Source organism: Pezoporus flaviventris, unplaced genomic scaffold (assembly GCF_033815535.1).
Source record: "Pezoporus flaviventris isolate CSIRO_AGI_PZ_B2104156 unplaced genomic scaffold, CSIRO_AGI_Pfla_v1 ptg000040l, whole genome shotgun sequence".
Lineage (NCBI taxonomy): Eukaryota > Metazoa > Chordata > Aves > Psittaciformes > Psittacidae > Pezoporus > Pezoporus flaviventris.
Window position 1 is genome coordinate 3,873,600 of NW_026892588.1, and position 225,879 is coordinate 4,099,478.

The window sequence follows — 225,879 nt, forward strand, 5'->3', positions numbered from 1 at the left end:
TAACATTAATCCGTGTATTCACTGGTGCCTTCATCCAAACACACCAGCAGACAGCTAATACTGACATAATGCAGGTGAAAAAGCTGCTCTACATGCTAGCACCTTCTGCATGTAGCAATATGCTCATTTCAGTGCAGATTTGCTCTTTGACTTCCAAATATACAACACACAACAAGCCTAAATCTATTTAAGCGTAATAAGCCATTTTGAGAATGCTAGTGTTAAACTACTCCTGCTCTGGTGTGAGCCAAGAGATAGCTCATTTTTCCTTAGGCTAGGCCTCACTGACACCTCAAATGGTTTTCCTTTTGTCTTGGCCTTAATTCAAGGGAGCAATTTAGCCAGGTTCAGTGTGAAAGTCATTCATACCTCTTTTTTCAGCGTGACTCTGCTGACATTCCACTCTTACTCTGCCTTTAGCAGTGACTACCAGGCTTTTTGCTCAGTCCCAAGAAGGCTGTTTACTCTGTCAACTCAGAGCATTAACCATGCCAAGTGCAAGGTCCTACACCTGGGTCGGAGCAATCCCAGGCACAGCTACAGGTTGGGCAGAGAAGAGATTCAGAGCAGCCCTGCGGAGAAGGACTTGGGGGTGCTGGTTGATGAGAAAATGAACATGAGCTGGCTTCAGTGTGCGCTTGCAGCCCAGAAAGCCAACCATATCCTGGGCTGCATCAAAAGGAGCATGACCAGCAGGTCGAAGGAGGTGATCCTGCCCCTCTACTCTGCTCTCGTGAGACCTCACCTGGAGTATTGTGTGCAGTTCTGGTGTCCTCAACGTAAAAAGGACATGGAACTGTTGGAACAAGTCCAGAGAAGGGCCACGAGGATGATCAGGGGACTGGAGCACCTCCCGTATGAAGAGAGGCTGAGGAAGTTGGGGCTGTTCAGCCTGGAGAAGAGAAGGCTGCGTGGAGACCTCATAGCAGCCTTCCAGTATCTGAAGGGGGCCTATAAGGACACTGGGGAGGGACTCTTCATTAGGGACTGTAGTGATAGGACCAGGGGTAATGGGTTAAAACTTAAACAGGGGAAGTTTAGATTGGATATAAGGAGGAAATTCTTTCCTGTTAGGGTGGTGAGGCACTGGAATGGGTTACCCAGGGAGGTTGTGAATGCTCCATCCCTGGCAGTGTTCAAGACCAGGTTGGACAAGGCCTTGGGTGATATGGTTTAGTGTGAGGTGTCCCTGCCCATGGCAGGGGGGTTGGAACTTGATGATCTAAAGGTCCTTTCCAACCCTAACTATCCTATGATTCTGTGATTCTATGTCTATCACATCTAAAAATCCCATTTCTCCCAAGTTAATTCTACACACCTTTTCAGGGAGCGTGGAAAGGGTGAGAAAAGCCCACATAAAAGCTCAGACCCTGAGATTTATCAGAATACTGTCCCACAGAAATACTCCATCATGCCCTAGGACCACTCCAGAGTCCCTGCCCTGCCATAAGGTAACAATTTCGTACCCTGAGAAAGGTGATGGGAAGGAAGTATAGCTCTGGCTCAAACTGACTCACACCTGTGTGGTTAAGGCATTTCAGTGTGTGTGGTTTTAACAGCCCTAAGCTGCTGTTGCTCAAGAGGCAATATTCCATTTATATCCAACCTATAAAGTTTTGGCAACATTCCCTTTGGTTTATAACAGTTAGGGACTAAGGCAGATATTCCCCTCTCTAATGTGGAAAGGTCAATATTTTTTATACTGGTTTTGCAATTTTATTTTCTTTTTAGTATTGCAAATAAAGCACTTAATCTCCATCTATTGCCTGAAAGAATTAGGGAGTAATATTGGACCACCCTACAAGCATAACTGGATGATTGTAATTTTTCAGTGTTTTCCCTCAACTAGTCTCTTAGGAAAAAGCTTGAATGATAATAGATCATTCTTGTTCCACATAATTCAAACCAGATTCCCAAGTCTCTAAACGTACCCAGCACAAACTCAGAGTGCCCCAAAGCAGCTTGCAAGTCATTCAATTGCTGCAAAGGCCAAGAAAGATTTGCAGTGGCAGAGCAAGATAATGCAAACTGCAAGCTGTTACCGATAGCTGCATTTCAGATGAGGGAAAACCAAATAACCTCAAAGTATGACAGAATGAAAGCACCTGAAAACTACTTTGAGAACTTAACAGCTTAGATATAAATTCTATCTTTAGCATCCAGAGGGAAAAAGTTACTTGCACATCAATTAACATTTTCTGCACAAGACAGTACTTGTGGACAGTGAAAGGAGTAATAGGAAGTATGTCTGCAGCTGTTGCAGAGGATGATCACTGAAACCCCAGTTTCTTCCCCAGAAGACCTTGCTCATGGATATGGGTGAAAATGGGGGATGCCTAGGGAAATCCATTGTGACTTCCCAGAGTTCCTTTTAGAACGTCCCACCTCTGGGAAAAGATTCAGACTCACTGGGTTTCCTGGCTAAGAATGGAGTTATTTATTCAATATTTAATTCCTTTTTCTATCCAAAGGATAAACTATAGAAACTGGAAAGAATTCCCTCTCCCTTCAGTATCTGTGTCCACAAGGCCCTCACTGATACTAATTTTAGCCCAAGTCTACCCTGTGTGAATACTCAGCAGAGAGAGAACTGGTCTTCTCCTTACAGGGGGGTAAACTGATTCCACAGAAATGTTTCTATTGCATGGTCTTATGGAGATGTTGCAGAACTGGAGACAGCACAAACTTAGATGTGTCCCTAAAAAGTGTTTATACTATTACCTTCTCAATGGGACAATCTGGCACAGCTAAATTGGGATAAGAACTCTGCAAAACAGCTCTTGGAGAGCTTTAATCACTTCAGTGGGAATTGCTGGCCAAGGGGACTACTTTTTCCACCATTTAATATAAAACCCCCGGTTATGCATCTAACCCCAGATCATGAAAACAATAAAAATAAAACCAATCACAATACTCTCTCATTCCTTACAGTCTGTTTTCACATGCTGCTGCTTGTTACTGCAAGGATACTACTTACTCTTATTCTAATTCAGATGTGTCAAAGTTACTCGCAGATTTTTATGCTTTCCAGATAAATTCTTAACCTGTAACTTGAAAAGGACAGCTTCTCACCATTAAGTTCCCTTGAAACCTTTGTAACACCCCCACTCACCACTCCTGCTTTAATATTCCCTAATGTTGGTTAATGCAGAAACTCACCCTCACTACCTATATGAGTTGTATGCAGGCTGAATTAGATGTCACCTTGAGAGTGCTGGCTTTTCCTTCTGCACCTGTGCTGCAACACTCCCCCACTCCATCTTTAGCCAAAGCCTGACCTGAGTAAACACAGAATGATTACATGGGAGCCTCACTGGACCTCATGGATATGGGATGGCTGTTTCTAAAGACAACATGGCATGTTGATTGTCGCAATCCGTTATAAGTCTAAACAATCCTTTCCCTGGGAAATCAGAGAAAACCAACTATATGCAACAGGAATGCACTATACTGAACATTCAGAGTCAAAACAGTAATAAAGAATATTAAGAGAAATGAGAGTGGACGCACTGAGAGGTGCTTTTTATTTGACTGATTAGTTTGGAATATACTGTATGAACTCATTAACCTGAAGAATGGACCAGGAACCAATAAAATTATATGTAGCAGGAACAAAGTAACAAACAAGGATGAAATGATTCATAATAGTAGAAGAATTGACATATTTCATTCCCAGGTTAGGTCAACTGAAGCAGACACACACCAGGAACCTCCTTTACTCCTTGCACACTCCGTGAGAAAGTAGTAACTCTTTCGTAGTGACATCTTGGCACTCAATAGAGTCATTCCTCAGTGACCGACAAAAATACAACACTTGCAGAAAAGCAACGTGTGGCATAAGACCAGGAAAAATCCAGATCAGCAACAAAATACATTATATTCTTCAGCTGTTGTGATAAACTGCTTAAAGACAGATGTATGAAGAGGGATGTTGGGAAGTTCTTGGGATTGGTTGATTCTAAGGGAGAAGCTGAACTTGATCTTTTCTATAAATCCCCCTGAAACAAGCCACATGCACCTCAAGCTCAGGGTTAACTCTGTCCTAAACAGAGCACCTAATCCCTATTAAACACAGCAGGGATTATTTAGGCCTGTGCTACCACTGGTCACCCTTTTACACAATGTTCAGGCACCTTTAAGACCCTTCTTTCCTGCTTTCACTACTTGAAACCCTTTTGCATTATCATTAAAAGCTTTCTTACATTCAAGCCAGATATGGCAACAGTCAGCAAACATTTCTCAGTTTTGCAGCATCAGGTCTTGTACTTCAAGTACTTGTACTCTTCACCACCAATCCAACAGCTCCTGTTACTAAACACTTGCTCTTTAGCCAAGATTTCACCCATGCTGGAATAATCAAGACTGCCTTTGTGGCTCCACATCATGTAGTTCCACAAAAGAAAAACCATATGGATTTGTTCTCCTAGCACTTACTTCATCTAAAAGACAGAGGATCACAAGTAATCATCAGCTTACTTGAACATAAATTCTTACATATCATAGCTACTTTTATGTCTATAGCATACTTTGCAGAAGCAATGTACTTAGAATTCTGCCTGCTACAGACACATAACCCTATAGTTTCCTCATTGAATTTTTTTCCCTTTTAAGCACTGGATCTCTATTATCTAGTCTCTAATTATAGTAAGTCCCAATTTAACAGAATTCAAAATATTGTGTCACACTTGCACACTGCATACTTGCTTTCTGAATTCTGAATGGATGACCAAGTCTCAGAACAAACTACTTAGAATTTCTTTTACACTCCAGGTGATTTGAACATTCACATCCTCAGGCCCATCACAAGTGTCTGCTGTAGGGGCAGGATTAGGGAAAGAAACTGATTTCTAAACAGCCACAGCTGAGGGAAGAAGCACTCTCAAATCTATCCAGGAAATTTCACCACTTGGAGCTTGTCTTTGAAAGCACATAGGTAACTTCACAGAACTTTATCATTAACAACTATCTCTGCATTAGTGAAACCAGTCTTAAGAGCATCCCATGAAATATTTCATTTACAAAGCCAGAAGCTCCTCCTCTCCAATATATCTTCTACAGTTCAATAAACTATTTTGTTTGCACCAATTTGCTCTAGAGAGCTGGACTCCTATACCTGGTATTTCTTGCCTTTGACAGAAACTTGTGCAGGAAGATTATGATGTTCAGAGTCAGCGCAAAGCACGTTGGTTGACAACAGCACATAGAAGATGACAGGAGCAACTGTCTCCAGAAGTGCTTTTTTGTTTTAGTGTTAAGTGCATTATCAAAATCAAGGGCTTTGTTTTGTCAAAGAGATCATAGTTAAGCCTCACATGCTTTGAGGTTGCATCTACACCAGGCTACACTGCTACATTAATGTCAAGCCATAACTCAATTAGGACTTGAATCATACCTTCGTTTTATACACATGCTTTTTATCCAGGGCAAGTTTAATACAAGCCCTCCAGCAGAAGGGGTTGCAAGGCAACATGAATGCCAAAACATCCCCAAACACTTACCCTGAGCTCTGCCTTGCCAACGCGACTCTTTCAGAGGATTAAAGTGAAAGATCAATTACAGGCAATTACAATCATGCCTGTTAGAGACAATTCCAGATGTGTCAGGGATAAGCACACTTATTGCCTGTACTGACTGCAGAAGCCTGATCACCTCTAAGCCTGGCAGACCTGGAAGCTAGAAGGCCTCAGAAGCACAGCAAGGCAGGTCAATTCACACTTACACCTACTGAAAGAGAAGAAACATTTAATCACAGATATGTTGGTTTAATGAAAGTTTTGAAATATTTCTGCATAGCTGAAATAATCAAATCGGAGACATCAAGCCTGGCTCCATATTCAAGGCTGCAAGGGATTCAGTTCCAGGACACACACTGAGGGGAAAAAAACCACAGCATTTCACCACCAAACAAATCCTATGGATACATTTGCAGAATGATTTCTGAGGAAGTTCTGAGGACAGACTTCAGACCAAACACTCTTAAAAGAAACAATACCTTAAAATGTTGCTGGTTCAAGGACTCTGTTTAAGTGCACACACAGTTAAGCGCATATTTTAAGGAAATACTTCCCTTCATTTCTGTCAGCAGTGGTTGGTACTGGCTGGCGCTTTAAAGGGACACGAGTTTTCTGATCACCTTACTGAAATTCAGCTGACAGACAGTAACACTTCCTTCTGCTGAGGTAACAGTGTTCAAATCCAACTGCAAGAACTCACCCAGTTTAAGGCATCAATGAATCTCTCCAAAAAGAGCACATTACAGGTATAATGCAGACACATTTTCAGCTACTATAAAATGGCAGAAGATAAGATGATTTACTCGATCTCCCAATGAATTGCTTATTTTTTATTCACAACTGTTCAGGCACTGATGATAGATGAATAATAGGAAAAATAAAAGGTTAAAAATAATGTATAGTTTAGCACAGAAGGCAACATTTGAACAGAAGCACATCATTTTAATTTGATTTGAGTTTTAAAGCAATCTGAACAAAAAAAAGTTAACCATATAAATACAGAATAAATGCACATAATTTACAACCAACTACATGGATAGAATAATAGCAAACCTCACATGAGCACTGAAGTACTCCAAAACTGTCATTTGTGAGAGTTTAGCTATGAATCTGAGGGCACAGTTATGTTCACATATGCAGGGTAGGCAGATTCTTAAATAGAGGAGCTGAAAACTTACATTAACTGAATCTTAACAGACTGGAGGCTGGAAGAAGCAATACATTTACCTAGGCACGCTCCAGCATTCAGCTCGGTTCCCCAACTTAAAACAGTTTAAACAGGAAGCAACATTTAAAATGGCTCTCCAATCTTTTGTCTCTGGAAGCATCCTTTTATAATGCTACATTCTGAGGAATGTTACAAATGTCATTATGAGAAGGAAAAAAGAAGAGCAGAAACTGTCATCAACAAACACCACAATCAGAAAGGAGTGCATTACGTAAACAGGGAACAAGATAGGTGCAATGTCATTATACAAGCGCACAGCTTGACATTTCAGTTACAATTAAAACAACCTAAAAACTCCCTAAACCCCAAGTGTAAAACAATATAGGCTAGCAGATCAGGAATTCAGACAGAAACAACATGTCTGTTAGTTTAAAGGCTGGGCTCAGCCTCTGCAATACAATTCATTTTCATACAGCTCTACAGGGACCAAATAGATAATACTGGGGCTGAGAAGTGTGTCTGCATTCACTGAAATCTATTTTTTTTGATGGCTTTCCAAACTCGGGCCACGTTGCCATGTCTCCCCGGTATGGCACTATGCACTGTAACCAAGCCCTGGTAGATAAATTCATGCTCCACTGCCATCTTCTGGCTTAAACGGGAACTGCAATCGCAGTGGTGGTGCCGAGTCAAAATTAACAGCCTGCATTAACATTTACATTTCAACTAGGCAAGGGAAATAGGAGGAAACTAATCCAACTACTGAGATCTCCCACAAATCCAAGACCTCTGCCGCTAGCACACCAAAGTGTGACATAAATACACTACATTCATATATAAATCAAGATGGCCATCTAAGTGGCAAGAAAGTTTAAATGCACTCCTTTAGTTCTGTAGTTAAACAGTTATGTAGCATCATCTTATTCCCTTTCAGTTTTTAATATAAAGAAAACCTATATAAATACTTAAAATCTTTGGGAAATATTTCAGGGATAACTTTGCATGTACTGGTATTTTAAAACTACCAAATACCATCCTGTGAATCTTGAAGTTTTGTTATGTAAAGCAAGCCTAAAAGATAACTCCAGAAGTTTAAAACTGCTTAAACACCCATTAAAAAGGCAGAAGAAGCAGCTGATTGTCTGGTTTTAGCCGTCACCTCCCGTCTTTAATTGTCTTTGTCAACATTTTCTATTTACCAAATCCAGAGGGTCATTCTCGCCCAGGCAAGGTACACACAAAGTACCCAGTGAATAAACGGGAGACAAACATGTAACCAAGGGACAGTGTATCCAATAAAACAGGAGGGTAACTCCATGCAGCATAGGCTAATCCAAGTGTTAATTGTATTCATGACTTCCAAACTTGTCTTTGCCAATTTAGATTTTGGCTATGATTGAATAATCTGGACTGCCTGAAGAGCAATTCACTTCCTACAAAACAAGAATTATCTGAACAATGAAATCACAGCAAGACTTGGGGCAAGTCATGAATACTTCAGACTTTTCCTAGAGAGCTCACTAGAAAAAGCCCACTTCAGACATTTAAGCACTCCCCTCACTTTAAAACAATCAAGTTTATCTTTGGTCTCAACACAGACCACACTATCTGCTTTTGAAAAGGTTAGGGAGCATTTTTTAAGAAGGAAGTCAATACAGCTAAGCTTCCACTGTAATACTTTAGGTGGCTTTTACAAGAAAAAGCCATTAGTACAGAGAATTACATTAAATACTCAAATACTTTGACACTGGAGAACATGGCAAGGGTCAAAATAAACAAAAGTAAATTAGAAAAACCCAGACAAACTGTTCTGTAAGCTTTGAGCTTTTACATACAGCCTACAGAACCTACAGCAACAGAGATATGTTTTATCCTGCACAGCTTACACAGAAATCTAACTACATGCTTTGTTTAAAGCCAAACTGTGTATTTTGAATGCAGTTTGACTACAGGTATCCCAAAAGAGGAAGAAAAGTCATAATCCGTAAGAAGGCCACAAAGTGCATAAGGAGTCATTCATAAAATAAAGCCATTGCACACAATGCACAGTTTAATTGTACTTAAGTACCACACTGGAAGAGTTGATAGCACAGTTCTAGCCACACAAAGATAGCAGCATTTATATGTAGAAAGCTATTGCCCCCAATGTATAATGATAACCCTTCCTCATAAGGATCATGGATGCAGATTGAGAAGTAATCAAGGTGCAGATAAAAGGTATCCGTTTGAAACACTGTAGAAGTTCCTGTAACATTAAAGTTCTGATTTTGACACTCTAGCTGTATGGTTTTGGAAAACCCTGCAAATTAGGACAGAACAAACTAGCTAAGCATCACTGCTGAATGTGACATTGTTCTGCAACTGTCTTACTGAGCAAGACCAATGCCTTTATATTCAGACAATTTAGAGGACAAGGTTATACTGCTGTTTATTATATATGCTCAAGTTGGAAGAAGCGATGTAACAGTTATCTAGTGGAATGCTTCCAAGAGTCTTAATTACAATTTTCTTCATTGCTCTGCACAGAGGCTGCACTGAAAAGGTCTATCCCACTTTCAACTGTTTTATCTGCTTTCTGGTCACCTTAGCCAAGGTGATGTGTTCTGCCCCTGTACTCCCATATACTGGTAATTCAAGTCAGGATTTGACAGACATTTTAGGGTAATATCACTTGTTCTTACGTAGCATTAAACTATCTGGGTGAATCCTGTCTTCACAAATGGTAGGCTGGACTACCTGAGGTTCCTTATCACATTACAAATCCTTAACAAGGCTCTTAAGTACCATTCAGCAAGTTCCTACTTAGCTGTGTCAGTGACCTGACAGGTTGGCAAAGAAAACATTTCATATGTCTCTCTTACTTAAGGAAGGCAAGTTCCAGAAGAGAAAAGGTGATGTAGAAGAACTAGGAACCTACAAACACCAATATCAACAGCTTGATAACCTGGGAGATTTACTGAGAGAGGATTCTGTTGTTACTTACAATGCTGCTCAAACTTAAACACACCAAAAATGAAAACCCCTGAAAAACAAAAACCAAGACCAAACAAAAAGCCAAACCCCAAACAAACCACCGAGTACCACTCTTAATAGTGAGGAAATCACTGTTCTGTGTCCCTGCGCCATATTTTGTCTTGAGATAGCAACATGGAAAACTTTACACACTCACTACTATCTCACTCTCTATGAATCTTCAGAGCAACTGAATGGCCCTTTTGGGTACGGAAAGGTACGAAAGCATCGTCTTCCCCATTCTTCCCACAGGTTACCGTGCAGTAAAACAGACCAAAAAAGGACAGTTGAGAGCAATCACTAAGGGAAGCGAATAAGGCTGCCCAATACCAAATTTTACACTCCCTTACCCATTAGGTGTCTGAAGATGATTTAACAGCCTTGCCTGGATTAACAGGTGAAAACAAAGTAACAACTTTGAATTAGCAATGTATAAAGGTATTCCCTAAGGAGCAGCTCCTATTTATTACACTGTCAAGAGACCATACAATAAGGCAGCAAAGTTATCCAGATTTGCCCACAACCAGCCTTTTGTTTTGTCCATAGCTGCATGTTCCCGATACATCTTTCCTTTGCCCACCACATCGGCATTGACATTCAGTGGTCCACTCCAGTCTCTCCAACTTCCACCTTCTTTTAGGAAGCCTTGTCCCATTGCTATCCATCGAGCAAGTAGACTACCACTTCATAGGTTGACATCATGATAGCCGTGTTTGGAATCTGTCTGATCAGATGTGTAGTTAAGCCTCTGTAGAGGGAGCCATACCCTTCTTCTCGCACAAGCAAAGATAGTGTCTGGAAGAAAGATCTGTATTTTGTTCCCTCTTCTCTTAGTCTTGTTCGTACAACCTCTGCACAAAGAAAACCACACGTGGTTAACACTCAACGCTGTTAATTATCTTCCCCCTAGACCAATTAGCAATTTCCACTTTAAAAATCCCCCTCGAGTTCTAACTTACAAGAAGTCTTCAAAAACAGAGGAGGAAGACAGAAGCAAGCCCAGTATGTGTAAGAGGAAAACAGGTTGAATATTTGGCAGTATCATAAAATTAAGAAAGGAAAAATCATTTGCTTAGTTAAAAATCCAGAAGAGGACTTTTGTTTGGGCTTATGTTTCAGCTTAGAAGCCACCACTAATAATGTACTCAATCCATTAATGCACAGACAATTACTTTGCAGGAAAACTAAGTGCAACTGGAAACCCAACTAGACAACCTATTTTCCTAGAAGAGGGACAAGAACTTGCTGGCAAATTCTGTGAAATTGCTGAGCATGCAGAGAGATTCCAAGTGCAAAAGGACCTTCTCCTTAAGAACTTTAGGGTATACCCTAGCAAATCCTAAGCAGAGGCCATACTAGATATCCACTTAAAAATACTTCAATTTCCACACACTATGCTCATGCTGACTCAATCTGATGTGACAAGCTTTGTACTAAGAAATGGCTCTTGAACAAGTGATCCAAAGTCTGCTACAAATATCACTAAAGAGGCTCCTTTTGACCCATTTGATTCAGCTGTACATGCCCCACTTACCATGAGGATATGCTATTGATGTTGCACAAGTTTTGGAAGTGGCAGCAGCCATCATCATGCCAACAAAGTCCGAAGCCTCTTTTGCTGATTCATCCTCACTGTTCATGGCAGAGGCAGTCTTATACTCCAGTAGTTTTCTCTTAATACTCTCATAAATAACAAAATGAATAACAGTCTCAGATATGCCTGCGTAGGACGCTGACATTCCTCTGTAAAAGCCTTTAATACCATCTGAACGATAAACTTTTTGGACACATTCAAAAGCACTCATTCGCTTTTCTCCACGATTCCTAAAAAGGAGAGAACAAGAGAGACATCAAGATGCTGCAACTTGAGGAAGGAAAACAGTTTTGCTAGAGCAACAAGAGGACTTCGGAAATATCTCACACTGATGATGAGGGCTCCAATTCAGATACATTTAAGAACACACAGAACTTGAAGTGAAAGTCTAAGGCCTTTTGCACTAAACACAGGTGAAACACTATACTGAGTCCAAGCCAAACTTCACATGGACAAGTTGAACAGCTCTAGGCCTCCACAAGTCTTACAGAATAGAGGACTAAATTGCTTGAAAAAGACTCCCAAATGAACTGTCACTGTGAGTGACTCATGGAAAACATGACCATTTTATTCTGCATAATGAAAATGGATTTCCCCTAAATTCTGCCTCAAAAAGGCAGCTCCAGAGCATGGCAATTACAGTGGCTCAGAGTTCAAACAGCAGGCCTCACAGTATCACAGCTATCAGCAATACCAAGCATGTCTAGATGGAGCACAGCAACTGATACAACACAGGTAACTATTATTTGAATCAACTAAGCCACTGCTGATATAAAGAAAATACTCATTAGACATGACTGTATCAAGAAATATTTGGTAAATAAAATCTTATTCTCATTTTTAGCTTGCTTAGTGAACTGAGTTCTGCCTACTGTGCACAGCAAAACCCTTACAAGACTGCAGAAAGCATGCTTCATTGTAGCCACAAGTGCCACCACCAGCAGAGGTGAGTCACAGAATAAAACTGTGATTTGCTTTAAATTCTTATAAAGCAAGTAAGCTTTATAAGAATTTAGGTAACTCTTACTGACAAAACCAGACAGACAGTGGCAGCAGCTATTGTGTAAGTAACATGAGGCACCACTTGATGACAGAATTGAAGTCCCAGTGGTTTGAACCTGCAGTGTCAAACAGAAGTGAAACAAGGCAGAGAGAGCAGGCACATAGAGCTGCAGATCAGATCTTGTATAACCTAGGTGGCAGATGCTGCAGAGAACTGGGGGACTGGGACTGATTTTCTGACAGGCAAGAGAAAAGAGTCGGAGAACAACAGGTAAGAAGACAAACTGTACCTACAGCTACAGCCCCAGGGGTACCCCATCCCCATGTGTCACTGGTAAGGTCAGACTGCTATAAGAATTTTTCTTCTGATGTGCAAGATGCACAGCACTGTTTTGAAGGCCACAGCAATTTCAGTTTGTAAACAACAGACATGCTTTCTTCAGTGCTTACTGAGATCAGAGGGGTTTTTAAGAACTTCAACAGGAACAAGGATCAGGCCACTATAATCTTACTTTTACTCCTGCAGTAACAACTGAGTTAGAATAGCTAAGAATGCAGTTTGTGCTAGACTAGCCCACATAATTGCAGTGTCCTACACAAACTTAGATCCTTTGTCAGGTCTCCCACAGGAGCCATGTGCTTGATACTATGTACAGAAATAACATGCACAAGATAGCCATCATTTTCCCTAATTGCCTTAAAGCCCTACAGTTCAAGCAATTTAACTGATAAATCAGTAAAAAACAAGCAGAGGCACAAGATGCCATTAGGATGCGTACAGCACCAAAACTTCCTTGTAATTAGTTTTGCAATTATCAGCCCCAATCATACAATAGCATCACAACCAACCTCACAGTAAAATTAGTTCTGGGATATATTTACTATGGTCAACTTGCAGCCAACAACACGACTGCTAGGAGGAAAAATGCTTATATGGGCTTAATACAGGAAGCCCAGCAGACCTCCAAAATAGCAATATATGGCTCAATACATTTAGAATGGCTGAAAACTCTTACATTGCATGATAAGTTTTCAGTAAGAAAAATATATAAAATGAACAAGACAGATGCATTGAGCTACTTGCATCATACCAGTGTCTCTCTACAGTTTTACATAGATAGGAATAAATATAAAGGTCTTTCTTCCCCCCTATTTGCATAAAATTCTACTTCATTACAAATTTCATTATAAAATAGTTTCTGAAAACGATGATGTAATAAGTCCAAACAACTTCTATTGTCTGTCCCGCATTAGAACAATTCCTGTGTTTTGATCCATGAAAGCAGTCTTTCCTTTTTATGGACTAGAGCTTACTGCATATAAAAGATAAAAACAAGTCGCTTCAGGCATTTCTCTAAACTTTTGATAAAACACTTAAAATCCTTACATGAAGGAGTGCTTAGCTCAAAGCTAAAACCAAATAAAACATATTACGGTAGGAAAATGACTGCAGAGACTTAACTTCCTTATCAATTCCAAATTGATCTACCAGTCTACTCCACTGCCTCTGGCATGCTGCAGGAGGGATATTACAACAGAGAAAAATGACAGTGTAACTTGTAGATAGATCAGCATCAGCTTATGAAATTCCAAATGTTGGATATTTAACAAATCACTCCATCTGGGGATGCTGAACAGATTCACAACAGTTAAGCGAAACCTTATCACAGCAGTGAGAGTTCCCATCGTCACTATACCTTGCATCAAGCTGTAAACGTGTCTTTACTAGCCAAATGGGATTCGTTGTTGTGATCGCAGTAAAACCTAAAATATTTGAAAAGAACAGTTAGATTTGATAATATCACAACAGCAACTGCATCTAAGTTTGAAACGCACACAGTAAGGTACAGTGGATGCAAAAACTCGGACTATACTGAGTTTTAGGAAGTACCCATTGTAGCCCTTTACTGATATCTTATGAATCCATACAGCCAATAAACATCTAGGCTACTTTTAAATTTTACATTGCTATTGAGTAAGTTTGATTCTTAGCAAGAGATGCCCCATGTAAATTAAGCCCAATTGTGTACATTTCTCTGCCTTTCTAATCATATCAACCCTGTTCTGACACCAGAGAACAGCAAAGCTAGCTAGACTAATACTAGCCAATTTGGCAAACATGTCAATAAGAATGCATTGCAGATACAGCTCTAGCAATTTGAGGTGGTATAAAGCATTGTGTCAATTTAATTTGCTACCTGAAATACAATCCGAGTTTAAAAGCATGCAGACTGAATAACTACTACTTTTGGTGCAGTTAAAAGGCATGTATTACTGTAACTTAAGAGACCTTTTAATACTGAATAATAAAGAGCAGTTAAATTTGAGAGCTAATGTTTTATTTAGTATTCAAAGCAGAGATTGTTGGTTGGCATAGGACTACTTTTACAAGCATATGAGTGTTTAAATTGTTAAAGTAAATAGTATGACTTCTAACTATGCAGACAGACAGCAACTATTCAGACTTGCATAAGGGCTAAGGGTTAAAGCTTTGATTTTCAGTCCATTAAAGGAAAAGAAAAGGAAAAAAAGAGAAAAGGAAACAAAAACAAAAAAAGAGAGAAGTAAGACTCATTCTTACTTCTGCAGAACCGTGGAGAGAAAAAGAGCAGAGTGAAAGGCAGCTTTGAAAAAACAAAAGTAAAACAAAAAAAACATCTAGAGTTGTAATACCATACATGCACCATTCATGAGGTGTCATGTCTGCAGGAGAGAAGAGGAAAAGGGAAGAGCTGGAACATGGCCAGGCAAGAGATGATAAATTTAGACACTTGCTTTCTAGGGTGACACACATCACTTGCAGATCACTACAAAGACATGCTGTCCTCCTGCAAGGGAATGGACTGGGGCTGGGGGAAAGCAACAACAGGTTACCGTGTTCAGTGCATATCTGGTGCACAACACTTACACAACAAATAGGCTATTGATAAGCTTGTTTATGGAGATAATTAATAGCTTATATGTATTTAGCAGAACTGCTTGCATACAGGTTACTTTCTGTTCAATCACAATCTAGGTTTACATTGCACACAAACGACTGCAATACTCAAGAGAAATGCCAGGGGATCTTAACTGTTTTGAGGTTTCTTCTACCCCATCCCAAGTAAATAAGTCATTATGATTTTCAGTTAGAGTTCTAAAGACAAGCTACAAGACTTAGCAGCTACTAAGACTTAGCTCTTTCTCTGTGCCAAAACAGCAAAAACACTTTGGAGATTTTAGTTTAATCTTTTGATTAAGCAGATTTTTTTTTCTTCTATAAACTGACTCAAAACTCTTAGCTAAATAACTTCCCATGGTAGATAATAAAATTTTGGGGTTGGTTTGGGCTATTTTTGATACACTACTCCTTAATATGTTTAAGGACATACAGAGCCCTTCATAGAACTGCATGAAAATGTGTTTTGTATCTGCATTTCATGTAGGTAAATAACTATGTAAAACCTCAATTCATCAGGGAACTACTCTGCCATAAGAAGGCATGGGATGCTTCTAAAACATACCACATCTGCAAAACAGGTTCTGTAGTTCAACTAGCCGGAGCCTTAATGCCACAGAAACTCCTCTGCTTCCTACAGCACCTGACCCTGGGGTGAACTAAGCTTAAAGGAAACACTGGGTTAGCATTTTTTTATTGGTTTTATACTAGCACCAAGAATAAAGCTTTAGTTTTCTTTTAGTTCAAACGAGAATCTTTCCATACCTATACTGGAGTGAAGGGCACAAGAAATGCACAGGACTGCAACAATAGTTTTGAATAAGCTGGGAGGAAATTACTAATTTTCTAATTAGTAATTACTAATTACTTCCCCTACTAACACATTTTCAAGGAAAGATTTCCCTCTAAAAAACAAAATTAGTTCTTAAGTCTCTCCTAGATCTTAATTTTAAGTCAGGAAGACCAAAACATCTTTTGCATTCCTATTTAAGTTGCATGATTTGGAATATTGGTACTGCTAAAACTGTATGTTACAGCATTACCTGCTCAGCCCTTTCTCCTTCCTATTTATCCCAAGGTGTTCTCCGTAGATCCTAAGTCTGGAACAGGGAATGCACAGGTGAGATCAGAGGCAGTGTCTGAGTGGCAGTAGTGACTGCGTTCACCTACAGCACCAGCCTGATACTCCTAGACAAGGAGGAGGAATTCCCGATATAGTCCTAGAAGAGTATCTTGGGAATTGCCAGTAAGGAGTTGTTGACACAGGACAAAGCCTACTCTGTGTTGCTCTGAACATAATTTAAGCATAGCACCTCTAACAGAAGGATCAGACACTTACCAACATAGCCAATTTTTTTTTCCCATGGGATATCATAAGCCTAAATTGACAGTTCAAACCAAAGCTTTCAAATCAAAGAGTCTTCAATAATTCAGGTTTCAAGAGGAGACAACTACAGCTCAATTCTTACAGGTAATGTAGTAAATACAGTTATTGGAAGAGGAAATACAAATTAAGTGTTGAGTCATGCTGATGCCAAGGAAAGCACTTAAAAACATGAAAGATACTACATGGGATCTTTGAGATAGATAAGCTTTTCTTTCTAAATATAGCAAATATGTAGTAGAAGTACTTGTCAAAAAAGTACAAGGTGGGGGGGAGGGCAGAGGAAGCTTTCAACAACTGCCATGAAGCTCTATCAATTCCTTCCTTTCTCTTTTTAGAAGTCTGAGTGAACTTTATAAGGCTTTACAATGCTTATCAACATGTTGTATCCTCAAGAAACATTCCAGACTCATTAGAAGTGTAGAACAATTCATTAATGCCAGATAATCCTGTACTTAGCTATGTTTTATTTTCTTCTACATAATCGTATCCCTGTTTCAGATGGAAAGAATTATCTCAGTCTACTTTTACAGCTATACCTTAATCTACTTACACAGCTACTGACAGGTAAGATCCCAGGTATTCCTATTATGCACCGTATTTCAAAGGTTAGGGTTGTTCTTTGTTTTAATCTATAAGCCAATGTAATACAGACACATGTGAATATGGAATGTTTAATAAAAATCCAAAGTAGTAAAATAAAAACAAACCAAAAGAGAGCACAGAGAGAGACAGAAAGGAGATTGTATACATATTACAAAAGAAAAGGAAAAGAGGTCTTTGAAATAATGTGACAGGGTATCAGCTGCAGCATTTTAAAGGCAGCTCTGTTACACTAAGGAAAAAAAGAAAAACAAAAGGCCTTTTTTAACCCAGTAGGGACTTTCAATTAACTAGATGTAAGTAAAGTAGCAGCTATCAGTGAAAGGTATTTTCCACCTTCCCCTGAACTGCACAGAAAAAAAAAACCCAGCTCCGAACAGAGTTAAGGAGTGATGTCTTTGCACAATGCACATCATCCAATTTCAAGATAATGAAAGTGAATTCCCCTTATTTTGTTTATTCCATAGATATGACAAACCCAATGTGTGGTTCTTACACTAGAGGCTGCAAGAGACGCCCAGTTCAGTACTCACGAGGTTTAAGTTAGTCCATATTGCTGCAGGAAGTGACCTGCGGATGGGGAGCATGAGATGACACGATCTCACTCTTTTCACGGGAGAAATGTACAGTAATTGCCTAAAATAGACACAGGCTTTTCTGTATCATAACAACAAGCAGTGACCTCATCAGACACATGTGTACAAATTGAATCCCATTGGAAGGATATGTGAATTAGTTATTGTGAGATCTAACTGTTTTCAGGTAAAAGTTTAGGAAAAAAAACAAAAAAAAGAAATAATCAGAACAGGCCACAGATATTGAAATATGTAAAATGCACTGAGTACTGAAATTCCTGCTCATTTGCAGCAGTTCCATTTTATATCTCCAAATACTTACCTATGTAACAAATTTATGTGGGAACCCTCTTCCTTACCCTCTCCCTCCCAAATAAAATCCAAAAAAACCTAGTCTTGGGACTGAAAAAGCAAGATAGATGCCTTATGAAATCCAGCTTTCTATTACCAGTTACCAATGAACTAAATATGCATTTTATTTGGTATTTAGTAACTGTGTAAAACTACTAAAAAGTTACAAGTGTATGTAACAACTGGTCCCAATTTTTTAATACATAAAAATAAAACCCCCTACATTTGGGTTGGTTTGCCAGTAGAATTCTAGAAAGAATAGCAACGGCATACAAGGCAAAGTACTTTCGCAGCAGATTTGCAACCATGTTGTCTGAATGAGACTATGACTCATCAAAAGGGCAAACAAGAAAGCCATACAGGAATCGAGCATCTCATTCAGTTCCCCACAGTTTTTATTCTGTGCGGCAGAAGAGGTTGAATAAGTGCAATGAAAAGGCAGAGCTGATAGCGAGTCTAAGAATTTAGACTATCTTTGAAGTATACTGAGATTATATTTTCTTCACACAAGGAAATGCTCTCATTCTTGTAGTATACTTCAGATATATTCACTCTTCAAGTTATCAAAAAGAGAACCATGTGATATTTCAAGTAATAAGCAAAAAAATTGCTTCATGATAAAACAGATATTTTTTTTAGATGTGACGGTGATATGAATTGTATCCTGGAAGCTAGCACACAGCAAGAGAAAAGCATTTCTAATTGCATAAGGCATCAGTTACTAATGTGTGGCACAATTCATCCTCCTTGGGATAAAACAAACTTACTAAAAAATATTAATAAACCCAAAAATATGTTTCATCTTGAGAAGGAAAAATAATGCCTAAACCCAGACAAAAATGGTTAAAATACCATACCTCAGCTTTTCACTCCCAAACCAGCCACGTGCATAAAATTACCCTTTTTTACCAAAGACATGAGTCTAGCCTGAGATACTTAAGTACTAACATATGATACAAATAGCATTTAAAGTTTGCTAAAGTTCACTACTTACAGTAGTTACTGTTTTATGGAAGTTACAGATTTTTACTTGTATTTTTGCATCATTATTGTATTTTGCAACCTACAGGAAAAGCTTTTTAAGTGCAAACCCCACCTGATGCTCAGTGGGTATTAGAAGCCTGTATGTAGTAGAAAGGTGATATCCAAACCAAAAAAACCCACCACCCTCATTTAAGACTGAGTTACTCAACTCCTTACTGAAACCAATGGCAGCTGCAAAAGAAAACAGCCAGTACTGATTATTGTTTGCTCATTATTAGAGTTGTTTATCCACCTTGCCAGTTTTGAAATCTGAAGTTCCAAAGCAAATATTATGGGGATCTTCATCTTAACCTGTTTAAGTCAACCAGTTCAGAGCTCACATACAACCTTATTTTGCCATTTCCTTAAGCTGATTTGCATTGTATAGAAATACAAACCTTGCAGGTAAAACTGTTAAAAGCTGGTTTAAGTGCATTTTCTGAAATATATCAGAATTACAAAAACAAGGTTAGGATGTTCCCAATGAAAGTACTGTTAATTTTAACTACAGTCATTTCTCACATAAATCATAATACTGCCAATACTGAGTATGGAGAAATTATTTGTCAAGAAACCTTCTTCTAAAGGTCTTCCAGAGAATGTCTGTAGTACATGGTGCCTGGACATCGCAAGAGAAAAAATAGTGACCTGTTGTGTGAACCTGCACTGGGCATTCAGTTTCACTGCTTATGTGGTTTTGAAATACAATTGCAGAACTAGGTAAGCATGAGAAAGAGAACAGCCACAGAAGTTATTCAATAGTAAAACTTGTTTCCAAATGTAAAAAAGGCAAAAACTGGCAACCAAAGCTGAAATACATTCACCCCAGTCTCCTGCAGTCATAAGTACAAGTGTGTAACACCAACCTTCTGGAAGGAAAACAAGTTAAAAAGATACAGAACTCCTTGATAAACTAGAGTCTGCACCTGCAAGCACTTAGGAGAAGTCACTACAGCACATCTCCATACATGTTCTTTTCATTACAGAAAAAGCTTCCAAATATAAGGAATACTCTGAACGCTCATCTGCAGCACTGCATGAGTTACTACACAGCTTGTCTCCAACTGAGGATAGACCTGTTTTTCTTACCCATACTTCCCCTCACCCCCCTGAATGTTTTATCCCCTTGAGGAACTGAAGACAACTCAGTTTTCTTGGCACAACTGACTGATTAGGATGAACTTTTCATTAAATCCCCTTCCATCCCATTTCCCATGTTGTTGACCTATAAAAAAAAGACATATTTCCAGGTGATAAGAAAAACACTGCATCATCTGAGCACCTGATTTTCCATTTAAGACAAAACTGCTCTCCTCATCTTTAGGAGGATTCAAAACTGCCATTTCATTTCTCATGCGCTATAGATCAACTTCATAATTAAACAACACACTAATGCTCATGTCACTTGATTTTTCTACCTATGTAACTTTTTCTTGTACTAGATTAGCAATTATTAAATAGAAATCTAACCCTATTAATTATTCTGACATAACCTTCAGCAGTCCATTCCAGATTACTAATACTCACTGGTTGTAAAATTTGACAGCCATTAGAAACTTGAACAGGCTACCATAAAACTCTCAGAATTCACCTGTGAAGTGTCTATGGCCTATTCAGAATAAAACCACTTTTGAACATTTGGTTCTGGGTAGGAAAGACCTGGGCAACAACAGGTAAAGTGTTGCCAGTCCAAGTTTTGATTACACCTGCACAAGTCTGACAACAGCTCAGTTGCCTTTAACTCCCCTTTTAATGATCTCAAAGCACAGAACATACAAATCAAACAACAAATATTGGTAGCTGCTAAAATATACCAAAGTTACATTGTGGATATAAAATTTCATTTCCAGAGATAAAAACATATGAAAACTACACAAATCTGCTCTTATATGTCACTTCAGTGGCAGAGTAAACTTCACACAGACTGGTATTTGAACAAAGGCAGAGGGGGCAGAGAGTGTTACATATCATTTATACAAATACCTGCTGCCATATTTCAGAAGAGCAAAAATAAGTCAGATAAACATAGCTGTAACCAAGTTGTGGTAAAAGAAACAAATCATGAAGCATTAAACTCAAGTTCACTGCAAACAATGTTTTCAGCTTGCAGAGCAAAAAGTTATTGTTTTGAAAACTTCCATTTTACGTGTCAAAGCTACTACTGAAAAAGCAGGCATGCAAGCTTTCCTAGGAAAGACCTTTCACACACACAGTTAAAGATCTGCATTAACACTAACTGCTAACTTCCATGCACATACTCCTCAGGGGCCAAAGAAAGGTATCCACTACACAAAGCAATCATTTTTGGTTTTGTTTTTTCCTACTTTTATTGCCATCTGTGATTTGTAGATATGGCTGTAGAATGAGGCTAAAAAATTACAAATCCTTACCTGCCACACCAGCTGAAATCATGTGTACCTGGGTAGAATCTGGATTGAAAATACTGTTCAACTTTTCCTTGCAGTTTGAGTAGGCAGCAAAATATATTGCTCTGAAATTAGAACAAAATCCAAGTTAATTTTATGCATCCATGCCCTTACAAGCAGCACCATGAACTTCAACAATTCAAGATGATTGTTGTCTAAGTCTTACTTCCTCAGTAAAAAGCTACCCAAGAAATAGAGTAGTAGGACTACTCTAGGAATGGGCAAAACCAAACCCAAACATCATACTTGACAACTGTTTCTTCCACAGCAGCTCCATTTAACAATTGGTGAGGGGAAGGCCAGATGATTAGAAATGTGGCAATGATGGTTGTGGCACTAGAAAGTTCAGCTACACACGCAAAACACTGCTGAATTGAGAACTGAAGTTCCAGTATTCTGTATTTCTTTAATAATAGATTTGTTCTAATGCACCTAAACTCATTTAAATACCATTACAATTTCAAGAGAATTACCATGTAGCTATTTTTTATAAACCAAAAAGCACACTTAAATATTTATAATATTATTCTAGCATGTAAGATGTAAATATGGATAAACTTGTGGTTATACTTTATAACTTATTGTTATAAATATTTATATTTTAAATGCTCTTTAGTTCTGTACTTAGAATAGACAATTCTTTTGTGATTACACTACAAAATATCTGCAAGCTTGTACTACATTCAAGTGTGAACTGGTATCAAAACAAAGCTACACATCCAAGTCAGCATGCCAATGCAATGTATTTTGAAAAATGCCTGGTTTTCCTTCAATAAAGCTAAAAAAAAAAAACACCACCAACTTACTTTAAGCACATCTAAACCTCATATTTAAACTTGTTTTAACTTAAACACCCTTCTACAAGACAAGAAAAACATGCCAGTTTTCAGGAACAGAACATTAACCTGATTAGCTGTGTAAACATGTTTTTCTTCATTATAAAAAAATGAAGAAGTGCTTACTTCATGGATGTAATTTCTAAAATGGAATCTGAACTCATTTAAGCATACTGGATGTGTTATGAAACATGCTTCTCTGTGGCTTATTTAAACAAAGAGCTGCTGTTAAATCCATTTAGCTTATGCTTAATTGAAATGAAGTACTGGAGTACTGGATGAAGACCGAGTCAGCCAGAGGGGCATGAGGATGTGCTTATTTACAAGACTTCACACAGTAAATCAAATTGACATTTTTAGTATGGCTGGGGGGAGGGGGGGATAGAATAGGACAAGATCAACAAGGTAAGTATTTCATCTGGGGGAAAAAGAGAAGAGAAATTGAAGATTTAACATAAAGTACACTAAAAAGAAACGGGTTTTTTGCAATTGATATTTTTCACTGAGGACAGTCACTTATAACACTGAATCCACTGCTGTAGAGAAGTAGCTTTTAAAGTCATATCAAAGCTGAACATACAGACCAGTTGGACTACCAAACAAGGCTCTCCAGATTAGGAAGTGCTGATGCCCCAAGGTGTCAGGAACAAAGAAAGCTACTGGAATTACTTCATCTACTCCAAACAGCAGTGTGAAATTAATGACCAGAAAATACCATAGGTATTTCTAATTCTTTAAAAAAAAAATTTTCTCAAAGTATTCCAATTCCTGAATTATGTTTTCCTCTTATTCATGTGAAGGATCTACAGAACACCACCTCATCTGTCAGATTCAGGTAGAAGACAGATCAATGCTGAATGCTCAGTCCACTTAAATGAAGTTTTCCAGAAGCATCCAAAGACCTTAAACCAGAAAGGTTAAGATTGTGTGTGCACAAGACAGCAACATCTTCTCTTCAGACAAAAAAAGAAGGGCACCAAGTCAACTGAAGAACAAAACCTTGTGCGACTGCTTAAGCACTTCCCTCCTTAACTGGACAAAACTCTACATATGGGGTAGTACACAACAGTAAATATAGTAGGACATAAGATAGTAAACACTGAGACAGCTGGAGCATGCATGTGGGACTGGAGCTGCAGAATACGAGTGGCCCCATTTCTCAGACAACAAAATTACCCCAGCAACCAAAGGTTATTTACTCTTCAATATTTACAACTGCAGAAGCAAAACTTTCTTCAAATTAACCTTAAATACTTTGATGTACAGCAACCTAAATTTCAAAGTTATTATTTTTACTTTACACATTTGCACTTACCTGGAAGGAGCAACGCCTACTAGATTAGGACCCAGCCCTCTGAACAGGGAACGAGGACCTTCCTTTTGCAAGATCATCCTAGAAAACAAAAGAGTGACAATACCATAACATTCACACCAAAATTAAGGGATGCACTGACTACCAGAACTACATCATTTGAGCTTTACTCTGTGCAAACATTTCACAATAGCTGACAGTACAGTGCTGGCTACAAAAACTAGTCATTTCCTACAACTGCCATAAAGTAAAATTCCATTATTGCTTGAGTTGCCATAGAAATCAAGGAATCAAATGCATAAGTACAGCCTTATGTCAATACTTCAAAAACAGGAACACAAACATACATGGTTAGATTATCTGTTACTAGGAAGTTAACGAAAGTGTCCTTTTATCAGGGAAAGTTACTAAGCACAGCAATGTTCACATTCCTGTGGGTTGTCGATTGGTCAGGAGAAAAAGATTTAATTCTATTCTACATTGCTTGCATCACCTCTTAGCTCCCAACACTTGGGAACTTTTTGGGTGGGAGGGACAGAGTAAACAGCAAGAGAGGAGAGCAACTAAGAAGGTTAAGTTACAGCAAGTCATATGCCTTCTGAGAGCAGCTCAGGAAGATGTCAGCTCTATGCTTACCATGCAAAAGATGGCCCTGGCTGGGCAATCTATTCTCTACTCTTCTCAGTAAGACAGAAACCCCAACATGGCTCTGAATGTGCTACCCTGATTTGATTCTACAAGACTCCTAACACTAAGTTAACATGTCAGAGGAAAGCAGTCTTTCAGATACTAAGTCCTGCATTCCCTATCCCCATGAATAATTTAAATCCACTAAGCATTCAACTAAGAGCTCATTCTTAGCTTTGTTTCTGTAAGTTACAGTGATTATTTTGACTACAGTAAAAGGAAACAGGAAGCTCCCATGCAAGAAGTAACCCTTCCTTAAGGATTGCAGGGTTTTCTTCCCTATCAGTTCCGAACTGCTGCCTGTATGCTTCTAATCAAGCACTGTTGCTGGGCTGTGCAGCCCATGGATTTTACTTTGACTCATTCCAGGAAAGACAATCCTCACCTCCTCAGGCAAGGCAGCTCACTTAAGTTTGAGACTGACAGAAAAAAGACCTGTAATCCATGTGAAGACTTGAGGCTACACTGTCCTGTGACATCTCATGGTACCAGGTCCACTATAAACACAGCTCTGGAAAGACTGGAAAGGGTCTACAAAGAAACAGGGATATGAGCAGTGAATTGAGACCTCAAATGAGGCATTACTAGTACTTAAGTGTTTGGAATAGCCTTCCTATGTAACTGTGTTTTTTAAAGTTGAAAATCATTATACAGGTAGGTAAACTGGCACAATAAGAGGATAACCATTAATAGCCAGTTTTAGTGAAATCAACCTATCTAACAATCTAGAGGCTAACCAGATAGGGTATTTTAAGAAGAATGGCAGGACACTGGAGGAGAAACAAGGACTATCTGCATCCCATTACTGCAAACTGCTATAGCAATTGCTTAAGAACCAGATTTAAAGTTAATTCTTAACTACTTCTGTAGATGTTGCCAAACAGAACTCTGTGCTTATTTAGAAACAGTGGCTAATACACACAAATAATGATCCCATATATTTCTTCAAAACGACATGTCAGTTAACAGCAAGTCAATAACTCTGTAAAGCCAATGCATTTGTGTAAATGGCTATTTTGTTTGGAATTTACTATCAGAACAAACAGGTGAAAGCCATCTATAGCACTGAAGGAGATTCCAAACCTATTCCAATTTCCAACAACCGGATCACCACAGCTTTACTGCTAAATTAAACTGAAAGTTTACATTTGTTTTCAGTAAGCAAAACTAAAGTGGTGGCTGTGCAAAGTTACCATCGCTGCTTAGGAATGCTGGCATGTAATGTGTCCAACAGCATCTTAGATTTGTGTCCTTAACAATTAGATACGATTTACCTGTCATACCTAATTGTGGGCGGCATTCCTCTGCAGCCATAATTGAAAGATTAAACACATCCTCAAAAGCACTTTGTAATGACGAATTTGACGTGCCCATCATCCTGAAAGCATTCATAACACTTACAGAAGGAACTGTTATAAGAAATCTTAACATATTCCAGAGATCAGAAAGGGCACAGCATTAGATTATAGTAAATTCCACTTAAACACACTACTTAAAAATCACTACCATCACGATATCATGTGTTACACTTATGTATATATGCTCATATAACACATGCATATATACAAAACAGGTAGAACCTCAGTTTCTTAAGAGAAACTTAGGAATCAAGTGTACCACTGTTTCTTCTGGATCTATAGTATCCTGGACAGGTACCAGACACCTGCCTGTGGCCTGTACAAGCAGTTTAACTGTGGCCATACAACTTGCCTTCTGGCTACTGAACATCAGAAGCATTGGTGAAAGGAAGGGCGGTCCCATTCAGTGAGGTGCTATGCAAATAAAGCATCCCAGATCATGGCAAAATCTGGCCTCTTACAAGCCACACGTCCACCAGAAGGTACTGAAAAGCAGGAAGAGTGTGGAGTGGTGAAAGCTGAGAGAGATTAAGAAGCACAGTTGATTTTCGTAGGGCTTCTTGCCCCCATATTCAGCAACATCTACAATTTGGACATGAGACGGTTTTAAATAGTCTTATGCTAACACTTTTTCAGGATGAAAATAGTCTGGGCTTAAATATAACAGTGAGTTTTAGGGACATAGTTTGGAGCTGTGATTTGCACAGCTCTGTGATTTGCACAGGGTGCGCATGCTTAGGCTAATTCCAAGTACAAACTCAAGCATGAAGGACGTTCAGAAGAGTGGAATGTGAAACTTAACTGCAGTTAAAAAGCAAATAAAAGAAAGTCATCTCAGTAGCATCACAATAGATGTAAGAGTCTGAATCTTTCATAGAGATTTGCCCAACACATCTCTTTCCTCCTCCCTCCTCAATGTAACCAAAACCTAGTAACAGGTACACTCACTTCAAACAATGGAGAGGCCCAGGAGAAACTCTAGTTACTCGATTGACGGTAGCACCATTCACAGTGTTGAGATGAACTTCAGAGACGTAGAGAGTCACAGAGGAGGACTGCAATCGTGTTTTCACAACTTCCAGTGGGCATGTCAGAATTGCACCAACAGTACCTCCACATCTGCAGAGCAAATAGGATCATCACATTAACTGCAAAGACACTGAAGGATGCATTCACATGTAATTAACATTATACCCAACACAGTCAAATCCCAACCAGTGAAGTAACAATGGAACATGCATGACAATGCTGCAGTTATTTGCCCTTGAAGGCAAATAAACTGTTAAGTCAGTTTGTTAACTCCACAACTTGGAGTGGAAATTTAAACAGACAAAGATACTTCAGAGTAGTTCAGGTGCACAGCCTTCAGAACACGCTGTTCAAATCAGTTCTGGAAAGTAGCTCAGCATCTGAAATGTTTAACTCCTTATGGTAAATTTTAACTTTTATTTTTGAATGTTTAGTGTCCTCCTGACCACCAATAAGGTGCCAAAAAACCTAAGGCTAGAATAACAAAAAAGATATTATATGCACTATGCACACAGGACTCCATGTAAAACCTGGTAAAAACTGGCAATTTTACAAAATTAAGACACTTATGAAAGCATCTTAAAAACACCATTTGTACTTTGGGCATGCTACTGTGAAAGCAATGATTCCAAGTGTTTCCTGAGTTCTGCTCACTACAGCAAGACAGACTAGATACTGTAGAGTAGAACCTAGGAAGGCAGAAGAGCTTTAGTGGCTGACCAGGTCAAGAACTGCAGATCTTGTTTCAGTTCACCACTCATTCCTGTGAGCAGGCCAAGGCAAACCACACATGACTTGTGCTGACACTGGAGTTACTCCTGTTGTGCTGGAGCAGAACACAGCCAGGAACCTGATGCCTTTTAGCAGCTCTGCTCAGAGGATTCTTCTTGTGCTTGTTCATAACTGACTTAATATCTGCATTCCTATCTCCTTACCTAGTCACATACAGCCTGAGGGAAAAACATCGAAACTGTGAATTGTGTTTCCAAATGACAACCTCAAATCCCTTGACATTAGCATTAAAAGAAAAAAAAGGGGGGGGGGGGGGCTTCCCTTGAATATTTTAAGGTATTCTTAACTTTGCCAAATACCTTCTTAAAACCAAGACCAGAACACTATAAGCATCCTTAAAAGAAAAAAAAGTCAAAAACAACAACCAAAAATAACCAAGAAAGAACCCCACCAAACCCATTCAGGTACTAATGCTACTAACAGCTCAGCCTGAAATCCACTAACACACAAATACAGTTTGTACTAGATTCAAAGGGCCCAACATTCACTTCTCTGATGCAGTAACAAGAGCTGGTGTTTGATTTTGACATGATAGTTATCAGCAATTTTGCTGTAACATGAAAGGCTCAAGCACACACACACACTGCATCCTAACAAATCTATTTGTATGAACTGAACTGACCATGCCAAACAGCTGCAATGTAAGATAATGTTTGATGTTCACTTAATGCTCCATTTAAACCCAGTGACCTAGATGTACCCTATTACTAAGCCTAAAGGCATCTTGTCCCACCCCTAACTCTAACATTAAACTGAACATTATACTCTTTTCCAAGTTTGAATAGATGAAAGAAATTAAGTTTGTCAGTCTGGAAAAAGGTGTTTTCACAGGAAGATGGATGCCAGTCTTCCAGTGTGTGCTACTGACACATCTTTTAGAGTAGCATCTTTAAACATTTCTGAATGAGCAATCTGTCTGCTTACTCTCCTGATGCTCAGCTACAAATAGACTTCTTAAAATAAGAGTTGCATGAAGAGACAGCTACATGTGCTAATATTTATTTAGCAAGTGTATGAAGCAGTAGGAGCCTGTAACATGTGGTTCATGACATTAACACTACCATGAGAAGCACAGGTAGGCAAGCCCTCAAAAACACTTGACATGGAGCTTTAGAGCTTGAGCATCTTCAAGATAGACAGCAAGATGTTTCATCTCCTGCAGCTCAAAGCAGACGCTGCTGTACGGTAACATGCCTGGACAGGCCACGCAGAAAGCTGGCTTTAGAGTTCATTTCCTGTCTTGCAACCCTCTGTTTCTGGTCCTCGAGACTACTTAAAGATCTTTCTACATTGGATTTTGGACAGGTTACACGAGGACTTGTTTTCAAGCAAAGTAACAGCAGGGGAAAGCACATGGTATGGTTTATATGAATGAGATAAACACTATAGAGGGAGAAGAAAGGAGGAGGAAAAAAACTTGGCCTACATCATTCAAGACGGCTTGGAATTTGGAGCCTTTAATGCTACTGGCTCCACAGCTACGTCACACTGGAAAAACTTTCTAGAATTGAAGATTAACACTGACCTTGAGCTTGTATCCTGCATGTTCCTCTGCATCATACCCGAGCGACCACAAGGGGTGCCCAACTGTAACAGCACTCAGTCAGACATTCACTGTGGATGGGTTAAACACTGCATTCAGCTCAGTTACTGGGGAAGAGGGCAGACATACAGCCACTCAGTGCTTGCTGTTTTTAACCAAGCCTACAGCAAGTAGTTGTTTAGTTTTAACCAGCCGATGTAGCAGCTGCTAGCACTATTTTTACATGCATCAGAAGGAAGCAGCAGATCACCTGCCTCCCTTTGGGACCTGTGCACCTTTTACCTACACCACAATCTGCCAGCCAAGTCATTTCTAATAATCAGCACCCTTGGCATTTTACTGTAGTGTTGTTGAGTGGTTTGCTTGGCTGTTTTTCTTTTTTCTTTAAGCAGTTTAAGATGTCTCAGCTGAACCAGAGAATACTTTGAATGTTTTCCACTAAGTAGTGATAGACTGGATTAAAATTCTCCCCCATCTTCAAGGCATAACATTGCTACTTAAAAATCGAGAGAAGTTTTATAGTGCTATGTCGTTCTAAGCTGCTCACAAGTCTTCGCAAAATTCCCCATCTCTGTCTAAAAGTAATACCTCATTCTCCCAGCCCTCAAAAAGCCCCATATAATAGAGAAAGCATAGAATCATTTAGGTTAGTAAACACCTTTAAGACCATTGAGACCAACTGTAAACCCAGCACTGCCAAGTCCACCACTAAACCATGTCCTTAAGTGTCACATCTAAGTGTCTTTTAAATACCTCCAGGGGTGGTGACTCCACCACTTCCCTGGGCAGCCTGTTCCAATGCTTGGCAACCCTTTCCATGAATAATTTTATCCTAAAATCCAACCTACTCCTCCCCTGGTGCAACTTGAGGTCACTTCCTCTTGTTCTTGTGAGAAAAGGTTGACACTCGCCTTGCTCCACCCTCCTTTCAGGCAGTTGTAGAGAGCAATAAGGTCCCCCCTGAGCCTTCTCTTCTCCAGACTAACCCCCCCTCCCACCCCAGTCCCTCAGCTGTTCCCCATCACACCTGTGCTCCAGGCCCTGCACCAGCTCCATTGCCCTTCCATTGACCTGCTCCAGCATCCCTATAGCTTTCTTGTAAGAAGGAACTCAAAATTGAACATAGTATTGGAGGTATGCCCTCACCAGAACAAAACAAGTCCCATAGTGTGGAGGAACCAGACCTTGCTCAGTAGTCACAAGATCTACTGAGTTTGAGCTCAATCACTGAGTGAAAGCATAATCCAGGAACTACACTGATATATCTAGTTCACTTGAAGATAAACACAGCAAGGCTCAACAAAAATCTGTTTATGAGAAACTGTCAATAAACATAGCTTGTAGGAAAACAAAGAAGAGGGAGCATTCAATAACTATGCACCCTGAACAAATAAGCTACTTCAAAGCAGCATGCCCGCAGCTCTGTCACCAGCATCAATGACAGTGTATTTTACTTAGAAATACATTTCCGGTCCTGCTTATTTAAGAGACTACTAGAAATACTGAGAGAGATAAAGAGACTGCTACTACTTTGTGCTCAGAGTCCTGGTAGGCCATTAACAGCTAGTCACCAGCTCCAGTTTAGCAAAGTGTTCTGTAGCTTGACAGCAGTCTACTGCCACCACTCCTGTTATCTTCCTCACCAGCTCAAATTAAGGAGTTTACCTTATAAATTGTGGTTTAACGCAAATTAGGAAGTAGCACAGTTCAGAAAAACATCTCCACAGAATTAGAAAACTGTTATATTTCTTCTCAATAACACAAGTGTGATTTTTGTTAATTGCTTACGAAACTTGTACTACCTAAACCACTCGGGGCTTCAGCATCTTCAGTCATGTGCTAGGCCCCAACAAACTGGGACTTGGGAGAGCACCTGGTAATGCGTAACTTTTTCTCCAGTATTAGGCAAGTTTCACGTGGTAGAATGAATAGGTTAGAAATATACTCTTGCTGACAGAGTATGAATTGAAGTGAAGAAGGCCAAAACCCAAGGCACTCCTGTGTCTGAATGCTTACACCAGTTTCTAATCAATGCTGTTCAAATGATGACTTGCTCTTTTTACCTATCCTAAATAGCACATTTGGCTCTAAACAATGTTTACTACAAGCCGTCTTCAGCTTTGCCAACTGTATATAAACCTTGCAAGGATGACTTTCATCAGAAACACATCATAGAAGGGCACAAGAACCGACTTCTAAGTCCCAAGTAATTTGAAGGGCAGAAGAGCACAGATCAATAGGTAAATCCACAAAATTAAGCACACTGGTAAAAAGATTAAAATCCCGCTATTGACACAGTCAAGTTAGAGATCTCAGTCTGCATCTTCAACTGTAAGAGAAGGCACAAGAGACACTGCAGTCAGAAAAACAAATACAGAAACGCGTGTCATCTGAATCATCTAATCTGCAGGACTGCAACAAATGTAACACTAAGACTAGACAGAGATGCCTACTTGACATCCCAGGAGAGAAGAACCTAGGAAAAAAAAAAAAAACAGCATAAACCAAACATAAAACCCCAATCAAGCAAAACCATTGATTTGATCCCTGATGTGCATTTAGTAGTCCATCACCTCACTGGATTAACAAAACCAAACCTGGAACTATTTGAGCTTTAAATGCCTTAGCAATGCAACACAGTTGCAGCACTGACAACCATTTTCTGTCAGAGAATCATGTATTATATGTGAGACACTGCAAGGAAATAAATACATGCTTAAAAACCTAATCCAGTTTGGTATTCTAATCCCAGGCTCTATTTTTACAAAGATGTCTGCACAAGAACACCTTTTATTATAAAAAGTGTAGGGTATCTACCAAGGAATGCCTGCCTTTGTCCCAGATAGTTGAGTATCTCCTACTATTACCTTATACCCTGCAATTAACAGCAGAGACACCTCTAGATACCTCTAGCACAGATGAGGGTCTCAACTTCAGCCACTAGACTGTCTATGAATGCCCAAAGCAGGTTAATATTCTCAGTAGCAGCTGGCCTAGAACTGAAACTCTCACTTCCAACAACTTTATTCTTTCAGATCAATATGTATCTTACAAAAATTAAAAGACAAGGCTGCATAATACTGGCCTCAGACTCACCTTTCACAGGATTTGTAACCAGTCTTAAAGACTCAAAGATAACCCTTGACCCTGTTATCTTTGGTCTACATTCATTCATGTATTTTACCAGTTGTTTCTCTTTCCTGTATCGAAATTAAAGTCCCATGCAAATACTGGCTACCAAAAGAAACAGCAAGAGAACAGAGCTCAAAATTCTGCCAAAAGGAACAAAATGCAAACAGAAGTACTTCAAATCTCTTCACCACTTAACTGCAAACTCAGGACCCAAATCTATCAGCAATTTCATAGAGCTGTCTCAAAAAAGAAGGGTAACTTTTACATCAATATATACAGTATTGTTCTTCTGAGGGATTTTAAGGGCTTTAGCTAGTACATTCTTACTGTTCCTGAAAGTTATATCTCATTAATCCTGAATTTTCAGGGGATTCCTGTTATTATACAGTCAAACTTGTATATTATACACCTTTCCATCTTTAATATTAATATAACTACTAGAAGTACTGACAGAAACTTTTAACCCCCTTATTCACCATTATGTTTCTTTCCTTAAACTAGGGAAGTTTAAGTTAAGCTAACATCCTTAAACTAAAAATACTAATCAAACTTGCTATTTCTATTTATCAGTGTGAAAATAAAATTCCCCTGATGTGCTGACATGTGTTTTTCCTCTTTTCACTTCTGGGTTTCTACAAGGGGAACAAGCATCACTGGGTTCCATTATCCAAAACAAACATCAACATGTGGAGCAGCTTCTATTAGGAACTACGGTAAATAAACATTTACAATGACATTTGCATTAAGTAAAACAGCTGAAAGCATCAGTCATCTAGCAGGAAATATGAGAAACACCAACTTCACGGTTTCCTGAGTACCAACAGCAATTTCTTTCCAATTAGGTAACCTCATGGAGCAAAACCCAAGCTGCCCTGCACTTTAAACAAACACTGTCTTATTCCACACAGAAGAGTATCTGAACACAAAAATAACCTGAAGCTTCAACAGGAAGGTACTAACCTTCTCCTTATGCCTTGTAACAGGAAGAACACATTCTGAAAGACATCCATGGTTATGCCAGCAATCTATTTTAGGGTCAAGGGTTTTCTAAGGTCCAAGTGTTTGGCAACTCAGTTATAGACCAACTGGCTGTTTTCTGAAATGGAGTAAAAAAAGTCCGTATACTACCTGCCACATTCTTAACTGATATCACCTTAGATCTAAAAAAACACCAAACAACCCCAAGGGTCTTTCACCTTTACTTGATACATTTCAACCATGTCTGATCTTTCGAAAGAATTCAGACATTTATCTTAAATATATTTTTAGAGCCTTTGCTATTTTAGCCACTGGAGGGATTTGTTAAGAACCTCTGTCAGAAAATCAGTGTTTGGCATTACAGATCAATTGTAGACAGTTCTATAATCAGGATAATTAAACAGACTCCTCCCTATACTCTCTCACTTAGTAAGTTACTAACAGCCAAATTTCTGCAAGAAACACCAAGAGCAAAGGAAGACTTAGGAAGTAAACCCAAGACTGTCCAACCCTGAGCTCAGAAAAGCAGCTAGCCACCTCCTAACCCAAACCAGTCCCTCCTTCTGCTGAGGGAACAGGTAAGTTCTCATGCCCTGGTGATACAAATATACTGCCCTAAGCTTTCTGAAAACGAAGAATAAATCATAAAAACCTGGAAATTATTTCTGTAGCCAACACATTTTTTATTTGATATACCAATTACATCTGCAAGTAAATTAATCCAAAATACACTAATCTTCTCTATAAAACAAAACATTAAGGTCTTTCTGCTCCTTTTTTTGTTGCTTAAGTATTCTAATAACAAAACCCCCAACTAATATACTTGAACTAAAATGTTCATCTAAAGCCTACATTTCAATCACAAGACTCTGTAATTTAAGGATGCAGCACCTTCAATGTATTGCTTGGTTTGGAATAAAAGCACCCGAGTTTATACAACTAATATGCTGCCAGCAGAGACAACAGCTGCTATTTGACTAGGAGCTAGAAAACCAGGTGATATGCCAAAAAATCCACAGTTCAACTCCTGAAATGAGTTCTGTGCAACGCAAACAAGTAGTTCAGAAGGAACAAAAGTAAAATTGAGTTTCACCTGAAGCATAATTTTCTATCATGATCCAGCTAGTAACAGTTGCCACACTGGCAAGATACTATTAGCAAAGGCAACTGTGGTAACTATGTAGTTTGTGGAAACAGATCCTGACAAATAGGGCTACCACAACAAAACATGACTTCAGTGATTTCAAACATGTCACAGCATGAACCTGAACTGCAGCTACACTATTGATCCAGTCAAGTATGCCGTACTCTTCAGTAGGTACTGCACCATGGCAGTTTTGCACAGTCTAGAAAACTATGCTTTAAGGTGACAGCAAAGTTATTCCATGGAATCAACTGCTTACACGTTCTATCAGTTAAAACTGCCTTAACGAATATGTTCTTAAAAGTTAGTAACCATTTTTTTTATTAAAAATCATTGTTTTTTTCTATCTTATTTCCTGAAAGCGTGATGCTCTTCTCATGCTATGTATTTCCTACTTGTAAATGTGATGGCTGTTCTTTTTACATATACAACTTGAGAGAATATCTCATTTTCACAAAGTCAGGAAGGTCCAAGTAGTGCATGGGAGAAGGGTTACATGTAAATGAAGTAGTACTTGTTGCACTGGCTAATGCATGAACTAGTCCAGCAAAATGATTTAGGTGAACTTTCCCCTCTTATCAAAAAAGAAGGGGAAAGCACCAGTTCAGCGATGGTGCTAGAAACTATATTTAAACTATTCAAAACCAATGCTTATTTTTTCTTTTTAAACTTCATAGTTAATATTTCTACCACAAAATATTGATGGTATTCACAATTAATATGCACTTATGAAACAGAGATGTGATTCTTAAAAATGAAGCTACCTAAGTATGAATTACTTGGGAAAAAACAAAGCACTTAGTGCTGAGTAACTCCCCCACCATCACTGCCCCCAGGGCCAGCACTGCTAAGAGTCTGTCAGACCTCTTGGAAAGGGATAAGGACACAGAGATAGGAAAAAAAAAGAATCAGGAGAAAAAAAATATTAGATATATGACACTAACTCCCAACATAAACTTGTAATGGCCCAAAGTATTGCAGGCTATCAGTTGCTGAATGGGTCATAAAACAACCTAGGCAGCTTTAGAAAAAAAACATGATGGCCGGCCCCACCTGCATAACTAAAACAGCAGCGTCATCAGTTACACTGATTACAGAAAGCAGGAACTGAAGTCTGAATATAGACATTATAGAAAGAAAGAAAAAAAAAAAACAAACCACAACCAAAAAGCCAGCAGATTGAGATAATAATGTTGTTCTCATACAGTCTCCAGCAAAAGCTAAAGGAAAACAAAACTTCCTTCCTTTCCCTAAGTTTCACTGAAGACTAAAGAACACTCAGGTGACCTGTACTCCACCATGCCTGCCAACAAATCATGAGATGACCCTGAGTAACTTTTCTACTACTAAACATAACTAAATACACACAGAAAGCTTTGCTGAACTAAAGGCACCGGAAACACATGTCTGGCACAGGAAGAAACAGCTTTCAGCCTTTTCCTCGCAGCATAACCCTTTACCCAACTGGCCAGCAGCTAAGCACAGACCAGAGTGCTGTGCAAAAACGAGCTATGAACAAGTTGAGCTGAGCAATCTTCACCAGGTCTTAAGTTTCAGGTTTATAAACCTGTCTCTATCATTACCTATGATTCTGCCTAGTTATCTCTGCTGTTTAGAGCTATCAAGTTCAAGTGCTACAATAAATAAGGTAGCACTCCAGTTTTTCTGATTGTTTACAGGGATGTGAAGGCTGAAGATAAAACACGCACTTGTTCATCTCAGGCCTCCTGATGTATAATCGCTCGCCTCTTAAACAGAGAGTCAGAAGTTCAGGGAGTGGAAAAAGCACGCACATAAGCCTGTATCAGGTATGTAACACTGGAAACGTGCAAATGTGCTGGAAGCAGAGGAACTGCTAACGTGTATCCAACTCACCCAGACGTGCTCAGAGTAAAACACTGCGTGATCCTTCCCTATGAAACACTCCAGCCCAGAGGCAGTCAGTTCACTTTGTCAAGGAGGAGCACAAATGGAAATCCAAGCTCTCACTGGATGCAGTCTTGTCGCTTCTCTCACTTCTCCACAGCCATACTCATAACCCATATACACTTCTATAATTAAGCCAAACAGGATCCCCAGCTTTCTCTTTTAAGCTAGGAGCCCCTGGAAGGACCACGCACTGTGTGACTGCACACATCCCAAGCATTACAAAGCTTAATGAGATGAAGACAGACTAACACCTGCAAAGGTACCAGTTACCTCAAACTTCACCAGTGCTACAAAGGCCGCATATTCTAACTATATTAGTCTTTCCGATTTCTTCTGCCTTCATGGGCAGAAACCTCCATGACCGCGTCAAACCGCACACCTACAAACAGTAGGCACCAGTGTCGAACCGCATTCAAGTAACACAGCGGCCCTTAGACACTAGCGTTACCCGCTCGTCACTCCTGGACTGCTGAGGGGACAGGCCCGCTTGGGCAACCTCCCCGACGCGTTTGAGGAGGGCTCAGTATGTTTCTCCACAGAAACGCCAGATAACGGTGGAACTCCAGGCTTGGGATCAAAGGAAACGGGCTATTTATAAGGGAAACCTCCACTCCCCTTCCTCAAGGGCCCACGTTCCCCTCGCGTGTTGCCTGTAACAGAATACCACACACGGGACCGGGACCGGCAGGCACCGCCTCAGGCTCCCAGCGAGGCCCAGAGCAGCCGGAGCACCCCCGGGCCTGGGCCGCAACGCGCACAACCAGCCTGGAAGAGCCGACCCAGGCCGCGGTCGCCGGCAGCAACGGGCAGGACCCGCACAGCCCAGAGAAGGCGGGAAAATCCACCGGAGCCGCTTCCGTGTACAGCGGTAAGGCCGGGGGGTAGCTGCAGGGCGGCATGCACCGAGCGCCCCGCTCCGCGGAGCCCGTAAGCGAAGAAGAAGGGCGAGAGGGCCGAGGCCGGTGTCACCTACCCGCCGGCGAAGAGGTGCACCAGGGTGTCTCTCTGGCTCATCCTCGCCGCCCGCGCCCGGCAGGAGGAAGGGCACGGCCGGGCCGCGGCTGCCGGCACTCAGCATTAACGCGCACCGCGGCGGCTGCTGCGGAGGAAGGCGGAGGGTCAGGGGGCGGAGTTTAGCCTGGCTCCGCCCCCCGCTTGGAGCCTCAGCGGCAGCCTTGGGACCTCCCTCATGAATATGCAATGAACCCCGGTAAACAGAGGACGCCACTGGCTGGGGGGTGTGACGTCACCGCCTGAGGCGCGGGCTGCCCCGCGAAAACCATGGGATAGTAGGGGATTATGGGGTAACGCTGTTGTGCCTTCAGTCTCCCAAACTGCGGGATTATCAAGGCGTGCGGTCGGCTGAGGGATTTTGGAGGTCCGTTGGTTACATTATAGTTCATATCTATAATGTAAATATCTAATTGCTTCAATCGCAATTCGTGGAAACCTCATAGCAGCCTTCCGGTGTCTGAAGGGGGCCTACAAGGATATTGGAGAGGGGCTCTTCATCAGGGAGTGTAGCAATAGGGCAAGGGGGAATAGCTTTGAACTGACAGAGGGGAGATTTAGATTAGACATTAGGAAGAAATTCTTCCCTGTGAGGGTACTGAGGCGCTGGCACAGGGTGCCCAGAGAAGCTGTGGCTGCCCCATCCCTGGCAGTGTTCAAGGCCAGGTTGGACAGGGCCTGGAGCAACCTGCTCAAGTGGAAGGTGTCCCTGCCTGTAGCAGGGGTTGGAACTGGATGAGCTTTATGGTCCCTTCCAACCAAAACCACTCTGATTCTGTCTCCCCTAAAAGGCACCCAAACACTGTTTTCCAGTGACTATTTCTGAAGTGAGCATCACAACTCATTGGATGACTTTTTTCTTTGATTTTCTTCAAAAAATATATGGGTAATGGAAAATGAATAATGCTGCACAGGCAAACTCCCAGGATTGTGCATAAAGTTGTCTGAGCCAACGTTTTGAAACTCCAAGCACCCAAAAGCAAATAGATGATTGGCTACAATCTTTGTGAATATCCATGAAATAAATACAGAATTATTTCAAAAATATAAGGGATTCTTTCATAATAGCACAATAACCTTGAATCTTTGCATTAACAAGCATACATTTTGAAGCAGTCCTTTCCTATAAAATACCTTTAAGAAGGTAAGGTGCTTGGAAGACACAAGCTACAAATGTAGTGTGGAGTTGTGCAAGTGTGATGGGAGTTGAGGAGGAGGTTGGGTAAGTGGCAGAAATCTTGGAGAAATGTGGGATGTGGAGATGTTGGGGTAAAGAGTAGTCGCATCGAACTGATGCAAGTAAAAGTAGGATATATGTTCCAATTGTATATTCCAATATATGGCATATATTCCAGTTTTGCAGTTGGAATTCTGCATTCCTGCTATACACAGCACATTGAAGCTAGTGAAAAACTGAGTGAGAATTGTTCCAAAATAAAATAAGAAAGACTTGCAGAAGCCTATAGTATGCGTACATGAGACATATTAAACTCAACTTTCAGAAAGTGAGAAGGGATCATGTGCAGCTTGGCACAGGATGTCGCACAGAAAAGAGTCAATATATTCAGGTTAATTACAACAGACACATTATTTTGAGAGTACTGGAAAACTCTACCAGTGATTTAATCAAACACTGCATGAAAGATGAAGGGTTGCATGCCACCTACTTAGTTTTAGGTCATGAGTCCAATTTCTTTCCCAATTCCCTCAGTTGCTTAGGACCGAACAGAGGATGGTTTTTCTGTAGGCCATGTGATGCCACTCAGTGAGAACATGCCCTTGTAAACTCCAAAGAAGATTAAATAACAGACAAAGACTGGTTTATTCTGTCTCTGTATAGGTGAACTCCTAACCTGGGAGTGACTAACTTCATCTGGCACTTATGTCTTGCACTGTGACAAACGTAATGGGATTATTTCTTTGATGCGTATTGAATAGTAAGAATAAGTACAGCTATTGAACCATTTTGTTTACATAGAATCACAGACTGGGTTGGGTTGGAAGATACCTTATATCTCATCTGGTTCAAACCCCTTGCCACAGGCAGGGACACCTTCCACTAGAGCAGGTTGCTCAAAGCCTGTTCTGTTGGGGTTTGGACTTACTTTTCCTATTAGCTTGGTGTAACTAAGACATGTAATGGGATTTTCCTAAGTTGCAATAAAGAGAAAAATGTGTGACAAAAAAATGAAGCCCTTGTTTCTACATTTTCTAGCTCTCATTTCTTCTCAGGATACCACCCCCATAGCATGTGCTGCACTTTTCCTTGTGCAGGCTTTGAACAGAAAACACTCCTTAAATTTCATCAATGGCTTTCTGTGTAAGAAGGAGCAACAGAAAAACTTAACCACCCTTCCCGATATAACTGCTTTTTTCTGCTCTTTTATGGCACATTAAGGTGAGATGGTATAATTTCTGCTGCTGTTTTTCAGTCAGGCTTCTAAAAATTACATTTGTCTTTCTATTTGGAACTACTGTGTTGGATTCTTGCTCTTATTATTATGGTTGTAGTGGCCCTCTCTTTTTCAAATATTTACGTGACTACATTACACAAGTTTTCAGTATACAGGCAATGAGATGATAACTCCACATTAGAAACACAGATGTAGGTTTCATGGCTTTGTTTACCCTATAGTGTTCTTTAAACAAGCACTTGCTATCTTTTGGTAGTGCCAAGATTAGCCCTTATAAAACAATAGCAAACAATTTGCCTGTGAAATAACTTTTGTACTAACCAACCTATTATGAAATAGTTACCATTCTTAGATGCTCTATTTATCTAAGTGATACATTATTCCCTTTCCCAGATGACCTCATAGAAATGTATTTTCTCCCTTCAAGCAATGTGAAAACAAGGCTTTTTCAGTTGGGAACTTTGATTCTGAACCATTTTAATCCACTTCTTTCTCCTTCTCTGAAATTCTCCTGCTGTGGGATAAAACTATTAATTGATAACTTGCTGTGATGGATGGATGTATTACATGCTCATGGGGAGAGAGGGATATTTGTATCCTTGGAGGACTATAAAAGTAACAGGTAGGATCCTTCAGTCTGACAAATTCCTCAAGTTGTGTGAATGGGAAAAAAAAGCCCCAAATAAAAAACGCGCACACACTAAACAAACAAACAAATCCATAAAAAAATAAAAATAAAATAAAAAAAAAACCAACCCAAACACCCCCCCCAACCTCAAACAACCCCCAAACAAATACCCCCCCCCAAAAAAAACAACCCCCCTTTCATGTTGTTGAATGCAGAACTGAGATTGAGAAACAGAAGACAGTGGCATAGAGCCCACCTGAGGCCCTGGCTCAGGGAATACCATGTGAATAAAGCATGCTATGTATGCCCCGTGGTGCTGCTGAGAGCTGGACGCAGAGGCCAGCCCCACATTCAAGGACTCATGAAGTACAACATGTTATCAGTTGGCTGTTTGTGAGATGCTGAATAGTGAGACAGAAGGAACCAAGATCCTTTGACCAAGGCCATCTACAGAAGTTGCTCAAAACACAGAGACACAATTGCAGTATGCTGCTTTGCTTCTTGCTATGAACTACTCTTCCTTCCTCCTAATCTCTTTTATGCATTCTTCAAATGACTGTCTCATCACCATGCTCTGTTTCTCTCCAATCACCATGAAAAGTTAGAGGAGCTGTCTTAAGGTATTTTATATAAATGCATGTTTTTAGGAATGCTGAGTAGAATTAAAAATGATGACATTTCAGAATTCAAGCCCATGAAGTTTAAGTTTTTATTCACTTCCTTTAGTCTTCCTAATACTTCAAGAGCATATAGAAGAATGAATGAATATAGACTAGCCCCAAAATTGTGGCCATGAACTTTATGTTCTCCCTTTAAAGTATTTTTTATTTCTAGGAACTGAACCCATATAATTCGAGAAATTGTTAGGGCACTTTTAATTTGGTAGGAAAACAGCATATTTTCCTTAAATTTCACAGCGTAGTACTTTGTAATGTAATACAATGTAATACTTGGTGTGGGCTATCCTGAGGATGTACCAGGTTCTCCTTTATTTCCTTCAGAAGGAATAAGGTTGAGAGTTCCATGCACTGCACAGGAAGTGAGGTGGGAGTGGTGAGGGAATATGTCTGCTGAAAAGCAGTTTTCCAGGGCTTAAATCTGTAGCTATTCTGCTCTGGGACTAGAGTTAGTTCAGAAGTGCATTTTAAAGTCATTTAGTTCAATGTTTGTGAATGGATGAAGTACAGCTTGTTAAACAGCCAGCATTAATTTCCCTATATGTCTGGCTAAGTAGTCAGACTAATGAAGACCTGGCAGAAGGGCTAAAGTTAGATGTAATGTAAGCCTCTGGGAAAAAAAACTGTATGGGTTTCTTTAGTATGTGGTATAAGAGATCAAAGAGGGATTGGTTGGATTTTATTCTTTTAAATAGGCTTTTCCTAATGTTTTATACAGTTTGTTACCATAAACTGTTGAAAATGGGATGAGATGATGGCTGTGCTTTCACATACAGTGCTCTTTTTCCCTCTGCTAATGTGTTCAGAGAGCTTTTCAATGAAGGGAGAATAACTTCAGACATATAAACCCCCAAACCTTAAGGGTGTCCTATAAATAACTTGTTCTCTGACTTGTGTGACTCAGCCTTGAGTGATAAATACCATCAGCAAAAACGATGGCATTGTGGTTGGTTTTTTTTTTGTCACGAGTTGAGCATATTTTAAGTGGTGGATCTAGAATCAGAGCAAGACATTACAAGGAATAGTTTTTAGCTCATAAAATGTACTTATTCTGAAAGTTAATAAAATGAGTCTGTCCGTACTGCTGTTATTAAAGGGTAGAAGTAAATTTCTGTAATGATGTAAAGTGCAGTAGTTGGGGGATCCCTATTCCATCCTAGCAAAAGCTGACACTTAACTCTGAGACGGTTTTTAAAGTACTGTGATTTTATTAATATTCTTCTATCAAACTGTACCTGAATAAATTTATAACTTCACAAACAATGAAGCAGAATGAGACAAGTCAGATATTTTAACCAAAACCATTGGACAGACAAATGGATATAGAAACAACCTTTTGACCAAGAAAGCCAGCAGGGAGACTGTGGTAAGCAACTTCAGACTTTGTATAAGCCTTCTTTTTCTTGAGAGTGGAGCAGCCTTTGCTCCTTGAGGAGACATACATTAGTATGTCTGTTGCTCAAAGGCTTATCTGAAGTTTGTAGCTTACAGAATCTCTTGGGAAATATCCAAGATAAACCAGAAGAGGATGGGGAAAAGGGATAATAAGTAGGGAAAGAAGAAGAGAGGAGCAGCTGATGTCCTTTAAAAAAAAAAAAAGTGGGAAGAGCAAAAGCACGAAATTGAGGTTTGAGACAGTGGTGTATATGTAAGACTGAGAAAGAACAGAAAGCAGGATGATCTGCAGACAAAAAGAGCAGACAGGACAGGTCATATCAATACCTGGAGGTGCTTGTTAGGAAGGATATAAGCCTTTTGTTGAAAACTGGATTTCAGATTTGGGAACATCCACATACGTACTGGAGAGACAACGAAGCAGTTAATTCTATTGTGCTTGGTCCTCGTGAAAGCTGTGGAGAACACTTTGCATGACTTAATCCTGTCAGTTTTCAAGGCAAGTGCATTCAAATTGAATCAGGTGTACAGAAGAAACATTCCAGTTATCTCGAAAATGGATGGCTTATCATATCAGAGGACACTTAAAAGATTTGTTTCGTTTAGGCTAGATAAATAAAGGCTGAGACAAGATACAATTACTGCCTTTAAATATGTCAAGGGATTAAGCTACAGGAACCAGAAAAAAAATAGCACATAAGCTAAAGGTCAATATTAGCAGCATTACCAGAGGTCATGAATAAATTCAGGTTGAGAAAAAGAAGATGCTGTGATGTGGTTTTTTACAGTACCTGTAGTCTCAAATGGGAGATTTCAAGTACGGTAGGCACCCTATGCTCAGATGAGTCTCAAACTGTGAGAAGGTAGGTAGGTTACCCTGCCTTCTGAAAGATGCAACTCCAACATGCAATTCTGTTTAAGCTCATCCCTGAAAGCATGGGCTTCTGTCCTTAGCTTACTTTCAGAGTGGTGTGTAAACAGTGTCACGTGCATCCAAAATCAGTTTCCACATGTGAAATTTTTCACATCCCTTTGAGAAATTTACTCACTCCTAAATAGAATGAAGCAGAACTTCTGCAGTTTTGCAGAGTGACTCATTTAGAATGTGTGAATGTGTGACCGCATACGTTTTACATAGCTGGAGTGAGCAAGATCAGGGAGCTTAGCAGCCGTGTGGTTAGAACAGCAACTCACTGATGTGTTTATTGGAAGAGGCTGGGTGTAAGCCTGGAGGAGGGATCACAGCAGTGTGTGTTGGTCTCCGTGGTGTGTTGGCCTTTAGGGCTTAATGTAAGCAGCCCAATTTAGACAACTGAGCAAATCCAACCATCTTAGGTGTGCATGAAAGATATAGAAGCGTTTTCAGGCCACTAGCACTAGCAGTTGCCACAGGAGTCAGCCACCTTGCTGCTCTCACTTGATAAATGTGGCTTAATGATTAATTTCCATCTGGAGGAGATGTTACTTCTCTAGCTTACTTAAGCCTGGGGAAGGAACCTGCTGACTCAAGTGTACATCAGGGAGCTAGGCTTCATTACTGCTCATGAACTGATTAAGGAAGTATTGCCAGGAGGCTTTGCTTCTTTCAAGCGATAATGCATGTGAAGTCTTGGTATGTAGCTGTAGAGTGCAGTTTTTGTTTCCTGGGTTGTAACCTGGATATTATGCATACAACACAAAGCTTAGTTAGAGCCTCAATTTTTAAGTGTAACAACCGTAACTAAAATGAAAACTATTAAATCCTCACTACAAAGGGAGGATCTTGAGCATCATTCATAGGTTGTTTATCCTGACAAGGCGAATGTTGTTTCAGATTTTATTTTCAGTAATCAAACACAATCCAACCTTCCTCTAGTGCTTTGAAAATCCTCTGGAAAATCTTTTGCTCATTTTTTGTGCAAGTTTAGACACAACGAACCTCAAGTAGTTGCATTCTTATCATGCTGTAAGTCCTTGGTCTTGCTGCAATTGCAGCTTGGATGAACTTGGTCTTACCAGCCTTGTGGAAACAGCAGTGTTTTTTGTGATGTGATACCAGTGAGAGCTGATGGAGATGGTTTTGACACATTAATTTTCCAACTCTTGACTGGATTTGGAGTTAGGTTGTTAGTAACTATAGTGGAAAGAACAACATTTCATTTTATCAGTGATAAAGTGATGCCAAAATTTCATTGATTAAGTTGATTTCATGAAGAAACAAATGATTAACAGGATGTGTTTCTCCCCAGAAAAGAAATAGGAATTCTGTATAACCCAGCATGATTGCTTATCTATATTTCAAACACCCTATTTTTACTCATGTTATTAAATTGTCCATCTCTCCTTCTAAAAAAAAATCTTTTAAATTTCCATCTCTCAAAAGACAAAAATTTCTGGCTAAGAATAAACTCCTTACTCCTTCCCACAATGTTCTTCCAGTTACATTGGAATCTTATCTTAATTTTAGTTTGCCATGTGAGCAAAGCAGTCTACTATGTGCTCACAAAGCCAAGTCTGTGTGTGATTATCTAACACACATGTGCTTCAAGTATATCCAAGCAGAATTCAAATGTTCCTAAATCCAGCTTAGTACAGTACCAACTTTGTTTCCTGTTGTCCTTCAAGTTCTGAGGATAGATCAGTTACAGACAAGGAATCAAACAGAAGTCTGTCTGATACTGTGTTTTATCCAGACTACAGCACAAGGTTCATATTTTGAGATATTTAGCCACATTTTTGCATTAGTGGAGTCTGATGTGGGTAGCTTGAGGCTTATGTCTTTCAAATGGATATGACCCGTTCTGATATGTAAAGAAGGATGGAAGGGGAAAGCATGCAACTTGTTCAAGTAACTGTTAAATTTATGTGTAGACCCTACATCTGTCGGTTTGTGGTGGACATATTAACAGTGGATTCTCGTTTTGACTTTGTTCTGACATAAATGTGAATAATAAAATGGCAGTTTGTATTTAACAATGTGTAAAGATCTTTCTTTGAATGGCTTTACCTTCTAATGATTTTTTTTTGTTTGTAAGGAACAAGCACTGAATGACAGGACTCGAGTAGCTGGCTTTCTTCTTACAAAGCCAAATTCATAATGTTCAGAGGAGAAGTTATTACCCATTCTGCAACAGTTATTTCCAGAACGGGAAGCTAATAGTGAATTTGATCTAAGATTATGATATCTGCTACTTCCTTAAGGTGAACATACACTTAATTTAAGAATGTGCTCTTCTCAGAGCTTGGAAAGTAATTAACAAGCTTTGTCACAGTCAGAACAATGATTGCCTGTTGTTGAACAGTAAAACTAGCCCTCTAGGTTATAATCCAACTCACCTGTGATTATCAGACTGAGACCCTATAAAAGACTTACTAATGTAACCCTCATAAAGAGGACGTTGAAACAACATTTGAAATATGTGTGAAAAACAGTTCAAAATGCACTGCATTACAAGAGAAAGGGTATGTGGCATTTACAGGAAACAGCCATTTCGTATTATGCAAGAGAATCCAATTCCAGTGATATATTTAAATTGCTTGGGGGAGTGGAGGGTGGGAATCCTAAGATCTGAACATATGCTAAATGTTAGAAGACAGAGTTTTCATTTCATCTAACATATTTAGTGGGACAGATGGGATTTTTGTTTCCCAATTCTGGGAGTTGCCTTTAAGAATTGCATCCTGGAGTGAGCCCAGGATACTTTTTTTTCTGTGACTTAGTCACATATTCAAAAGGACTCGAAATGTGAGGATATGCCAATGCTTTTCCTTTAAGAGTTTCATAGAACAGCAAATAGAGTGTGTTATGTCTGTGCAACTTTCCCCTATAACCATGAAAAACTGTAGAAAATAAATCATGAAAACTGCTGGATTGCCAGTGAATGAAGATGACAGACGTGACTTTTTATGTATCTTTTAAAAGACAGCATAAAAAAGAACTAACAAAGGATTATTGATACATCATGGCATGTGCTCACGTATACTCACTGTTCTCTCTGCCCTTTTTGCATTCTCCTGCTCATAGTTATTAGCAAGACTTTCTAAAAGAAGGAACTGGGTTTTCAGAATCACATGGCAAATATATCCTGAAGCCTTTATATATGAAGAATTTTCCAGCGCTGCCAGCTGCTGATGTAATTTCAGAAACACAGTTAATTTTGATTGTGATATTAGAATGTTGCTGTGGAAGTTAATTTTCAGCCTTAGCCTAGTTCTGGAAAGAAATACGTAGAAGAATAACCTGGAAATACAGATCCAATGTTTTCTTCATGTTTGCAGCTGCTTACAGGAAGAAAAATTATTGCTTAAGCAGTATGCTGCTTATATATATTTAAACAACACACTGGTGTACAATGCTGCAAAAGAGCATTATATTATGCACCACAATGTCAATATTATGCGATTAGGCAGCAGTCTGTAGAAAAAACCTGTTACGTGATCAGAAGACAGGCTTGTTTCACCAGGCCAGAGAAGCATACATGCTATTTTTACTCCAGTTTCTGAGAACTTCAATAGCTGGAATTTGGGTTGCAATGTCAATAGAGGCACTGAATGCCACAGTTTGGCTATACTAAGTGACTTCTCACACTGAATTAGAGTGATGCGTGTGTGTGTGTGTGTGTGTGTGTGTGTGTGTGTGTGTGTGTAGGAAACACTTCAGTTTGAACAAAACTGAGCAGTCCCCAAACAATGTGACAGTTTGAGTTCCTCAGACTCTAAATGGAACCTAATTCACACTGAATGCAATCAGTTATAGTTCAGCATTGATTAATCTTCAACTGAAATCAATACCTTGGTCTGGACAGGGGGAGAACAGGCTAGTCAGAAACGTACTGTGATGTTTGCTTTTGTAGTCTATTTGAGAGGTCAGATAATGGAGACATCAATTAAAAGCAGGATAAACATCAGGCTTCTTCCAGTGGAATAGTCTTTTCCTTTCTCAAATGGGAGTGTAAATTTATCTTCAGAGCAAGCTGCCAACTCACTGGTTATGTTTATATCCAGTATATCCCAAACGTGACCAATGAAAATTTTGGTGTTCAAACTTGTTTTTTAGAAAGCAGACACTGGATTTTTGAGTGAAAACATCAGCGTTAAAAACCGGTTTACAGAAAGCAGTGGGATTTTTAACCTCATTCACTTCTCAGTGTTTGTTCCAATTATATCAGCATAGCTTCAACATGCAGAATGAAGCTGGCCGTAATGCACATATGTTTGAAGAAAATACTTCAATTTGAATGAAACTGGGTAAATCTCAGTGTGCCACTTCCAGTTCTTCAGGCTCCAAATGGAACCTAACCATGCTATCCCCTGAGTTCTTTATTGGCAATGTCGCATCTGTGGCATAAAACTATAGTAGTTATCCATTGACTTCTACCATCAGGCTGTAAATATCCTGTTTTCCTCCAATACACTTGGTAAATACCATGGTTTCATCCTCCTCAGATGTGGTTTTGTTGTATGTATCTTTTTTTTTCAGGGCAGCGGGGATAAATTTGGCTCCCACCCTTGTTTTATAGGCCCCAAACAATGATGTCTCCAGTAGTCAGAGGTGCTATCACCAAGGCTGCTGTTTAATATGTAGTCTTAACCACTGAATCAGAGCATGTGCTGAGAAGTAGGTTGTCCTCACAACTAGGAAGTATGTTGGCTGTTCTGATTCTAAGGGCCTGTGGCCTTGGGCTTGTGGAGAAAAGAGAAGTACATGAGGGGTTTTATGGGGTTGTATTCTGCTCCACAACAGATGTGGTCATTTGGCTATATATTTACAGATATCTTATATTAGAAAAGTAAGCCAAAGTGCAAGCCTCTCTAGTGTTGATGGTGAGTTCTTACATTGTTTTTGATTCTGCACAATTATTATGCAAGAAGGCACCGCCAGCTGTGAGACAGATGGAGCCACATATGTTTCCACACCCAAGAGGGAGGTTTGTGTACAGAGCTACATTCAGGAATAAGGCCAAATGAATGATACCAAAGGTTATTCACAGAGAGATGCCTGGATTTGTAGATAGATTCACTTGGATTGTATGGGTGATTGGTTGGCTTTGTGTTAACTTTCTGGCTGTAATAGAATTCTTGCACTGAGGTCTATAAAGCAGTAAATAGTGAAGCAGTACTTGGAGAGTATTCTGGTCAGCAATCTAAATTCAAGATGATTGCATAACTTGCGCACGTGGTCTCTCTCCCAAACTAGGGGTGGATGTGCACCTTCCTCCTCCACAAAACTGATGGCACCTTGCCACCACCACCACCTAGGAAAGTCTAGTGTGAAAAGAGATGCCACATTCTTTTCCTCTCTCATTTGCTGCAGCACTGAAAAGCTCTGCAAAACTAGATAAAAGCTGCTGCCGTACTAAGCCTTCAGGACTGGCTCAATGTGAGGATGGTTCCATTGTTTGTCTGTAGGGCTGCCTTTTCTCACCTAGATCAGTCAGAGCACAGAAGAGTTGCAGAGTCAGGAAAATAGAGAACAGTCACCAGACAGACTCCTGTTTGCTTACCATAGCCCCAAGCAGAGGGAAGAAAGCTTATTCAACAGTGTTCTGATTCCAGTCAGCAGTACCATGGGCACTGGTCAGGGCTATAAGCAGGCAGATCAAGGAGTGCCACTATCACGCAGGACAGGTAGAGTACGTGCCATCTCATAGCCAACACATAAAAAGAGAGCTGCCTTTAGTGTGAGTTACATAAAGAAGGTTTTCTTTAGGCAAGTGTAAGATTATTCTTCTCTGTTATAGCTTCTTTCTTTGGTCTTTTGCCTTTTTGGAGATGATGGGACTAAAAAGATTCGTCCATATTTCAGCCTTATTTACAGCTAACCTTATGCCAACCTAAAACCAGAACAGTGCTGTGGAGAACTGAGCTCCCAAAGTGCATACAGCTAACTATTGTAGAGGGCTGATTTACAGATGGATATGTGGATTTTCCTAACAACCCCCCTTCCCCTGTTACAGTCTCACATACCAGACTAATTTTTCTTCCTTTTGTAAGAAAAAAACCCACTACTGGGATTAAAGCAGGCACAGAGCATTTCAGATGAGGGAGAAGACAGTAAAGTTTACAAAGCCAAAAGTTGTCTGTAATCATAATTGTAAATCTTCCATCTCCAGGCTATTCAGTCATTTCCAAAGTGACTTTTAAAGAATACAGCATTTGAGGACAGATGTTTTATATCATTTCTAATCTACCCTAGAACAAATCACATGCATATGATCTGTAATTTAGTTTCATTTCTCTATTATGTAGCACACACATTTCCTTGAAGAGATGTGAGTCTTTAGAAATGCTAAACATGTCTTTAGCTCAAGCTGAAATGGAAAAGCTGCAGGTAACTGCTACTGCTGAAATGCAGGCCATATTGTCTCAGCTAAGACGAGTCTGCAAGGGATAGATATTAATGCTATCATCAAAACAAGTTATTGAAAGGAGGGATCCTATAGGCTAAGGGATTCTGCTTGTATTACTATATTACTAAACATCTTCAGTAAAGCCTACTGACTAGGGAAGAGCTAGCAAATGTCTTGAGGTGGGCTATAAATATCAGCATACCTAGCCTATTACTGAGTCACTGTTGAGAAGTAGAGGCACAATTCCGGAAGATGAGTTAGGTAATGGTGTCCCAGTGCAGCTGAGCACTTCCTCCCAGCCACAGCCCAAGTGGAAACAACCCCCAATGAACAAATAGGAGAGTACAGATTCTGCTTGGTGACATTACACGCTGCTTGTGTTAGCTGATTTGAGACACGGAGGGGTCCTTCCTTCTATTGCAGTGCTGTCCTGGAGAAGCAAGCAGCTAGAGGGCGTCTTGGCTCGGCCTCTGCATGAAGCCACCACCCTCGTTCCGCGACCTCCTACTGTGCCCGAAGCCCCGGCGGGACAGCCCCGGCCCGGCGCAAGCAGCGGCCACAGGCAGCGACGAGCTAGGACACCGCCGATCTCGGACACCGCTCCCCGTTACCGGCCGTGCCCCAGGAACAGCTTTGCCACGAAGCCCCCGGGAAGCGGACGCCGGCGCAACCACTGCACCGTTAGGGCCGCGGGGAGCGTAGAACGCGGTCACTAAACCTCCCAACCTCGGCCAGTGCAAGCACAGGGCCGAGGGGCGGAGCTCCGAGAACTTGCGCGGAGCGGGGCGGAGGAGATTTGAGCACCGGCGGCCGCCGTTGTCCGCCATCTGTCTGGCTCGCTCACCACCAGCGCCGCAGCGGCCGGTTCGGGCTCTCCCAGTGGGGCCCAGGTGAGGCGCGGGGGGGGTCGGGGCCGGTGGGGAGCGCACGGAGGTGCGGCGGGGCTCTGGGAATAAAGCCCTGAGGTCTAGAGCCGGTGACTTCCGTCCTCGCTCGGGGCGCTGGCGGCCACCCGGGGCAGGGCTCGCCCCGTGGGTCCTCCCAGCCAGTTCCCAAGCACCGCCCGGCCTTGCCGGGGCTCCCGGGGCCGTCCCACCGCACTTGGGAGTTCGATGCTCAACTAGGGCCAGTTTGCGGCTCAGTCAGGGTCGGTTCGGGTCTCGGGAGGGTGTTTTGGTGCTCGCGACCTGGGGCCGGGGTCGGGGCCGTACCCAGCCAGGCATTTCCCGGCCTTAGAACAGATCCCCGGCCCCGTGCCTGGGCCAGAACCCAAGTCCTCCACTTTTGGGCTCAGAAGCGAGCCGCTATGAGGTGTTTCTGGGGTCAGGGCTGGACCGGGGGCTGGTGGGCTGTGGGATAGGGGTGGGGGTGCAGTCGCGTTGGTCCCCAAATGCTGGGATGCCGGCATGCACCAGGCTGCATTAAACATCTGAGACAGGCGAAAGGTGCTTTTCACACTTTATTTGGGCTTCAACTTTTTATTTACTCAAGGCATGTACAACCACAGGAGTCCTGGGTGCTCGTTAGCCCAGAGCTGGACAGTGAGCAATTATGACAGGTTATATTCATCTGCATGCCATGACAATGATTGATTTCTGACCTGGCCACAGGCCAGCCTCAGTTGAACAAACACAAGCTGTAACTGACTGGGGCTGCAGCTGAAACAGCAAACAGGGTTAGAAATGGACATGAGCTGCAGCCACAATGGAACTGGATCCATCCAGAGGCTGGGCCTGGAGAAAAAAGGGGACAGAAACAGAGACCTGAGGCTGCAGTCAAGCCTGAGCCATAAATGAGCTGGAGCTGCAAAAAAAATCAAGCTGTTGTGGGGGCAAACAACTGACATGAAACTGCAAATAAGGTGGAGCTGTCTACAAGATGGACCTGAACACAGAGCAGAAAGCGACATGAGCTGTAGCCAAAACTGAACTGGAGATGTCCAGGAGCTGTGGCTAAAAGAAAAGGGGACCTGAACCAACACACAAAACAACCAAACCCTAAATCAAAACCCAAACCCAGTCAAACCAAATCCAAACCCAAAAACAAATGACATTCATAACCAAACACAACCTCAGAACAACCCCACCACCAAGAAGAAAGGGAGGCTCAAACCTGGAGCTGTGCCCAAGCTGGACCTGTACAGTCCTTGGAGCACCATGGGCAGGTGCAGGCAAGGGCAGCAGCAGTGTCGGGGCAGCAGCCCGGCTGCTTCTTGGGGCTTCACACACCACACACTGTGGCTAGGGCTCCTCTGTCCATTCTTGTGAAGGGACAGCTGTAGCACAGTCAGCTCCTGGGAGCTCAAACTGGTCAGAGGTGTCTGTGAGCTGGAGCTGCAAATGAACAGGAGCTGGGCCTGAAAGAAATGGAAGCCTGAACCAACACACAATCCAACCCAAACCAAACCCAAATCAAAACCTAAACCCAAGTCAAGCAGCATCAAAACAAGTAAAACACATCCCAAACCAACCAAGCCCAAGCCAGAAATGAACCCAAAAGCAAAACAGGGCCCAAATCCCCAGCCTGTGGCCATGTCCGTCCTGGAGGTGTGCACTCCTCACACTGTCACAGGGCAGGTGGCAGCATCGGCCTTAACACAGGCAGCCCTCCTGCGGCTCTGCACAGCCCAGCATGGCTGGGGCTCCTCTGCCCATCCATGTGTCCATCCCTGTGCAGGGACAGACATGGCTCATCCAGGTGAGGAGTTCTGGTGCCAAGGTCATGTCCGGGAACGTCCAGCCTGCACAGCCCAAAGCCTCCTGGCCTGTCCAGGGCTGGAAATTCCCTGGGTGCAGCCCAGAGAATGTGTCTCGTTCCAGGATGTGGCCAATCCAGCAGCACTCGCGTCACACGAGGACCTTAAAACACACACACAAAAAGCATTAACTGCACCACAGGGGATCCCGGACACGGCTCCCGAAGGCACAGTATCGACCCCAAGCACATCGTATGGGACAGCTGTAGTGTCCCCGTGTGCAGCTCAGGGACCGCCCCCCCCAACACAGACCCTGCCAACGGGCGGCTGCAGCGAACCCAGGGTCCCGCCAGCCTTTACCCCAGAGCTACCAGGACTGCACCCGCCCCCCTTTTCAGCTCTCCCCGCACAGACCCGCCGGGCCCGGACACGCGCCCCCCCCCAAGCCCAGGCCCGGGATTCGCCAGGGGCACGGCGGGACCCGCAGATCTCCTGGAGCCGGACTCCGCTCGCGACAGGTCCCTTTCCGCCAGGAGCCCCCGGGACCACCCAGTACCTGCTCTCGCCGCCGCAGCGCCCCCTGGCGGCTGCTAGTCGAGGGGGCACCCGCTACGGACCCGACTGACCAATCAGCGGCTGCCGGCTCCTGCGGTGAGGGTGGGAGGAACGACCAATGGCGAGGAGTGGTGGGCGGGGAGCGGTGCCGTGCCGCCCCCTAGCGGACGAGCGGCGCCTGTTGCTGTGAGGTGAAAAGAAAGGCGGGGTGCAGGGGAAACACGAGCTGTGGAAGCAGGGAGGTGCTGCGGGAACATCACAGCATTCCAGGCTGCTCAAAGCACAGGGGCATGCAATAGGGGAGAGCAAGGTGCATGTTTCTCGAGGGGAATGACACATCCTATGAATAAGGGTCTCTGTGGGCGAGTTTTAGTTTTACCATGAACCACGTTCTTGTAGGAACACAGTTGTCGCCTGTTTTGCTGCTCTTGTCAAAATCACACCCACCTTGCTCCCCTTTCTGAAGCTAGTTGTTACCCTTCCTCTTACACAGAAGGGTCACTGATCAGTCTGCTACCTCTCCTCGAGCTCTGGGAGCTTGAAGGAATTTCTTGCTCCATGGAATTCTAAACTCCAGTTCTACAAAACCATCACTTCCTCAGCAGTGTTGTACATAGTCATTCCCCTCCCAGCCACGGTCAGTCAGTAAAGCATCTCGAGACACAGAGTGAGAAATTAAGGCAAGAAAGATTGCACCCTCCAAACCCCCTACAGATGGATTTCCAGCAGCTGGAAACAAACCCTCACCCTCACTCCAACCAGACCTAACCCCAACCCTTCAGAGCCACGGGAGCTGTTTCTGCTGGAAATCTGTGTGGAGTGGGATTTGGGCCCCTGTCCTGCCTGCCCAGACTAGATCCTGGCTGCTTTTGTAAAGCAGGATCTTTAGAGATGAGCTTAGAGGTGTCCAGGACTCACCTTGCACCTCTGCTGCAGCCTCCCTGCAGCACTATGGCTGCAACATGGGCATGCTGAAGTGAAATGCCAAAGGTCTTGCGTGTCTCAGATCAAACTCCTCTGCACTCACACTGCACCTTCCATCCCAGCCTCTGCTGCTGAGCCCCCTGAGCTCCTGTAGTCAGGTTCTAGAAGTAATGCTGCCCTTGTTTCTCTGCCCCGCAGACACCAGCAAAGTCACCCCAGGCCCATTTTCCTCCTACCTGACTCTAACTCAGTCTCCAGCTACCATCCATCCAGTTGTCACTAGCTAAAGAAAATCACCATGGCCAAAAGCCATTTCCTGTTACCTTCTCATCTAGTAAGAGACAGAGAACAGCAGTTAAGCCACACAGGAGAAAGGAGAGCACAAAGTGCCCCTTTATACCCACTAGGTGCCCTTTCATTACTGTTCTGGAGCTAAACATGTTGGTTCTGTGTCCTGGTATTTACTTCTGAGATTCAAGAACAGTGACAAATGAGATCCCCAAAAGAGATCCTGCCTCATGGGCTACACAGCTGGGAGCTCTTTGCAGTTTCTCACCTCCAAAGGGCACATTCTGCCAATCCTTCAGCAACATCTCTGTGAAATCCTTTAAAATTGGCCTTTCCTGAACATGTGGGCTGTGACTGACACAGACTACTCCAGGGTGAAGGCTTTCTAGTGTTTGTAAGCCCACCACCTCCATCAGAAACACTTCATGTTGTGCTGTCCTAAGTTCCTGAGTTACTCACTCGCTCTTACTTTCCTTGAGGGAATAAACCCCGAGCTTCCTTCTTCCCTAGTATTTCTGATGGATGAGCTCCCAGAATTTAGAGCCAGAAACCATTGCTGCAACATAAATCCTGGCCTTATGCTCAGAATGGAGTTTGATACTGGCTTTACTCTCTGACCTGCCCAGGTCAGAGACTAACTACACCCTGGCACTGTGCTGAAGTGCAGCGAGCAGGCAAGCTGCAACTCACACACACATACACGTTATTGAAGAGAAACCCAAAAGCACACACCCTGAGGTGGATCTATTTTGGGAAGGATTGCTCCAGGATACACAGCAGAGGGGATCATTGTCCTCTGAGGGATCACAAGCTCTACAGTAACATCCCATGTGACAACAATGTCACAGGCCCTGCAAGAACAAAACCAAGTCTGTAACTGCAAGCGTAACTTACCTCCTGCACAGCAACTTCCTCTCTAAACAATACAGGACTATCAAACTGGGAGAAGAAATCAGAGCACAAGACATCCCTGCAATGCATCAACACTTTGTGAGCCATTCTGAGGGGAAAAAAGCAAGTATTCACCCCATCATACCCATAAGTAACTCAGCCAGGACAAAAGCCTGCATCCTGCCTCTGCTGGCGGAACCCACAGCAGCAGCACATCACACACAAACAGCATTTCCAGCTCCGCAGGGACATTCCCATTCTTTCTCAGCAGAAAAGGCAGCTTTTGAAGGAGGTATTTCACTTTCCAGATTTTTCTTTATCAGGATTGCATACGTGGCCCACTGTTCCCCTTAGTGTGGAGTCACTGATCACCACCACTCTTCTGTTTTTATAGTACAGCCAGTCTTAAAATCAGGTGTTCTCTCACTTTTCTGTGGGAACATTTCTAACCTGGATGATCCTTTATCATCCGAGCAGCCTCAGAGCAGCCTTCCAGTATCTGAAGGGGGCCTACAAGGATGCTGGAAAGGGACTTCATCAGCGACTGTAGTGATAGGACAATGGGGAATGGGTTAAAACTTAAACAGGGGAAGTTCAGATTGGATACAAGGAAGAAGTTCTTCGTTGTGAGGGTGGTGAGGCGCTGGAACAGGTTGCCCAAAGAAGTGGTAAATGCTCCATCCCTGGCAGTGTTCAAGGCCAGGCTGGACAGAGCCCTGGGTGACATGGTCTAGTGTGAGGTGTCCCTGCCCATGGCAAGTAGTTGGAACAGGATGATCTAAAGGTCTTTTCCAATCCAAACCATTCTGTGATTCTATGATCACCTTTTTCACTTTTCTGATGTCCAAGTACCAGGGCCTCCTATCTATTTGTCGTGGTTTAAACCCAGTCAGGTAACTTGTTCACTCACTCCCAGTGAGTGGTGCCGAGCTGACAACAATCGAGGTCCGTGTCCCCCCCCCCACCGGGGTTCTCCCCCACTCCCGGAGGAATGGGGAGGAGGATCAAAAGAGTGCAACTCCCACGGGTTGAGACAAGAACAGTCCAGCAACCAATGTACACAAATCACCACCGCAACTATCAACTACAACGATAAGGGAAAATAACAAGGGAAGAGAATACGATACCACCGGCCAAGAAAGCGAGTTCCACCCGGAAGCCCGTGTCCTTCCGGGTAACTCCCAGTCACCCCCCACCCCGGCCATGACATGCTGTGGTATGGAATACCTCCCTGGCTAGCCCGAGTCAGGCGCCCCATCTCTGCTTCCTCCCGGCTTCCCCTCCTCCCTGGCAGAGCATGAGCCTCACAAAGTCCTTGGTCAGGGTAAACATCATGTAGCAACAACTGAAAACATCGACTTCACCAACACTGTTCTCAGGCTGGAAGTCAAAACACAGCACTGCACCAGCTAGCACAAAGGAAAAAAAAAAAACATGACTGCTACTGCTGAACCCAGGACATTATTGTAAAGGGGTACTTGGGAAGGTCATGCAGCTGGGGGATAGGAGTAACCCATTTCCAACCTCCCTTGTCTCCTAGGTTCCTTCCATCTGCCCAGTGGCAAGAAGGCAGGGGATCCTAAAGTTCAGCTGTTTTGGGTGGCTGGCTTGCTACTCTCAAGGACAGTAAGAGTGCAAGTCCACCAATCAGCCTCCTTCTCAGATTCCCTTATGCCCCTTAGCTCATCCACCTTCTCCTACGGCTCTGCCACCACAGAGCAAATCATCAACCTGCTGCCATCTTACACAGCCACTGTCTTAACATGGCTGACAGGCTCTGGCACTCACTGCAGCCAGATGCCTGCCCAGCTGCATGCTTATGAAGGACCTCTGCCTGGGTCACTCTGTCCTTCCTGGCCAGCAAAAAGTCTTCCTTGCTTTCTGTGGAGAAAAAGCCGCTCCAGAGCAGTCTCCCCGTGGCCGAGAACTGAGCCCACCCCTTCCCTCTACTTTCCTATGTGACCCTTCCTACTCACCTGCCGGCACAACCAACCTCTCTGCACCCTACTCGGCACGCCCCGAGGGCGGTGTTTTACCCACTCAGGGCCACCCCTCCTAGCACCGCCCCCTATAAATCAGCTGATTGCCCCTTAAGAGCGCGGCTGCTTTCTGTGCAAGGCCTCATGGGGACGTGGAGCTGCTTTGGTGGCTCTGGCCTCTCAGGGTCGAGACTCTTGGGTGCCGTGTTTTTCTCATGCTCCGGTAGTGAAAGCATTTTCTCTGGAGCTGCTCACTTCAGCAGATGTGGTAGGGTCAGGGGGTTGTGCTTTCAAATTTGGTTTCTGTAATGCCTCAGAGCACCACTATTTCAAGCCATATACAAATGGAGTTTTAGGTGGCAAAGCAAGGGTGGATTGTCATGCTGGTGGCATTGTTCTGGTAAGCAGTGATGTGTAGGTGATGCCAGCGCAAGGTCCTGGCACCTGAGGTTTAGGAGTAGGGCCTGGATGTTTGTGCTTAACGAGCTGAGTTGTGGCCTACCTGAAAGTGCTGCCCTGAGCACAGCACACAGATGGAGTTTCAGGTGGCAAAGCACAGCTGGATTGCCATCTTGAAATCTGGCTAATTTATATTACAGTTGCAAGACTTAATTTTTCATATAATTAAGATGATAGATGTAATGTAAGGACAGTGAAAACAGCAAAGTCCCCTGTACACCATGAAATTAAAATTTGCTCTCGAGAGTCTTCGTTGGAATTTCTATGTAAATAGGCAGCTGCCTTGTATACTAGTGTAATATGGTATAGAATATTCTAGTTTGGTCAATGCTTCGAGACTTACAGATGCAAAAAAACGCAAACAGTATTCTGAAACCACACAAAGTTTGTTTTGGAGCTCGTTTAGGTAACGTATAAGTAAGTGCCATGTTAGGGTTTTGCAGTTAGGTTAAAAGCAGAACACAATTCAGATTCTACGCTTCTGTGACCTATCAGGAAAACATTTTTATCTCTTTATAGCCACAGTAGAGGAACATTGAACTAGCAAGTGATTTTTATAACTGATCCTTGTTTCATCATTGTCCTGTATTCTTCCTTCCAATTTTGTCTCATCAAACCAGTCATTGAAGTTAATGCAACTTATCACCCTGCAGAAGTTACAGTATGAAGAAATGAAAAGCTGCACATCAAAGGCTCTTCTGTGCAGGCAGTACCAACACAGAAGCTTCTTTGTGATGAATGCGCAGAGTCAGCTCTGCCACTCTAAATCAGCAGTGAATTTTCCTCAGTTCTCGCACTGAATAATGTCCTTTGTTCTTTCAGGGGGTTACTTTTATTTCCAAAATGCTGGCAGCAGTAAGCATTGAGTTAACAACCCAAGAAATTCATTTCCTGTATTCAGAACTGATATAAAACTATATCCAAATTAATAATAGGTACCAGTCATTTCTGCAGGAAAGCAAAACAATCAGAGAGATTTGGGTAGACTTTTACATCCAGGCTCAGTGACATTTCAAATCAGAGTTTGTTACAAGCGGCTTTTATTCAAGATCTTTTTTACAAAATCATCACTCGCTTTTTTTTTAGCGTTGTGAGAATGTATGCTATTATGTGTGAAGTATGTATAAAAGTGGGAATACGGCTTATTAATTTACCTTCAAACACTATTCATGGCTAGTTTGGAAGGGAAATTGGCAGGTTTTGTATTTGGTATTAGTTGCTATATAATAGGTATTAGTTCTCTAGAGGCCTTATGGGTTAGAGGGATTACTTTAGAATTCTTGGAAGATGTCAGAGTACAGTGGAAGGGCCAGGTGAACAAAAGAAGTGGTGAAGGAGAAACTAAGACCTGGGATATGGAGAGCAATTTTGATGGTGCTAACATTTTATTTACAACTGCAAGCTATCTGCATCTTAGCTTTAATGTACTTACATAAATGATAAAATCATTACTTTTCAATTTATAGATTTTAACATTCCAGACGTCATACCTCTCTTCCTTGGGGTTATACCTAAAAGCAATCTAGTGACCTATTTTGTACCAGGAGATACTGGTTCATTATGGATTTGAGCATTGTAAAATACCATTTATTGGAGCTCATGCTGTAAAGAAAAAGGATAGTGCTGACAATTTTATGTCCTTCCAGATGTGGAGTTCTGTGGAATCAAACATGTCTCAAATGAGAGTTCAGCACATGGGGAGATCCTGTCCATGGAAAGGTCATCTGATGTTTTAGCCTTTTGAGCTCTTACAGGGTGTTTTAAAACCAATTCTAGTTCTCATATCTATTGTCAAGCAGATAGTTGGTTCACTTGAGAACTGTTTGCTGCACTTTTAAAGACAAGGACACACAGGTGGTGTAATAGCTAGTACTGAGTGGGAGCTGCCTGCAGGCTCCTCTGTTACAGCCAGCTGGATGAGTTTATCCTGAAGCCAAGGGGAATGTGCTGCACAGCACAGGTCTGACAACCAAGCTGTACATGCAGCACAAAACTGGCCTGTGCCTGCTATGCAGATCACTAACCCCTCAATACAGCGATCTTCTGATCAGGGTGAGTACACCTACGGCTAAAGAAAAAAGTCACTTTGATAAATTTCTGGAAAGTGATGCAATTGCACATCTAGGTTTTGAGTGTATCAATGTTTTCAGGGCAGATATACAACCCAGGTGAGTGGGGAATGATCCTAACCGAAACTCCTAAGTGGCTCCCATAATCAAATAATACATAATAGAATATAGTGTGATGCCTGAAGTAGATAAATTGACCTCTTCCTATTAATTTGTTGAGCTCTGGATTGTTGGAGGCTGTTTTGAGGTTGTGCATAGTTTCACACTTATGTAAGCATGTCAGTTTTGTTATTGTTTGTTGGTTGGTTTTGGGGAGAGTGGTTGGGTTTGTGGTTTTTGGTGATTTGTATTTTTTTTTTTTTTTTTTTTTTTTTGCATTTTTCTTCCAATTATAAGTAACCTTTTTTGAATCAGTCTTTTGTAAGAAATATTTTTTAAGAAATATCCTGTGAAACTCTGAGTCATGAGCAGGAACTTCTGTATTTCATAATGGCATATTGGCAAGTAGTTGGCAAGTTTTTCACTTAGTAGAAAAAAAATTATAATAGTTAAAAAAAAAGGTGTGAAAAAATTCACTCCACACAGTAAACAGCTGTGACTTAGGGGGGAAGAAACTTGCTGCTCAGTTATGTTCCCTGTGATTCAGCTGCTGTCTCCTAGGCAAGTCTGACTGCTGATTGGGCACAGGAATTCTCAAGGTGTGTCTTTTGCCAAGAAGCTTCTGCATTTTAAGAGCACATAGTAGACCATGATAACCTCCTTCTCTGGTAAGAGCTGTTGTATGTATATTTATTTGTCAGTACCGTCTTTCTTGTTATGCACAGTACTCGCTGGTTAATAAATTAGGTGCGCTCACAGATGTTTCTGAACCGAACATTTGTGGGTTTAAAATTTAGAAAGATCTTAATCTTGGATCTTAATTGTGGCAGTTATTCCTCAATAGACTAATAATGGGGTTTAAAATTCAGAATTAAAAAGAATGTGATTATATAATAGGGGTAATCTCAAATCCACAGAGAGTAAGATTAAAATATTCTTTGTAATAATGTAATATTTTGAGATAAAATTATTTATAACAAGATTTTACATGGTCTGCATTTTTCACAAAAATTGTATGTGTTTTCTGTTCGCAAGTTAAGTAATGCAGGGAATCTTCTCATGCTGTATAATTTTCAGGGCTATTTTATGTTTTTCAGGCATTAGAATCCGTTTGGGTTTTTTTGGTCACTCACTCAATTTTAATTATTTAGAAAATAAACTTAATCCTATTTTAACATATGTTTTCAGATGCCTTTGAAGAAATAAGGGATAATCTTGAGGGGAAAATACAGGAATATGTAGAATAGGTTTTTCATTTGTAATTGATAGTTATAAGTTAACTTTACTATCAAGTGAAAAGATGCAGTGATTTCTTTGAGAGAGAAAAAGAGGGATTGAAAAGATTTGAAACATGCTAAGTGGACAAGTTTGCATGTAGATGTCTGTGATCTAATACCTTTGGAGTATAGTAGAAAAGGCTTAGGAAAACAGTAGTGGTAATACCCAGTTGGTGTAATGTCTGCTTTCCCACTTCTACAGCAGGAGTGCTTAGAGCTCATTTCACATGACTGTACTTGTTTCTGCTCTTGGAAAAATGTTGCAGTCATGGCACAAGCATCAGCTTCTTTGTGAGTGATGATAGAGTGAGCCATACTAAAAGGAGGTTTTCATTCTAATGTTGCAGTAGTAATCTTATTTTTAGCAAAGATATAACTGAAAACAAAGAACCTTTTAATGGTAAATAACTCATTTTAAGCAAAGAGGAGTAAATCTTTGGGAAACTGTGTAAAAAATATAAGGATTTTCTTAGATATTCAGACAGACCTCTTGCAATACATTTGCATGCATTGAGTTCTAGTGCTTCTGCATATTTCTTATTCTTGGAGCACCAATTTTGTGCTTTTGAATACTGAGTCCTGTTCTTTGTGTGTACATCAGGAGCATCTCCACAATTAGTAATATTATAAGAAAGATGGGGAGAGACTTCTTAGCAGGACCTGTTGCTATAGGACATGGGATGATGGTCTTAAATTAGAAGAGGGGAGATGCAGGCTGTATGTGAGAAAGAAATTCTTTACAATGAGGGTGTTAAAATCCTGGCACAGGCTGCCTAGAGGAGTGGTGGATGAACCATCTCTGGAGACGTTCGGGGCCAGGCTGGATGTGATTCTGAGCAGCCTGATATAATTGAAGATATCCCTGCTTATTGCAGGGGGTTTGGACTAGATGAACCTTCCAACCCAAAATGTTCTATGCGTCTGTGATTCTATGGATTGGATTTTTTTCTCAGAATTTTAACTCTCTGCACCAGTCAACACTAGAGGGTGCCGAAATGCAATGTAATATTCACAGATTCTTAGTAAAATATTTACACACATAATATATCTTTTCTAAATGTTGGTGTTTTTCTATCTCTCATCCTTGTCTTGTTTGTATGTTCACCACCATGATATTGTCATACTGGAATGCCCCTGATTCAAGTTTTCCTTATGATGACAGCAACACATTCCTCTTACCAGCGGCTGGCACTGTCATAAGGAAGCTTTTCAAGTATGCAGATAAACTTTGCTTAGCTACAGCAGCAATTAATGTCACGTCTTTGTTTTGCTTGTCTTGGTTTCAGTTTTATGTGCAGGGGTCAGAGGCTGTGATTTATATTTCTGTATGCCGTTCTCTCAGCAAAGGAGGAAGTTAGTAAGAACTTTGAAATATATTCATCATTCTTAGGTAAGACCTCATGGTGCAATTAATTTTATAATTCTCTTATGTGATGTTTTTGCCTGGGCTTAGCAGTCCTGTGTTCCTCTCTTGAAGTTTATTTCCTCAAAGTCTTGCAGCTAGTGTGCTTCAACACAAGGGGAACCAAAATGCTGGTACTAGTGATAGAGGAAGTTTTATGAGCTTAGAAATTTACTTCAAGAAATGAGATGCTGTGCCTTTGTTCCTTGGATGGTAAAAATTACAAGATACATACGAATTACATGTTTTTAGGTTGTTTTTACTTTCAAATGATAAAGAATGCCATACCTCATAGTCCCTACTGCTTGAGAACTGTATTTCTACAATTGGTTTTAGCTCATCAACCAGCCAGGGAAAGATACATGTATGTGGCTAAAGGACACTTTCAGACAATATTTGTCAAACTTGAGTCGAGGAAAATCCTTCAGCAGTTTGCAGTCATTATGATGGTGAGCCAGATCAGTGAATGTCCTCTGTGTGTGCAAGCATTTGATCAAGTGCTCATAAAAATGCAAATGCCTTTTTGTGCCTTCCCCTTTGGTCACATTCAGTAATAAACTGAGTTCAACAGCTAAGTCTAACGTTCTTGAAAGCAACCATTAATTTCATGCCCGTAATACTTTTTTTCGTGCCCCAGCAGCTGATTGGAGTCATCAGTGCCAATGTTTAGAGACTCATCTGTTTGATTTGTTGCACTGAAGATACGTATCTAAGTGCATTATTGGTTTCTGCAGTAAATTACATCTCTAAATTGTGCAAGGATTGCATAATCCTTTGCAGTGGATTATATGATTGGAATTATAATTAGATGCGAGACTAAGAACTCTCTGTCATATAAAAGGATTTCTGGAAAGAAGGAAAATAATCTAGTCACTGTTGGAGTCTTTTCTGTATGTTTTTAATGAAAGGCCTGTCACTATCTGTTGGAGTAGTGTCATCAGATTAGTGCTGCTTTCTTAACTGTGTCTAATCTCATTTGATTCAAGCATCATGGAATAAAACAGAAAATAAATGTATCTTAGGTTTGTTTTGAAATAAAGGTGGGGGTATCAAATCAGTAAACATCAGTTCATGTTTAACTGACAGGGATTTTCTGAAGCTGTTAAGCAGTATCTGAACTAACAAATTGGATGTAGGTTTATTAATTCATAGGGAAGTAACTTTTTCCAGTGGAAACTGGAAACTTTAAATCTGACTCTGTTTTCCTTTATACAGATACTTTCTTGTTTAATTTAACAGAAATGAAAAAAAAAAGTTTGTCTATATATTTTCAGTAGCTCCTTCAGTAATGTGAAGAATTTCTTTTTTAGTTGCCTTTCCACCAAGCTATGGAATCAAAGAGATTAATATTTGCCTTCATCTTTGGATCATTTGCAAGAAATAAATGAGCCTAAACAACTCAGAAATTCCTTTGCATATCAATATATCAAATGCAAATCAAGTGAACTTTGCACTGTTAGAACAGTGACCTTCCACCAGACTCTGAGTCAGGAATTTCTGTTTCCAAGGCCACTAATTCTTGCTGAGCATTTTTCTGGCATAATGTATGGATCTTTTGTGGTGTGTTGTTTGGTGGAGAATGAATGAAGGCCCCCTGGCTCATTTATCCTACTGTCTGGCTTGGGATTTGAACTATGATATCAGAGAAGAAAGTCCAGTGCTCTCACTTTAAATTCTAATCCCTTCATCATTAGGCTTGCTATAGCAGTTCCCTGTTGCATGAATATTTTTTCAGCTATAGAACCTAGCAGTAGTTTTGGAGAGTTCAGTACAAGTTGACTGGTTTTGAACAATAGCTAACAGTTACTGAATTCCATATGGTTGTGCTTTTGAAGTTCTCCATCGTCATCAACATTTTCTATCTTAGATTGAGGACAAAGCTGTTTTTAATAAATGCCTTTCATTTCCTCCATACACTGTCCTCCTTTTTTCAGTTTGGTTGGTCTCTTTTTGTACTGTTCTCTCAGACACTAAATGAGGGCTCTTATATGCTATTGTAACACTAATATAAAAGGTATTGCAGACTGAAAAGCACTGTGAGTTGTCTTGGGGCTTTTTGGGGGCATTGGGTGTTTGTAAGTTGGTTTTGGTTTTTAAAAAAGGACTCTCTTTTTATGCAGGCAGATACCATTTTAGAAGAAAAATAGAACTGTTTTGATTTCTAAATCAAGAAAATAGGGATTTCCTTTGAATAGATCATGGCTTTTTTGTTCACTGCATAAGACATTGAAAACAGTTTCTAAATAATTATTATTCAGAAGCTTTCCTTTAAAAATTATAAATTGAATTTATAATTAGATCAAAGAGTGGATTATTTCAGTATGACCACTGAAATTGTCCACAGGTTCTCGTTTAAATTGTATAGTTATGTTATAAGTAACTGACATGTAGGTAAAGTTCATTTTGCAGATCCAGAAATATGGGTGGACACCTAATCTGCCACACATTTTGTTAATGGAACAAACTCTATGCCAAATATTCCTTAGTGAGAATACATGAGACATTATTTGTTGTAGAGAATGATCTTTTGTGCAATTATCTTTAACTGGATTATGTCGTAGAATTGCCTTATATTTATTAACTTCCTATTAGGTCTGGATAGCTTTCTAAGAAAATAATATACCCTGTTGTAATGGAATGCACTTTTTATACAAAGTTTTTGGGAGAACAGAATGAATTATTTTCAGGTTTTTTTCTTGACTTAATTATCGAAGAAATAGAAAGGCTATGATCTGTATGGTATATAACCATATCAGTTGATTGTTATTAGGAACTTTAAAGAAAACCTATAATTACTTACCATAATGTTTTGGACCTTTTTCTTTTCATTGTCAATTTTCTGTTAATTTCATTTTTGGACCTTTTTCTTTTCATTTCTTTGCATTCTTTTCATTCGCAAAAATATTGCTCAGATTCTACTGAATGTATGAGCTGGTTGGGGCATTTCTATTCTTTATACCACTGAGGTAGTTGTCTCAATCTGAGAACAAGAGTTAAGGAGCATTCATGAAGTTGGCCAGCCATTAGAACTGAGAGCAGAAATTTGCCTTATAGCGTTAAGTATCTTATGGAAATACTTCTTTATATTGTAGCTTAATGTACTTGGGAGACTTCAGAATGGTCCTCTTGCAACTACACAGTACAATGATTACGGTATTACGAACTTGTGCACTACTTTGGTCAGATTTCTGGATGTTTTGGTTAATGTTAGTGTGACTTTTAAGGTTAACGTGTATGCTTGTGCTAATAAACTTAAGGTTTTACAATGCAGTTCTGTCAGTCTTGAAGCTTGCTTACCCTCTTGCTCCAGCAGAGAACAGTCCCTCCCCCACAGCGAGCCTAATCTAGGCTCCCTTCAAAAGCCTGTCTATTTAATAAGCCCCTCAGGACAGGACATGAGCTAGGTTCTGGTTTAGTTTCCTTTTGTGGAATACTACTGCAGATGTAGAAGTCTGTGTTACTTTTGCGTGCAGATTTACTATTGTATTGTAAACACGGAATGTCTTTGAAATAGGTGGAGTATAAATGAAGAAAAATATGTCAAAGGAGAGCTGCTGTTACTAATGTCTTCTTTTCTACTACAGTCTTCTACTACAGCTGTTTGTCTTCTTTTGCTCTTCTGATGAGAATACCTAAGGCTTCAGACAGATGCCAGAGGAAGAGTTTAAAGAGTTAAATTCAGAGTTTAAAAGCACTGAAGCACTTCTTTTAGTTTATACTTAATAAACCATAAAATTTCTGATGAGGAGCTTATCTGGTAGTTCCAAGATTACAGACCTAATGTATTCAAAGGCAAAGTAGACCTACAAGTGCTTCACCTGCAATGCATTGGGATTTAATGCAATCTAAGCCACACTTGTGTCACTCAGCTTTTCAGAATTAGTGCAAATCTGGGGCTTGGCTGATGCAATAACCTTTACTCTCAATCACAGCTGAGTCCTGTTAGTTAATCTGGAGAGCCAGAATTCTACTTGGTGGTGTCCTTTACTGCAGCAGCATGGTTTCTGCTGTTTCTGCATGCATGCTGTTATTGCAGCAGATTGCTATTCAATATGGTGAGGTAAGCCTGGAAAGCTTTCTGATGAAGAGGCTCAGCACACAGCACAGTGTCAATGGAAGCTTGTTATGAGGAATTCTGCAGTACAGAAATCAGCAGGTAAGGAGGAAGCTGAGTGGTAATGACTGAGAAATCAGCAGAATCTAGCCTTCATTTAATGGTGGTGCATGGCTTGAATGCAACCACACTGTATTGGGGAATGTGTGGGAAGTAGGAAGTAAACGGGAGGAGGCTGGGAAGAAATAAATCATTTGGGCTGTCTGCAGAAAGAACAATAAAACTGGTGTGTGGCCTTAAAGAATGGAGTTTGATACCACAAAATTAATCAAAAATACTTTGAACAAATTTGAATTGGCATTGCAAGTTTAGTCTGGATCAGGACTTTATTATCTACCTGTGGTGATTTTTATCTGGCCCTAGGAATCCTGGCACTGCTATTCTGTATTTTCAGAGTGAAAGAAAGTTCTTTATTTATCAGACTTGCCTTCTGTTCACAAAAATACAACTGATAGCATTTTTGCAGGTTAACTTAGTTGATTCAAAGATTCCTGACTTGCCACTGTTTTCTCCAGCTGGAACCCAAGTATCTTCACATTTCAGCTGGCCAGCTTTTTGGGTCCAGAGTTGTAGTGTAAAAATACTCAATTTCTTTCTGCACATATGATCAGATTCTAGAATTTTGTAAGTAAAGGATCTGTAAGACTCTTAGAGGCAGATTGACTTACTAAGAAAGCTGATGAGATTATGACTCCTACTGCTGTTTGTGGTTGAACTCCTCATAGAGCAGCTTCTGGACTGTTGCAAATTTTAGCCCAAGTTTTAATGATAATCAGATATTTTTTTATTGCTGTCTCAATGCAGATTGCCTGGTCTCGTGAGTTGTTGCCCTAAATATCATGTAGGCAAGAACATTCAGTTTAGAAGAGGGAGAGAATATCAATCTAAAATTAAAATACTAATTTCAGTTAAAACTACATTTGTTCCAGCTTTGTGCCCTGTGCTGTATGGATCATCCTCACTGAATATAATAGTTTATTTTAATAAACCTGCTTATTTGGACTTGATGATCTTAAAGCCTTTTCCAACAAAAATGATTCCATGCAGGAGCTGGGGTTATTTAGTTTGAGAAGAGAAGGCTCTGTGGGGACATTATTGCTCCCTACAGTTACCTGAAAGGAGGTTGTAGTGAGGTGGGGGTTCATCTCTTCTCCCAAGTAACAAAGGATAAGACAAGAGAAAACAGCCTCAAGCTGCACCAGGGGAAGTTTAGACTGGATATTATGTACAGTTTCTTCCCCAAAGGCAGTGGTGGAGTCACCGTCCCTGGAGGTGTTCACAAACTGTGTAGATGAGGCCCTCAGTGACATGGTTTATTACTAGACTGGGAGGAAAAGTTGGACTTGATTATCTTAAAGGTCTTTTCCAACCTGGTTGATTCTGTGATTCTATGAATATTGATCATCTTCAGGAAATTCACTCTTTTTCTTTTCCTGTGAAATTATAAGTTGTTTAAAAAGAAACAAATCAGTGAGCCGTTTTACTTTTTGAGGGAATTGAATTTACAACCAAATTTTACGTTACACAAAGTTTATTACTTCTGTCATTTGTATTGTTATTGCTTGTTATTGTTGTATTGTTAATGTGGCTTTATGAAGGATATCTGGAGATAGCAGCTAATATGTTATGTTCTGCTGTTAATCCCGAAGCAGTTCTTATCATTTTATTACCTTTACTAGGTAACCAGACATCTTAAGCAGATTTTGCCAGTCATTTGCTTTAAAAATAATACCAGGAACTTTTCTAACAAAATATAATTTGCTATGATTTTAAAGGAAGATACATTTTTATTTCAGAGTAATTTAATTTACTGTAAAAAAAAAACAAACAACTACAGAATAACCTTTAATGTTAAATGAAAGCACCATGGCCTAGCAGGAATGTAGTTCTCTTAGATCTTATCATTAAGTATATTTTGTCACTTTTGTTGGTTTTGTGAGATTCAGTACATAACTGGAACAGTTACAAGCTGAGTAGTCAACATGAAATGTTTTGTCTAATGTTTTTTCCTCTTTAAATAAATAGAAGTAGTTTACATTAGGGGTTGTGCTTGAAATTGTAAAAGAAAAGTCAACAAAAATGAGTGCAAAGACGGCTAGGGAAACATACCAGGTTGGCATTGCAGCTTGGGGTACCAGACTAATGGGGAGGAAGAGAGAAGGAAGGAAGGAAGAGGCAGTTCCTTTTGTTAACTACACAGTTTAGAAGGTTAGAGCAGCGAAGCAGTAAGTACACATGTATGTGAGAGCAAAGGCAGGTTGCAGAGCAGAGAGGTTCAAGCTGTTGCAGAAAAGGAGAAACCAAACTCAGAAAAATCGAGTTTTTTGTTCTGATCCATTTCAATGCAAAATTAGCTGGTGGTTTGCTCATTTGTTCAAACCACCTTTATCACTGTCTTAAGCTAGAAAGATTTTATTTAGTGCTGGTGTATGTGAGGTGTGTCAAAGTAGTCCTTTCTTTTGCTAACATTGCAATAAACAGCAATATAGGGGCATAGTGAACAGAGCTTGAAAAAAGAATGTCTGTTGGTCATAATTCAGCAAATACACTCCTATGCTCTGCTTTGGTTATTATTATTACTGCTGCCAGTTTGATTCTTAGCACAAGTGTAATTTGGTAGATTAGATAGCACCTGGTAACTAGAGTTAACTGGTCATGTGAATGCATCAGCCTTTTAAAAGAAGTTACATTATTTGTAGAACAATTTGGAAGAAAGACCTAAATTACCATAAAAATTAAAGCACCCAAAAGGAAACAAAAAACAGTGGGGCTTGATTCAAAAAGTCTGTGTACATGTTCTGAGCAGCCTTATAAAAAAAACACAGCAGAACTACTGGCCATTCTCAGGGCAGAAGAGGTGAAGATGAATCTTCCATGATAAAATATTGCAGAAACCTATTGAAGTAGCTAAAGGACTTGAGACAGGCTCTTTATTTGAGTGGTTCTGGATCAGCACATCTGAAAAATGCCCTCTTAGCAGGGGCATTTGTTGTTTGTTTTGTAGAAGAGGACCATTTCACATATCCAGTTTAGCATTTGACCATGCAAACATCAGACTTGTTGTGATGGAGGTGAATAATTCTTGGGTTGATCTGGTTGTGGAATTGAAAGGAGTAGGACTAGTTTTTTTTTTACTTGGATTAATCTACAGTGAAATTTTAGTTTGGAATCACAGCTGTAACTTCATTTTCTCTTGATCCCCTCTCCCTGAAGAGAGTTTAGCGTGCTAGCTTTAACTAGATTTCTGATTATGTAGGATACATGTTTACAGTCTGTTCCTGTTGGGGCATTATAGGATCTGGCTGTACAAGATGAGAAGCAGCTGTGGAGTCTTTCGAGCAGTGCATACTGGCTCAAGTTCAGCATTGCACTAACACTTAGGCTGCTTTTGACTGGCTTCAGGTACAGGTAAAATGAATTCCCATCTAGCTACAGAAGACCACATAGACATACAGAAAGAGGAAAGACTTACTAGACTGTAGTGATTGACACTTCCTGTTGAAGTGTATGATGATTTTAGCTCTGTTTATTTCTCTAGAGTCTGCATTGCATAAATACACTTAAAATTTGCAACATCTGTGGGGATGTTGAATCAAACCAAATCAGTCATTTTATAGGACAAGCTTATGCTTATAAAAGTGTTGTGAGAACGATACAGGTCTATTTATTACCCTTGTTTATTGGGTAAGGATTTTTTTTTAGAGATTTTGGTTGTCTCAGTGTCTTTGTTTTAAATAGGTTTTGATTTTTTGTTTCCTTTGCACATGCTGTCTCTTAAACTCATTTATATTTTTGCTATCCAGGACATCTGTGGCAGTATGTTCCCCTTGAATAAGATTACGTGAAAACGTGCTGCTTCTCTTCTAGGGCTTCTGGTTAGCTTAATAATTAAATATATGTTGGTGTTATGAAGTGGAGAAAGTTGTACTTCTGTTATGTAAGGAAGGTAAATGAAGGGTGGTTAGTCTATGCCTTCCATAAGCAGTCCGTAATGATGAACCGCTATCTTAATTCTTTCTTGTAAGCTACTGATGATGGGTATTGGCTACATACCAACTGAAAATACTTGGTTTGAAGTCTGACGTAAGGATAGAGTAACTCCATGTTTGTGGTATTATTTATGAAATCTATGGAAAATAGAACTGTAACACAAGGAGAAAACCCCATAGACATATTCCATATAACTGAATTAGTCTGACACAATAGCCTGAGTAGATGTTAAGCAGACACTTCAATTAGCTGTGAATGGTAATCTGTTGTGTGGTTGCTGAGTCAGGATGTATTTAAATCCAGATTAGTATTTTGTAGACTCTTTATCTTTACATAAACATTGGCCAGAACAGCATATACAAGTTGAGTAATGTTTTTTTCTTTTTCACTGTAGTCTGTAGATTTGCTAAACATGGGACTGACCTAAAAAGTCCAGGTTAGATGTGTCACTTCAGTGTTTAGCGTGCTGACAGTATTTATGCTCATGTTTCTCTTCAAAGAATTTGGTATCCTTAAGTCTTTTACAACAATTTGTCAAAATTTTACCAAAAATATTGTGATTATTATAGCTTAAAACAGTGATTTGAACAAGGAAACATGAAGCAAATTGGGGATTAAAATAAATGAACGAGAGTCTTGATAGTCTGCTCAGTATATCGTATAATACTGCATATTCTTACTAGTTCTGTCTGCTCTGAGCTGTTATTGTAAAACCCACTCCTCTAGCTTCTGGCTGAGCAGCATGTGTAATGTCTGTGACAGTCTGAGCCCTTGGAGATGGAATGGGTTGAACAGAGTAGCCTATTCAGATAAATGTAGGGGGTTCATTCACATGGAAATCATTCCTGGCACAGCTGATACAAAGTATGAGTAAAAGAGGAAACAAAAAGGAGCCACAGTGAGCTGCACTCTCAGCACCAGTAAATCATCAGAACTTTCTTGTTCACTATACATGTAAGTTACTCTACATCATATCAGCACCACCCAAAGTCATGAGGTAATGGTGAGACATAGTCCTAGAGAAAGAGATTGGTTTAAATTAATTTGAAACCTGATTCTCATTTATGTGTATAAATAAACCATGCCATGCAATTAGAGCAGCAAACTTTAAAGCAAAGTGATTTTCATCTTAAAAGCGCATAGGTATTTTTCTATAGTACTGAAAAGCTGGATGAGTCTAGTTTAAATTGGTAGAGGGGAAAAAAGTGTAGCTAGCCAGTATCAGCAAAAGCCTAGGAAATCTGGGGTTTTCTGAATTTTGCCGCATCAGTTGTGCTTCCAGTAGGAGGAGTTGTCATCATATACTTGCACTGTAAGAGTTATCACACTTGTGCTTTAATTATTTAACTCATGAAATGCAATTGTATTTACAATGTGAAATATCTCTAAAGCTCGCCTATATCTTACTGGCTTGTAGTACTTACTGGTAATTGGTATCAATAGAAATATGAAAGGAAGCTTGCAGCTTGTAGTACCTTACAAGCATACTTATGTCTGTCCTTGCCTTTAGGGAAAAAATTGAGTGCATTTCCTAGAGATTACAATTTATTTTCCATTTTTCTGTTTTGCATAGAATATTGTGATAACTTGAAAACTTTGGAATTTTACCTTATGTTTTAATAGTCACAGTTAAGGGAAAAGCTTGAAATGAACTGCCAGGATGTCTTGAAAGCCCAAGAAAGAGGCAAGAGAGGGAAAAGCTAAGTCTCATATGTGCATAGTCTTAAGATTTTTTGTTTACTTGTTTTACGCTGCAATACTGATAATGACTTAAAAATATGGTGTTTTAGAAGTCCTAAGGGGACATACTTTCATTCGTATTTTAAATTCAATGTAACACACTGCTTGGATTGAACTGCTGCTTTTGATCTATTTGTCACTCATGTTGCAAGACAGTGGTATACTTGGTGGTACAATTTTGCTTTGTTTCTCATACTCTTTTCCAGTACTTATCTCTTTTCATTAAATCATGAAATAGGATTGAAGTAAAATGTATGTTTTTGTAGTTTCTCAGTAATACAGCTTCTGCATAGAGTCCTGTGGGATAAAGAGATCTTAATCAAGCCTGTCCTTTCACTAAGAGAAGGGAACTGCTTTAGATGTATATCAACATGGTATGTTCAAAAGACTTTCAGATTGCTCTAGAGCAAAAGAAAACAGATGTTTAAACCTCTTGGGTATCACAAACTAGTGCTGAAACTTTCTGTGAAGCCTTATTATTTCTCTTGTCTAAGGGCCTTGATTCAAACAGCTGCAGTGACTTACAGTGCTGGCACTCCCCTGCTGCCTTTCCCATCCCTTTGCTGTAGTTGTTTCCACAACACAGTTGGCAGAAATAAGAAAGCCTGTGCCTCACTTGCTTTATTTCACAGTCCAAGGTGGAATAAAAGGGTGTATGTTTACATACAGACTGTGATCCGGGTGGCAGAGGAGTCCCTAACCTGTAGCAGAATTTAAGAGGAGATTTTATGTCTCAGATTTGCACTTTTGCTGTTCGACCACTTCACCTTCATTGCTTCCTCTGTGCCAGCACAAGCATTTCTGTGGGTGTACAGTGAAAGAAATAAGAGACCTGATTTGACTTGAGATAACAACCGCTTCCTATGGGTCATTTTCTCTGCCAGATCAAGTCTCTGATCCCCTTCACTGCAGTTGAGTGAATGCTAGAGCTGGCACAGGAAAGAAATCAGTGCAAGGAAGGAACAAGCACTTAAGAAATACTTGTCTTAATCACTTGAGTTGGAGGCTAGTAATAGATGGTAGCTATGTAAATTGGCTTCAGCAGTTCTGCCACCAGACATGTAACCACTTCTGAAAGCAATTGAACACTAATGCTTGTAGTCAAATGAATTTGAGAGAAAAGCGAAGCTGTGTTTAGATAGTCTATTGGAATATGAATACATTTGTTCTATATTACAGCTTTTTTCACATCTCTTCAAAGTATAATAGCTAAAGGCTTATAGAGCCGTAAGAAAATAGTTCCTTTGCAATATTTTAAGTATGCATTTGGTACAGACACAGTTTGCTTTGTACACCACAAATATTGCCATGTTTGTGAACAATAAATCTCCAGTGTTGTGCGGGACAGTGCCAAGCCATCATTGTAACATTAGCCTTTCTTGTGTTATGTTCTTGTTTTGTTTTTCCCTTTCCACCCCTGATGCCTTCTGCATGTGGTTTGTACAAAGGTCATATATGCATCTATGAAATTTTTTGAGGTAATTCTTCCACTATAAGATATTTTATGATGGAAGGCTGGAGATGGAATCTGACTGTAGTAATTATTACATGATGAGTAGTTGTTGCCTATTATTTCTTTTCATGCAGAGTTAACCAAAACTTCAAGGCTTTGCATATTGTTCCTATCTGAAGAAAAAAAAAATGCTGGTAGCTTAGCTCTGATGTCTTCCAGTTGTACATATGCAATGTACCAAGCTCTGTTTTTGTGACTAGAAAATGATTGACACAGTAGGGGAAACAGGTTTTTCAGTCATAGTTTTCCACTCCTTTCAGCCACAGTCATTGGCCCAAGAAGTGCTTTCTCTGGACTGTCTAGTGCACAGTGCCAGTGTTTATTTGACCAGTGTCTGACACTTAGGTTCTGCTGATGGATTGCTTTCCAGGTATTTTTGCTGCTTCTGTCTCTTGCCCTGTCTTGCAGACACCCTTCCCTTTTGCTATAATTAAAGATGGAAATGGCTTTATAATACACTGGTTTTGATCAATGCATTACCAGCTTATAGCCTGATTAGATTAGGAGAACCATGCTAACTAGAAAATTTCTCTTTGGTTTAAGGCAGTATACTAGGTCAAATTTCACAGTAACTGTGGCAGTTTACCATAACTATATTAATAAATCTTGGAGAAGGTTACTTTTCTCACTAAGATCTTATCACTGCCATAGTAGTGAAATCAACTTTGGGTTATTGATCAGTGTCTCTGACTTTCCCACTCTGCATTTAGTATTCCTTTTACAGAACAAGTGCTGAGATTTTTCCAAAATACACAATTTACTTAAACTGTATCACTGACAATGTGCTTTACAGAAACTGGCAAATTGTTTAGAGAAGGGAGAGGAGAAATAGAAACATGACCTGGGCTGTAAAAGAATAGATGTATTCAGATGGTAAAATCTGAGATGTGGCATCACAAGCATCATGACAACTATCAGCTTTTCTAGTTTTTCATTCTATCTACTGCATTCAGAAACTTTCTGCCATTCAAATATGCATTATAATTGAACATTAAGAAATACATGTCTAAACTGCTTCGTTAAGTATGAATGGTTGTGATCAGCAAGGAGAGCAGACCTTTGGCCAGTGTCATTAGTTTCTGCTGCAGTACAGGACCTGAGGTGTATAGAATGTTGTATGGGAAGGTTAGCTTTACTGAGGCTGTAATTTAGAGAGTTTGTTGATCTCAGTGGTGCCAGAGGAAAATCTAAGTACATCTGAGTTCATCTGAAAACAAAACTGGTGGGCCCTTGACTCAAGGAGCTAGTTAGGAAGGTATGCCAAGGTCAAGTGATAAAAATCCTTAAGAAAACTCATACAGTTGTCCAATAAATAATTTTTCCCTAAGAAATGGATGTGTCACAGCAAGAGGCTAGTCTTTATTTGGAAGTACAATACAAGCCAATTTGCTGAAGTAGGAAAGGTGCTACAAGAGAAATGACTTTGCAGATGAGATGAAATAGCTGGTTCACCTGAGTAACTGGCTAGAACAGGATTACACTGTGATACATGGCTTGCTCCTTGTCATTTATCTCCCCTCAGATGTAGGAACTAATTTTTCATTCCCAGGGAAGTCTGAAAACAGAGCATTAATGGTTATCCCTGGAATACTTTCTATTTCCATATAGTGATTTGGAGTTACTCAACCCTGGTGTCTTTGCAATACATACATATGAGATTTTCAGAGATGACATTGAAGCTAATTTGGCAAAACCATAGCTGAATTAAGAGTCCAGCTTGTGTCTGGAGTATAACAAGCCAACATCATCAGCAGAAGCTTTTGATAGTTCTGGGATATTGTGATAAAGAAGAAAACCAGTGAATTATCAGTAAAGCATTGCAGTGTGAACATTGAATTTAAAAGCTACATATTGAAAAACCTTTCTCTATGATTTTCCTTCAAATATTCCCCAATATGTATGACTGTAACTGTGAGCATGTTTTTAAGATAATACAGAAAGCCATGTTCAGCTCTCTAGCTCAGAAGTGCCGCTGTAGGAACCTCCCATTATTATCCATTTGCTAACTTTCTGGGAGCTATTTCATTTCACAAAAGCCTCTGAACAGCTGGTGTTCAGAAACAGAACTGTACAAAACCAAGGCTGGTTTTGGATTGTCTATTTTGCTGTAAAAAAAACCCTGAAATCGTATAAATAAGTAGATAGTACTGCAAGACCTTCTGCATAAGGATTTCAGAATACCATAACTTCACTCTTCAGCTTGTTAAGTAGTAACTGAAGAAACAGTTTTACAGAATGAATAGAAGCAAGTCATGGAGCAACCCTGGGTTTATCCCTGACTAACCCTATGATGGTCTCTTTATTGCAGGAAACCTGAGATGTACAGGAAGTGAGTCTTTAGCATGGGTAAATAGAACACAGGTTTTGTATTGCCCTCTGATACATCTGCTGTCTTATATCATTGCTTCTGTCATTCTTCTGGAAAGAAAAGATCCTCTTTTCTTAGTGGGTGAAAAAAATATATGCCCAACATCTGCTACACACTTTGCTGGTGTGTTTGTAATTGTGTTTCGGATGCTAAAAAATGTTGGCATTACATCCCCTAAGCAACAGTTGATCCTATTTTCAGAAAAAAAAAGAAGTAAGTGTAAAAGTAGAAGGATAATAGGAAACTCCCTCTGCCTAAACCTAGTTCTCATAATCATATATATATATATATATGAGGAGTCTTCTGCAACTTATTTTGTAATTCCATTTTACTTTTAACCTTGATCAGGCTTTCAGTATGTCTTATGTCCTGACCACTAATTTGTACCCTGCATCTAATTAACAATGTAATATTGGTTGAATAAGAGATGCTTGAGTTAATGTTTCTGTTACCTTTCTTCACCAAAACTACCATTATCAGAAGGGTCAGAAAGGCAGTTAGTTATTTTGTGGAAGAAAGGAGGTTATTTTTTATCCCCCTTCACATGTAAGAGCAAATTTTTCATTCAAGCAGTAGTGAAAAATCTAGACAAGCATCAACAAAGACTTAATAGCACATAAAAGTATGCCAGAAAATAATCCCATTCAGAGCTGTAAGTGCAGTACATTTGAAAACACTGCATCTTGTATCTCTTAGTATCCTGTCATATAAGGTTAACTAATTTTCTGCTTGCACGTGAATTTTTGGTGGTTTTGGGGGTGGTGTTCATTTGCCATAAATTAATAACAGAGCAAATGCAGCTGGCCAAGTAAGACAAGTAAGATTAGATAGCCACTGTTTATCACTATTGCTTAAAGAGAATGTTGCTCTGTGGAAATTCTGGGATTCCTTTCATGCTTACTGCAGAATTTATCTCTGTTCTGGAATGGTAATTATGGTGACTCTCTACCAATTCTTGTAGATATTGTTTAATTGTCATCTACTAGCATAGAAGCCAAGTATTCAACCTGAAATGTCAAATTTATCGTCTTAATAATATTGTTCCTTTGGAAGTTGTTAAACAGTTTTGAAAACAAGTTCTTTTTTGACAAAAAACCTGAAATCTGTGACTAAATTAAAAGAGTATGAACCAAAGAGAGCCATCTGTTCATGGTTTTACTAACATCCTAACCAACTAACTGTGTTTTCCTTTTATCTCTCTGAAAATCATATGCCTTTCATGCTGACCAACTTGCAATCTGAAAGTACCTGTTTAAAGCAAGCCAATAAATGAAAGATTTCAGTGGCTGAGCTTGTCCTTGCCTCACATAAGAATGTTCTCTGTGGTTTTAACATTCCTCAGAGAAATTCTTTTGCAGTGTGTCCACTTAAAGTTGAGATTTTTCTGGTCCATGTAACTTCACAAGCTGTTCTTAGTTACTATACTACCAACATTCTTTAGATATATGCTTGTCATCCCTAGCCTGCAATATATTCACAATGATAAAAACACTGTAATGAAGCAAGTAATATAGCAGAGTATTCCAGTGGCTGATAGAGGGATTTCACCATGTGATTTGTGAATTAGCAGGTTTGTTCTTTAATAGCTCATTAAATGATGAATTCCAGGATCACATCTTGTGCAGTATAGTGTTGTATGACTATCTGAAGTGTTGACCATTCCGAGGTTGACCACTGAAGTTCATAGTAGCTTCCAGAAAGGTATCTGGTACAAAACACTGTGTGTCTTAGAGTACTTGTTCTAATTTAAATGCTTTTAAATTATATCTAGGAATGTATCATACTTCAGTACAGTACTGCTACTGTGGCCTGCCTTTCTGCAGGACATATTTTATGTGTTGCAATATGTAGTGTAAAAAAAGAAAAATAGAAGCTTCAGCACTTTAGAATAGTGTTCCAAGAACTCTAAAAATGCTAAACATCTTTCCCTGTCTGACGTAAAGCAACACTGGCTCTTTGCAGACCATAACATGTCAGCCTTTAGGCAGCTTCTTGTCATGGGCTCAGAGTAGACAGATGTGTTGGAACAAGTGATCTGTGGCTGGAAAGTCATCATTCCAGTTGGTTTATGGAGAGCTAATGAGTAAGTGCTTTTCCTGAAGCATAGAGGAGAGGAAAATCTTAAAAAAAAAAACCCCAAACAACAAAACAAAACACAAAACCAAAAACCAGAAATCAGAAATCAAAAATGTACAATTAAAGACACTACATGCCTGAACATGAGCATTTCCTGCTTCTGGCATCAGTGCTGTGATAGGAGATGTTTAGGTCATAACGTACAATGTTTAGAATTGGGCATCCTTGAATTTATTTAGGATACGTTCAAACTTGCAAATAGAAATCTTGAACTCGGCTATTCTTTGGAAGCTTAAATATTTTTTATGTAGATCTTGCACAACTGCTTACATAGAGCAGTGATGATTGGAGAATATTTTACACATCTATTTTTTGTCTTCCTGTGTCTATCATATCCATCTTAATGTGTATCTTTTATTTCATTTTAGCACTTGAAAAAATTACAAGTATTTTTATTTACATGCAACTCAAATTTGGATGACATCATAAAATCATTGAGTAATTTGGATTGGAAGGAACTTTCAAAGCTCATCTAATCCAACCCACTGCAATGAGCAGGGACATCCTTAACTAGAACAGGTTGACCACATAAACCTGGCCTTAAGGAAGCAATGAGGATGTACAAACTGCATCATGATGGAGAGCAAACTGTAAATATCCTGCAGCTGTTTTTTGTGTAGAAATTCTTCATGATAGGTTGACTTGGGTTATGTTCATACCTTGGACAAATACTCACCACAGAATCTTTTGCATTTTGATTGTCATACAGAATATGCAGTTCCATTTAATTCCTTCCTGTTCCTACAGATAACGCTGCCCCTTTTGCTATTCCTCTTCATTTTATGCATGGTCATGTGTTACGTATGTAAGAAGAATGGCATTATCACTGAATTAGCATATTGAGGAACTTTCTCTTGGAATACAAAGCCTGAGTGTTTTAAAATTATTACAACTATATTGAGTGATTCATCTTCTTCTAAAAGATTAATTCAACTGTGACAGCTAAACAAAATATAGTCTTCACCATTCCCTGTTTGTGTGAAGAGCACAATGAAACAATGAGTTAAATGTATAGCCATAATGCATGGATAACTGCCTATTGCCAAGCAGCCAAGAAAGTATTAATCTCTTTAGTCATAATGGTAGAACTTCTATGCTATTAACTACTTTATGAGTTGTTCTGTCATTTATCATTCCTAAGCAATAGTATTAGTAATGATGTTTTATTTATGTTTTTCAGAGTCAAAGGCATTGTGCAGTGAGGGAATAGATAATGAAGGATCTACCCATTAGTAACTGGCTGAGCCAGCTTGGTCTTGCAGAATATTGCATGCTTTTTGAACAATATGATGGCATAGAGGTAGGAACTAGCTTTTTCAATAAAATTCTTGAGAAAATGTCAAGCAAAATGATTTAATGAAAGTGATTAATGTTCCATACTATGATGTTTGAACAAAAAACCTGAAGGCTGATAGTTTGTGTTTGTCTTAGGAAAGGGGGAAATAAAACCCATGCCTTTTGTAACTGTGTACTAAGACTCCCAGAGAAATAATGTTTATTGGAGAGCTAGGCAAAATGAACATTGTACTGTTTCTAGTGCTGCTTGCCCTATGTTAGTTGTGGCTGTCTCAGATATGGTAACAAATGTATATGTTCACAAAAATAAGAACATATGAATAACGTTTGTTTTGTAAAAGTTAACAACAATGTTTCTTTCGTAAAATACAGTATTAAATAAAACATACACTTTTGTGCCTATTGTTATATGATGTTGTTTCTAGATAAATGGGTACTATGTGGTTTACGAATAATCTCTGTTGAGCAAATACCATGTTACAGAAGGGCCTTGCATCAGTCATCTTGAAGATCCCTAGAAATTTATATAGAAATTCTTAGGAAGCCCTTTTCCCACAGGTCTTTCTTGATCAAAATTTCCTTTTATTGTCCATTTCTTGTTTTCAGTTCTTATCATCCATATATAGAATTATTGAACTTGCATACTATATCATCAATTAAATGCTTCTTTGACATACTTTAGTTCAGTCTCACTGTATTTCCAGTTCAGAACATTTGTGTACAAAAAAAAACAACCCACAACTGAATATTCTTATCAAGTCAAAAGATCTTTGGATTCACTTTTAACAATTTTTTTACAGATTTGTTTTTGTCAATCCAATTTTCATGAAGTAGCACTGAAGGGTATTTAAAATTGATTTCAGTGTCACACCTCTGCTGCTGATGTACCAGAGTTCTTTGTGTCACGGTTATCTCATAATCCAAGCAAAATAAAAGCAGATTTTAAAATATAAGTAGAATTTGTCACAACTAGGAAAAGGACAACGTTTTCTTCTTTGCCAAATGGACTCAGTGTTGTGGTTTAAACCCAGTCAGGCAACTTGTTCACTCACTTCCACCCCTTCTTGCCCTCCCCCTACTCCCGGAGGGACGGAGAGGAGAATCAAAAAGAATGCAACTCCCACGGGTTGAGATAAAAACAGTTTAGTAACTAAGGTATAACACAAATCACTACTGCTATCACCAACAATAATAATGATAAAGGAAATAACAAGGGAAGAGAATACAACACCTCAGCACCAGCCGACCGAGCATGAGGCTCACAAAGTCCTTGGCCAAACCAAAACATCATTGTTATCAGCTCTGTTCCCACACCGAAAGTCAAAACACAGCACTGCACCAGCTACCAAGAAGGAGAAAAATGACTGCTACTGCTGAACCCAGGACACCCAGTCAGTAAGACACAAGCATGTTGGAAAATGTTGTTTTATCATTCGCACTCATTGTAAGACAGAAGACACAGAATAGACAGTAATATAGAACCCTGGGACAGCTGTTTTGACAATCAAGAAACACCAAAAAGCCTGCAGCAAAGACAGCTTACAGTTTACAAAGCCTGAATGCTGCCTGAAATAGTTTTTGCTGAAGTGCAAAACTTAAAAATAGGCTTAGTGCATCACTCTGGATACAATGGACTGTTTTGAAGTTCAAGGCCATGAGTCAGGCTTTCATTTCTGCAATATCTGTAGATTACAAGCATTATATTATTTCTTAGTTCCTCAGCCAAACTGAATACTTTCCTAACCCAAAACTTTAATTTGAGAGAACACCTAACTTAACCTGATTTCACATACTTACTAACCTGGTTAATACAAGGACATATGCTGAAGAACCAAGCTTCTAAGTTCTTAAAAGTCTGAGTAGTTTTCTTTGATGTCTTCTACTTTTAAAAATAATTACTAATAACTATTTACACTGGGTTTTTTATCTCTGCAGTAGCAGGTATGATTATATCCATTTTTTTGAGGACAGTGATGTACAGTCTCTTGAATTAAATTGTTCTTAGGTAAGTAGTAAATACATGGCAATAGAAGACAAGAGTTCTCGGGTTGCAGTCAAGTGCTGTAGTAAGTTCTTATGTCAGATCAGAAGATGCTTATGTACTTGAACGAAGAAAAAAAAATTTCATGGCAGGAAGCTTCTCCCTGACAAAACTTCCACACATTAGTGTTGTCTGTGGCAAAATGCAGCAAGCTCTTTAAAGCTACTAAAAAAGCCCCAACACAAATATGTCTATAAAAGCTCCCACTCTCTTACCCTGAGCATATGCTGTTCAGTACCAGGGTTAACACCAGCCCTTTTTGTGTTCCTCCTTACAAGCTTTTTTCTAAAGTTTGAAGAACAGGCAGACTGCATTTTACTTCTTTGTATGTGTACCCCTTTTTTCTTAGAGGATGATTTTGTGGTTTTGGAGGGCAGCATGCTGAGGTTTTCTGAGGAAAGCAGAGGGAGCCTCCGTCACTCTTGAAAAGCTGAGAAGTCCTTTCTACTCAAATGTGAATGCATCAGTAGAACCAATTTTTGCATTTGGGTAAACCTTAGAAGTGATAATGAAAGAATAATAATTCATTAACTTCTTTCATCTCATTAGATACATGTGAGGTATCATTTGAGAAAAACTTAATAGGATATTTTCAGGCACAGCTATATTTCCCTAATAGCTTTTGAAACAGAGCAAGTGACATAAAAAAATAGAAGCTTTCAGCAATTGGAGGTCTACTCAGTCTAAATCAAAGAATTACAGGCTTTTGCAGTGGTTTTAATTTGAAAGAGAGAATCAAAAATTACCACTTCAAAAACAGTGGCTCACTTAGAGTAGGAATTCTGTGTCAATTGTCTTATTTACATTGTGAAACAATGTGATTTTTGGTTTTTAGGGTCCTAGGCCTAACTTGTCAAATCTCCATTAAGAAAAGGTCAGGTTTGGTAATATAACTTGCCAGTAACAAAGGGGAGTACATCCTATGGGTTTATCCCTATCTAATTTACAGTGAAAATGCAGAACCATAGAAATAAGAACAAATTTGATCATAAATCTTCTGCTTTGGATGTGGGTTTTTTTGCTCTGAAAGGTGTCATCCTCAAATGAAATGTTGTACATACTTAAAAAACAACAAATTGAAATTTTACTGATTTCTAAATAATGCATTGCGCTAATTTTGAAAATCAAATAGTAATGATGTTGTGGCAGGAAACGGATAAAAAGAGAATAGTTAGATTTGATTACCCTAATGCATTATCTGGAAATTCATGTTCTTCCAAACAGCATCACAACCCATGTTATCTATTAATTACAGTGACTATCCTCTTGATGATATAAGCCTTTCCTTTCCAATATTATTATGCCACACAGTTCACTCTGAGTTTTATCTTTCTTCATTAGTTTAAGTGCAGTTGGCGTGCTAGCACTTTTTACAAATTATTATGCAAAGGAATAATAACTTTTAGAAATTCTCCATCTATCTTGACCACTTTTGAGAGAAGAAACAGACAATGAATTAATGCTTTAAAAGAAAAGTTCTTTGTCACTTCAGTGACAAGGCTTTTCACAACAAAAGGGCTTCATATAGCACATAAATATACTTACATTTGCTGTTACATAGCTTATAGTATCAGAAACAGCAAACCTGTCTGAAAGAAATTAGAATTATCCTGGACTAGTAGGTATAGTATGTTCCTTACTCTGGCATTTGCTACAGGACTTAACTCCATCTTACAGAAGTTGATCTTAGAAAAACGGGAGTTGAGAACCAAGTCCACCTAACACACATCATTTCCAATATCCTACTGATTCAGGATGTCGAAAGAAAGACAGGTAAGATTTCTATGTTGTCTCTTACAGACTGAGAGGATGACTTAAGGCAAATATTCCTGTCACAAAGAGTTAATAAATGAATACTGTGATTCAGCCCAAGATACTGTCTAAAATACTACGATACTAAGATCTATTCCTGGAGTGAGGAATATAGATCACCGGAGTACTTTATGCAGACAATAAGAGGACTAACTAAACATTAAACTGCTGTCAGGGTTCTAAAAAATTACATAACCTGTATGCTTAGAAAGATATAATGATGTTATCAGACCAAGTGATGGAAGACTGTGTCACAAATGTCTTCATCACTTGGCCAGGTCATATCAAAAGGGCTAAACCAAGCTATTTTGTGCACATGCCACCTCATCGCTAGGTGAGGTATGGAGAGAGGAAGTGTGCTTACACAAGTAATTCTGGCCCGCTTTTTCCATCTGGGATTTTGCTATGAATTAACACTTGATCACTGAATCTTTTGTTGCTTTTATCAGTTCAGTATCACAGTTCAACTCAAGTGCATAGGAATTGGAAGAAGGTGTGTAAGACAGTCTACTCTGAGTGGAAGGATATAGTGAGACATTATTCAACTATGACTTCCTGTACAGGATATTTTGAGAATAGTTAACAAGATAGGAGTATTATGCAGTCTGCCCAGTAATACTAAAGATCACTGTCTAAGGCTTTTACGGGTTCTGTGTGAAGCAGTGGTTTACTTGGCTAACATTCCTACTTTTACCCTCTCTTGGTCAAGCTAAAAAGACTCCTGGAGCATATGTAAAAATCAGATACTCATAAAATGTGTTTAAATACTTGTCGCTTTACAGAAGAAACTAGAACTGTTTGCATACAAGTGGATCAGTGTATTGTGTCAATATTTTCTTAGGAGTTCAAAATTGGTTTAATAATTACATAACTTCTACAATTCATTGGTTTAACTCTTAAAATATGAATATAAATATGACAGCTTTTGTAACTGCTTCTGTGAACAGCTTATGAAGTTATTCAAGTTGATTACTACAATGAAACTACAGGTACTGCAATTAGAATAGATTTTCATGTGGCTTTAAGACTGCATTTTGTAACCTTTTCAGGTACTGGTGTGAGGAACATAATACAGTTCTCAATGTAATGTTCTTTTCAGAGCAAAGAACTGTTCACTATGATGATTTAGAGAGCTGTGTAACATTTGAATCAACTGACTGGAATGTTCCTAATGCTGTTAATATAGCCACAACTCGTGATTGTTCAACTTCAACTATATTGAGATAAACCTAATCTTGCTGTGCTGTTGATTTCAGTGAATTTGAATTGGACATTTTATCTCCAAACTGTATGTGGTTTTTGACCTCTGGACGTGTGTCTTGCAGGGTGACGGCATGATACCATTTGTTTTTTTTGGGGTTTGGGTTTTTTTTGTCAGGTAGGTGTTAGAATTCTTCAAGCTAAATTCTAGTAACAGTAGTGCTGGTTCATATTTTTATGGGCATTCATCTTGGTGAGCAACGTTTTTATTCATTCCGGTTTTGGCTAATGAAAATAATTGTGTGTAATTGAATTACGTGCTTGGGAAAATAGAGCTAAATTGATCTTTGAAGTGTTCTGTTTACACCACGATATTTGCATCCTAGATAGCTTTGCCTATTGTATTAAAGATTTTGTGGGAAGGTTGCAAAACAGATCAATTCAGTCAGCCATACATGAGTGCAGACTGCTTTGTTTTCACAGCAGGGGCTAATGGTTGTTATCTAGTCTCCAGCCTATTATGACATGGTTTTGTTTTGTGTCTGTCTTTAACAGAGTGCTATGTCTAGGGGCAAAGTGCCTAACCAGTTACGCTGAAATGCTTTTTTCCCAGCACTAAACCTTACTGAAGTCAGACATTAGAAAAAAAAAAAATTTTTTATAATCTTCAGTTCTATTAAATTGATTCTAATGGCCTACTAAATGTACTTAGCAGCACAGAGGAAAGGTTATACTATCAGTTTACTGTTACCTTGAGCTTCAAAACAGCAGCATCACGTTTGTTGCTGGTTCAACAGTTTCCAGACAGTGCTTGAATGTGATAAGTTCCTTTAATACGTAAGCATTTTCACAAGGTTAATTTCATAGGACTGAGCATTTTATTTGAACAGTGAAGTTAAGTTTTGCGGAATTTTGTAAAAACATATTCTGTTTTCTGAAATGTTATCTGGTTCTGCAACTACTTGAACAGAATGTGTCTTGGTACACTAAGATTTGGATTCACCCCAACTAACTCTAGCTACTCAGGCTGTGTTTCCACAGTAATTAGTATCAAGATCTGTGCATTGACATAATGCCCAGCAACACATTTGACCTGGATCAAATATGTGCACATGATCACCTATCTGTTGAATTAGGCAGAGTACACAATACAAAGTTCACTACCTTTATGCTTTTACACTATCTTTCTGCCAGCCAATGGTAGGGAAGTTATTAGAATAACTGGTTTGACATAAGCAGCCTTAGCTAATAGGTGGGAAAATAACCATTCAAGATCATTAAAACACTTCAGCAGAAATAATTTTATAGTGCATCAGTGCTTTGAATAATGGGGCTCTGACTTTTCTGATCAGTATCAGAAAACTGAAAGGCTGTTGTTCCACTGAATCTTAATCTTAATTGAAGCTGGGGTTCCAAAATGCCAACCTAAGCAGCCTGTGCCCTCTTCAACTTTCCTTTAACTGCTTTTGCCCTATCTCTGTATTTTCCCTTTTGTTGTCAGTAAAGCTATCCTGCAGCTGCATGGTGAACCCACTGGGAAATTTTTCTGTCTGAAAACCAATTTTTTTTTCCCCTTCATGTTCATCCAGATCAAGTCCTTATGCCAGTTCATTGTTCAGCTGCACAAACACTTGTACGAGTGGCCAAGGAAGAGACAGCAGAGGTTAGGCCTGGTGGCTGAAACAACCCCACTGCCTAAAGTGAAACTGCAGCTAAAGGTGTTCTATGAAGAGGGAAGTCAGTCTCTGCTCCCCTCTGGATACTAGAAAGAGACAGATGAATTCAGCAGATAATTCAGTCCCCTTTCAGTTTTAATTACCTTATATAGGTGCTTATATTTTTTTGTTGATTGTAGAGATATCCCCAGATAGCTGACTTCCTGGCACATCACTCAGGAATGCTGACAGCTGGTGGAGTGAAATTGGACCTAAAAGCTACATCTGCAGTTGGCTTGGAACACTTTATCTCTTATTTTGAGCGCAGTCTTTGAATTTCAAGAAAGCATTAGTTTCCTTTCCTCTAAATCCTGATCTCAAAATTTGCTTAGGGCTTTATCACTGTTTTTCATTTCCTTGCAAATCAAAGTGCACAAGTGGAAAAATGTTTACAAATTCTGCAAACTTTCTTCAAAAGTACAAAATTGTTACCAGTTGGGAACACCTACCGCTGTTTCATGAACAGAAGACAACATGGCTGTGTACTCAGTCAAACTGATAGCTGCTCAGATCTTGGATCAGGTAATGGCAGAGTAGATGTAAAACAGGTAAGAGCACACCAACCCAGAGTGATGGTTTACCAGAATGCTTTCTCAGCCTCTAAGCATTTAATCTGACAAAAATGAAGTTTCAAAAAGGTATGAATGTGAAGAGCCATAATACTCTTTCCACAGTCCTTTTGCCTGTAACTTGACTTACCTTTAGGTGTGCACTGCAGCACATTTTGGATCATGGTGTCCTGCCATCTAGGCCAGTATCCATTCATAGCATGCTGTGACTCCTTTAAGATGTACCTTTTGTCTTGTGTTCCAGAGAAATTGTAGAGTCAGAGGGTGGGGCCTGCATCTTGTATGGGCTTGTTCCAATATGGAATGAAGACGCATCCAAAATTTGGGTACTAAACCACTCCTAAGTAAACAAAATATGGGCTGTGTTCTGTCTGTGTGTATAGGAATGTTCTCAGCAGCTATCTAGCACCTTTTTATAGTCTTAGAAATGTTTGTTTGGCATGACAAAGAAGCCAGGAAATAACATATCCTCTTCTAGAAGTGACTTCTTCTGGTATGAGAGAAACTGATGACAAATCAGGTGTAATCTGACTCCTGTATTCCCAGAGCATGAGGCATAGCACTCTACCTGTAAAATCAGTAGTTCAAGACAGGCATCCTGAATGCATAACCCAGCACTTAAAGTATAGCTCCAGGAAAGAACCATAGTTTTCTCAGTATCCTCTAACACAACTAAACCAGGGTTTAAAGCTGTGAGAGATTGAAACAGAGTAATTTTTAATTGTGTTACCATATTGTGCTACAATCTTTAGGAGTGTGGTTTTATTGTTATTTCTTATGACCTATAATGAAAGAATAAATTGTGCTTCAGATATGTTAAGGAATCCCACCTTTTATGTGACCTGCTCCTTCAGTACAATAGAAAAGTTACCCATACAGAGGGTAATGTAAATATATAAATGCAAGTGTCTATTTTGAGACTATAAAAAAACTCAACACCTTGGATATTGGCAGACATGGGAGATATTTCTTGGTTCCTTTATAACAGTGAATTTAAATATAAAATTATTTTGGAAAGCTCTGATAATTTGACTGTTGCAATGTTTGTGTATGTTAAGTATTGATGATGTGCTTTTCTGTACATCATTGGTTGAGTTATGAATGGAAAGACATATAGGAAGCTACATGACAAGAAGTATTTTTTTATGGAATGTTCTACAAGTTAGAAACTTGTTTTTCTAGCACCTTATTTTACTGAGCTGAATTCTGATTAATAGCATATTTATGGCTTAATTAATTTCATTAACATCTTCATTAACATTTTAAAGTGTTTTCCTTTGGGAGGCTACAGGTAGAAAGACTCTTTCTTTTTGTCTTGTATGGGTTTTCTTATACAGAAGATTGAAGTTTTAATAGGATATTTATTTAAATATTTTATAATTTTATTTGGCATACAAAGACAACAGCCTTAATGGATTTAAATAAAACATATGCATTGACATAATATGATAATTGATATAACGTAATAGCATAATTGGCATTGATATAATTCCAAGGCCAGGTTAAACAGAGCCTTGGGCAACATGGTCTAGTGTGAGGAGTCCCTGTCCATGGCAGGGAGTTGGAACTAGATGATCTTAAGTTTCTTTCCAACCCAAGACATTCTATGATTCTATTGTGGGTGAATATAAAATAATATACAAAACTTGAATTAGATTAAATGTAGTTAGTTAATATTCCATAACTTCCTGCTTTTGGTGGGGAAAAGATTTTGCATTTCAGTTCTTAAATAACTGTTTCTGATATGCTGTATCTCTTGCCCTGCTGCAGTAAATATGAAATACTTTCTTGCCATTTTGGTTTTCTTGTCATTCATTATATAGAAGACTTAAGATGTGTGCTATTAAAAAGGAATATGACCAAGCAGTGCAGATCTTTGCTTGTGCTTGGGATATATAAATAGCAAATTGGGATTATACAGAGAACTCCATATTCAAAAAAGGTGTAAAATAGCCAAGGGCTTTGCACATGGGTTTTCATTACATGCTCAAAATAATTAGCATAAAGCCATAACTGGTTCTCCTTGTCAACCCCAAATGTCTTGTCTTTGATGCTCTCAGATTTTTACTCATTCTGGTTTGTGATGCTTCTCTTTGAAACATTACAAACACAACCGAAGTGCTTTGCAGCAGTGGTATGTAGTGACAACCTGGCAGATTCCAGACTCATGCTAAATTATTCTGGTAGCTTTGCCAATAAATGAAGAGGAGGCTGCTTTGAACATTTCATTTGCATAATAGAGTTAGTATTGCTACCTGTGTGGTCTGTTTTGCTCTTACTGAGATACACGAGGATATGAAGGTTTTTGCCATTTCTCTTTGAGGAATTCACAAATGTAGATGCTGTTATAAACATACTCCTCTCTACCATTTAACTTGTTGAAAGCTCCGACTTCATTTGAAGGCTTTCTGTCCTTCTGTTTATCCTTGTCTCTACATCAGGTATGTCCTAAATGAGAAACTCCTCAACACCTGTCACATACAAAGAGAGGCTGTTATTTCTCTTGTGTTAGAGATTTTTTACAGAAACACGGGAAAACAGAAGATCACAAGGAAATCTTAGCTCCATAATACCAGTTCTTCCAGTGCTAGAAGTAAAGAAAGGAAAGTAGACCCCCTGGTAAAAAGGAAACCATAAAACCTTTTCAAGCTTCGTTCTGGTGTTGTGTTCCAGTGCAATTTGTCATTCATCAAAACTATTCAATAAAGAAAACTGGTTTTAGTGAAGTTTTCCTCATGTCTTTCAAACTTCTAAAACAGATCTGTCTTTATCTATGCCAGCACAAGTTGCTTGACATGGTTTTCAATACCAAATTGAGAAGGGGGGAGGAACTAATACTACCTGACTCAAAACTACATGAATTTCTATAGTTCTGAGAACTCCTGATAGCTACAATGAGACTTTTTTGGTTTGGGTTTTTTTTTTTCCCTAATCCTCCCAAAACTTTTGGCTTCTTTCTGACTGCAGACTTACAATAATGAGCTGCAGGTTAGAGGAGTTTAACAGTAAGCTAATTTCTATTGGAAAATACTGATTTGTCAGAACTATAGTTTTTTAGCCAGTAGTGATTGAAGATCAGGCATCTGGTATTACATATACCCAGTTTGTACTCCTAGGTCTGCAAAACATTTAAAGTGCTGTAGCGGGAACTCCAGCAAGCCAGAGTATGTTAATGCACCAGTTTGTCACTGAATGAGCTAAGGTAATTTAACTCGTCAAATTCTTCTTCTTTGCTACATCATTATTTCCAGGGTGATCAGGTATGGAACATTTCTGTGTGTGAATGTTTCTGGGGCAAGCAAACACAAGACCTCTTAACTGATTAACAGATAGCCCTTTGGGAGTTTCTTCAAGACCTTGTGTCTCCAGACCTAAGACAGGCCAAATAGCAAAGCTGGATGTTGGTAGATTTATTATGGAGGTCTTGATAGCTGCTGACTAAACTTCTCTCTTTCACTTGGCATTTGGGAAGGACCTTAGAAAGCACAGTTGCAGTAGCTCATAGTTTTCAACCCAAATATTGTCAGATTTCAAGTACTGGATGGAGCATTTTGCAGTTCTCACTGTCATACTAATTTGGCCTATCTGTCTTCAATTAGTTTGAATTATCAGTGAATAAACTTGATTCCCTAACCAACAGTTGGGGTGATCATTATTTTTGCCATGCGGCATCTGTGGGAGTTGAGGGAATGTTTGTGTGTTTCAGTCCTTTCTCTTCTATGACAAGTCTGTAGTAGAAACTTGCTTTGACTTTTGTTTATCTGGGAATCTGCAAGAACTGCTGTGTGAGCAATCCAAGCATACCATTTCCTCATCTTGTGTAGTTACTTCCGCATTTGACCATTACAGCTGTGTTTTTAAAGTAGATGTATTTTTTTCCAAGTTATTATTTAGGAAGACTATAATCCTGATGTTTAAGGTCAAACTGAAAAGTTGCAATGAATCCTCCTGTTTTGTCCCATCATCTCTTTTGCTACCGTAAGCCAAGTAGCAAAAACTGGCAAGTAGCCAACTCTTGGCATGATTAAGACATGCAAGCTTACAGTGTCACAGGTCTTGGGACCTAGGTAACAGTTCTGTTCCTCATCAGTCATCTCTTTAAATAGCTGCTTGTATAGGTGTCTTTGCACCAGGTGGTAAGATGCACCTGTACGTACTCCCTTCAGAAAGCAGAAGTCAAGGGTGACCCTAGAAGGCCGCAGCAGTGTTGTCTGGCCAGCAGTGCCAGCACACTGCTGGTTTCTCAGCCTCCCCATGGCTCATGTGACAAAGGGCAGTGCTTTACCATTAACATTTCTGTGGTAAGGTGATAGGCAGAAAATGTGATGCCATGTAATAGCTAAGGGGCATGTCAGGTCAACATGGAATGCTGGTACTGTGCTAGTTTCAGGACAGTGGAGCTTCCAGAGTTCATCCTACATCTCAATAAACCCATTTCCTAAGTGGATATAAAGTATGAAAACAACAAAATTTTGCAGTGAGGAATCTAATCTACCTTAATTAATGGTAACTCATAAGTAATGTAGCTAATTACTCACAAGTAATGTAGCTATAGTTCTGGGCAGTCCTGCAGATTCTTCATTCTTGCAGCTTGCAGGCCCTTTCTCTTTAACAGGTTTGCACCAAGTATGTACAAGGATGGGTTGTCTAAATCATACATAAGACAAAGACTAATTTTCATTTTAATCTGCATACAGAAGAAAACTCCTAGGAAAAGGATGTAATGACTCTTGCATGAGTAATCACAGTTTATGCCGGGCTGCCCAGCTACCCATCTCATTACTTAACACCCAATCATGTTACTAAGGAAATTACTCCTTTTCTGGTTCTTAGTCATAAAAAATGACAATGAAACATTACTTCCTATGTAATTACAGAGCCTGAAAACCTCCCAAGTTTTAGAATAAGCCAATAGACCCCATCTTATGTGCCAACTGACCTGAGATTTTGGCATGATTTTGTCTTTTACCTGAACTGTGAAAGTATGGTTTAAATACAAAAGCAAGATGTTGTTCTTTATGAAATGAGGAAAACAATAGTGTGCACTTCCATAGCATCTTCCATTTGATAAGCTGATATCAAGTACTATTTTTTCCTGTGAAAAATATTTATTACTCTGATGTATGTTACAAAAATATAAGTATAGGTCATACAGAGAGTTAGTGGGTCAGAATACTAGAATTGAACCTTTAATCCAGGTATCTCTACTCCTCTTTCTGTATTTTCACCATGATTCCATTTTTCTTGCACAGAATGTATTACTGAGGCATTTTGGTATCCAAAATGGGTCATAGTGTGTTGGTTTTTGATTCCTTTCTCTTCCCCCTGCTCCTCACCTCCTTTTTCCAGGTATATTTTGAAGAAAGACAGCCTGAAATATCTTACAGGAAATCTCCAGAGATAGTTACTTGTGTCAGTTAAGTTCTGGAATCCATCACTGTGAAACATTTGTAGTACCTCTGTCCTCTATACTTACCTGGTTTTGCACAATTGGCAATGATGAAAGCAGAGTGCCATCAGCTATTCAAGGTTTCTAGCTTTTCTGGCTCATCAGTGCCTCCAATGTTGTTGCATTTGGGGAAAAAATAGAAAAAAAAATGGAGTGAGTTTTTATTGTGTGCTTAAGACTCATTTTATGTGGAATTGGTTTGAATTGAAAACTTCAAGGTTCTATTCAGTGTCACTATGATATCCCCCAACATTACAGAAGATTAGAATAAAGTTATTTAAGTGTAGAAGTCTGTGTCCGTTTGCATGCCACAAGTGGTGATTTATGTCCTAGCACCAGTGACTGAATCCTTTTTGGAAACTGTTGTCTTTCACATTTGCCTCAACTTTTCTGTTTTGGAAGTGGTTACTGTAATAGGTGCATGGCAATACCAGCAGCGATAACGCTTTCCTACTGTACGTGCTGGCCTTAAGGAACCAAAGTGGGGGTGTTGAGGAAGTGGAATGCCAGTCAGAAATGTCACTGTGAGCTTCCTTTATGTTGGTATGTTAGACAAATTCAATTTTTTTAATCTTCTGTCTCTTTTTCTTCCCCTACTGCATATTTGAGCATGCTCTGATTTTCTTTTTTTCTTACTTTATACTGAACTTCATCTTACTTCATCTTTAATGCAAAGGTTCTACTCATATCTGTGAAAATTTCCAGACTTTTCAAATCATTTTCCTCTCTCCATACCTACCTTTGCAACATACATGATGACTGAAGAATCTTGGCCTGATGAGCTAAGTGTTTCTGAAGCTCTAGCTACACTTCAAAGGAGGGTGCAGTGCGCTTTGTCTGGAATAGCTTTGTTTTTAAAACAAACACTTTTGCTGCGAAGTATTTTAGATAGCTCAGACTGCAAAAGTCAGTGCTCTGGGCAATACATCAACCACAGACTAGAGAGAGGTAGATGTTGTAGTTCTACGCAGTACTCAGACATGTCACTGTGGTAAATCACCATGTGGAATTTTAAACCTGCTGTTGTCACCACTGGATATAGTTTAACTTATTTAGAGCGAGAATACCATAGTTCCATTTCTTTTTGATGACTGGCTTGATAATACTTATAGGTCTTTGAAGATGAATAATCTGCTGCTTAATGACACTATTTAGATAGTTCAGGACCAAAACTTCAGCAACATCATGTAGTCAGGCTCTGAAGTAGATACATCAGCAGAAGCCTATTAAAGCTACTCCTGGGTGAAAATGGAGAAAGAGGGTCAAAGGATTGAATGTTAGAGTGAAGTGAAAATAGTGCATGAATAGGATCTCCCAAAACCAAACCAGCATAAAACTTCATAGTGAACAAATATTTAGTGTCAAAATCAATTAAATGTTTGGCTGGACAAAGAAATGCTTGCCTCTTTAAAGCTGATTCCAATAGGATGGCTGTAAAGCAATTTGCAAAATGTTGGCTTATTAATTCTGGGAAGACACAAAGAACAGCATTATCAAAATTGCTTTTGATAACTGGAATAACTGCAGCAAAACCAGAGCAATGTTTGCCAGGCAGCCTGAAAGACTGAGCCAACAGCAAAGAGACAAATACAGTGTTAAAAAAATGAGCTAGAAAGGGCTTTAAGAGTCAACTGAGTGTGCCTTGATTTCTATTTAATCATAAACTCTTTGGCTGAGTCAGTGGTACAGCTGAAGATGCCGGAGGTGATTTGTTAGAAATGGATGTTCTGTCTGTAACTGATTTGTTTTGGAGGGTATGCTTTACAAACGCAGGTTAACTAGCCATCTGTTCTGTCAGTTGCTCTCGATCCTTTACAGCTCTTTGACTCTTTGTTTTAGAAAACGTGTTTTATCCCACCAACCTGTTGCACGGATAACTTCATGTAACATGGTGGCATGGGGGGACAAGTCTGCTAATGCAAGTAGTGTGTATGTAATAGGCTCCCAATTGTCTACAATCAGGCTGGGTTTAGGAAACTGTTAGTCTTTGCTGTAGTGCTAATTTGGGAGACGAAATTCTGGCAGTGAAGCTGTTGAATCCGTGGAAGAGGGCAACGGCTGGTCACGGCAAGGGAGCGGCGTGCGACGGGGTCTCGGCAGGACCCAGCCCCAGCAGCCTGCCGAGGGTGTGGTTGCAGGGCTGTAAATCCCGTCAGGGCGCTGGCTCAGTTCACAGCGCTTACGGCAGCGGGGCGCCCGGCCGCAGCGCCCCGCACTCACGGTGAGTGCCGCCCGCGGGTCGGTCTCGTTTGCTGGCTGAGAACGGGAGAACCGCGAAACTAGGTCCCTACTTCCGCGGCCCGGGCGAGGGAGCGATAAGGCGCTCCCGGGAGGCTCGGTTGAGTCACTCTTATTTTAGTTATCGCTAACTGTTCTTCCTTAGGGCAGGCTGGTGCAAGTGTACGCGCCGGCTCCTACTGCGGCGCGGCCATACCTTGGGCTCTTCCGACAACGTCTTGGTTCCTTTACTGGAAGCGCTCCGGGACGCTGGTGTTCCGGGTCCGGCCTCCGGCCCCCGTCTCCTACTCTCGACTGCCCCGCAGTCCCAAGGGACCTGGACGGGACCCGGTGCCGGGAGATCGTTTGGCCGGGACAAAACCTTCAACTAATCCCCAGAAAGCTGGGAAAGAAGCAACAGTGATCAGACTGGTAACTCTGGGGACAGTGTTATCCTCTAGGGCAGAGAATAAGAAGCTGGTGCATGACTGCGTGTGAGCGTCCCTCGGGCTCTGCCGGGCAGGGAGTTGTGGAGCTGGGCGAGCCCTGACCATTGCAGTGGTTGACTTTGGGGACTGATAAAGTACTGTAGCTGTGGCGGTAATCAGGTTTTGTAGGAATGGATCCCATAGAAATCCTCTTTAAGTATAAAATACTGCTGAACTCGAGATACCGAGGTGCTTCACCAAGGAGAGAGAAAAGGAATGCTGTGTCTTTTTTTTTTTTTCTTTTTGTCAGTTAAAGAGGAACGTATAGAAAAGTACTTCTTTCTGTTGAAATCTGTAATTTCTGTCAGCCGGTTGTTAGCTCAGCATAATGAAGCACATACTTGTTGCTGAATTTTTTTTTAAGTATTTCGTTTTCAGTTGGAATGGGTTGTTCTGTGGTTTGGGTGTTCTTTCTTTTCAGTAACATCATGAGAACAGAGGAGCAGGCAAAATAAATGATTTCCTATACTAGAGGAGAAACAAAAGCTTGTGTTCTGAAGCATAAGCTGAAAAATGCCTAGATTTGACTGTAACCTTGCAGAAGTCCTCGATTTCTGCCAGAAAAACTGGGGAGAGAATGTTTATTTCAAGTCAAGGCTTCATACCATTCAGAATTACTGAGCTGGCTGATTGGGCACTGAAGTTTGAGTTAATTTCATAATATTGGCCAGATGAGGAGGTCTCTACTTGTTATTGAGTCTTCTTCACTGATTACTTTTTCATGGATTTTGTATAGATATCAAGGCATTCTACGTGTAAAAAATCACAAAGAAATGTGGAGTTTATCTGTTTCTCTCATCTCTAAACAGAGAGATTTCAAAGGTAACTTATGTTGGCCTGTGTGCTCTCTGTTGCCTGAGAATAGTTAAAAATAACATTTTAAATAGATTGTCTGATTACAGTGCAGGGATGTATGTGGGGTGTAAATTATATGGCATACATAAGGAAAGAGAGAGCATAAACGCTGTGGTAGCATTTCAGGATTTGGAAGCACTAAGCTGGCTGTAAACTTGTGAGGAGTTTTTGATGTTTGACAGACTCATGTTTTTTTCCTGATAGCAGCCGAGTGCCTTTGAACTATTGCGTATGCTCTCCCAGTCTTTTTCTCTATACCGTAACAGGCTGTAGGTTCTCAAATCTAGTATTCTTCTCAAAGTCCTGTGACCTGTTTGCTGCTGTGTCACAGCTACTGCATCTGTTTCTCTTGTTTCGGAAAAAAAGGGGGGGGGGGGGGGGGGGAGGCGGCAACAGAAAATACAGGTTGTGAAAGCTGCTTCTAAGCCGTTTTGGGAGAAGCAGTCCTCTCTTTTGTTATACTAATGAAGATTACTACATTGCTTCTAGGGAGACAATTAACATGAATTCAACTGTAAGTTTATAGAGGCTATACTTTTAGCCATATATTTCTTCCTATGATATACTAACTTGAGTGTTTTTTTTCAGGTATGCTTTTTCTTTTTCACTGACTTGTTCTCTTAGTACACACACACACACACACACACAAATATCTGAGGAAATTGACTTGGGTTTTGTCCTGAACTTTACTTCACCATTAAGGTTCATTACTTTCATTATTTCCTGTGTGCATATGTATAGTGCATGCAAATGTGCCAGGGTAACTTAGCAGGAAGAAAAAAGTACTGTATCTCCCACTCATCATAATTTATTGCTACTGGTTTTGAGGCAGGGAGGGCAGGTGGGTGGGAGGAGGTTGTGAGGAGATTTGCTGTGTCAGAATTAAGTAGGGTTTTCACAGAAGTTGACTCCATCTTGTAAAAACCTGAGAAGATAAGGCAGTTGTTCTTCAGCTGGATTTATTAAACCTTGTTCAATTCCTGTTATCTTCCTAGTGTAGATAATAATAAAGACATGGTAAGACTTTGAGTGAAGTATTGTACCATTGGTGCTATGATAACACCAGGTATAGACTTAAGAGACTTCGATCTAACAGGGAGAATCACCTGGTTTGCAGATCAGGAAGACTGAGAAAAGTGTGAATCTTTTGATGTAAAACTGGTTTAGGTGTAACTCTGCTTGAGTCTGATTTGGAAATCTGAGATTACTTTTCTGTTTCCTTTTATGAGGTTTCCATTAGCATGTATACAGTCTTGGACTGTTTGTTATGCCATTCATGTATCTCTGAGGCTGAAATTAACATTTCCTTTTCCCTCATTTCCCTGCTAACGTATTGAAATAACAAAGTAGCAGCCATTGCTACTAGTTGTGTTGTGATATGGAAGGGGCATGTTCCTGTATGGGTGGATCCAAAACTTCGCCAGACTGTGCACATCCAAGTTTTCGTGAAGACAAGCTGAGCCAGAAAGTTTGTATTTGCATCCCAAAGCCAAGAGTGCACCAGTAGTAGGATATTTTGTATTTTGTTTTGGGAATGCAAAGGTTATTGTTTGATTGTTCATATGGCTGGGATTTTTTTGAGCAATGATGTGAAGAGATGCATACCCCATTGGATTAGAGCTTGGTGCACGTTTGGTCTTGCCCAACAGATACGTATTTCATTCTAGGTCCAATCTTGTACTTTTTTCCTAAATGCCATGTTGATTTTAAAGACCCTTTTGTTTGTATTCCCTCACCTTCATTCATAACAAAAAACTAGAATATATCAGAAGTTACCTGGAAATCTGTCATGCCCTTCAGTTCTCTGAATTCACAATCTGACTCCTGCCGATTCCATTCCCATATACTTGCCGAAATTACAGGCTGAAGAAAGAGAAATGCCATTCTATACATAAATACCAATTCACCTAGCATTTTTAACATTGTATTGGCATGAGTCAGTCTTGTTTGCACCTAGTTGGGGTAAACTCAAATGACTTCCAAAGGACTCTGTTTTGTGAGATGCTCCATTTTGACAAATAGGAATGTGTACGATTAAACTTCAGTTCTGCTATAATTTCTGCCATTTCCACTGGTGATTGCATAATGGCAGTTGTTCAAAGCACACTGTCTCTTAGGGACTAAAATTTTCAGGGGTTCTGTATCTAATAAAGTCAAACATTCTTTGAATCATATGCTGAAGTATTTGAGACATTCCAGAGTTTTCAGCTGAAGAGGCTCCCTCCTTGCAGTGTTTATGTTCAACACTGCAGGACTCTTTATGTACAACAATGGCAGGACTCTTGTTACTGAGCTAACTGTTGTAGTTCTCAGCTTACATTTATAAGGACTACATAGTACAGCAGCCCATAGCCAAGCAGATAGATTTAAGGGTAGAAGTTAGCAGGCCTGTTGTTTGGGGCTTTTTGGGGTTGTGGTTTGTTGTGGTTTTTTTTTGTTGTTGTTGGGTTTTGGTTGGGTGAGGTTGGTTTGGGTTTGGTTTTCTTAGGGGTTTTGCAGGGAGGATTGCTCAGAATATTATCAGAGCTTCTGGACGCATGTAATTGTTGCCAAGTGTCTTGCAAGTTCTTGAATTTAGGTATTTCATATTAACTTTGGAAGTCTAACTTGATTCCTCAAAACAAAATTCAGGTGTGAATTTGAGGATTGGGTATTGAGTTTGTAAATCATGGAGAGCTACTGAGTGACTTAGAAGGCGCAATGAGTAGCGTATAAGTGAGAGTGTTTGGTTTTCTTTCTTAGGAAGGCAGGTTAAATGGAAAATGCTCTACTTCAGAGGGTCATTTTTTATTTGCTGAAATCTCGGATTGTTGGATTGGAAACCTACTGGATTTCTATAATAATTATCCCACCATTGGCTAGGAGAGGGAATTCTCAGTTTTTTTTATGTATCCTGAGACATGAGGTGGTCGACAGCTTACTGTCATTATAAGCATATCAACTACTAAACTCAAACTTTCATTGGTTGTGTTTATACCCACTTGGCATTGCATGAAATACCACATGTTCTATTTCAGCATAGTGGTGGTAATCTTGCAGGAAAGCCTAAGAAAAATCCTTCTGACTGGATAACCTGCACTTACTAGACAGAGTTCAGAGGTTTGAGGGTGATTTTTATAAACCAATAAGAAGGCAAGATTATTACATTTAGAATCTCAGCGGCCCCGCAAAGGAGAATAACAACGTTTGTGCAGTATGAGCAAGCTATCCTCCCATTTCAGACTCTGTAAATGGTGTTTGTTGCCTTAGTACAAAATTGAATTTTCAGATGACTGTGTGAATTCCAAGATGCTTCCCCCTCACCCCCCAGCTTTTGTTTGAGGTAACTTTTTATCATACCTCTCTAACAAGAAAGCTGAATTTACTGGAAACAAGATCTGTCTGTCAGTTTGCTTTTAACTATAGTACGTTGTAGTTTTGTGGTAAGCATTTGCATTTTAGATCTTCCTATCTCTGGACCAGTTGCTTTGCTTAGAACAATTGTAAGGCAAAACTGACTTTACAGCACTCTGGTATTATTTTGAACATAATTATGTGATATTTTTAATACTAGCCAGCAGAAACTATGTCCTCAAAATGCACGATAAATGGAGGGGTGATTTAGTATTTCACATCAAGGCCCATATGATAATTTATGGCTTTATTTTTTTGTGAGAGTGTAGTTTGGCTTCTTTGGTATTTTAAAGTCTGTTTGGATCTGTGTAACTGAAAATGTTAGTCCTTAGTAACTTCTGAACTCTTTTCTACTTTTTTCAACAAGAAACCTGACCTAAGTCAAACAGATTCTGTGGACAGAGGTGCTATTTCCAGAGGCTTTTTTACTATAGTATGTAGTAGCGGTGCTCAGACAGAGTCTTGGCAAATGGAAGAGTAAAAAAAAAAAATTAAATATTATTTATCATAATATTTAAATATAATATCTAAATATTATTTATAATCTATTTATAATTTAATGAATATTTATTGTAGGACCTTCAGTAAAGGAGAAGTGGAAAGGCATTTGTTGTTAAAGTCTGAAGCTTTATCCCATCGGTGAATATCTGCAGTGCAGCTTACACGAAATAGCAGAATACTTTCATAAATTTGAAATGAGCTTTAGTGTTACTCTGAAACTAAACCTGCTATGATGACCTCTGGGTATAGAAGTACTTTAGCTTCAGTGCAGCAACACTTTGAAAGCATCTGTGATGCTGAGGTTGGAGAATAGAACAGGAGGGCTACAGAGGCAACTGCGTTCCTTGTAACACCTATACGTTCCCCAGACCCAAAGGAATTCTTGTGCAGCTGTAACGAGCTGACTTCCAGGCTGCTGGGCCTTCAGGGTACTGCTCTTATTTTCCAGCATGAAACCTGACCAAGGTCAGAGCAGGTTCTCCCTGTCCATAAATGTTATTGCCAAAAGCTCTTCTGCTTGCTGATTTCATATCTATCTCTGCTGCACCTGGTTGAGTACCACGTAGGTTAATATCATAGAACTGATTGACCTTTAGATCTGTCGGTATGTTCCGTAGAGTGGCTTTTGCATGCTAATATGACCAGATAGGATAAGGCAGCCTGTCTTCTGTAATATAACACTATAAAGTGAGCACAAGGCAGCAAGTGAGGAACAGCGCAGCAATTTGTCAATGTGCCTGAAGTGTTAGTGTCATGAAGCTTTTCTGCTCACGATAACAGAAAAACCTGTACTGTATGGCAGGCTGTAATTGGTTATACAAGAGACTGACAGCTATGCAAATCCCTAATGTCAACAACAATTTAAGCCAGCAGGCTGTGCATGCTGAGGAAGAGAATTCCGGTAATCTGCTCCTGCTCTTATCTCTGGGTAGAACCCTTTAGTTTACAGCCTGTTAGAAATGTGACTAGTTCTTTGCTAGATTTATTACTTGGGTAAGACTCTTCAGAAACAGTTTTTTCACCTCACAGTGTGACAACTACTGGATTTAGAAACATACTCTCTCAAATCAAGCTGTAGTGTACTTTATTTTTTTTTTTGGCAAAATATTCTTAAAACTTTGCTTTTTGATAATGAGTCTAAGTTGACACCTGAGTCTTCAGAGGATGCAAAGGAGCAGAAAAAATACAACTTTGTGGATGAAAATGGAGAATTGCTCAGGGTCTGCCTGCCCTTGCATGTGTTTTGAGATTGGTTGGTTTTTGTTGTGACTTTTCACATGTCTAAAAGTTAATATACACGAGTGCTTCATGTGCAGTTAGAGCAATGTGATTGGATTATAATATAGGCTACATCTTGAGGTGTCTGCCTCAGAGCAAAGCAGAAGTTAAAATTTAGAAGCCTTTGTTAGTCATGCTGTTGAACTTCCATTAAAGCGAGGGCTTTGTTCACTGATGTGCTATGATAAATCTTATTTTTGGTTTTTTTTTCAGAACCAAACATGATAGCTGCAGGAAAATTTTCAAGTCTTCCCAGAGATGGTCCAGTGAACCACCAGTTCTCATTAGCTTCTTCCATGGACCTTTTGAGCACTAAACCTTTGCCAACTGAGCATTGCTCAGGCTCTTTTCAAGATGTCTCCATCCATGGCACTCTTCCCAGGAAGAAGAAGGGGACAGTTCCCACTAGGTCTTGTGATATGTTTAGCCACATGGGAATACTGCCACACACCAGACCACACCGGCAGCAGCCAGCTTTTGTGCAGGATGTTATAGAAGAGTACCCCCTGCAAAATGGGAAGAGCAACAAACTCCATGCCAGGTACCTTGTAAAACCTTAATTTACATGTGTTAGCATAAGAATTTTGTATTTTTCTAGACTGCTAAATGTCCAGTTATAGGTGTAGCTGTTTATTATAACTCTGCATTTAACTGAGGTTGATTTTTCTGCCTAGTACTCAATTTAGGTCTTGATGGAAGTAGCCAAACAAAAAATAGGGTGAAACATGTGAGGGGTGAGGAGGGTGAGGAGTGAGTCTGATGCATAGATTTCAGGAATCCTGAGAAATTCTTAATAGCTCAATTTTTAAAATAGTTTTCCTTTGCAGCAAGATCAGTCAGTATATGGGCTGCTAAATACTCATGCCTGTTTAAGGCATGTGAGATCCCACTTCTGTGGGATCTAGTGATTTCAGTGAAACCCAGTGTACACAATGAGTTAATGGCAAATTACCCCTCTTTATTATTCTTGCCTGACTTCCTGGTTATAATATCTGTGACTCTTGAGAAAGAATTACACTCTCATAGCTAGCATTTCTTTTATGAATTTATTATCATCACTGATATTTCATTACTTACACAAAAAGTACTTTATTTTTTAAATGTCCTTTTTTGTTGTTCTGATATTGAGGTCTATAAAATGGGAAAAATCCCAGCTAACACAAGAAAAATTCCCTGTAATCAGTAGATCAGATAAAGGCACAAAGGTGAGAGTGTTAGGTTAATTGGCTGACAGCATTAAAGGTTGAGAAAAGATAACCGAATTACAGCTTCTGAACAAGGATTTATAGTTTTGCTGTGTCCATCACTATATAACACTCTTGATCTCAAATCTTGTGATGGAAGGACAGTTCTATTTATGTGGGGTTGTGTGTGTAGAGTGAGTTTTGTATGCTTTTTGCTTGTGACATACAGGATCAAGCTTTCTTCTCATTTGAAAATTTTTCTTCTCTGTACTGTATTCACTTTGAAGGAAGAAAGGGTCTCGGTCCCTCGGTTCCTCTGTCACTGATATTTGAAATGGACCTGCTTATGTGAACTGGCTTTTTAATGTACTTTGCTTCTTTGACTTGCATACTTTTAGAGAGCACAAGCAGCCACGGCTGCTGCTATGGAAGGAATATGGAAGTACGCACTGAAGTTTTATCTTATGTCTTGCTTCTGAAGAGGAGTTATTGAACATGATTTGCAAGAGATGGTTTTTCTTCAGAGACCAAAGGCTCCCTGTTAAATATATTTGCAATTTTAACTGGTAACTTTCCTTGTCCTGTAAAGAACACTTTTGCACAAGCAGTAAGTGTTAGAACAGAATGCTTGAGTGGAAAATGTAGAGAAGTTCGGCCTGATCAGAATTAAAATATGATGCTTTTGAAATAATAAGAGATTAAGAGAATGTTGTTAGTGCAGCTGTTAATAGAATTTGTGTCTTTTGAGTCCTAGCAGCAAGCGCTGTTGCAATTGGATTGATCTTCTAATTTCTTTGCTGAGACACTCATGGAATGCTGCGGTAGCAACTTCTAACTTTTGCTTTCTTTAATTTTTACAATGAAACTTTATACATTCTGCTGCATGACCTAACAGCCCAGTTGTATTAGAGCAAAAGACACTACCAGTATGACAGTCAGCAAATACATGACTTTTTGAGTAGTTTTGGGATGACTGTGCACTTTTTATTAGTACGCTTTAAAAGAAAATCAGGAGAGCATGTCTGATTCTCCTGTGGTAAGCACTTTGCCATATATGCTAAGGTATATATTCTACTACTCAGACATGTTGAAATTGGCTGCGATTAATTGTATGGGAAGTCCATGTTCCCTTATCAGAATTACATCAAAAAAAGCCCCATAATATTTTAATTTCAGTGTAGGAACTTATGAAATAGTATAAAGTTACATGGATATTCTTACTCAGGAGTAAATCAGTTTCATTACTATAATGCTGTTTACAAAACTTAGTGTGACCACACATCTTAATCAAACTTCTCTATGATGGATTGTTCAACCCAAGTATTTCATGTCAGTGAGCCAGAACTAATGGTCATTGGGATTACAGTGTTCATATGCACATGGATCCGATTACGCTGAACTGTGACTCAGGCATGTCATAGTTTAAGTTTGATCAATTTAGAAAACATAACTATGATACATTTTCAGTAGTTCAAAATGAGTAATATAATCTCTAAATACACAATTTTGTGAACAAAAAATAAGCCAAGGCACGAATAGGAAAGTGATGATGAATTGTATCATTTCCTAATGGAACTCTTCTGATTTCCAGAAACTTCTATTCTGTCTTACAGCTACCTGATTACATTACTCTGTAGCCAAGGTGAAGTGTATATATAATTATTTGTAGGATTATTTTGTCTCAGGATTTTTAGATCTAAATGACCAAAAATAATATGTCTTTATTATTAATAATATGTCTTTATTAATTTCTTGTGGATTTTCCATGGTTATCTTCAGGATTAACATGGAAAAATAAAATTCTGATGTACAAAAGCACTCTTAATGTTTTAGACTTACAAGGCATAATTAATTACAAATAAACAAATATAGGAAATATCTAGCTCACTTCAGTTTTCCTGTGACCAAGCACATCATGAGTCTGCAGTCCTTATTAGGAAGATTTGTCATACCTACATTTGGGCAAAAATCGGGTAGATCATGAGTCATAGCCTCAAGTTGTTAAAAGCACAAACTTGAACTTACATTGGTTTAACAGAAGTGGTGTTATTTGGAACTACCTGTGCCTTTGAATAATTATGGTTCTCCTTGACTGTCATTCCAGTGTAACAGACTTGTGGCATTTTCATGCTTTTTCATTAATGCAGTCCAATATCCAATAAACAAGATCTAAAAGCAATGCAGAACTACCACTATCACAGCAGGTCTGACTGTAGTGATGAAGCCAGCTGTCAAAAGCCAATTTTGACATTCTGCACTATTTCAGTTGCTTGTCAACAGTACCCATGTAGTCTTGGGTTAAGGTAGCAGTTGCCTCTGTAGGTCTGGTACTGGTTCAGATATGATCTTACTTAAATGCTACCTCAGTGTAGAGATGCAAGAAATTTCTGAGCGTTGTTAAGAAAATGGATGGAGCTAAGGATCTTTTGCTAATATTATAAAGCACAATTCGGTTCCGCTCTGTTGATACTGTGCTGTCTGTTTCATTGCAAGAGGTAGCAGAACAAGTAATTGCCGCTTGGATTGTCTGGCAGCTGACAGCTATAGTATTCTGTGTTCCTAAACTTTATAATAAAGGAAAACTAACAGGTTCATAAAAACTAACAATCTGATTCCAAAAGACATGTTTCTCATATAAGCTTTCTCAAAAGCTTATGTTTTGTTTGAATTTCAATAGGGCTGCATGTATACTATTCATTATTAATAAGCCAATCCACAAACCAGGGAAAGAAGAAGAAAGATGAAGCATAAGACACGTTCTGGAGGCTTTTCCTAGAGTTAGGGTTTTGAGTTGAAGTTAGTACTTTTAGAAGACAACACAAATCCATTCTGTAGTCATGAGGGCTGCTGCATGTCTTCTTCAGTACTTAGTATAGAATAAACATCAACAAAGACTATTTCCATGGTTAGGCTATTCATAGGGTTTCTTCTCATGTGGATTCTGACTAATAAATACTGACCTCTTGCCACAGTCCTCCTCTCAGCAAGTTGTCCTGCAGGAAGTGGTTCCCTCTGCTGCCTGTAGCCACTTCTGTTTTTTAAATTATGCGAAATATATTTTTGATACCCCACTGTCAAACGGGTCATTAGTTCCAAAGTTGCTTTGTGGTGAGTTGCAGGTGGTATGATAGTTTCAATGTTTTGTCCCTAGAGAAGCAGGATAATAAAGATGTGATTGTCACAATCTGATAAAAGCATGGTGAAGAAAAAAAAAAGAAAGGAAAAAAGATACTCCTTTCTCAATACTGGTAGTTCCTGTATTGCCTCCAAAGTATGAGGGGAAAAATCCAGCCTGTATTCTTGTTGAAACAAACATGCTTTGGAAAAAAAATGAAGTGAAATCGAGTTTAATAACAGCTCTGGTGTGAAATTGTAAACTGTCAAGAGGCCAGAAATAGGATCCAAATTTGCACAAAAGTTGGCCTTGTTGGGTTTTTTGTTTGTTTGTGTTCTCTTCATGATGCTTTGGAGGAACTTAATACAAATTTCAGGATGAATAATATAGCACAGTAGTAAAATCAAAGCTAGACACAATTTCTTACAAATAAGGTTATTGATTTTTATGTAGTTTGTAGAGTAAAATGCTCATTTAAAGCCTTTCATGTTTCATGTGTGTCCAACACAGACTTTTTAGGAAATACACTTGACTGATAGAAGTCTGTGTATGAGAAATTTAGCATTTAACAGACAGAGATGAGTTATTTTTGTCTTTGCCCTGTATGTGAGGTATGAACTTCTCCATGAGTAGAGCATTGGATATTTTGGGGAGAAGCTGTGTGGTCACACATTTACATTAAGTCACTATCTTCTCTCTGCTGAGCCTTCCCCTAGGAAGTGTTGAAGTGCACCATCTGCCAGAAATGATCACTCTGAAGTTTTTGTGCTAATTAAAGCCTTCAAATGAAGCTGACATTAATTTACACTGGCTGTTTCCCATTATACAAGATGTTTGTGAATATGTGCTGGTTTAATTCCTGTTTATTGTCTGTCTTTCCAGTAGCCATTTCATCCGTTCACACTTGCAAACACTGTTTTTTGTTCAAATTCTGTTCTTTGCCTATACTTATGTTTTAAAAATAGTGATAAACAGTAGGGCTGCACTGTTCAAACTGGCTTGGAATCAAAATACTTTGTGCCTTTCTCTAAATTACATGTAATGCTCTGGATGCTTTGTTCTGTCACTGTTCATGAGAGGTTCTGACCAACCAGCTGGTCAGAGTTAGATTTCCCCCTCCCTGTTTTTAAAGCTTTACTTTTGACTGCCTATATATTTAGAAACATAGAGTTATAACTACTGAGCTGTAATTTTAACCTTTTCTCCTTTTCTTCTGTCTTGATTTTCTGTTTGCAAGCCGTATAAATTCTTGGCTATGCTGAAAGTCCTGAGTGAGACAGTAGGTACAACACTACTTCTGCTTTTATTGATGTGGCTACAGACTATTCTTTTTTGTAGATCAGGCATAACAGCTTCTTTTTAGCCTACCAAAATCTCAGACTTGAGCTGTTCATATCTAGTGTTGGACTGTGGTTTTGTGTTTTTTTTTCGTTGTTGTTGGTATTTTTTGACATGGTTCAGTGATGTTAATTAAGAAGAATTGAGTCTGGTTGGGGAGCAGGTTGTGATTAGTTTGATTCTTTCACTGAGGAAGTCGGCAAACCAGTAGTTGTAATGTCTTCCAATGCTCACTGAACCCTGCTGCAGGAGATCAAAATGTGGCAAATAACCTGTAAACTAAAATGTATTTTGGGGACTAGGCCTATCTACATATAGACACTAAGAATACACTGAAATTCTATAGTTTTCAAAGTATGATAGCTGTGTTCAACTGTGTGTTTAGCTAGACTTCAGACTTAGTTTTCATACTGGTCAGCCAATTTTTTTTCCTCTTGTTTTTCTACATCAGCTGTTTTCCCCATTATTTGAGATAAAGTGCTATCATTTAACATTGGACTTTCTATTGCTGCAGCAGAGTTATTCTGGAGTAGATTAGTTTATCTCATAATTTATGATGTTCTGTTCTCTTCAAAATTTCTGGTATTCAAGGCTCTGCGTGTTTACCTGGATGGTGCATACTTCTCTCATCTTCTATAACTGTCCAGAAAAAAACAGAAAACCTGATCAGTTTTAAACTTTACTAGTACCACTGACATTAATAGGGTAACTTCATCAGCATATTGAGGTATAAAGTAATCTAATGGCTGGATTCTGGGTTCCTGAAACTTTTCCTTTCCTCTTAGTGCTACTACTGCAACAGATGCAGCCTGCTGAAGGCCTTGAATTGACAGTTGATTTATAAGGGGAAAGAGCAGACAGGGCATTACTTGGTGAGGAGCACACTATACAGGGATTTGCTCCAGAATTTGAAGCCTATTTTGCTTCTCCACATGCTGCAAATTCTGTTCTTTGTGTTCTGAGAATGGTGTGGGTCATATATTTAGCATTTATTTTGTTCTAACTAGTCACTTAGAAAATGTTATTTTTTGGATAATCTTAGTTGGAATAAGTGTTACTTTTTTATGACTACACTGTGTGCACTTACGGCACAGAGTACTTAGGTGCGCTTTGAAAATCAAAAAATGAAATTTTATCAAGTCAATATTTTAATATATCAAAATAAGTATTGTACATGTTTTCTTTATGGAGAAGAGTAGATAATACTGTTTGGGTTCATAGATTGCAGTGTAGTTCTTCAGGTATAAAAATAGTTGTGAAATTAACAGGAAGAGGATCTTTATTATTTGTTCCCTTTAAATTTTTGGGTAAGGTAGGGAGGAAATGTTTATAAACCTCCAGAATTTTAAAAGTAAAAATTTGTATGTTTTTGATCTGATGCCTGAAACTTCCTTCTAGTAAGAATTTTGTTTTCCAGGAACCCTGAACCAGGCAGTTTGTGAGTTTGTAGCAGGAGTAAGATGAGTATGATGAATTTAGGCCTATGGAATATCTCATTGACTTCTTCAATACACACATAAATGGTTTTCAAAAGGAAGGATTCCTTCATGCTATTTGTCTCAGAATTTTCTGTTCTTTCTTTTGATGTGTCCTGTTCACATGCACCTGCAAATCTGACCTCTGCTGTCTCTGAGGTGGAGCAGATCTATCCATTAAAGCCGGCAGATGTTTGTGGTAGAAGAATGCTTTATTGTATAAGCAGAGAATAGCTAGTGTTCTCTGCTTATATTCAGTACCAAATCCTCTTATTCTTTAACTTTTGGGGGTCACTTCTATTTTGGCTTGTCTGCCTTTCCAGCCCCTCTGTCCATTCCTGGAATCAGATTCTTCTGTTGTTCTCCTCAACATTTCACCACTTTGTTCCCATTTGATGCTCGCATCTGCTGCTTGACAGAGACATGCAGAACCAAAGCCTCACTTCTTGCTTTTTATGGGGATTTTGGAAACCTGGCTACAGGTGACAGTAATCAAAAGCCTGCCCATGTGGGATCTTGGGGAAGGGAGATGAGGGGACCAGAACAAAACGTCTCAAAAAGCGAGACCTCTGTGGTTAATTGGACATTAACTAAACCACAGTCCTTCAGCTTCTGAGCAGAGAATTGAAGTGCTGTGTGGGATGGGCACAGTTGTATCACTGTTTGAAATTGATTGTGGGATCAGGACCTTATTGTTCATGAATGACTTGGCAGGCAAATGCAGCCTCTGAATTCCTCAAAACCTCAGCCAAAAATGAGTTTATGTTATTTTAAAAAAAAAAAAATCTGTCTTTTCAGGCCATTTCTTCTTTGGGCAAAGGGTGCTGTATGGAATGGAAAGTTTCTTGAGTTACTCCTTCCATCACATCCAAAGCTTTTCCCCAAACTTGGTTGTTTCCCAGTCTCTTGTAAAGATTCTGGAGTGTCCTATTCACTTGTACTAAGTACTATATTGCTTCTTCAGGTTGCCTCTTGTCCATGTGACCATTTATTTTCCTTTCCATCCCTTTTATGCTTTAAATAAAGATACCAGCTGGAGGTCACTTGGTTTGATCAGCTTGGAAAAGAATTGAGGGGTCCACTCATGGCAGTCTACAGCTTCCTATAAGGGGGCCTATAAGGGTGCTAGGGAGAGACTCTTCATTAGGGACTGTAGTGATAGGACATGGGGTAATGGGTTAAAACTTAAGGAGGGGAAGTTTAGATTGGATATAAAGAGAAAGTTCTTTACTGTAAGGGTGACAAGGCACTGAAACAGGTTGCCCAAGGAAGTTGTGAATGCTCCATCCCTGGTGGTGTTCAAGGCCAGGTTGGACAAAGCCTCAGGTGACATGGTTTACTGTGAGGTGTCCCTGCCCATGGCAGGGGGGTTGGAACTAGATGATCTTAAGGTCCTTTCCAGCCCTAACTGTTCTATGATTCTATGATTCTAATTTCAACTACTACTGCACAAACCAGTTCAGTTGGCACAGAATCATACAGACACATGAAATTAAAATCCAGTATCCCTAACATTTGATAACCTGCTCCAATGACAGAACAGTCCTGTGCCCACTTTTTGCCACTTTCACGTTCCTCAAGTTGTTCTGAGCTTGTTGCAACTCACTGGTACAAACCTGTCAAAATATAATCTATTTTGATGATGGGAGGTGGGGGAGGGAGATGAGTGATCTGTTGTAATATACAGGATTATAAATTTCTGTTAATTAGCAGGATATTGGTGAAATTGAGTAGAATATCCCCAGAGGAGTTAAATGTCACACAGGGGAAAGAGTTCCTAATGCTCACTCTCAGCATTTAATGTAGAGAAACTTCTGATGCGATGAATTTCTTAAACCAGGGTAAGGGAGTAGACAAGGAGAAGAGTTCTTCCTCCACCATCATCTTATTCAGTACTAAAGGAAAGGATTAATTTTCCTATGCTTCAGTCCAAATACACATTCCTGAAAGATGTACCAGCTGGGTGGCAACTGTGCTTTGTGAATAAACTTTTCCTAGATTGAAGTGCATTTCAGATGAATTGATGGAGCCTGTGATCCTACTGAGTGTTTGTCAGTCTTTTGGGAATGTGCATGTTCATTTTGGAAAGTTCAACTATTTTTGAGTTGCCTTCTCAATAGCTACAGCAACTAAAGCATTGACTGTAAAGAGTTGTCAGCTGAAGTGCAAGTTGACAGCAGCACACATATAAGGAAGTTTGTAGGAACAGTGACTGCTTTGGATAAGTGATAGTCTCTGCCCAATGAATACTTTCACAACATAGTAACTGCCTGGGAATAGAAGATTTTAAGAAGGGCTTTGAAGAACAGAGTTTTGGCTCTGGGACTCTTAAATATTATGGAAAATAAAGTAAAAAGAATGAGGGTGCCTAGACAGGTTGTAAAGACCAGTACTGTATCTGGTGCAGAAGCAGAAATTGATTTGGAAAAGGTAGAAAAAATGGGGTAGATTTTTCTGCTGTGATAGGTAAAATGGAGCAAATTGGGGAGATACAGAAGATTGAAGTTGTAAATGGCTGTAATACTATCTCTGAAGAGGCATTCTGAACGAATATGAATGAGTTTAATTCAGAGAAAAGTACATTGTCTCTTTTCTTGAGTTTTAATTACTGAAGAGTCCCTGCTGCTCTTGTGTGAACTGTGGGTCATTATGCAGTTAGTCATAGCAGTTTGCACTTGTTTCCACTGGTGTTTGAATGAGTCATGTCCATGATGATGTGCAGCTGTAGACAGAAGGGTGGAATGGCCTTAGGTATGTAGTAGGAGTGTGTGTGTGAAGCAGAAGCTGCTGGAGGATAAAATCACTGGATCTTTTACTCCAGTTTACAGTACAAATAACATCAGTCTGCAGTGCATAAGCACAGTGTCTAGCATGCTCATACTTGCACCTTCATACTTAAGTAGTGGTGTATTTCTTAAATGTACATAGATGGAGAGATTTCAAAGACACAAATTGAAGAAGTTATTTGATCCCATCTGGTCTGTTTATAGCACTTCTATCTGTGTAAGAAGCCATACAACAGCTCAGTACATTTTCAGTTTCTCAGGCTCCCTTGGAGCCAGTATTGTCTTCACTCTGATCTGGCATTGGTACTATTGAGAAGATGGTTCTTCTCAGGAGCACTCTTTCAATGTAGTAGGAAGGGGATGCTTTTGGAAGTCCCCAGCAAAGGTCACTTTAAAACAATCAACCAAATATACTTTCACATGCCAAGTACTGCAGCGTGTCCTAATGCTTTTCCCACAAGTACATTTTTAAAAGTGTGAAGTAGCTCAAAGCTGCTTCAGGGCCGTTCAGCAGTTTCCATTACTGTGAGAGTGTCCATGTGACAGTTGAATGATGGTGAGGATTTGGGCATTTCTGATAACACAATTGTGTCTAGGCTTCAATTTTGTGAAAGTTATCTTAGCTAACATATAATTGTGGCTGATACATCTCTGAGGATGCCACAGACCTGGAGAAAGCAGATACTTAATATGGCTTAGTCTATCAAGGTCTGTACGTTGTAGGATTCTTTACAGTAATTTGGAATTGTTAGCAGAAAGGTGGAGTTTTTCATAGAATTAACAGCTAAAGACTGCAGGATACCTACTTCAAGGTTCTTTATTGAAGCAGTGCTGTAGAGAACTATTGGACAAACCTCAGACACTGGAAAAAAAAAAAGACTGACTGTTTCTGAGTTACTCTCCTGCACTCACTGAACTAAATAATGTGTGTTGGGGATGAATTCCAAGATTCACCTTTTCAACTGTAGTACTAATTTTAAGTATGTAATAGTTTTATCAAATATTTTAAAAGAGTAAGTAATTACTCAGACTTCAATGTTTTCTTTACCAGATTTTCATGTTTGGTTGCTCATTGTCTTCAGATCAATGCAGGATTTGAACTTGGCTGTATGGCAGTATTTAGTTTGACATACCAGAAATGTGATACAAGTTCCCTCCTTTCAGCTGATGACTACTGATGTTGTCAACTTCAAAAACATCTGAATTCCACTCACTTTTCTCATTACTGTCAGCTTTAGCTGTGTCTTGAAGGAGGCTACATGTAACATTAATTCCTGTTCTTACAGGGTTCAGATGTATCAGTACTTTGTTATAATCACTTGCAACCAATAAGACACCAAGCTCTTCATGGCTGCAACAGATTTTGGTTTGGGGGAAGAAGGAGGAAGCAAGAGAGCTCTGTTTTCTGTGTTGTCTTCATCTTTATGTAGGGTTTCTCGAGCTCCATGTCTCACATTCAAGCTGTGTGTTATTTTCTTGGCAGTATCTGTAAAAAACCTGTAAGTGCAGAAAAAAAAAACAATAATAAGAATCTTTCAGCTGGATTGGAAAGAAGTTGTTTCCAAGGATTAGTACAGAGAGATTAAAAGGTTGTATATTTGTGAGATCAGCCAGAAGAGAGAAAGATACTGTCAGATGTCAGTAAGGTTACTCTAGAGAGAATGTTTCTGGCTGGGGCAGTCTTAGAGTCATGAAGTTTAGGATTGTGATGACTAATTGCTTTTTTTGGTGATGAATTATTACTGGAAGAGTGTGCATGCTACTGCAATTTCCACACAGACTTTGTGCATGTGAGGAGGGTCAGGAGAGAACTTGGACTACTCAGAAGAATGACATATAGCAAATCAGGTGCCTTTTTTTACTTTTCTTGTCTTCCCCCCCCCCCCGAGAAAAAAAATGTTGTAAAGGGATTTAGTTTTTGTCATGAAACGAGATGATCTAACAGCAGTGTAAATACACAAAATGGATGTGCAAGTGTGTTTGCATATCTTTCTTAACTTTCCAAATTCCCTTCTGTGACAGAATGAATGTGAAAAGAGTTTGAAGTCAGTACTGTATGTCTTTCTGCAGACCTTACCCAACATCTTACCTGGAGGTGCTCTGAGAACTTCTGTGTTCCAGGTGACACCTTTCTGCATTAAATGTGTTTTTAATCTGAATGGAAATACAGCTTATCTGATTATTAGGAAGCCAAAATGTGTAATAAAATCCATTTTATGAACCCACAATTTACACAGTAATGGTTGACTTACGTGCAGACTCTAATACCTACATGTTGTAGGTAAACAGATGTAAATCAATACTGGTGTGAAGTCAAGCTTATTTGAAGATAAACATTAGCATTTCTTGAAATGTAATAGAATCTGATGAAAGATGAAGAAGTTAGTATTACTGAAACAAACCTTCAGTTTAATTGATTTGAGAGGTGGCAGAGCCTGCAAGTGCCTTTCATCTGATCTGTTATGGGACAGTGTTAATATTTTTTTCTGCAGGTCACCCAATACAAGAAGTGAGAATGTGGCTCACCATTTTTAAGATTCCTCGAAGAGGGAAAATGAAAAGGAAACAAAGTGCTTTATATTTTTTAGATTGCTGACATTATAGGTTTCCTTTGCTGGAATTATATAGCCTAAAGGGCCGTATCATCATTGCTGACAGAGAGCTGAGATTCAGGAGTTAGTTTTGTGATCAAGTAATTTGGTTAGTTACTAGTTAATTGGGCTGCTTAATCTGTTTTTCTGCATATAATGTGGCAGTATTATGGTGGAACTGAGCAACAGGAAAATGCAGTAGTTAATCTTTACTATTATTTAATGCACATCAATTACCATTCCTTGAAAATAACTTCCAAAAAATTGCATGAAAGTAAAGACTTGGACAGCAAGGGAAGATGGGCAGAGAGAGGGTAGGTCTGGTAGGAGAAAGGTGTCTGGGGTGAATAGGGCTACAACATAAACGTCTTTATGTATAACTTGTGCTTGTGGTGAGTTACAGGGTTTCCTACGTTTTGTTGTGGAACAGTCTACCATGTCAAATATTACAGTACTTCTGAAAATATTTGTTACACCAGCCATTTCCTAAAGCAGAAATTCTCAAAGCATGTGGGTGGTGAAGAAAATGTAGGTCACTTCTTTATCTCTTCTGGTTTTCCTGCTTTATATAGAAGTAAAGAGACCATTTTGTCTCTAAAGCTTTTCTGCCTCCTTCATTTTCCTTTGGCTTGATCCATCGTGAAGATTTTTTGTCTTGTACCTTGAGTGGGAATGGTGGAATCTGTAGCAAGGCCAGTCTGCAGGAATGGAGTTTGTAAATGCAGTCCATGACAAAACATGCTTACTGCTGAAGTAAGCTAGTTGTTTGTGTTATTGTTGACACTCGTTTTTTGGAGCATGTTACGTATGCAGTGCTGGTAGATGCCTTGTCCTGAAAGATTCCATGGGCAAGTGAAGAACTTAACTGCAAAGTGTTTCAGAAGCATTTGGTACTGGCTTAACTTCCCACAGATCATTTGAATGTGAAAGGAGCTCAGCCATGCTTAATGACTTTCCTGAACTGATTAAGAATGGGATTCCCCCCCCCCCCCCCAAACTCTAGTCAAATTGCAAAGCATTGAGAAATAAAGCTTTTTTCTGTTTTGGAACTTCTTTTTCTTTTTCCTCTGTGTTTCACCCATGGTTGTTTTTTTTTTCCCGGTATGTTTGTATGTAGTTTATGTGCGTACAGACACCAAGCTATCCCTTCTTTGTATATTGGGTGGGAAAAGTTGTAAATCATGCGAATTCTATTTCCATGGAATTTAGCAGCTTTGTTGTTGGTTTTGGTTTGGTTTTGTTTTGTTTTTTTTTTAAACAAAGCTGGGAATGGAACTTGACCCTGGTTAAATATTGGGATAATGTGAAACAGTAACCCATGAACAGCCTGAACAGCTGAGCACCATCATTTATGGGCAGGGCTAAGGAGTGGGAGGGCTCTGTTCTGTCTATGTGTAGGTATTCTGGGTTAAAAATTCTTAGGGAACCTGACCAAAAACTGAGTATAAAATTATAATTTAACTTCAGGTAATATGCAGTTAAATTCAAAACAATGTTACATCATTGTAACTATTTCCACCAAATATTTATGGGGTGTATGGCAAATGTGATTGCTGTAAGAAGCTCCTGATTGTCTGTAAGTTTGCAGAGTTTTCATTGTGCCTCTTATATGTTTGTATTGAAGGCCAGCACCATGTGTGTCATCCCAGGTTCTGTAGAAAGCATCCAGTCATGTGCTGCAAACTCTGTTAACTTGCTAGTTCTCAAGCAAAAACAAATACAGGAAACTCTTTGAAGAAATATGTTTCTTTTTACTTTTATTTATTGCTTCTGGGCCTTTTGCCATCATATGTATAGAAAATTTGCAAAAGAGATCTTTTTCTTTTTTTTTTAAATAGGGCAATGACTTGATTATCTGGGTTTCAGATAATTGTCATGTTGAAATTGTGATAATGCTGAGAACTTTTAAAAGACTGCAAGAACTGTATTTATTTTTCCAAATGTAAAAATAAAACACTCTACCTTGCAAATCTATGAATTCTTTGCTTTGCTTATATAAAAAGTGAATGCTTTACTTTCTATTTTCTTGTGTTAGCAATGCCCTCTCAATGCTATCAGTAGCAGTAGCTTAAATAAGTAGGGAAGAAATAAAATTAGGACCTATTGGAAGAGCTCTCTTAAGTATATTTCGAATGTTTTAGGTCGTATTTCACATATTTTTAGGTAAGTATTTTCAGACATCTGTTGAAATTTCAAGATTGTTTTTGCTCTGCTTAAGTCTATATAATTAGCTTTATTTCACAGATTAATTACTAGTGGCTCTACTACCTGACCTCCTAGAAGAAATCAGTGATTTATATTGTGAAAAGTTAGATAGTGTAGGTGATCTAGCTATAACACACAGGTTTTAACAAGGGTTTTAACGTGACCTAGTAGCCTATCGCTTGTATGAATGCATCTCTTCAGTATGACATTATACTTGCACTTACCATGTGGGTTTTTTTTTTATTTCCTCTCTCCTTGCTTCATTTTCTTACAGAGATCAGAACATTCTGGATCCTACTTTGGAATATGTTAAGGTAAGGTACCATTTCTTATACTCAGAATATTTCATTTGGTGTATAATCAGCACTGCCAGAGCATTTCCAGTCATTTGTTGTTAAATACTGCTTTTGTCTATCTTTTGCTACAGAAAAATTAATTATAAATATCAGATTGCTTTCTGCCTGATTCAGTGAAATGCTTGTGGACATTTTACTTTGGGGGGTAGGTTGCATTTTTATACTGGGGCCTCTTCAGTTTTGTGGTGACTGCCTATGATCTTGCCTTTGTTAGTAGATTGAAAGAATACATATTGCTAATGGATTTCAGGAAAAGTAAAGGAACACATTTGAAAAGATCATAAAAATGTCAGATTAAGGTTTATGGTTTTAGCGATATACTTACTACCATTGCAGCTGGAAAATCACTTCTGGTCCAAAAAGTAACTGGAATCCTGGCAAAATTGTAAATTCTGGTTTCCTTTTGTACAAGATCTAAGTGCTGAAAAAATAAATATAATAAATGTGTATTTTATTAGAATAAATAAAACATTCTGGAGCATTCATGAATTTTATTGAAAAATCAGTCCTGAATTGGCAATATATAAAATTTGGAAGGCGCTTTAGGCATGTGATTCTGCATTGAGAGTCTCTTGCAGTGCTGCAGTTTCCACTGAATTAGTAGCTTTCAACATGTTTCATTTAAGTGAATATTATTTCTGAGAACCTTGAAAAGATCTGGCTTCTATGTTACGTCTCTCAACAATGGGCTTCTTTAATTATTGGGCTTTGTTCCCTTTCTTTTTGAAGACAGTAATCCTCTGAACAGTGTCCGATAAAAAAAGGTTAACCTTGGATGTAGGGTATTTCTGTACCTGTTCATGTGCACAGCCTGAATTTCTCAGACACCTGAATTTCTACTTCAGGTTAGAGATTTGATCAGGAAGGAGATTGAGAGACAGTCAGCTGGGTTCTGTTGCTAGAATTCCCTCTGTGGGTGTTCATAGCTGATGGAAATTCAGAGTGTCCACGTTAGGGTTCATTCAGGTTGATCACAGAAGTAAACTAGGAATATGTAATGCAGCGTTGAGAGGGCACTGCCAAAGGCAAGTGCAAATAATTAATTTGCCTGAAAGTGTGGAGGGGTCCTGTGCTGGATTTTATGCCTAGGGTTGGAGTGGAGGTAGGAATTAGGATTTCAAAGAAGAGAACAGGAAGAACAGAACACAAAGGTCTGTGGAAAAGGGACTGCCAGAGGACTCTGAGGACTGCTGCTGGAATTCTGCTCTAAAAAGCTCAGTGTTGCAAGGTCCCTGGCTTCAATTCCAGCCTGAAGTTGGGATATGGTAAAGTAGCAGAGACAGAGGAGGCCAAGAGCCTTCTGAAGAATACTGTAGAAGAGGGGATGCCAAAAGCAACTAAGTGGTGGACATGTTAATTGCCCTATTTAATTTACTGTCTATCTTGCACTGTGCTATATAGAGTACATTGTTACAGTTTGAATAATACGGCCAAGGAGAAGGCAGAGGTTTCATGTGCCAATTCATCAATATGTGTGTCTTGTCTTGTTGCAGCAAGTTCTATATTACAAATGTGGTTTCTGATCTTTTCAACTCTTCTAGTAGAAGCTTGTCTTGGACTCTTGTCAATAGCACTGGTGCTAAGCTTAGTTATTAAAACTTTGATGTCGGGGCAGAAAGCCTGGGGAAAAGAGTCTTGTGAGGGAGAATACAAGGGTTACTGTCGCCTTCTTTTCTCCTTCCTCTTTCATTTTTTCCTGTGTGTGCCTTCACTTTGGAGAACTATGAGTTTTGTCCCCAATTCAGTGACATTACTAGCCCCCCCAACATTTTTTGGCTGTAAAAGTCCAGGTTAGTAATAAAACTGTTTTCAGAAATGTATTCTTACTCCAAAAAAATTATCATTAATGCCAAATAAAGGAGGCCTTTTACCAGTAATTTGTTAACAGTTTACTATGACTGTAAAAGATGTGCCTGAGTTCATAACAGGATCTTGCAACCTCCTTTGCTGACTAAAGTTTCAGTAAATACATGTTCATTGTCTTCTATAACTCACCTTGTAGTAATTACTACATTAATGTTTATAAATTTTCCAGCTTCTTGAATAAATTCTGATGGCAGTCTTAAGTCTGGTATGAACTGCAGAACACTGACCTGCTCAAGTTACAAAGCTGAAAAATAGATTTCTAGCATTTTGCAATGTTGCTTGCACCAACATTGCCATTTGCACAAGTTTGCCATATAATGCCTACATACTTAGTTTGAGCAAGAGGGTTGGTGCCAGTTGACGGCTTTGGTTGTTGGCTTTGATGGGTGATGCTTAAGTGGTGAAAAAAACACCTTTAAATGAAGTGATAGTATGAGAAGAGGGAGAAAATGAGAACTTTTGGGAATCTGATTTTGCTGATTCAGGATACTGAAGTTCTGTGAAACAGATTCATATTTCTGATGCCCAGGAAAATATAGCTAGTAATGTCTCTAGGCAGAGAAGTGTTGATTGACTGACTGAAAACACAAACTTGAATGTTGTGTATGATGTATCAAGCATACTTCAAAACTAGAACAAGCTAATTGTACACAAAGTCTCAATAGCAATTAGTGTTTCATCTCTAAAGAGATTTTGGCTTAATGCATGTTTTTACAAGGCAGATTTTCTTTCAAGTAGTACATGCCACAGGTTTAAATTGTATTAGGGTGGTCTGGCTGCTGGTGATTCTACCCAAGAGTTAAAGTCCCAAGCAAATTGTACTGTCAGGGCCCTGAGGGCACTCATTTGCCTTAAGTGTCCTGACCAGCCTCACTTAGGACTTGCACCCACACCCACAGAGCAAGGGCTCCGTTTAAGCTCAGACTGGGGCCTTCAGGCCCTGCTTGAGCTGTGTCTTAGTTGTGCCTGCCCTTAGCCACGCTGATCCTGCAGCATACTACTTGAGTTTCTTGTGAGTCCCATAAGAACGGTAATTAATACTTGTTGAGAATGTGCTCTTGATGGGGAACTGGACTCTGCTGTAAATAGAATGCAGAAAATCGATTCAGATTTGTGAAAAAATAACACAGTTTTGGGTTTTGTTTGGGTTTTTTGGATCCAATGTGGTGTGTTTCTCAGTAAAAAGAATATGATGGTGTTTGTTGTGGCAGTAGTGACGACAAGCATTGCTGTGTAAGTCACAGAGACTGATGGCAAACTTAAAAGCTGAGTGTATCAATTTGCTTGTTATACAAACCTTTACTTGCTACAATCTGGTGACTAAAAGTAACATAAATAATTCCTTGTATTTCAAAATGCTCTGGACAGAGGAAAGGCAAAATAAATTGTTTTTTTCTCCTGGTCTGTTCTGTTCAAGATACAAGACAGAAAGGGCTGATTATTACATTAATCCTCTGAAGGCTTTTTATTAGAGAATGCTCGCTATAGGCACACTATGGTTTCTAAAAATTTAATGTAGATTACGGGTAACAAATAGCAGTTTCCTGCACCTTGAATATTGATGTATTAGTTCATTCAGTACATAGAAAGCTAATTATACAAAAACAAGTTCTAAGGAAAAAGTACTGATTTGCTGAAGCCTGAATACTGAAGCGTCCATATGGTTTCAGCCCTTCTTTTGTCTTCACAGTCTTGCTGAAACCGTGGTCACAGTTAAATGGCTCTTTCAAAAAACCCCTTTTATGATAGAAGTGAAAACAGGCCAGACTGCTTTGAGTCGGGCTGCTAACCAAGTCATGAAAGAGATTTACAGACACAATAGCACGTTGTACATTCTGTGAGATTTTTACAAGTTTTATGAGCCAAATAATAGATCCATTGGTAGTCTCAGCAGGTTGTTCCCACACCCTGAGTCTGCACATCCACAGAACAGACTCCTGCAGGGGAGAAAGGATCAAGTGCTGGCAGATTTGAGTGTGTCAGAGAAGTTCTTGTGAGTCATTTTCATCAAGCTCATGTGAACTAAAGATAGCTTTCTATCCCATTCCTATTCACTATAAATACTTCAGGATCCTCTAATAGAAGTCTGTGCTGTAGTCATTAAGGCTGTTATCAGGGTGGAAGAAAGAAAACCAGATTTCCCTCCTCCTTTCACATTTCCTGTGGGAATAGTGCTAATGATTACAGAAATACACCAATGAGTTGATAGTATATAGCACCAATGAGTTGATGAGTATTATTTATTATGGCCTGAGGTTTTGGAGTTTGATCTATAAGCAGAAAAATCCCCAAATTTATGACTGATTATCTGCTCAGCGTGATCACAAGGGAAGTTTGTATTTAGATTCAGACTTTAAAAAAGCTGTCAGTGGTCTAAGGAAGTTACAGCTGCAGAAAAAAATTATTCCCTTCTGAGCTCTACTGAAAGATTCTTGTTTGTCTTTGCCCCACAGTGTTCATTTTTTTCCCTGTTTTTACTCCTCCTTGATTTTGTTAGAAAGCAAACTGGCATAGAAATTACTGTCTTTTTGTGAACTCAACTAAAAATCCATTTTTTATGACATTCTCATCTATTGGCCATTGCTTGTAGCTTTGCAAGGTAGAACAATATTTTGTGAATTTTGTACAGCTTCAGAGGACTTCAATCAGGTGATGAGGTTTATTGATGCAGTTTATGCACTTGATTGCACAAATGAATAATATTGTGGATATCAGTAAAATATATATGTGAATATTTGACTTTCATATTCTAATGCATTCTAATTGCTGTGCCAAGGAGATAATATGGTACTATTAAACATGGAGTTTGTGTGTGTATGGATGGTTGGGAAAGTTTAGGGGGAAAAAATCTGCATCAGCATGATAAGTAGTTACAGTTTTGGAAAAAATTCTTCCTGATGACATTGGAATTCCATTGCAAGGAGACTTTTTTAGACATGGAAATATATATTAGAGAAATCCCCACTCCACTGGAGAAGTTGCCAAGTACAGTGTATACCTGTTCATGAGCTGCTGCGTATCACTCTCCTGTGGAGACTTGCCTCTTGAGATGCGAGTTGTGACTTGTGAGCAGTAAGTTCGCTGGGTTTATGCATTGTTTGACAGTGTTATACATGAAGTATCTGAGCTTTGAGGAATGCCTGACCCTAAGGCACCAAATGATCAGGAGACTCCTTTTGAATCCTTGTGTGCATATGTGTTGGTTTGGTTTTTTTTCCCTCCTTTTTTCAACTGCAGCAAGGGCAACAGCATGACACAAGGTGGAATTATCAGATGCAGTATATTTAGTTGAGGAGAAAAGGAGTATACTCATACAGCTGACTGTCTTTACACATCTCTCTCTCTCTCGTTCTGGTTTTGTCATCCAACTCAAATAATCATTACCGGTGTCAGTGGTGTTCAGTCATAGATATTTAACTTTTTCCCCATGTTTCTCTATTTACTAGGAACAGAAGCTTGAGAAACATCACTACACAGAAGTTGCCTCTTGTATATAAGCTGTATATAGATCAGAAATATAAGATCCTGTTAGAGCTAATGTAATGTTGAATACCTGAATTGACCTGTCTCACAATGAACACTTTCAGGTCTGATGCTTGATCGGTAGTTGTAGTTACACACTGCCCTCTGGAGGAAAACCCCTCTCAGTGTGTATTTTTGTAATCGGGTCGTGGCTAGTAAAATCCATTTTTCATAATAATTCTGTTGTAACCTTCGTATTAATAAAAAGCCTGTAGTCTGACGGTTGGGAGTTAGCTGCTTTTTTTCTGCAGGGACACAGAATGGGAAGGGAAGATTTCCCTACCTTGATTTAATTTTCTAGTGGGATAAGTTTTGGCTGTTGCAGTAACTTATATCATCTTGTCTTGTACTTTTCATCCTGTTTTGGTAGTAGTAAAGTTGCTTATAAGATATGCCCTTTTTCTGTTTGTAAGGGGCAACTACTTCTTTAAGTATGTATTATAGTTATTCTTAAAAGCTTTCAGCAGCCCAAGAAGATTTCAGAAAAGATTTAAGGTGCTACATACGTAGTTGAAATTCAGCAGCTCTCAGTCATTTACCCTAAAATCATTATGAGAATCTTGCCCTACTTCTTTGGAGTTACTAAAAACTTGTATTATTTATTAGAATGTATTTTTCCATAATTGATGATGGAATCTGACATCCAAGTTTCAGTATTTTCTCATGTTGGATTTTGTTTGACCAACAGGCTAATCTCTGAAAAGATGGTTGAGTAAGCAGTTCAGTAATGATTTGGGTGCAAAGTAATGACTAAAATCCCAGCTGCTGTTTGCAGTAAATATGCAGGAAGTCTGATTCTACAGCTCTGCAAGACAGCACACTTTTCTGTCTGCTGTCCTAGATCATGTTTTCCAACTGGAGAGGTTCCCAAGTTAGCTGTTGTTGTTTGGGGCTTTTTATTCTTTCCCAGCCCCCAATTCCTGAATGCCCTGATTAGCTCAAAGATCGGAAGGGGGGGAGATGTCTTGTGTTTTCTGGAGGATTTTTTTGTTGGTGGTGTTTTTTTCACTTCTTTTATGTATATTTGATTGTTGGGGTTTTTGGCTTGGTTTGGGTTTTGTAAAGTTGTGTTTGCTATGGGAGGGGTGTTTTGGTTTTGTTTTTTTTTTTTCTCAGCGTCCTGTGGGGAGCGCTTTTTTCTCTCTGTGAATTCTCATATGATTTCAGTCAACCGGATAGCGGCTCTATAATTATTCTGGCCTTTATTGCGAAGTCATTTAGCAGTGGCTCTTGCATTCCTTTCTCCTGATGTTGAAATGGAATTTAGGTTATTTTTTGCTTGTGGAGCATGTTCTGTAATGCTGAATATGCTTTGGTAAATCTAAAGTGTTGCTAATTCTTAGAGCAGCATGCACTATCTCTGTTTGCATGTTAAGGGTTAATCTTACATCTGTCCTGTCATGAATTTGACCCAGTTAATGTATTCTGCTTCTTGTATTATTTCTCATTAACTCTTATGTCTGATCTGGAGTCATCAAAAGCCACTACATGTACTGAGATTGCACTGAGCTTTGAGGTGAAAAGTGTCTATAAAATTACCTTGCATTGGTTTCCTTAGCATCACTAGTAATACTAGTGGCAATGGATACTTAGGCGACCTTTTCAGTATCTTTGTTAGCCTTATTCACATACGTGAAACATAAGCTACAAAGGTCTGAATGTAAAACATGGGTAGAAGTTTTGAGGTACGAAGTAATACTTAGTGACAGGAGCCACCGAGGGAGCTTCGAGTCCTCGACAGGACCTGCCCAGGAGCCGGCAGCTCAGCTGACGAGAGCGAGCAGCTGACTCGCACGGGGCGGAGCCTGAAGCAGCGGCACCAGCCCTGGCTGGGTAAAAACCTGCCCCAGGGAGCGCGAGGGACCAGGAGCGCGGCGAGGCAGTTTGCAGAGCGGGCAAACAGAGCGGGTCGAGGCAGTTCGCGCGGGCAGGCGAGCGGGGTGGTGAGCACTCGTCGTATGATCAGGGCCCGGTCCGGGAACTCTGCTCTGGCTGCCCCGGCGGTGGCCAGCGTAGGCACCCAGACAGAGCGATGAGAGGGGAGGCTGCAGTGCAGAGCTCGGGGTGTAGAGAGTGCCTGCACTGGTCTGGTGAGGGAAGGGTGCACGATGGGCAGGGCTGCACTCGGTGCTCCCTGGTGGAGGTCCTCCTGCAGCAGGTGGCTGAGCTGCGAGATGTCAGGGAAGCTGAGAGTAAGCAGGAATGCTTGCTCCTGGCCCAAACTGTGCAGGGGCCTCGAGCTTCACCTCTACCTCATGAAGGAAAGAAGGAGGCCGTTAACCTGGGAAGCTGGGAATTAGTGACAAAAAAAAAAAAAAAAAAAGGAAAAGGACAACCAAAAGCAAGGGGCTTCCCTCTAAATCCGCTGTCCCCACGCAGAACCGTTTTGCTGTCCTGCAGGGGGGCTAACGAGGAAACACACTCGCACCAGAAACAGCCGGCTGATGCCCTGGTAAAGAAGATCTCTACTGGTGATGCCAGGAAAAAGCAGCGGGTCGTAGTAGTAGGGGACTCTGCACTGAAAGGGACAGAAGTACTCGTCTGCCGGCCAGACCCCATCTCAAGGAAGGTGTGTTGCCTACCGGGGGCACGGATCAGGGATGTGGCAGAGAGGCTGCCTGCTCTAGTAAGTCCCACAGACTATTACCCACTCCTGGTGATCCATGTGGGTGCTAGGGATATAGATAGTAGTAGCCTGGGGAACATAAAGAAGGACTACAGAGCCCTGGGGGAGGTGGTTAGGGGCTCTGGAGCTCAGATAGTCTTTTCGTCAGTTCTCCAGGATACAGGGGAGGACCTAAAAAAAGCTAGGAGGATTAGCCAGGTTAATAACTGGTTAAAAGGGTGGTGTCATAGTCAGGGGTTTGGGTGTCTTGAACACGGGACCCAAGCCTATAGGCCAGGTGTAGTGGGGGCTGGTGGAGCTGGTCTGATGATAAAGAAGGGAAAGAACAGTTTTGGTAGGAGGCTTGCCAGACTGGTCAAGGAGGCTTTAAACTAGATGTGTTGGGGGAGGGGGGCATCATTCCATCCCAACACACCCAGTCAGTTGCCAGAACCTATAATAAATGCTTGGAGCAATGTAGAGATATCCCAGCCGCTCCAGCCGATGAGCCGGCTTCAGTTGGAGCTCGGCTCAGATGCCTCTATACAAATGCCCGTAGCATGGAGAACAAACAAGAGGAATTAGAGATGTGTGCATGTCTACGGGGGTATGATATAATAGGCATCACAGGAACATGGTGGGATGGCTCCTATGACTGGAATGCTGGAATGGAAGGTTACAGGCTCTTTAGGAAGGACAGGCCTGGCAGGTGGGGAGGGGGAGTTGCCCTTTATGTTAGGGATAGGCTGGAGAGTATGGAACTCTGTCTGGGGACAGGTGAGCAGTCCACAGAGAGTTTGTGGGTCAGGGTTAAAGGGAAAACAGCTATGGGAGACATCACTGTGGGCGTCTGTTACAGACCGCCTGATCAAGGAGAACCTGTGGATGAAGCACTCCATAGACAGATAGGAAAAGCCTCACGCTCACAGGCCCTTGTTCTCATGGGTGACTTCAACCACCCTGACATCTGTTGGAAGGACGGTACGGCCCGGCACAAGCAATCCAGGAGGTTCCACGATTGTGAGGAAGACAACTTCCTTCTGCAAGTAATAGAGGAGCCGACAAGGAGAGGTGCCGTGCTTGACCTCGTACTCACCAACAGGGAAGGGCTCGTTGGAAATGTGACTCTCCAGGGCAGCCTTGGATGCAGCGATCATGAGATGCTCGAATTTGAGATCCTCAGGACAGTGAGAAGAGCGTGCAGCAAGCTCACTGCCCTGGACTTCAAAAGAGCAGACTTTGGCCTCTTCAGGAACCTGCTTAGGAAGGTTCCATGGGATACAGCCCTAGAGGGCAGAGGGGCCCAAGACTGTTGGTCGATATTCAAGGATCACCTGCTGCAAGCTCAGGAGTGTTGCATCCCAACCAGAAGGAAGTGCAGCAGGAGGGCCAGGAGACCTCCTTGGATGGATAAGGAGCTCCTGTGGAAAATTCAAATGAAAAAAGAGGCTTATAATAAGTGGAAGCAAGGACAGGCGGCATGGGAAGAGTACAAGGGTGTTGTCTGGGAAGCTAGGGACCAGGTTAGGAAAGCTAAGGCCCAGTTAGAATTAAAAGCTAGAGGTATTAGAGATAACAGGAGGGGATTCTACAAGTACATAGCAAATAAAAAAACAGACTAGGGAGAAGGAAGGCCTCCTCAGGAAGCTCTCGGGAGAACTGGATACACAGGATTTGGAGAAGGCTGAGGTTCTGAATGACTTCTTTGCCTCGGTCTTCACTGGCAAAGGCTCTGACCGCACCACCCAAGTCTTGGAAGGCAGATGCAGGACTGTGAGAATGAAGACCTTGCGCCCACTGTAGGAGAGGAACTGGTTCGAGACCATCTTAAAAATCTGAATGTGCACAAGTCCATGGGTCCTGATGAGATTCATCCACGGGTCCTGAAGGAGCTGGCGAATGAAGTTGCGAAGCCGCTGGCCATCATATTTGAGAATTCATGGCAGTCAGGTGAAGTTCCCGATGACTGGAAAAAGGGAAATGTAACCCCCATTTTCAAGAAGGGGAAAATGGATGACCTGGGGAATTACAGACCAGTCAGTCTCTCCTCTGTGCCTGGCAAAATCTTGGAGCAGATTCTCCTGGAAGGCATGCTAAGGCACATGAAAATCAACAAGGTGCTTGGTGACAGCCAGCATGGCTTCACTAAGGGGAAATCCTGCCTGACCAATTTGATGGCCTTCTATGATGGGGCTACAGAACTGATGGACCGGTAGAGCAGTTGATGTCATCTACCTGGACTTGTGTAAAGCGTTCGACACTGTCCCACACGACATCCTTGTCTCTAAACTGGAGCGACATCAATTTGACGGATGGACCGCTCGGTGGATAAAGAACTGGCTGGATGGCCTCACACAGAGAGTTGTGGTCAATGGCTCAATGTCTGGCTGGAGACCAGTAACGAGTGGTGTCCCTCAGGGATCGGTGTTGGGACCGGTCTTGTTCAAGATCTTCGTCGCTGACATGGACAGTGGGATTGAGTGCGCCCCCAGCAAGTTTGCCAATGACATCAAGCTGTGTGGTTCGGTTGATACCCTGGAGGGAAGGAATGCCATCCAGAGGGACCTCGACACGCTTATGAGGCGGGCTGATGCCAACCTCATGAAGTTTAACCATGCCAAGTGCAAGGTCCTACACCTGGGTCGGGGCAATCCCAGGCACAGCTACAGGTTGGGCAGAGAAGAGATTCAGAGCAGCCCTGCGGAGAAGGACTTGGGGGTGCTGGTCAATGAGAAAATGAACATGAGCTGGCTTCAGTGTGCGCCTGCAGCCCAGAAAGCCAACCGAATCCTGGGCTGCATCAAAAGGAGCGTGACCAGCAGGTCGAAGGAGGTGATCCTGCCCCTCTACTCTGCTCTTGTGAGACCTCACCTGGAGTATTGTGTGCAGTTCTGGTGTCCTCAACATAAAAAGGACATGGAACTGTTGGAACAAGTCCAGAGAAGGGCCACAAGGATGATCAGGGGACTGGAGCACCTCCCGTATGAAGACAGGCTGAGAAAGTTGGGGCTGTTCAGCCTGGAGAAGAGAAGGCTGCGTGGAGACCTCAGCCTTCCAGTATCTGAAGGGGGCCTGTAGGGATGCTGGGGAGGGACTCTTCATTAGGGACTGTAGTGATAGGACAAGGGGTAACGGGTTAAAACTTAAACAGGGGAAGTTTAGATTGGATATAAGGAGGAAATTCTTTCCTGTTAGGGTGGTGAGGCACTGGAATGGGTTGTCCAGGGAGGTTGTGAATGCTCCATCCCTGGCAGTGTTCAAGACCAGGTTGGACGAGGCCTTGGGTGATATGATTTAGTGTAAGGTGTCCCTGCCCACAGCAGGGGGGTTGGAACTAGATGATCTTCAGGTCCTTTCCAACCCTAATTATTCTATGATTCTATGATTTTTGTCTCTAGTGATCTTGTGGAACTTGGATTTAGATTAATTACCCTTTTTCACCAAAATATTAATGCCTGTGGCTCTCAAATGCTGGCAGTTGTACGCTTCTGTTGGTAATATCTCCACATCAAAATGACAGTGTTGGTGACAGGAAATATTACAAAATGGTGGCATGCATTTGCACTTTAAAAGATTAAAAAACAAGAGTGTTTTTTACTTTTAAGACGTTGAGACATTGTCTGCTTCACCTTGATTTGTGATCCTCTTGTTGCAGAGTTGTTTTCTCTTCTGTCAAATACTGTGATTTTTGAAGTGACTAATCATTTCTGACAAACTATTCTTTCCTGCACCGGATTCAGCCAAGGTGTAATCCTGGACCCACTCCATTGCATTGCAGTAGACACTGGATTGCCTCGTTTGACAGAAAAGAACATGCAGTTTCCCACGAAAGTGATACTTGTGGGGAAGAAAGAAAGGTGATGAATTATAGTATTGCCATACTATGGTAGTGAATATTTTCTCTACCTTGGCAAGAGCAATTCCAGCTGTAATGAAAAGGATGTGAAGATTTGAGTGTGGACTGAGCAGTAAAGGGCATAAACCTTAATTTACTTGTACAGTCAGTTTGATTTTCCTTCCATTTTCAATTTCTGTGCAAATACTTGTCAGTTGACGCTAGAAAAAAGCTGTCTTTGTGTGATAGTATCAGCTGGAGTTCTTGGAGCTTACGGTAGGCTTTTATATACATATATGGATAGGTGTGTATGTATATATGTGTGTATATATATATATATATATATATATATATATAAAAGGTATGAATACCACATAGAATTTTACTCCTTTTCACGTGAGATATTTAAACTGTTAACAGCAGCAAAGATCTGACTGTAGTCTAACAAATTCTGTGTTGATTTTTTTCTTAGCTGTTGCTGAGCTGTGTCTCCTGTGTGGAATATTTACTTTTGTATTCTTTTGGGTTTTTTTTTTCTGCGTATTGTTCCAGAGGAGTTATGCCTTAAAGGTGATAGTTACTGATGTGGTTGGATCCTTTTTGTAATGCTGAAGACGGACTAATACCAAAAGCTGACTGGACATGAAAACATTTGTATTTAGCTCTTTCGCAGCAATGCCCTCCTGCATGTGGTTTTTAAATGTCTATAAGCATGTGAACCACAAGGGGGAGTGAGTATATAGCTTGTGAAAGATTATTAACAACCATTCCAGGTAAGCTTTACTGATAAAACCTATAGAGGCAAAGTTCCTAATCTCTTAGTTTATAGGTAGGAGCTATGCTTATAGATAGTAATTAGAGCAAGACTGGTACACTCAGTGTCTGTACATCTTGCTTCTTTTTGGCGACATTCTATTGACATCCATAGCCCTGCTTTACTGTGAGTCCCCGGGAGCTGCCCCGCGCCTCTTTCCGCCGCCCGGTGAGCGGGTTGGGGCCTGGCCCGGTGCACCCCGGGCTCGTCGCCGTGCAGAGCCCTGTAAAGTCCCGGGGCTGCCTCATCCCTCATGGCCTTCCCCGTTGTAAACCCTCAGGTGGGGCGGAGGGAGCCCTGCCCCGGGGAAGGAGGAAGCCTCCGGTGGGTGCTCACCCTCCCGGGGAGTCCGGGCTGGTGCTGCGGAGCCAGGCCTCGTCCTGCTGCCAGAGGAGGAGGCCTGTAGCCACCTTGCTTGCTCCGTGACGGATTTCCACTTGTAGGGCATGGTTTGAAAGGGTGCTTTGCCTCTGGGCCCCATCCTGGCATGGCAGGGATGCACCAAGGAGCCCTGCCTGCTTTTTACCAAAGCACTGCTTAATTTGGGGTGTTGGGGTATGTGTTTGTGTACACAAAGCTTGAGGGGGTGGCTGAGACTGGAATGGGAAGAGCCTCTTGTTTCCAGCTCTTGCTTTGTTGGTGGGACTCAGTGATGGCCACGATGGTGCTGAGGCTCCCGTGTTGGTGGAGCTGGAAGGAGAGTTTGTTCACACATGAGGCTGCAGAGCTGGGTGGAGCTGGTTGTCCTTTTTCTTCAAGGTAGATGTTGGGAGGTAACTGCAAGAGAGAAGGGGTGGCTGGTCTATCCCCAAGAAACAAGTGATAGGACAAGAGGAAATGGCCTCAAGCTGCACCAAGGCAGGTTTAGATGGAGCTGAGGAGCAATTCCTTCCCCAGAGGGTGCTCAGACGTTGGAACAGGCTGCCCAGGGCAGGGCTGCAGTCACCATCCCTGCAAGTGTTCACACACCGTGGAGACTAGGCCTCAGGGCTATGGGTTAGTGGCAGTGCTGGAGTAATGGTTGGACTGGATGATCTTAAAGGTCTTTTCCAACCTACTTGATTCTGTAGTTTGCCCTGTGGAGAGGGCAGGAGAAGGAGTATTAGTACATTTCAGTTGGGATGCCATCAATAGAGGAGAAAGCTTTGAGTTTTTGTATGTTGGATACTATTAGGAGCTAAGCATCTGCACAAATGAGGGAGTATAATGCTATGTTGGCTATGTAGAATACCTCTGTGCCTTCAAATCCTTCTGTTAACTCCCTTTTGAAAAGGAGGTATATGAGCTGAGGTGAGCTTGCTGCTTTTGCTTCATCTGAGTGTATTGTGCAAAAATGTGGGAGGGAGACAAGCCCCTTATAAAGGCTTTTGAAAAACTGAGCTCTGACAGAGCCCAAGTGACTTCTGAGTTTTATTTTTGAGTGCTAAACATCCAAAATATCCCTTTGTATAAAAAGGAAGTATTTTTGGATATTCAGGAGTTTTAGATAAATAGCTGATTTTGAAATGTGTCCACTTAATCCTAGTGAAGTTATGGAATTTGTTAATGTTTGAATTATATTTGGAATTGGTATAAATCTCAGACAAACAAGCACTTTGTTGACAGGACTGGGGAAGCTTTCAAAAACAGAACTCTGAAGTTAGCAGTTGTTTTAATGGCATCTTTTTATATGCAAGAAGAGCTCTTTTATGCTCTCCAGCAAAGCTAAAGTTAGACTAATGACATCTTAGCCAGCAGGAAGAGAAGAAAATATAACCATAAATTGTGAACTAATTCTGAACAAAAGGAATTTCATGCCTTTTCATATTTTCTTTCTTCCCTTCCCCCATTCCCTCAATCCAAGGAATAAATTTAAGGAAAGACAGGTGAAGCATTACAAAATTCCTTTGTTTGTACATGGGTTGGCAGACAGTAGATGGAGCTCAAGAAAATGAAGACTAGTTTTTGGTAGGGATCAGTTCTACCTGCTGATGGCTTCTTGACAGGGAGATAAGTAGTAGGAAAACTGTGCCTATTGCCAGATGACTTTAAAGGTTGTATGTCTAGTTATAAAAAATCAGATTTTTCCAAAGGTAGTTGGGTGTCTTAAAGTACAAATTAGGACCTAGTAGGCAGCTTGTAAGCTGGTTGGCCACTTTATTCTTATACCTGCCAGTCTGGGTTTTATATGAGTGAAATTTTCAAAGGTATTTATTCAAGCAGCGTTGAAGGCTAAATAGATGCAAATTCTGGTTTCTCACTATTCCTGTACAACTGCAGCATATTTCTGACTTTGCCTCATGGAACTGCGATAGGAGGAAGAAATTATGCTGACCTCTTCCATACCACGCCTGTGCACTGCAAACAAATGTAATTACAGTTGCTGCCGTCTCTATTGATTTATGCTCAGAAGCTGCAGCAACAGTGTGCAGGAAGTGAGATTATAGAAGAGAACATGAAAGAGTCAGAAAGAATTCACACAGGTATGGTAGGACATGAGCCAGGTGGTGAGACTTTAGACAGTTGAGTTAGGGACAGATGAAAGTAAGCTACACTTGCTGACAATATTGTCATCCTCTTCCTTTCACTTATTCTACACTTTAAAAAGTGTTCAGCTGTAAACAAACAGTTGGCTTGTTTGTAGTGCCCAACAAGCAGTTAGGCACTGCTTGTACTTGGAGGCACCCCCCACAGAACTTTGTTAGAGGTTATGGACCGTGTCTGAAGGGCTTAAGTACTAAAACTTAATGTTAATGGGCATTGTGAAGATGTTTCCATGGACAAATTATTTAGCAGTTGTCCCCTGTTTCCTGACTTTTTCTTACATTAAAAAGAAGAAATACCTAGTTATAGAGAAAAGCCTTATGTATTAAATGAAGAATGTTTCAATCTGAAGATTTGAATGCTTTGATTTTCTTTGGGTTACTTTTTTCTTTCAAATTTTATTTATATTGTACTTTGTTGCAACCTTACATGTACCATTTTATAGCCGTAGGCACTCACAACATGTATATGCATATGCACTGTGTAATAAGGACTTATCTGTATTCTGTATGATATCTTCAGTCCACAGTGAGCTGTGTGCTCTGGCTTGGCTGCATGGTGTATCATATCGGATGTATGCGGTTGACCCTTGTACAGTACACCATGCCTTCTGCATTTACAGCTGGCTTTCTGGTTACTTTCATTTAGTGGAGAGAAATCTAAAGCATTACGTGTATTTCACTGAATATTGTTAGGCTGATTTAAATCATTAATGATTCGTAGCAGTGGTAAGCCACCTGTTCCCTCATCTAATTTAGTCCAAAGTTACTTCTCTGGAAAATGAAATCACAAACCCTGTGTGTGAATTATAAGCACTTTCACGAACGTGGGTGGTATTTGGTTCAAAATAATTTCTTGTAGATCTAACTGCTTGTGAGTTTTCAAGTGTTTTTATGGAGTTTGATTGCTTTACTAAAGCCACTTGAAAGTTTGAAGGCATATTCTTGTGATTAGAGAAAAAGAAACCAAACCCTCCTAGAGCAATTATTCCTACACTGTGTTTTATTTAACCTGTACAATTATAGCAGCCTAAGAGGATTCCCCCAGGGCAGGTTCACACTAACCACTATGAAGGCTTCAGACTCCTGCCTGTACAACGTGCTGTGAGTGGAACTGGGCAGAGTTTAGCTGTGTCAGGAAAACAGTCCCAGTATGCAGTGCTAGGTGAGCGTAATTTAAACCAGACTGTGAAAACACCCTGAATAAATCTAGAGGCTTTGTAATAACACAGAGGGGGTCAGCAGAGACACCTTAATTTCTCTTCCTGATGGACTATTAGGAGCTCAACATAGAATATACGATCAAGCATCCTTAAACTCAAGGGGCCTTGAATTCTATGAACTTAGAAATCCTTTCAGAATAAGCATACTTATAAAAACTGCTATAGCCAGCTATTCTTAGAAACAGATGAAGGGATTATCAGTATTTTAAGGTTCTTGGCAAGAATCTTTGAAAGAAACTAAGCTGATGGTTGAGCTGTTGGTGCTGAAGGGCATTATAAATACATCAATAACTTGACTTAGCAGAAAGATTGTATATTCTAAGGTGCAAGAAACAGATGGTTTATTTCTCATGTGTAGAGTCTAAGAACACAAAGTACCAGCAAATTGTTGCAGGACAGGTGAGGGAAAATATGGCTAAACCCTCCTTTGTTTCTCAGAGTCAAAATTTACAAGTGTAACTCTTATCTACATGTAAGTGTAATTTGGAGCAGCCTGAAAGCTGTTCTCAGTCATGCTGGCTGAAAGTAGCAGTGCAGGAACTAGCATACTATCACCAGAGGCTTCCCCTGTACTTTTTGAGATTCAGTAGTCTTAATTTTCATACTGCTGTGTCACACTCATGCAAAGCCTCTGCTTCTGACTCCTAAAAATGTCATCCCTTTATTGAACTGTATGTGCAGAAGTTGTGTTAACCTTAAATAAAACAAAAATCCCATTAGCTTTGTTAAAAAAAAAGAGATTCACTATCTAAATAAAGCACCCTCTTTCCTGCCAGCTAATACTGTTGACAAAAAGTGTCAGCAACTGCTATATGAAATCGTACAGTATTATTTTTTAAGGTTCATTATTTCTGGCATTCTCACAGTGTACATAATTTTTGATTCTTTACTTACTTCACTGCAGACAGAAAATAAGGAACAGGCAATTACCGTTTGTAATTTATGCCCTGCTGTTCATGTAGCTGTGGATGTAGCACTTAAACCTTTTTCAGTGCTGCTTAGTAACAAGCCTTTCAGATGAAAAATAGACATGCCCACATTGAATACAAATTTACTTTCTAGATTGAGCAGTGCTATTCCCATTGAAGGGGGAGATTGTGCCTACAACCCAAGGAATCTGTTGAAGATATGCTGCTTATGTCCCTTTGCTCTCCGTGGGGAAAAGACTGGAGGGGGTGTATAAGCCTTGTTGAAAAGGTTTGGGAAGGTACGTATGTATCATACATACGTACATATGCAAAAACTTCATTCTTTGCCTCCCCTGTGTTTGTACTATTTGTTTTGGGGGAAGGAACTATATTAAGAATTATATAGTTCAAACTAGACCTAGAGAACTATATCAGTTCTAATTCTGGTGTATCCCTGGGTAAACGAGTCATACAAGAAGTTGCAAAACTAACAGGTCTTTCTGTAAGACATGAAAGTACACGTAAAGCTATTGAGACTGGGGGAAATATGCGTGTGTTAACTAGTGAACTACAATAGCGGTTGGATTTGCAATCTAGAATTTGACAAATTAGGAAATAGATAAAGGGTACTGCGTCTTCTCTATTGTCACAAGTACCGCATCATGCTACTGTGAAGTGCTTCATGTTGAACTCCATCAGGACAGCCACTCCAGCCCTCAGTTTTTAGGAAAGTTGTGGGGTTTTATGATGATTGAGAATCTTTGTGTAAATTCCAGTGCTACTTCTTGGTTTATGTGCCAAGTCTCATTGCTTGATGCAAGCACTGAGGGCACTCACATTGTTCAGTCAATGTAGGAAGGAAGTGCTCTATTATTAGGTGAGAAGTATTGTCTTCCAAGTAACACATCAATAAGTATTTAATATGTGTGCACTCCTAATTATAGAATGATGAAAAAGGCAAGTAACTCTTCCTTTTAACCACTCCTTGGGACTAATTTATTCCTAATCTGAGATCTGAAATATCTGTGATTTCTGGACTTTTTGGTACCATCCCAGTTATAAATGACTGATCTCTTCAAAGCTTCTCTTTTTTTGTTACAGGCTATCTTGTACCCCTCAATCTCGTACATTTTGTTTCCTTTCACCAGTGCTGTTAACTGAGCTGTTGCAGAGGTGAGGTCTTGTCCCTAACAGCTATTGTAATTAGCAGTTATTTGCTTTTTGCCTTTGTTATTGATGAGGGCCTTGAGGTATGTAGGATGGATTCTTTGAGTGATTTAATGGTCAGTAAACTATGAATTACACTGTGCAAGAGAATAGAATAATAAATAAAAATGTTGCTTTTTATTTTTAGTGCTTGTTTACTTTGCCAAATCAGAAGTGTTCCTGAATGCAGTTCTTTTTCTCTAGCATTATGCACAATCCCATGGGACTATCACCAAGCCGAAGCTGTCCATTGCTAGCTTTAAATACTAAAGGTACCTTGGTTGCACCACTAATAGTGTTCATGCTGACAGTGTTGATTTTGTGCTGTTTTTTTCCAAGGACTGCTTGCCAGAGGCTTCCAAATAAAAAATAAACATATTTATCATTTTCTTTGGTAACCTAAGTTCTAAAGGTGTAACTCTTATCTGAGTATGAAGAGGAACAGTCATCAAACAGTAATCAACTGGTTTTCCTCTTCGTTTTTTTCCTTTTGTGTGTTTTGTGTATATATTGTTGATGATGCAGATAGAGACGTTGTGCAATTTAGCTGGAGCAACTGATTAAGCCTTTATCAGTACAGGGAGACAGTCAGGTATTGTATCTCTTCAAGAAGAAAAGTTTGGCTTGAGCTGGTGGCTTAAATACATCTCTGAGGCAGGGGGTACCAAGATAGAAGAGCTAGGATTTCACTGGTGAGTGAAACAGATCACATGAGGCTTCTGACACTCTCTATATGGCATGCTGGAAGCAAGCATGCCAGCAGCCACCGAGTTGATAGTATCAGCTTTGGCTGTGGAAGTGCCGCAGACTGATATGTGAGTAGGGGGTGAGCAGCTCTAGCAGGCAGTGGTGTTAGTAAAAAGCTTGCTATACCTCTGAAAACTGCTAATAGTGGCTGTTTATCTTCAGCCTTGAGGAACCACAAGCAGCAGAACTGAAAATGCCGAAGGATTATAATGTTTTTCAAATGCTGATTGCAGCAATTTGCTGCTTTTATCATCGTAAGTCTATTATCAGAGTCAAGGTAGGTGCCCTTTTTTGATAGCACTAAATAAACAGTGTGCTTGTCAGTAATGCTTTTAGGTTTTGTTCAGAAGTGTTTGTTTTTATATGATGGTAGGGTACAGTGTGTTTTCTTTCTAAAGAACACCTCATTTCAGATCGAAGCTCAAACAACTCTGTTTTATGAGCCTGAAGCTGACTGTATGTTTAGGCACTGAGTGCAAAATGCCCTGGTTTGGAACTTGCTGAAGAGCATTTTAGCAAATCTTCAAGTTTTTAGACTATAAATGGTCAGGCCATTTGGTTCCCTAACTTTTTCATCTACTTGCTGAAAATATAGCAAGTTGTGCTCAGAAGCTCAGGGGTTTTAAGAACTTAAGACAATTTTAGACTTGTCCTTACATTTTTGAACTTATAAAATTACAAAATACACACAATTATATACTCATAGAATGGTTTAGGTTGGAAGGAGCCTTTAAAGATCCTCTAGTCCAACCTTCCTGCCATAGGCAGGGGCATCTTTCACTTTATACAAAAATGCCCTGTATGCCCTAAATACAAAGAAAAAGCCTTTATAAACATTTTGAGCCACACTTACAGAATTGTCTAAGTGAATTGGGAATTGAATTGGGGTACCTAAATAGTAGGTGGGGTACCTAAATAGTTCTGAGGATCTGTGAGGTGCACCTAAGCTTTGCTATCTTTTTATTGAAGATGTATGCTTGAATTACTCCTTGAATAACATAGCATCAGCTCTGTAAATCACTGTGTAATGTGTATAGATTTTTGTGGAGTGCTTCCAATGAGGAAGGATGTGAAGGTTGCTATCTTCTGGCCTGTCAGCTTTTTAACTTTGATGGAGGCACTTAAAAGTGGGGAAGAGCTGCCCCCCTTCTCCCTCCTCCAGTGATTTAAACTTTTAACTGTCCATTTCTGAAAGTGGGGTGTGGGGCTCAGTCTTTTGGGCACACTGACCCTGATCAGACTGTTTTTTTTCTCACTGGGACAAATGTCAGAAGTTATCATCAGAATGGAGCTAAACCTGCTCTTCTGTTACTGTAACTAATTTTCATTTTCATTGTGATTGTAGAGATAAGGCTTAACTCTTCTGTTCTAAAACTTTTGAAATTGCCTCGGGTTTTATTGTTGGCTGTCAGAACAGTTATAAAACTGTTGTTCTTGACCATGCATGCCCTTTGTTTGACTTGGCATGAATTTCTAATACTTAAAATAACAGTGGTGTTGTCATGGCAACTTTCCATTTAGTCTAATACATACAGTCCCTAGAGAAACTGAAACATTAATAGTGTTTGGTGTATGGAAGGTAAAAAATAAATCCTTTTATGTAGAAACAAATTACAGCTGAGCTCTTTCAAAAATGAGGTTCTATTTAAAGAGATTTGCAGCATTTAAAATAGATTTGAATGCATGCTTTCCAGCATGCAGATTTAGCATTAGTTGACTCTGATGAACTGCTATTTTAAGATGTTCTGATGGTAGGAAATGGGGGTGCGTTTGCTTAAGAGAAAGTGGCTGTAGGTATGCAAACAGCTAGTGGCCAAATCAAGTAAGGTCTGCACCTTGGGGCCAAATTATGTACTTTCTATATATGTCAAAGTGCCTAGGATGGTCTGAACACCTGACCTAAGGTGGCTTCTTACTTAATTCATGAAAACATAGCACCTCAAGCAAAATGAGATGAATTTTTAGGTTTTGTAGTAATTATAATTGTAATGAAATACCAAATTGATCCATAACTGAGCTGATGAAGTCTTCAGCTACCCCTGAGAGATTTAGATTCTTGCTGGATTCAGCTGTAATTATGTTGTCTGATTTAATGGGAAACAGTATGTGGCCAAGCTCAGAGATGCCTTCTTGTGTCCTGTCAAAACACAGGAAACAGTACAGCACTTGAATACTCGCGTTTTGCTGTATTTAATTTTAGTGTGTGAAATCGGGATCCCAATAACAGATGTTTTGTTTGTTTTCTCATCTTAATAGAAAATATAATGATCAGTGCAGAATATCCGAACATGGGTCTATTCATTCTTCGGTCATGATGCATCAGTACTTCTGACAATCCCATTTGGTATTCATAGCTGCTTATAGCTAAGGTCAGCTTCTACATTTGAGAAAAATGAAGGGAAACTTCAAGACAAGGGGTTCATGTTTGATTCAAAAGGAAAAAAAGTTGAGAGAATTCTGAATTATGACTTAATGCCACGTCCAAGACAAAATATTGTTCTTCATTTTTTGCATTTTTGGGAAGAATTAAGACCAAATCAGTGATAAATGATGACTTAAAAAATGAAGAGGTCTAAATTTATAAAGTTAACTTAGCCAGAAGACAGGGTCTTTTAGTTGTAACTAGTATAGTTGTCATGATTGGAGGGAAGACCTTGAAGTTCAAGTATTTTCATTCTTAGCTCTCTGCCATGATTCACCCTCAGATGAAGCTGTGCAAAAGGGGAAAGCCACTCAAATTATCAGGTCTGTCAAGTTTCAAAACTTCCAGCACATTGATCTAGCTCATTACTGAGTAATGTACTAATGCTATGAATGTGGCATGCGTAAGAAGCCTTTTATAAGTAGCTACTTATTGCAAGTGCCATCTTTTATCTTGGATGAATTGCAAATACTTTTTATAGATAGTAGATCTCAATTAATATTTCTTCAGTATGTGATGATCTAAATCTGTTTTGCTGGCATCCTCAGGCTTCATGTATCCAGTTTCAGCATGTACGTGGAGGCAGTTGGATTTGATAACATGAGTATAAGTCATCACCACCCAGCATTATGGGTCTGCCTTTTCGATGTTAGATGTGGCGGTGCTGGGGAGGGCCAAAATGACAGGCAGAGATTGACTTACCAAAATGATGTAAAATTTTGTCTAGCTCCCTGAACTTTGATCCCCTGTTGCCTTCCTGCTGAGTTTGGGGTTTAATGAGTCTGATATTATGTAATTGTTTTTCAGTTTCCCATGGTAATTTTAGACAGTTTATTAAACTTTCACCCCAGTGTACTGTCTATCTTAAATATATAGATAGCACAAGGACCACTGGTACTCTGTAAGTGATTCCTGTTCTGTGGGAATGGGAGCGTTGCCCAGTAGGTACTTACACATTTAACTTCTTGGTAATACCTTTCATTTAGGTATTTCTCAGATTAAAAAAAAACACAACACTACACAGCTTCTAAGATCCTTTTGATTTGGTAGTCAAAATCCCCAGAGTCACTGAGTGAGGAGATTAGGAGTTGGCTGACTCAAACTTGGGATTTCTCAGGATCCGTATTCTAGAAATGAGGCTGTCCTCCTAGCTCTGGATGTGGTCCTCTAGAAAGTTAAGGGTTTGTTATCAGTGTAGTGTTGTAGTGGAAAGTGGATGCAGAGTGCACTAGAATTAAGTGTTCCCATCACCTTCAGCTAACATTAGGCTGAAGTTGGTATTAGAAGCCTTTATTTTCCTCCTCCCAAACATCTCGCTAGTTAATAAAAAAAATGGCAGCTTTTCTGTGAATGTCAGGCAGACTGAGAACGTGCCCATGATGGAGTGTATTTGATTTGAAAGAGCTGTCACAGTCATGATGGAAGTTTTCATGGTGATTTGTTATCTTTTCATCAGTGATCTCAAAAGTTGTCACCTGTTGTCTAAACAAGCACACAGAAATCTTGTGGCTTCAAAATTACTATCCTCCTATGTTAATTAATCTCTCGGAGTGGTTCAAGATTTCTCTCCAGTATCTTGGGCATAGTGAAAGTTTTTATAGATGTTCTATGTCTCAAACAACAATTAGTGATAAAGAAAACTAAAATCCCACAGAAGCTGGCTGTCCTCTATGCAAAGAGACTTTTAACACCCATTTTGTACCTCCCATTACTTAATATAGCACTTGTTACAGTCCTGTGTGAACTCTGTGTGCTCTGGAAGATGAAGAAAAACTGTACCTGTGAAGAACATTGCCACAGTTGTTCAAAATTTCCAAGTTAATTAGAAATTGGTTTCCTAAATTTAGAAATTCCCTTTTCCCTGTTAGTTCTTTCTGGAAAAAAAAAAAATAATCAAAAATAACTTTGTCCATGTGCTCTTGGTCAATGATACTAGTTTAGTGTACAGGAGAAAGTAAAGGCCAACAAGAATGTACTCTGCTTGCTCATGGGTATTGTTTAAATGCGTGGTGCAAGTCTGTTGGTCTTGGTGGCTGATGAGTGGAGTTATAAGTGAAATCAAATATGTTGTACTTGTTAAAATTAAAACATATTATGAATTGATGTGACTATATTTAAAAAAAATACTTGTAGTGCCAGTCAGTTATTCTGATCAGGATCACAAGAGTGGAGGGTTAGAGACTTAAGGGATCTGTGCAGCCAGTGAAGTATATCTTGATCCAGAATTGGAACTTTGACAAGAGATTGTTCATTTTCTATGTGAACAAATTGATTGCTCTCTAGAGCAATAATAATAATAAATAGAAAAATTTAATTCCTTTTTTACTTTTCCAGATGATTTTAGTGTCCAGTGTCTGTGCATCTATCCCTTTCTTCCTTGTTTCACATCTTTGTGTTCCCTCTTGGTATTTCCTGCCCCTGCCTCAGCACCTCCTTCATATTTTTCTGTTGATTGATCTTGCTGTTAAATTATCCACTTGACTAAAAGCTATGCAAATCTTGCAAAATTTAAGGTTTTAATGAATCACAAACTATTACCCATCTCCATTTATTTGGAGACTCTGTAGGACCTAGGGATTTTACAAGTTCAGGAAGTGGTAGTTCAGAGTTCGTGCTGTATTTAAGCAAACAGCAGGCCTCTAGTTTTTGAGAAAAGACAGATTTGGGAGAAAGGTGTAATAGACTTGGTTTAGGTAGATAAAGTGCATTTATTGTAAGTTTAAGAAAGGCACTGGCTTATTTCCTCAATCAGATCACGCTTCAGTTTTCATAGAGCTGTTCTTATCTATCCCTAATAATTACCTCCTTTTTCTTTTTTTCTTGAATTCTTCAAGGCAGTGTGAGCTCAGGTGGCTCCAGGACTGCCTGTTGCGCCAATTTAAATATCAGCTGGCAGAGCTGTGCAAAGCACCAGGGAATAATAGAGATTGGATGGAAATGGTGGCCACCTTTAGTTGTGTGCCTGTAACAGTCCTTGGCTGCCCTTGAAGTACATAGTACTTTGCCAGAAGGATAGGAAGAGATGTGATGGGAAATTGCATGTTATCAGAACTGAAGGAGCTGATCTAACATGACAGATTTTGGACCACTTCCAAGCTGTGTCCATAAAGTAAAAGTCTCTTCCTCATAAATCAAGCTGTTTAAAAAAAAAAACAACACAACCAACCAACAAGAAAATCCAACCAACCAAAATCCCCACTTAATCACCTTAGAGAGGAATTAATAACAGTAGAAGTAAGCCTCCATAGAAACCTGTGTGATTCTCATCTCCGCTGTTTTGATGCCCTATTGGTACATGTACTTCACTGGAGTTGTTGGAGATACAAACTGAGGAAAGAATCCACTGCCAGTAGGCAACAAAAGTAACTGTGGGACTTTTATTTTGCTTATCACCAACCTCAAACAGTAGATTATTCAGCACAATTAAAAATTACTGTAATGTGAGAAATTCAGCCTGGATGGTTGACACAAGAGCTTGCTACAGTGAGTTTCCTTTGAAGGGTGCCAATCTATCAAATGAAAGTAACTCCTTGGATACACGAACAACAGTTTATTGTGAGAAATTACCATTAACGTGTTCACAAGTTTCACAACAACAGCATATTGTGGTAGATCAATGCCTGTTTAAGTTTACCTAACTAAGATCATATTTTGGTGTTAGATTTACTTAAACTTTGATACTTTCTATTTTTTTTGTATGCTAGAGTAACATTTGCCTGCAAAAAAAATGTAAAATAGTACATGACATCGAGGGTAGTTTGTTACATCAGTAAGGAAAATCTGCTTTTAGTTTAATGCCCTGAAATAGATATCCTGTGTGAAATATAATAAATCTGCATAACATTTATTGAAAACACTAAATTTACTGACTGGAAATCCCCCCCCCACCCCGAACTCTTAGCTTTCTGTTCTCCATTGGGTGTGTAGGTAAGTTTGAGGGCTTCTGCTGGAGGTTGATAATACTTTGTTGCTCAGTAGTTTTGTATTTTTCTTTTAAAGACCTGTTCACAAAAAGCTCAGCATGCAGGAATATCTTAAAATAGCACCAGGACTGGAAACAATGCAACTAAAATGTGAACAAACAGTTCTGGAAAGCACATACTTAGGGAGAGTTCTTTGTAAGTCAGGAAAAGCATCTGTATTGGGAAAGAGTTCTGTTGACGTGATTTGCTTTTATATTCCAGGGATCTCTGACAGGGTTGCTACTATTTGGAAATCTTTTGAAAGAGTTTAAACTGGAAGCTTCCCTGTGTTGCTTCCACCATGTTTTGCTGCAGAATATACTGAAGTCTTTTAATTTTTGCCCTAGACCTGTTTTTACTTTCATTTTTTACCATCCACTTCGCAATCTAGCTGTAAATTCAGGTTTCTTTTTGTCATTGGATAGGAGTCAAGATGGCATCTTAAAAAAAAAAAAGAGGACTTACTAGTAAATGGAGGTTTGTCACTATGAAGTTAGTGCCAATTTACAGCATACCATTACTGCCCATTAGCTTTTGGGTGCTCTTTGGAAATGAGGCTGAAGTATCTGCATCATGTTGTGTAGAATAGGTCACCTTTTCTATTAAAAGAAAGCCCATTGCCATAGCTAATGTTGTAGGTTTACACTCTTCTTTATTTACAGACTAACATGCTTGTGAGTCTGTGCCAGGAATGATTTTTGAGAGTTCACTTGCATGACGTGGATATGAGCATATACAGAGATTCTTGCAGGACCTTGAGCCTCAGGTACAGTGTTTAGCATAGAAAGGGTTAGGCTGATATGATTACAGTCAGATCATTGGTAACACTTCTCCTTTAAGGGGCAGGGTTTATATGAGGAATTGGCCTCAACCAACAAAAAATTGTCCAGGAAGACATGCTATTACTAAACTTGCTTACTTAGGCAGCTTCCCCCACCATGTATTTTGGGATTTGTGCTAGCCACAGGAGTTCTTCCACTAAGTTCAGAGTTGCATAAGGGTTATTTAAGCATGTTTGCTTCATCTCAGGAGATATCTGACCTTTGGCAATCAGAGTACGCTCAGTGTGGTAGACCATGGTGGAGAGGATTTTTAACACACCAATAATCATGAATGTTAACCATTTGTTTGGTTTGGATTCCTTAAATGTTTTTCTTGTTGTGTTGCTTGATGTACTTCAAGTGCAGTATGTGTCTCATTACATTATTTGAGTAGTGAAAAACCTATTGAACAACCAGAAGCAGTTCTAGATTTCTCTGCTGTATTCATAATTCATGTGCATCTGTAACTTGATCATCCTGGGGTTTTAAGATAATCTGTGTCAGTACAATGGATGAAATTGGCCCATGCACAAAGATGTATGGCTCTTTTTGTTGACTAAGAGTCTAGCTCTCCTAAGCAAATTCAGGTATTTCATTTGTGTACTGCAGTCTGTTCCATTTACAGTAGCTTTGCCTACCACTGAGGTGCAGTGGTATGCTTTTGGAATGATGGTAACAACCTGTACAGTAGTTTTCTGTGTTTCAAGATCTCTATTCAGTCAAAAGCATCTTTCAAAAATGTAAGTACAATTTATTACAATTAAAGTAGCAGTTCCTTTCAGAAGATCAACAAAATACACAGCTATGAATGTTAGAGATTTGTATGCCATTAAAACCAAATGCTGTGATTTAGATTGGAGGGGGTACTATAAAATTTCTCCAGCCATTTACTTCCTTGTGTGGTCAGGGCAAAGGTGCTCTTGAAAAATCTATCCTCAGTGTTTGTGTTCTTCACTCTACCTACCGTTTATGCAAATGCTGTAATACTTGTTACCATCCTCTAAGATGTAGTAGTAAAATAGGTAACTGTTAATCCTGGAATCAGTGTCGGTCAGCTTTAACTGGTACCTAGCAATTGGAGCTGGGAAATGAAGGCAGCGAGTATGTGCTGCTAGTCCTTTAGCTATGTTAGTGTGATGGGTCACAGAGGTGTGGGGTGGAGGGGGATGTTAGGGTTAGGCTCGGGGAAGTTGGTGAAAGACCTTGACCGTACAAAAGCACAAAGGATTTACTCCTTGTTGAAAGTGCTTGTCTGTTTTGAACCACATTTGTATGGATACATACCACCCTGTTGCGGTTCACACAAGCAGAACTGAGGTGATAAGTGATTCTTTACCAGGTGGTTTTTACCTTTTGCCTTTGCTAAACTATGCTAATTTGTGTTTGTCTAAGAAAAACCTTAGTTTTCTCTGAGAAAAGTAGAGAGCAGAGGAGAATTTATCTCAGAATTTTTCTGGGCTCCCAGCATGTTTAAATAGTCTTGGCAGCAGAATGCCTCTTCTGGCATTATTCCACCAGAAATCTGCTGTCTAGTAATCTGTTGTAATTCAGTCTGCTTGAAATCACAGGGAGGATTGTTGAAACAAGTGCTAAATGTATGCCACCTGCTCCCACGGTTAGGTGTTGTGAATGCTCGGTATGAAAAAGGAAATGCTATAGAGAGCAAGGCTCATAGAGAGGATAGGATTGGTGGGCAAGCATTACCAGTTCATGTTTGAATAATGCATGGGTTGCATATTTACATCAGTGTGTCAGTGAAGGGAACCTGTGGGTTTTGGCTCATGTTCAGAGCTAAAGGAAAAATAAAATCCATAACACAATGAAGCAAAATCTTGCATTTTAGTCTGTACTCCAGCTGGAGGCCTCTCTCTCGCATCTCACTCCTTCCCTGTACTTTCTTTGGAGAGAGGGTATACTTTGATTCTTTGATCACTGTAGAATATTTTACATTGAATACATAGAATTCAATACAGTACAATATATAGAATATCCTGCAATGAATCTCTTGAGTATTTTAGGCTTTGGAAGCTCTTCAGCACCAGTAAGAATGCACTGGAGTCCCCAGCCCTTGGGGGATGTAAGGAAGTCCAAAGAACTTCCCTCCACTGAGGGAAGCTTATGAAAGTATATGACAACTCTCTAGAGAAGATTCTGCACTTTACTTTGTTGGCCACACTGCATCCACAAGAAAGACTTGGGAGCCAGGGTGGTCCAGCATGGAAGCTGTACCCTAAGAAGAGGCAAAGCTGGGAACTGTCCAGATAATTTTATAGTAGTTGTGTAGTGGTGGTGGAGATATCTCTAAGCAGTTCTCATGTGTTTTGTGCTATGGGGCACCAGGACCTTTTCCCCTTAAGAAGGGAACATCATGGGCATGCAGATTTAATGACCATTAAAAGTAAGCCCTTTAAGGTTGAAAATTTACTTTGTCAAACTGAATTTAGTGCAACAGAAATATTTATGACCAGCCTGTCTCAATGCATTTGAAATGTTCTTAATTGGATGGGGGAGAAAGAATCTGAATTGAAAATGGAAGTTTAAGTAGGAGGAAGAATATTGGAGCAGAGCATTTTGGTTCAGATCTGTTTTTGTGGGTATAGTTAGAATTATTGTTGGGAAGAGGAAGTCAGAGGAAGCCTTTGTAGGTGTGTCACTGTTAGTCTGATGTACAGACAGAACTCTGTGCTCTGTTCTGTGCAGTGTATAACAATCACACATTATCTCACCGAATGCTGGATTTTACAAACGCAGAGAGTGAAGCCAAGCCAGGCTGCTGAAAGCAGCACCTGCATTCCAGTGGCTGGTGCAGATCATGTGATGGAAGTTAGAACCCAGGTAAAATGTTAATCACTAAACTTGGCACACTTGTAGCTTTTAATCTTTTATTACAGTTTTCTAGGGAGAGGCAGGTTATGGACAACAGCCCAGAAAAGCTGAAGAAAGAGTTAGAGGAAGAACTGCAGCTGAGTAGTGAAGACTTGCGTAGCCATGCTTGGTACCATGGACGTATTCCTTGGCAGGTACGTACGTGGTCATTGCATTGCCAAACATGCTTTGAACTTTTGTAGGCAAGCAGAATTGTACTTAAGTACTATACACATCTCTGATATCTTCATTAATTTAATAGAAACATAATGCTTGTTTGTGTGAAAGCTATGGTATTTATCACAGCTTGGTAATAAAATGAGGCTGGGAAAAGATTCAGGGCAGACAACAGTGGATAACACAGATATTTCATGATTTGCGTGAATAAAGGTAGAAATGGAATTTAAGCTTTATATGAGAATACTATTTCCACATATTGTTCGGGCAACACGGACATTAATTTGGTTCAGTATTCTTAACCAAAGCTAAGGTGTTCTTGTGTATTTTCTTTCTTGCACCTGGAATTTGGGGGAGGGGAAAAAAGTCCCACAACAAAATCTATGCAATAACTTGATGTTAATCCTTACAAACATCTTTGAAATGTGTTAAAGCTGTGGCTGCGTTGGAGTTTCGGTTCCCAGAGCGCCTGGAGCTCCCCCTGCGGGGCTCCCGACTCTGGCCGGAGCTGCAAGCTGCATTTCCCCTCGGTAAGGAGAGCCCGCACAGCACCCACATACGCTGCACCCAAGATTAACTGTTAGATGCAGAGTTTATCACATGACAGGACTAACTCAGAACAGGAAAAACAGGATTGCTCTGACTCCTCCTAGTACTATGCAGTCAGTATTCACGAAGAATAAAAAAATGAAAGCTTCTGTCACTTAAGGCAATAATAAAAAGACAATTCTGGTGTCCTGTAGTAAGTAGGCTTCTAAACCTCAGTGTGACTGTCTATTCAGATGTTTTAAAGTCTAAAATCCTGAGTCATTGCTTTCTCTTCATGCCTTATTTTCTATTATCAAACTATAAGAAATACATAGATGTGAGTCATGCTGCTGGGCATTTTCAAAGAAACCCCTCCAGATCTCTGCTGTGGGATGGATTCTTAAATTTGGAATTGGAGACATGATTTTTCTACTGCACTTCATGCTTTTCTTTATATTTCTGGCTCTATCTGTCCTTCCAGAGCAGCCAAACGAAATCCGATGTTTAAGAATACTTTGTGGTGTGTTGTTTGACTACTTGTTTTCTGATTCTAAAAGTCTTCTTCTAAAATCCTTTTTCCTCAAAAGGTGGCAGAAGGCCTGGTTCAGAGAGATGGAGACTTTCTGATCAGGGATTCTCTTTCCAGTCCTGGGAACTATGTTCTTACGTGTCAGTGGAAAAATACCTCCCAGCATTTTAAGATCAACAGAACAGTTCTAAGACTCAATGAAGCCTACTGCCGTGTTCAGTATCAGCTTGAACTGGAAAGCTTCGACAGCATTCCTGGCTTGGTTAGATACTATGTTGGGAATCGCACACCAATATCAAAGCAGAGTGGAGCAATTATTTTTCAGCCTATCAACAGGACTGTGCCTCTCAGGTGTCTAGAGGAAAAGTATGGTGTAACTCCAGTCCGACAAAAAGAGCCAAGTAACCCTGAAGGAAAACCAGAAACTGCAAAAAGGCTGAGTCTTGGTATATCCAGCATGCAATCCCCGGAGCACAGCATACCCAGGGGCAATCTTTTGAGGTACTTTAATTTTGCTGTCCTTATGGAGGGAAATGAGGTAACTCTGTCAGCTCTGGCTGTAGGTGATATGAATTTTCACTCTGATTTTAGACAGGAAACTAGGTATGAGGGTTTGCTGATTTTTTTAGCAAATGAGTGAGAGCAAATGTAGGCTCTGGAAGCACAACAGCAGTGCAGCTTGTTCTTTGCGAATCTCGACTAGAATAAAACAAAGGATTAGAATAAAATCTTCTTGCTGCTCCAGAGAAGCTTTTCTTTCCATGTTTGACTTCTGCAATAAAATGCCAAGTGTGGGATAATGGATCCTAATTTCAGTGTCCAAATCAAATGTTCCATTAAAAAAATCTCAACACCAAGGAACACCGTCATGAATGTTGCAGGGTCACATATATTATAGCCCATTCGTTTCTGCCACAACAGCATGAAATACCTTTTATTCTTATAAGCTTCCCAAGTGGGTAGCTAATGATCCTTGCACTGTTTTTGATATATTCTGGCAATTATGTATGTGTGTTAAGTGTTGGATATATATGGTTTATATAATATATATGTATATATTGATATGGCTTTGTTTGCATTTTTGTTTACCCTAGAAACAAAGAGAAAAGTGGTAGTCAGCCAGCTTGTTTGGATCATGTTCTGGAAAAAAGATTCCCTTTGAAGGCTCACCAGTCAGAGAGCTATCTGCTAATAGGTATGTTCTGTAATTAAATGTTTCACACTTAGAATCTGTGTGTGTCCAGGTAGTCCATTATGCTTCATACCAAAGTGAGATTGTTGAGTGTTCTCAGTCCTGTATATACAGATATATTTAACAGCCAGTGTAAGCTGTGTTAGCATATTGCTTGCTCCTTAAGTCACTGGAATAGGGTTTTCACTTACAGTGCACCAGGTAGCTGAGTACCTTGGCACACAGCTCAGTAGGCTTTCAGAGGAAAAAACTAACAGCTACAGTTGGCATTAGTATCCTTTTGACAGTATGACTTTCCTTGCTTGTGCTTTACAAGAACTGACTTGTCTCATATCATTTTGACAAGTCTATTAAGTAGAAGCCCTGTCTCATGGAAGTCTGGTAACTGCTTCCACAAGTATGCAAGTGTGCTAGTGTTCCTCCCCAGGAAAAAAAAACACTGCTTTGGCTTTTGTATTCAACCTTCCCCCCCCACCCCATCCCTTTTGCTTTTTGTTCCTTTTACTGCTGTCTGGTTCCATGGCGACTGTCATTGTCTTCCTCCAGGGATACAAGGTGTACCAACACCTGATTAGTTGTTGATGGTGGCTTTTTCTTTCTCATACTCTTCAGAGATGTAAGCAATTGTATCCATACTAACATACTGGCTAAGGAAGTTTCAGGGATTCATCTGTTCTCTAGGGACAAATTCTAGTGTTTCACTTCTGAGGCTGCTAGTCATTTTGAACGTGGTAGCTGTTGAAATTTGTAGTGCCTGTTGTGGAAAGAATTCTTGAGACAAAGATAATATTGAGTATTTGTAAAGTGAGACTCTATCTTGATAGAAAGGGTGTGCTCCTGTCTTTAGCAATTGGATGGACAGGTATTCATTAAACAAGTTTCTGTCCATCTGTACTTGATCATCTTACTCCAATCCATGGCTGCAAAAAGTTTTCTTTTGGTACTACACCAGTTAATCTGAAGAGTACTGCTGTGTACTTCATCATGGGGTCCTTCAAGCACGTTCTGGTATGATACTGCTTATGAGTGGTGACAGGCTGTGCTTTGCAGATTTTGTCTGCAGAAATTGAGAGCCAGCTGGAAAAAACCAGCAAAGCCCATGTGCTGCAACTGGCCATTTTGCTGGGGATACCAGCATATGCATGGAGAACTGCAGACTGGGAATGTCTGATAGAGGCTTCAGTCCTAGATTGGATGCTGAGGTTTGAGTCCAGAATGAGGTATAAATACACAGAAGCATGTGAATGTGTTTCTCCAGCTCTTGCCATCAGCTACCATTTAGGAAAAAGGTTAGCAGCCCTGAAATTCATTCCTTCCGTACCTGATGGCAGGTTCAGGCTCGACTGTGGGAAGCTTTTCTTTCATCTCAAACTTGTCATTCTCAGAAGTGACTCATCTTTTATATGGTGTGGCTGGAAGTTTCTGCTTTTATGGCCTAGATCAGGTTACAAAGAAGCCTCCTATTCCAAGCTATGGAGACTATCCAACTCTGACAGTATAGCCTATGTATGCAGCAGGGACTGGAATTATTGTCAGCATTACCACAGAATAATATTATGGTGCAGCTGTTCTGTGTATTTGGGATTTGGGGAGGATCAGCAAGAGAATGGAATTTACTGGCTAGCTCATTCCTCAAAATACAATTTCATATGCATTTTGTCAGAAAATAACTGACATGATCTGTCAATATTTTCCTCAGGAATCAGCATTAGGACATGAACCCTGGGACAGGCATCAGGATACGTGTTTTGGCCTTCTAAAATTGCATTTTCCCTTGCAGGTTCGAGACATCCATCTCGATTACCTGAAGCAGATGCAGACCCATATCCAAGCTCTCCTGCATTTAGAACAGGCAGTGAGCCTTCTCTAAGCCCCACAGTTGTTCAGAAAGTCAGGTCTGAGTTACAAGTAGGAGAAGCTCTTGGAGGATCAGACAGTCAGCTCTGCCCAAAGCCTCCACCTAAACCCAGCAAAGCACCCCTGAGAAAGCCTCCAGATTCTCCCTTAGCTTCCCACAGTTCAGAGGAACACTACTGTGAACTAAGCCCTGCCAGAGATCCTGCAGCAGCAAAGCAGCAGTTATGTCAGAAAACCAGCTATGTGGAACATCTGATACGAAAGGAGAGGGGAACACACTCATTCAGGAACTCTGAAACAAACTATTTGATCCTGGAAGATGACCCTATGATGAACTCTACAGATCCTTTAGAAGCTTCAACTCATATGGCTGAAGATGACAGCATCTTTTCTGCACCTGTGTTTGAGACTGTGTCTAGTTTTAAACCGAATGATTTTGAATCCAAACTACTTCCTCCTGAAAACAAGCCATTGGAAACATCAATGTTAAGAAGAATTAAGGAGCTTTCCACCAACAACAGTGCAAAGGTTATTGCACAGCATATTCTTAGAATGGACTGCAAGGTAAGAAAACTCTTGCATTTTATTTTGTACTGTGCAAGTTCATACTTTTTACATAACTATTTTGAAAAGATTAATGGGTAGATTTGCAGCTAATACAACAAATGTATTGACTTGATTGTAGGAATTTTTAGGGTGTCGGGGTGTTTTTTTTTCCCACATTGGGAAAGTTTGGGTGGTTCAGCCTGGAGAAGAGAAGCTGTGTGGAGACCTTTTAGCACTGTCTAGTATCTGAAGGGGGCCTTACAAGGGTGCTGGAGAGGGACTCCTCATCAGGGGCTGTAATGGTAGGACAAGGGGTAATAGGTTTAAACAGGGGAGATTTAGGTTGGATGTAAGGAAGGAATTTTTTACTGTGCTGGTGGTGAGGCCCTGGCACAGGTTGCCCAAGGAAGCTGTAAATGCTCCATTCCTGTCAGTGTTCAAGGCCAGGTTGGACAGGCATTGAGCAACCAGGTTTAGTGGAAGCTGTCTCTGCCTGTGGCAGGGGCTTGGAACTAGATGGTCTTTAAGGTCCCTTCCAACACAAACCATTCTGTGATTCTATTTGAAGAACAAGAATGTTAACCATCCCTTTGGACTAAAGGTTTCCCGCCATCCTTGACTTAAGACTCAAATTCTCAGGGTTTCATACATCCTTTTAATCTCCTATCAGTTGCTGTGCATCTGTGATTCAGCCTTTCTTCTATACTGGAGGGTGAGCTGTCTGTGCTGTAAACCATTGTGGAAAGTACCACTTGTGACAGGAAATAGCCAGTTAGCTCACAAGGGCAAACAGTAGACAGACATTACCTGATTGCCATACGCTGGCTTGTATGACGTTCAGCGGAACTAAATGTATTTAAACTAGATGCTCCTTTTATCTGAGTTTCTGTCTTACAGCTGGACAGGTGGTGGGGGAAAATGCCTATCAGGCCTTGTGCATTTTCCTCCTATGAGGACTGTATTGCTAGGAAAGTGTTTAGAAAGACGTAAAACCACAAAGCATTATTTTTCTACAATGTATACTTTGTTCAGCTGACAGAGCTGGGGATGGGCTGTTGGTTCAGAAATAGGGCAGGACAGAAGTCATTTCCTTGTGAGCTGTTGACTTTCTGTAATACATGAAATGCAACTGCAGTTAATCTGTACCACTTTGCTGGGCTGCCAAGTGCTGTACCTGCCAGAGAGCAGCTACAGGAACTGAGTGTTGGGGCTTTGTTTGGGTTTAAGTGCAGCTTGAGAAGCAACATGCATGGCTACTTACTGGGCAGCTCCACTGCAGACAAGAAAGGAAGTGGTAGTGCTCCAGAATAAACATGTCTGGTGCTCAGCCTAGCACTGCTGCACTGATTCACACCTCAGGTCTGGGAAGGGGGTAGTTCACCAGAGCAGCAGTGGGGTAAGTGTGCCATTCCCTGCCAGCTGCTGGGTTCCTGCCAACATCAAATGCAGCTTCTCTCCTCAGTATCAGTGTTGGCTGCTGCCGAGTGAGGCTTCGCGTAGACATGGTGGCTCAGAAAAACTCAGCTCTACAACTGCTTGGTGTTTTCAGAAGTGATAGACTGTGGCTTCTTTACTATGGTTCCAAGAGCAGCAAGAGCATTCTCTGACATTTTAGTTCTGAAATTCACCTTTTCTTCCTTGAACCTCGTAATAAAAAACAGAATGTCTTTTAATATATTGTTAAAGTGTATGTTGCTTGAAGGCACAGGATATGCATGCCTTAGAGAATTAGTAAGGGAGTTTTATATATACTATATTCAATTAGGTTGTTATTAGTCTCCTTATTTTAAATTCTATGAGCTCTGGAATGGGGCCAAGGAAACTGCCTCTTGGAAGCGTGGGAGCCTGTACAATTCATTAGAAGTCACTGGAGTGTTTTACAGAAACAGATTTTTGGGTTTTGGAGCAGGAACAGTAACTGGCTGGGACATGTAGAGAAGTCTGTTTTATCTTTATCTTGCAGTGCTGAGAGCCAATGACTGTCATTCCTTGTTAACTTGCTGCATACTACCACACTGATAAGAACTGCGTGATGCAACAGGATTGGCATGCGAACTGGGCCCGAATAAATGTTTTGTACTGAGATCTGTGATAAGGCTGAAGTTCATAGCTTGTCTCGAGTGGCAGCAGTGGCTGCTTGCCTTTTAAATAGTGAGATTTCTAATAATGAGAAGAGCACCCATATGGTGATGGAGTATCTGCCACTTGCAGGCCTGAGAGGACTTTTTTTGACAAGGAAGTAGCGGTCAGTGTGTCTCTAGGGACTTCAGACCACTCCTGCATCTCCAGAAGTGAAACGGGTTTCTCGACAGTGCTAGATTTTGTACCAGGGAGGCTTGTTGTGTGGCCCAGATTGCTTTCATCTTTTCATAACCAAGAAAGCCTGCTGATATGTCAGTAAATAGCAGGCAGATGGGTTTGTGCATGTGTCATCATACAGGCCTTAAACCAGCAGATAATCTCACATTAGTATGTTAATGTGATTTTGCCTAGAATTAGCAAATTAGCATATATAATTGCTATTGCTATAACCAGTAGCTAATACTGTGTGTTTAAAAAGCAAAGACAAACTGGCAAGGGTGTCAGCTTTCACATGCCGACTTCATTAGGCCCTCAACATTGTGTCCACCTTAAAGGCCTTTTACTTATTAATCTTTATGAGGAACCTGTGATTTAATCCAAAAGCATTCAGAGCAATCATCTTTTTAGAAATGAAGATGGCAAAGCAAATGTTGGTCTTTTTGTGTAAGGCACTGAAAGTGCATTAAAGTTAATCAAATTTTTCTTAGATGACTGTATCCCAGGGTTGCATGCTGTGCCCTTAGCTCTGCATGCCCTGCACTAAGCTGGAGGACTTCAATGTGGTTGCAGGGAGGGTTTGAAGTAAATGAGTTTCAAATCACGTGCAGGTCTTTTGCCCTTGGCAGGTGGCAAGGATCCTGGAAGTGTCTGAAGAGATGAGGAGGTTTATGGGAGTGAACTCTGGGCTGGAACTGATCACCTTGCCTTATGGACATCAACTGCGCCTTGACCTCATTGAAAGGTAAGTGTTCCTATTACTCATTTCCAGGGCAGCTGGCCAGGAGATCAGAGCATTGCTACATTGTACTCTGCTTCCTCAGAGTGCTTGCCTACAGGTTGTCTGAATTCATGTGTACAGAGGGCAAGGTAGAGAGATACGGCATAGAACTGCTTTTTGCATAGGAAACATTCCATGACGTCCTGGGGCAAATCCATGCATGTAACACAGGGAAAGAGGAACTGTCCTTAGAGCTCAACACCCTCATCTCCTTAAGAGCTCAGCCAAGCCAAAGGTTAGGGGGGACCTAGAATATAGCTGAATGTGTGTTTCTGGAAGAAATTGAAGGCAATAGCCTTCTGCAGCTGGGGAAGAGGCTAGAAGTGCTACTAAAGTAAAAAATGATCAGCAGATCTTATTCTAATACCTCTGCACAAGTTGAGGGGGAACAATTAGGGGTCTTCTATCCCTGATCTAGCTTTTCTGCTGCTCTGAATCAGATTTCAGTAGTTTGGTTGCGGAAAGTTTGGGGGAAGATCCCACGATTTGAGTGCAGAGGACAAAACGGAATTAGGGCAATTTTCCCAGAAGTGTTCATTCATTCATTGCTTAAGCACAATTTTTTATACTAATAATATTACAGGAAATCTTACTAAATTTATTTTAAAAGCTTATGTTCTGTATAATGGCGTTACTGGTCTTGATACAAAGATGTTGGCAAGAGGAAGTTTACTGGGGCACACCAAGCTATTGAAATAAACCTTTGAACAGATTTTCCTGAACACATGTAAAGCATAATTATTTAGTAAACAGTATAAATAAATTGTTTCATTTACAGGCACAATACCATGGCTATAGGAATAGCTGTGGATATCCTGGGTTGCACAGGAACAGTAGAAGATAGAGCAGCAACATTAAACAGGATTATCCAAGTTGCAGTGGAGCTGAAGGACTCACTGGGGGATTTGTACGGATTTTCTGCCATTATGAAAGCACTGGAAATGCCACAGGTAAAAATCTGTTTATGTTCCAAACCACAGAATTGTTTGGTAGTTTGCTTATTTTCATTTATGCAACTTCATCAAGACTAGAGAGCTCATCAGAACAAACTTCATCACTAGCAGGGTGCTGTTCCTGTGATTGCTGTGGCATCACTTAACAGGTATTCTGTCATTGTCTATGAACAGGTCACTAGGTTAGAACAAACCTGGACCTCTCTGAGACATCATTATACCCAGACTGCCATTATGTATGAAAAACAGCTGAAGCCATTTAGCAAAGCTTTGCACGAAGGACAAGACGAGTGGAACAGTGAGTATGAGTGACACTGGTTTCTGTCTGCCCTTTTAACTTCTCACTGCTCATTTCCTGTGTAGGGAGATGAGGCAGCTGCTGTTTGGATAGCTGCGTATCACATGTTAAAAGGACTGTGAACTTGTAGAATGCACTCTAAGACAATGCAATAGAAGGAAACAGTCTGCCAGACAAACGTGCTTGTGTGCGTGTACCCATGCAGAATCTAAAATCCTTCTCAAACTTATACTCCCTTTGTGGAGCAGAAACTAAAACACTTTCCTTGCCTCAAAGACGGAAAAAAAAATAAAATCTCCTTCTTTACTCAGAAGAGAGTTATTTCTGGCAAATTTAGATTTTTATTTGCTTTGCCTACTGGATCAGAGGGTGAATCCTTAAATACAAAGAATGGGTTAGTAAGAGAATTCCTCTGATCACACCAGGGGCTCCTGCATCCGTTCTTTGCAGCTCTCGTCTCCAAAGCAGTGCGAGGCAGAGAATAACATCTGAACACTTCTCTAAGAGAATGGATAAAGAAAACGTAAGCCTCACAGAATTTATTGGAATTATGCAGATTTTAAATGTGTTTTAAATCTCTGTGCCACTGTCTAGTAATTCAGCAGAGCCCCCTCTCCTGTAACAGATGAGTTTTCCAGCACTAACTTGTTTTGGCCTTCTCTCCCTGGAAACTGGTAGGACTGGTGTACCTGAGGTAATGTGTTAGTTTGGAAGATGGAAGAAAAGTAATAGTTTCTTGAATTAGCAATTTCATAATGTCTGATATGATTTGTTGTTCTCTATTCCAGAGACCACCAGTACTCCACAGAAGCATGTGACTGTGCCACTGCTGATGCCTCTCATTACCTTGATGGAGCGGCAAGCTGTCATTTTTGAAGGGATGGACCTCTGGGAAAGCAGTGACCAAAGCTGTGAGATAATGCTCAAGCACTTGGCCATGGCTCGTCAGATAGCACAGAATGCAGAAACGTACAGCCTGACTGCAGAGCGCATGCTGGAAGGTAGGGAGCAGTGTAGGAGATACTGCTGCACGTTGACACAAAGCAGGGGTTATGTCATGTCTGAAGAATAAGGTCTCTGCCTAAGTGCCACCAATAGTGCAAGAAATTCTTCTCCTCTTTCATGGGAGCTGAGATAGTAGCAAATGTCCTGCAGGAAACTCAGTCAGATGACAACATCAATATAGCTTAAAAGAAGACAAGTTAATTATTAATCACTGTAGCTCTCCAGTAATCAACAGAACATACGTTTTTATTAAACAAGTCAAAGTTCTCATGACTTAATATGCTTGACCCTTCCAGCAGCTGAGCAGAAGTACAATAAGGACCGAGGATCGCTGCTTCTCTTCTGTACATTTTCAAATCCCTACTCTGTTGCAAATATACCACCATTTGTCATAATGAGGTTTTCTTACAGCGGTGCAAAATGCAGCTCTTTGATCTTGACTGCTTGGAGCCAGAAAGCAGCAACGTGTTCAACATGTGACTATATTTTAAAGTTTGACTGAAACAGTGAGGGGAGATAGATGACTACTGATTCCTAAACAGATTATTTATTTACTGTGTCATCAAGTCAGTGAGTGATCCCTTTAAACAGTTAGGTTACCCCTGTAAGGTAATCTTACAGCTTTTTTTACTTCCCAGTTAGAATATGTTGAGAATGCCTAGGATTCAAAGGGCACTGGCTTCTTAATATTAAAATTAAACAGTGTAAAACCAAGAATAGATTAAGTATGTGACACTGCAGAAAATTTGTTGTATGATATTCCTTTAATATAAATGAATGTACGTAGAATTGTGGATTATTAAAGTATATCTTGATGCCGGTAGCATGCATACAGCAATAATTGTATTTAAGGTCAGGCTTGTAATGACAATTCCAGACCATTGAGCAAGGGGATATCCTGTCCTAGTGTCCCTAAAGCATTTGTATGCTATAGAATGTCAGTAATGGAAAGGACTGTCAATTGTTAAAAATAACTGAAGGAATCCAGCACACTAAGGCTTATCTTATTTGGAGGGAATAGATTTTAAAATCCATTTCTTCTGAATAAAAAAATTTGTCCGATAGTAATAGTGTGGGATTCTTTTTCTTTACTAGGTTTTCAGCCAGATGAAGAAATGAGTGAAATCTTCAAGACAGAATTTCAAATGCGATTGCTCTGGGGCAGCAAAGGAGCCCAAGTTAATCAGAATGAAAGATATGAGAAATTCAGCCAGATTTTAACTGCACTTTCCCGAAAACTGGAACCTCCCCCAGTGAAGCAGGTGGAACAATTAAGTATATAAGACTCTGTAAACACTATTTAAATGATATACTTGAAATAACCTTGGTTTTCTTTTGGCAATTTGATACAGCACAAACTTCTTCCATTTCACAAGATGTTTAGAACTTTTAACTGCGCAATACACACTTGTTTTAGAACTACTGATTTCTAAACAGATTATTTATTATTTACGGTGTCACTAAGTCAGTGAGTGATCCCTTTAAAACAGGTAGGTTAGCCCTGTAAGTTAAGTCTTACAGCTTTTTGTATTTCCTAGTTAGAATGTTTTAAAAATGCCTAAGATTTAAGGGCATTGGCTTCTTAATATTAAAATTAAGCAAACAGTGTAAATACAAGAATAGATTAAGTATGTGACATTGCAGAATATTTGTTGTATAGTATTGTTTTAATGAATATAAATCACTGTACATAGAATTGTGAATTAAAGTGTATCTATCTCTATGCAAAATAATTTGCAGGTTGTAGAAATTATACCTGTGATCACAACAGAAAGCTCAACTATCACTGCTCCTGTGAAGGTACAAAATGAGTTGTGTATGTGTTCGGACACCTTACTTTTTGTATAAGGCAGCATCTGTAGTGCTTTTGCTGGAGCTATGCTGCCAGGAATGAATGATGAAATGGCAAGAACAAACAACCCAGATAATTAAAATGCTTTCAGATATGAGTAAATGTGGGTGTATGAATACATTAAACTTGCTTCATTTACTGAGGTGAATCATTTTGGTAAGTAATATTTTTTTCTTAGATGAAGGCAAAGCATAAGCTGTTAGCACTTTTCACAGGAAATCGGCATGTATGGCATTTATATTAAGAGTGCTTCAGCAGCAAATTCCACTGTCACATATAAAAACGGTGTACTGGCATTATCCTCAGAACCTGGATAAACATTTAAGCAAGAACTAAGGTTAGAGATTCATGTGCTCATTATTATTAAGTGAAATGTTACTTTTACAGCATTTGAAATTATTTGAGCAGGCTCACAACACTGCAAACACTGAAATGGTATGATCTGTTCCTCCCACCTCCAATCACAACAGAGGTTCTACCACTGTAACAAGAGGGTACAGTGCTCATGCTGGAAGTCTTTAACAAACGACAAGTGGGGAAAGTAATTCCATAGAGCATGAAAAGATTTTTTTATTCCATGAAAATATTCTCAACAGAGAACACTATTTTTAAACAAAGCATTTAACATTTAGGAAATCAACATGTGCACAAAAAATGATTAAAAATTACTGGAAAATGTAAGATTCTTTAAGACAACTCACATTCAGAATTTTAGAAGTGATTTATAGCTAGCTGTGCAAGTACAAATGTTTTTTTCCTATGTTTAATAACCCTCATACAAGTTGCACTATCCCTCACAAAAGCAACTTGCCTCCAAAGGAAGCAAATCCTGGTTTCAGAAAAACAAACAGTAGCCTTAAAAGAACATTTAGTCCTTTACCAGGAAGTGTTATTACTGACCTGCAAGGCTGTTAGCCAGGCAAACCACAGGCCCTTTAGCAGAAAATACACATATCACATTTCCTCCTTTTCTCTAAAATAAAAAAAAAAAGCACTAGATTTTAAAAGAAAACAAAAACAAACAACCCAGAACAAAACCAAAAAAACCCATCCCAACACCCCCCCCCCCCAAAAAAAAACTACCTAAGTAGTTTTGTCAGTATTGAGTAATGTCACATTATTATATAAATAACCCTGTATACAAGCTCCAAAAATCTAAACTTTAGAGTTTAATAGCCCCCGTAATACACTAGAGGTCAAGCTGTGTAATAGTGGTATACATAACAAAAGGAATAAACCTCTACACAAGTCACTCCAATTCAGCCTTACTCATAGTACAGTTCCTACTAACACTGAAATTAAAAAGAATCCAGCACTACTGCATCTAACTATTGCTTCAGACCCCAGGAACGCTGGATGTTTTGATCCTGATTTCATTTCCCCAAACAAACAGCAGGTGGCTGGGTTGACAAGCTTGCTTTGATACAAGTATCCCTCCCCCCAACATCGCTAGTCTAATTCTTACCACCCTAGTAAATCAGATACGGTGTATTTATGAATAGAACCACAAATGGGAGGCTAGACAACATAAGCAATAGGGGCACTGCAGACAACTATATTTACACGTATAAACATATCCAAATTTCAATTGTTTACAAGTAAAAGTGCACATAGATCATTAACGAAGTATCACTCAAATTTCAACTGGTCCATACAATGAAGCATCACCTGGAAATGGACTAGCACTGCAGTAATTAAAATTGGAACTTCATAGTGAAAAACTAAAAGACAGTTTCCATAAAAATATTTTAAAAAAATATTAAAAGTCAAATGAAGAGATACACATTTCAATGTATCAAATTCATGATGCACCATGTATCCAGTAAAGTAGAGCTCTAGAAAACGCCTACTGTGGCTACCCCAGCAGCTGCAGCACTGTGAAAAGAGCTGAGACACAAAGCCCTTTGTGGGATACTGTAAGTGGTAGTGTTGGCAAACAACAGATTTAGGCACTCTAGTTTAAGGCAGCATTTGAATGGCAAGTGGTTGACTTCTGAAAACAGGCAGTAGCTTGCAGTGTTGAATCTCTCTGGAGGTGTTCCAGGTTTTCAGTGCTCACAACAGGTTACTGAAGTGCTGAAGATGGACCACAGGTTCTAGGAGTTTCTCTTGATTGCATTGTAGGCTAGAGCATAGATGTAGCATTTCCCCAAATCAACACAAATACATACGGTCTCTTATCAGTTATGCCAAAAACTGGAATGTAATGATGGTTGCAGTGGTATAGTTATAGCAGCATACATGGATACTGGTATGGAACTCTAGTGCTGAAGATAGTTGAAGAAAATGATTTGTTACAAAATAAGACAAGCAATGATGGTAAAGTGTTACGCAGACATGCCCGACTGTCCTAGGCATGCAGGAGGAGGTTAACGGCGAGCATGGAGGTGGCACAGGCAGACTGATAACTGACTTACGGTTCTAAATGATAGCCAATTGAGTTGAGAAGAATGTAACTGAGATATAACCAAAATATAGCACAAGCTGAAATATAGTTTGTGCATCTGGGACAACTTAGACAATGAAAATAAAGCAATTTTAGGAGCAGTAGCTTTGTTACTCTGGTAATGGAACTCTCTTTTCCTGCACAAATTGAAGAATTTGTATTACCATCCTTACCTATGTATGGAGATGCTAAGATGTTAGTGACTAAATGTATGTCTGCATGCATTCATGCAACTAGCTTTTCCCCTTGGGCCTCCCAGTCTAGAACCCCACCCCCCCCACCCCCCAGCAGCTGCATGTAACCTCCTTCAAGATCTCGCCCATTTTCTCAGAAACCCGCTTCAGGAACCTGCAGTCCAAGAGGAAAAAGAAAAGAACACAGTTACTGAAGGCCTTTAGAAGACAGAGAAGCGTGCTTGGTTCTAAGAGGCCCTTCTCAGTGGCTACACATCAGCCTTGTACTTAATTCCACAGACTCTCACTAGAAACACAAGCCACAGCTTTTAGATTAGCTTTTTCTTTCACCCTAGTAATCAAGTAGTGCAATGCCATTTCCAATCCTCAGAGAGGGGAACTGCTGTACATTTAAGACTTTTTTTTCCAAACTAAACATGATGCAATTCAAACACTTATCTTACAGGCACAGATTAAGACTGTAACATCATTCTATTTCAGGAGCAGAGAGAGGTTCAATAAGACATCAAGCATTACATGTGGTGTCTTTCTTTGCTTCAAGGTATCTAGAGTTAAAACAATCGAGTTGTGTCTGATACACAACATTCTACATTTACAAGCGCTGAAAAGGAAGGAGAGCCAGGTCAGTGGACTTTCTGTCCTCCTTAATTATAATGTTTTTTCCTGAGTATTGTTGTTGAGCTTTCAGAATCAGAAAACATTTTCCTGTTTAAGAAGTGAAAGCTGCCAAGTACTTGTTAAAGGAAGGAAATTAATAATTTTCAGTAACTGACTTCAGTTAGTTCTTAGAGGAGAAAAACACTATTTTAAACATTTAGTTTAAGTCATAAAAATGGCAATAGTAAATCCTGAGATAGGTATCTTTAAAACTAAGCCATTTTTCAGCTCTCTATAAAAACAAAGTATACTACAGAACAAGCAGAATCTGGTCTTTTGCAGTATGACAGCTGAATTGGATTTAGTGGTTTGTAAAGCAGGAACCCTAGTAGATCATTTAAAGCAGAAGACATTGGTCAGACTTACCAACCAGTGTAAGATAGATATGTAATTTAGTGTTATCATCTCTGAAAAAAACTACAGCAAACTCACATTGCAAACAACAGACCACTGCTGATATCATAACGCTTTCCATGAACCTGTGCAACTTTTTTTTTTACACTATTTTGCCTGGGGAATGTACAACTGAAAGCTGCCAGTTTATCATTAGATATAAGTTACTGCACCTTTGCTGTTTTTCTCTAGTGTTACATCTATATATGATGTTGGCACATAGCCTTCCTCTCCATTATGTCTTCGAGCTCTTGTCCACCCATCTCCTTTGTCCTCTTCAATAATGTACAGAATCTCTCCTTCTTTCATTGCCAGAGTGCCTTCATTATGACCTGGGAGACACAAAAGGCAAATAAGTTTCAATGTTCAGACAGAATTTCAAGTCATCTTTTTCCCAGGGCACAGTTTCCAGATCATATATAAACAGGAAGAACCAAAAATTTGTGCAACATAACGTATGTTCAAACAGGCTTACAGACAAAGACCGACTCCGATTGTAAAGCTGAGTATTTGCCAATAGTTGTGCTAATATTTAAACAGCACAAAAGCACTGCTCATGAATTCAAGTGATTTGTAAAGTATTTCCACAAATCTCATAAGCAGCTCATTGCTCATACAGTTCATTTACTTCAAATCATTTTACCTGTCTTTTCCATAAGAAATACTCCATGCCCTGTAGCCAAGGAATGACTGTGCATGCTGTGAACCTTACCATCAAAGGGATATATTGCCTTGCAATGTCCTATAGCTGGTAATGGATCATCATCTTCAAACTCATCATCAAACTCACTGGGTTGCACATGTTGCTGTGGTGGGCCTCGAACCTCCTGACTGGCGTCATCCGTGTAACTGCCTTCAGGGCTATAATGCAATGATTGGAGTGTGAGGACTCCGAGGAGTTCTTAGCTCTAAAACTTGGAACATACACGTATCACAGCAAGGGAAAAATCACTCTGGGAAGGCCCATTAGTCATTTCTGCATGTACTGCAGGAGGTGATTTTCTGAAAACACTGACCTAGGAAAAGCTTTGACTGAATTCTGCTACGAAAACAAATGTAAATTCAACTATAAGCAACTGAATCTTAAGCAACAGAATCAGACAGCTTTAAAAGGCTATTTCTTGAGTGGGTGTTTTGATTACACTCACTTTTTTAATGTTACCATAATGACATGAAATGACCTCTAGAATTCAAAACCATTAAGATCTTCCTTTAGAAGGATATAAACTTTCAAGGGATAAGTAACAACCATCACCTACTGTTAACTATCAAAGAGATGTACTCATTCTAGCATAAAGGTAGTAGAGATAGAATAATGACCTCTCTCTGCCCTGTGTTACAAGGTGGTTGATATCACTGCTGTGCCGCCTGTCACTTCTGGCTGCTACTTTACCTTCAACTTCAGAGAGCCAGGCCTTAGGGAAAAAAAGACAAATATTGGTGTCAAAGAAAACTTGATTCTAAACCAGCAAAGACCATTTAATACACACACGTAATTGCATACAGCCACACACACACTGCACTGACAAGGAAAGTCTCATCATCACTTCACCTATCCCTCATGCTTAGCCCATACTCTGTAGTCTTCAGGAGAAGAATTATCTTTAAGCACATAAAAAATTCAGATTAAGTGAATATTAAGAAATTCTTCTGAAAAGTAAAACTTCTGTATCCTTCTGAACAGTGTACATCTTTCATAATGTACATCCTTAGCTAGATGAATATTCTTCAAAATATGGCACCCTACAAACATTCACATCAGAAGCACTTTCTTAAATCAGGTAGTTTCTCCAGGTGCTGCATTTCCAAACCTACAAAGCAAACTACAACTTTACCTTCATCTACATTTTCTAAGGAATTGTTTTAAAGTCTTACCTCATTCTTATGTATTTCCATCCGCAGACGATCCATGTTGCTCATAGTCTCAGTTAATTTTGGTTGCAAACTGCTTGGATCACCCATCTGGGGATTTTTTTCATAAACATCCTTCATCTTGATGAGAGCATCTCTAAAAGATACAAAACCCAACAATACTTATTACACACATCACTACTGATCCATTAAAGTTAAAATAATGCTTATGTGTACGAGCTCAAGACCCATAAGTATGGACACGATGAGCTACTGCTCCCAAACCACAACCAAGTCTTTTTCCCATTCTGTCATCTTAGTACTGCCTGCCTCTTAAGTCGTGCACAAGCACACAAGGACACCAACTATAACCTCTGCTCTATCCAGTCTCGTTACCGTTTCCCATATTGTTTGTTATACACATTTTCCTAAATACGAATAACATTCTGTTCTTAATGCACTAAGTTGCACCTCAACAACCTTGATTTTTCTATGCATTAATTTAGATACAGAGTTCCCTATGCAACATCAGGATCAAAATGTGTATTATAGCAAAGCAGAAGGAAGCAATGCTAACTGAAGTCATGTACAATAAAACATGAACCAAAAAAATGCTTTCTAAGCATTTCTAAGGATATACTAGCCCATACTAGCATACAGGGCTAGTATATCCTCTCTTAGCTTCTGATTGCTGTTGGTTTAGGTAGGGGACTTGAAAAGAAACAGAGAATCATGACAAAGCTCAAAAAAAAAATGCACTCACTTTTGGTCAGTTTCCTTCTGTAGTTCTCTGTTAAGTTCATCGATTCTCTGTTGCAGTTTCTTGCGTCTTTGTTCTGGAGGGAGGTGGCTGAAGTCTTCTAATGCAGGGCCCTGCAAGTAAAAATACTGTTAAACAAGTGACACCCACACATCTGGAGAGCCGAACTGACATACCCACACACGGACAGCATTCACTGGAAGCAGGATGGACCTTCTAAAAACCCCTACTTAACACACAGCTCTAAACCAGACCCCAACAGAAGAAATGCGCGTTCTTGCTGCCAGGTCGTAGTCATTCATTCAAGGTTCTCAATGCCTTCTGTAACAGTTGGCTTACAGATGTAGTTCAAAATTTGGAGACAATTATTTTTCTGAAAAGCTAAGCCATGTGCCTCCTATTACACCCACTGCACTTAAAGGAGATTTAGAAAGGACAGAGTTACCTAGTAAATCTAGTCAGAACAAAAATCTAAGATGAGTATGCAATAATACTGATAATATGTATATAATCGAATCTTTCTCTGGAGTGCATCTTCTATGGCGATTTGGAAGTTATGAAAAGAAAAATACTGACTATTCATTCCAAAGAACTACTCTAGTTCTCTTCTGGAAGTTCAGCAATCTGGCTAAGGAAACACATTAGATGTATTTTACCTTGGGTCAAACTACTTCATAGAAAAAGCCTTTGTAACAGCAAAACTTTGGCTTAAACTTATTAAATTTACTAATCTGATTCAAAACTTGCGCAAGTATTCCAAGACACTTTTTTTTCAGTGTCCTGAAATAATTATAAAAAGTGTTTCAGGGAGGGATAAAACCTCTTACTTTCCAAACTTATTTATATATTTGTCAAACCAAACTGGTCAAGAAGAAACTTGACAGAAACATGGCTGTTGAGATTTGACATACAGAGTCTTAGGCTCAGGTGCCAAGTTTTCACCACCCCTTCTTAAAATCCTCTTGCCCCTCAGCTTCTTGATTCTTTTGCACTTGTAAAAATCACAATCTCACTGCTTCTTAAGAAGGGACAAGACACCACAAAAGGAGGGAAATCAAGACACAATGGGTCCAAAATAAAGCAGAAGTGTTTCTGGAGAAAAAAAAAAGAATAAAATCCTTTCAGGTGCTTTTGCACACTATGAAGGAACAAGGTCAGTTAAAACTACAGCAACAATAAGAAGGACAGAGGTCTTTTTGTGAAGTTTTACTGATCTACTCAGCAAAATAACAATATTAAGGTGTGGTTTTCATTTCATAGAACAGCTTTCTAGGATTTCTAACAGTAAAGGAACATCTCCCCTGCAATTTTTTTGTTAAATCCCAAGGAATGAGTTTTGCAGTATTCAATATTTCTCCTTTAAGCCAGCTTGTAATCTTTTAATATATCTATTTGATGCTGCTTTAACAATTTTCCTGACAAAGCAAAATGACCCAGTATTTCCATCATGACCAACTGGTCAATCCTGAAATCCCGAAATTACAGATTTAGTTGCAGCCAGATGACAAGTCTAGTTGTCTTACATTAAGCATGGATGACTGAGAAGACTGCATGTATAAGTGGGACATCTGAAGATGTATTTCAGCACCTGACTTAAAGCAGTTATGATATGGAAACAGTTTCAAAAGGTTACTTTCATGCTATCTTAGCAGAAGTACAGCAGACAGATCAGCACACGGGCTTACCATCTTCACCGACCACTGCACAGTTCATTTGAAAACAGAAAGAAACGGGAAATTATTCACATGCAACGACCAGATCCTAAAAATGTATCTTTATAATATTACTTAAGATTCATAATTTCATAAAAACCACACTTCACTATGAGCACAAGAAAAGCAAAATACAATGATCAGAAACGCACTTCTGCTTTAAGAATTATTAGGTGATAATGGGTAGTTTAACTTACAAAATTCCAAACACAACTTCATTAAACTACTTTTCAATTTCAGTGTTCTGAATAATAAATACGTTAAAGAAATTCTATTGTAGGAGAAGAAACAAACACACAGCAAACACTGCACAAAATGGCAGAATTTGATGATGATGATGGACTGATCAGCCATATGCAGGTAATTTGTTAATTATAACTAACAATCCACTACCATCACTTTTACACATCTAATTTCTACAATGTATTTATTATCACTGTAGAACTACAACAAAGATATTTTTCAAGTTTAGAAGTTAGTAACTTGACTTCCTGAAAACTGCATCTGGGTCATTGCTGCTATCCTGGAAATGCTCTAGTCCAGATATAAATAAAAACATTTAAAGAGTAAGGCTTTCTCCTTACAGAAAGCAACAAAAACAGGGGATGCCGGAAGTCATATCTTGAGTCAAGCATTCACAGCATTTTGAAGACCTGCAATGCCTCCAATGACTTCAGATAATCCTTTCCAGAGAAACAGCAAGCAACTGAGCAGATATGTATCTCTGACATAATTTCTGATCCTCAGCCATTGTTAATGCTGTTGCTAGGGGCACACACACACTGAATCAGGAAAGTAAAGCGCCTCTGAATGGTACTTCGGTAAGAACTTCAGTAAAGTCCAAAGATGTAAAATAACAGAATAAACTTCTTGTTCCCTTTATAAAAGGTCTTCCATGAAAACTTCAGTGAGGTTTATATCACTGTTGACAATGCATCATTGTTGACAAAGCATCTATTCACACATTGGGTGGCAGTGAGCAAGGACCTCTTAGCAGCACTAATGCTATCTGGAAATGTTACAGTTTCAAGGGATAGGCAAGCCAGCGTGTAACAGCAGCACTAATAAAGCTAGTTACACTTGCTTACACTAACCTGTCCTATAGCTACTGTTGCTGCTTTCGGTGAACATCAGGATAGGAAAATCTACTGGGTGAAGTGCAGAATGGAGGCAGCCTGGCTTGTGATCACCAGTGCCTTGAAGTGCAGTCTTGTACTGGGCATGTTCAACAGAACAGCCAACACACTCACACATTAGCCTGACATGTGCCAATGTTAGTTCTGCGTGTCAATACCTCAAATGACATCATTTTCCAGGGATAACGTGTGGAAAACAGCATCATATACTGGCCACTAGGAAGCACTGAATCAAGATACACTGTAAAAATAAGACTGATCAATGATATAAAAAAACTATTAGAATTACAGTATCCATTTTGGTTCAAAAGGTACTCCGTGCATGATAATGTGATGTCTGCTGAAGTGCTTGCAAGGAGATCCAGAATAGATAAATGTGCATCCTGAAGGTTTACAGATATTAGCTATTTAACCCTGTGAGTTAATCCAGATTTGTAGGATACTAGTGACCCTTGCTAATTTTATGGAAATATATTCTGTATTAAATTAATTCATTTTTACAACATGAACAGCAATTAAAGGGAATTTAAGACTGAAAAACAAATTTAAAATATTGTTTAATTTTCCATTAGCATTCTGTAGTTGTTGGGAGATGATCTTTTGCTTCAGTAGGAGGTTTAAGAACTGCTGTATTACAGGTGTTGATTTGTGAACCAGGAGTCAGCACATTTACTGATCAGCAAAAGGAAGTATAGTCAAGACCTGAGCCATTTCAGCTGTCTAACCCCTCAGTGAGAACTAAAGGAAGAATGTTCTCTTAGTGACCATCACAAATTATGAGATAAATGACTCGGGGAAAGGAGAGACTGTCCTCCATAAATGCTTAAAGGAACACAAGAACCTTCTAGAAAATGGCGGTTGTAGAAAGGCTATTTCCAAGGTATGTGGAGACCTGAAAAGATGCCACAACATGATTTAAAGAAAGTTCTAAGTGTAACTCATTACACTTCAGAACAGCAGCAAAGGAGCCTCTAAATCATGACTTTACTGCAACATAGCACTGCTGTATTTCGATCTCCACGTTATGTCAGCAGTAGTCAACCATTCTTGCACATGAGACAGCGAGTCGATACTGTTCTCAGATATGAATTACATATAATTCAAAGGCATCCAACAATTTGGATCAATAAATATAATAGAACATACAGAAACTGGGCAGCCTATACTGACTGCACTGCATAACAGAGGAGTGCCAGCACATTTATCACCAGTACTATAAATGTTGCTAGGCAACCACTTAGCATTTCCCTTTGTATTGTCTCCCAAATTCTATTTGCAGAACATGCCACTATAAATTAGTAAATGAACTGATACATCTCAGAAGGTGGCATATGGCAGTAACTTGTCAATGATTTTACCCCAATGAACCTTGCATAAAAACCGAGGTATTCACCAGAAAATGCATTAAAAGTGTAATGTTTCAAAAAAAAAATCAGTATATCAAAATCTGAAGAGCACTGTGTGGTATAGCATTTGATGTATAAAAGAAGTGAAATTCCTCCTCAGTTCAGTGTCTCATCATCAGCTCCTATTATTGCAATTAAAAGCCAGCAAGTAAGACATCTGCTCTGTCAGATGGTTTTTGTGGTGAGACTGTATACCCAATAATAAATTACTGCAAAACATGTTACATGATGGTAGGAAAACATTTGTGAATGTGAACAACAATGAAGAAAGGTATCAAACACATGCTGAGCACCCTCTTTATAACACCTTTCTTTTAAGCGCAAGTATCTGGAATGCCACAAAGACTATTTCTAGTTTGTTTTTGTATTTAACCTGTTGGTAACTTCAGTGTAACATGAAACAAAGAATCCCAAAAGTGACCTGACAGGCACAGTGTTACTTTTAACAAAGCAAGCCTTATAAGGAGGGTGAAGAGCATGAGAAAAGCCACGTCACAAACACACGGCTCATAGCCCATCATGCATTTCAACTTGTTATCAAACTTACCCCTCTTTTGAGGCTTCTGAAAGAAGGAATTCTGGGCTTCCCTGTTTTTATGTCACTCATGCAATAATGCACTGGTTCAATGGAGAATATGGGATACTGGGACCCATTAGGAGTACTGGATGTGTATAAACTAGTAGGGGTTAGTGGTGGGGATTGTGGCTAATGTGGAAATAAAGAAAGCAATAAATAAGCCAAATGTTCATAGTGATTTTAAAATGAAAATTCTGTCTTACAGAAATAAAATTCCCATCTAACGCAGAAACTGTTCGTAATGTTCCAGACACATTCATATTGTAACTGCACTGGTTTTAAAGGGTTTCTGCCATGAAGTAATATTCAGAGTTACAGATTGGTGCAGATAATTAAGGAATACTCAAAAAAGCTTTGGAATCAACATTTCCAAGAGATCCTAACAAGATCCCCACGCTGCCTTTCTCTTAAAACAGGAAGTTTTGCTTTTTCCACCTTTAGTTACAGCCATTTTGGAAGCCTGTGTGTTCCTGCTCACTGTTTCTCCCTACGTTTCTATGTACCCTACCAGGTGAGCTGAAATAGAACTATTAGGTACCTCTATGGTGATGACTCCCAACAATGAGTCTATTCCATGTCTGTAGCCAAGCTGGACTGACACATGGCTGCATGGAGTTCTTAACAGATACCATTGCCAGAACTTCCTCCCCTTTCTCCCCCCCCCCCCATTTTTCAGATTCCTTCTCTTTTTGTGTCTCATACCTCTGTTTTTTTTCCCCAGTTCCATTTTTCTGTTCTATTTCCTCTGTTGCACAAATTGTTCCCTTTCCAAAAGACTTGTGTCTTTGACAACATCAAAAATAGGTAAACATATATCTCTTAAGTCAAAACCACCCATAGTTTCAGCTAAATGAAGGCCCAGAGGCCACCATGAGCACACCAGCTACAGTAAATCCCATTTTTCTATTACCTAGCTTAAGAATGTATTAGAAAACCTTTAAATAGCATCTACAATTAAATATGAAATATGTATCTCCCAATCAGTATTTTGCTCCCAGCTGCTGTTCAGTAGAGCACTTCTCCATTCTCCCCCAAAACAGGTGAAAAAAAAAAGGGACAGACTATTCCATTTCCTCCAGGTTCTTAAGGCAGAGACACGTATCATATGTATAAACATACATACATCTGTGATTCCATACAGTAAACATTAAGGCTCTCCGAGTGCCACATACAGAGGGAATAAACTGGGGAGAAGAAAGTAAGGACAGCCCTGCCACCTTTCTTCAGCTGTCATCAGACATGGGGATTTCTTATGACTACAGTAAAAGCCAAGGTCCAGACTGAAAACCAGTATTTTCATAGCTTCCCTATTCCAGATTCTCAGAGAGATGTCTTCTTGTCAAATTGAACAGGCTGATCTCACCCCTTCTGCAGCCAGATGCAATAAGTATGCTAATGCACTGATGCATTTAGACCATTATCAGTTGTTAATTAAGCTGCATGGAAAGTAAAGAGTTTTCACTTTAAGACACAGCTGCAGTTGCATAATACACTGAGGAGGCAATAAGGAATCGGCAATATCCTCTCAGTGAAAATCTGCTTTCTTGGAATACTATCAAGTGGAAAGGAAGTCCTACCACTAACAAGCTCTAAGAATAGTTTCATAAAATAAATGGCAGAAACTGACTTGGAGCACTAAAATAACCCCATATAGATTTGTAGGAATCATTAAAGTGACTCACTGATACTAATATGTATATATACACACACTATACTCCAATACTAAACAGAGACCTAGGGTAGATGCTTCACTAATCATTTATACAGCTAATACCTGTATTGATAAACTCTTCTCATAGAACAATACAAGAAAGGCATAAGGTATCTCTGCTTTGCATTTTTTCTTGAGCATGCTATTTATTATTACCTATTAAGTATTAATACCTATTAAGTAGCATTACCTATTCCCTAGAATATTTCTTCTGGGACTTTTACCTGTAAAAAACTTGGCCAGTATGTTTTATCAATGAGGCATTGTAAATTTTAGTGTTTTCAGACAAACCTCAACCTCTTATAAGCAGCAGCAGGTATAATAAGAATTTGTAGGACACTCCTATATATAAACATCTACAAAACATGACATTTAGAAAGGGGTTGCTTTCTGTAGTGTAACAGAGATCTGAAGTCTGCCCAATTTCAAAGCGCACCCCCCCCTTATTTTTCCATTCACAATTAACATCTTTCCTATGCAATGGCAGGGAGTCTTTCCAGAATCTCAGAAATGTTTCAGAAAGAGGAAGCCACTTCTATCAAATAACCATTAAAAACATGCCCAGGCACAAAGTACTGGAAGAAAAATTAGAAAACTTCTCCCAGTGACAACTTGTTTTGTAATGTGGCAAGTGTCCAACCCCAGTCAGACCTTCAAATCTCCTTGCATGTGTTTTAGAAGGCAGTGGCAGGAAAGGGGAAGGTTATTTAAAAACAGATAAATTACTGCTTCCATGCACTCTAGATCCTCACATTTTAGTTTTCCAAATAATAATTTCTTAATTGTTACCTTTGGCTTCTTTCCAAATAGCCACAGCTTTCCTTTTGATTTGCCCACTGTAGTTTTTGTATCAATTCTCATTCCCTCCTGCTTTGGTGTACTGATGGTTCCATCAGAGATAGTTCTGTAAATATTCTGACTGTAATCTTCAAATGGGAAATCTCCAGGAGGTTCAAAACCAGATTTGAAGCAGTCTATCACTAGTTGAGAGTCCTAAACACAGGACATTGAGGAGATTAAAAAGCAGAACAAGCAAACCCATCAACAACCAGAGAGGAAAAAAAAAACAAAACCAAACCAAACCAAGGAGAAGTAACTTTTCCCTTTAATTGCAGAGATGCACAGATGGGAAGATGAGAGCTCAGAATGCATGCTTCCAGAGAGATCAAGTTAAGATAATGTATGTTTCTTCTCTCAGCAGTGTTACCATGAGTGTAGATCAAAGCATACCCTGCTCTTCAGAATCCAGCAAATACTCCCCAAATATAAATCTCAAGGGTTATCCCAAATTTAAAACAGGAAATACTCTTTAGGGCCGTACTAGGACTCCACCTTCTAACATTAATACTGAAATGAAGAGAACACTAAGAAGCTAGATGTAGTAAGATTCGATAGGGAATAACCCTTATTACAAGGAAGAAGTAGTAAGTTCCAATAGTAGCAATCAAACAGGACACTGAATGCTATTTTGTTAACTGGATGCCCTTTTTTATGGTTGAATGCTACATGCTGGAAAAAACACCAACTATGCTGGTATTCTAGAATGTTTCAGGATAACTTAACAACGTGTCCAAAATCACATACAGAAAGTGTCAAAAGATCTTCAGATCACAAGAAAACAACTGCATAGGAAGAACAGACATGGAAAGTCAAAGCGACCATTTGGGCTAAAACTTAAGTCACAACACTACTAAAGGAGACAAATATTTGACAACAGAAAGATAAAAGTGGAGGCCAAGTCCATCTTTCCCCTCTCCGCAGCTTCCTTATCAGTTACATTGCTCATGCACATTTACAGGGTTGCTCAATTCTACTTACTCTGTGTTCATCAACTGATTTGGCTGCAAGGATCATCCCTTCTAAACATTTAGAGATAATGGGAATAACCTTGCGCTCAGAGTCAGCAAAGCCTTTGTAGCATTCACTGAGTTTGATAGTCCTTCTTTCATCCATTTCTTGAAGTTGCTGCAAGCACAAAATGAGATAAAAGGAAGTTTTTGTTTGCAGATTTCCCTCCACAAACCTGATGCATGCAGTCACTGTGGTCACCAGTGCAGTACAGAATCTCTCTGCCTTTCCAGTGTTTTTATTTGCTTAACAAAACAGAAATTAAGTTCAAAAACAAGTCCTTTCAGACACAGACTTAAGATGCACAGAACAGTAATTACAAAGACCTGATACTATCTGATTTATTCTTTGTTAAACAATGTGCAGTGTCTGCGGCCACCTATTTAGTTCAGAGCATTTGTTTAATGAAATAATTAAAACTACAGTAAAGAAACTGTACTAATTTCTACATATCCTCACTCTTATTTGAGTTCCAAATAAATTCTGTCTGGTGATAACACCTCTATCTTGCTTTTTATTTTTATACTTCCCAATATGTACTAACAATTAGAAAATTACGACACATCAGACACGTTAAAATTATGTGATTCAGACATGCTCTTTGATTTGAAATACAAACCATTTCCTTTAGAAGTGTGCAAGAAAATAAAGAAAAATACCATTACATAAGATTTATAATAAAAGTCTACTGGAACAGAACAAAAAAGTGCAAATGGAAGAGAAACACTATTTTGAGTATTTCTCATCATAAAAACCCTGGACCCTTCCCCTAGTAAAAGGTGGGGAAAAAAAAAAACCAAAAGAAAACAGAAAGCAATAGCACATGTATCAACAGGTTATAAAAAAATGGGATAACAGGCTGGATCTTTCCTGTATCTGCTCTAGCAATGGCAGATGTCTCAAATAGCATCCAATTTCAGCTCTCCAAAACAAAGCAACAACCCAGTCATAAGAAATCCCTCTCTTAGGGTTCTCCCACAGAATGTTATCAAATACCTGCAAGGAAATAATAAAGATGTAGTCCCAAGAGGGAGCAGGACTAGGCCTTTCTGCTCGTACTGGAGGTTTAAAAAGCCCTAAGTAATATCTTACAACAATAATGGATTTTAACCCTGGAGAAATAAAGGCAATAAACCAAAACCTTGGCCCAAGCTACAAACGAAGATGATCACACTGTTTCTCCTGGGAGCTGACTGCAATTCCTCCCTCAGCGTGCTAATGATACATGTACTGCAGTGCTGCCTAACAGTTCAAATACTAGAAAATTCTTTCATAAGCCAAGATCATTTTCTCCTGTGAATCCTAGACCTTCTAAGTAAGTGTTTTTCAAAACTATGAACTCCTTTGTGCTTCTGGAACATATCAAGCACTGTTACCTTGGTGCACCCTTGAATAAAGTATTTTCACTTTACTTTTCCTCACTCTATGTCTTAGTGTCAGTTTCTACAGTCATAGTATCCCCCAAACGGTTGAATGTCAATGCCAACACATTTCGGAACTCTCCTTCACCTGACACCCCAAACTGCTTTAAACGAGTTTTGAAAGGTCTCTGACTTTGAAAGAATCTTAAAAGAAAAAACCTAACAGTTACATGAAGCACCTTAAGAAATCTCCTTTTTAGGTACAAAGTATTGAGCCATTTGCGCTTTGAGGGTTCTTTTATTATTTAGAGAATTCTGTCAATTGCTGGTAACACAGATGAAGCAGTGACAGGGGGGAGTAGTTCTGCCCCCGATCCACCCATTTTATACCTGCATATGACATATATTAAAGCACACAGTCACCAATACCTATATGCTTTCCTCTATCTCTGCCAGAGTCAAGTCATTCACAAACACACAAATATCAAGAGAACTAATTATCAGGGCTTACTGAAGTGACAATTTTAAAAGTTTGCTCTCACCTAGATGCCTCAAATGTTTATTTTGCCATACCTCTTCAGCAGTCTTTAAACAAAGAGGCCATAAAATAGAAAGACTTCATAGAAAAATGCAAAAGTATTTTCATTACAAGTCTTAGCATAATTACTGTAAGCAGTGTCTCATGATAAAACACAGGTTGCATCAAGATTCTGCTCATTTCTTGATAAAAGTGATCCACTAACACCTCCCCCCCCAATAAAGTTCTGGATTTTAAAATCTACTTCTCCTTTAAAAGGCCAAACCTACTTTCTTACCTTATAAATCTGAGGAATGACGATGTAGTAGTGTTTGTGCTGCTCTCCATTAAAATTCTGTAGTTGCGCAGCATACTCATTTTTGTTTTCATCAGCCATATGTGTGCGCAGGTTTAACTGTTGCTTAGCCTGGGAGGGAAGTGTTATCAGTTCAAACATGTCTTGTGTTTTTCAATTACCTATAGCATTATTTTATTTTACTAACTATGCAAAAGCACAAGTCATCAAAACTGACATCCTTATAACTGAAATAGAAAGCACATCAGACTTCATCTATACCGACAATCTAATTGCTATACATGATACATAGCAATGATCATTTTAGCCCCCTTAGCCAAGTTGCTTAAACATGTATCCTAAAAAAAACACAGAAGGGACTGAACATGCATATCACAAGATATCAAATGCCACTAAGCCTCTGGTATGTGTTGAGATTACATTATCTCAAGAGCCTCACCTTGAGACTAATGAAACATACTCCCTGTCTGTGCTCTTTCACTTTACTGGAACGTTGATTTTGCACATAATATGCAAGCATATTGTATACACAATTCTATATTCAAGTCAAAAAATGTTGTTCCACCCCCGATGATAAACAGGCAAATAAAGTATTTTTAGAATAAAGAGAGTAAAGAAACAGCACCGCTCTCACCTTCTCAACATCAGCTTTTGTCGCATTAGTGTCGTTGTCCAGTCTTTCGTAGCTTTGTTGTGCCTTCTCTGCCTCCCTGCATTCTCTCTCAAATTTCTTTTTGCTCTACAAAGGTCACAGATTTATTGCTTCAACAGCCACTATCCACCCCCTCTTGGCTTTGTACAGTAATTCTGAATTCTAAGTATCAAACCTTCCAAATAAATATCTGAAATCTACTAACAAGTCTCAAACCTTTTCAACTTTTCTATTTCAAACTTACTTCCTTGAAACACCAGCAAGGAAACAAGTGTAATGATACTACAAAATATCAAATAATCAGAATACGGAACAATCTGTTAGAAAAATCCACAGATTATTATAAACAAGCAAGTCCACTTTTATAGCCTGATTTCAATAATCTAGATAAGGGGGGGGGGGGAGGCAAAAAAACCCTTAAACTTGGGCTTGCCTGAGTAAAATTCTCAAGTTCCCTTCTTCAGTGATCAATTTTACTTGAATTAAACTAAATTACTTTTCAGGTAGCCTGAAGGATTCATGTACATCACAAGTCCTTAGCATATCCATCATCATCAGTATTCATACCAAGTGGCATAGCTGTAAGCAGCACAGATAACAGCATTCAAGGAACTTGATGTTCAACATATCCGGCTGTTGTCAAGACAACTGCTGTAGGAAAAACTATTGCAGCTCAAGAAGCTGGTATCTCTAGAGACAAACCAGCAACAGAGCCTGTGTGAGTGCTGCTCTCCTGCTTTAAGGCCAAGTCAGGCAGCAGAGGTTAATGTGTCCCTTAAAGGCTGTATGCATTAAAAAGACTGATTTTGCACTCAAGTAAATACATTGCACACAACACAACTGATAGATTGAAATGAAAACTACCACATCTGCTTTTACTCCGATCCTCTGACCATGAATTAAACTCTGGCATGACACTGAAGCAAGACATTGCCTGTCTGGGTCTACAACAACAAAACAGAAACACACCTCTCCAGTATTGCTTCACAATCTGGATTAAAGATAGAAGAAATATCTAAAGACACAGAACCAGCAGAACATCAGAATGCATCTTGAAAACACTTGCTTGAATCTTTTATTTCCATATCTTTAAAAGAATGTCTCTCAAGAAAAAGGAGCTGACAACCTGTTCTAGAGACTTTTGCTTCCTGTTTTTCTCTGTTAAAAGTAATTCTCCCTCCTGAGGGTATGATAGTCAATAGCAATATTCTTGATTAGACCTCATGTAACAAGCCTATACAGTGACTTAAGGTTTTATCTTCATATAAATACACTGTCATTATTAATGTCTCTCTAAAAAAAGTAGCCTGTGAAGAAGCAACCAAAGTCATCTGTGCCTATGTTAAAACCAGATTCCTTTAGGCTGGACAAAAGCCAAGGCTTCACTCGAACACATGCAGCAGAAGCTGTTTACAGATCTTTTTTAAACGGGGAACTACAAATATATTGAACTGTATTTTGGATGTTACTAAGTTTGATTGGGACATTCAGTAATACAGCTAAGCATTGAAGTCTAAGCAAGACACATGACAACAATCCATTAACAGACTGTATATTATTAACTTGAACAGGAAAAAAAACACGCACAACAAAACGCAAACTCACATTATCCATCTGTTTCCAGCACATGTCCAAATACTGCTGAGCCTTTCGCCCTTCCTGAAGATGCTAAAAATACCACAGATAAGTTTACTTTACGTACCTTTTTTATAGTATTACTTAGTCCCTGCTCTAGTTGACACACTATGACATGCAGCATCTCCCACAAATTACCAGTACTCTCTGGAAGACATTACTAATCATGTAATAACAGTATCACAAGTGAAAATTACATGGCAAAAACACTGCTTATTAGCACTGTCTCTCAAGATCTTAATTTCCGAGTTTGTAAATGTAGTAAACCACTACATAAAAATACTGAGTGACTTCACATGTGTGTTTTATAAATTACAAAACCTACTTATTGCCAAAGTCATTAACTTGGGTAAACAAACACATCAAGTCAATAAAAGACATTCAGTTTGATATCCACTGAAAATACAGAAATTACCATTTTCCTCTCAGTTTTTAGATCATGAGAGTATCTCATCAATTCTCCATACACTCTGTGTCCCATTTCTTCTGCAACTACTTCTCGTTGTCCAGCATAGTCATTCAACTCATTAAGGATGTTAAAAAATGCGATACATGATGTAAACCTGATGGTAAGCACACACACACAAACACACATATACAGAAAGTGAGACAGTTTAAATGGAATTCTTTTATTACAGTCTGTACTCCTAATTAAATAAATCCAAAGAAACCCCCATACATATTTTACAATAAACCTCATCTTAATGGTAACTAAATTACAGTACAAACGTAAGTTGGGAAAGCCTATGTTAAGCCTAACATGTACTGTATGTTGCAATACCTCTTCAAACACATTTTATAAGAGTATGGGTTATTGTGGATGGAAAAGAAAGAAGAAGAATACTACCTGGAAAGCCCTGTAGTATACTGTAGTATCTCCTAAGCTGCCAACACAGAGGCCTGAGCCTGGGAACGGATACATACATCCCTAGGCTCGGAGGCTGAACTTGCAGCAGAGATGATGTGCTTGGTAGTCTTGAGGGTGGAACATGCCAATCATACCACTCATATGCATCCCGATGGATGATCTACAGAACAAGCTTTGCTATCAGCTCTGGAGACAGCTGCCTGTTTGCCTGCCCACCTCTTGGCTGGAAGTAAGGTGCCACTATGGCTGGCACTGAAAAGGGGGGGGAAGAGGAGGGGCAAAGGGTAGAAAGTGTGTGTGGAAAGGAAAAAAGAAAAACAAACACAGGCACCACATTAAAATATACATCTTTTTCTCTTTTAACTGTGGAATACTGCCATATCCATAGGCTTGGCTCTGGGGAATTCAAATGCCATCCTAGCACTAGAAATACTATTCCCTATGGTCCCAGGGTCTTTAAATAGCCAAAAGAGGAAACCCAAGTGTGAATTCTCAGGCACTCTGCACATCATGTGCTCTGGTTGCAACCTGAAAATTGCCCATTTCTTTACTTCCCAAGAGTCACCTCTAAAGAAAAAAAAAAGTACTGTGTATTTTCTAAATGAATAAAAAAAAGTCTCTTGGAATGAAGAGCACAACAAGCACAAACAAGCATAAATAATCAAAAGTAGTTTAGCACAAATTGCTCCTCCACATTCACTTACTTTATCTCTGGAATCAAAACAAGCCAGCAGTTGAAGGACTCTGGTCAAAAACATGCTGATTTTATGTACACTCAAGTCTCAACGTGCAAATGCACAGCTAAATTCATATTGCCATATGCACTGAAAAACTCTACCAAACTGAGCAAAAAACACAGCCTAAATGCCACATCATTGGTTTTGTATTAAAAAAATACTTAACTGCTTTTCTACAAAAACAATACTAGACTGTACATAGCACACTGAGCTACTGCATTTCACACCTCCAGCTAGCTTAAGATCTATTTGGAACAGAGCAAGCACAACCTGACATATTTACTGCTTTAAAATACGAATGTAAGTAAACTCAGGTCATGCTTAAGGATTAGCAAAGAACTGTAAAAAGCCAAGCAGAAGTCTTTGTCTTAGTCAACTAAATACTTTGTCTTAAAAAAGAAAAACCCCACAATTCCTCCCCCCAAAACCAATAAATACTAAACACAAGAAGCCCCCACAAAACAGAAACAAACAAACAAAAAAGAAACAAAAACCACACACCAGGGAAGAAAAAAAAAAACAAAAAACAAAAAACCAAACAAACCCCAAACAAAAAACAAAACACAAAAAACCCCACAAAAATCCCACAAATCAATGAAACAATCCCTAAGACAAAACCAAGGAAACAAACAAAAAAGAAACCAAAAAGCCCCAACAGACCCCCACCCTGACACAAACCACCACCACCACCAAAAAACCTGAAACAAAAAAAAGGGAAAAAAAAACCCAAACAAAAAAATCCCAAACCACAAATTAAAAAAAACACAAAAACCCCCAAAAAGAACCCAAACCACAAACCCCCCAAAGAAATTAAAAACAAAAAAAAAACCAACCCAAAATCCCACCCCCCCCCCCAAAGCGAACAAAAAACCCAAACAAACAGAAAGAAAAAAAATTACACACACACACAAAAACCCAACCAATAAACCAGAAAAAAGCCCACCCCAAAGCAAACCAAACATCAAACACTGGAAAAAAAAAAAACCACGTTGAAACAAAACAAAAAAAAACGAAAAGAAAAAGGGGGGCAACAACAAAAAACAGAACCCAAAACAATACAAAAAAACCAAACAAACAAAAAGAAAACAAAACCCCCCAAAAAAATCAAACACCTCCCCCTGAAACAAACAGACAAACCAAAAAAAAAAACCACCCCCCACCCACCCGACCCATGGGCAGAGAGAGGAGGAAACACCCAAAACAAAACAAAAAAGAAAACAACCCTGAACACCAAACCCTTCCCCTGAAACAAAAAAAAAAAAAATGCACCCACACAAAAAAAAAACCAAACAAGAAAACCCCCAAAACACCATCTGCCCCCCAATGCCCCCCCCAAAAGAGCACAGAACACTCATTCTTAAGCATAGACCTTGCAATGCACATTTTTACCTGGGTTCCTCATCTTTGGGCGAGCGTTTAGGGCAGTACTTCTTAACCAGATTTCTGTAAGGAAGAACAAACCAAAGACGCTATTTCAGGGTCTCTCTTGAGAAGACACTCACACACACAGACACTGAAAACTGCAAATAGATCATTTAATTTCCATGACTTCAAGGAACAAATCTATTCCCTCCGTCATGTTACAAGGGTCCTTTAGATAATACAAGGCAAAAATTTGGCACTGTAAACACTTTAAATCACTGACCCAGAACAACACATTTATAAGTATTTTGAAACCTCTATTGCAGAGTGACAAGACATAAAATTATGAGTTCTTTATTTACCATCCTTTTCTCATACACCAAAACAAGCCAGCAAGCTAGCAAACAGAAAAAACCCGAATACACGATCACTGTGTAACACACAGAGAGCACACACCGTATGCTTACACCCATGAGCACAAAATTCCATGCCTGAATTAAGCTTTACATGTACATTGAGGACAAAGGTTTTAACCACAGTATCTGCACATCTTCAAGTAGGCTATTTCCAGAACAGAAGAGGCAACATCTGTTTTCAGGAATAATTGGAAAATACCAGATTTTCAGAGACAAAGCAAATCTCTAGAAGATGCTCCACAGAACTAGCATCTACACAGTGTCACAGTCTCAGAAAACCGACAGAAACTCATCTGCTTATCATACAAATGCAGAAAGGGCACCTTAAGAAATACACAAATGGCATCACCTGCTCTACCCTAAAGCATAAATAACACAGGTACATATAACACCGCTTAAACAAACAACTGCAAACTACTTGCAGTTACAGAGACTGTTACAAATGTCACAAATCCTGTGAACAGGAATAGAAGCAGCACAATTTTACAAACAGGAGGAGTAAGAGGAACGTCCAGTGACTTTCTGAATTCTTATCTTCTATGTCAAACTTGGCTTTAAAACCCAGTTACTGTAGCACAGCATTCTGCCCTGACTTACAATACTGCTTCTCTGACAGGAATGAGCTCTTTCAAAATTCCTGAAATTCAAAACATATGTTATCAAACTTGGAAAAAAAAAAAATCCAGCTTTTTAGAAGCTGGATGCTCGTAACTCCAATTGGCGCCATTCTTTATTCTAGCAGTTTTAAGAATTGTCAGGTTTTTCCAAGAAACTGAAAATCAGAACTCTATCACCATTCTCTCCCTGTGTTTGTCATGTTACAACAAATACAGAATCCAGTTTTGTACAAAAGAAAAACAGGTAAGAGACACTGGGGTCTTCTCCAAAGACCATGCTCAGTCCTGAAGTATGTACCAAAACATGAGCAGGGAATTAGTGTGGAAATAGCAAGTTCAGACCCTTTGTGTCTTTTCATGCCCTTAGAAATCACAACTAGAAAGAACAACCATTATAAGGCAGTCGAATCCTTTTATATCAATGTGTATTAGCAGACAGGATAACTCCTTAAGAATTCTCTGCAAATTCAGAACTTTCTCACTGGAGGCTCTTCGCTATCACCAGAATCCACTGCCTCTTGTAACGTTCTAATTGGTAGAGATTAAGCAGACATTTTGATTGGAAAATGCCTAAACCCAAGGAGGAAAAAAATAATAGTCTTCTTTGGTAACATCATTCCCATGTTTCCTTTTCCCTTACATTTCCACTTTGCTCCTCAGTGCTTACTTACGAATGGGAAACTCCCAAAATTTATCCTATTCAGAAGGTGAAATGCATAATAAGCACACAATGCTGTAAGCTAAGCAACCACACATGAGTCTTTTCAAAGGAAGATTTTCAGAGGTGTTGAAAAGGAGAGAACTGGAGAGGATTTACTGACATGCGGATTTCTGTAAGGAGTTTCATGGTATAATGTTACTTTTTATTACTTCTAGGAAGACAAAATACTTTATAATCCTTTCTCCAACAAAAAGTCAGTTTCAGTCATCTTAGTCTAATCATCTACCTTAGGATCACACAAACATAGTTTTGAGGCACTGTGTGATCAAGATTCAATAACAGCACATGGTACTACAATCAAAGTCAGCACAAAACGACAAGTAAATGCAGAATTTAAAGCTCAAAGAGAAAGACGTCGTTCACATGAACAATGAAGCGTAAATGGCTTTCCAAGAAGCAAACAGCAGCACTTGGAAAAACCAAAGAAATCAGATTTAATCTTTGAAAGAACACCAGCTGGAACACAGCAGGTATGACTGTGGATCTGAAGAGTAAGCATCATTTCAAAGAGGAGGCAGTTGACATTTCAAGGGGGCATAACATTTTTTTTAACATTTTTATCTAAATGTGTGCCTAATCCTTAAGATCTAAATATGGATCTGGTCTAGTTTAGAAGAAAACTGCAGCAGTAATCGCAGACAGTCAGAACTAAATCAAATCCAAGAGCTAAACTGCTCTATACTTCCTTACAAAAGTCAATCGATGACACTTTAATCCTCTCTGGAAGTTATAATTTAAACTTCTACCATACTTTGTCTTACAGACATCTGGAAGCAGCTTTCATACAGGACTAACTACATGCAATTGTGCTGCTCCTGGAATTTCACCAACCTCTCTTCTCTGTATAAATTGGTCTGAGATCAAGACCAGTGAGACAGCAGCCTGGACGATATTACTTTCTGGACTATATGACTGTCAAGAAGCACAACCTCAGTCATGTAGATGTAAGTTCCAAAAAAGCACCCTAGTTAATAAACTAAAATTAGTTGTAGTCATGTACATAAAACTTAGAATCACATAATAGTTAGGGTTGGAAAGGACCTTAAGATCATCTAGTTCCAACCCCCCTGCCACTTCTACATAAAATTATAGCCATTTGTACAAAATGGTGTTTATCATCTCAAACCTAAGTTTTCTTCAGTCAATTAATATGAAAGTAAAGAATGGAAGCAGCAGCATCAATATGGTACAATCTGTATTAAGGTAGCAGCTCAGGTACTGTAGCATCTGCTCATATTAAACTTCTACGGCCTCTGCATTACATTGTAAATGAGCCTGGGAACAAACTCTGAAGTCTGCTTGCATAAGTTACTAAAACAATGCACTAGTACTTAAAGGCATTTCATATTTATACATAAAGAAATACTTTTATTAGGGTTCTGATGGCTTCAGAGATTGCAGATCAGTATTATGGACTGCATGAAAACAATGTCATCAGAAAATGTTTTAACTGAAGAGATGAATCTTGGAGTTCACAAAGCTGAATACCCTTGGAGCTATTAAGAATACGTGTGTTTTGACTTGCAGAAACATCATTATAAGAACCCTGCCACATCCATACCTGCATAATATCCAGCAGTGTAAATTTTAAGTGCCAATCAAAGGAAGAAAGATTTGATAAATGAACACACATGGTGGTAATTTGTGTCCCCAACTTCACATCTGAGCTTACACCCATTTTCAATTATGTTTCCAAGACTTCATAGAAAAAAATAGTCACTATGTCTCAATGTGACCAGACAGATTCATAGATTAGTGTATTTAGAAAAACACGTTTGTATACAACAGTGTGCAGAAGGAACATGAAAAATACATTTGCTCAGATTAATCAGACATCTCCAGAGATCACTACATACAATTTCAAAGGGAAACACTCTAACAGTTCTGAAACAATCATTGCTGTTTCATTTAAACTGACAACAGAGAAGATGACTAAATTCAGAAGTCATATTCTGCAAGGTAGTTTCATCTGTAACTGCAGGTCTAACTTGTATTACTGCCTAGCATCACAGGAAGGGGTCTTCTCAAGTGTCCTAATGCTTCAGACAGCACAAAAAGGGAGTCAACCTCTAGAATGAATTTGCGTGTGATGATGTGGAAATAAAGAAAACAGACCTTCACCTCATGCCTTTTAGCAGCAATGCTCATCAAGAGCAGCATCTGATCATTCAGTTAACCAAATTCAGACAAGAGCCCAGTAATTTGGCACATAAAAGCCTATTTTTCCAGTATAAAACAACAAACAGTCATATAGTTAAAATGAAATCCGTTCATCTACAATGTATACTGCAACATGTTTGCCCTGATTCACATCTCCATAACTCCGTAATAGCAACCTGCGCAATCCTCGGGGTATCCCAACGCATTAGTTGAGACCTAAGCTATGCAAAAGTTCAGATTCTCCTTAGGTTAGCTCAAAAATGAAATCACAGTTGCTTTTTCTCAGAGCAAAGTATATTGCAGGCAAAGCCAGGACAAGCTCTCCAGACAGTTCTTTTTCTCCTCTGTAGACACTTAAGGAGTCCTCAGCAGTTTCAATTTTTCTCACAGCTCTTCTCAGTATCAAAAACTGTCTATCAAAGAGCAGCAAGGGATTACTTGCAACCCTAACCCAGCATTTGGACAGGATTCTCAAGTTGCCATTTCTGGAATTACTCTGCAACCCTAAACCATAATAACTGCATATAATAAGAACATAGTAAGTTCACCCAAGCAGTTCCTCATACGCTGTACATGCATAACTTGTTACCTACAGGAGTCTTGGAACAGATGTTGCACCTGGGAAAGCCTCATCACTAAGTTGTGGCAATATACAAAACCAGCAGTTATCAAAATGCAAGGGTATATATACACCAAGTGAATGTGAATTTCTGCCAGGACACAGATTCTGACTTGTGGTAAGCTGTTATGAACAATTCACCCAAGTTTTCATCCTTACGTCTATGAGGATAAAATCCATAAATAATCTCAACAGAATGATCATGGCCCGAGACTGAGACCAAGACTGAAGAAAAAGTACCACCATACAGCACTAGCACTACCTCCCTCATTAAACTTGTTTCTTCTTGGCCTCCCATCCAAGTACTAAGAGAGCTGCAGAACTACCAAAAAGATAACCACCCACTGTACTGTTCATACATCTGCTAAACAAGCATATAATACATCTCAGTTATAAGGGTAATTATGAATATATTCTCAACACTATTTTTCAGATTGCATTTCATTACAAAAGGAAAGAAAATTATGATAAACTAGAAATTCCTATCAGAGATATTAGTATCTATCTCACTTTAATGCTGCCAGCATTAAAGTTCACCAGAACCATAATCCATCCCCAAGATCTTCTGTCTCAGAACTCCTCAGGAGCAAGCTGCAGGACAGCTAACTCTTCTAGAGGTGAAGAATTTTGCTTGATCTCAGTGTGCCCCTGGGGTCTCAAAACTGTTTTACATGGCTGAAAACAGCGAGTGTCCTCCAGAGCAATGATGGCTGAAATCACATCACAAGACATTTCACTACTAAACAAGAAACACATAGGCTAGAATATCAAAGAGTAGCTTCTTGAATTGGTCTACTGGCAGAAAATCAGTCACCCACTGGTGTGTGTGCTGTCCAGATCCTTGTTGGCAGCAGGCAGGAAGTGCATTCATGCACTGTACAACATGTGTGCAGCAAGGCCTGTGCTTCCCAAAACATCATACTTACTGCACATGGACAGTCAGTCCAGTCATCTCACAGAAGGGGAACTTGACAGAACTCTCAGTTTTGAAAGACTTTTCTCAAAGTCAACAGTTTTACCCAGAAGAATAAAATGCTGAACAGAAAAGACTTCCTATTTTTAGTCAAATCCCGAAGGAATAATCTGGTGCCTCATCTTGAGAGCTGTAGAATGAACCTTTAAATATAATTAAGAAAAAAGGCATTTGTTCATGATATTTAAGGAAAAGATCTGGGTAGGCCCATATAAATTCCGTTTTTAAACAGACAACTGAAAACAAGTCAAAATTGGACTGTTCACTGCTGCTGTGCATGCTTCAAGCTTTCCTTTACCTCCTAGAGTTTTTCTACACCAGAGTTGGAAAAGTGGTATTTATTTCCTTCCTTTTAAGAACACAATTCCTTCAGCAAAGTAACAGGTTATTATGTTGCGTGAATATACACAACCATATCAAAGGAAACTGAAATCAAAAAGGAAATAAGCAGCCTAACAGAGACCATCCACACCATCGGCCATGAGCCTCATTACTGCATTTGTGAGGAGGATTCCTCAACTCTGTATCTGATGACAGCCTAGTCTGCCAATGATGAGACTATGGAAAACACCACGGGAGGGAAGCTGCTATCAGTTTCAGTCTCACAAGGGCTAGGCAGCAGTTTCAGCTGAATCCCCAAAGGAATCCAAGACAGCAAAGGTTACAGTGAAGGCCAAGTTCACAAGAGTGTCTTATTTAAATCTTGTTCTTTGCACTATGTGCACTTTTTGGTAAAAATAAATCCTATTTTATTCTGAAGAATGTTCTTCTCTGTCACTTCACTGCTACTGCTCTTCTTGTATGATCCTTTTGTGATCCCTGAGGGGAAATTCCTACTGGACCTAAAAGATGTTTCACTTGGCACCAACAGAAAGCAAACTGGAGACGCAAGATAAAGGGTGGTTGGGTTACAGTCTCACCCAAAGGGACAAGACCAACTACGGAAAGGGTGTGCTTTCAGGACAGGAAGATCTGCTGCTTTCTCAAGTTCTACTCCAGGATTTCAACCAGATTTCATAACACAATGTAGCGGGGCTCTTGCCAGCTCAACATGAGAAATTAATTAGCAGCAGAGGCTTGAAGCTGGTTGAACACACACACACACGCATAAAAATGCGGATATGGGTAATGTACTTTGCAGCAAATATGCCAGTAGTGGAAAAATAATATTATGGTTTTGAATATTAAAATTTAAGTCTTAAACCTTTGCAGTTCAAACATACGAAGGGCGGGTGGGAAGGAAATAAGACAAAACCAAGCAAGCAAGTAAGCGCACACCCAAAGAGAACTTTCTGTTTTGGACTGGTAAAGAAAAACTTGTCTGTCATGAAAAGAACAAGTGATCTAATTCACTCTGTAGATTAAAAATGGTCATTAATCACAACATTACATATTTGCCCATCATCAGGCACAGTGATTTTACGTAACAGCCAAGACTCTTTAAGAAGAAAAGAATCCTTACCTGAGTTGTTTTGCATAGTTTTGCTCAATTTCTATCCTTTCTTTTACAAATTTTGCATATTTCTCCAAGAAGTCAATGCCCCATTGTGTGTGCTTGTCCAAGTTATCGAACTGATCCTTTAAAACCAAAGAAACAGAATTATCCAAAGTTAGTTAAGAATCACAGTAGCACCAGAAAGGACTTATAATTTATCTATGTGCTGTGAGGAAATGCTTGTTACCTGGATAGAAGTTATTCAGGTTATAAATCAGTCGTACAGCAGAACATTAAGCTGTATGTGCAGGCTTTCTACACCTTCTTGTATCTACACCCTTCTGTAAAAACAGCTCCAAATACTTGTATTTTAAATTGTATACAGTCTTTGATCACTTTCACAATGCAAATGTGTTTTTTCCTCCCTAAAACTCCTTTCATTCAAAAGTTGATTTCTACCTCCAAGACAACAAAGATAAAACCAAAGATCAGTATTAGGTAAGAGATACTTCCACAAAGTGTGGCAGCTCTAACCCACAAGAAATAGTGATTTGATTGGCTACAAAAAATTACTTTCATTCTTATGATTTCCCACTGAAAAAAAATTAGCATTATAGCTGCATGGCTGAGTTGGGTGTAGCCTGCATCTGAAAAACATTCATTAAATCAATTCTATCTACACAGTCTGTGATCAGCTCTACCAAGAGATTCCAAAGAAAGCGAACCTGTCCTTAGCCATTAAGAAAGTTATAGTTACGCAAAGGCACAAAACAAACCAGGGAAACAGACAAAAATAAACCATGCTGCCAAAAAGTCTGGGGATTTTTAGCACATTAAGTCATTTTCAAAACCAATCTTTCACTATATTCTATACTGAACAACAGGTGAAGGGCGCGCTAATTAGGATAAGCTGAACATTCAAAAAGCAAATAGAAATATGGGGGCTAGAGACCAGGCAGGAATGAATATAGGTATAAAATGCAGCCTAGGAAACACTTTCAGCCTAGCACATATTTGTAGTTTATGCTAAAAAGTCTGAGGCATTGGAAAAAAAAAAAAAAAAATCAAGAAAAAAATCAAGTATTTTCAGCTTGCCGCTGCATTTACAGTACTTCTTCTTAACAGTTACTTAGTAATCCAAAATGACAAGCAACTGCAACAGTCTGTCCTGTCTGCGCTATAATCCAAATACAGCTTCTTAGTAAATGTAAAAATCAAAATAAGAAAAAGGAAACAAAAAAGCTAAAGAAAGCATTTAAAGGCAAAGTTTAATTTAGACAAAAAACATGAGGCATCTTTACCAGAAACTGTCTTGCAGATTCAGTAACTTCACTGAACCTCATGAACTACACTGACCTTCAGTGTATCAATTTAAGTTCAATTCCAAAATGCAGTAGAATGATCTGAAGTCAAATTAAGAAGTATGTCATAAAATGCTGCAAGGCTTAAGACTCAAGGACAACGTATCCAACTAAAAGAGATACCAACACAGCTACATACAACCAACAAGACTAAAAAAGAACATAACGAGATTAAGGCTGCTTTTAAGTCTTGCCTTGTGACTCTTACTATCTGACACCATGGGCTAACAACCATGGCCACTACTGCCTTTAACACTTCAATTCAATAGCATACAAGTACTGCCCACCAAAAGTGCCCATCCTGTTAACACTACTAATCATGTGCTCCTGCCTCTGCCATCACTCTCTCCAAACCCACAACTGCTTTCCCTGACTCATTTAATCAGAAACAGCCAAGAGACAAGGAGAGGAACTAAAGACAAGATCCGAATGTATTTCAGAAACCCGGGCCTCTATCTCATATTGTTCTGATGTGCCCACTTTGCATCAACTGCACATTTCCATCCTAAGTATCTTTGATAAAAGTGACATCCTATTGTTTTTAGAAGTTGCATATACATTATTTGCATATGTTCAACATGTTGTTCAACATCTTCGTCGCTGACATGGACAGTGGGATTGAGGGTGCCCTCAGCAAGTTTGCCGATGACACCAAGCTGTGTGGTTCGGTTGATACCCTGGAGGGAAGGAATGCCATCCAGAGGGACCTCGACACGCTTATGAGGTGGGCTGATACCAACCTCATGAAGTTTAACCATGCCAAGTGCAAGGTCCTACACCTGGGTCGGAGCAATCCCAGGCACAGCTACAGGTTGGGCAGAGAAGAGATTCAGAGCAGCCCTGCGGAGAAGGACTTGGGGGTGCTGGTCGATGAGAAAATGAACATGAGCTGGCTTCAGTGCGCGCTTGCAGCCCAGAAAGCCAACCGTATCCTGGGCTGCATCAAAAGGAGCATGACCAGCAGGTCGAAGGAGGTGATCCTGCTCCTCTACTCTGCTCTTGTGAGACCTCACCTGGAGTATTGTGTGCAGTTCTGGTGTCCTCAACATAAAAAGGACATGGAACTGTTGGAACAAGTCCAGAGGAGGGCATGAGGATGGCAGAGGGGTTGGAACTAGATGATCTTAAGGTCTTTTCCAACCTTAACTATTTTATTCTATATGGAAAGAGGGAGACTGTTGTGCTGTGGTGTCAAACTGCTGTTGCATATTGATATATATTGATATACTGATATATCGATATACTGTTGCTGTTGCATTAGAATACATCATCAATCTCCAGAAGTCTTTTTTATATTCCACTCACTTCTGTCATTACTCTGGCAACATTAACCTGGCATCCAAAGGAAGTTTCCAAAAGGTGCTTTTGGCACGAAGTCAACATCTAATACCATTAGGAAGAACTGACTTCCTCCAGTGCTCAGCAGAACAAAGCCTTTGCTGTCCTACTTAGGCTCTTTAGTCCACAAAGCTTTCATTTGCTGCTAAGGTTTCATTAGCATTAGGGAACACCACATTACTTATGTTTCCAAACATGTAACCAGAGAGGATGGTTTTCCAAATATTTTCTTCCAACAAAAAAGGACTCTAGTGGTCAAAATTAATTCTCTGCTACTAATGTGAAACTCGAATGGGACAAAGTGAGTACATTTGCCATGCTGGTCTCCCCTCATGCTTTCCTAGAAGTATTTAATCATTGACTGAGTGCCAAAACCTCTTCCTTTCCTCAATTCCTCCTCTTCATCTGATTCTGGAAACAGTATGCTCTGTGGAAAGTCAGCTTGGTAGGATTATCCCATCGCTCCTCTAGGGAAAGAAGTAATTTGTTCCCTCCCTGTATGCAGGACATACACAGAACAATCTGAATGGAGTAAATCCAGTGTGATAAAAAAAAGTAAAGCCCATTAGCTATCCTCCCCACTCTGCAGACCTTTACATTAGGCCAGCTCCTCCACCATCACCAACATCTGTGAAACTACTCATGATCTCATAGATAAACAATGAAAATCCTAATTGAGTGCGCCATTAGTCCACATTTACTAGAATTAAAACGAGGAGTAGTACGCTCTGTTTTAAAGAGTGAAACAGCTTCACAACATCAGTCTGTCCAGTGACTTTCTCCATCAGTAAACATATGCACCATCTTAGAACAAAGCACTCAGTATGAACAATAATAAAAATTAATTCAAGAAGTATCAAAACATTTTTTGAAAACTGTCTTATGGATGCCTAAAAAAATAAAAACCTACAGATCTGTATTCCAAACAAAATCGCTCTAATAAACCCTCGCATAAACATTGACTCCTTGGATTAAATTTGACATACTGATGATGTCTCTTCAATTCTCCAAGTCATGTATGTACTGTAAAACAGAGCTCTCAATTAACAGACAGAAAATATAAGCCAACACATCAGCTTCACGACTTTTCAAGCTCTCTACAATCAACAAACCAGTGCATCAAAGTCTGCAGTCACAAAAATCACCTTAGCTGCCCCATAATGACACTGAGATAAGTGAGCAAAGGATAAAAGCAACACCAATAAATAAGCAGAAAGGAATGGCCTTTTCAAAAAGGCTTCTAGAGGCAAGTCACCAATATACTTGTGGTCCTTTGAACTTCTCCCCAGAAGCATCCATGTTTGAGCTCTGGGCCTTGATTAAACAGAAAGTTTCCCTTTCATCCAGGAAAACAAGCAGAAAATCTTCCACACTGCTACAAATAAAATCAAATTAATGCGCTGAGATACAAGCCAAGCAGTATCTTGAATGGAAAAAGCGGCACAAAAAGATCAGGCAATACTGTACAGACCAGAAAATGAACCAAATAACTGCAATAACATTTAAGCTTGGAATTTCAAAATAAATTTATCAGTATTAATTTGGCTGGCTCCTTTATAAGGAAAGTAAAAACTGCATTAACCAAAGGTCAGCTAAAGGCAATTAAAAAAAGAACACATCCTACAGTATCTGGCAATGTACTACCTTGATAGTAAACCATGTTCTCAATATTCCAAGGCAAATATATATCACTGTTTGTCTAATAGCTCCCCACACCAGCTGAGCAGGCCATTTTTTGTAAAAAGCTTCTTTATTAAAACTGCAGCTGACTATTTTTAAACTGATTAATGCCAACTAATGGATGGTGGCCTTAAGTAGAAACTGCCCACTCAAAAGCTGGAATGAAGTCCAAAGTCTCTGCATCATGAACAAACAAATCTGACACTTGATGGAATGTTTGTAGTAGGTCAGTATAGACTATTCCAAAATAAATACTACCTCCCTAAATTCTGCTTCCAGATTATTTACTGGAGCCACAGATCAATGTTACAAATACTTCAGGTACGTAGTCTTAAGCTTATCAGGTTTTTGCAAACAGCAGGAAGCTATACAATAACAGCAACTGAACATCAAAGCAAGGAGCCAAGTTGAATCAAATCTGCAACAAAGGCAACACAGTCTTTCCTAGGTTAAACTCAAGATTTGCCCTCTCCCTCTTATGGACACTCTTTTTTCACCCAAACAAACTTCAAGAACCAATAAGAACATAGAGGGATGCTACAGCATAAATACCCCATCCTTAGTCTATCTAAAGCTATCAGCAGCTACTTAAGAAATTTGTATATATAGGAGTTTCAAATAAAAGGCATTAACCCAGACTGAGATTTTTAAAGGGTTAGATGTTCCCAGATTTTACACCTTTGGAAAGCCTTTCTGCATTAAAAGCTAGGATTGTGGTATCACCTCCTTCTAAAAAAGAAATCTGCTTGAGTAAATAGTTCCTTTACAATAAACACCGGTTTACCAAACCAACATCAGACTGCTAATTAGCCTCTATTTCAGTGACCCCTGTTTTGATGATCTCCAGAGAACGCAGTTGAAAGCCTTCAGAATCATATTAAACACAGAACTACATCAACTTACAAGTCTAAAGCAACCCATCTTGCTTAATATAATTAATTACATCTGCTGTATCTTTAAGATACATCATTAATTAAAATATTTTATTTGAAATCACAACACTTAACATTACAATCCATCTTTTTTTTCCTCTTTCACATCAACGGTACATCACTGTTCCCACACATTTACCTGACCACAATTTTAGTCTGCAGTTACCCAAGCGATCTCATTTGCAGTTCTGAAGCACTGGCACAAGATTAGGGTATTTTCCAAATTTTTTGTTCTCCAGGCTGCATAGCCTCTCCAGCGTAAACTCCAATTCAGTGAGCGGGAGATAAAAAGCACAATTCCATATTTTGCTCTCTAAATCCTGAACACTTAGGTAGTCCAGGATAAGGAAATACATACCAGGCCCTAATGAGAGTCCACAAAGAATGTGTTCACAGCACAGGAAAGCAGGAATCAGGTGTTGTTAAAGGAAAAAAACCCAGAACACTTGGCATCAAAAAAAGCCCCAATGCATTTGTGGATAGAAATGTTGTATTTTATTATCTTTTATGGAAAAGCAACAAATTACTAAACCAGAAACTCTAAGTCTACAATAATCTGAGAAAAATGCAGCTGATAATACAACTCAACACTGATCACAGTTCTTATTTTCTCAATTAAAGCTCATGAGGGTCTCTCAAATGAATCAGAACTACGGATAAATTTAAATGATAGGGTGAATTCCACATAACGTCTTACCTTCCTATAACAGCAGTGCTGCAGAAAACAAAGACCCAGTGCTATTCATAAGGTTAAATATTTTAACTTACAAATAATTTCGAAGTGACTACTTCACATATTTTTATCAAAATCTTCTATCAGAAATACCTGAATTCTTGCCTTTTTTTTGTTTGAGGTTTTTTGTTATTGTTAAATAGGCCTGAATTCAGGTCAAATTATTCAACATTTCCATAGAATCACAGAATGGTTCGGGATGGAAGGGATCTTAAATCTCAGCCAGTTCCAACCACCTGTCATGGGCAGGGACACCTTCAGCTGGATCAGGTAGCTCAAAGCCCGGTCCAATCTGGATGACTCCAAGTATTCATTTATGGAAAAAAAAGAAAAAAAAAAGAATACCCCCCCCCCCCCCAAAAAAAAAAAACAGAAAACAAAAAAAAAACAACAAAACAAGTAAAAAATATCCCCAAAACAACCCACCCTCTCAAAAAAAAAATTAAAAACCCCACAAAAAAAAACAAACCAACAACCAAAACCTGACAGTGTTTCTACAGAAACTTGAGATGCTACATTAAAAATCAAGGCAATCATAATCAGACAAGTATGTTAGTGAGAAGTTACCATTATACTTTTCCCTTTAAGAAAATTAGGTTATAAAATAGTATTTAAATTAGAATATATGCTAAGCTGATCTACTTCTGACAGTACATTTCAGTTTCTTTGACCTCTGAAACCTCTTCAGTGCCTAATTAGTTTTGATCTGTACCTTTGTCTCTATCTGTTTGCATTCCAGCTTCCTTTTCTATCCTAGGATAATAGCTCTTCTATTTTACTGTCTGAACTTATTAACACTTCTCTCTCTCCCAGCCTGTCTTTATAATTATCAATTTGGTCTTCTGGTCTTTTTGTTTTCCTTGCAGTTGCAGTGTGCTTCTTCCTAACAGGCAGTAAAGAACTGCTTCCAGATAAGCAGTAGTTTAATTTTTTTAAACATCCTGTTAGTTTTACATTAACAACAAAGAGCTTATTCTATATCAAGAACGAAACAAAGTGTCTTCATTTTCTGCTTTCTACAAGTTCTGGAATGTAGCTTCCAGACTAATCTGCAAATTATACCTCACTCCCTTTAAAAACTATCTATGCATTAAAGTTAAGAGCAGGGGAAAAATGTGGCTGTGAGCAAACTTAATAGGCTAAGCACTTTATGGACCACAAGATTAACAGACATGAGAGCTCAGAGCAGCAGCATCAAAAGCCATCGCTGCACTGGAAATAAAGCAGAGGTACTCAGATTAAGATAAAAAAATTTACAGGTTCATATACATAAACTGAACAGCACTTTGCATCTTAATTTCTTATTAAAAGCTCAGTATAGATTTTACAAGCAAGATAGTATGAAGAAAATGTTCTACTCTTTTGGAGACATTAATTTCTAAATAGAACTTCTGAAAACTATCTTTGGGCTGACCTTCAGGACATGGAGCCATTTTGGTAGCAAAAACTAAGACATTGGTGTTAACAATAAACTGTATGTTGCAGTTTGACAATATTTAAGTGAGAAACTGTTAGAAACACAGACCTGAAGTGCTTAATGTGCAAAAGGAAAATAAAGTTACATAAAAAATTACTTTCAGCCAGATGAAAGACTATTTTGCTCTAAGGAATGAATAAATTCATATCATGAATGTAATATGAAAAATCTATTTGCCTGTTAAACACTTATATACATTCTTAATAAGCAATACCACTGTCAACTTAGATTTTTAAAAGTCAGTTTCCATGATTAAAGAAACATTTACCTGATAAAGTCGGCAAAAAACTCAACAGTACTGAACCACTGGAGATCTAGTCATGCTGTAAAACAAGGTATACAGCAAGGCAGGTTTCTAAAATGAAGCTAAAAATGGAAAGCCACAATTGAGGAAGAGAAATACAAAGTCTGTGCTTTTCCCTTTAAAGATCTCCTCGGACCAGCAGCAAAGGAACTGCTTTGGAAACTTTTGATGGAAAGTCAGGTCTGGCAGTAGGGGATGTCTTGTTTGGCAGCTAACAACTTCATAGGTGTGACAGACACATTCATTTTCCAGGAAAGGACAGGAATCTGCCACTGACAGAACAGGAATAGAAACATTTGTGACTGCTTTTGGCATGAGCAGCCAGAACCAGAATAGAATCAAGTTCCGCATCTGGAGATTAGCACATCAACTGAAAGACATCAAAGATTGGCATCAGCAATTACAGCAATGCTTTCCAGCTCACTCATGCCACTGGATATATCAGTTGGCCTAAGGACTAGGTTTTAATAGCATTAGTTTTTTACCAGCAGAGCAAGTTGACCAAAACCATTCACAGCTGAGACAATGAACACCAGCGGAAAGACAACAAAGGAAAGCAATGTGCTGTCAGAGGGCACCTCAACAACTCCTGTTTGGCCAGTTTATGAATCACCCTCAGAATTCTTCAGTTAATAGATGGGTATGCTCATATGAACTCAGTGTATTTACCTCACTGTATCAGGATGCAAACTTCAGTAAAGAGAAATTCAATTTTGCACAACTTTACCTATGGGTCTGCTTTCCGTTTTTCTCAGGGGGCTCCTGCTCTGTCTTCCCATGGCAGGCTCAGCCCTGCTTCACCCCACAGGGAAGGCTGTTTTCTAAATGCATCATCTCCTCCTCAGGAAGTTCTACCAGCACAGTGCATAGCAGCCAGAAGACAATTACAGGCATCCTTCCTCTCTGCTGCCTTTCACAGGCTTTTCATGTTGTGCTTATCAATGAACAGGGCTGTTCACTGTGGGTAAGTATGAGCTCTAGCATCTCTACTTACAAGTTAGCATGAAGGCAAGATACTCTGCCCCAAGCAAATGGAAGAGTCTTCTGTACCACAGCTACTTGAGAAAAACAAATGTATGTACACATATAAAGCAGGTATCATTAACCATACACCCCTGTTTGTAAAACACAAGCATACATAAAACATAAACAAGGAAATCCTACTTTGAAAACTGGATCAGAATCCACTCAACTTTCAAAGAGCCCCTTAGTCTCATTAAACATTTAATAGAGAGGAAAATATGAAAAAAACCAAAGTAACCACATTTTTCCACATATGCTTTTTATAGCGATATTTAAAATATTTGAGTCTTCCCTGCACTTGAACCAAAGCTTAATTCTGAAACAGTAATTCTTCACTTAATTCTACTTCAATTCCCACTTTAATGCACATCAAGCTGTTTTCAAACAGCTCTGTCCAAGACAACAGCAGACCACAAATCAATGTTTCCAAGTATTTAAAATAGCTGCCACTTTAACACAGAGACTACTGCCACTTTAACACAGCACTACACTTGCCTTCTTTATACAAAGGACATAATTGTGTCCATTCTCCTAAACACCAAGAAATCTTATTTTCACCATAGCCAAGCTAGAAATCAGACACTTCCTGAGACTTCTGGGAGTGACCGTGTGCTGTTAATAAACAGACAGAAATATAAGTAGATTTTAACCTTACTTATGTCACCTGCAAGAGGAGCTAGGAAGAACTGAAGTGTAACCATAAATGACATTCAGTCTGATAAGCATCACAGTAAAAAAGTATCAGTGCTTGTACATTGCATAGAGATGCTGTTACTCATTGTAAGAAACACCTGAGAAAATTCCCACCTTCAGAGAAACACTTTACACACAGAGTATAAATCAGTGGGGCTACACGTCAGTGAAGCAGCAGAACACTGAATTCACTGTATGACCAATAGCCTTGTGAGGCTTTCACGTGAAGCAGTCCTGTGTAAAACCAGAGCATTAACTGCATGACTAACATCAGTATGCAGAAAATCTGCAACAACAAAGTATCTGGCAAGGGTCCGATTTCTGAAAAATTGTGTAAAGAATCACTTTGTTCCTCAGAAAAGATCATTACATGGTTTGACACTCAATGTACAACACGAATATTTTACTGTATGACTAAACAATCCACCAGTGAAACTACTGAAAACTTTAAAGACTTGTTAATGCCTCTCTATAGATACTTCCAAAGTACTATTAAAAATGTATTCACAGGAGACTGAATGAGCAAACTGCTCTGCCACTTGCCAGTTCTTGCATATGTAACAATCTATTTTCCAATTCTAAAGGATCTGTTTTCTAAAAACAGAGATCTTACCTACTGCCAACTTCTTCAGAGAGGGGGTTAAGTTTCTGTTCTGGCCAGTCTGGCATTGAATTTAACAAGCACAGTATGCACTGCTTTTTTTTTCCTCTCCAAACACTAAGAGAATGAACATGGAGCAGCGTGCTCAAGGAAAGAAGGGAATGGTATTGACGTTACAAAGCAGAATGGTTCCCTGAGAAGAGGAGATTATTACTCTGAAGGTAACACAACAAGGGCAAGGTACAGAGGAGATGATAGGGGAGAGCTAAAGGCTTTGCCAACGGAATATTATTACAGAACACCTAGATGCCCTACATCACAAATTCAGAAGAAAAGTTCCACCAGCTTTGCTGCTCATTCTGGTGCAATAAGCCTGCATTCACTGCTTTGCAGGACACAGTCATTTCTTACCAAGTTACATCTCCATCCCTTACATGTAAATGCACATCTCTGTACAAACTGTCTGTGCAAGTATATCCAGCTGCACTACCACGAAAACCAGCTTACAATGCACTATTTAGTGAGTTTTACAGACTTGAGATGTGACATTAGTTTGCATATAACCACACTATATACTACAGTTCAGAACTGTAACAATCACAGCTCTGAAGTCACCAAAAAGACAATGGTAGCAAACAGTACAAATTTAAAATAAGGAAGTACCCTCTGCCAGCTGGGGGAGGTGAAAAATAAGGGAGTATCAACTTCCTTGTCATCCAAATATCACTTCCTTGTAATTGTCTGCTCAGCTATAGACTGTTCTGAGGATACAGTTTTTAACTGACTTAAGAACAGCGAAGTGTTTAACAAGAGGTGTACAAATCCCATGCAGACAAGTCACTTTGGTGTGTTTCATATTTAAAGACGCAAATTTAATTCTTCTCCCAGTGGAATAAGTACAAAGAAAAAACCTGTCTGGTACGGCCTGAACCGTACTGTTTGTAAATCTAACAATTAGGAAAACCATCACATAAAAATATCCATACAGAACCTAAAAATATTAAGCTGAAATAAAATACATTTCAGAGCACTATTTCTAAACAGTAACAGGAGTAAACTACAAACTCATAAAATAAAACCTATAGCTCATGAATAAAACAAACACAGCCTGGCATTAGGAATAAAACAAACATAGCCTGGTGTTAACTTTTAGCTCACTTCTCACAACAGGTGTAACTGCAATATGCAGTAAACCTACAAGAACTTGGCTAGTGAAGTAACATGTACTGGATCCTCTGGTAATCAAACTTCTGCCTTTAGACAGCGATGCAGATATCCAGACAGAATCTCCTTATTTTGCATAGCTCTGAAACTGTTTCAACTCCTCTCTCTATTCCTCATGTAGAAATGTACCATGAATACAACTGGAATATGAGAAGGAATTTCCAGGTGCTCCTACCAGTTCCCATCAGGTAGATTTGCTCTTCTAAATCACTCAGAGCAAGGTACCTGTACACAAGTATTCTGATCAGCTCTTCAATTTTACTGAACTAAAGCACTGGCCTTTTTTGTTTAGGAAAGCCTGCAAATATGAACAGAATTCATACCATAGTTCTGAGCACACTCACTTCCCTTCAAATGGGAGCAGACACTGCTCAATACTTCAGAGGATCAGAGGTCACTGGCGTAAACAGTCACAGAACTGGAAGGCTCATCCGTTAACTGATTCAACATATGTTGTTTGTTTTTGTCCCCTCAATAGACTATGGGATTTTCCTGTAAAAAGTCCTACTTTAAGGTGAACTTCCCTTTCACTATCAATTGTGAATATTTTAGTGTTCAAGAGAAAGAACATTCAATCCACGTCTTTTTCCTGTCACAAATATCCTGTGAAGAAACAGCAAATACTTTTCAAACTTGTTTATAAAACCAGATCCATATACTTAGCAGGAAATTAGCACGGCAGTAAATTAGGGATTTCTTTGAAATGTTATTTCAGATAAAGGTAACACCAGGGGGGTAGGAGGTGGGGTGGACAACGGGACCAAGAAAACCCCAGACCCACAAACAAAAAACCCCCACAACAAACAAACCCCCCAAAATCACCCCCTGTTTGCAACCATATCTACTGCAATCATTGTTTTTAAAGCAAAACTCACAGTAACTAACATCACTGAATAAAAAAATTTAAACTGAAACCAGATGTTACTACTGGCATCTTCAAAACAGTGGAATTTTTCAAGGTTTTGCGATTTAGCTAACATTAAAATGTAACATAATTGTGTAGTGTTATCGGTTTATCTCAGTTTTTAAGGTATGAGCCCAGAAATATACAGTAAACTCCTCATATTTCACAATAGAATTCAGAATCATAACCTGTATTGTAAGAACAGCATTAACATTCCTCATAAAACTTTTTTTCTTCTAGTAAAAATGTACTTTCTTTGCAAGATCAAATAATACAAACACATACTGTTCCCCTTCCAGGTTAACAAGGTTCCCAAATACCTTAAATTACAAGGGAGACAATCAGAATAATGTAATCTAATCATAAGCACTTGCACTCCCATTAGAAAAGTTACATTTTTAAAATGGTCAAACCCCTCTATTAGAGCATATTTGGACACTGAAGTCCCATATACAAAAGCTGAGTACAAACCTCAGTGCACCGAAAAATACATGCACCACACTTTTAAATTGTCATAGCTACGTTTCACATTCTTTCCAAAACATATACAAAGGCCAAACTCAAACCAGCTCAATTTCATACTGTTTCTGTAACCCAGCATAGCAATTACATCAGTATTAAAAAGACAATGGGCTCCATAAATATATTCCACACCAATACTGAAAGCAAGCAAATCTATAGCATAATCAGTGCAAATGTTTCTGAAGACAGACAGTACTCACGTTAAGGACAGAGGTAATCATGGAATGTCGGAGTCACCTCTGGCAAGGCTGACACCAGGCTGCATCTGTTTCTTTTTGAAGAGATTTATTTCTTTTTGAGAGCCAAACAGCCAATGTAGAAATTAAAAGGTACTTCAGCAACAGCCTACCTTCCACAACTATTTCCTTCCTAACTAAACTAACAAAAATACAAGGGTATTCACACTGAAATACTAGAAATAATAAAGACAAGACAAAAAAAAAAACCAAAAAACAAAACACTCAACATTATACTAGAGATTTAGTTAAAAATTAAATTGCAGATCAACATAGCAACTTGCTACAAATCACAGTACTTCTCTTCCAAAATCCAGTTCTAACCAAAGAACCCTTTAACACTCCTCACTATACATTGACCTGTAAGTAGAAGAAAGTGGCATGGTATTTTTCACACATAAATACATGGAACCTCTCCTGTATTTTACGTCATTGCCATATCACATTCTTATGTCCTATATGAGAAACCCAACTATTTGTAATTTCCTTCTTCAATGTTAAGTGCTACTCAGGTCTTTACTAAGTCCTCATTTCACTAAGTCCTCAGGGAATTAAACTAGTAAATTATTAAACAATAAGTGATAAAGCTCAGTAAATAATCAAAGTTCTAGGAATTGCCATAAAAATGCTTAATAAATTCTGATAAACAGCCTCAAATATTGAATAAAACATTAAATAATCACAAAACCATTTCTCTTACACTGAATAGAACTGTTCTGTCTTTTCTTATAGTTGACTAAAAATCTGAAACAATCTCATTGTATAAGAGAGTTCCAACTTTGTTTTTTAACATTATGAACTTGATAACAAACACAACACTGAAATTCAATGTTTCATATCTGGGGAGCCTTAACACTTTTAATCTAGCAAAACCATTTTCAAGTTAGCGATTAACAAATCCCAATTTGAAATAGAAAACACATCAGGATTTTGTAGTAGACAAAAATAATCCAAGTGCCTTTTCTCCAAGTATCTCTTTTTGATTTCACATCAATATGTAAAACTATGCCTAGCTTCTAGAAAGAAAATAAAACCAAAATAAAATTTAATTCGGCATTTTCTTATCTGTGCCAGTACCCGAATGCAATGCATCTTTAGCACACAATGGGAAATTAAAGACACTCCCCAACCACCCATTTTTTCTGAAGCAACAGGACAAGGGGTAATGGGTTTAAACTGAAACGGGGGAAGTTCAGGTTAGATATAAGGAAGAAGTTCTTCCCTGTGAAAGTGGTGAGGCCCTGGAACAGGCTGCACAAAGAAGTGGCAAATTCTCCATCCCAGGCAGTACTCAAGGCCAGGCTGGACACAGCCTTGGGCAACATGCTCTAGTGTGTGGCATCTCTGCCCATGGTAGCGGGGTTGAAACTGGATAATCTTAAGGTTCCTTTCCGACCTAAACCAGTCCGTGAGTCTATGATTTGGGAAGGAAGCAAGAAATTCTCAAGAAAAAATTCAAAGACAACTACAGATCATCCCTGCAATGAATGGAGGAGAACACTGTCATAAGTAGTTTTTATTTGTAACTTTTGCCCCCATAACTCAGATAAATACTAAATATTTCAAAATGTTCAAAAGCTCACTATAAAAATGTATTTTGACTTTAGCCCAAGTCATTTAAATTAATGTGACCCTGATACATAGCATTTCTTGAAATGCAAAGACTATACTGTAAGAAATTTTATTCTCAGGTCTGAAAGTTATGTGGGACCTGCTTTTTACTGCATTTGTTAAAAACTCAGTTCTCAAATTATTTTATATATATATTTTTATATCTATATCTATCTATCTATCTATATATATATATATGCAGGAACCAACTCATGCAAGATGCACCCAGCATTAATATTTGCACATTTTTTACTAGCCCATTAGGCTGGAAATATTCATTTGATATCAACCTGCTACAACCAAAAATACACTCCAGATTGCTTGTATGTAACAAGAAGAAAGAAACTTAAGTTTTACAATCTAAAATATTTATGCCTCTCAAGAATACATAGTAGCACAAACCCATAATAAATACTTTCATCTCTAGCACTCCACCAACCAGATCATTCACCCAATCCAATGTATCATCCAGTTCATAGAGGCAATCACTACTAACAAGAGAGCAATTTTACAATAATTTAACACTCTAAACTGCTACAGCTCTCAGCATCCATCTTTATGGTTGTCACAATCATTAGTTTCACTTACTTGCAACTTAAAATCATGCTGTGATACAATGTACTAATATCTTAATAACTGTACCTTTAACTAAGCCTTCATGAAGCGTTCTGATTGATACAGAACTTTGCTGCTCATGAGTATTGCAAACATCTCACATCAGGGATTCCAAACTCATCTACAATGTTAATTAAAATGTTTTCCACCATGCTGCAAAACTTTTTTCCCCATTTCAACAACTGGAGAGATCAGACAATACACCACATCTGCATAGGCATCTCTGATTTCTCAATCCATCTTAGAAACAACTCTATCAATCTTTACAACTTTCAATTGTAATGTGTAAACTAATAATAGCACTTTCTTTGCAATGAAGCAGATGTAATAGGTAAAGAACTCAAATGGAAACAAGCAGACTCACAGTAACTACAGCAGAACACCGAATAGCAATATTTGATGATGTTGTGATGGGCTGCAACATCAATAAACACACAACTGGCACACAAATACCGAGGCAAACAAATATCAGGCAAACAAAATAATGGAGAAAATACTGACCAAAGGTATTTTTCTCCAGATGTGACTTAGGATTCCCAATATTAATGCAGCATAACACTATTCCAAATGTAATTCAGATCAACTGCACCCAGCTGAAACAGTAAACTGTTTTCCACCAGATGAATGTAACTGGATGAGCTGCACCACCTTCTATATGAGCTAATATTAGAAATGGAAATGTCTTTTTATATACCATCCTTAGGGTTTATAGCCAGAAGGTAAACTCATGAATTGGGCATTTAAGCACTATATAAAACATACTGTCATTGTTTCCACCCAAAAAATCTAAATCAATGACAGCTACTGAAAAGTGTTCTTCATATGGTCAACGCTCACTATGAAGGCCTGCTGAAATATTATCATGAAAGCCTTTGGTAGCACCTTTTTCAGATGCTGGAGATGTTTTATACCATATAGTAGAGATGATAAACCACAGCTCATACAAAGTCAAGAAGAAAACTGCACACATCAGAAAGCATACTGTACACCCCCAAAAGACCTTCTTACAAATAACTTTAGATAACTAGTTAACTTCACTGTTAATTTGCCATGCTCTTTATTCTTCTACTTTCCTCATAAAATTGAAGCTCATATTAAGCAGGAGATAGAAACAAATTATGTTGAAATAACTGAATGAATTGTAACTATAAAGAGATAAAAGATTATGAATAAAAATAACACAATAAGATAGTCTAAACAAACTAAAGATGGAGCAAGTAAGTTGTTAGGCATTTCTAGCAAATGAAGATAAAAAATTGTTTTCAGGAAAAAGAAAAGCAGAATCTCACCGCAAAAAATGATAGGGTGCTGTTTCCTAATGTAAACTTACTATTGCATTAGCTTTTTGAGTGGCAGAGAACACTGAAAGATAAAGGATGCAACTTCAAGCAAAGCCTCAAACCCTTCACTTACAACAGAAATATACATTTTTATTTACATTTTTCAAGAGTCCTCATCAGCTTTCTACCAAATACAGTAACACCTCAAAAAAAATACATTTCTTGCAATGAAGTGCACACTGTACTACTTCCACATCACTGACATCAACTAGAAATACATGAAAAATCTGTGAAGTGCTCTTGAAGAAATGCTTTAAAACTCACAACCTTAATGAACAACCAACCCCTTACACCATATGAAACAGTTTTGCATTGATTGCTTTAGAACAGATGAAGCCTACCAGTGTTCAGTCTTTCCTTTGTATTTCATCATTGTGACCCACACAGAGATAAAAATTTACAGAACTCTGAAAATAATGCATCACTCATTCCTCAGTGTTCACCAAACAAAATATATAACCTGAACCAAAGAGAATGTATTCCACAACAGACATATGGTGAAGTCAATGACCAAAATGTCACTTATACATGCGATGAAATCATTAACAACTTTAAGGGTACGTTGTATCGATTAAGAGGAATTAACAACCTAAGGGTAGGAAAAAACATCATTTTGAAGAGTATTGCTGTCTTCCTAACAGTAACTGGTACCAGCCCTAGAAGTATCACAGGCAACATTCAAACTGTGAGTTTAACACTGATATAGCAGCATGATCCTCTTCCTACATATGAACAGAAGTCAGCAAAAAAAATAAGCCTCTTTTCCAGTGACCTAACAAAGAATTAAAGTCATGAAAGCCACAAGCTTCAGTTTTGACTTTAAGACACCTGATGATGCATTTACAGTAAGTTTGAAATGCTAAGTACAAAGCACTACAGTCTATCAATATCATGAGAAACACCTACGTGTAAGGTCTGTGTTGGAAATTCACTATTCACAGTTTCCCAGCATCCAGAACAGATAAAATCAAAAGCAGGTTTCCCACCAAAGGTCTACACAAAGACAAAGCAACAGCTCTTCTTTCAGAACTACACCTCAAGGTTGAAATCTGTATTTGAAGCACTGATATTCCACTGTAACTCATTACTGAAAAAAGTATGAATGCTGGTCATTCAGTACTATCACCTTCAGCTGATTGCACAGTTTCTTAAAAACTGCAAGGCATTTTACACAAACGATGTCAAGCCCACAATTACAGCCTTGCAATATAAACCAGAGAGAACAGGGAGAAATGTAAAAATCACTAAGCATATAAATACCACTGGCATCTCATCTTTAAGACTTGGCTTTAAACCTCTAGAGAAAATTACCTCAGTTCAACTATTGAAATTTCAGTGAAACTGAAGGACATCCCCCTCAGAACCAAAGCAACACAAAGTCACTGAGTGCTAAGTCATCCAAGCACAAGAGCCACCAGTACACTTAAGCCTGTCACTGGTTTTGTCTGCATCTACTGAAGTTTTAACATACAGAGACAGTTCCTGGGTTTGTAAGAGTCCAATTCCAACCCACTGATGGGATGTTTCTTCCAGTAAAAACTTACTAGTTACACACTACTCCTAGCTTACCATTTCCCTCTCAGGAATGCAGAAGCTGAAACTCAGGGAACCATACTGCTATCTCTCAAATTGTAGGCTAGCGCCCATGGAACAGCAACAGTGGTCCTGGAAAGAGATATCATTACACTCCCTAGCACCAGTGCCAAAGTAAAGGTGTTTGTCAAAAAGCCATTTTTAGAAAGAATTTGGTCTTGTTATTAGAGAAAAATCAATCTGGAAAAAAAACACCCAAAAATTTAATATTAACTGAGCCTCAAACTCAGGGAGATAGGCCGAAAAAAATTTAAGTTCCACTAATGCAATACTTCACAGCAGGAATGAGAACAGGGCTAGAAACACAAAAGGCCTCACAGCTTTTACAAAACAAAGGAGCAATCAAGCTAAACCAAAACAAATAACCCACAGCCCCTATTTCCTTAGTCTCAACCTAAAGGCTTAATCAGACCACCACACCTCTTGCTACAGGAGTAAATATTTGAGTATCATGCAGAGTCAGGACACTTGACAGAACTGCCTGGCTTGCCTCACATGGTGACATTTCTATTGAAATTTCCTGGAACTGTACAGTCTACATTCCCCTCCCATTACTTATGAAGTACAAAAATCCCAGGCATTTGGACTTTCTTGATAAATTACTATTTACCTCTAAGAAACTAATTTTTCCTCTTTTAAACATGCTCTCTTCTGACATGAGATACCAGATACTCCAGTCTGTTTTTCTCCATTTTATTACAACATGCTGAAAAACCTTGTAACACAAGTTCATCCTTTTCTTACCCATGTCCAAACAGATTTGTAACACCTCGTTGACCATACCGTAATGATCCCAAAATCTACTATTTAGCAAATTTCCCAGAAAATAAACACCAATTAAGATAAAAATTTTAACTAATGAGATTAATTCTGAATCACTTGAGAGTGAAATTTCCACCATCCATAGATCCAAGTACTAATCTAAATCCCTTGTTCTATTAAATCCTAGTTTACAGCAAAGCTCAAACTTGAAAGATCCCATTAAATAATTACAGAAAATAATCAATATTTCTGTCAAAAAACACATCAGTAATTTTTCTGATTTAAATAATGCAGGGCAGCAACTACAATCCACAAGTAGAACCAGGAACCTCAGATGCAAAGTAGGAACTCCGGATATACTGCACATTTTACCACAGAAACACACTGGAGAGGCTAGGCAGGGTGAAAAGTAACAAGACTGTCCTGTAAGATTACCCTGAAGAATGCATTAGTACTGCAATATCAGAGTACCTGTACACTTGATCAGCTTTGCAACTGCCCCCTCTCTTTAAAAAAACCTACTCTGAAAAGTAGCTGGCATGCAGTACTTACTCCCAAGCACATAAATTAGTTTAGTTGATCCTGTTAGACCTTTGCTCATAAAATGAACAAGTATTGGTACATTTAAATATGTAAGTACCTGCACTATTAGGGTCTAAATAAAAGTAGAACTAAGGGGGATGAGGGAATCTATACTTGACACTTCAGAACAAATTTGTTGATGGACCTTCATACAGTTTTCCATTTAATAATCACAAATTTGAACCTGTTTTCAGAGAAAAGGTATGATAAAACATGTTTCATTAAAATGCAGATAAATGTGCATCACCTCTTGTCAGCTATCACACTTTATTGCTTTGTATCTTTATTAACTAGGGTCTTTCCTTCACAGGAGCTGTGACTTGTTTCCCATATCTCAAATCCATGTTCTGTACTAAGACTTGTTAACAGTTCCTACATAATTTTTTTGAAAAGCAAGCTCTTTCTAACCATTCCAGTAGCTGCAATATTTAGCCATTCCCATCTCATTTCTCAGTTACAGCAACATCCTTTTTTCTGGTATTGAGAGATTATTTCATCTGCATACATCTCTTGGATGTTATCTCTGCCTGTGTCTTTGCATCCTTCTCTCTTGTATCAAACATTAGCCTCTTATTCTCATTTTCAAGGGCACTGCTGGCTGATTACAGCTCTATTACCTCATTATACCAAAGGATTACTGCTTGCTCTGAGACTCCAACATTCCCTCATACAATTATTTTCTTAATTCTCTTAGGACGCTTATGTACTGATCTTCTGCAAACACAATAAAGGTCTACCCCATTGCTACCCCTGGATTGCAAGGTTACCAAAGGAAACAGATAAGATGCTGCAATTGAGGTCCGTGCCTGTCATACTGAACAATACTGGGGTTTGCACAACTCTTGTCATTTGACATGATCAGTAATGACCCATCTCCTGCTGGAACTGAAAATTATCTGAACTGGGGATGGTCTCTATACTCTGTGATCGTGTAGAAAGCAGCACAACACAAGCCCACTATGTAACTAATGGTTCTAGGCACTAAAACACAGACATAAAATACATTCCAACTATCGATTACAGACATCAAATACCCTAAATACTCCTCTAATTGTGACTAAGTTTACATAAACAGGGGGGGAAACAGCAGGACAATTAGAAGTCAGATAGCAAAACCAGGAACAACTTATCCACTGGGGGAGGAGGGGAAAAAAAAAAAAAAAAAAAGAGAGAAGTGTTGAGCCGTAGAAACATTACAATTTCCCCTAGCAGAATATTCCTCTGCTGCAGAGAAAGCCAACTGTGTCATAGCACAGATACTGGTTTCACACATATCAATTGTGCTCATACTCACAGCCACAAGAAAACCCTATGTTACCTACAGCAAATGCCTATTTGAAAACATTATTAGAAAAGTAACATTTACCTTCTTTGAAAGAAATCAAGCATCTGGGAGGAAAACAGTGTACAAGCAGCACACCCACATTCAAAGAAACTCCCCTCTCTCTGCACATTAGAATTTACGAAGTGAGGCTTTCACATCCACTCACACTGGGCAGCCATCAGGAGATCCGGCAATCAAATGCTGTCCTTCCAAAGGATTTACTAAACCGATAAAGATCCAGAAGGCACACCCATGCTCATCACCTTCACTCACATCTGGTTCCCCAAGCATGCCAGAAGTAAGGCTGCCTCTCAACTCTCCAGTGCAACTGGCGTCATATTTGAGACTTTTTTCAGTGCTTAAGTAACACTCCCAACTCGGATCAAGTGGGTGCCATTTCATTACACAATGCTGAAAATACAGTTTACTTAATATGGAGCTACAAAAAAGCATGTTGTAGTATCGCTTGTGTACCAGCCGATGAGAAGTGATTTGCACAGTACATGCCTCCTGAACAAATACTTGCTAAGCATAAGCATTACAAATAGATACAGTGACCATTCTTGTGAGTACACAGCAGATTTTACCCATTCAAGTGAAGTTTTCTCAATGGTTATTTCAAGCAGACAGTCTGATCAAAGAGAATCAGGACAAGTTACTAGAATTTGTTGCTTTTTGTGTTTTGCTTCTAACATTATATTACTTTCTACTTACACATTAAAGAATGTTGAAGTATGCTAAAAATGCGGGTATTTTTACAATATGGATTTGATTTTAAAAAAAGCCACAAACCTTAATCCAATTTTACAAGCCAACTAAGAGACAAGAAGTAAGTTTACTTGCATAAGACCACACAAGAGGTCAACAGTAAAGGCCAAGAAAATTTGAGGTCTTGCAATGTTAGCTTTTTAGCTTACTCTAAGACTGCACTTCTCCTTTGAAAGATGTAATAAGTAACAAAAGCTATGTACAAACACACAAACCACGATGTCAGAAAGCACTTCGAGCAGCTTAATGCCCTCTTTATTCTAAATGACAAAGCAGAAGCAGAGTCCTGACTAAAGGAAAACAAAACAAAAATATCAAGAAAAAGGTGTTAATGAATCTCACATATAGCTATTTCAAATTCCAGTATGATCAAACTTAACAGAAAAGTAAGAACACCTGAAATCAAGCCCTTTCTTGTTCTTGTCACCTATCAGGAAATACAATACTGCTGTCAGTCTCCTCTTTGAATAGAACTTGTAATTGAGAAAAAAACAGCAACTCAGACTAACAAACTTACTGCAGATAATTCCATAAACAAAGTCAGTGTAGAGGGTCCACATTCTAATGAAAACCAGAAGGTTTTCATTAGTATAATACTTTTTCCCCCCCTTCTCCTCCCATCCAGCTGAAGCACTGACATGCATCTGAAGACAAACCTCCCAACTCTGCCAAGAGAGCAGAAGGGACTGGGGTACGTAAACTCACTAGGGGCAAAATGAAACAAGCTGATTGGAATTTCAGCTTCCACTGAACAATTTGTTCACCAACACAAGGAAAAAGTTAAACATATGAAGACTTTGGGGAATTTTTTCTACCAAAAAGAATTCAAGTTGCTGAAGAAGTATGCACACGTGTGAGATGAACAACAAAAATTACATTTCAAATGTGTTAAAGAACTTCCTTTCCTTTGCAAAAAAACAAAGCCCCAAACCCCTGCATTAGTCAATTACTGGTTTTACCAAGCATGCTAAGAAACTGCTTTGCAAATGTAAGGACTTAGGTATTTAAATACTGTATTAACAATAGAGGGTCTCACCTAGATCAATCCAGTATAAGAACTAATCTAACTACACAAACGAACTTTTGGACAGTTTCAGACATATTTGAGCAGGTCTGTAGTATTAGTGGCAACTCTGCACAAGCATTAACACAAACCTTTTGTCTTCCAGCATCTACTTGCAGACTGTTGAAAGCACAAATCATACTCACTTGGATACCCTTTGCCAAGAACAGAAACCTGAACACATTGGCAACAGACTTTTCTCTACTCATGCTTTTCTCCGTTGCAACTTCTGATGGATTTGCCAATTCAAAAGGTCATTATTTTGACAGATACACTCTTTAAAGAGATCTCTGCTTGGCTGAGCTAAGAGATCTCACAATCTCAAACAGCCTCCTGCTATTCTCACCTAAGAAATCAAACTGCAATCTGTACCATTTAGAATCTGGATGTAGGCAACTATCAGATTTTGGATTAAAAGTAAGGATAGTACATATATTTTTAAAACAACATACATATTTTTCCAGTGTTCGGCATTTCCAGATTAGTAAACTCCCACATATGTACAAATTCTCTTGAAGAGCATATACATTTCCAAGTACATATATGTGTGGGGCCATAAATAAAAACAAATACCATTTTCATTGATGTCAGGTGATAAACAGTTTTCAAAACTGAATAAATGCTTTCTAAACAGATACTCAAGGGCACAAACACATGTGCATTCTTAAATGATGTTTAACAGCAAACCCACACTGATAAAAGTCTCAAGACAATGACTCACCCCTTCCTGGAAATATCAGTAAGAAGGTCAAATGTCTATGAACTAGACAATTGCTGGAAAAATACAGACAAACATGATTTCTAACTAAAAACTCAATACAGTTGTTTTCATTCTGAGCCTGAAGTAACTACACATCCAATAAGCAAGAACTTGATCCTTACATAACTTTCTATTTGGAAATCTCAGAGGTCTTCAGAAGGATGAGATAAGCAGCACAATGCTCCTGGTGAAAGACTGTAACCTCACAGAGGTTAAGCATTTTACCCAGTATCTACCCATGACAGAGGAAATGTGTGGCTACCCCATGCATCTGGAAAGGCTGTGATTTCATCCTGCAGCCACAAGACACATTCCTTGCACACATTCGCAGACCACAACAGCAATAAAAATGAATAAAAAGAAAATCCATACAGAGTAGTGCTTACAATCTTCAGGTTAAGCTGAAGGACAAATCTGGGGGAAAAAAAATAAAAAAAAAAATCAAGGTTTCATCTCACAAACATCTACATATTAAACAGAATACCACCTTTAACACAATATACGTTAGCATACTGGAAGTTTATGAAGATTAAGATTCAAAAGCAGAGAAGTTCCACACAGAATACAGCTTGATTTTTCAAGTGACTTTCAATTTTTTTTAACTGTTATAAACCAAAACAAATTTATTAGCATTAATAATGTTAAAGGCAGTATTCTGCTTAAGATGTAGAAACCTTGGTTTCAAACTGCTTTGAAAAAAACACCTTTATTTAGCAGAAAAAGAAAACCAAATTTTGTACTCTGGTGAGCAAAAACATAAGAAATTATTAAAAGAGAAATGTGCTACATAATACTTCAGTACTTTTTGAAGTCAACTTTTTCATATTTACATTCTGTGGATGTTTTCCATATACTTAAACTTGGCAACATTAAAGATTAGACATCACCACCATACAATTTACCTTCTTTCACAAAAAGAAGATATCTGATTTTAAACCACAAAAAGAAACAATGTCTGAAACAGGCATTGAAAGCACAAGAAAATTCTTAACAGCTTTTGAAAAACTACTGATGCAACTAGAAATTATTTCATATTTTTGAAAATGAAACTTGGGTTTAGGCACGGAATAAAATTTGTTTAAGCAAAGATTAGAAAGAGCACATCACCACATACACTTTGATCCTCCTTTGGTCCAAAGTAACTCATTTCCAAAATAGTATTCTACAGTGCCCGTGGTTTCTTAATTATAAAAGATGGCGTGCTTTGGCCCCAAGGATCTCACAACAATAGTATCATTAAATCTTCCATAGCCTTTTTTTTTTTTAATCATAAAATCTTAGCACAAAAGCCCTCAGCAAAATTTCTGCTTTAAATATTTATCAAGAGGTGAGAAACAGATGGCTAGACTGGTTCCACAGACTGAAACTCTTCTGACACAGTATTCAAACTCTCTTTCTGCCAACCACTATTAAGGAGTTGACACAGGTTCGAAAGACACAACATGCATCAAAACTTGAAGAACACCCTATGTGATTTTTTTTAAAGAGACAGCACAAACTCTTTCATCAGTTTCCAAGGAAGCTACTTCAGAGTGCCAATCACATGGACTTTTACTTGTCTCCACTCATTAAGCCAAGAACTTCATTATCGACCATCCTCAGTGAGCCTTTAGCATCAAAGCAAAAGCACTACATATTTGATTTAACTGCACAAACCCCCAAGACAACAATAACCACACATTCTGTTAAATATTCTATGCTAATGTTATTTGTAAACTCCACACCCCTCACAGAAAGAAATCCAGATGTACAGAAGTGTACACGCTGAACAGATGTTCACACTGAGTAATTCCTTAGCATATCATAATCCATCATTTTTCTTTCTAGATATTTACAGCTACAAAAAAAACCCCAATTTTAGTTCCATTTATTCTTGCCTCAGATATTGCTGCATAGTTTAACATAAGTCAGATGCGGCACCTTATAAAGCAAATAAGCAAGTCTGCCCAGGACTCCAATGTGTAAAACTCTTACTGCTCACGAGGTGAACACAAGCATGCTGGACTTGAAAAAAAAGTGTTAAAAAAGGCAAAACTCTGAAAAGTGTATCTAAATAAACAATTTTCCTATTACCAACGAAGTGCAGCCACGCAACTTTGTGATTATGTGCCCCCTTTCACCAGATTTCCTTTACAAATATTGCCTAGGAAAAAGCTAAATATTACAGGTAAGATTTAGCACTCAACATCAAATTCTCAGAAAATACAATTTCAACTGCGTTACAGAAGACAGTTCTCAGTACTCTGTTCTAACCACTATGAGAATATCACCATGCAAGGCAGTTCACTGAAGTATCTTGGGTTTTGGGTGGATGGACCATAAGGAAAATGCTGCAGAGCAAGCACAAAGATAAATGCACTGATGAGCATAAAACTGATTGTGGAATAATACTTCCAAAACTGATCAACATTTTTTGTTGTGATAAAAAAGCATAAAAGGGGAACACATTTCACACAGCACAGAAAACACTGCAGAAGGAAACATTTCTAATGTGACAGAATGTCTTAAATGAATCAACAGTTATTTTACTATTACTAATTCACATTGTTTCATACACTGTTATCAAAGGAAACACAACAGGGAGCATGCTGTTTAGCCAAGACATACTGGAAAGCACGCTGTTTTGGCCAAGGCACACCCACTTCAGAGAATAACGGTGTACTTATAGAAATAGTTGCTTGAAAAAAAAAAAAACACAACAAAACATATCTTCCACAGAAATAACAGCTCCAGAATTTGAAGAAGTAGCAAGTATTGGCCCATCAAAGAAAATCTTTCCCTTGTCATGTCCCTGATCACAGAATCAACCAGGTTGGAAAAGACCTTCAAAATAATCAAGTCCAACCATTACCCCAGCAATGCCAAGACCACCACTAAACCATGTCACTAAGGGCATCATCTACAGTTTTTGGACACTGATATAACCACTTAATTAGCATAAGCATCATCACAATACCAGAACAGACACATTAATTAAGTACCACACAAGTACCAGACAAGAGCTGCTTTCCCAGTCCCCTGATTTTTCTTCTGCCTCCTTATTTGTCTCTAAATTCATCCACACACACTTTCTACTTATCAGAAACAGCACAATGCATAAGACTTGAGGAGAAAAAAAGAAGTCAGAACTGCCAATCAGCATGAAATACCAATAATCAGCATGAAGAGATAAAATCTGACCAGGCAGGGTTAACCCCTGATACAAAATCATCAAATTTGTCTCAGTCAATCAGCAAAACCTACACACATATTTGCAAGTGTTCTGAAAAACTTACCATACACATACTAATCTTAGTCCTGAAAAATGCCACTTCGTGACCACAGCTGCAAACACTAATGAGGGAGAGCTTTAGGCTCAAGAAGGTCTCCAGAAAACCTGCGCAGAACAGCTCTCTGCAGCTGGAGACTCTTAACATCACGAGTTGCTTGTGCCCACCTGCCATTAGCAAACCCACAGCAGCTGCCTTCTAAAGCTGCACTGATGCTGGCAACAGGGAACCACGAAGGAAAAACTGCAGAACACAAACACATCTACGAGTTTATTTATTCCTCTAGAGCACTTTCTTTAAGCTCCACAAAGAGTGGTTTTCCTTGTATTTTTAACCTATACTTTGGCCAATTTTTAATTAATTTCATTCTGTGCCAGGTTTAAAAAAAGAATAATCTTTACTTGACGAACACAAGCTGTTAAAACAATTACAAAGTCAATACTTTTTTTCAATAGCTAAGAGAAGCACTCAATATTTTTCCAACTAAGAAAAGTTTGCTTTATAACCCTAGTATTTTTTAAAGTGTGATTAGATTCAACAGACTAAAAATAATCCACTTAAAGGATGCACATTTATGTAAAAACCTCTATTGTCCAAGTCTAGTTGTATAGCTCCAAACAGACCATTTTCTGCATTAAGTTACCTTACTAGTGTGGAGTTACAGATACCACCTGAGATCAAGAAAAAAACATAAATTTTTGCTGAAATAAAAATGTTGCAGCAAAACTTTCAGCTTAAAATTCTGTCATTATTCCTTCAAACCAACACAAAATAATTAAGGACTTCATGGAAAAAAAACCACAAACATATAGTAGGTCTAGATAAAATTCAGCTAGTTCCATGGCACTGTAAATGAAATACCCATCATTAAAAGCAAGTCTGAGGTCAAAACCCACCTTTTTCTATCTATTTCTTAAGCACATAAGGAAAGTAAACCCTTTTTTTTTCTTGAAAAACTGAACACAGTGGACTACAAAACCTTAACGGTTATTTACAAGCTGAACAAAGAAAAGAAAACTAAGAGGCTGCCAAAAATGCACAGAGATGAGCAAGATAAAACTCTCTTTTCTGAAGTGATACATATTTAAGTACTTACAGAAGGAAATCCAGTGCTCTCCTAAAATGCAAAGCCCCACTCTTCCAAACCACTGACCTACTACCTCCCATCTGAAGTATATACAAGCATAAGCTACAAAGACATACTTGTGCTGCCAAGATAAATCATGGCTTTTACTTACTCCTCACTGTCAATGTTACCAGGGTCCTATATTCCAGTTTCATTACATCGCTGCTGTCAGTACTTAGTGAGTGTATATTACCTGAATTCCAATCATGCCTGTAAAACCTACTTAAGCACGAGGCACTGCACAAAACTTTAAAGCCACCCTCAAACACCTTTAAATCGGGCTTCTCCACACCTGATGCAATGCTATTGCACGTTCATTTTGCATAGCCAGCCACGACTTATTCAGGTGGCTTCAGGAGCTTCACAGCCTCAACCAACCCCATACCCCACCTACACCGTCCGATTGCAATGCCTCAGCCTGCCTTTGAGTCCCCAGTTCACTCTGGCTGTCTCCGTGCTGAGCAGATCTTTGCTCCTTTAGAAACTAATAGCCCTGTACTAGAAACTACTGATAAAGGAATTTAATTCAACTTCAAAACAAAGAAACTATAAAGCTGGGTCCCAGCCAGGAGTTCCTGAACAGACTTCAAGCTACAATGTTTAGCTTCCTGTAGTTTATTCGTTTCCTGAGCACAAGTGTCTGCGCTTCACAGTCCTTAAAATCAAATAAACGAAGGACGTTATATCCTGCTCGGTACTACTACTTTTTTCACTTCAGCTTTCCCACGACCAGCGTCAGCTCCAGTAGGAAATCTGACAGAGAAAATGAAGCACAACACCACAAACACCCCTGTGCTTCCCTCCGGCAGATTCCCCCCGGGAGAAGCCCCTTCTGTACTGCCCTCAGCACAGCCGAAAAGCCCGAGGAGGAGGAGCGGAGGCTTAAGACCCGAAACCACTCGGACAGAGGCGCACTACCTGCCTCCTTGCTACCAAGTCTCCGTACTAACACCACAATACCATACAGGATCAGCCGATGTTCTGAAGCGCCGTTACAGACAAAGCTATACAATAGCTGCTTCCAGACAGTGGCGACGGCTCCAAACGCTCCACTGGCCCGAGCAGCCCCGAGGAGCAGCGCTACGACCGCGCGGCCCCCGCCCGAGCCGAGCCGGGACCCCGCCCCAAGCCAACCCCCCGGGGAACGCCGCCAGCCCCGTCCGCCTCACACCGAGCGCGCCCCCTCCCCTCCTTTCTCCTCAGAGGCGGGCGGGGGGCGCACACAAAGGAGCGCGACCCGTTGCGACCGTTACCGGGTGGAGGGCGAGACGGCGCGCTCCCCTCCCCACAGCCCCGCCGCGGGGAGCGCCATGGCGGCGCGCGCGCACCCGCACCCCGGCCGAGGCGCTCCCCGTCCCAACGCGTTCGCCACCTCCCTCCGCTGTGTTCAAGCGACCCCCGCCCGGCCCAACACACACACACGCCCCCTCCCCCCCGGTAGCCGCCGCCAAACAAAGCGCCTCGGCTTCCTCCGCCCCGCGCCTCCCCCGGGGAAGCCGCCTGAGTAGACAAGGGAAGGCGGCGAATCCCAGACACAATGAAAGGCGAGCCGGGACTCACCCACAGCTCCGTGCCCCAGCTCATGGCTGCTCCGTGGCCAGCGCCGGCTGCAGCAGAGGCGACAGCGGGAATGAGGCGTCGGGGGGCGGCCAGAGAAAGAGGGTCCCGCCGGGTAGCGCCGGTGTCCTCGGTCACTGGAGAGGCGGCGGCGACGAACGGCACCGCTCCCAACTCCAGCTCCGCCTGGCGCGGGGAGGGGGGCAGCCGCGGAGGAGGCTGGGAGAGGGGCGGGCCCGGCTGAGGGGAGAGGGAGAGGCCGCGGCGCTGCGCGGGGCCGCCACGGAGGAGGCGGGGGGGAGCGCGTTCGTGGCCAGCCGTGTAGTTACCCGTTAACGAGGGGACAAGGCGCCGCGGGGGCACGAGTCTGCGTGTCCCGGCCGGCTGCGAGGCCTCCCGCCGGGAAGTGCTGACTCACAGCCGGGAGAGAGGCAGGAGGCCCTCACCCTGCACACCTGGCACGGTGGCGGGAGGAGAAACAAACACGGAAGCGTTTGTGTTTTAACGCCACAGGTGTGTTCATAAATCACAGCTGAGAAGCTGGGAGGGGATACCCCGGGAAAAATACCCTATTTTTGATAGAGTGGTTGTCTGAATCGCATCGTTTAACTAAAACCGGGAGTTTCCTCACCGGCTAGAAATGGAGGGGTGTTAAATCCACATAAAATAAGACTTTTTCCACCAAAGTATCTGTGATGAAGCAAAGCCACCCAAATTTTTTCTCTCACATCAGCTCCTTGATTTTCCCCTCATTCCCACCTAAAATACCTTTTTATAGGCTACAATAACACCTCAGTGAAAACACTGATTTCTTAAGTCTTCATGAAACAAAAATTATTTAAATCCACTAATTTTTTCATTTCCAAGTCACCTTTCAGGTAATGTTCCTTTGCATCACGCTTAATTTAGTCCTATTTTCCATATGAAAGGGAAATGCAAGTTCTGCTGGACAGATACGGAATTACTGAATTAGAATATATCAAAATAAGCAGATGAGATCACAGATCAGCCATGTAGTTTCTGGAAAGAAATGTTTAAACTAGTCATGTTACATGAGAAATGCACTTGGGTTCTGTGGGCATCCACAAAATGAATGTGTGCCACATGTTGTTGTAGCCACATGTATGTTTTAGCAAGCCAGTGGTCATAAACCCCTAAATTTTAGAGTCTGATGATTAAGTTCCACACTTGGGCACACTTCATTGACCTCCGACACATCAACTCGTTTGCAGACTGCATGCATGACAAGAGAGCTTAACATGAGCCGGCTTCAGTGTGCGCTTGCAGCCCAGAGAGCCAGCCGTATCCTGCGCTGCATCAAAAGGAGCGAGCATGACCAGCAGGTCGAAGGAGGTGATCCTGCCCCTCTACTCTGCTCTTGTGAGACCTCACCTGGAGTATTGTGTGCAGTTCTGGTGTCCTCAACATAAAAAGGACATGGAACTGTTGGAACAAGTCCAGAGAAGGGCCATGAGGATGATCAGGGGACTGGAGCACCTCCCGTATGAAGACAGGCTGAGGAAGTTGGGGCTGTTCAGCCTGGAGAAGAGAAGGCTGCATGGAGACCTCATAGCAGCCTTCCAGTATCTGAAGGGGGGCTATAGGGCTGCTGGGGGGGGACTCGTCATTAGGGATTGTAGTGACAAGACAAGGGGTAACAGGTTAAAACTTAAACAGGGGAAGTTTAGATTGGATATAAGGAGGAAATTCTTTACTGTAAGGGTGCCAAGGTTTACTTCCAGGTTGCCCAAGAAGTTGTGAATGCTCCATCCCTTGGTGGTGTTCAATGCCAGGTTGGACAGAGCCTTGGGTGGGAGTCATCCCTGCCTGTGGCTGGGGTGGGAACTGGGTGATGTTAAAAGGTCCTTTCCAACCCAACCCATTCTGTGATTCTATGATTTTAAGATAATATTCACCAAGCAGAACACATGTTGAGGATTCAGGTAATGAAGCAGAAATTAATAAATTATAAAAATGATGAATAAACATGTATTTGAATTCACTCAACTGAACATGCCTTTCAGGATTAGGAAAAGTAATTTCCATTAACTGCTGTGGACTTCAGTTGATGTTTTACTTAAGCTACCAGTTCACCACATACCTTTATATGATTCTTCAAAAAACATTATCAGGTCATATAATGAGATAACCTGGTTCAAAACATAATTAGAGGAAAAATGTCATATGCTTTTTATATGCATGTAAGATTTGTCATTTTATATGCTCTCTTAAATTAATACCTATGCTGTAACTTGCTGCATATCATTTTAGAAACAGGGGTTTCAAAATCTTTACTTGCACATTAATCTACATTCTACTGTGTCCTAACAAAGGTTTGCACCAATGATCTGGGCAGCTTTTTGAGGCCTGATTTGTCTTTTTTTTTAAAGCATAATTTTGAGAAACAGATGGACATTGAACCTTTAAACACCAAGGGTGAGAGTCCTGACCATTAAAATGATTTAGCAATTTGCTCTGGCTTCAGGAGAGCCAGGACCTTTCAGGCTGCTTCAGAAAACCTCATCTTTCCAATTGTTTCATCTTAGATACCTAAAACTGAACCCTAAAAAGTAACTTTTGAGTTAGAACTTTCAACCTTAGAAGCCCCAATAGAGCACTGAAAATTAATATACTGGAAAATTGATCCTAAATTCTAGATCTATGGATCCAGAAGCTTTGAAAGCCAGACATTTGGCACTCAAATTTGAAATACTGGCCTTTCCTTGCATGAAACATACAGCAAGAGAGTTTCAACATGCAATGCATATTTATTTGTGGTTGGCTGATTGATACCTGAACCCTCGGGTTCTTTCACTTAACTGTAATTTAAGAATTAACTAATTACTCCAATTTCTGCAATATGTGCAAGGCCAGCATTCTCAACATGTCAGGATTTGTTTTCAATTCAGAGCAATATAACAAAATTTAATGTTTTATGTCAATCTGTAGCCATTTTAGGAGAAGGAAACTGCAGCCTGTTATCACAGGTACATAAATACAGTACTTAGCTTCTTAGTAATGCTCAAAAAGCCTAATTCTAGTTAAAGAGAGGTCTTCCCAGGACAAACAGGGTTCCTTCTTTCCATGCAGCTTTCTTCAGGAAAGATCTTTCACAAGCCCTAGGGTAAAGCAAACATCAGGAACTGGACAATGTTGCAGAAGGACTGGGTAACTCCACAACCTCCAGAACAAGTTGAGAGGTTGCTCCAAAATACCATGTAAAACAGGACAAGTGTTAGCAAGCAGCCTCTAGGCTATACCTGCCTTTTAATAGCATATGCAGGCTATAAAGAGGAGCAATCAAAAGATATTACTGAACTGGCTTTGAACTAGCTAGCGCCGGAATAGGAAACGGTATCATTGCATTAGAGCACTACTGCAGTCTGGCTAATTATTCACGTTCAGAGGTTAACAATTAGACTTAGGAAGTAAGGCTGATTAGGCCAGAAGCTGTACACATTAACACAGTGTTTCTGGGACCCAGCCTAAGTGTTTCTGCGACCCAGCCCAAGTGTTTCTGCATGGAAGCATGATGAGCCATTTAGCCGTACTGGTTCATTCATAACTAGCTCAGATCTTGGACCTTCATTGTACAACACTCCTAGAGAATTAGGACAAATTCTGACTCAGAGGACACAGTTCACAATTATCTGATAGTGCTGATAGCCATTGCTTCTTCAGGTAAAGTAAATGAAACAGATTTGTGAGAGTTGGACGATGTATATACACTACAGGGAAATGGAGGAATGACTGCTTCCAATATTACTGGAAAGGCAGTAAGTATTTCATCATCTAATCGGGACATGGTACGACTTTTAAAACCTCTAATGTAAGCTTTTAAAATCTGTGTGATATAGGATAAAAACCTTCATAATGCCTTTTATACAGCTTTCATATTACAGGATTAAAAAAAAAAAATATCCAGTGCAAATCCTATTTCTTGCCAACAGATTTCAGTCACTTTATTAGCATTTGAATTGAAATTTGGGCATGACTGTTTTCAAAATTGGTTTCTGATTTTTGGTTTGCTTTCAACCTGTACTTCCTCCAAACCCAGAAGTGTGTTTTTATATATATGTGTGTGTGTGTGTGTATCAGGTATGTACACAGAGATGTGCATTTTACCTTTAAACTAGGAGCCACCTCTTTTTCAGTAGAGAAGATCATAGCTCATTACAACAAGAAACTACAAAGATAACTGATAGTAAGTTAGTTGAAAAGCACTTATCTAAGTTACCACGGAACCTGGAATTCATAAGCAATATATTAAGACCATGTGATCAAATTTTAACTCATTAAAAATAAAACAGAAGTCTTAGCAGCATAACACTTACCATTTAGCTTAGCAAGAAGTCTGGCATCAGCCACCATTAGGCCCTTTCCTTGCTTAAGTACATTCCTGCTTTCGGAGATCCCATGTATATCCTGAGTTACACTCTCCTCCAGTTAGGCAGTTCAGGATGTGAAATGACCTAACTGTAAGATGAGGGGAAGAGTCTACTGCATCTCTGCAGGATATTGCTGGAAATGTTATAATTAATCACTTATAAATTTGATATGGCTTCCTTTATCAGAGATTACAACTAGCCTAAGGCCTAGAAGTAATTAAAGTATTACTATTCATGATGGTACATTTTTTATTTAAATATTTATTTTTTAAAAAATTAAAAATATTTTTACTCTTTTAGTCATATCCTTAAAAATGTCAGTCTCAGTGTGGTGGTGCTGGGAATCAAACCAATACAATAAAAAAGTCTCACTAAAGAGACTCAAGAACACATAAAAGACATATTTAAGTAATTCTGACACACAGCAAAGGCTTTGTGATAGACTAGATTGTTCCAGTATCCTTGGAAATCTTTACCATTTTATGGAAGATGATGACAACTTATTTTTAGCTTAGAAAAGTTATTGTTGTATTTAGCTGTTTTGCCCATCAGTGACTAATTAAGGCAGGCTTTAAAAAGAAAGCTGCCTGACTTTATTTTTAGACTGAATCCACATCATTGCAGTGATTACAAGTTATGTACTTTGCTAATTCTGTTCGCTTCTCAACAGAATTCGAGTTTACAAGTGTACCTACGGATATTATCTTGGCAGAACAAGTCTGCATGATTAATGTGGAGTGGCAGAAAAGCTGTCTGGCACTCCCTGTGGGCACACTTTCTAAAGAGCAAAGCAGCTTAGCTTTCCATTGCCACAAAAATCAGCAGGACCTAACAAATTACTTCCAAATATCTCTTTCTCAGCGTGAGGTGCCATTAATCCTTTTCTCCTCTAGCCAGCAGTCTCTCCATCATATTAAAACTGGACTTTACTCCACAAAGAAAATGAAGTGTTCCAAACCCCATAAGTATTACCTCTTTTTGCTTCAAAACCAAAAGAATTTTGGTCTCTCCCCCCTTTTACACATGTATTTCTCCCATCACCAGTACTTTAAGTGCTCTAATTTTAAAAAATACTTATGTTTCTAAGGCTTCCATGTGATGTAATCATTACTTTACAGCTCAGGAAATAGTTTGAGACAGAAGAATAGGTGTGTTCACACTTCAAATTGTGCCGTCTTCTCCACAGACTTCCTCAGTCTCCTAGAGGCTGGCTATTTAACCATCACCAACAGCAGGCAAAGGGTTTGTATCGGCGCATCTGACTAGAGGTTTACTTCCACTGGGTTCCTGTTTCAACTGTTAAACAAAATGAACTCACAGTTTTACTCTGAGTACTGATTTTTTATTTATTTGTTTATTTATAAAGCAGGAAACTGTCTTACACATCACCTCTGCTTCCAGGCAAAAGGAAGACTGTACATAGCACAGCCTCTGCCACTGCTTAGTGTGTTCTAATTTTTTCTCCTATCTCTGAATTTTTGTGTTAAGAATGGTACCCCCCATCTTTCCAGTCTGTGCTGAAACACATTTCATACAGGAAGAGAAAGGTATGTTTCTTCTTTTTGTCTCCTCTCAGCAAGCAAAACAGAAAGACATCACCAGTGACCGGATAACAGAACTGAAAGGTTACTCAAACCAGCTTACAGGGAGAAAATGAGAACTTCCATCTGCTTGTATGAAATATCCTGTATTCACTCTTTTTGCCTGTACTGTAGCCAAGAGCACATCTTTCCGTGCCATATGTAGCAGAAGAAATGTGTCAATCAGCATCAACTATCAGTATTATAAGTACCAACAAGCTCTTATTTCACAGGAATTTGCTTTCCCATGAAGCAAGACTATCACATGGTAACTCAGCATATCTTATTCATAATAAACAACTGCATCCCAAGCTGAAGGCTCAACAATTACAAAATATCAAGGAAGACCCATGAATCATGATAGCAAAAGATGCTTTTCAACTCTATCTGCTTGAATACTATGAATCCACCTGCTTTCCTTGCACATACTTTCAGAATTATATCAAAATGTAACCATAAATGCCAAGGGTTTGCTACTTTAATTTCTAATATCTCCAGTTCACCTAACCAGTATTCTCTGTTCTCCCACCAAGCCCATCCATGCACATTTCCTTACATTAAAAGAACATGGAGCTGTATCTAATATGCAGTTACATACAGCTACGGTGAATTCTAATAGGCATCATTTTTAATTAGCGTATTATCTACAGGCATAAAGATTATTAGTTTTAAAATAATAACCAAATACTTGAATAGTAACTGCTTTCTGCATTGATTACTTAGCAGCTTTCAAGCAGAGCGTATGGGTTGACATACTGTATCAATATTGAAAGATGGAGAGTCTGTCATGGTATTAATTCAAGCTGTAACAAAATGAATAGTGGATGAATGTGTGGCTAAGGATCAGCACCACTCATTTTCAGACTTGAAGTATTTTACTATCATCTGACTTTGAATTATGATCAGAAACACAAATGTATATGCAGTTGTGCAAAATGTGCCTTAACACTTGAACGTGATCAGTATCCTGGGTTACTAGCTGATCTCATTAAAGGAGTTACGGCAATTCATCAAACGGTTTTCCATTACAACAGACTGTAAGGTTCAGTTAACAGGTATCAGTAGATACAACACACCCAAGCCGAAACCCGTTTTCTGACCGTGACAGCCGCCTGCTGGCAAGCGAAAGAACAAGCAGTGTAACAATACCAACACGTTTCTGCTGTAATCAATCAGATCTTATTTCAGTGGGTGAGGTATGAGTTACACTAATTTGCAACCGAGGCAGCCAAGGATCCCCCGATTGTCCTACGTTCCATATAATTGCAGGGCCTGACTTCTCTCCTTTAAAAGATTTCACCCCTGTGGTTTAATTTCATGTGTCCTTCCCTTGGTATTTTTAATCCTCATGAGAAAGTGGACATCCACATTGCAGAATACCACATTGCAGAATACCACACTTAACTTGTTCATGAAAAAGCTGTCAAAGGATCACAGTGTTGAAGGAAACTCAAGAGTAATTCACATACCCAAGATAAGTCTCCCCTCCCGCTAATCACCTTAGAAGAACAGGAACTGCTAAATAAATCAGCAATGGGAATGATAACAATGTGTGTAGAATAGATATCCCACTAAGAAAATCAATTACCTTACTATGTCTCCCTCTTACACTGATAGCTACAACCCCATTTATCATTCTTATTTGTTCCAAGTGAGATTCTGATCAGACACAAATTGTAGTTTCCAAATAAGCTAAAGTTTAGCAAAACTAAATTTTCAAGTTAATTCCAAGAAACAAAAATAAAGAAACAACTTGTATAAAAAGGAAGTTTATTTCTGTGATATCGCATTTTTGAAGACCTATTTAACTAAGTCTGAAGACCAGTTCTCTGGGCTTCGAAGGCAGATAAAATCTAGCAAGTAGCCAAGTGAATCCTAGTAAGTCTCTCCCTTTGAGAAAAGGTGAGATGTGAAGGTAAGAATATACATAATTTCTTAAGACTCTTCCCTCCCTAACACACTCATCTTCTAGAAGCCAGGGCTTTTCCCCATCGGATTTACCACTACCTATGGTAGTGTTCTCCTTATGTTCAGATCTCCCCAGTTGAAAATGAAATGCACAGAACATGAGGGTTCAGTTGTGCTGCTGCTACCTTTTGTCTCTGAAAAGAAGCTAGTCACCATTTCCTATGATCTCTTCTAAGCTAAATAATTGCACCATTTTCAGCACCAAGTAAAAAAGAAAAATGACTGAGTTTGAAGACTCAAGTGTCCCTCTGGGCTGGAACACACACACCACTGAGGCAGGTGACAAAAATAGATCTGAACACAAATACATTATGGGGACAAAAAGAAAATCCTTTTGAGCATTCAGAAATTTTAGTCTGTGTTCATGAAGGAGAAACTTCTAAAATACACTATGGTAACACAATCAATACTAGAGATTTCAGTTTATGGCAGCATCCAATTCTCGTGATTAGAGCAAAATCACAATTAAAGCAATCAATTAAATGCTCTCCAAGCTTGTCTGCTACTATAGTCCTTCCTGCAGGACTATGTGATTCATGCCCTATATTATTTCCACCTATGAAGTCAGTTCATCATTTTACTGGGAGAAAAGTTTGAGGGGTGAATTTTGCCCCAGAACATCAATTTACGCTTTTTAAATAGGTAAAATAATGTTTTTCAACATTTTGGAGAAGATAACTCACTAAGAGCAGTGACAGACAGTTTAGTCCCATGTTTTCACATTCTGCAGACTGAACAAATAGCTTTTTCACATTCATCAAAAATTGCCCCTTTCATTTTAATGATACAAAACATTAAGATAAACTGATTTCATTTGTTTAAAGGCTTAGTTTTAAATTTTATTTAAAACTGTATTTTAAAACCATTTTGTAAGCACCTCAAACTGTAAAACTTTTGTAGAAATGAAAACATGTTTCTAGCAGGTTCAAGTTTCAAAACATTAGAACATATTGAAAACAAGAAAAGAAGTTGTTTAAGGGCTATGAGTTTAACTGCATACAATTTAACCAGCAATCCAGACAAACTACCACAGGTATAGAATACGAAATACCATCAGAGAATATGGAAGATTCATGTAAGTACATTTTTAAGAAGGAACTGTCTGTATTTAAGATTTTAATTTTACCTGCCTGGAAAATAATTATCTCTGCATGCAAAGATGTACCAGTTAGCTTTTGCATTACTAACACTGCACTGCCTCTTCCATGGGTTATGCTGCTGCCTAGCAGAGAATACAAATTCATCCCAGAAACAAAAAGGACACTGATTTTGATTTCTAGTACAGCTGTGGTTTTTCACTCCGTAGGTAACAGAATGAAATTTGAACATAACATTAATGAAACCAAGTCCTAGCCCATAACCAGCAATCCCAAGCTCTTCACTGTTACAAATAACTTATTTCATCTCTGGCAATGACTTTTATAACAAGTCTGTCTTGTTTTCCCAATTACTTACTCTCTAGATGAGTCACCCCTCCATGAAGTCTGACATTAGGATAGCATCTTTTTCCTCTACACAGTGCACCACCTTTTTGTTCTAGAGCATGTGAAAGTGTTAGCTTCAAAGCACAGCAAGGACTATTCAAATACCAACATTATTACACTGGGCAGTATAACATTGCCTACACCTAGTTAATGCTTGTACGATGCTTTGAAGATCTAAAAGCTTGATTACTCACTAGTAACAGTATTGATCTAATACCAAACCCGTACTAATTCCTTCTGAAGTGAGTGTGGAAGTCATTCAGACTTACACTATGTAAAACGTTAGTCAACCTACATGGGGGCTAAAAGAGATAAATCAATTATTTTGAAACAAGGAAGAAACCATCTCAAAAGTATTACAAAAATTAACCACATGAACATTCAGCCTGAAAATTAAATGTAATCTTTACATAATTTACTATGCCTCTTCTAAATCTTCACCCCAGATACATAAAAGTGTAGTAGCTGTTTACATTTAAAAGTGAGGAAAAAAAACACCAGG

The 225,879-nt window shown here is 39.4% G+C and overlaps 3 protein-coding genes and 1 long non-coding RNA gene across 10 annotated transcripts; 1 reads left to right on the forward strand and 3 right to left on the reverse strand.

Annotated features, from left to right (window-relative positions):
• Positions 1 to 9,673: 9,673 nt before the first annotated feature.
• On the reverse strand, positions 9,674 to 37,449 carry SLC25A36 (solute carrier family 25 member 36). 3 transcript variants are annotated; one of them, XM_061465459.1, is made up of 7 exons: positions 37,303 to 37,449; positions 26,731 to 26,901; positions 23,741 to 23,818; positions 21,554 to 21,654; positions 13,987 to 14,053; positions 11,228 to 11,517; positions 9,674 to 10,544 (listed from the first exon to the last, which is right to left on the reverse strand). In XM_061465459.1, the coding sequence occupies exons 1-7, from the start codon at positions 37,341 to 37,343 to the stop codon at positions 10,351 to 10,353; spliced, it is 942 nt and encodes a 313-aa protein (XP_061321443.1). In that variant the 5' UTR covers positions 37,344 to 37,449; the 3' UTR covers positions 9,674 to 10,350. The 3 variants fall into 3 exon arrangements, with proteins under 3 accessions (XP_061321443.1, XP_061321444.1, XP_061321442.1); XM_061465460.1 differs by lacking the exon at positions 37,303 to 37,449 and adding an exon at positions 29,030 to 29,409; XM_061465458.1 differs by lacking the exon at positions 37,303 to 37,449 and adding an exon at positions 26,977 to 27,115.
• Positions 37,450 to 66,423: 28,974 nt separating this feature from the next.
• BCAR3 (BCAR3 adaptor protein, NSP family member) lies at positions 66,424 to 157,627 on the forward strand. Of its 3 annotated transcripts, XM_061465488.1 has the most exons (12): positions 94,898 to 95,012; positions 101,309 to 101,636; positions 116,064 to 116,103; positions 145,490 to 145,618; positions 146,756 to 147,198; positions 147,792 to 147,892; positions 149,670 to 150,310; positions 153,220 to 153,335; positions 154,150 to 154,321; positions 154,499 to 154,622; positions 155,411 to 155,623; positions 156,723 to 157,627. In XM_061465488.1, exons 2-12 carry the CDS (start codon positions 101,317 to 101,319, stop codon positions 156,908 to 156,910), a joined length of 2,487 nt encoding a protein of 828 aa, XP_061321472.1. In that variant the 5' UTR covers positions 94,898 to 95,012; positions 101,309 to 101,316; the 3' UTR covers positions 156,911 to 157,627. The 3 variants fall into 3 exon arrangements, with proteins under 3 accessions (XP_061321474.1, XP_061321472.1, XP_061321473.1); XM_061465489.1 differs by lacking the exons at positions 94,898 to 95,012; positions 101,309 to 101,636; positions 116,064 to 116,103 and adding an exon at positions 135,444 to 135,670; XM_061465490.1 differs by lacking the exons at positions 94,898 to 95,012; positions 154,150 to 154,321; positions 154,499 to 154,622; positions 155,411 to 155,623; positions 156,723 to 157,627 and adding an exon at positions 66,424 to 66,576 and having other exon boundaries at positions 153,220 to 153,339.
• Positions 73,936 to 94,880, reverse strand: LOC133275504 (uncharacterized). The gene is made up of 3 exons (XR_009745553.1): positions 94,798 to 94,880; positions 75,230 to 75,332; positions 73,936 to 74,201 (listed from the first exon to the last, which is right to left on the reverse strand). It is a non-coding gene; the product is annotated as an uncharacterized LOC133275504 (long non-coding RNA).
• Positions 157,628 to 158,024: 397 nt separating the features above from the next.
• On the reverse strand, positions 158,025 to 216,264 carry FNBP1L (formin binding protein 1 like). Of its 3 annotated transcripts, XM_061465497.1 has the most exons (17): positions 215,961 to 216,264; positions 186,587 to 186,702; positions 179,646 to 179,699; positions 177,067 to 177,214; positions 176,622 to 176,684; positions 174,999 to 175,103; positions 174,347 to 174,475; positions 172,141 to 172,287; positions 171,112 to 171,315; positions 168,582 to 168,740; positions 165,466 to 165,480; positions 163,784 to 163,893; positions 163,045 to 163,177; positions 162,490 to 162,584; positions 161,882 to 162,030; positions 161,343 to 161,501; positions 158,025 to 160,273 (listed from the first exon to the last, which is right to left on the reverse strand). In XM_061465497.1, exons 1-17 carry the CDS (start codon positions 215,982 to 215,984, stop codon positions 160,266 to 160,268), a joined length of 1,818 nt encoding a protein of 605 aa, XP_061321481.1. In that variant the 5' UTR covers positions 215,985 to 216,264; the 3' UTR covers positions 158,025 to 160,265. The 3 variants fall into 3 exon arrangements, with proteins under 3 accessions (XP_061321481.1, XP_061321480.1, XP_061321482.1); XM_061465496.1 differs by having other exon boundaries at positions 158,025 to 161,501; XM_061465498.1 differs by lacking the exons at positions 165,466 to 165,480; positions 168,582 to 168,740 and having other exon boundaries at positions 158,025 to 161,501.
• Between the last annotated feature and the right edge of the window lie 9,615 nt (positions 216,265 to 225,879).

What these genes read in the sequence shown, in the direction of transcription:
- SLC25A36 (XM_061465458.1), bottom strand. Translation starts at nt 27,023, where the DNA reads ATGCATGTTCCATTGTTACTTCACTGGTTGGGATTTGACTGTGTTGG. An exon ending in GTAGGCGTTGCTCCTTCCAG is followed by an intron (nt 21,655 to 23,740) that starts GTAAGTGCAAAT and finishes TTCTAATTTCAG; the next exon opens with AGCAATATATTTTGCTGCCT. An exon ending in CGTTTACAGCTTGATGCAAG is followed by an intron (nt 11,518 to 13,986) that starts GTATAGTGACGA and finishes TCTCCTTTTTAG; the next exon opens with GAATCGTGGAGAAAAGCGAA.
- BCAR3 (XM_061465488.1), top strand. Translation starts at nt 101,317, where the DNA reads ATGATAGCTGCAGGAAAATTTTCAAGTCTTCCCAGAGATGGTCCAGTG. An exon ending in CCCAGGGGCAATCTTTTGAG is followed by an intron (nt 147,199 to 147,791) that starts GTACTTTAATTT and finishes TGTTTACCCTAG; the next exon opens with AAACAAAGAGAAAAGTGGTA. An exon ending in AGAGAGCTATCTGCTAATAG is followed by an intron (nt 147,893 to 149,669) that starts GTATGTTCTGTA and finishes TTTCCCTTGCAG; the next exon opens with GTTCGAGACATCCATCTCGA.
- FNBP1L (XM_061465496.1), bottom strand. Translation starts at nt 215,984, where the DNA reads ATGAGCTGGGGCACGGAGCTGTGG. An exon ending in TATTTGGAAAGAAGCCAAAG is followed by an intron (nt 168,741 to 171,111) that starts GTAACAATTAAG and finishes TTTCCACATTAG; the next exon opens with CCACAATCCCCACCACTAAC. An exon ending in GGCAATATATCCCTTTGATG is followed by an intron (nt 161,502 to 161,881) that starts GTAAGGTTCACA and finishes TGTGTCTCCCAG; the next exon opens with GTCATAATGAAGGCACTCTG.